The sequence below is a fragment of the Chiloscyllium punctatum genome, chromosome 9 (genome assembly GCF_047496795.1).
Source record: "Chiloscyllium punctatum isolate Juve2018m chromosome 9, sChiPun1.3, whole genome shotgun sequence".
Taxonomy (NCBI): Eukaryota; Metazoa; Chordata; class Chondrichthyes; order Orectolobiformes; family Hemiscylliidae; genus Chiloscyllium; species Chiloscyllium punctatum.
The window spans coordinates 22,608,877-22,897,234 of NC_092747.1; the positions used below are offsets into that span (position 1 = coordinate 22,608,877).

General features: G+C 41.2%; 3 protein-coding genes across 5 annotated transcripts in view; 1 reads left to right on the forward strand and 2 right to left on the reverse strand.

Moving 5' to 3' along the window:
- Positions 1-28,466: 28,466 nt before the first annotated feature.
- ube3a (ubiquitin protein ligase E3A) lies at positions 28,467-97,634 on the forward strand. 2 transcript variants are annotated; one of them, XM_072577003.1, is made up of 12 exons: positions 28,467-28,970; positions 31,376-31,489; positions 47,544-47,588; positions 57,702-58,015; positions 70,192-71,438; positions 81,020-81,164; positions 83,586-83,791; positions 84,306-84,470; positions 85,837-85,992; positions 86,097-86,170; positions 94,297-94,440; positions 95,492-97,634. In XM_072577003.1, coding segments are annotated over exons 3-12 (2,574 nt in total). In that variant the 5' UTR covers positions 28,467-28,970; positions 31,376-31,489; positions 47,544-47,586; the 3' UTR covers positions 95,613-97,634. The 2 variants fall into 2 exon arrangements, with proteins under 2 accessions (XP_072433104.1, XP_072433103.1); XM_072577002.1 differs by lacking the exon at positions 31,376-31,489.
- Positions 97,635-115,107: 17,473 nt separating this feature from the next.
- cnga3a (cyclic nucleotide gated channel subunit alpha 3a) lies at positions 115,108-172,311 on the reverse strand. Of its 2 annotated transcripts, XM_072577004.1 has the most exons (9): positions 171,744-172,311; positions 155,060-155,201; positions 148,991-149,107; positions 147,648-147,827; positions 142,942-142,995; positions 131,522-131,584; positions 127,693-127,797; positions 124,315-124,421; positions 115,108-120,157 (listed from the first exon to the last, which is right to left on the reverse strand). In XM_072577004.1, the coding sequence occupies exons 2-9, from the start codon at positions 155,158-155,160 to the stop codon at positions 118,752-118,754; spliced, it is 2,133 nt and encodes a 710-aa protein (XP_072433105.1). In that variant the 5' UTR covers positions 155,161-155,201; positions 171,744-172,311; the 3' UTR covers positions 115,108-118,751. The 2 variants fall into 2 exon arrangements, with proteins under 2 accessions (XP_072433105.1, XP_072433106.1); XM_072577005.1 differs by lacking the exons at positions 131,522-131,584; positions 142,942-142,995 and having other exon boundaries at positions 171,744-172,310.
- A 76,633-nt stretch (positions 172,312-248,944) lies between these two features.
- The window catches only part of LOC140481049 (von Willebrand factor A domain-containing protein 3B-like), a 162,519-nt gene continuing 123,105 nt past the window's right edge, over positions 248,945-288,358 (reverse strand). The window contains exons 24-27 of the mRNA XM_072576643.1: positions 271,121-271,245; positions 266,966-267,103; positions 262,764-262,861; positions 248,945-249,876 (exon numbers count right to left, since the gene is read on the reverse strand). Coding sequence (XP_072432744.1) covers positions 249,615-249,876; positions 262,764-262,861; positions 266,966-267,103; positions 271,121-271,245 — 623 coding nt within the window. The 3' untranslated portion in view covers positions 248,945-249,614. The remainder of the gene's footprint in view (positions 249,877-262,763; positions 262,862-266,965; positions 267,104-271,120; positions 271,246-288,358) is intronic.

A 288,358-nucleotide genomic window follows, 5' to 3' on the forward strand; every position in this document is an offset into this window, starting at 1 on the left:
TGTGTCTTTCGAACTTCTTGCCACAGAGAGCTGTGGGAGTAGGGTCCTTGTGTATATTTAAGGCAGAGATGGATAGGTAGTTGGATTGGAGAATCAGAGGTAATGGGCAAAGGGCAGGAAATCGGCTGTGAGGTGTGTTGGATCATCCATGATCCTTTTGAATGGCGGAGCAGGCTGAGGAGGCCAAATGGCCTACTTCTGTTCCTATTTCTTATCATCCAAATGTTCATATGGTGCTCAGATAGTAACTGGATTTGAGGTTCTTAAGGACTCGGCTGATCTTTTTCACTGTGATATATTTCAAATAACTCAGTGATTACACAAATCACTATCTTTCTAAAGTTTGAAACTACACGTCCGTTTTTTTGATCGCATTCATTTCACTTAGCGTGAATGAAAAATACCACAAAGATTGTGAGTAAAAAAAATCTGTAAAACTCCTTTCATTGCATCTTGAGATCTGTAGTCTGTAGCTGAACATGAATAACTTTTTTGCCGCCCTCAGTTTAAAGCAATGTGTTCATACATTTAACACAATAAAGAACGTAGTCGATAAGACCCATTTTAAAACATGAATGTTCAAGCCTATAACCTTTAGTCTGTGTTTCCTTAAATAAACTAAAGAAACAGCAGGAAATACAAGTAAACACAAACTAACCTTTCTGAAAGTGAAATCAAGGGGAGCAATTATAGGGTAGTTTTTGACTTCTTTGTGTTGTCTACTGGCTGGAACAAGACTTACTCACTTTTGACATTCAGACCTTATTAAAATATTGCTGATTGGCTGCAGGTAAAAATGAAGGCAGTTTGTTGGCTATAGCTCTCTGTAAATTCAATTGGCTGAATCAGTCATTTTCAAGGGAGAAGATGTTATTGAGGCCATGGAGAATAAGGAGCAAATTAGAAGGGTTTAAAATTGATAATTGGAGGAGGTTTTACATAGCTTGTCATTACAGACCTCATCTGGTGAATCTTCATTGCACTTTCTCAGTGGCAATAATGTCTTTCATGAGGTAAAAAAACTGCACACTTTGCACCAGATGCTCTGTAACCAAACTTGCACATTGGGAGGAAGAAAACAGAGACAGAATATAAAGAATTACACTCTAAAGAATTCATAGAATTTATGGGTCCCAGATACATGTGCATAATCATCAAAGGTTGAGAGCACAGTTAATGAAGCATACGGGAGATCCTGGTCTTGATTAATAGTGACATGGAGTAGAACAGCAAAGAGGGCATGCTGCACTTATGTAAGACACTAGTCAGCCTCAACTGTAAAATGGTATCTAGTTCTGGGCATCTCCCTTTTGGGAAGGATGCGAAGGTATTGAAGACTGTGCAGAAGATGTTTACAAGAACAATTCCATAGATGAAGAATGTTGTTCTTCTTGGAGAAGAGATGGCTGACAAGAGATCTGATTGAAGTAATCAGAATCATGAGAGGTCTAAACAGAATAAATAGGTGTACCCACTCATGAAAGGACTGAGCATAGATGTTGGCATCTAATTCTATTAACATGATGCTAACCACCTAGCAGTTAAAAGTAACATTAATAACAAACAAGTGAACTACTTAGTTAACTATATTGAAATGTTTATGAAATGAATCAGCCAGAATGTTGTTGGGTATTATGTTCTGGAAATGGTAGAAATAAAACCCTAACTAGAAAGTGTGCAGCTTGACTCTGTCAAAAAGCATTTAATTACCAGAGTATGACAACAGATTTAAAGTAATGGAATCCAGGAGATGGGGGAGATATTAAGTGAGTATTTTACGTCAGTGTTTACTGTGGAGAAGGGTATGGAAGATCAAGAACATGGGTAAATAAATAGAGACATCTTTAAAAATATTTATATTACAGAGGACGAGGTGCTGGACGTCTTAAAACTCATACAAGTGCTTAAATTCCCCGGGACATGATCAGGTGTGTCCTAGAACTCTGTGAGATGCTAAGAAAGTGATTTGTGGGCCATTTGTTGAGATATTTGTATCATCGATAGTCACAGGTGAGGTGCCAGAAGACTGGAGGTTGGCTAAATTGGTACCGGTATTTAAGAAAGGTGGTAAAGAAGAGATAGGCGACTCTGGATTGGTGAGTCTGACCTCGGTGGTGGGCAAGTTGTTGGAGGGAATCCTGAGGAACAGGAATTACATGTATTTGGCGAGGACTGATTAGGGATAGTCAACATGCTGTTGTTCTTTGGAAATGTATCTCACTAACTTGATTGAGTATTTTTAAGAAGTAATGACAAGGGTTGATGAGGGCAGAGGGTTGAACTGATCTATATGGACTACAGTAAGGCATTTGACAAAGTTCCTCATGGTAGATTGGTTAGCAAGGTTAGCTCACATAGAATCCAGGGACAACTAGCCATTTGGATAAGGAACTGGTTCAAAGGTAGAAGACAGAGGGTGGCGGTGCAGGGTTGCTTTTCAGATTGGAGGCCAGTGGTGTTCCACAGGAATCAGTGCCAGGTCCACTGCTTTTCATCATTTATATAAATGATTTGGATGTGAATGTAGGAGGTATAGTTAGGAAGTTTGCAGATGACACCAAATTTGGAGGTGTAGTGGACAGCAAAGAAGGTTACCTCAGAGTACAACAGGATCTTGATCAGATGAGCCAATGGGCTGAGAAGTGGCAGATGAAGTTTAATATAGATAAATGTGAGTTGCTGTATTTTGGAAAGACAAATCAGGGCAGGACTTAAAGGGACGGTCCTGAGGAGTCTTGCTTAACAATCTTGGAGTGCAGATTCATAGCTCCTTGAATGTAGAGTCCCAGATAGAGAGGATAGTGAAGAAGACATTTGGTATGCTTTCCCTTATTAGTCAGAGCATTGAGTATAGGAGTTGAGAGGTCATGTTGCAACTGTATAGGAGATTGGTTAGGCCACTTTTGGAATTCTGTGTGCAAATCTGGTCACCCTGCTATAGGAAGCATGTTGTGAAACTTGAAAGGGTTCAGAAATGATTTACAAGGATCTGGCCATGGTTGGAGGGTTTGAGCTACAGGTAGAGGCTGAATAGGCTGAGGCTATTTTCTCTGGAGCATCGGAGGCTGAGGGGTGACCTTATCGAAGTTTATAAAATCATGAGGGGCATGAATGGGATAAGTAGACAAAGTCTTTTCCCTGGGGTGGGGAGTACAGAACTAGAGGGCATAGGTTTAGGGTGAGAGGGGAAAGCTATAAAAGAGACCTAAGGGGCAACTTTTTCACGCAGAGGGTGGTCTGAATATGGAATGAGCTGCCAGAGGAAGTGGTGGAGGAAAGTACAATTGCAACATTTAAAAGGCATCTGAATGGGTATCTGAATAGGAAGGGTTTAGAGGGGTATGGGCCAAATGCTTGCAAATAGGTCCAAATTTAATTAGGGTATCTGGTCGGCATGCTGGACGGAAGGATCTGTTTCTCCGCTGTGCATCTCTCTGACTCTAATTAGTAAAAAAAGTAAAAGATATATGAAGAGATACTTCTTCACTCAACAAGTTGTTAGGGTCTGGAATGTATTGCATGAGAGAACAGGAGAGGCATGCTGAAGAGGATGAGATGGTTATCTGAACTGAAGAATGTGCAGATTTATGGACAGAAAGCAGGAGAAAAACGCTAGATGAGATGTACATTTGGAGAGGTAGCACAGACACATTGGGAAGAATGGCCTCCTTCTGTACTGAAAGAATTCTCTGACTTTGATAGTCAGGCTCAACGCCCTGGATAACATAGATCTGGCTGATGCAGGTGGTTAGTTTGTGATGCAACGTGGTGCCAACGGCATGGGTTCAATTCTCCCACCAACTTAGACTCCCACGAAAGCCCCAACCTCTCCCTTGCTTGGCATGTGGTGACCCCTCACCACCAGGTATCTCTCTGTAATGAGAAAGCATCCCTCTGGGACGATGACGATGACTTTAACTTTTATGAAGGAGCAAACTCTGCTTGGATATTACTTAGATTAGATTACTTACAGTGTGGAAACAGGCCCTTCAGCCCAACAAGTCCACACCGACCCGCTGAAGCGCAACCCACACAGACCCATTCCCCTACATTTACCCCTTCACCTAACATTACGGGCAATTTAGCATGGCCAATTCACCTAACCTGCACATTTTTGGGCTGTGGGAGGAAACCGGAGCACCCGGAGGAAACCCACGCAGACACAGGGAGAATGTGCAAACTCCACACAGACAGTCACCTGAGGCGGGAATTGAACCCGGGTCTCTGGCGCTTGTGAGGCAGCAGTGCTAACCACTGTGCCACCGTGCCGCCCAATCCATTGAAATTCTTCATATAATATTGTTTCAAAATTTCAGCAGCATGAAATATATCCTAACTTTCGTTTACATGGGTGTGGGCATTTATTGCCTATCTATAATTACCTGTGTACTGAAGGCATTTGGTGTGCTTGCCATTATTGGTCAGTGCATTGAGTATAGGAGTTGGGAAGTCATGTTGCAGCTGTGCAGGACACTTTTTCAATACTGCATGCAATTCTGGTCTTCCTCCTGTCGGAAGGATGTTTGAAATTTAGAAAGGGTTCAGAAAAGATTTACAAGGATGTGGCCAGAGTTGGAGGGTTGGACCTATAGGGAGAAGCTGAATAGGCTGGGGCTAGTTTTCCTGAAGAGTTGGAGGCTGAGGGGTGTCCTTATAGAAGTTTATAAAATCATGAGGGGCATGGATAGGGTAAATAGGCAAGGTCCTTTCCCCGGGTGCGGGAGTCCAAATCGAGAGGACATAGGTTTAAGGTGAGAGGGGAAAAAATATAAAAGGGACCTAAGGGGCAATGTATTTCATGCAGAGGGTGGTGCGTTGATGGAATAAGCTGCCAGAGGACGTGGTGAAGGTTGGTACGATTACAACATTTAAGAGGCATGTGGATGGGCATATGAATATAAAGGATTGATAAGAGCCAAATGCTGGCAAATGGAACTAGATTTAAATAAGATATCTGGTCGGCATGGACTAGTTGGACCGAAGGGTCTATTTCTGTGCTGTGCACCTCTGTAACTCTATGGACACAAAATATTCATTTAGTATCACAACCTGCATCTTTGGCTTGATCTCCTTTTTAGTATCTGATAACCCTGCTTTTCTTACCAGCCTCTTATTACTTCTTTGCTTAGAGAAGAGTTTGGCTTTTTTTTTAATCTGCCATTTCTTCTCATACACTCTCTTTGACTCTCATTTTTGTTTGACATTTATCCTGAAGTATATATACTCCTCCTGGCTCTCTCTTATAGTATCAACTTGAAATGTGACATATATATGTTAATAAAGGTCTTTAAGGTCAAAAGATGTTTGATATGATGAATGTAGTAAAATGTTTCATTTGTTGAGGAGATCCGATCTAGGAACTATAAATGTAAGGTTGCTGCTAATAAACCTAATGGGAAATTCAGGAGAAACCTCCAACATTTCAACAGTGGACAGACACCAAGAAGTACTTCATTGGCTGCAAAGCACATTGACTTATCCAGTATTTGTGAGAAGTGCTATTAAATGCAAGTCTTTCTTCTAAGCCAAAGACAAGGGAAAATGAGGCATAAGTGACGAGAACAAAGAGTTGAGATCACTGGTATAAATGCAGTTACAAGGAAACTCCATAAACAAATCAAGAAAGGAAGAAAACAATTGTGGATACATTGATAGGGCAAGATGAATAAGGCTGAAGGGAGGCTCTTGTGCAGAATAAGCACAAGTGTGGATATGTTGAGTTGAATGGTTTATTTCTCTGTTGTAAATACTACATTGTTTGTGTCAATGTCAAACCGTTGTGACAAAATCTAATTTGAGATGCCTCACGCTTTTCATTACTGGGATGAAAATATTACTTTGCATCAAATAAGGGAACGAAACTGGAAGGCATATGGATATAAACCAAAATCAGTCACTTCAAATTAATACAAGCGTGTTTGGAATGTTGGGCAACATTTGAGGAAGGCTTTTATTCTTTGACTCTCTTACAACTTCTGGGAACACATATCAGGAAATTGCATGCTCCATCCATGATTAAAATAAAATTTCATGGAGCACAATGACACCATTCTTTTTATTGCATTTTTTCCCAGAGTGTGGTCAATGTTGGCACAACCACCTTTACTGCTCACCCCAAGTAGGCAAAACAACTCATGGGTTTGATAGCAGAATCTATTAATAATCAACTACACAATGTAAAACTGGAGTCACATTTCTATCCAGAGCAGATCAGGGAAGCAAATTCTTCACTGAAAATGCCTGGCTTTATTAGGACTATTTCTGTGCTAACTGATGATTAACTGTACTGAATTCAGTTTCAAAATTTCCCGGAGGTGGAATTTATATTCAAAAATTCTAGATTGTTAATTGAACATTTATCACTTCACTACTATTCCCAGTATGTGTTGCTGGGATATTTTGGAAGTGGAAAAATGGCCTTGCAGTAAATGAGAGAAGGTTTAGGAATTAGCATTGAACTGATTACAATGCTTAAGTTTCTAAATGAATTGGAACTAAATATTTTACCAGTTTTAACACACTCTGGGAGTTATGCTCCTGAAAAAATGTTAATTTGCTCCCTCATCTCCACACAATGTTCTTTTCACAAATCCATGTCGGACCTGCCTGCTTGCATTAAGATTTTCTCAGCACCCTGTTACAATCTCCTTTATGTTAGAATCCATTGTTTTCCCTGTGACAAATGGTGAGTAATTGGGCTATTGTTTTCTGCTTTCATTTCCACCCTTTGTTAAATAAAATAGTTACACTCACTAGTTCTTAATCTGATGGGATTTTTTTCAGAATCTATAGAATTTAGGAAAATTGCATCTACAACATCCATAGCCACCTTATTAGAGATTCCAAAATGCAGACCTATCAGGTCCTGGGGATCTAATAGTTTCTTCAGTACTCTTTTCCTGCTATTTCTACTTGTCTTGAGTTCCTCCCTTTGTTTCATTGCTTCATTTTCAAGTATCTTTGGGAAGTTTTCTACATTTCTTATATTGAAGACAGACATAAAATGCCTCCTTAATTCCTTCACCATTTCCACACTGTAAGGAATCTAATCTAATCTAATTTATTTGTTTTCCATTAGCAATTCTGTGGAATTTACCTGTAGAAGATAATCGATGGTTTTAGTTACTCGTTTCTAACTTAAATACTTGCAGAAACACTTTCTGTCTGTTTTTACAAGTTATCTTTGTCACACACTCTATTTGTTGATTTTTTTGAGTTATTATTTACTGGTTCTTATAATCTGACCAACTTCCTGACCTAACACACATCTTTGCAGACTTGTACCACGTTTCCCTTTTTTAGCCACGGGTGATGCATCGTTCTCAAAATATTTTTCTTTTGCGCTGGGATAAATCTTTGCTGAGCATGATTATTCAGAAATTGACATGTTTAATGGAGAAATTGAAGTGCAAATCACACTGTAAATTTTTGCTATAAATTCTGTGCCTTAGAATTGTGTCCTTCACTATCACCTGATGAAGGAGCAGCATTCCAAAAGCTAGTGTGCTTCCAATTAAACCTGTTGGACTATAACCTGTTGTTGTGTGATTTTTAACTAATTACATTAAATGACATTTGGTTAACAATTTGAAATGCTTAATGCAGATTTGAATCTTTGCCAAGAAACCTTGAAGAATTGCAAAGCAAACATGAGAACAATTGGAGAAGTCCTGAAAGTCTTAACTGGTGTCAGACAGTCAAACACCAGTAAGAATTGCAGGCAGAAAACATGTTGAGACTCAAAGAAATCAATAAAGAAAGCTAAGACATACATCATAAGGTTCATTAAAAATAAATGTGTTTTTTTAATTGAGAAAGACGTTTCACAATAATCATTGGAAGCCTGTCGTCTTGAGTTACACGCAGCAGTAGAACATCATTACAGCTGAATAATAAGTATATATTTTTGTCAGTCGGAAGCAAATCAACTGTCATTGACATAAATAAAGAGAGTTGAGTTTTCTCAAAAGAGAATTCCTCTTAGCCGTAAGACACAGAAATCAGCCAGTCTTCAATCATCTATCAATTAACTCATCAATTAAATTAACTATTCTTAGATTATGGTTACAATAGCATATCATTTAATAATAAATTACATTATCTATTCTTAGATAATTTAATTTGTTGTCAAATGATGTGTTATTGTAACCGTTATTATAACACAATCTGGGATTGATTCTTATAATAATATGTCATTAAATAATCATTAAAAAGTTGGGGGCTCACACTTAATGGCTCAACAATCCAACCCATAAACCAATTAAATAAAAATACTCCTGAAATCTTAAATTAGAATTCTATATACTTTCCAGGATAACTTCAGTGAGTTGATTCTGCGATATAAAATATCTATATAAATATAGTTTAGCCTGATGTGAATTTAGTCAATTGAAGAGAGAGAATATTACATTTTAGGATCAAGTATGGCCAGTAAAGACCAAGTTTCCATTGTGATATAAAATGTCACCTAGCCAACTGGATAAATTTACCAATCTGTGAGTTCAAAACAGCAGAATAAATAGCATTATGGAACATTTCCTTAAAGGCCTGCCACTGTACCTTTACTGTCATAGTTTCTAACCCAGATTCCTAGTTTATTTAGCTAGCTTAACCTTCATACCTTTACAATTACTTTTGCTGTTCCTTTAACAAGATTGTGTTGTCTTTTTCAAAAGGGTCATACAAGGCCGAGTTGCGGAAATGTCTGCGTTTATCTACTTGAAAAGGCTTTCAAGTTTAAATAAAACACTTGTAGAATGAAAGGGAAGTGGCTAGTTCTCCCAGCTCAGCTTTTCTCTGGTTTGATATGGTTTTAGCAGTCTGGCTATTCAGAGCAAGCAGTCAGTTTTGAGGCTGCTGGTCAAAGAAACAGCAATATTGAAGAAAGTGTTCCATGCTGAATCTCTCTGCCATCTCTCTTTCTCGTAAGACCCTGTGTTTGCTTTTACCTTTTATGCCAAGGGGTGTTTATGGAGACTGTTGCAGGAATTTGGAACAGCATCATTCATTTGGGATAATCTGTTGGGTTTTCAGATAGATTAAGTTATTCTATATTCTGTTCTCTTTTGTTTGTATTTCATTCGGTAATCTTGCAAATAAATTGTGTTTTATTTAAAACTAAATGGTTGGGCCAGCTGCTTAAAACAACTACCAAAGCTTTGGACCAGGCTACTTTCTTGAAATGTTTTGAGGGGATCTGGCCTAGTCCAAGACACCTTTATTTATGGTTAAAGGACAAGTCTTAAGCCCACATTTCACCCCTTTCAAATTAATGTGATATTGTATCACATTATGATCACCGCCTTCTTTCTGATAACTGACACTTACTCTATCACTACTAATGTACCCACCTTCCACCACGGTCCATACCATAACCCTCTCATTATTACCTGCAACATTTTCACTCACTCATTGTTAACCATCCAAACCACTAAACCTCTACACTCTCCCTGAATATACTTCCCCACCTACACAAAATGTGAAAGTTATGCATCGCCCTTAAAAATTACATTGATCACATTCCAGGTGCAAGACAGACTCCTATATGGTATAAAGAGTCAAGAGAGGTGGTGGGCTGCCCAACATTCAGCTCCTCACTGCTGATGTGGAAAATATCCTGAATGCGGCGAACCATATCCAAGCTGCTAAACTGATATTGAAGGCTGCCCTTGACTTACTGTGTAAGCCTCCTGAATGAAGACTATACCCTTGACCTGACTGAGACCTGCTGACAACCATGGAAAGCATCCTGGTTTTGTGTTTGTGCTAAATGACATAGGCATTTCTGTGATCCAGGATTCTCCGACATTCAGAACAAAAGCACAAAAAGGAACGGGAAAGCAATTCGAAACAGGAATGTTCTGAGCATCCTGGTAGGCTCAACACAAGCAAGCACTATGACAGCAAGTGAACAGACCAGAGGTGTAGTCTAGTCCATCCAGTCACAGAATCATAAAATCCTTACAGTGCAGATGGAGGCCATTCAGCCCATCAAGACTGCACCTACTGTCTTCACTGGAAGAACATCCCACCCAGAACCCACCACCCCTCAACCCATCTCCATCACCTTGCCTGGACTTTTTTCCCACGGCTAACCTACAAAACCTTCACATCCCTGGACACTGCAGAGCATTTTGAAGCATGGCAAACCCGCTGAACCTGCACATATTAGGACTGTGGGAGGAAATCAGAGCAACTGGATGAAAGCCACATGGAGAGAATGTGCAAACTCCGCACAGAGAGTCGCCCAAGGCAAGAATCGAACCCAGGTTCCTGGCGCTCGTTGGTTCTCCTTGGCTTCAGGGACACATCCAAAAGTGTCATACACTGTTGAAGGATCTTGCATCATGTCATGGATCAGATATTCAGGAACTTGATCTAACACCTACTTTCCCAACATATGTCCTGACCTAGGAACCGTCTGATGGACCCAGTGAATTTCCACTCATGAAGTGAAATAATGTTATTTTTGTTTAACTGTTCCAGAGTGCAGTAACTCCACTCAACAGCAACTCTTAATGGGTGAAAATGCAGATTTGTACCTGTGTCTAACAGTCTGAGATTACTGGACCATCGAAGATTGCGGGGTGACCTTTTAGAGGTTTATAAAATCATGAGGGGCATGGATAGGGTAAATAGACAAGGTCTTTTCCCTGGGGTGGGGGAATTCAGAAGTAGAGAGCATAGGTTTAGGGTGAGAGGGAAAAGATATAAAAGAAACCTAAGGGGCAGCTTTTTCACACAGAGGGTGGTGCGTGTGTGGAATGGGCTGCCAGCGGATGCGATGGAGACTATAGTACGATTGCAACATTTAAAAGGCATCTGGATGGGTATATGAATAGGAAGGGTTTAGAGGGTGCTGGCAGGTGAGACTAGTTTGGGTTGGGATATCTGGTCAGCATGGACGTGTTGGACTAAAGGGTCTGTTTCCATGTTGTACACCTCTATGACTCTATGACTCTAACTGTTTGGCTGAGACTGGCCTTTCTTTGTTTAGTACTGTTTTTGAGAGTGTCACTGGTTAGATGGATTTGTTTAGTCCATGAGATTGGTGCATGTCCCTGAGCACACAGTGTCCTTGCAGCAACATTATAATGAGAGCCACTGGTACAAGCCAAAGTGTAGCATTGTCATGCAGAAGTGTGCTATAAATGGATCAGTGGTTTGTATTGATCTCTAGACATTGTGAGTGGAGTTTCCCATAGACTGTGCCCTGAGATGTTGGTTACTGCTATCCAATATTTTTGGTAAGATTCAAAGCTGAATATTAATGATGCAAGTTATGGCTTTAATAAAGCATGTAAAAAGCTATATCTCCCTTAATTGGCATCCCACTTCTTTCTAACAAGAAACATACATTTTTTATTCATTCACAGAATGTGAACATCAATGGCTAGGCCAACATTTATTGCCCATCCCCTAATTGCCCATAGGGTCTGGAGTCACATGTAAACTCAGATCAGATAAAGGCAGCAGTTTCCTTCTCTAAAGGGCATCAGTAAATCACATTGCTTTTTCCAACATTTAGCAATGGTTCCACGGTCATCATTAGAATCTTAATTCCAGATTTTTAAAATAAAAACTGTATTTAAGTTCTCCAATCTGCCCTTGCATGATTTGAACCCAGATTCCTCAGAGCATTATCTGGGTCTCTGGATCATTATTTTAGCAATAATGCCAATAGGCCATCACCACCCAACAACAAACATCGAACATGAGATAGGTCTTGTCAGATGTTTTAAGTGATGCTTCCACAAATATTGCCATGACCCATGTTGTTCGCACCCCGTAACACTCTGCCCCATCATTTTGTTCAGACAAATCTTTCTTCTAGCTAGGACTCACCAGTGTTTTATCCTGCACTACAGCAAACATGGTATGCTTTCAACTTAGCATAGAAAGGAGAATTACTGACCCTACCTCAAGGCCAGAAGGCCAGCCCGGGAGTTATGTCACAACATGTCTGTAGGAGTCGATTAAATTAATTTACTGGATCTTGTAGAAAAGTGGTAGTGTCCCTACCTCCAGACCAGAAGGTGTAGGTTCAAGTGCCATCTACCCCAGAAATCAGTCATAACAGGTCTGAAGAAGTTGATTAAACATAATTAGCAAGGGCTTTCTAACCCAACTACCAGTGGGTGTTACCACAGTATGTAACAACTTCTGGCTGCGTGTTTCCCTCCAGGTCGCACACCATCCTAAATTTTTTTCCCTGTAATTTATTCATAGCTTGAGAGCTTCACCAACATTAATTGCCTATCCTTAGATAGGCCTGTGACCAGTGGAGTGCCACAAAGATCGGTGCTGGGTCCTCTACTTTTTGTTATTTACATAAATGATTTGGATGCAAGCATAAGAGGTACAGTTAGTAAGTTTGCAGATGACACCAAAATTGGAGGTGTAGTGGACAGCGAAGAGGGTTACCTCAGATTACAACAGGATCTTGACCAGATGGGCCAATGGGCTGAGAAGTGGCAGATGGAGTTTAATTCAGATAAATGCGAGGTGCTCCATTTTGGGAAAGCAAATCTTTGCAGGGCTTATACACTTAATGGTAAGGTCCTAGGGAGTGTTGCTGAACAAAGAGACCTTGGAGTGCCGGTTCATAGCTCCTTGAAAGTGGAGTCGCAGGTAGATAGGATAGTGAAGAAGACGTTTGGTATGCTTTCCTTTATTGGTCAGAGTATTGAGTATAGGAGTTGGGAGGTCATGTTGCGGTTCAGGACATTAGTTTGGCCACTGTTGGAATATTGTGTGCAATTCTGGTCTCCTTCCTCTCAGAAAGATGTTGTGAAACTTGAAAGGGTTCAGAAAAGATTTATAAGGATGTTGCCAGGGTTGGAGTATTTGAGCTATAAGGAGAGGCTGAACAGGCTGGGGCTGTTTTCCCTGGAGCGTCGGAAGCTGAGGGGTGACCTTATAGAAGTTTACAAAATTATGAGGGGCATGGATAAGGTAAATAGGCAAAGTCTTTTCCCTTGGGTCGGCGAGTCCAGAACTAGAGGGCATAGGTGTAGGGTGCATGGGAAAGATGTAGAAGAGACCTACGGGGCAACTTTTTCATGCAGAGAGTGGTACGTGTATGGAATGAGCTGCCAGAGGGAGTGGTGGAGGCTGGTACAATTGCAACATTTAAGAGGCATTTGGATGGGTATATGAATAGGAAGGGTTTGGAGGGATATGGGTCGGGTGCAGGCAGGTGGGACTAGATTGGGTTGGGATGTCTGATCAGCATGGACAGGTTGGACCGAAGGGTCTGTTTCTATACTGTACATCTCTATGACTCTATGACTCTATATCCTTCAGAAGGAGATGGTCAGCTGCCTTCCTGAACATCTGCAATCCATTTAGTAATGGAACACCCACAGTGGTATCAGGGTTCCACCATTTTGACCCAAAAACACTAAGGAAATGGTGATACATTGCATACAGGATGGTGAGTGGTTTGGAGGGGAATTTGCAGGTGATAGTGTTCTAGTGTATCTCTTGCCTTTGTTCTCCTGAGGATGGTGACCATGTGCAAGGAAGGAGCTGTTGAAGGAATTTTCTGCAGTGTAGCTTGTGCATGGTACAATCTGCAGCTACTGTGATGCACCGTGACGGAGTGACTGTGGTTGCCAATCAAGTGGGCTGCTTTGTCCTGGAAGATGTCAAACTTGTTGAATGTTGTTGGAGCTGCACTCATCCAGACAAGTGGGGACATTGTAGCACACTCCTGACTTGTGGCATGTGGATGGTGGAAAGCTTTGGGGAGTCAGGAGGTGAGCTACTCACAGCAGCATTCTTAGCCTCTAGTCTTCTAGTCACAGTATTTTTATGATTAATATAGTTCAGTTTCTGCTCAATGGTAGGATCCAGAATGCTGCTAGTGGGTGTTTCAGTGATAGTAATTCCATTAAATGTTATGAACTTACATTTTCTTTTGTTGTTGATGGTTACTAACGAATGTTACTTTTCACTTGTCAGCATAAGCTAGACATTGATCAGGTCTTAGGAGCAAACTACTGCATATGCTGAAATCTATACTAAAAATAAACATTGCAGAAAATCTCAGCAGTAGCCATGGAGAGAGAGCAAGCTAACATTTCGAGTCTATTTGACTCATCATCAGAGCCTTCATGAAGAGTCATCTAGACTCGAAACATTAGCTTGCAATGGCTCCATGGATGGTGCCTGACACGCTGTTATTTCCAGCTTTTTTATTGTTTTCAGTATTGATTAGGTCTTGCTGCATTTGGACATGGACTGCTTCAGTATCTGAGGAATCACGAATGGTGCTGAACATTGTGCAATCATCATGAAGCATCCCAGTTCTGACCTTATGATGGAGGGAAGGTCACTGATGAAGCGGTTGAACCTGTTTGGGCCTAGGACACAACCCTGAAGAACTCCTGCAGAGATGTCTTGGAACTGAGATGACTGACCTGCAACAACAATGAGTCTACCTGTGTGCAGGATATGATTCCAATAGCAATTTTTTTTTACCTTGACTCCTGTTGACTCCAGTTTTGCCAGGGCTCCTTGGTCTTATAATTAGTCAAATGTGACCTTGATGTCAAGGACTGTTGTTCACACCTCATGACTGGAGTTCAGCTCTTTTGTCCATACTTGAACCAATGTTGTAATTGAGGTCAGACCATGGCTGAACCCAAACTAGATATCAGTGAGCAAGTTATTGTTGGAGAAGTGCTGCTGGATAGCATCTTCCATTACTTTACTGATGACCGGGAATAGACTGACAGGCTGTATTTGGTGAGTTGGATTTGTCCTGTTTTTTATGTACAGGGCAAACTTGTACAATTTTCCACATTTGAGAGTGGGCTGCTGGAAAAGCACAGCAGATCACACAGCATCCAAGGAGCAGGAGAATCAACGCTTCGGGCAAGAGCCCTTCATCAGAAAGGTTCCTAATGAAGGGCGTATGCCCAAAACGTCGAATCTCCTGCTCCTCCTATGCTGCCCGACCTGCTGTGCTTTATCGGCACCCGACGGTCAACTTTGATCTCCAGCATCTGCAGTGCTCACTTTTTCCCAATTTTCCACATTGTCCAGATGATTTATTGTACCTGTCCTACAACAGCTTAGCCACCTGTGCGACAGGTCTGGAGAACACATCTTCAGTGCTATTGCTGGAATATCGTCAGTGCCCACAGCCTTTGCAATATGCATTAATTTCACTGTTTCTTGATATCCTATGGAGTGAATCAAATTGGCTGAAGACTGGCATCTGTAATGCTGAGGACTTCTGAGGAGGTCAAGATGGATCATCCATTCAGTACTTCCAGCTGAACGTTATTGCAGATGCTTCAGCCTTATTTTTTGCACAGATGTGTTGAACCCCCTCATTGTTGAGGATGAGGATATGTGTGGAGCCTTCTCCTCCAGGTAGTTTCTTAATTGTTCATTATCACTCATAACTGGATGTGGTGGGACTACAACACTTAGATCTGATCTACTGTTTGTGGAATTGTTTGCTCTGTCTATCACTTGCTGCTAGGTACACAGGTAGTCCTGTTTTGTACCTTTCAGGTGTGCCTTGTGCTGCTCCTGGCATCTCTCTTGCACTGTTCATTGAATCAGGTTTGATCCCCTGACTTGATGGTAAAGGTAGAGTGGGAGATATACAACCCATGAGTTCACAAGTTGCATTGCAGTATAAGCTGATAGCCCACAGCACTTCTGAGGATGCCCATTCTTCAACTGCTAGATCTGTTCTTAGTCTACTCCCATTCAGCAAGTTGCTACAATGCTACACAAAATGATGTTTGGTATTCTTAATGTGAAAAGGGGACTTCATCCCCACAAGGACTGTGCAGTGGTCACTCTTACTGAAACTGTCATGCACAGATGGATATGAGCAGGTAGATTGGTGAGGACGAGGTCAAGTATATTTATCCCTTTTGCTGGTTCCTTCCCCAACTGCTGTAGACGCAGTTTGCAGCTCTGTCCTTTAGGTCTCGACCAATACTGCTGCTGAGCCACTCTGGGTAATGGTATTGACGTTGCCTGCCTTCTGTGCCCTTGCGCGCTGCCTTCAGCATGACCACCAAGGTGTTGAAGGTAAACTGTAACTTTTGTTGCATCCCATGCACTCAGATGTTCCTTGCTAACATGTGGGGTGGATCGAATTAGATGTAAACTGGCAATTTGGGGCTTGAAGAAGAGATTGGGGTGGATCAGACTCTCAGCACTCCTGGTGAAACAGTTTGCAAAAGTGGCAGGCATCTCTTTGCACCGATGTGTGGAGTTCCTCCATCATTAAGAATACAGAGGTCTGTGCATTCTCCTCTTTGCTTGTTGTTTAATTGTGCATCACCTGCTCATGACAGGATACAGCAGAGTAGCAAAGGTCGATTTATTATGAAATTACTTTGCCATGACTCTCGTGTGCTGCTTCTGTTATATAAAATTCATGTAATCTTGCGTTCTCGCTCCACAAGTTCGACACCTCATTTTAAGCAACAATTGGTTCTTCTCCTTGCACGTTCTCTTCAATCTTCATTGAGTAAGTGTTGATCCCCAAGCCTGTTGGCCATGGTAGGGTGAAGGATATGCCATGCCTTGAGGGTATTGCTTATGGCAGATTGTAATTTTACTGCTGGTGATGGTTTGCAGTGCATCAAATAGCTTTAATCTGCTTTACAACACATTAGAGGATGTCCTGAAGTCGTATTGTAAAAGATACTGGTTCTGAAGAAGTTAATGGTCATGTTGCATTGTTCTACTGATGTCACACACAGTCTGAGAGTGGAAGTTCACCTCCAAAAAGGAGTTGTTGGTTGTTTCACTGAGCCAGCTAATTTTTTTGCAAATGTTTTATCCCCTTACTGGGTGACATCTTCTGTGCTTCCTCCATATGAGGTGCTATTGTTGTGATTTGCCCCAAATCCCTGCAGATCTGTCTGTTATGGCAAGTGGTTCTATTTCCAGTTTTGTGCTGTAGTGGTCTCTAAATGGGGTCTGTTTCAATGTGTTTGTTTATGGCACCTAGGGATAATACCAGGCCTTCGGGAATTCCTGAGCTTCTCATTGTGTTGGTAAAAACAATGACTGCAGATGCTGGAAACCAGATTCTGGATTAGTGGTGCTGGAAGAGCACAGCAGTTCAGGCAGCATCCAAGTAGCTTCGAAATCGACGTTTTGGGCAAAAGCCCTTCATCAGGAATAAAGACAGTGAGCCTGAAGCGTGGAGAGATAAGCTAGAGGAGGGTGGGGGTGGGGAGAAAGTAGCATAGAGTACAATGGGTGAGTGGAGGAGGGGATGAAGGTGATAGGTCAAGGAGGAGAGGGTGGAGTGGATAGGTGGAAAAGGAGATAGGCAGGTAGGACAAGTCCAGACAAGTCATGGGGACAGTTACTGAGCTGGAAGTTTAGAACTAGGGTGAGGTGGGGGAAGGGGAAATGAGGAAACTGTTGAAGTCCACATTGATGCCCTGGGGTTGAAGTGTTCCGAGGCGGAAGATGAGGCGTGCTTCCTCCAGATGTCTGGTGGTGAGGGAGCGGCGGTGAAGGAGGCCCAGGACTTCCATGTCCTCGGCAGAGTGGGAGGAGGAGTTGAAATATTGGGCCACGGGGTGGTGTGGTTGATTGGTGCGGGTGTCCCGGAGATGTTCCCTAAAGCGCTCTGCTAGGAGGTGCCCAGTCTCCCCAAAGTAGAGGAGACCGCATCGGGAGCAACGGATACAATAAATGATATTAGTGGATGTGCAAGTAAAACTTTGATGGATGTGGAAGGCTCCTTTAGGGCCTTGGATAGAGGTGAGGGAGGAGGTGTGGGAAGAGGTTTTATAGTACCTGCGTTGGCAGTGGAAAGTGCCAGGATTGGAGGGTGGGTTGTTTGGGGGCGTGGACCTGACCAGGTAGTCGCAGAGGGAACGGTCTTTGCGGAAGGCGGAAAGGGGTGGAGAGGGAAATATATCCCTGGTAGTGGAGTCTGTTTGGAGGTGGCGGAAATGTCAGCGGATGATTTGATTTATGTGAAGGTTGGTAGGGTGGAAGGTGAGCACCAGGGGCGTTCTGTCCTTGTTACGGTTGGAGGGGTAGGGTCTGCCTGTCCCAGTATAGTGACAATGTCCCAATTGAATTGGTGCCCTTCATTGTCAGTGTGTATTGACTGAGGGAGGACTGGTCATGTCATTTTGTTGCAAGCTGATGCTCATGTAGTCTGGTGATGAGTTTCCTGCCTGTTTGTCCTATGTAATGTTTCTCACAGTTGCTGCATGATATTTTGTATATTACATTGGTCCTGCAAGTTGTAGGTATTGGGTCTTTTGTCTTGGATAGTAGCTGGTAAAGTGTGACTGTTGGTTTGTGTGCTGCCATTATTCCCAGAGAACATTGGAGTCTTGCAGTCAGTTCTGAGACATTTCCAATATAGGGTAGGGTGGTCAGTGTGTTGGGTCATACAGTGTCTTCTTGGTATTGTTTGCATGCCAGACATCAGCAGATGAAGCTGTTAGGTTAACCATTATTAGCTAGGACTTTGTATAAGTGTTCCTCTTTTTTTTGCAGAGCTCTGGGTGCTGCAGTGTGTTATAGCTCATTTAAACAGAGTCTTGACACAGCTCTGTTTGTGGATATTGTAAATAAGAATCTAGTCTGTATGTGTAGCCTTTCTTTATACTCTGCTAAGGAATTCACCATTGTTTGTTCGTTATACCATACATCTAACAAGAGTTATGGAATGGTCAGATGTATCAATGACACGTAGATTGGCGAGGGGATGGCCAATTAGATGTTTCCTTCTCCTTTTACTCACCACCAACTGTGGCCAGTCCCTTGGTGCTCCAGGTGAAGGAATCTCACTGCAGTACAGTGTATGTGTGTCTCAATCTTTCAAAAGTTTAGTATTTAGTTTGTCTTCTGGTTATTACAGGGAGTTCAGAGAGTGAGTAAGTTGGAGTGGGGCTATTTGTTAGAAAGTAATAACTGTAATTTTCAGCTAGTTAATTAAAATTTAACTTGTAAATTACCAGTAAATAGAGCGTTAGTCGTGTTAGTTGGTGGGGTTTTGTGTTCCGCCTGCAAATGCGGTCAATCATGGACGTTGAGACCGTCCCTGATAATTACATCTACAGGATGTGTAACCAGCTTCAACTACTCACCGAACTAATGGATCAGCTTGCACATCAATTGGAGATATGAAGGAGCACAAAAATGGCAGAGAGCATCATAGATAAAAGTTATAGAAACATGGTCACACCCAAGGTACAGGAAGACATATGGGTGACCACTGGATGGACAGTCCTCTGCAGCTGTCCCCCTATCAAACAAGTACTTTGTTTTAGATACTGATGAAGGGGAATATAGTTGAACACATTGTGAAGGAACTGGTGTATGGGGAAGGCTTCAGATATTTGGATCATTGGGATGTCTTCCAGGGAATTTGGAACCTGTACAAGAAGGATGAGTTACATTTAAACTGGAGGGGCACCATTTTAAACTAGTTTTGTTGGTGGGTGGGAACCGAAGCAGTAAGTCAGCAAGTAGAGGTCACAGAAATTGGGGAAGAGATTGACATTCGGCAAATATAGCTGAGAGGAAGAGCAGTCTGGGAGAGGTTGTTGAGTTCAGCAGAACTGGAGGCTTGGACTATATTTGCTTCAATGCAAGAAGTATAACGATGGATGAACTTACAGCCTGGATTAATACATGCAGTTATGATGTTGTTGCTATCACAGAGAAATGGTTGAAAGAGGGACAGGATTGGCACCTATCCACTCCATCCTCTCCTCACTGACCTATCACCTTCATCCCCTTCCCCACTCACCCATTGTATTCTATGCTACTTTCTCCCCACCCCCCCACCCTCCTCTAGCTTATCTCTCCATGCTTCAGGCTCACTGCCTTTATTCCTGATGAAGGGTTTTTGCCCGAAACGTCGATTTCAAAGCTACTTGGATGCTGCCTGAACTGCTGTGCTCTTCCAGCACCACTAATCCAGAATCTGGTTTCCAGCATCTGCAGTCATTGTTTTTACCTACCTTAATGTTCTGGGATATCGATGTTTTAGATGAGACTGAGAAGGAAGCAAAAGAGGTAGGAGAGTTGCATTACTGTGTAAGGAACATATCACAACTGTGTTGAGGGAGAACACTCTGAAGGTATCTTGCAGTGAGGCATAATGGGTCGAGCTCAGGAATTGTAAGGGATTGTACTACACATCTCCCAGCTGCTGGTGGGAGATAGAGGAAAGGATATGTAGTCAGATTTGGGAAATATGTAATAATAACAGGGTTGTTGTGGATGATTTTAGCTTCACCTATACTGACTGGGACTCCCATAGTGCCAGGGGTTTGGATGGGGAGCAATTTGTCAGGTGGGCCTAGGATGTTTTTTTAAAAAATAATATGAGGATAGCCCAATGAGGGAGGGGCTATATTTGACTTTGCATTGGGAAATGAGCCTGGCCAGGTTTTAATGGGGGGAGGGGGGGAATTTGGGAATAGTGACCATAATTCCATAAGTTTTCATGCACTTATGGATCAAGACAAGATAGATCAAGGTGTTAAATTGGGATGAAGGTGTTAACTTGGGGGAAGACCAATTACAACCAAATTAGGCAAGAATTGGAGAATGTGGATTGGCAGCAGCTGTTTGAGGGTAAGTCCACATCTGACATCTAGGAGTCTTTTAATGACCAGTTGATTAGAGTGCAGGACAGGCATGTTCCTAATAAAATGAAAGAGAGGACCGCCAGGCTTTGGAAACCTTGGATGACAGGGGATATTATAATCTTAGTCAAAAAAAAAACCAAGGTCTCGTGCTGTACATTTCTATGACTCTAGACTACTAAAAACAGACAAAGTCCTTGAAGAATATAGAGAAAGTAGGTAGGAGTACAAACTTGTAGTTAGGAGGGTTAAAAAGGGTTATGAAATGTCCTTGGCTAGCTGGGTTAAGGAGAATCCCAAGGTATTGCATATTTATATAGGAGCACAAAGGTTGCTAGGGAAAGATTAGGCTCACTCAAGGATAAAAGAGGGAGGTTATGTGTAGAGCCAGAGCATATAAGTGAGATCTTTAACGAGTATGTTACATTGGTATTCACAAAAGAGTGGGATGTGAGGGATGTTGAGGTTAGGAAAAGTTGTGTGAATAGTCTTGGACAGGTCAATGGAATGAAGGAGAAAGTGTTGGGTGTCTTGAAATGCAGTAAGGCAGACAAGTCCCCAGGATTAAATAGAATGTATTCCAGGATACTGTGGGAGGCAAGGGAGAAAATAGCTGGGGTCTTAACAGATACCTTTGAATCCTCTTTGGCCTCAGGCAATGTTCCAGAAGACTGAAAAATAGCCAATGTTGTTCCTTTGTTTAAGAAGGGAAACAGAGATAATCAGGTAATTACAGACCAGTGAGCCTGATGTCAATGGTGGGAAGGCTATTGGAGAAGATACTGACAGACAGGATTTATTCATATCTGGAAGCCAATGGACTTGTTAGTGATAGACAGCATGAGTTTGTGCAGGAAGAGCATGTCTCATCAACCTGATTGCGTTTTTTGAGGAGTTGACAAGAATGATTGATGAGGGAAGGGCAGTAGATGTTGTCTACATGGACTTTATTAAGGCATTTGATAAGATATCTCATGGCAGAAGATAGATTCTCATGGGATCCAAGGCAAGTTGGCTAGATGGATGTACAAATGGCTTGGTCATAGAAGACAGAGAGTAGTGGTGGAAGGGTGGTTTTCAGAATGGAGATCAGTAACTAGTGGTGTTCTGCAGGAATCATTGCTGGGACCTTTGTTATTTATAATGTATATGAATGATATGAAGGAAAATGTAGGTGGTCTAATTAGTAAGTTTGTGCATGACACCAAAACTGATGGAGTTGCAGTTAGTGGGGAGGATTGTCAAATGACACAATGGGCTATAGATAGATTACAGATTTGGGCAGAGATATAGCAGATGGAGTTTAATTCGGACAAATGCATGGTGATGCAATTTGGAAGATAAAATTCAGGTGTGAATTATACAATACATGGCAGAACCCTTAGGAGTACTGACATTCAGGGGGATCTGGTTGTACAGGTCTACAGATCTCTGAAAGTGGCAACACAGGTAGATAAGGTGGTCAAGAGGTCATACAGCAAACTTGCATTCATCAGCAAGGGTACTGAAGATAGGAGTTGGCAAGTTATGTTACAGCTGCATAAAACTTTATTGAGGCCACATTTGGAAAATTGCATGCACTTCTGGTCACCACACTGCCAGAAGGACATGGATACTTTGCAGTGGGTGCAGAGAAGGTCTACCTGGTTTGGAAGGTTTTATTTTGTGAGTAGAGGTTGGATAAACTCAGATTGTTTTCACTGGAAAGACAGAGGCTGAGGGGCAACCTGACAGAGGTCTACAAAATTATGAGAGGCAGAGATATGGTGGGATAATCTGAGGCTTTTTCCTAGGGTGGAAATATCAGCTACAAGAGGGAACAGGATTAAGGTGAGAGTGGAAGGTTTTGGGGAAAAGTGTGTGGAAAATATTTTCACAGAGCGTGGTGGCTGCTTGGAACACACTTCCAGTGGGGGTGGTGGAAGCAAGCATGTTAGCAATGTTTAAGGCATATCTTGATTGGCACATGAATGGGAGGTGAACAGAGAGATAGAAACCACGTATAGGCAATAATTATTGAGTCTAAATAAGGAGTAGAAATCGACCCAGGTTTAGTGGGCTATTCCTGTGCTGTGTTGTATTGTATATACGTCCACACACTCATTAAAGGATTGGACCATTAAAAACTTAAATCAATAAGATGGCTACTGCTGTAAAGAGTGGGTGCGCCATCTCCTTCACCCAACTCTACTATATTTGCTGGATTTATCCATAAGATGTTGTGTTGCCCTTTTCTGCTGCAAGTGAGAGAGAGAGAAGGATTGGGCACTATCAGCAGATTGGAAACAGTTTTGCAGGCACCAGCAATCTGCCCAACTACTGCAAAATCTAGGCTGTTGTCCATCAGAAATGGGGTGTTACATTGTCAGCCTAAATGTCCGAATTTTCAGGCAGATGTAAAAGATTTCAATATTTGAAGAAGCATCAGAGAACTTTCCCATGTAAGACCATAAGAAACGGCCCCTTGAGCCAGCTCCACTGTTTAGTAGGATCGTGACTGACCTGACATTCCTCACATCCACAATCCTGCTGTTTCCACATAACTCTTTATTCCTCTACTGATCAAGGATCTATCTGTCTCAAATATACATAAAGACTTTAAGTGGCAAGACTTACAATCCTCTGAGAGAATAATGTGTTCTGTACAATCTTCCCCTCTCCTCCCACCCACCCCAGGAATAACAACTAAAGAAACAATCAAACATTTATTCAATTGTTATGTACAAGTTGGTTGTTGCCTTTCCTACATCAGTATCAGTGGCAATCATTCAAAAATAGTTCATTGGGAATATTAAAAATTTTGGAACTTTCTAAGGACCTGAAAGTAACCATACAAATGCAAGTACTTCCTAAAGAGATTTCAATTATAATTGTGGATGGCAAGATTTATGATGAGTGAAGGGTGACCGAACATAAAGGGTTCTAAGATGAATGGGATCAATGTTGAGAACAGAGAGTGGTAATTGCACATTAATTACCCACTGGCCATAAATTTCCAATATCTCTTAGGCTTAGTAATGGTGCCAGGGACTGGAGAATTGCAAATGTTAACTCCTGTTCTAAAGAGGGTGTGAAGCTAAGTCCAGGAACAACAGTCTAGTCAGGTTACCTTGGTAGTAGGGATGCTTGTAGAAATGATGATTGTGGACAAAATTAATAATCACTCAGGCAAATATTGCTGAAATAAGGAATGTCTCTAAAGGAAGTTTGTTAAGGAAAACTCGTATTGAACTAACCGAGACTTTTCATCAACATAAGGTTGTTGATGTGGTGTACAGTGATTTCAAAAGGCATTTGAGTACCACATGACAGATTGGTGAGCAAAGTTAGATCTCATGAAATAATAGGGACTGTAAAATATGGATACCAAATTGGCTGAGTGACAGAGCAATTGTAAATGGTTGCAGAGTTAATGTTGTGACATCACTTTAAGAAAATATGCAAATGATAAAGGAAAAAGGATGTAAAACTGCATGTGACCAGCAATCCATTATTAGGAGTGCAACTATAGTTTATTGTTTGAGTAGTGTCGTGTTGTTGAATCTGTCAAGTCTATCTGTCTTTTGAGATACACTCCTGTATGAGGAGGTGTCACCAAGTTAATTTAACATACTTGCAGTTTACTAATCCTCTGTGGGTGACTGTTGAGTTCACATTAAGGAACCCAGAAACACAAGAGGAAGGTACATGGTAGAGTTCCCCTGCTCTTTCTGAAATATATTAATGATTTAGCCCTTGTTGTGCAAGACACCATCTCAATCTTTGTAGCTATGGAATTGTGAACCATGAGGAGGATGACATACAATTTTAAAAGAATATAGACAGATTGGTGAAAGGAGGAGGAAGTGAGAGCTGCAGATGCTGGAGATCAGAGTCGAGAGTGAGGTTCTGGAAAAGCACAGCCGGTCAGGCAGCATCCAAGGAGCAGGAAAGTTGATGTTTCGGGTGTAAGCCCGAAAGGGCTTATGCACAAAATGTCGATTCTCCTGCTCCTCGAATACTGCCTGACCAGTTGTGCTTTTCCAGCACCACACTCTCGAGATTAGTGGAAGGGGCAGACTAATGACAGATGGAAATTTAATATAGAGAATTTTGAAATGATTAAAAGTGGGAGAAAAACTCCAGAGTTTAAATTAGAGTTTGAAAGGGTGGTTGCAGTTTTGAAAATCAGGTAACCTCACAACTATAACAAGCATTGTAAACGACTGTTTGAAAATGCAAGTAATTGAAGTCTGAGTTGCAGACAATTTGGAGCTGAGGGGATGCACCTTTGGCTGACAACTAGATGTTGATTGGTCTATGGGCCAGTGACTAGTTATCAATGACAGAGGCCTTTGTGCTTCAATCTTTTGCACAATTGTAAGTGCTGAGGCACTTGCAATTCTGCCTCAATCCAATTATTAACCTCACTCACAGTCACATCCTCCTGTCTCTGACCAACTCAGAAGATTATAGCTTAAGACGTGTCATTGACTATTACAATGAAATGTCCATGTAACCTTCGCCCTCCCTGATGCATCACAGTACCTGTATCTTAGCATCCAGTTTACTGATTCTGAACCAGTGAGGACACTATGGGCTGAATGACTTTCTTCTGCACCGTAACAATTCTGTGATTCTGAGTCTCCTCAAGCCAAAGGTCCTCACTGAAGATGTGGTTGCTATGCATGACATGAGTGTCCATGAGTCCCACAATCTCCCTTACTGCAGCTGTAAGACATCAGCTGTCCTGTTATCCCTGTTACGAAAATGAACTAATTAATTATTTTCCGAATGATTATTCAAATTCAAAAACATTACCCCTCGATATCAAATATTTAACTTTGATGTGGCTCATTCTTCCAGTTCTTCCCTGTGAACTGTGAAATCTTCTTATACAAAAGCAGAGTTTAGATCTTTCAGCTCTTTACAAAACTGCGAAGTGTAAACCAAGTAGAGTTATAGAGATATACAGCATGGAAACAAACCCTTCGGTTGTCCATGCTAACCAGATATCCCAACCTAATCTCGTCCCATTTGCCAGCACTTAGCCCATATCCCTCTAAACCCTTCCTGTTCATAAACCCTTCCAGATGCCTTTTAAATGTTGCAATTGTACCAGTCTCCATCAGTTCCTCTGGCAGCTCATTCCATACACACACCACCCTCCGCATGAAAAAGTTGCCCCTTAAGTCTCTTTTATATCTTGCCCCTCTCACACTAAACCTATGCTCTCTAGTTCTGGACTCCCCCACTCAAGGGAAAAGATTTTGTCTATTTATCCTATCCATGCCCTTCATGCTTTTATAAACCTCTTTTAGGTCACCCCTCAGCCTCCGACTCCTGGTCTGGAAGTTGTGCCAACTCAACTGAGATAAGTTTGCTTCCCTGAAATTTTTTTACTTGTTTTATAGGAGATAAACTAGTTTTAGTTTTTGATTCCAGGCAGATCTGCTCCAAACTGCCAAAGTTATTTGATCCCGGGTTCCTTAGCTAAAATCAACCTTTAAATATCCTGAACCAATGTTCTCAATGTTTAACCCACCTGCTATAAACTCTACAATAGAAATAATATTCCATTAACACTCAACAAGTCCCTACTATCTGATAATACTGGATTAGGTTCATTAAAAAAAACTGTATAATCTTGTTACATTGCTGTCAGAAAAGTGATCAACCCCATGTGCCACTATATTTGAATTCAAATTCGAAAATGATATTTATTTACAGATACCCTTCATCACAAATATGGTTTTGATCAAAGAACCATTGTTATAACGCAAGTACAGAACAACCTACAGAGCAGGTTTTTGATTTTGAACTCCCAACATGTCCCCATGCTAGTTCCCTATTGTCGTAGGACTTAGCAAATGACATTAATAGAAACCTGGATGTGTCCCACCTGTTGGGGGACTGGTGGTGTGAAATTTGGCAGAGTAAGGCACAATTTGCTTTGGGCACGGAGAGAAGATTGAGAAAATGTGGAACAACATAAGTGGAGTCGCATTTTTGAATCACTCCAGCCCCTCACCAGACTAAGCCCCAAGCCCCAGCAACCTCCACCCCCTTGCCACACCCCCTGTCCCTAACACCTGCCTTTCACATCAGGTCTCTCCAGATCCATCTTCTCCCATGCAGATCCATTCAATGCTTTTCCATTTGGCTGCTTCCAGATTCTGACACACCCTCTCAGGCCTTTCTGGATTTCTCCTCTGCTTATCACGGGCCTTTCTTGACCTCCCTTCTCCCACCCACTTACACAGTTCAATGCGATCCCCAACTCGACAAAAACATGTTTTCTGCTGAGCACTGGATTTCATGGACATTGAAACACCAGCATTAAAGTTAAAAAAAATCAAAAATGGAATGGAGAAATCAGAAATGATTTTAAAAGAAAAGAATAGAACTTTTACAGCACAAACAAAATGTCCTTTGGCATGTCAGATCTGTGCTGGTCATAAAGCATCTTTCTATTCTGGAACAATAACTGAAAGTGTTGGAGAAACTCAGTAACATTGGCAGCAACAGTCGAGAGAGAAACAGAGTTAATGTTTCAATTCCAGTATGACTCTTCTTCCAAAACAGTTCTCAGTTTTGAATAAGAACATATCAGACTCGAAATCCATATGGGTGGAGAAGGAAATACTGGACTCTCTTTAAGTTATTTTTAAAAGTTTTACTTTAAGTTAATGTGAATAGTGCCATGCATAGCAATGGTACACACATTCTAATGTGTTGATACTGAATACACGTGACAATGATTCAAATGGATAGAAATCTTGACTCTGTTTTTTCTCTTCACAGATGTTGCCAGACCTCCTGAGTTCCTCACTAAACAAAAGAAACTCAGATCAAAAACAAAAACAGAAACTGCTGCAAAAATTCAGCAGGTCTGGCAGCATCTGTGGAGAAGGGTCACCAGACCTGAAATATTAACTCCTACAGCCCAGAAGACTCAACATTGAGTCCTCCAATGTCAAATAACCTCCCTCCCCATCTCCCGACTCCCTTTCCAGCCCCTTCCCAACCCTTCCATTCCTCTCAGCCATCCACCCACTGGATTCATCCCAACCAGGTCGCACCCTCTACCTGTCTTCACCTATCTCTACTTCATCACCCTGCACCCCCCCCCCCCCCCAACCACCTTCTTTATCTGCAGCTCCCCTTACACCCACCCCCAGTCCTGGAGAAAGGGTTACACCTGAAATGTTGACTTCCTCACCTCTTGGTGCTACCTGGATTGCTGTGTTCTCCCAGCCTCCTACTTGTCTACCTTGGATTCCAGCATCTGCTGTTATTTTTGTGTCTGCTGAGATTTTCCAGCAGCTTCTGTTTTTGTTTCTGATTTGGGCTTTTTTTTTGTTTAGAGAGGAAAGCAGCAGGTTTGGCAACATCTATGGAGAAGGGTCACTGAACCTGAAACGTTAATTCTGCTTTCTATTCACAGATGCTGCCAGGCCTGTGGAGTCTTTCCAGCTATTTCTACATTTGTTTCTGTTGAGTTCCTCAATCTGTTTAACCCTTGCTTATAAGGCATCCTCTACCAATCCAGTTGAAGGCTGTGTGCTGGTTAGCTCAGTTAGTTAGGCAGTTAGCTTATAAAGCAGTGAAACAGCTAATAGCTGGGGTTCAATTCCTGCTTCTGGCTGAAATTACCATGAAGGGCTCTTCTTCTCAACCCTGAAGCATAGTGCCCTTCATGTTAAGGTCTGTGGCGACTACGCCTTTATAATGTAAAGTTGCTGCACAACAGTGGCTTGGGGGGGCAGAGGCACTAGTGAGTATAACAGCGAGGGTGCTGTTCCTTTAAGAGCCCAGATGTGTGAGGGGGCGGGGCGAAGAGGAATGGCAGTTGCCATGCGCGGCGCGGTGCAGTCTGGGAAAGCGCCAGCGAGAGAGTCGCCCTCACACCAAGATGGCGGAGCGGGGAGGCCAGGAGGAGTGGCGGCTGCAGGAGCAGCAACAGCAACAAGAGCGAGGTCCGCGCCAGCGGTGGTGTTAGAGCGGACGAGCAACGACACGACAGGGGCGGGGGAAAGCGAGCAGTTGTTCTTCGCCGCCCCTTTTTTTTTTCTGCAGCGTCAGTCTTAACCGGCGGGAGACCGTGGAGGGGGGGGAGGAAGGGGAGTGAGCCGGACGCTCAGCCGCCGCCGCCGCCGCCGCCGCAGGAGGAGGGAGGCTCGAGGGCGGGGAGGGAACCCTACAACCAACACGTACATCTCCCTCCTTTCCCTCCCACCTTGGAGAGCTGTCCGCACGCCGGCCCCTGGGAAAGGAGCGAAAAATTAAAAAAAAAAGCCCAGGCTGGAAGGCAACCCGCTTTCGTATGAATTCCGCCAAGGCCAGCTCGGAGTGTGCGCCACCAGAGGCGAACGCAAGGTCGGTGTTAGTTTAAACCCAACACCCGTCCCCTCCCCCCCCCCCCCTTCCCCTGGTGACCAGCACTCGGGGCCTAGTCTCTCTCTCTCTAGCTTTCCTTCACATCTATGAATTCGGTCTGATTACTTAGCTTGGCATTTCGAATGTTCTTTCTTCCAATTAGTGATTTTTCTTTTTAAAAAGGCCGTTTACTCTTTTGATTTATTTTCTTTTGTTTTGGCCAGCAAGTTGTTTGTTGTTTCCTAGTTTTTTTTTCCAATTTACCCCGCGAAAATGTAATCTTGTGCCATATGAGATCCTGGGTCACTTCTGCTAGGGTTCTTGCTGAAGAAGACTGAGAGGCTCGCAAAAGTCGGTTGGTTGTTCTTTGGGAGTCTGATAGAAACACAGAATTTTGAAAATACCTACCGTATCTGTCAGTATCTATGCAAAGAAAACACAAGTTAGTGATCCTTTATCAGAGCTTGTGTAGATCAAGTACCTGATTGCTGTTTGCCCCCTCTGTTGATGTTGCCTGACCTGTGGAGTATTTTTCTCATTTTCTGTTCACCTTTCAATTTCTTCAGTATCTTAGTACATTGCCTATTAGGTAGATGCTTTACACTAGGTGTTTGTGAGTGGTCAGTTTCAATTTAAAGTGAGAAATATTAATTCATAGGGTACCTTTTAGCATGTTGCCCCTAAATTAGTTGGTACTAACTTAGTAAAGGCTTTGCCATGTTTAATTGGAAAATAAACTGAGCCATGTGCCAATAAAATATGGCACAATTCAAGATATTCTGATTTGTACATGGTATTGTTTAAGATTGAAGTGTTTTGTAATAATTTGTTAAAATGCTGGACAAACTCAGGTCTGGCAGTCTCTGTGGAGAAGTAACAGTTAATGTTGTAAAGTTTGAGCCCAATAGTGCTACTATTCAGAACTTGAAGAATCGTGTTGATCCTAAAATTTTAATTCTGTTTTTGTTTACAGATGCTGGCAGATCACTGAATTTCTCCAGCACTTTTTGTTTATCTTATACGTCTCTTACATCCACAATACTTTGTTTTTATTGAAGTTGGTTGCATTTTGCTGACAAGTAGTGCATAGGACCAGTTTAAAGGAGCAGAGATGATTGTGTAAAATATGAATTATTAACGTTGTAATGATTTGACAAGGTTGTAGGTTGTAAAGTCTGTCATACTGAAACCTGACCTTTTAATGGGCTATATAAGTAGGGACATAAACAAAAATGTTATTAATTCCAGGGGTGTGGGAACTGGAACTGAGTAGCTTGAAGAGTCAGTCATGTAGGTATGGGTCTGAAATTATGTAGGTCAGACCAAGTAAGGATAACAGATTTCCCAAAGGAGATTAGTGAATCAGATAGGATTTTACAACAAGTGACAGTGGTTACATGATTACCATTAGACCAGCTGTTAATTTCATATTTTTAACTTCAAATGTCAATATTTATCAAGATGTGATTTGACGCCATTTTCGCAGAGCATTAGCACCTGTGGATTCTGGATTACTTATTCCATTGACTTTGCTGCCATGCCACCACTTCCCTGAAAGCTAAATTTGCCAAACCAATACACAATATTTCACCTCTGGTTATTTATGGTATTATGGTGGGAATGGTGTGCGGTAGAACTGACTGGATTTCCCTTAGAGGTGGCACAGATTCAATGGGTTGAATAGCCTCTTGTGATGCAGTGTTCTGATTTCAGCTGAAAGCATTGAAAAATTGACTAGTATGCTTTGTGTTACCTAGAGCCACTTCTAATATCTGTTAGCTGGCTTCTATTTTGCAAATTGATTTATTGTCTTTGAAATCATGTTTTGCTTATAGTGACTGCAGCAGTGTAAAATACATGTGACATATAGTTCCTATTATCCAGTCAGTTCTACCTGGTTCTTGGACTTTTACAATTTTTCCTGTCTAGGAGCATCAGTTGTAGCTCTCAGTCCTGTGACAAAGTAAAATTGTGTTGGTGTACAGGCACATGTCATCCTGAATATTGGATTGCCCCAGACAGCTTCAGGATTTAGTAAATCAATAATTTTAATAAAAGTTGATTGAGAGCAGTGGTATGTCAGTTGAGTTTTAATGATCAAATGTGCGTATTGACCTGTATCACCTGCTCAGTGACGAAAAATCTCCAGTGTTACATATCACTCCAATGGAGTAATTATCTTCACAAATAGCAAAAATTTCAAATTTGGATTTGATGTACCATGTAGAAAAATCTCATCTTCAATAGGGATTTCTCCCCAGATATGAAAATAATTTATTTCTGTTGAAACAGTAGGTATTATCTAACTAATTTATTGCAAGGGAGTAAACTTATCTCTGAATTGGCCATAATGGTTATTCTGCTTGCCTTCAAAATAACTTTGCTATAAATTGTTCTGTATTTAGGTCGTAAACACAGTAGAGTTGCCACAATTAGTTGGACTAGGGAGTTCTGATCACATACGTTTGCACAGACAAGACCAGAATACCTCAGATCGGCTCTCCAGATGGTGAAGTTATGTAAGTGTATCTCTTCCTTGGCTTAGCATTCCACAGACCAGGAATGTCCAGAATTGTAAGCTGGCTCTGCTGGTTAGTGCTAGCGGGACCACATTCTTGTGTGCCCAGGGTGACTTTAAGAAATTATTAAAGAGTTGCTAGAGAGAATAAACGGCGGTGGGTAAGGGAATCAAACCAGAGTGAGATTACATTGTCTGATGCTTCTGATTAAATTGTTTACATGTAATGCTACAACAGATTCTCAGGTGGTATGCTGATTCTAGACAGCATTCTACCCATGGTTCTTAACTTTCAGTTCTCTAATATGCTAACACTACGACTCTCTCTTCATAGTGAGAAAAGTATTTATTATATAGCACTTTCTGTGGTAAAATTATCAATGGGACCACAGTGCACAAAATTATTTATACTACAAGTACTTATCATTTTGGACAATCGGATTGAATTCATTTTGTTAACTTTGAATTATTTGCCATCCATGGATGAATAACCTCACTTGAAGGTTGCATTGAAATGGATTGGGCAACTTTTTTGGTAATTGAAAGCTGAAAATTCAAGAACCTAAGAATAATTGAATGTGTTTTTGTTCCATGTTAATGGTCAACTAATGTGGAGCAGTTTCAAACCTAGTATTCTGTTCAGGAATGTTTAATATGCCAGCTGACAAGACATTTGGAAGCATTTTTCACATGTACTGCTCAGAGAATCTGAAACAATCCCCTCAAAATGTTAGTTTGGAAACACCACTTCAAAACTGGAGTGTGAATCTTAATTTTCACTAATTTGTGCTGGGATTTGGTTGTAAAATTGGCCAAGTCAGTGTAGAGGATTGTGGAATTTAAAAAGAAAGCTACATCTTGCACACACTTGAGTTTGTTTTTTCATGATCTTTTCTGCTTGTTGAAGATGCAGTGATCCAAACTTGGGCTCTGCTTACAAACCCAGGTTGTAATTGATTGACACTGCTGCCTGTGCTAGTTCTGGAAGGCTCTTTAGATTGCATCTGTTTTTTTTAGGTACACAGGCACTAATTGGCACACTTATAAAGAATATTTATTTAAAAAGCTGATTGGTGGATACAGATTAATCTACTCATCAATTCTGCGTCTTTTTTGGCCACTTTCAGTAAATTTTAGCTTGAAGTGAGGATGCTTATCTTTGATAAATTCGCTTATCTTTGATAAATAAAACAGTATAGATATGCTATGGGATACATTTTCATAGGTCAGCGAAGTGCATAGGTTCTGTTACAATATGCAATTGTGTGTTTTTTTTGGAAATTTATGATTACATGGGTGCATTCTAGTAAGAATTTGAACTGTATTGTGACCAATGCAATTTCTTGATTGCACTCAAAGTTAAAAATATTCCCTCTTAAACTTGAAATATTCTTCTATAGCTGTCCATATTAGGGTGCTATACTAAAGGATTTTGGAATTGGGATCCTGAAATAAAACAGTTTAACTCTTGAGAACTGAATGGGTTTTGGAATAAGCACGTTTAGAATCATGGAATTCCTACAGTGCGGAAGGAGACCATTTAGCCCATCAAGTCTGCACCAACCTCCAAAAAGCATCCCACCCAGACTGGGTTTTTAGTTAGGCGAGTCTCTTTGGGGTAGTAACAAGGAGAAGGTGAGAACGTGACGAGATGGTAGAGGTCAGAGTAAAACATTGTGGTCCTGGAAAAGTACCGCTAGTCAGGCAGTGTCTGAGGAGAAGGGGAGATGACATTTTGATGCTGCATCATCGTGAAGAGCTTATGCTCGCAATGTCGACTCTCCTGCTCCTTGGATGCTGCCTGACCGGCTGTGCTTTTCTAGTACCACACGGTTTGATACTAACGAGCACCTAAGCCAATTGATTTAATTTTTGACTTGGGGGTGAATGAATGTTTAAAGTGGTGTTTGAGTATTCCTCAATTGAGTTGGAGCATTATTATACAAAGCAATTTAACAGATGCAAGAGAAAACAAGACCAAGATGATTCAGAGGCTGTCTTAGAATGTTGCTGGTGAATATACTTTGTAGGTACTTATTCACTTCAGAGTTTTTCTCATGCTTAATGATCACTAACAAATGATCTGAAATATTCAAACATTGTCAGTCAGGATTCCCTCTTTCAACTTATTTGGCAATGGTGCTTTAAGTTACAGTTGTTTCATGCTGTTCTTACCAGTGGCAACGGAGTTTAAATTACTTACCTACACAAAGGGAATTCCACAAATAATGGTAGAAGAGAGCACACAACTTGCACCACAATTTTTTATGGGAAATGAAGCTTCAAACCATAAATCTATTTGTGCATATTTGGCTCAGCATATATTAAAATGTAGTTCAATTTTAATTGTAATGCATTCAGAGGCCATGAAATCAATTATGAAGCGCAGAATGTGCTAAGCTGGCCTTAATAAAGAAAAATATATCACCAGGAATTTGGTTCCTGGTGTGCTTAAAATTTTGGGTGCAAATTGACAGCCGACTCAGAATCCATATACTACAGGAAAGGAGAATTACTTGGTATGTTAATGGTGGACACCAGGTACTGGCAGAAGTTCATCTGAATTGCTACAGAAGTTCCAATACACCAGTGGTGTAAAACAGCGCACATGATATAGAAAAGAATTTCCTCTGTTTTTCACCAAATGTTTGTATCGTAATAGTATTCTGGCAGAGAGCTTCAAAAAATTCCTGATTTGTAACTAACTAAATAATGGGAGGAAAAATAATTTGATTTAGTAGTGCCTCAATAAAATGTCGCTTGCATCTGAAATAAAGTGATGAAATGCTTAATACCTTGCACCTTCAAGTCAGCCCCCATTATTCCCTTGAAGTTAGTTCCCTTTCATTGCAGTTTTTTCTGCTTGTCTGGTAGAGTTACTAGATTATGCTTTGGTTTATTTCTCATTTTGTTGCTCATTTAGTCAGATACAATTATAAGGGATGAACTGGTATAAAAACTGTTAAATAGGGAATGTTTAGTTTTTAACTTTAACTACAGTAGGTCACCTTGATTCTGAAATTTACAGGAAATTACAACTGTTGTCTGACATCATTGAGGTAGAGTTACTCCTAACTTACTTGGATTCAGCCATTTATGGCAATGTGGCTATTGACTCAACATAGGCTAGAACTTAAATATCAGTATTCCAGAAATTGTATGATACTTGGCTCCAGATATTATATGAGCTTCCCTGTAGGAAATCTGTCAGGAACTTCCTGAATTAAGATTTTATTTAATGTTTAGACACAGTTAAGTCCTGCTTATGTTTTCATTCTGAGTCTTTCAAATTAAAGATCTACAGTTTTTGAAGTCTTATAACTGAATTAGGAGTGGGCACTTCAAATGGTGGAATGTAATTTGGCTTAGCTTGGTGAGTATTGTTGTTTCAGATATGCAAAATGGGGCTTACACACCCTGAATGGTCACTAAGTACACCATTACTGGCCAGCTAGCAGGACTTCCAGCCTCATCCCCTGTACCCTTTAAGGGAGGTTATGCACTCCTAAGGACGAAAGGAAATAATTATTTTTAAAGGTGACTTTATGAAATTAAAACTGCATTGTTCCTGGTATTATGCCTTGAAACATCACACATTTTGTTGAATTTCAATATGTTTTGGCTATTAATCTGTCATTACTAGTACTAAGTATAAATAGTATGGATTTATGAAGCTGCAACATTAACTGGTATGCGTTCTCAACAGATTCATAGCTGACCTGCTAAGTCTTGTAGAAATTTCTTTGCTTTTGCTGGCATACTGATTCACATCTATTAAGTTGAAATACTCCGTAAAAGAAACCCCAGCGCCATGCTTCATGTAAGAGCAGAACTGGAATATAAATGAGAGCATGAGTTAATATAGGTAGAGTCAGTATTTTTGGTAGCTTGTGCATCTTAATTATAAACTCTATCTGTAAACTGGACTCCATATCTTTTTCCCAATAGTTGTGTTAATTCATTGAACCGTGGTGAAGGTAGGGAGACTCAAAAGGAATTTAATCTGTATCCTTGTGATGGAATTCATAATTTTATTGCTACTTGTAAAATCTCCCTTTCCTTGTACATGGTTCTTTTCTACACTCTCCCATTTCTGCCTACCATATTAAAGTAAACTGGATTCCTAGTATTTTGTGATGTTTCAAAACCTGTTTCTTTGGTAGATTCATTTGAAATCCTGTCACTAACAAATGTGGGTTATGCAGCATGTTATGAAGTGATGTTATTTGCACCTTAAAATTGTGAGCAGTGTTTTCAGTTTGACCAAAAATGTGCAATTTGGAGTGCACTCACTTATAAATTGAATCCCTGGCGTGGAAGAGAACAAAGTTAAGTAAATTTAACGGGTAGCCCCAAATCAGGAAACCTGTTAGTGATTCCTACATAGTACCGGTTGACTATCCATCACCTCAGCCAGGAGCTACACAAAGAATACTGGTTTCTGAATGTATGGTAGCACGATCAATGGGATCGCTGAAAGAAACAGCAAATTAGGGCTGTTGGCACTTTTAGAACAGACAGTGGCTGCACTGAAGCTTAAAGAAGAGACATGAGAATTAAGAGCTGGAGAAATACATTTGCAGTTCACCTTTATGCTAATCCTTTTGTTTAACAGAGGTAGCTGACTCGCTGGTAGCAATTACTTTGAGTAAGCATGTTGATTTCAAGGCCAGTTTCTCCAGAGTGCTTTGAATTGATCCTTGGGGCTGTGTCATTGAATCTCATTCCAAAATCACCACCAATCAAGGCATCACCTGATAACTTGACTGAAAGAAAGGCAAGAGTTTTCTCCTCGTGCCGGGCCAGTATTTAGGTTTTCTGGTAGGTTGAAACATAATTCACAGCTATTTATGAGACTGCCATATGAAAGTTTCTTGATGAATTTTATTGCTTGTAAAGCACTGGTGTATCCTGAGCATGTGAATGCACTTTATTTTAAGCACAGGTGGCTGAGTCCAAGAAAGGTCTGCCTCCATGCTGTATGACTCTCTCACTTCGTTGCTGACTTGAACTTGGTGCAAAAGCCATCTGTATTTTGTCTCACCTTTCCACCATTCTGTTTTTACCAGCTGTTCTCCTTGTGCTACAGGGAACAAACTTTGCCGTGTTTCTATTTCTGAAGGCCAGGATTTGGTTATAGAGTTGACTGACTGCAGTTGAGGCTACGAGAGACCAAAACCTAGGTCAAAGGCCAAAAATGTCAAAACAATACTAATTTTGGGAATAAATCCGTTGACCAAATAACACCATTGTAAAAATGTAGAAACTGCAACTGTGTTGTTAAATCTATCTTGTTGTTTAAATTGGTGATTTGGTACAATAGGAACAATATCACTATAATGTCTTGTACTTACAATCAGGTTTGCCAGATGGCAAGCTGACTCTTCCATCAAAAAAAACTGCATCAAAACCATGAATTCCCATCTGGGTAAATTCGCTTTGCAAACTTCCCTTTTTGCAATATATCATCTGTTAAAAATCACCCTGAAGAAAGTTAGGCTCTTTTAAAGGGAGGCAACTGAATGGCATCCTGATTGTTATTATTGATGAAGAACCTCTCTAGCTCTGGAACAGTAATTTGTGAAATGTCAATTATTTTCTGTATTTTTTATATGAAATTATTTTAATATTTGCAATTTTAGAATGATTTGTATGCTGCAATCCGATTTCTCTGGAAAATTTATGGAAGAGAGGGGCTGATCAGTATGTTTGCTTCTGATTTGCAGTCTGTGGGAATACTCAAGTGTGATTGACTGCTTTAATCTACATGGTGATGTTAGTGCTGTCAAAGAATGTGAAATCCATACCACAATAATTCTAGATCTTTCTGCCCAACTTTCTTTGAAGTCCATAACAAATGTCATTCCATTGCCTCTGACTCCAAAGTTCATGATATTGTATTTAACGTTTAGAACTAGAAAATGTTGGGGTGTAATCTAGTCATTTGAATTCTGATTGAATTTTTAACCATTAGCTTCCCATTTTTGTGTTTAATCACTTAGGTTGCCATTTGCTGATCGAATTCAGCTATGAAGTGAGGCACAGACTGTATATCTTCGATGTGTTAACCTGCAGTGGATAGCATAATTCAATAATATTTTTGAATGCAGTGGACAAAGTGGTTTTAAATTATGAAATTAAATCATACAATCATGATGAATGACAGAATTTGGAAAATATTAGTTTGCTGCTATATGGTACTTTTATTTTGTTTTGTTTCTGCAACAAAATGTGTTAAACACAAGTCTTGCATCTCCTGGAATCTGGGTTCACATACAATCAAGGAGGGATGATAATCTTTTCTAATTATACATGTCTTATGTGAAACACTTCAGACTGGGCTGTTATCGCTCAGTGATGGAAGTTGAGCAACAGAAATTTGGAGTAATCTGAAAACCAGACAGTGTACTGAGTCCGCTTGAATTTATGGTCAGTTGTCACCCCCAGATGTTGCTAGTGGGCATTTAGGTGATTGTAACACCATTGAGTGTCAAGGGGTGGTGATTAGATTGTCTCTTATTGGAGATGGACATTGCCCTGCATTTGTGGTGTGAATGTTATTCATCACTTATCAACCCAAACCCGGACATCGTTCAGATATTGTTGCATTTGAAGATGGACTGCTGTATTATCTGAGGAATTTCAAATGGTTCTGAACATTATGCAGGCATTGGTGAATATCCCCACTTCTCACCTTATGAAACAGCTGACGATAGTTGGTCATAGGACACAAAGGAGCTGCTGCAGATGTCCGGGAGTTGAAATGACTGACCTCCAACAACCATGACCATCTTCCTGTGTGTCAGGTATGACTCCAACCAGTGCAGAGATTGCCACGATACTCAGTGATCCTTGATGCTGCATTACTCAAATACGGTCTTAATGTCAATAGCTGGCGCTTTCACCGCACCTCTGGAATTCAGTTTGAACTCTGGCTGTAATGATGTCAGGGGTTGAGTGGCCCTGGTGGTACCCAAACTGGGCGTTGCTGAGCAGGTGTTGCTTGATAACACTGTTTATGACACCTTCCCTCACTTCACTGATGATTGAGAGTAGACTGCTGAATCAGTAATTGACCAGATTGGATTTGTTCTGCTTATCTACAGGATGTACCTGACCTGTTTTCCACATTGTCAGATAGATGCTGGAGTTGTAACTGAGCTTGATGGGAATAGCAAGTTCTGGAGCACAAGTCTTCAGTACAACTGCCAGAATGTTTTCAAGGCCCATACCCTTTGCAGTATCCAGTGCTCTCACGTAAGTGAATCAAATTTGTTGTAGACTAGTATCTTTTAATGCTGGGGACCAATGGATGAGGCCAAGATGGACTGTCCTGGCAATAATGGCTGAAGATTGGTGTAAATGCTTCAGCCTTATCTTTTGCACTGATGTTTTGGGCTCTTTCATCATTGGGAATGAGGCCTTCTCCAATGCATTGTTTAATTGTCCATCACTGTTCCTAGCTGGATGTAGCAGGATAGCAGAGCTTAGATCTGATCTCCCGGTTGTTTGATTGCTTAGCTTTATCTGTCACTTGCTGTCTATGTTGTTTGGCATGCAGGTAGTCCTGTTTTGTAACTTCACCTCAGGTTGACACCTCATTTTTAGCATGACCACAAGTACTCTCCATTGAACTAGCTTGATCCCTGCATTGAGTGGGGATTTGGTTTGTCATGAGATTACACATTATGCTGGAATACAATTCTGCTGTTGATGGCCTGCAGGGTCTCATGGATGCCCAGTCTTAATACTGTGATGGCACAGCATGATGCGATGGAGGAACTGCATTGTGGTCTGTCTACCTAAAAGTATCATGGACGGATACATCTGCACCAGACACATTGGTAAGGAAAAGGTTTAGTATGTATTTCTCCTTGGTTCTCTCACCAGCTGCTGCAGACCTGGTCTGGTAGCTGTGCCCTTTTAGGATCTGACCAGCTTGATCTGCTGTGCTGCCATCGAGCCACTTTTAGCAGTCAACATTTAAGTCCCTCACCCAGAGTACATTTTTGCTGTTGCCACCACTGTGCTTCCAGCAAGTTTTGCTCAACATAGAGGAATACTGATTCATCAGCTGAGGGAGGACAGGTACATGGTAATCAAGAAGCTTCTTTTCTATGTTTAACCTGAAGCCGTGAGATGACTTGGAGTCAAGTGTAAATGTTGAGTGCTATCTTATTTCATTTCTTTGAGGTTTTGTAGTGATTGACACAACTGAGTGGCTTACTAGGCCAATTCAAAGGGCAGTTGAGAGTGAACTATATTGCTGTGGTTCTGGAATCAAATGTAGGCAAGACCAAACAGATTTCCTTCCCTGAAAGACATGAGTGAGCCAGATGAACTTTTCAGGCAATTGACAATGGTTTCATGGTCATCACTAGATTCCAGATGTTGTATATTAAATCCAAATTCCAACATCTGCCATAACTAATTCAAACCCAGATTCCCAAATAATTAGATCATAGAATCCTTACAGTGTGGATGGAGGCCATTCGGCTCAAAGTTCAATCTGTCCCTCCAAACAGCATCCCATCCAGACCCACTCCCTTATTCTGTCCCTCTAACCCTGCATTTCCCATGGCTGATTTATCTAGCTAGCACATCCCTGGACACTATGGGAAATTTAGCATGGCAATTCCACCAAGTTGGCACAGCTTTGGACTTTGGGAGGCAATCCATACAGACACGGTGAGAATGTGTGGCGTTTGCACAGCAAGTTGCCTGAGGGTGAAATCAAACATGGGTCTCTGACGCTGTGAGGCAGCTGTGCTAACCACTGAGCCATCATGCCACCCTGTTTGATATCGTTCAGGCCATCGAACTAACTGAGCAAACCGACAATCTCTCCAGCCTTAAGTGCATCTCAAATAAAGACATCCACAAACCACCTACCTGACATCTATCCAGTCAGCAACTTGTTTTCTGATTTGTTTGTGGGCATCACGGTGGCTCAGTGGTTAGCACTGCTGCCTCACAGTACCAGGGTCCCAGGTTCGATTCCAACCTAGGGCAACTGTCTGTGTGGAGTTTGCACATTCTCCCCGTGACTGCGTGGGTTTCCTCTGGGTGCTCCGGTTTCCCCTCTCAGTCCAAAGATGTGCAGGTCAGGTGAATTGGCCATGCTAAATTGCCCATAATGTTAGGTGCATTAGTCAGAGGGAAATGTCTGGGTGGGTTACTCTTTGGAGGGTCGGTGTGGACTTGTTGGGCAGAAGGGCCTGTTTCCACATGTAGGGAATCAAATCTAATCTAAAGTGACTATCTGGTAATGCCAGTACTTACAGTCCATACCTAATTCACCTGGAGAGGTGTTGGGTGCCACTTTATTGAACTGCTCAATCGACATCTCAAAAACAAACCCCAGACTTTCTGATCATAATCACATTGCTGTTTATGCCCTTGGCGTATGCGCGCTCGCGATATTTGGCATGTTTCTTACATTACAACAATGATTGCACTTCAAAAGTACTTTATTGGTTCTTACATTGCTTCTGAGGCATCCAGACTTTCTTTTTTGCAACTGATATTTTTGAATTTTTTTTAATCAGTCATGGTGGCATTGCTGGTTGGACAGCATTTATTGTTCAGTCCTAGTTGCCCTTGAGAAGGTGGTGGTGGTGGTTAACTGCCTTGAACCTCTGCAGTCGCAGTCGTCATGCTGTATGTTGATTTCTAGATTAATGTTCTCATGGTAATATCATTAGGCAGTCACCTCCCCCATTGACTTTGGACCAGTGAGGTCACAGTGTCAGGTCAAACATTAACAAAGAAAGCTGCTGATTACCATGTACCCCCAATATCCTGATCCTATCTGATGAACCAGTTGAACACCACTTGGAGGGAGCACTGAGTATGGCAACAGTGCAAATGTACTCTGTGTGGGAGAGTTTAATGACCATTACAGTTAGTGGCTTGGCAGCATCACTGTTCACTGAGCTGGTCACGTCCTAAAGGACATAGCTGCTACTTTGCATCTGTGGCATGTACTAAGAGAACCAACAAAGAAAGACATTTGACTTCATCCTGTCGAATCTGCCTGCTGTAGATGGTTCTGTCATTGACTGTATCAGAGTGACGACTGCACTGTCTTTGCCAACTCAAAGACCTGCCTTCCCACTTAGGGATGCTTTTATTATGTTGTGCGGCATTATCACCATACAAAGATGACTCGGAACAGATTGAGCAACTTAAAATTGCATATCCATGTGCAACACAATCTGCAGTCTCACTTTCCAGCATAACCCCTACTGTACCATTTACATCAAGCCAGAATATCAACTTGACCATGTCCATACTGTTCTGTAATCTGAGGTATTCCTCCTCATTGTTTAGCACACTGGTTTTCTTGACAGTTTTGGAACAGCTCAAGAGGACTGGATTGGAGGGAGCTAATGTAATCCCACTATTTCTATTAAAAGGTAGAGAGAAAATAGGAAATTACAAACCAGTTAGCTTGACATTGATTGTGGAGAAAATGTTAATGTCCATCATGATTTAGTAGCAGAGCATTTGTAAAATACTGACAGGATCAAACAGATTTAACAAAGATTTATAAGAGGGAAATCATGCTTGACAAATCTACTGGAATTTTCTGAGGATGTAATTAGTAGTATTAATAAGGGGAAACCAAAAGAACTGGGTTACTTGGACTTTGCACAGGCTTTTGATATTACTTTAAAGGCATGAAAAAATAGAAACTATTTCATATCAACCAATGAGAAATGGGCTGTGACTCACTAGGTGGTTGTTCGCTCAACATATTTTCCTAATACCTAAAATATTAAAATTCTTAGGTCAGGATTGCATAAAGATGTCATCAAAGTTTGCATGTATGCCTTACAAGTCATGTACTATGAAGCTCCACCTCCAGCTAAATCTCTGTACGTACTTCTAATGCCAACTGCTAAACTTAATCTTACAACACCAGGTTAAAGTCCACTAGGTTTACTTGGTAGCTCTAGTTTACAGAGTGCTGCTCCTTCAGATAGCTGTGGAGCAGGATCTTAAGACACAGAATTTATAGCAAAAGATTACAGTATCTTGCAATTGAAACTATATTTGAACCAACCAAGACAGTGCTCTGAAAGCTCGTGCTTCCAAATAAACATGTTGGGCTATAACCTGGTGTTGTGTAATTTTGTCCACGCTGGCACCTCCACATCATAATTGCTAAACTAACAGCGTCGTATGAAATTGTGCACAATACCTACCTAAAACTGGGAATGGGACTCTTTTTTTTTTAAGGGTTATAAATTCTTCAAATTTTTCTGAATGGGTGCCTAATTTTACTGCAAAAATGGTAGTGGAGGAGCTTAATTTTTATTTGCAAGGTTTGGTTTGCCTAATGAAGTGCAATCAGATCAAGGTTCAAATTTTACTTCATAAATGTTTAAGAAGTTAGGACTAGTTTGGGGATGAAGCAAATTAAGCCTGTTGCTCATAAACCACAATCTAAAGGTGGTAAGAGAATTTTTTTTATTTTGGATAATAGATTAGAAAATGAAAATTGGGCATTTGTATACAGCTAAAACGTACCAAGAGATTTTTTCTGCAAAACTGTAATGTCAAGAGGGACTGTGTTGCATATGTTGGCAATGCGAGCTGTTACTTTTCAGTCTGTTTTTACACCCATAATATTTGTGTCAAACTTTTTTTTTCTCTCTTGCTCATAAGTGTAAGTACATGTTTCGTAGTTAAAAGATAATAGCTTGGGTCGCATAGTAAGTTGTTAACCTTTTTTTCATTTGTTAAAGAGTAGGTTTATGTATAATAGTTTCCCTTTTAATGGCAAAGCCTGCTGTGAAGTACATTTTCCTAGTGACTTCTCCTCATATGCATATCATTGACTGAAAACATGGTTGCAGCATTTACCTACAACACAGCAGGTTCGTTGGAGTTTACCTGGCATACAGGAAGATTGGTGGTAGTTGTTGGAGTTCACTCATCTCAGCTCCAGGGCATCTCTGCAAGACTTCCTGAGGATAGTGACCTAGCTTCAATTATTTTCAGCTGCTTTATTAATAACTTCCCCTCCATCATATGGTCAAAAGTGGGCATATTTGCTGATGAAACCATTCACGACAAATCAGATGCTAAGGCACTCCAAGACCAAATGAGTTAAGACCTGGACAGTCTCCAGACTTCGGCTGATAAGTGGCAAGTTACATTCACACCTCTCAAATGACTAGCAATGACCATCTCCAATAACAAATAATCTGAACAATGCTCCCTGACATTTACTGGTGTTACCATCACTCAATACAATGTCCTAGAGGTTACCATTGACCAGAAACTGAACTGGACTAATCACAAATACAATAGCTACAAGACCAAGCCAGGCAATAAGAATGCGGCAGAGCCTGCTCACCATCTCCAAGGCACAAGTCCGGAATGTCATGGAATGCTGCTCACATGCCTGATTGTGTACAGCTTGAACAACACTCAAGAAGCTTGACATCATCCAGAACAAAGCAGCCAACTTGGTAGACACCACAAAAATCCAGTCCCTCCACTACTGTTGCAGTAGTGTTTCCCATCTACAAGATGCACTGCAAAAATTCACCAAAGATCCTTGCGCAGCACCTTCCACACCCACAGCCATTACCTTCTCGAAGGAGGAGAGCAAGAGATACATGGGAACCCCACCACCTGCAAGTTCCCTTCCAAACCACTCACTGTCCTGACTTTGAACTATATCACCATTCCTTGTGTGTCGTTGGGTCCAAATCCTGGAATTCCCACTCTAATGTTTTGTGAATCTACCTATGCCACGAGGACTATAGCAGTTCAAGAAAGTGGCTCACCACTCCCACCACCACCTTTTCAAGGCCAGTGAGAAATGGACAATAAATGCTGGCATGGCCACTGATTTCCACATCCCACAAATTAATTACTTTTATGAAGTGACTGCAGGGGGGTACTGGCTGTGAATCACTTGAAAGCATAGTCATGTTGCAAATGGAGTCACAAAATTGCAAAAATCCAGTAGAGTTTCTATATAAAAGACAAAGGCAAATCATATTAAGTCATAACGATCTGGCACCAGATACCATTAATCCTCTATCCCAGCAAATAATGCAATTTGATGTCCTTCTTTTGTTCTGGTTACAACTGCTTTGTAAATATGTATTGTAATTATAAGTGTCAGAGCAAAAGCTAATGTGTCAGTTTACATCATGAAAGTTTTGCAGTTGCTTTGTAGTAAAAGTTTTTAAACGTACAGTTTTTTTTAAAATCAGCATCTTTTCTTTTGTATTAAATATTCTAAATTGGCAAGGATTTGTCACAAGATTTGTGCCAGCAATTCAAGATTGGTTTGGCAATATAGATCCATGGTTCAATTCTTTTGAAATCCAAGTTGGTTACCTCATCTAGGGCAAATTGTTTTCTCAGCCCCACAAACGCAGCTATTTCGTTTGGCAAACCTTTTGCATCTGATGACAGGCTCAATCGTTTGCTCTCACTCGCTCCACTTGCTTGCTATCCCTCCTCACTTTCTCGTTCGCTCTCCCTCCCCGCTCGTGCTTTTCCTCCTTCCCGCTCACACTGTCACTCTCCCTCCCTCCCTGCCTGCGCTCTCGCTCTCCTTCCCTCTGTCCCACAATTGTTCCTCTGCTAGTTCTTTCTTTCTGCCTACCCACTCCTCCTTTTTCATCTTTGATGGTTGTGCACCCAGTTGTTTGAATTCTGCTTTAGCCATGAGGCCCGGGTTGAAGTTCCATCTCCTGCAGGAGATATGTGAAGCCATCACTGAACAGGTTGAGTAGAAAATATCTAGTATTGTCTCCAAAAAACTTGCTCCTTGATGTGTTCACTTCTCCATTGGGGCTCTTTTGATCCCACTTCCAACCAGGCTTCTCATCACTTTTGGTTCTGTTTTTCTGTTGTTTAGGAAATAAATACAATGGGGCATTTTTCTACAATAAAACCACTATCGTGAAATGCAGATTCACATTTCAGTCACTTGTTTTGGCTTTTCAGTATTAGTGCTTGATCAAGTCATCTCTTCTCTGTTTTGATTTTTACCATCTTTTCTAAAACTTTGTAAAATCCATTATTTTCTCTACATTATTTCTGCCATGCACTTCAATTTTTGTTTCCTTTCATTACCTATACAAACCTGTGGCGTTATCATGGTGTATACTTCTAGGCAGCAATACCCATCCCTTGGCTCTTGCTGTTAACTGAAGAGAGGAAGAATTTAGAGGCAGACGTAACACTGAGCCAAGACTGATATATGGAACAACGTGACATACAGTCATGACAGACTGGAAAGTTAGGACAGAACAGGACAGCTGGGCCTGGGACAAATTGAGAACTAGGATAGAGTGAAATATAGCAAGGTCAGAGACGGGGTAAAGGAGACAAATATGTATTTGTTTTGCAAATGTTCTATAAGTAGCTCTTGAAATAGTTATGTTACTTTTGGTGTTTAAAACTGTGTAAAGTTATAAACTTGTATGTAGAAATAGTTGCAAATTGCTTTCATTTGGTACACATTGTACTGTGACACTGAACATTGCATTTTAATATTGCATTATGGGCGGCATGATGGCACATTGGTTAGCACTGTTGCCTCACAGTGCCAGAGACCCGGGTTCAATTCCCGCCTCAGGCGACTGACTGTGTGGAGTTTGCACGTTCTCCCCATGTCTGCGTGGGTTTCCTCTGGGTGCTCCAGTTTCCTCCCACAGTCTAAAAATGTGCAGGTCAGGTGAATTGGCCATGCTAAACTGCCTGTAGTGTTAGGTATAGGGGTATGGGTGGATTGCGCTTCGGCAGGTCGGTGTGGACTTGTTGGGCCGAAGGGCCTGTTTCCACACTGTAATGTAATCTAATCTAATCTAATTATGGATGCAGGGTAACTAGGATTTAACCTTGTTGCCATTCGACAGCTCCTTCAGTACCAAGGCTATTGCTAAGACATTGGGTTCAACCTAACAATGTTTGATTATTAAGTCAAACGTTGCTTTAATATTGTCTTCTGAGGAAAACTTTATTCTGAAGGATTGACTGCTACAAAAGACATGGTTTAGATTTTTCACATCCGAAGGGCTTTGTATTTTTAAAGATTCGGATCGGGCAGATGGGTCACTCAATACCTGAAACAACAGTCTGCAGTCAGGTATTCTAAAAGTAGTATAGTACTGTCACTTTCAAATTTGGAATAATCCACATTTTGCATCCCATTGCAATTCAGTTGTACAGCTATGCAAAAATCATTGGAGCATTAACAGGTCTTCGTCATCAAGTGCTTTTTGCCAACTGTCAGAATTAAATAAAACAAAAATCTGCAACTTGAGCCATACCAGAATGCAGAAAATTAATGGTAAGATGATTTGAAAAGGACATGTAAAAGCCTGAATACTAATGAGTAAGCTGTATTAAAATAGCTCTTAACCAGACTGAATGATTGCCCCTGACAATGGCCTGAATATGATGTCAGTGCTTTACCACAAGTTGCTGCTGTTCAGTACTGGAGGAGTTGACAACCACTTTTATCATTTTTCTTGCTCTGGTAAATTCAGCTGAAGGGTTAAGGACTGTATCACAACAGAGAGAAAAAAATGATGGGTTATATTTACAGGCTGGTGTCTTCTTGAAATAATATCAGCAAAATTGATCTATTTTGATTGAGAACTCATTTCAGCAACACATTTAGGTGCCACAGAGAGTTCTCGCCATCTGCTGATTGGTTGCCCTTAGATCCATGTACTTACAAGGTTGGTCCCTGACTCCTCGTATATTTCTCATTGTCTCATCTGGTTTGTCTTGGTAAACCAATTTCACGGACCTTAACAGTACATTGGAATGGTTTTTCTGAATTTTGTTTTGTTATCTACAAGAAGTCTGTGCCCCTAACCTTTTGTGGATAATTAAATATGTTTATTTTTATCTGCATTTCCAGAGATCGTGGATGTTAAGTATTCTGAAATTGGACTATAGTTATACTATACCCTAAAGTGATCTTCTCTAACAAAGCAACTTGTCTGTGGATGATAGTTATTCTCAGGACATAACTCATCGAGTAATGACATTGTCTCTTCTAATTGCAGTGCACAGGGAGAACCTCTAGCAAAAAACCATACAGCAAGCCGAATGTGAGTTACTTTTGTTTTTAATATATTGTAAGCTTCATCCAATATCACGCTTGAAAGTGATTTGATAAGCACAGTGCCTTGATAGAACAGAACTTGAATACTGCTGAAGAGAGACTTTATTGTGAAATGTTTTGTCTTTGGGTCCTCAGGGCAAATGCAAGAATGCCAAATTTCAAACAATCTCAATAACTTACGCTACATGAGAAAAGAATGCCAATAGCTTTTCAAATTGACTTTTGCTGAAGCATTGCCATGGTGCAAGTATTGGGAAACTATCTCCCCAGTTCACTGATAAATCAAAAGCAAGTACGATGTTTGAACATATTCCTTTGGTTTGTTTAAATGAGTCCCTGCACATGTCACTCTTCTTTTAACAAGTGTAAATAAGCTGCATTGTAAGTTTGAATGAGTACCTTAAATAGATGGTTGGTATAGCTATTCAGATACTGAGGAGGATTGTTCACCAAGTATTGTCCATTGAAAAATCAGATCTAGCGGTAGCCGCTTCAGTGTGGGTCTGCACTCTTGCCTCCTATGAGCAATTGAGGGAGTGTGTTAATTGATTCAGTTGTCCAATCTGAAATTTATGGTCTATGTAACTGGCATCACTAGCCCTGCAATTCATTACACTGTTGCTCACTTTTGTGGGTATGTAGAATGACGTTTAAAAAGAAAACTTTAAATAGCTTGTAACTTTTAAAAAAGCATACAGCCAGATGGCTTGTTGGTAATTTAGCACTTCTAGGTGCCAACCAGGACAGCAAAATACTGGAAATGTGTTTGATTTACCAGGATATAGTGGTTTTCCTTTGGCTTTTGTGATTAAACTTATTGCATGTGCTCAATGAAAAAGTCCAGTCTTTGCTTAATGCTCCATCTGGGTCAAACTGAAATAGGCATTGTTTTAGTTAGAAACATTGGTAGCATCACAGTGACAAGACAATAGTGAGATGTATTTCTTGAGTTATAATAAATTTTGTGTCTTCTCTTAAACATTGTTGAATAAGTATTCCGTGGTTTGCATTTTCGCAAGGCTTTTGCATGGTAGACTGGCTAGTAAAGTTAGGTCACATGGAAATAAGGGAGAGCTAGCTAATTGGACACAAAATTGGCTGGACAGGAGGAGGCACAAGATTGTTTTTCAGACTGGAGTTCTGTGACCAGCATTCCCTAGGGATTGGTGCTGAACTCACTTTGTTTTCATTTATATGGTTTGTTATTTACATTAGTAAGACAAACCAGGGCAGGACAGTTAATAGAGCCCTGGGGAGGAGTGTTGTCGAACAGAGGCCCAGGGGTTCTGGTGCATAGTTCCTTGAAAGTTGCATTGCAGGCAGACTAGGTGGTGAAGGTGTTGCCACACTTGCCCACGTTGAGTACAGGACGGTGAGGCAACTTTTGGAGTACCGCATACAGTTCTGGTCACCCGTGATAGGAATGAAAAATATTAAGTTGTGAACCCTTTCTGCACACTTTTTCAATGATATTACCGGGACTGGAAGGTTTGAGTTATATAGATAGGCTGGCACTTTTTTCCCTGGAGCATAGGAAGTTGTGGGGTTATCTTTTGAAATCTATAAAATCATGAGGGGTATTGATAAGTGAGTAGCAATGGTCTTTTCTCAAGGCTGGGCAAATTGAAAACTTGAGGCTATCGATTTAAAGTGAGAAAGGGAAGATTTAAAAGGGACTAGAGCGGCAACGTTTTCTCACACCGGATGGTTCGTGTCTGGAGTGAACCGCCAGAGGAAATGGTAGATGCAGGTACAGTTACAACATTTAAAAGACATTTCAACAGGTACATGAATAGGAAAGGTTTAGCAGGATATGGGCTGAAAGCAAGCAAAAGGTGAGCAGTTTAGTTGGGAAAACTGGTTGGCATGGACAAAATCGACCAATGGATAGGTTTCTATGCTATATGATATGATGACTCTAGAGTTTCAGTGCTGCATTTTTTTTGGAATATTTGGTCGCATTTTTGGTGAATGGGTGGAGTTAAAACTTCCTTTCTCTAAAGAACATTGAAAATGGTAGCGTACAACCGGATCTCTCTTTTGAATGTTTATCAGGACACAGGAAACTTGCTAATGTAGCAGTTTCATGGCATTATCTCACCATTTTATAGCTTTCTGTTGTAACAGCTGAGTATTTCCAGAAGAGATCAATGTAATAATTTCTCCTTGATTTCGTGATTCATCAGCTTCTCCAGTCTCACCACAAAGGCTAATTATGTTGTTTTCCATTACCACTCAATGTCTTAGTAGGTAACGGTTTACTTTCAAATTGAAAGAACACAAAATAGCTCAACCCATGGAGGAAATGACTGTTATCTTTACTCCTTAAGCACCATAAGCTTGCTGACATTTTGCAACTAATCCAACTGAATTACTTGGTTGCAGATATAATAAAATGGTGTGTTGTTGTTGGATAGGCATGCATTTGTAGTCCGTCTGTTGTCGAGAATGTACTGGTGAGATTTCCCTTGAACTGCTGGCATCCTATCTGGTGTAGGTTCACTCATTATGATTTGGGGGAGGGTACTCCAAGGGTTTGATCCTGCAAAAGTGAGATGTTTCCAAGTTGGGGCGGTGTATGGTTCAGGAATGATTCTGCAGGTGGTGGCGATGTCCCCATGAGGATATTGACCTTGTACTACTGGTGTTAGAAGTTGCAGATTTGGAAGTTGCTGTCAAAGGAGTCTTGAAAAGTTGGTGCATTGCATTTGTATTTTGCACATGCTACTGCCAGTGTACATTAGTGATGGAGGGAGTGAATGTTGAAGGTGTTGGATAGGATGCTGATTAAGCAGACTGCTTTGCCCTCTCCTAATGAAGTCAAGCTTCTTGTGTTGTCAGAACTGTACACATCCAGGCAAGTGAAGAGTATTTCATTGCACATTTGTGTGTTGTAGATGGTGGACAGGCTTGAGATGTTAGTTGAGTTGTCCACTGCAGAATTCCCAGCCTGTGACCTGCTCATGTAGCTGCGGTATTTATACCACTACTATTCAGTTTCTAGTCCATGATACTCACCCAGGATGTTAATAGTGGGAAATCAGTAGTGCAATTGCAATTAGACATCAAGTTGAGATGTTTTGGATTTTCTCTCTTAGTGATGTAATAATTTACTCGCTACTTGTGTGATATGAATATTACCTGCTACGTATCAGCCAAAGCCTGAACTTTGTTTATATTTTGAAGGCAAGGAGTCATTCAGTATTCAGTCATTCAGACAGTACTGAGCGTTTTGCAAACATCCCACTTATGAACCTATTGTGGAAGGAATCACATTAAAGTAACTGAAGCTAGTTGGAAGTAGCACATTACCCTGAGGAATGCATGCAGCCATATCCTGGGTTTGGAATTATTGACCTGTTGCTTGAATGGTCTGTGGCACTATTTTGTAACAATCTCTCAGGTAGGACTTTGCTAACATGGCTATTATTTCTAGTGCCTAAATTGATGTTAGGCAGTCTGAGCGGTTTTATTGCTGTAGACATTTTCTTGACTTTTTGGTGCTGCTGAGTTGTGGTTCTCAAACCTATAGAGTGGTTTGATGGACCATTTCAGAGACATTTAAGAGTCACCAAAATTGTGGGTCTGATCATGTGAGCCAGAGCAGATAAGGAGAGCACCGTGCCTCCTTTAAAGTACAATTAAGTGAATCAGATGAGTTTTTGTAGCAAACAATAGATTTTTGGTACTGTTACGGGTGACGACTTTACATTCCAGATATTTTTGTTAATGAAGTGAATTTAAATCCAACTAGCTATTGTAGTGGGAATTGAGTCCATGTCCCAAGGACTCTAGGTTACTAGTCCAGTGACATTGCCACTAACCATTGAGATCCTCATTATTAGGGAGATTTTGTTTAGATTTGTACAGTGAAGCAGTAGAGCGGCACAGGTGATCAGATGTTTTTGCAGTTGTTGAACCTGTATTAGAATAGGGTTCCAGGTATTTTGGGACTGAGATCAAGCACACTCTGTCTCACGATGTGATCAAGATGTCAAGCCATGGCTAAATAGTTTTTGTCTTAAACAGGGGTGTTTAGAAAGAGAACCGTAAGTGATTCTGACCCAAAAAGATAAAATGCTGAGCAGCTTAAAGGAAGCCAAGAGTAACAATAAATTGACTTTTCTTCAGTTTGGCAAGCTGTAACAAGTGGGACGCTATAGCAATCAGTGCTGAGGTTTCACATGTTAACAATCTTTATTAACATTTGCGTGAATTGTATGTGTGGTAGCTAAACTTGTTGAAGACACCAAGAAATGTAGGAAAGTAAGTTGCCAAGACAACATGGAGAGGCTTCAAAGTAGTACAGATTTGTTTAGTGGGCAAGATGGCATATAATGAGGCAAAATATCAAACTTATCCATTTTTACAGGAGCAAAGGTAAAGTGGTATGTTATTTAAATGGAAGAGATAGTAAAGCCCAGCATTACAAAGGAGCTGGTTGTTCTGGTGTATGAATCATTACTTGCTTTACTGCGTGTTAACTATATCAGGAAGGCAAGTGTAACGAGGTTTAATACTAAAGGAATATGATATAAATGTTGGGACATTTTACTGCAGCTATATAGGGCCTTGGTGAGACCACACCTGGAGTATTGTATACAGTTTCGATCTTAATTGGAAAATATATAATTAGAAGTAGATAAGAAAAGATTTGCTTCACTCTTTCTACTGCTACATTAAAAATATTCAAAAACTCAGCTGCCACTGCCTTCTGAGGCAAAGTTCCAATGTCTTACAAACGTTACCCAATTTTGTACTAAAAGGCCAACCCCATTTTTTAAAGTCCCCTGCCCCTTCTCCTACGAGAGGGAATATCCTTCTCTGCGTGCACCTTGCCAAGACCATTCAGGATCATCTATAATTCAATTGTCACCTCTCATTCTGTTCTAAACTCCAATTTTAAAAAAAAACTCAATTTGTTGTCATGCAAAAATCAATGCATTCTGCGTAACAATGTAGTACATCACCTCTAGATCGCCTCCATCGTATTGTCATCCTTCCTTGAACAAGGATATCAAAACTGCACACATTAGAGATTTGGTCTGACTAATGTCCAATTATATATAAATCCATAACATCTTTCTTTTAGTTTAAATTTCTCTCAAGATAAACGCAAGTGTGCAATTTCCTGTAATTACAGTCAGTTCTTCTACCATGTGCTGATTGCACTCTTGTGAAACCCTGCATTATAGGAAAATTATGCTTTTGAAGGAGCGCTTGGTGTTGGCGTTGTAATAGTATTACACCAACATGGTTTTAAAAGTTCCCTCTTTAGAAACAGTGCCCCCAATTCGTCAATCACGTTACAGTAAATTTGCATGGATAAAACACACATTATAACAGAACGACCTGTACTTGCAGTACCCGCATTGACTCGTATTCTCGAACAATAGATCTTTCTGATCCTCTGAATTCCACAGCATTTTTCCATTTAAGTAATATTCTTGTTTTTAATTTGTGCCTGGGTTCATGGGTTGAACATGTGTTCAACACAGCTGCAAAACTTCTGGTCGTCTATGTCTCTATTCTGCCCAATTGAATGACATTTTCACACATTTTACTCCATCTATCAGGTTTTTGTTCACTCACTTAACATGTCTATCCATCTGCACCCTCTTTATGCCATCATTATAATATTTTCCTCCCCATGTTTATGTCAACTGCAACTTTAACCGCTGTGTTTGCTCCCCTCATCTGAGTCATAGATGTAAATTGTAAAAAGCTAAAGCACCAGAACAGGTCATTGTAGGAATCCACTCGTCACCTCTTGCCAATCAGAAAAAGATTTATTTATGCTTCCTTTTTTTTTGCCAGCCATTTGTGCTTATGTTACTCCTTGCACCATGCACTCCTACTTTGTGTAATAACCTTCTATGTGGCAATTTATCAAATAACTTCCAGGAATCCAAGCACAATATGTCTGTTGGCATCCTGTCATTCACAGCGCATGCTGTTCCTTCAAAGAACTGCAATAAATTGATTTAATGTGATTTCCCATGCAGACAATGTGCTGATTCTTCCCATCTATTTTTCTCTCTTTCTGACTACAGTCTCCTTCGTGATCTATTCTAACACCTTCCCTGTAACAGATATCGAACCAATTGGCCGGTAGTTTCCTGCTTTCTGCCTCTTCCTTCTTGAACTGAAGAGTTTCATTGATTCATCAATATGTACTGCACAGAAGGAGGCCATTCAGCCAATCCAGCTTTGCTGGTCAACCAAGATCTGCTTACATTTCCATTTTTTTTCCCCATGTTCGGCACATTGCCCTGGAAGATATGGCAATGTAAATGAATATGTAAATATTGCTTAAATGTTTCTGACTGAACCACTCTTTGAATTCCATACTCTCACTATCTTCTGAAAAATCTCAACTCTCCTCTGAGTGTTCTATCTCTTAACTTAAATCTGTGTACCCTGGTAATTGGCCTATTGATGTGCCACATTGCCTTAGATCCCATTGGCTCTTATTTTCTTGACCAGGCTTCCAAACGCTTGGCCAAAGTCCATGTAGACCATACCAGATGTGTTACCCTCAACCTCCTGGTTACCTCTGCATAACGTTCGATGAAATTTGTCATATGTGGTCTTCCCTTAACAAATCCATTCTGACTATTTCTGATTAATCCATGTCTCTCCAAAAGCATAAATGTTGTGTTGATCAGAATTCTTTCTAATTGCTTCTCCACTTCTGAGCTGAGATTGACTGACTGTAATTTTTTGGTTTATCCCTTCTTCCTTTTTTTCATAATGAAACAACATTAGTAGTCCTCCAATCCTCGTGTCTAGCCTATCATCAACAGAGGATTTCACAGTTTCTGCCAGGATCCCTGATTCCTTGCTTCCCTCAGCAGTTTGTGATGAATCTCATTCAGCCTTTGAATTTATTCATTTTTAAACGACTAGTATGCCCTCTCTTTTAACTCTTTATAACCCTCCACGCTGATGTTTATCTGTGGCATCCTTTACCATTTTGAAGACACATACAGAATAATTATTGAGGACTGTGTCCTCATATTCCAGGTATAATTACAGATTACTTCTATGATTTTTAAGGGCCCTAATCTTTCACTAATTCTCTTATTCTTTAAATTTTTAAAGAATTTGCAGTTTTCATTTATTTCATTTGTCAACCATTTCTCATGCTTTGCTTTTGATAATTTCCTTTTTAAGTTTTGTTGTGTAGGCTTGTTCTACTCCTCCAGGGACGACCTAATTGAGCTTTCTGTACCTGCCGCAACTTTTTTTACCTTAATCCTGAACTTTTTGTCCCTTGACACACAAGGTTCTCTGGTCTTAGTCACATCTATTGTCTTTGCGAGAATAAATATGACTTGTTGTCTATTTCTTCCCTGAATGCCTCCCATGGATCTGACATAGATATATCTGCAAGTAGCTGCTTTTGGCCAAATCATATGTTGGTAAAATTAGTATTCCTCAGTTTAGAAATTCTATTCTTGGCCCAACTTTTTAATTTTCCATAATTATCTTAAATTTAATTGCGATAGTTGTGATTCACAAATTGCACCCATACTGATATGCCTTCAACCTGCCTGGGCTAATTTCAAATATTAGGAACTGCCAGAAACTGCCCCCTCCTGTTGAGCTTTCTGCATCCTAGCTAAAAAAATTCTCCTGAATGTGATTTGAGTTTTGTTTGTTCCCTAGTTAATATTTGGCGAGTTGAAGTCCCTGACTATTATTGCATATTCTTACATTTCTGAGATTTCGTTACCCATCTGATCTTCTATCTTTCCCTGATTGTTTTTTGTTCGAGTCTGTAGTACACACCCAATAGAGTTTTTACCACTTGTGTGTTTTTTAACTTCTACTCATAAGGCCTGATTTGATGAAAATTCCAGTGTACGATCCCTCCACACTGTTATAATTGAAGTGGTAATTTGAGTACTTGAGGTATCTCTATTCTAGAATATCAGTCCATTTCCAAAATTGGTGACCAGTCTACTTTGGCTATTTGCTAATGTTAGAGGTGTTAAGTCCACAGGTAAATGATCAATGGTAACAGAACTTGTAGGGTTAGTTGTTTGCTTCTCTTAGCTGTGGGAGGTGAGTCGATCAGTTAACTCAGTTAGCTGGATAACTGGTTACCAACGAAGAGTGATATCTACAGTGTGGGTTATATTCCTGCACTGCCTGTGGTTACTATGAAGGCTTCACCTTCTTCTCAACCTCCTTCCCCTTGCCTGAGGCGACCTCAGGTTCCACCGTCAGTTCTCCCCCTTTCCTCCTGAGGGAGAACAGCCTTATGCTGTGGTGACTTTACTTTTGCTGTAATTTATATTAATATAATTGAATCCCCTATCAAGTAGTTCAGGAGTACAGACCTGAATGTATGTTGATTTTTTTTATGTTGAAGTGCTCTTTATTGAATAGGAATCCAAATGTTTGAGATTTCAATATGCAATCTGTCATATTAGAGGTGATCAGTTTTATTAAAATGTACTTACCAGCCAAGTGGATAAAGGGAATAATAGAAAATTTGTTGGATATGCTGGAAATATTTGAAATTTCACAATTTTATTTCCAGAAATTAATCAAGGGTAAGCATAAAGGAGGCATGCATGATTTTTAGGGCTTGAAATTGATTTTTATTGACCATGGCCAATTGATTTTTTTGGTGAAAGCATGTTGTGCAAGGATTGTGCCTGCTAAAATGTCACCACAAGAACAGCAAGTTTTAAAGAGACCACTTTTTTTAAACAAAGAGATGGAAGAGAAGTAAGCTATCCAAACAGTGTAAAGGAATTTACAATAATTCCCAGACTTAATACGGATTTCTTTGAAGGTTCTAAAGTCAGTTGATCAAAATAAAATTTGTAGGATTTTCTGTTTGAAAGATTAAAAGTGAATTGAATAGGCCTTTGTTATTACTTTGTTTAATACAAAGTTAAAAAATCACACAACAGGTTATAGTTCAGCAGGCTTTCGGAGCGCTGCTCCTTCATCAGGTGGTACAACCATCTGATGAAGGAACAGCTCTCCAAAAGCTAGTGCTTCCAAATAAACCTGTTGGACTATAACCTGGTGTTGTGTGATTTTTAAATTTGTACAACCTAGTCCAACACTGGCATCTCCAAATCTTGTTTAATAGAATAAGCCTTCCTATCTATTAGCGAAAAAGCATGAATAAAGAATGCTTATGCATTCTCTGCATTTGGGTAATGGGTCACTTTTAAATGCATAGCACCTTATGTATGCATTTTCATTCTGAGCGTCCAAAAGCTGAGCTCTTCAAAACTTTATGCTTGATGTGAAAAAAATTTTTGTTTGAGATTTGGCATTTTTAGATTGTGCACATGTAAATTCTTCTAGATTCTCTAGATGCATGGTGGTATTGTGTGCCATTGAATGCACTTAGCATCTGATACATGCAAGTGAAATTTTGAGAATCTGAGAACAAAATAATGCCATATTTAACCCCTAGGAAATAATTTCAGCTCTCTGACCTTAGAACTGCTTTTAGAAGAATGCTTTGTTCTCAACCTAGTAGAAATTTATAATCACAATGCATGATTTAAGAAATCTATTTTTCCTTTCGCCTGTGATCCCCAAGAAAACCTGTTTGAATCCCTGTTTGTGTCTGTGCAATGTTTCATTTAAGGAGCTCATCCTAATATCAGATTGGGAAAGTGGGTAAATTAGGACAAATTGTTATACTTTTCTGACTTAAATATTGCTCTTTGTAACAAATCCATAATGGAACAAACTGTTGTTGTACATGATTATCATTGTACACATGAATTAGATTCTATGAACCGTTATATTCTGAAGTAATCTTAATTATACTTCAAAGGGATGCTAAATCAATTTTTGTTAACTCTAGGGAACAATAGCTTCCCTATTGTTTGTTGTATTTCTCCTCCATTCTTGTATCTACTAAGAACCTTATTTTCTCTTAGAAATATTCTGCAGGTAGCACATATTGTGGGGAAGAGTGGAGTTGAATGTTGACTCTCAACGATATGTTATTGTACAAGTAATTTAAATGAAACATTGCCATGCTCGTGCAGCACTGAGCTTGGAATTTGAAGGCTGTACTAATCCCTTTGCCCACTGTTTTGAATGTTTGCCACAGGAAGCGAGCAGCTGCAAAGCATCTAATAGAACGCTACTACCACCAGTTAACTGAGGGCTGTGGAAATGAGGCCTGCACGAATGAATTTTGTGCTTCCTGTTCAAGTTTCCTTCGTATGGATAACAATGCAGCGGCCATAAAGGCCCTTGAGCTTTTTAAGATTAATGCAAAACTCTGTGATCCTCATCCTTCCAAGAAAGGAACCAGCACTGCCTATGTGGAAAACAGCACGAAGAGCTCCCACAGTATCATTTGTTGTTCAGAAACAAAAGTGAATAAGCAAGAGATGCAGGCCCAAAGAGAAGATTTTAAAGGTGAGTCTTAAATACATATTAGGTGACCATTTATGACCACATATTTTGACCTCAGAGATCTTTACAATTCTAAAGGTTTACTAGGTGGACATATATTTCTCTTTGTGGGAAGAGCAAAACCAGAGGCCGTTTCTATAAGACAGTCATTGAGACAAGTGGGAAATTCAATAGCAATATCTATAAACAAATTGACTTGAGAATGTGTAATTTATGTTATAGAAGGTGGTTGAAGCAAATAGTATATGGATGCATTAAGAGGAGGCTAGATAAATAGAGGGGCAAGAAAATAGGAGGTAATGCTGATTAAGCTAGGTGGGAATGGATAAAAGAGGCTCAAGAGAAGCATGAATACTAGCATTGGTTGGCCAGACAGTTCCTCACCTACACTTTCCCTGTATCCTTTGATTCCTCTGCTGATCCTGAATCTTTCTACGTTAGCCTTAAATATTCACAAGGACTCTGCCCCACAGCTTTTTGGTAAGGAGTTCCAAAGGCACTCAGAGCTTTTAGGGAAGATATTTCTCCTCATTTTGGTTTTAAATTGGTGTCCCTTTATCCTGAGACAATGCCCTCTGATGCTAGGCTTGATCATTAGAGGAAATAGTCTCAACATGTACCCTGTCAAGCCCTTTATGAATCTTTTATGTTTCAATGACATCGTCTCTCATTCATCCCATCTTTAGATTTTTTTCATAAAACAGTCATAGTCATAAAGATGTACAGCTTGGAAACAGACCAACTTGGTCCAACTCATCCCAACCCAATCTAGTCCCACCTGCCAGCACCTGGCCCGTATCCCTATTTGTACACCCATCCAAATCTCTGTGTGAAAATGTTGCCCCTTAGGTCTCTCATATCTTTCCCCTATCACCCTAAACCTATGCCGTCTAGTTCTGGACTCCCTGATCCTAGGGAAAAGACTTTGTCTATTTATCCTCTCCATGCCCCTCATGATTTTGTAAACCTCTGTAAGGTCGCCCCTCAGCCTCCGACACTCCAAGGAAAACAGCACCAGCCTGTTCAGACTCTCCCTATAGCTCAAGTCCTCCAACCCTGGCAACATCCTTGTAAATCTTTTCTGAACCCTTTCAAGTTTCCCAACATCTTTCCGATAGGAAGGAGATCAGAATTGCACACAATATTCCAACAGTGGCCTAACCAATGTCCTGTACAGCCGCAACATGACCTCTCAACTCCTGTACTCAATACTCTGGCCAATAAAAGAAAGCATACCAAATGCCACCTTCACTATCCTATCTACCTGTGACTCCACTTTCAAGGAATTATGAACCTGCACTGCAAGGTCTCTTTGTTCAGCAACATTCCCTAGGACCTTACCATTAAGTGTATACGTCCTGCTAAGATTTGCTTTCCCAAAATGCAGCACCTCGCATTTATCTGAATTGAACCCCATCTGCCACTTCTCAGCTTATTGTCCCATCTAATCAAGATCCTGTTGCAATCTGAGGTAACCTTCTTCGCTGTCCACTACACCTCCAATTTTGGTGTCATCTGTAAACTTATTAACTGTACCTCTTATGCTCGCGTCCTTCCATATCAGGGGCCATCCTAGTGACTCTTCTCTGAACAGTCTCCAGTTCCTTACCTTAGCTCAGAGGACCAAAACTGCACTCAATCCAGATGTGGTCTTACCAGCACCTTGTATAGTTACCATCAGACTTCCTTACTCTTATAGTCCGATCCCCTTGAAATAAATATTATATTAGCCTTTCTGATTATCTGCTACAACAGTTTGCCTGTTTTGTGCATATGCCCCCAAGCCCCTTACTGTCGCAACCTTCTGCGTATTTTCTCCATTTAAATAATACTACTTTTGTTCTCCCTTCCAAAACGAGCAATTTCATATTTCCTCATGTTTATACCCCATTTGTCAACTTTGTTTTGTCCACTTATTTTACCTGTCAGTATCTGTTTCTAAACTGGATTATAGTCCAACAGGTTTATTTGGAAACACCAGCTTTCAGAGCGCTGATCCTTCATCAGGTGGTGAAGGAGTAGTACTCTGAAAGCTAGTGCTTCCAAATAAATCTGTTGGACCTTAACCTGATGTGTGATTTTTCGCTTTGTCCACCCCAATCCAACACCGGCTTCTCCACATTATCTCTAAACTGTCGGTATTCATCTTTCATCTTGAGACTTGGCTTTTATGCCTAATTTTGTCATCTGCAAATTTAGCTGCAGTACATTTGCTTCCTTCCTCCCTCCCTCCAGGTCATTGATATTGTAAACAGTTGCAATCCCAGCACCGATCCCTGTGGAATCCCACTTGTTACAGATTTAAACTTAAAAGTCTCACAACACCAGGTTATAGTCCAACAGGTTTAATTGGAAGCACACTAGCTTTCGGAGCGTCACTCCTTCATCAGGTGGTAGTGGAGGGCTCAATCCTAACAGAATTTATAGCAAAAAATATACAGTATGATGTAACTGAAATTATACATTGAAAAATTGATTTGTCTGTTCAGCCTTTCATCTGTTCGAATACAATGATAGTTTCACTTCTTTCATGTGTAAATCACAAAACCTTTTTTTTTAAAACGTTGCATTCTCGGGTTAGCTGTCAACAATGGTGATAGCTAGACAATATGTTGAAGGTGTTAGCCCCCTGTGTTCTCTGTCTATGCCATGATGTTTAGATTGATTCTAATCTAAAAAGTGAGATAACAGAGTTTTATGTGAATGCATGCAGTTTTTGAGCAAAGTACAATGTAACCCTGCAAGTACAAATTCACCCCACAAAATATGTGTGCATGTGGGTCTTTGTCTGTCTGTGTGTGTGTCTGTCTGTCTGGGTTGGGGGTTGAGTGTGAGAAAGTGTGTGTGTGTGTAGTGAGTGCAGAGTGTCTTAAGTCTGTGAGGGGGTGCATGTGAGAGTGTGGGTGTGTCTGTCTGTAAGGGTGTGTGTGGGTGTCTGTGTATATGTGTGTCCCTGTGTGTGTGTGTGTGTGTAGGAGTATCTGTGTGTGTATAGTGCAATAGTGGTCACCTGTAATGTGACATGAACCCAAGGTCCCGGATGAGGCCCTCCCTGTGGGTACCGAACTTAGCTATCCGCCTTTGCTCGGCCACTTTTCGCTGCTACCTGTCCCGAAGTCCGCTTTGGAGAGGATGGTCACCCGAAGGTCCGAGGTCGAGTGTCCTGGACCACTGAAGTGTTCCCCAACTGGGAGGGAACACTCCTGTCTGTTGATTGTTGTGCGGTGCCCATTCATCCTATGTCGTAGCCTTTGCTCAGTTTCCCTGATGTACCATGAATTCATGTAAAACTCAGTTATCTCACTTTTTAGATTAGAAGCAATCTAAACATCATGGCATAGACCGAGTACACAGGGGGCTAACACCTTCAACATATTGTCTAGCTATCACCATTGTTGACAGCTAACCCGAGAATGTAACTTTTTTAAAAAAAGGTTTTGTGATTTACATATGAAAGAAATGAAACGAACAGATGAAAGGCTTAACAGACAATCAATTTTAAATGTACAATTTCAGTTACATCACACTGTAAATTTTTGCTATAACTTTTGTTAGGATTGAGCCCTCCATTACCACCTGATGAAGGAGCAACGCTCCGAAAGCTAGTGTGCTTCCAATTAAACCTGTTGGACTATAACCTGGTGGTGTGAGATTTTAACTTTATACACCCCAGTCCAACACCAGCATCTCCAAATCATTTGTTACAGATTGTCAGCCTGAAAAAGAATACTTTATCCCCACCTGTATCCTACCCAGGAGCCAATTCTCGATCCATGCCTATATACCACTCCCAAATCATGGGCTCTTATGACTTAACTTTTTTTTTGAGTTACCTTGTTGAATACATTCTGGAAGTCTATATACAGCACTTGTTTCCCTCTATCCATCTGGTTGACATTTCCTAAAGAAACTCTGATAAGTTAATTAGACATGGTTTCCCTTTTGTGAAACCATGCTGACCTTGCTTGATTGGATTGATTATCCAAATATGCTGTTATTATTTCCTTATTAATTGGTTCTAACATATTTCCCAAAAGTAGATGTTAGGCTGTTTGTCATGGCTTGTAGTTACCCACTTGTTGCCTCCCTTTTTGAATAGAAATGTCACATTGGTAGTTTTCCAATCCTCCGATCCTTCCTCAGAATTCAAATATTTTTGGAAAATTACAAACAATGTATCCACTTTCTCTGTAGCTACTTTGTTTAAAATCTTATGATGAAAGCTAGGGTATTTATCTGGCTTGGGCCCCATTAGTTTCTCTAATACTAATCCTCTAGTGATAATGATGGTACTTAAATCCTCCCCTTTAGTACTAATAGGATATTCAAAGTATCTTTCATTGTAAAGACTGATGCAAAATATCTGTTTAACATCTGTCGTAATAGGTTGGAGATGAAAAGACATGGTTTATTTGAGGTGTGTTGACTTCAGACTCTGTTTTGTGTAATAATGTTTTAAACTTAGCAGAAATCGCAGCAAAGTAAATAATGGTGAGTTTAGGAAGCATGTAACAACATTAAGACAAAAGGCATTTGAGACACAATAGCAACGCCAGGCATGGACTCAGTGTCTGTATAATGGATGTGCAACAACATTTCTGAGTAGGTTGATTAGGCAATATTTATAACAAAATTCTCAGAATTGTCTTAACTATCAAATATATATAGAACATAATTTGATAAAAATGTTTTAACCTTATGTGGCTCTGAAAATAAGTTATGCACTTGGAAGCTGTAATATATTGAGGTTGGGGACTTAACATAACCACAACATATTAATATCAGCAAAGAATCCAGGATGACCAGTTAAAGCCTTTGCTTCACATCGTGAGTGGAAGGCAGGTAAGCCTTCACAACTGTTTACAAAGACTGAGTTCCCAGTCATTTCTTCTTTGTGCGATAGTGGCATTCCTGTGCAACCCCGCGCTATACAAGATTCGCGCAATACAAATAATACTTAGTGTTGGCAGTGCAATCGCACTGTAGCCAACACATGTTTTAAAAGTTCACGCTTTAGAAACAGTATCCCCTATTAGTCAGTTGTAACACCACAAATTCATGTTGATGCAATGCACGCTATCGCAGGATGACCTATATTTGCAATCCTCTGAGGTGTAATACCTGAGTATATTTGGGAAAACAGCTAAGTTAAATCTGATCAGAATAATCAAACCAAATTTTATGGTAGTCTTGAGCCACAATGGCAGTGTCCTTATCTCTGAGCCAGGAAGCCTGGTTCAAGTCCCACCTGTCCAGAGGAGTGTAAAATCATCTGTCAGACTGTATTTGCCATTATGTATAAAGCTGCATACATTAATTGTTCCACCATTGGTGGCCATACGTTTAGGTGCTGAGGTCTCAAATTCAGGATTTACTCTCAACCTCTAAGTGCCTCTCTCTCGATGTCTCTTTCTTACATACTTTCCTAAAGATGTTTCTGAGAAATTGCCTTTTTGACTGTTTTTGGATATTTATGCTAATAACTTTATGTATTTGGAGTCAATATCTGCTTGTGCGCGCTTTGATAAATGTGGGACTGTTTTACTGTTAAACCCATTTTCTAACTGCTAGTCATTTGTTACTTATTCACAAGGCAGGATGGGGCTGAGAAAATCTTTAATTTGTCTGATTCCTTTACTGAAAGTAAACTGACCGTATCATTGTATCGATCATTGAGGTAATGAGAGCAGTTACTTCCTGTTTTTCTCTGTCCATGTTTTCATAATGCAAAATGCATCTCAGTATTTGGATATTTTATATAGTCGCCATTGAATTTTAGCAAGGTTCTTTGGCTATTAGCCTTAGAATTCAGAATGTAACTATGTACAGGTATCCTCCGCTTTTCAAAAGTTCACTTTATGCCACTTCATTTTGAAATGTTTCTCATATAAGTTAATATTTCTTCACTTTACACCATTTCGGCTTACAAAAGGTTCCATAGCAGGGGATACTTGCATATGCAAATTACATGTAAACAATTGATGGCTCACTTCGGCTGTATTTTCTTCTGTGTGTAGAATTGCCATTAAAATTGTACTTGAGTCAGGGAAGAAGGAATGGGGAAGTGGGTTCATGGCATTGGATGATGATGTGAGATCTAATCCAAATATGTCACTATTATTCCACCATCAATTACAGGATTTTTTTTAAATCACACAAGATATCATCATGTATATGATATGATTTTTCATCTAAAATGTTGTTGTAAACAACAACACTCAATATTACAAGAGTGATGAACTTTGTATTTGAACCCAATTTGTCAGTGCAACAGCTTAAAATGAGGCAAATATGCTAAACTTTTTGCTGGAGATCACAAAATAAGTTTGCTCCATTTCTTTACCTTTAAATATTGACTTGCATCCTCAATAAATGATGTAATACATTGTGGAAGAGATGATGTGCCGTTTTAGATTACATTGCATTTGATTTAGAGTCACAGAGATGTACAGCATGGAAACAGACCCTTCGGTCCAACCTGTCCATGCCGACCAGATATCCCAACCCAATCTAGTCCCACCTGCCAACACCTGGCCCGTACCCCTCCAAACCCTTCCTATTCATATACCCATCCAAATGCGCCTCAAATGTTGCAATTGTACCAGCCTCCACCACATCCTCTGGCAGCTCATTCCATACACATACTACCCTCTGCGTGAAAAGGTTGCCCCTTAGGTCTCTTTTATATCTTTCCCCTCTCACCCTAAACCTATACCCTCTAGTTCTGGACTCCCCGATCCCAGGGAAAAGACTTTGTCTGTTTATGCTATCCATGTCCCTTATAACTTTGTAAACCTCCTATAAGGTCACCCCTCAGCCTCCAACACTCCAGGGAAAACAGCACCAGCCTGTTCAGCCTCTCCCTGTAGCTCAAACCCTCCAACCCTGGCAACATCCTTGTAAATCTTTTCTGAACCTGTTCAAGTTTCACAACATCTTTCCGATAGGAAGGAGACCAGAATTGCACGCAATATTCCAACAGTGGCCTAACCAATGTCCTGTACAGCCGCAACATGACTTCCCAACTCCTGTACTCAATACTCTGACCAATAAAAGAAAGCATACCAAACGCCGCCTTCACTATCCTATCTACCTGTGACTCCACTTTCAAGGAGCTATGAACCTGCACTCCAAGGTCTCTTTGTTCAGTAACACTCCCTAGGACCTTACCATTAAATGTATAAGTCCTGATCTGATTTGCTTTCCCAAAATGCAGCACCTCGCATTTATCTGAATTAAACTCCATCTGCCACTTCTCAGCCCATTGGCCCATCTGGTCCAGATCCTGTTGTAATCTGAGGTAACCTTCTTCACTGTCCACTACACCTCCAATTTTGGTGTCATCTGCAAACTTACTAACTGTACTTCTTATGCTCGCATCCAAATCATTTATGTAAATGACAAAAAGCAGAGGACCCAGCACCGATCTTTGTGACACTCCACTGGTCACAGGCTTCCAATCTGAAAAACAACTCTCCTCCACCATCCTCTGTCTTCTACCTTTGAGCCAGTTCTGTATCCAAATGGTTAGTTCTCCCTGTATTCCATGAGATCTAACCTTGCTAATCAGTCTCCCATGGGGAACCTTGTCAAACACCTTACTGAAGTCCATATAGATCACATTTCCTGCTCTGCCCTCATCAATCCTCTTTGTTACTTCTTCAAAACACTCAATCAAGTTTGTGAGACATGATCTCCCATGCACAAAGCCATGTTGACTATCCCTAATCAGTCCTTGCCTTTCCAAGTACATGTACATCCTGTCCCTCAGGATTCCCTCCAACAACTTGCCCACCATTGAGGTCAGGCTCACCGGTCTATAGTTCCCTGGCTTGTCTTTACCAGTCTTCTTAAACAGTGGCACCACGTTTGCCAACCTCCAGTCTTCCGGCACCTCACCTGTGACTATCAATGATACAAATATCTCAGCAAGAGGCCCATCAATCACTTGTCTAGCTTCCCACAGAGTTCTCAGGTACACCTGATCAGGTCCTGGGGATTTATCCACCTTTAACCATTTCAAGACATCCAGCACTTCCTCCTCTGTAACCTGGACATTTTGCAAGATGTCACCATCTATTTCCCTACAGTCTATACCTTCCATATCCTTTTCCACAGTAAATACTGATGTAAAATATTCATTTAGTATCTCCCCCATTTTCTGTGGCTCCACACAAAGGCCGCCTTGCTGATCTTTGAGTGGCCCTATACTCTCCCTAGTTACCCTTTTGTCTTTCATATATTTGTAAAAGCCCTTTGGATTCTCCTTAATTCTATTTGCCAAAGCTATCTCATGTCCCCGTTTTTGCTCTCCTGACTTCCCTCTTAAGTATACTCCTACTTCCTTTATACTCTTTGAAGGATTCACTCGATCTATCCAGTCTATACCTGACATATGCTTCCTTCTTTTTCTTAACCAAATGCTCAATTTCTTTAGTCATCCAGCATTCCCTATACCTACCAGCCTTCCCTTTCACCCTGACAGGAATTTATTTCAAAGTCATGTCCATAAATGCACCCATGGAAAGTGAACGGCTGAGTTAAATGAAAAGCGACTTCAGTTTTGTTGCATTGAGAGCAGATTGGCCACAGGAGAACCAAGATGATTCCCAGCTGCATTAGTGAATAGTTCCACAATATTGAGTGCCTTCCCATCTCTCTAAGAAACTGTATTGATTTCCATGAGCTAAAACTGTCTAGTTGACACTTTAGTATCCTTTAAATACCTCTTACATGTATATATCTACATGCCTTTTTTCTAATTCAATTGCGGTAATTCTTTTAAATAAATCATTGAAAATCTGACTTAGTTTCATTCCTTTTTGTGTTTTTGATATCATTTTCTCATGCTAAAAGTGCATTAACTGACATGTGGAAACTTATCCTGCTGCTTCTCCTTCATAGACATTATTTTATGCAATTGGCTTTGATTGCTTTAATATGTTTGTTGTACCGTATAAACTACCCAGTACATACACTGTACCTATTCTTCAGTCTAGGATTTTGGGTCTGCGTTTAAAAATGTACGTGCACAACTAGTAGACTTTTCAGTGTAGTATTCACTTGAGAATTGAATTATTTTTTGTACTTGGTAGTTATTTTTGCTGAAAGAAATGTTCATAATAAGGTGGTAGGTTGGTGTCAATGTGCTTGTATAATAGAGTAGAACTCCTTAGTCTATCTCTATAACAATATAATTGGCATTTTTGCAGATGAAGCATTGAGTGAATAAATGTGAACTTTCCACTTTCATAGCAAAACTAAGTCAGGATGTTATTTAGCAATGGATTTGGAAAGGGGGAGGTACAAAGAGTCCTGGGTATCTTTGTACACCAGTCGCTGATTATAAGCATGCAGGTACAGCAGGTGGTGAAGAAGGCAAATGTTTTAGTGGCCTTCACTGCAAGAAGTTTTGAGTACAGAAGCAGAGATGTCTTGCAGCTGTGCAGGGCTTTCATGAGACCATGTCCCTCTAAGGAAGAATGTCCATGTTATGGAGTGAGTACAACAGAGGTTTACCAGACTGATTCCTGGGTTGCAGATCTGATATGGAGAGACTGGATGGGTTAGTACTATATTCAGGTAAAAACAATGACTGCGGATGCTGGGAACCAGATTCTGGATTAGTGGTGCTGGAAGAGCACAGCAGTTCAGGCAGCATCCGAGGAGCAGGAAAACCAACCTCCGCCGTATCTGCTCCCAGGAGGACCCGTTCCACCACAGAACACACCAGATGGCCTCCTTCAGAGACTGCAATTTCCCTTCCCACGTGGTTAAAGATGCCCTCCAATGCATCTCGTCCACATCCCGCACCTCTGCCCTCAGACCCCACCCCTCCAACCGTAACAAGGACAGAACGCCCCTGGTGCTAACCTTCCACCCTACCAACCTTCACATAAACCAAATCATCCGCTGACATTTCCGCCACCTCCAAACAGACCCCACCACCAGGGATATATTTCCCTCCCCACCCCTTTCTGCCTTCCGCAAAGACCGTTCCCTCCGTGACTACCTGGTCAGGTCCACGTCCTCTTACAACCCACCCTCCCGTCCGGGCACCTTCCCTTGCCAAAGGCCCTAAAGGAGCCTTCCACATCCATCAAAGTTTTACCTGCACATCCACTAATATCATTTATTGTATCCATTGCTCCCGATGTGGTCTCCTCTACAGTGGGGAGACTGGACGCCTCCTAGCAGAGCGCTTTAGGGAACATCTTCGGGACACCCACACCAATCAACCACACCGTCCTGTGGCCCAAAATGTCAACTCCCCCTCCCACTCTGCCGAGGACATGGAGGACCTGGGCCTCCTTCACCACTGCTCCCTCACCACCAGACGCCTGGAGGAAGAACGCCTCATCTTCCGCCTCGGAACACTTCAACGCCAGGGCATCAATGTGGACTTTAACAGTTTCCTCATTCCTGCTGCCCCGCCCCCCCCAACTCACCCTAGTTCCAAACTTCCAGCTCAGCACTGTCCCCTTGACTTGTCCTAACTGCCTATCATCTTTTCCACCATAGTACTATATTCAGTCTAGTTTAGAAGAAAAAAGGGAATCTTTCAAATTCTAATAAGATTAGACAAGGTAATTGCAGGAAGGACTTGGCTGATACCAGGGGATTCCAGGACCAGGTTTCATAGTGATCAGCCATTTGGGACTGAAATGAGCGATTTCTTCACTAAGGCAGCCTGTGGAACATTCTACCGCAGAACGCAGTTGAGGCCAAAACATTTACCCTGTAGTTCTTGGGGCAAACAGGATCAAAGTATCTGGAGCCAGCAAAAGGAACAGGGATAAGTTGGATGATCAGCAATGATCATATTGAATGGCAAAGCAGACTCAAAGGGCTAATCTGGTTCCTGTTCTTTTGTTTTGTAAAGATTCCTATAATTAAGTGGCTAAAGTAGTTCCTGCCAGTTATATATTTCTTGTAAATATTTCTTGACCTGACCGTGTTGGGCTTTTTTTTTGTCAGAAAGTCTCTGCTACCAAATCACAGTATTGATATGAGGTGTTTTGAAATGAAAGAATCAGGATTAATTTGGCAAATACCAAAAACGAATAATGAAGACAGAATGAAGAACCAAATATAAGGCATGGTGTGTTCATTTTTTTTTCTCCCAGTTCCAAGTTGGATTCATTCACCACTTTCAGACTAATATTGAATTGCTACCTTGGAGTCCAAGTGGCACACTTCATGATTTGACTTTTTCAAAGAATTGAGAGCACAAATGCTCACAGAAACTTATTATTACTCCATCAGCATCTCTGAAAGGAGGTTCACATTTCAGGTATCAACCTGTTGACAGAGTACTGGCTGTGGTTTCGCAAATGTTAAGCTAACTTGTTTCTTCACATACTGATGAATCTTCCATATTCTTCCAGTATTTTCTGTTTTGAATTTCTGGTGTTGGCTTAATTTTTCTCTCTAAAGTTTTGCAGGTATTCTTTTTAAGCAAGAATACTTATTCTTCAATATTGTTATTAGATTTTACACTGAAATGAAGTGCTAGATTTATTTTTCTCCTAGCTATTTAATGCCTAATTGGCCAGTTAGGAATGTTGATGATTCGGACTGTACATCAGGAATGTTTTGCATTATTTAATGCTTGCTTTTGGGAAATCATCTGATAACCAAGATCAGATGAATGCTATGTATACCAATCGTGAGAAATTTTTTTTTTATTCATTTGTGGAACATGGGTGTTGCTAGTTGGCCAACATTTATTTTCCATCCCTAGCTGCCCTTGTGGTGGTGAGCTGCCTCCTTGAACCATTGCAGTCTGTGCTACATGTAGATCCCACAATGCCCTTAGGAAGGAAATTGCAGGATTTTGACCTGGCAACAGTGAAGGGACAGCAATTTCCTTTCAAGTGAGAATGGTGAGTGGCTTGGAGGAGAACTTGCAGGGTGCTGTTCCCATGTATCTGCTGCCCTGTCTGAGATGGATGTGGTTGTGAATTTGGTCATAATTATACCATCTGTGTTGATTCCATTCTATCTAACTATCTATAAATCATGTTATTTAATACAGCAATGCTGCCATTAGAATGCAGATTTATGAAATATTCTGGTATAAAGATCAAAATGATGTAGGGAATGACATTGTTTCAGCTTGCTCTCCTAATTATTATAATAAGAATCATAACCATCTGCTCATTGTGTTTTTAATGTAGATGTGAACTATCTAACTGAGGAAAAGGTATATGAAATCCTGGATTTGTGTGGAGAACGAGAAGACTATTCACCATTGATACGTGTTATTGGTAGAGTTTTCTCTAGTGCAGATGCTTTGGTGCAGAGCTTCCGAAAGGCCAAACAGCATACTAAGGAAGAGCTGAAATCCCTTCAAGGAAAGGATGAGGATAAAGATGAAGATGAAGAAGAAAAAGCTGCTTCTGCAGGGTCCATGGATGATGCAGAGGCATCTTCATCAAGAAGTTCTTTTGGGGGCTCACAGACAAGAGACAACAATGTTCATAAATTAGGACCTGATGAAATATCTATTGATGTTGATGCAGTCAGACGGGTCTATAATAAATTGCTTTCCAATGAGAAGGTAGAAACAGCTTTTCTTAATGCATTAGTGTACTTGTCACCAAACGTGGAATGTGATTTGACTTATCATAATGTTTATTCGAGGGATCCAAACTATCTAAACTTATTCATTATAGTCATGGAGAACAGCAACCTTCATAGCCCTGAATATCTGGAAATGGCTCTTCCACTGTTTTGCAAAGCAATGAGCAAGTTACCCCTACCAGCTCAAGCCAAATTGATTCGACTGTGGTCAAAGTACACTGCTGACCAAATTCGTCGAATGGTGGAAACCTTTCAGCAGCTCATTACATACAGGGTCATAAGTAATGAATTCAATAGTCGAAATCTGGTAAATGATGACGATGCTGTTGTTGCTGCTACAAAATGCTTAAAAATAGTGCACTATGCAAACATTATTGCAGGCGATGTGGACACGGGGCACAATGAGGAGGAGGAAGATGAGCCAGTTGCAGAATCCAGTGAAATTACTTTACAAGAACTACTGGGTGAAGAACGGAGAAATAAAAAAGGACCCCGGGTGGATCCCCTTGAAGTAGAGTTGGGAGTGAAAACAATTGATTGCCGAAAGCCACTTGTCTCTTTTGAAGAATTTATTAATGAACCACTAAATGATGTACTAGAAATGGATAAAGACTATACTTTCTTCAAAGTTGAGACAGAAAATAAATTTTCCTTTATGACTTGCCCCTTCATTCTGAATGCTGTAACCAAGAACCTGGGACTTTACTATGACAACAGGATACGCATGTACAGTGAACGCCGAATCACTGTCCTCTACAGCCTCGTACAGGGGCAACAGCTGAACCCTTATCTTAGACTTAAAGTCAGACGTGACCACATCATTGATGATGCACTTGTTCGGGTAAGTTTATTTTTACTGTGATTTGTGTACCAAATTATGCTGCAATTTGTGGATTAATAAAAGAAAATGCTACAGTTAACAAGGTAAACAATATTCAGTTTAGAGAATAAGAATATTTCCCACGTTTTGAAGGGTGCTTCAAGTCAAACTCTGTTCCAGCAGAGTGAAGGTGAAAGGTTTCCCACGGTTCTGTTCTACCTATTCTTGTGTCTACAATTTAATTTGACTAAAATCAAAACCAGTTTCATGATTTTTTTTTTCATAAGTGCTGAGTTCTTTACAATAAGGTGCGTTCCAAAATTAAATATAGGCTTGTGATTGGAAGAAATACATCAACATAGTTTTTGGTTTGACTTTTACTAACATGGCCTGTAATTTTAGTTTTGAAATGTGTATGCAACATTGAATCTAAATTTGGGTCATATTACCATAAAGATTAGGAACATTCCATTTTATTATAGCTGAGTTCTGTTTCAGTTTCAAGCCAACATACATTTATTAATGTCTTTTGACCAAGTATTGTAATGTGTCACTTTGTTTTTGGAAATTGCACCTATAAGCAAGATCTGACTTTGCAACTGTGACCTGTAGCAACAAGTAGCCTTTCAAAAGTCTTAATCTATGTTCACATGTAAAGTTGCTGACTCTTGTAAATTGCCACTGGGATGTGATATATAGAACATCACCGAAGTCTAACTTAGCCTGAGGTTATCTGATTCAGATTGTTGTGTTTTAAGTTCATGCTCTCAATTCCTCTGGAACAATAAATTACCAATTAAGTGGTTCTGCTCTTAAGTCCTTTGTTCTGATGGAATCCAAATACACAGAATACTCAAGTATGACTAACCATAATCATTGCAATTTCTGTTTACAAAATAATACAAAAGTCAAGAGCATGCATTCCTCTAGGAGAAAGTGAGGACTGCAGATGCTGGAGACCAGAGTTGAAAAATGTGGTGCTGGAAAAACACCGGTTAGGTAGCATCCGAGGAGCAGGAGAACTGACGTTTCGGGCATAAGCCCTTCATGCATTCCTCTAACCCATTTATGAAAGTATTAATGTAAATTAATGCACTGGCATTGGCTTACTCTCATTTCATTTCTTATGTGTGGTCTTAATCTGTCTGCGCACTTGCATTCCCCGATGCATTCCCAGCATGTTCAGGCCCTCTGGCATGTGCACAACCCTCGATGGTGGTTTGAACAAGCGGCTGAGGATGCATGGCATCTTTGTGATGTTCATGCTGCTCCTTTCAGTGAGTTCTGTTAGTGTTGGATTTTTTAAAAAATTCTCTGAAAGGTGGGAGCTACCTACATCATTTGGACTCCAGTTCACCACAAGAGATTTGAGAAAGGTGATGTCTATGACACCTTTGCTCTAACAAGGAATGAAAAAAAATCACAATCTGTCAATACCAAAGTACTGAAGTTTCATGATTAATCACAGACCTTTCCATGGAGTGGGCCATTGTTTGGACTTAATTATTCAATCCAACCCATCCTTCATCTAGCACATTTTTAATTGCCAATGGGATTATTAACCTCGAAACCGTCTGTCATATTTCTGTCATTCCTCTCCAATCACATTTAAAATGGTTAATACTGTGTCCTATCGGTTGGGTGGCATGCAGTGTGACAAATCAAAATAGTCGAAGTGTCAAATGGAGATATTGGTCAAGGTTTGTAATATTGGTATTAATGTATATCATTGACTCATAACTGTTGACCATAATTATTATGTGGTTAGAGGTGGATTTATGAAAAGGAAATCATGTTTGACAAATGTGTTGGAGCTTTTTTGAGGGTACAGCAAAGAGAATGGGTAGTTATAAAGTGCATGAAGTAGGGGAGAATACACTGGCATGGATCGAGAATTGGTTAATGGGCAGAGCTTGGAATAATTCCTACCCAAGTTTGCTGGTTGTGGTGAGGGTACTATATTGATTGGAACTTGGACCCATGTCAGTGAATTGGACATTGAGATCAAACATCATATTTCTACTTTGACATAAAATCAGATGGTAAAATCAGTTGTGAGGAGGATGCAAAGAGGCTTTAAGGGAATTTATGTAGCCTTAAGAATAAACAGGGGAGGTGTTAGGCTAGTGTTATTGCAAAACTGTTAATCCAGAAATCCAGATGATAATTTGAGGACCTAGGTTGAAATCCTTGGTAAACGGTGGAATTTGAATTCCGTAGAAAACTAGACTTGAGTCTAATATGTATTGTCGGGAAAAACCCATCTGGTTCACTAATGCTGTTTTTAGGCAAGGGAGCTGCCATCCTTGCCTGGTCTGCCCACATGTGACTCCAGACCCACAGCATTGCAATTTATTCTTAACTGGCCTCTGGGTAATTGTGGGTGGGCAATAAATGCTGCAGCAATACTTCTGATGATGGACCTTGAAGTCCCCTACTCAAAGTAAATTCTTTGTCCTTGCTTCCAAGTGGTATTTAACATAGACTACTGGTCTATCACTTGAGGGAGGGTGATAGATGGTAGTCAGAAGGAATCATTTTCACCGATATTTGGCCTAATGTTATCAGATGTCATGGGGTTAGGAATTAAAAATTGAGGGCGCTCAACGGCATTCCCTCTTCACAATAGGAAAGTGCTTCTGTCTGTAGGTGGTCTGTCCTGCCAATGGAACGGGACATGCCCAAGAATTGTAATGGAGGATTGGGAAATTTTGCCTGTAAGGTATGACTCTTAGGCTGTTGCATGATAAGTCTGTGCAGCAGCTGTCCCACCTATGGCCCAAGTTCCCAGGTGTTAGCATGATTTGCTGATCTGGATGTGCCTTTATTATATCTGACTCAAACCCTGGTTTTTTGCGAGGTGGGCTACTTAACATTAGTGCATGTGAACTTGTACATCTGTGTCATCTGAGAAATATTTGCAATTTATCTCAATTAGATAAACTATTTGCAAGCTGTTGTCTCATCTCTTTGTAATACTGTTGTTTCTTATAGTTACATATTCATGAATTTCTTGGGGATTTTTTGATCCATTCCTAAAGTTTGATTACAGGTGACAAACGATATTGTCTTTTAGTTAGGATTTAACACAAGTTCTCCAGCAACCTTTGCTTCTTAATAGCTGCTAATTATCTGCTTTGAACTGAAAGGAGAATTTGGGAAATTAAACAGCATATTTGCTAATTTGTGTGCAGGAGTCATGTGTTTATGCTGCATAGAAAATAGGAACAGGAGTAGACCGTTTTGAGCCTGTTCTGCTATTCAGTGTGATCATAGCTGATCATCCAACTCGCTTCTGTTTTCTCCCCATACCCTTTCATCCCTTTAGCTCTCGAACTATATCTAACTCCTTTTTGAAAACATTCAATGTTTTGGCCTCTCTGCTTTCTATGGTTCAGGCCTCCATAAGCTTACCTCTCTCTGAAGAAATATCTCCTCATCTCAGTCTTCAGTGGTCTACCATGTACTCTTAGACTGTGACCACTGGTTCTTGACTCCCACTCATTGGAAACATCCTTCCTGTGTTTATCCTGTCCGATCATGTTAGAATGTTCGAGGTATGTGAGCTCTCCCTCCATATTCTTCTAAACTCCAGTGAACATAGCCTTAACTGATCCAGACTGTCCTCAAAAGTCAGTCCTGTTGTCACAGAAATCAGCCCATGATCCTTTGTTGCACTCCCTCCATAGCCAGATAATGAATGAATAGTAGTTTCATCACCGGACTTCTCAAGCACTTGATTAGATTAGATTAGATTCCCTATAGTGTGGAAACAGGCCCTTCGGCCCAACAAGTCCACATCAACCCTCCAAAGAGCAACCCACCTAACACTATGGGCAATTTAACATGGCCAATTCACCTGACCTGCACATCTTTGGAGGAAACCCATGCAGACATGGGGACAACGTGCAAACTCCACACAGACAGTCACCCGAGGCTGGAATCGAACCTAGGACCCTGGTGCTGTGAGGTAGCAGTACTAACCACTGAACCACTGTGCCGCCCTTAATGCTGAACAGAATGCTAGTTGGTGGCACTGAGGTACTGGACCAAGAATGACATGAAATCTAGGAGTACTTGAAGTCCTGCTGGGACGTGTGCTGGGTTTGGGGAACCAGACTTGTGATAAAAGATTAGAGTTATAAAGTTGAAACATGTACAGAAATGCAAACTACAGCAGGAGTTAATGTGCCAGGTTGTGATTTTTCATCAGACATTAGTTATTTAGTACTTCAGAGGATGTGTGGGAACTTTTAGCCAGGTTACAAGGCTCTTCCTAAGTGAGTAATTTGAATTGACTGAGCACAATCTAGTACAAAGGAAGTGCTATACTGCCAAAAAATTTTGTTTTTCAGATTACGGTCACTTTTTCACAGTTCTTGGAATACTTTTGAAGTTCTCACACGGGAAACTCAGCGGACAGTTTGTACATAGTACACGTTTATGCACAACACTGTGATAATCAGATAATGACTTTGTGATATTCCGGGATAAATATTGACCTAGGCATCAGGGAAAACTCCCCATTTGTGTCCAAAACCAGTCACCTGATGTCTTAAAGTCCACTTGAGGGAGTGGATTGGTTTAATGTCTCAACTGAAAGATACTGCTTCCAAAAGTACAGTGCTTCCAACTCCTGCAGTGGAGTTGTCTGCCTTAATCTTTCTGCTCAAGGCCTGGGGTAGAATATCAGCCCACACCTTATCAATCAGAGGTAAGGTTGCCATCTCATAAGCCATAGTAACTTTCCTTTGGGTAAGAGAACCTGGCTCTGGCATGAGTTTTGAAACACATTGGTTCTTACTGCCTGCAGCTAAGCCCTGGAGTTGCCCATACTGTGAAAACAAAGAGGAACAACTGGCACATGTGAATTCTGGTTTTCTCTTTTTTTTTGCTGATGCATGAATCTATTTTGAATGGGCCTTTGATCAATGTTAACTGTATCATTTATCTAATAACATTGTTGCCAAACCTAGAAATTACGTAAATGTGTTAACTTTGGACAAGAGATTATATCTTTTGAGTTATATGGGTGAATGCTAAACTATCTGAATGATGCAATTACTCTCTTTACAGCTATGATGAAATCTGGGTTAAAGATTTCAAGACAGCAAGAGATGTGTGTGTTTTACAAACCAGGCAGGGGAGGGGATGACTATTCTAATGTAATCTGTCTATCCCAAAGTCATTCAAGTATGATCAGATCTCAAGATTCCTCCACTCTTTCTTCTGAGCCCAGCCCCAGTTTAAATTGCTTTCCTCCAGTTCAAAACAGCAAGATGGTTATCTGATTATTGGATGATTGCAAGGAGTTCACACATTTTCCCCTTATCAGTGTGGGTTTCCTCCCATAATCTAAAGATGTGCAGGTTAAGTGGATTGGGCATGCTAAATTGCCCATAGTGTCCAGGGCTGTGTAGGTTAGGTGAATTAGCCATGGGATGTACAGGGGATAGGGTAAGGATTAGGTGATTCTGCAGGGATTCTTTGATTCTGTTAGGTTGGTGGTACTGTTTAATCAATTAGAAATTCAGCTATACCACAAATCTTCAAATGTACTGTCTGAATAAACTCTCAATAAGCATTTTCATTTACACTAGTTCTACATTTACTCTGCTTGTAATTGTTAACAGAACCTGAATTGCTTTTCTTTTTGCCAATCTGGTTCCAATTTGCATCTATACATCAAAAGTGAGGTTTGCTTCAGTGATGGACCTGATAAATGAGAATACATTTTATAACTAAGTGAGCAGCTCACACTTGTGTTTCCATAAGACACAGGAGCAGAAGTAAGGCCATTCAGCCCATCGAGTCCACTGTGCCATTCAATCACTTACCCGCACCCTTCCCGTAGCCCTTAATTCCTTGCAAGATCAAGAATTTATCAATCTCTGCCTTGAAGACTTTTTCCATCCTGGCCTCCATTGCGCCCCGTGGCAATGAATTGCACAAGCCCACCACACTCTCTGGTTGAAGATATGTCTCCTCATTTTCATTCTGAATTTACCTCCTCTAATTCTGAGGCTGTGCCCACTGTTCCTAGTCTTCCCCTTTGCCCCCCACCCCACCCCACCCCACCCCACCCCCCACAGAAATAAATTCCCAGTGTCCACCACCCTTTCTAAGCCAATCATTATCTTGTAAGTTTGCATTAGATCTCCCCTCAACCTTCTAAACTCTAATGAATACAATTCCAGGATCCTCAGCCGTTCATTTAATGTTAGGCTTACCATTCCTCGGAGATGTGGGGCCCAAAATTGGATACAGTATTCCAAATGGGGCCTAACTAGAGCTTTATAAAATCTCAGAAGCACATCACTGCTTTTATATTCCAACCCTCTTGAGATAAATGACAACATTATATGTGCTTTCTTAATCACTGATTCATCCTGTGAGTTAACCTTTAGAAATACCTGGACTAGCACTCCCAGATCCTTTTCTACTTTGGCTTAATGAATTTTCTCACCATTTAGAAAATGCCTGTATTCTTTTTTTCCAAAGTGCAAGACCTCACATTTGCTCACGTTGAATTTTCTACACTGTCTAAATCTTTTTGCAGCTTCAGCACTACCTACCTGTCCACCTAACTTCGTATCATCAGCATACTTCATCAGAAAGCCCCCAGTCCCTCCTTCATTAATGTATAAAGTGAACAGCTGCGGCCCAACACTGATACCTGCAGGACACCACTTGTCACCAGCTGCCATTCCAAGGAAGAACCTTTTATCCCAACTCTGCCTTCTGTCAGACAGCCAATTCTAAATCCATGCCAGTGGCTCACCTCAAACGCCATGAGCCCGCACCTTACTCAGCAGCCTCCCGTGAGGCACCTTATCAAAGGCCTTTTGGATGTCTAGATGGATAACATCCACTGGGTTTCCCTGGTCTAACCTACTTGTTACCTCAATGTGGGCTTGCTCGCTAAGCTGGAAGGTTCATTTTCAGATGTTTCGTCACCATACTAGGTAACATCTTCAGTGAGCCTCTGGACAAAGCACTGCTGGTGATTCTTGATTTTTATTTATACATTTGGGTTTCCTTGGGTCAGCTATGTCATTTCCTGTGGTGACATCATTTCCTATGGTGATGTCATTTCCTGTTCTCTTTTTCAGGGGATGGTAAATGGGGTCCAAGTCGATGTGTTTGTTAATAGAGTTCTTGTTGGAATGTCATGCTGCTTGGAATTCTTGTGTGTGTCTTTGTTTGACTTGTCCCAAGTTGGGTGTTGTCCCAGTCAGTGGTGTCTTTCATTATCTGTATGTAAGGATATTAGTGAGAGAGGATCATGTCGGTTTGTGGCTAGTTGATGTTCATGTATCCTGGTGGCTAGGATACATTTCTGCCTGTTTATCCAATGTAGTGTTTGTTACAGTCCTTGCACAGTATTTTGTAAATTACATTAGGTTTGCTTGTTGTCTGTAGGTCTTTCAAGCTCATTAGCTGAAGTTTTAGTGTGTTGATGGCATCATGGTAGCCCACAAACCCAAGGGGTCTGAGTATTCTGGCAGTCATTTCCAAGATGCCTTTGATGTAGGGGGAGGGTGGCTAGGGCTTCTGGACGCGTTTTGTCTGCTTGTTTGGGTTTGTTGCTGAGAAATCGCCAGCATGTGTTCATTGGGTACCCATTCTTTTTGGATACACTATATTGGTGATTTCCCCTGCTCTGCGTAGTTCCTCTGTGCTGCAGTGTGTGGGGGCACGTTGAAATAATGTTCTGGTGCAGCTTCGTTTTTGGGTGTTGGGATGATTACTTCTGCGGTTCAATATTTGATCGTATGTGTTGTTTTCCTGTAGACGATGGTTTGAAGTTCCCCATTGGCTGTTTGCGCTATTCTGACATCTAGGAATTGCAGTTTGTTGTTGTTTTCCTCCTCTTTAGTGAATTTTATGCCAGTCCGGGTATTATTGATGGTCTTACCCTTACTGGCATTTAAAAAAAATCTCCCTGCACTTCCAAGAATTTAGAAATCTCATCCTTAACAATGGATTCTAGAATTTTACCAACAACCGAGGTTAGGCTAGGCCTATAATTTTCCATCTTTTTTCTTGATCCTTTCTTGAACAAGGGGATTACAACAGCGATTTTTCCAATCATCTGGGACTTAACCTGACTCTAGTGACTTTTGAAAGATCACAACCAACGCCTCAGCTGTTTCCTCAGACATCTCCGTCAGAATTCTGGGATGTAGCCCATCGGGGCCAGGAGATTTATTACTTTTTAGACCCTTCAGCTTTTCTCACACTTTCTGTTTTGTAATGGCTATCATACTCCACTCTGCCCCCTGACTCTCTTGTTGGGATATTACTCATGTCTTCCATTGTGAAGATTGACACAAAGTACTTATTACGTTATTCAGCTATTTCCTTATCTCCTATCACTAGCCTTCCTGTATCAATTTGGAGCGGCTCAGTGTCTACTTTTGCTTCTTGTTTGATGCTTATATATTGAAAGAAACTTTTACTATCATTTCTAATATTACTGGTTAGCTTACATTCATATTTGATCCTTTCCTTCCTTATTTTTCTCTTTGTTATCCTCTTGTTTGTTTTTGTAGCCTTCTCAATCTTCTGATTTCCCAGTGCTTTTGGCCACTTCATAGGCTCTTTTTCTTTGATACATTTCCTGACTTCCTTTGTCAGCCAAGGCTGTCTAACTGCTCCTCGGATAGTCCTTTCTTTCCTTTGGGATGAACCTCTTGTAATGTGTCCTCAATTACACCCAAAAGCTCCTGCCATTGTTGCTCTACTGTCTTCCCCGGTAGGCTCTGCTTCCAGCCGATTTTTGTCAGTTCCTCTCTTGTGCCCCTGTAACTACCTTTATTGAACTGTACCACCATTGTATCCAATTTTGCCTTCTCTTTTTCGAACTGCAAACTGAACTCTACCATATTATGATCGCTGCCTCCTAAGTGTTCCCTTACTTTAAAATCTTTTATAAAGTTTGGCTCGTTACATTGCGCTAAATCCAGATTAGCCTGCTCCCTTGTGGGCTCAATCATAAGCTGTTCCAAAATTCCAACCTGTAAGCATTCCATGAATTCCCTTTCTTTGGATCCACCGGCAGCATTATTCACCCAGTCCACCTGCATATTGAAGTCCCCTATGATCACTGTGACCTTGCCTTTCTGGCATATCCTATCTATTTCCTGGTACATCTTGCACCCCTGGTCCTGACCACTGTTAGGAGGTCTGTATATAACTCGCATTATGGGTTTTTTGCGTTTATGGTTCCTCAACTCCACCCATGTCATTCAGTGCCATAGATTTAATTTCATTCTTAACTAACAAGGCAACCCTGCCCACCTCCCTGTCTTTTTGATAAGTTGTAAATTCTTGGATGTTTAATGCTGGTCCTGACCCCCCTGCAACCTCGTCTGTGTGATGTCTACCACATCATCATTCATGATGATTTGTGCCGTTAATTTATCTACTTTGTTTCGAAAAGATCTGGCTCATTACATAGTACTAAGTCCGGAGTAGCCTGTTCCCTTGTGGGTTTTTTCCCCAGTGTGCATGAATGAATAAGTCTGAAGTATTTTGGAATGGGTATTTTTAAAGATCAGTAAAATATTAATCCATCAATATTAAACTGTTATTAACAGCTGGAAATGATTGCCATGGAAAATCCTGCAGACCTGAAGAAACAGCTGTATGTGGAGTTTGAAGGTGAACAAGGTGTGGACGAAGGAGGTGTATCCAAAGAGTTTTTTCAGCTTGTTGTGGAAGAAATCTTCAACCCTGACATTGGTATGGATTTCTATTTTGTAGTATTCCAATTTTGGCATGTTGGCAATACTGCTTAAAAGAATTGCCATATGGATCTAGTGGCTAATGATGGTGTAACACTGAGTCATATCAACCAGGAAAGTCCTATATTGAATCCCTCTGTTCTGTGGTGGCAGCCAGCAGCACAATTAGCCTTTGTAATTAGAAAAAAAAAGCCCCATTATCAAAAAAAAAGTGATGGTCCCTACTCCAATTTCTTATTTAGTGACTGCTGATGCAAGTATCTATACTTGAGGCATCAGATGAGGAAATAATTGTGCTCTGCTGGAATGGGCTTCATGGATGAATGTCCCTTGAATCATGTATAAACAACTACTTGTGCAGTGACCAGTGCTCATGAGCTTTAACCAAATATCGTTAATGTCTTCAGGAGAGAAAATCAAACTTGCAGGAATGAGAGAATTGTGTTCATCCAGCAATATTTTTTTCCATGAACAGCAATCTCAGCTCGCTGCACCTGAAAGTAAAGTGCTAAAGAACCAGTTCTGGTGGGGGCTTTTTCAACTGACCAATTGCAGACACATCATAGCTTGTTAAAGTCAGTAAATTCCTCATGCATAATTAAATCAAATGGCGGTCTTTAAATATGATCATAATATGTTGACAAACCAATTAAAGTTCTGAAACTGTTGTAAGTGATTTGCTGGTCATCTCTTCCCCCCCCCCTCCAGTAACTGATCATGAACTCATCTGTAAAGTGTTTGGCCCTAACTGGACATAGTGAGGAACCTGAGGTGAATGTAGGAAAAGTTGTATTTGTAGATTCTTCTGAGAATGTGTATGTATGTATGTATTGAAGGGACCAAAGACTCCTGGTGAAAAAAGACCCAAGTTATCTTAAATATTATAGGCTATTTCATGCAACATTTATGGGAGAGAAACTTTTTGATCTTAAGTTTGAAATAATTTGGAGTATCTAGATAAAGCTAATTGATTTTAAAAAGTTGCCTAAATGGATGTGAAACAGGTTGGAATGAATGTTTAAGCACCATGGTTACCTATCTGAAGAATAGAAGTGGGTGATGTCCCATGAGGATATTGGGACACCTTTTCTGTACACTGAGTATGCAGGATTTGAACTAAAGAAACGTCCTGAATTTGTGGTTGAGACGGAAGGAGCAAGTATGTATCTCAGGGAGACTAAAAGAGATCCAATAAGATGCCGATCTTTTGTAGTTGGCAAAAAAAAGGAACACATCGGAATTTTTTTTTAGTGAAACTAACACCATACTTATTTCTTATTACAATTAATGTAAGAGAGAATAAATAATAGAATGCAATTATATAATAAATAAGAGGTAAACCGATGATGAGGGAGCAGTGAATTTGGGAGTTCTCAAAGTTCACAAGACCTAAAAACAACTACGTTTGCTTGGTAAGTTGATAAGTTATTGAACATTAGTTCTGCGTTTTAGCCATAAAATGTAGAGATTTGGTTGTGAATCGTAAAACAAGTCACTGTAGGAGTTGGTTATTCAGCCCATTGTGTCTGTGCTGGCACTTTACTGGAGCTGCCCAATTCATCGCATCCCTACCTCCTCCCCATTTTCTTACATGGGTCCCAATTTTTTCCCCCTTTAAATTGGGTAACTACTTAAAAATTAAGTTGGGAAGGCAGAAACTTAACTATTCAGGTATGTATTGCAGGTTGCAGGAACTTATTGTGTTTTTTAAATCATGTCACTTCTGATTCATTTTGCAACCACCTGTCAACTGTTTTGTCTCAATGCTGGCCTGCAGCTTTGGAAGCAAATCCTCTTTACTGCACTTACCAAAACCATTCATGATTGCAGGTATTTCTTATGAGTTGCCTATTGATCTATTCCCCAAGGAAACAACTTTAGCTTCTCCATTCTCTAAGCATAACTGAAGTTCATTTTCCCTGATACTATTCTAGTAAGTCTTTAAATTGATAAGTATTAATCGCATATTTCAGAACTTAACCTTTACTATTCAAATTTTTAACCATGTGTTCCCCAAAATTAAACACAGTAGCACCAAGCTAGTGTTTATTAAAAGTTTAGCAGAACTTCATTGTTTTTGTTCTCTCTGCTTCCATTGATAAATCTAAGGATCCCAAGTGTGTTTGAACAGTCTTATCAACTCAACTTCTCCCTCGTCTATATTCTGCAACCCCTTTTAAAATTGCTGTAATTAGTTTACTTTGCCTCCTCTCATTCTTCATTGCCAAAATAATTCTATATGCAATTTTAGTTCAATCTTGGACCAATCTCAGTTGATTGGTTACCTAGTTAACTTCCTCGCTTCTAGTAGAGATCTCTCTACACAATTGCAGAAAATCCCACATCTCACCATTCCATGGCTCATTAAACCTTTCAAACTGTAAAAAAAAATGTTTGTGCTTTTTTCCCCCTTCTCCAGGAATGTTCACATATGACGAATCTACAAAATTGTTCTGGTTCAACACTTCCTCATTTGAAACTGAGGGACAGTTTACTCTAATTGGCATAGTTCTTGGCCTAGCCATTTACAACAACTGTATACTGGATGTGCATTTTCCTATGGTCGTTTACAGAAAACTGTTGGGCAAAAAGGGAACCTTCCGAGACCTAGAAGACTCTCACCCGGTAAAGTACATGCATTAAAATATTTTACAAACTATTTAACTAACAAACTCCACCTCTTTAACCTGTGCATTTTATAGGGAATTCTTCTTCCCGGCAGCACAACTAATTTTCTTAGTTTTGCATCTTATTCTCTTAATCTGCAGAGTTCTGTGAATTGACAGCTAAGTGGTCGAGTTGATGTAAAAGGGAAATGAAGCAGGTGGTAAAATGCAAATCAAAAAGAGAAACCTATGCTACCCTTGTAATTCAAAGTTAATTTTTGCTCAGTTAGGCATCTTCTAATATGCATTAAGGAATTTGTATTAAAAAAAAAGATCTTTTTGCATTTGATTCAAATTAGCAAATCATTAGTTTAAGCAACTTCAAGTGGCAAGTTATGTACTTCAGATGCTGTTTAATGGTCAGCAATGTGTACGTTACATCTGAATACTATACATGTTGCTTTAGGTTTTTAAGTGAGTGCTATCAAAAATACCATAAAATATTATAACAAATAAATAACTCTCTTTCCCAGGTCCTGCATCAGAGTTTAAAAGAACTTGTTGAGTACGATGGCAGCGTAGAGGATGACATGATGATTACTTTCCAGATATCTCAAACTGACTTGTTTGGAACTCCAATGATGTGTAACTTGAGGGAGAATGGGGATCAGATTCCAGTGACAAATGAAAACAGAAAGGTAATGTTAGAATAAATCTCAGCTTGAAATTATAGGGAGTAATGCTGTTACATTTGCTACAGCATAAATGTGGCCGGACAGTTCTGAATCCTGATGCGACATGGTGTGAAATAAAGGTAGTTTATTTCCTTCTCCAAGTGGTCTAACAGCACTGTGATCTGGAGTGAGGTAACCTCCCTCCTCTTGGTCTTCATAAGGCTGTTTTTTTTAAAAAAGCTTTTGACATACGGTACCAACTCTTGAATACCCATTCCCATAACTCACCTTTGAACTGATGTATGGAGGCTACCACCTGCTAACTGCCTGAATTTTTTTTTAAAAAAGGAACATTTAAATGGATAAATGAGAAAAATGATAAGTGAGAGCAGAAACAGGAGAGATGTAGAGAAAGCTTGGCCAAAATAAAACCAGAAAGAAGATTGGGGAACGTGATAGAATTCAGAGGAACCTCAATCATCTGGCATTCGATTATCCGAACATTGGATAATCCGGCAAGATTGTAAGGTCCTGAAACTTGGCTAAACTATGTTATCCAGCATTCGATTATCCGGAATTCAATTAACCAAACGAAATACTCCCTGCTCATGACCTTCGAATAATTGAGGTTCCTCTGTAATGAACAAAAGAAACGTCAAGCACAATGTAAGACAAGTAATGAAATAAAGGAAGAAAAGCACAGAACTTGAGAGTTCAAAGTAGATTAGATTAGATTACTTAGTGTGGAAACAGGCCCTTCGGCCCAACAAGTCCACACTGACCCGCCGAAGCGCAACCCACCCATACCCCTACTTTTAACCCTTACCTAACACTATGGGCAATTTAGCATGGCCAATTCACCTGACCTGCACATCTTTGGACTGTGGGAGGAAACCGGAACTTCATGGGGCTCAGCTGAATGTTTCTTCGATTAATTGAGCAATATCATGTGAGTGTAATGAATAATTTTTTAAATTATTTCGTTGTCCTCCATCAGCAATACATGGAATTTTGTGACAATTCCAGTATTGTCTGTTCTTGGATAAGCTAAGCTTCCCACTTAAGTTAATACAAGCTCAGTGAACTGTTCTGGTTCCTGCGTTGAGCCTTCCAAATACAAACTCTTCCTCATGAATTTGGGCATGATTCCAACAATGCTCATCTTGAGCAGTCCCAAAAAGTAGATATGAATTTCATGCACTGAAGATAAGTGCTGAAATCACAGTTAAAAAGATCAGAGATCAAAAATTTTTGAGTTGCTTATAAGAGCCAGAGGATGAACATTTATGATTTTAGCAGAACTGAATGTTAAATTTGTATTGTGGAAATACCGATTGTTTATGCTATTATGCTGTGTGGATCTAATGTGATGTTGTTTTACACCAAACAGGAATTTGTTGACCTTTATACAGATTATATTCTCAACAAATCAGTAGAAAAGCAATTTAGAGCCTTTCGAAGAGGTTTCCATATGGTAACCAATGAGTCACCACTAAAGTATTTATTCCGACCGGAGGAGATCGAGCTACTAGTCTGTGGAAGTCCGGTAAATCAGTATTAAAATCCTTACACACTCAACTTTCTGGATTAGACACCATGAACTTTTTATATTATTAAAGTTGATTGTAAAGAGAGATCTCTCAAATTTAGAACCTAGATTTTCAAGCACTTGAAGATACTACAGAGTATGATGGTGGATATGCCAAGGACTCCCGTATTATAAGGTATAACTTGACGTTTATTCTTAACTTTTATGTTTGCATTTTTTTAAGCATAGCTAACATTGTAACTGTTCTCATCTTTGAATCATTCCTCCAGTTTTTGGTTCTCCTGGCAGGTTTCTGGACCCCTATGTTTTAATGCCACTGATCTCATTTTGCATGCTGCCCTAAGGCATTAATATAGTTCTCCTAACTCAATTCAGGAATCAAATCATTGTAGGTGTTTCATTACAGATTCCTGACATTGGAAAGTGAAGTGGTAACCACTCTTAACAAAATACAAACCAACAACTTTATTCTGAGCCAATCATTTTCAGATGTTTGAATGTGGGACGCGTGTCCAAATATTGAGGCACTCCCAGTGACTCCAGCTAAAAATATAGGAAAGAAAGGGACCCAGAGAAATAGTGAGGAAAGAGATCAATCTGAGACTGGTACAGTTGGGAAAAGGAGCGAGTCAAACAGTCATGGCAGGCAGGAGCAGAGCAGAAAACAAAGTAGGCCTGATGCATTAAACTGCATTTACTTCAATGCAAGAGGCCTAACCGGGAAGACAGATGAACTTAAGGCATGGTTAACAACATGGGACTGGGATATCATAGCAATTACAGAAACATAGCTCGGGATAGATAGGACTGGCAGCTTAATACATGTGCTGCAGCAAGGATAGAGAGTGGGGGAGGCAAGAGAGGAGGGGGAGTGGCATTGTTGATATTACTGTATTTAGGGAGGGTATTCCTGGGAATACATTCAGGGAAGTAATTTGGGTGGAACTAAGAAAATAAGAAAGGGATGATCATCTTATTGAGCTTGTATTATAGACACCCCCTAATAATCAGAGGGAAATTGAGAAACAAACTTGTAAGGAGATCTCAGCTATCTGTAAGAGTAATAGGGTGATTATGGTAGGGGATTTTAACTTTCCAAACATAGACTGGGTTAGTGTTAAGGGTTTAGATGGAGAGGAATTTAAGTTTGTACAAGAAAATTTTCTGATTCAGTATGTGGATGTACCTTCTAGAGAAGGTGCCAAACATGACCTGCTCTTGGGAAATAAGGCAGGGCAGGTGACTGAGGTATCAGTGGGGGAGCACTTTGGGGCCAGCGACCATAATTCTATTCGTTTTAAAATAGTGATGGATAAGAATAGACTAGATCTGAAAGTTGAAGTTCTAAATTGGAATAAGACTAATTTTGACAGTTTAGGCAAAAACTTCCAAAAGCTGATTGGGGGCAGATGTTCACACATAAATGGACAGCTGGAAAATGGGAAGCCTTCAAAAATGAGGTGAGAGTCCAGAGACAGAATATTCCGGTTCGGGTGAAAGGAAAGGCTGGTAGGTATAGAGAATGTTGGGTGACTAGAGAAATTGAGGTTTTGATTAAGGAAAAAAAGGAAGCATATGTCAGGTATAGACAGAATAGATCGAGTGAATTCTTAGAGTATAAAGGCAGTAGGCATATACCGGATAGGGAAATCAGGAGGGCAAAAAGGGGACATGAGATAGCTTTGGCAAATAGGGTTAAGGAGAATCCAAAGGTTTTTACAAATACACGAAGGACAAAGGGGTAACTAGGGAGAGAATAGGGACCCTCAAAGATCAACAAGGCAGCCTATGTGTGGAGCCGCAGGAGATGGGGAGATACTAAACAAGTATTTTGCATCAGTGTTTACTGTGGAGGAGGACATGGAAGATGTAGAATTTGAAGAAATAGATGGTGACATCTTGAAAAATGTCTATATTACAGAGGAGGAAGTGGTAGATGTCTTGAAATGCATAAAAGTGGATAAATCCCCAAGACCTAATCAGGTGTATCTAAAATTCTGTGGGAAGCTAGGGAAGTGATTATTGGGCCACTTGCTAAGATATTTGCATCATCGATACTCACAGGTGAGGTGCCAGAAGAATGGAGGTTGGCTAATGTGGTGCAACTATTTAAGAAGAGTGATGAGAACAAGCCAGGGAACTATAGACCTGTGAGCCTGACGTTGGTGGTGGGCAAGTTGTTGGAGGGAATCCTGAAGGACAGGATTTCCATGTATTTGGAAAGGCAAGGACTGATTAGAGATTCAACATGATTTTGTGAGTGGGAAATTATGTCTCACGAAGTTGATTGTGTTTTTTTCAAGTACCAAAGAGGATTGAGGGCAGAGCAATCAACGTGATTTATATGGACTTCGATAAGGCGTTCAACAAGGTTCCCCATGGGAGAGTGGTTAGCAAGGTTAGACCTCATGGAATACAGGGAGAACTAGCCATTTGTGTACAGAACTGGCTCCGAGGTAGAAGACAGAGGGTGGTGGTGATGGATTGCTTTTCAGGCTTGAGGCTTGTGACCAGTATTGTGCCACAAGGATAGATGCTGTGTCCACTGTTTATCATTTATATAAATGATTTAGATGTGAACATAAGAAGTATAGTTAATAAGTTTGCAGATGACACCAGAATTAGAGGTGCAGTGGACATCGAAGGTTAACTCAGATCTTGATCAGATGGGTCAGTGGGCTAAGGAGTGGCAGATGGAATTTAATTTCGATAAATGCGAGATGGTGCATTTTGGAAAAGCAAATCTTAGCAAGACTTAAAGGTAAGGTCCTGGGGAGTGTTGCTGAACAAAGACCTTGGGGTGCAGGTTCATAGTTCCTTGAAATTAGAATCACAGGGTAGGATAGTGAAGAAGGTGTTTGGTATGCTTTCCTTTATTGGTCAGTGCATTGAGTATAGGAGTTGGGAGGTCATGTTGCCTCTGTTCAGGACATTGATTAGGCCACATTTGGAATATTCTGTCCAGTTCTGTTCTCCTTCCTATCGGAAGGATGTAGTGAAACTTGAAAGGCTTCAGAAAAGATTTACAAGGACGTTGCCAGGATTGGAAAATTTGAGCTATAGGGAGAGGCTGAGTAGGTTGGGGCTGTTTTCCCTGGAGCGTCGGAGGCTGAGGGGCGACCTTATAGACCTTATAGACGTTTATAAAATCATGAGGGGCATGGATAGGATAAATAGACAAGATCCAGAACTAGAGGACATAGGTTTAGGGTGAGAAGGGAAAGATATAAAAGGGACTTAAGGGACAACATTTTCACGCAGAGGGTGGTGTGTGTATGGAATGAGCTGCCAGAGAAAGTGTTGGGGGACTGGCACAATTGTAGCATTTAAAAGGCATCTGGATCAGTATATGAATAGGAAGGGCTTAGAGGGATTTGGTCCAACTGCTGGCAAATGGGACTTTCTTACTTTAGGATATCTGGTCAGCATGGACGAGTTGGAACGAAGGGCCTGTTTCCGTGCTCTACATCTACAAAGCTTCTTTGACTGTGTTTTCTAAATTATACCACCTAAAACAAGGGTATCATGGGCTTGGTGATTATCACCGCCAGCAAGATACCCACTAAATTACACGTTGTCCTGGCTTGGAACTATGTCACTGTCCTTTCAGTGTTGGTGGGTCAAAATCCTTAACTCCCTCTCTGACGAGACTGGAAGATTGTATCTATGTCACGTAGGCAGCAACAATTCAAGCAGGCGACTCAATACATTCTCAAGCAATTAGAGATTGACAACAAATGCTCTAAATTGTGTTTTGTTTGAGGCAGTTATAAAGAGCCAAATTTCTCTCCCTGTGCACCACACCAGGCCTTTTATCCCCACTTGATTCCAGTCTTCTGTAGCATTTTATTTATTTATTTCAGTACCTGATTTGAATTAGACTTCTCCCCCTCTGATTTTTACGAACTCTTTCAATCCTTACTCTTTCCACTCATTGATATAATGCGATACATGGTTAATTTTGTTCACTGAGGTCACAGATGTCGTTTTGGCTTTGCTGTGCCACTTACAGTAGATTCATGGAGAAATAATTTAAAAACTTAAGTGGAGAATAAATATGCTGTAAGATGCCCTGTTCCATCAGACTCCCGACTTGTGGTTGTGTACTCTAAGAAAGAATCTACAGTTAAATAGGAATATCCTGGGCGGCATGGTGGCACAGTGATTAGCACTGCTGCCTCACAGTACCAGAGACCCAGGTTCGATTCCAGCCTTGGGTGACTGTGTGTGGAGTTTGTACGTTCTCCCCATGTCTGCGTGGGTTTCCTCCAGGTGCTCCGGTTTCCTCCCACAATCCAAAGATGTGCAGGTCAGGTGAATTGGCCAATGCTAAATTGCCCACAGTGTTAGGTGCATTAGTCAGAGGGAAAATGGGTCTGGGTGGTTTATTCTTCGGAGTGTCAATATGGATGAGTTGGGCCGAAGAGCCTATTTCCACACTGTAGGTAATCTAATCTAATCTAATTTAATCTTTATTCTTATACAGTAAGTGAAATAACTGCCAATTGATCAACTAATATAAAAATCTCACTCGATGGAAAGAAATTTGACCTTGTGATTTTCTGCATGGCTTTGCACCCAAGTTTCAAATGTTATATTTGACATGAGTGTTTTTAATATTTCCAAACAAAAGAAAAACCATTTTATATATATAAAAACTTGACAAGTTTAACAGTGCTGCTTTGATAACCACATCTAGTTTATTTTTTTCTTGGCTCAGAGGTAACTTGCAGAGAAAAAATTATCATAGCATATATTTAAAAATTGGTCATAGAATACCCTCTCTAAAGTTGTACAATTAAACAATTTTTATTATTTGAGTATTTGTTTTTTAAAGCAGTTGAAATACGAGAAATTGCCTGTAAGAATTTGAATTCAGTCAGTTCTTCTCACATATTGCTGTAGATGGTACAATAATTTAGAAACACCGTATTCAAGTTTACAATGTACTAAACACTCCATTTAGCTCAGTGTGGAAATGAACATAAAGCAGTTTGTGAATTGAAATATAATGTTGTATTTGTACCTGTGGATATGTTGCAGGTGTTACTTTCTTTTTGTATTAGGGTGCAGGTATTTCACAGTTATCAAAGAATTAACAATCTTGACACAAACATTTATTTAACAGGTCAGAAGCAAGTAATCCTACAGCATATAACTTGCCTCCTACTCCAAAAGCCTGTCCACTGTCTTCAAGGCCCAAGTCAGGAGAGTGATGCTTCCCACTTGCCTGGATGAGTGTAGCTTCACTAATGCTCAAGAGCTTGACACCATCCAAAACAAAGCTTCGCATCATGTTTACAAACAGCCACTCCTCCCACCCACCAATGCACAGTAACAACAGTGTACAATCTGCAAAATGCACTATAGAAAGCCACCAAGCCCTCTGACACAGCACCTTCCAAATCCATGGCCACTTCCATTTGTAAGGACAAGGATTCATGAGAACACTTGTAAGCTTTCCTCCAAGCCACTCACTATCCTGAATTAAAAATATATCACTTCCTTCACTGGGTCAAAGTCTGGATCTCCCTCAGATGGCATCGTGGGTCTACCTACAGCACATGGACTACAATGGTTCAAAATGTCAGCTCACCACTACCTTCTCAAAGGCAACTAGAGCTGGGCAATGAAAGCTGGTCCAACCAGCAATACTCACATTCCATGAATGAATAAACAAAAAGGTGTCTAGAGTGTTTTTTAGTTAAGGATCTATGTTGAAGGGTCATGGTGCAGCAAAACACCAAAATTGAAGTTAAACAGTAGGTCAGTGCTCCAAGTTTGGATTTCAGAATGAAAGAAGGGATCTGATGTTTAGGATAATGTCTCCAAGAAGTAATGCCAGAACAGTACACTGGAACAGGAAGTTCTCTGACAGTTCACACACTACCCTGACTTGGAACAACGTCACCACCTCTTTGAATTTGTTAGAGCTTATTCCATAGCAGCACTGTGGCTGTCCCTTTGCCAGTGCATTGCAGTGGTCAAGGAAGGTAGCTTGCACCACCTCTTCAACAATAACCAGGAGTAGGCAATAAATGTGGCATTGCACCCTCAAACCACTATCACAGAATGCCACTGACACCACCTTGATGAAGTGACCTTGGAGCCTGACATGCAATAGCAAAGGACTACAGAGCAAGGTACAGTCCAGCGTAGGCGTGGGGCTGAGTGGATAGGGACAGACAGGTATGTCTTCTATCATCATGAGTTATTGTATGATTCCTTCTGACTGCTAAGGAGTATACAGAACATTTTCTGGTGGGACTGAAGAATCAGACATTGTGATTCAGGTCAGAATTAATGACTTGAGAAAAAGGCGGCGATCCTGCAGTCAAGAGTTAAGAATATGGGAAGTTAAAAACAGGCCCTTGATCTCTCGATTTATGTCCAGTATTAAGCAGTAGAAATAGGTTATTCTAAGTCAGAGGTTTTGGACGTGATGAGTGAAGGGCAAGTTTTGAATTCCAAAGATATTGGTATGAGTTCTGTGTTAGGTGAGACCTGTTTAAGATGAACAAGTGGAGGTGGGTCCAGTATCCTTTTGGGCAAGTTATGGAGTACTCTGGATGTAGATTTAAACTGTTTTGGTAGAGAATTGGACACAAAGTTGTGTCTAAAAAGTAAAACGAAGTTCATAGGCCTGCGCAAGACAGTTATGAATAAAACAAAATTAGGTGGAATCCATAGCCAATGCAAAGAGACCCAAGTTAGGTTTAGCATGCTCGTATGCAAATGCATGAAATGCAGTTAATCATGTTGGTGAGCTCTAGGTCTTGTAGGTTTATGATGTAAAGAGAACTGGTTTTGCTCAAAAAGAAATGGGAGTGGGGGGGGTTGAATGTTTATGCTTGGGGGGGAAAAAAAGTGTTATTCTTGCTTCAGAAAAATGTTGAAGTACTAGAAAGTGTGAATGGTTTGATGGGCAAAAAACTGAGTTGCACTACTTGGGTGCAGTAAACAAACAAAGTCTTTCGCACTATTTAAGATATTTTATAAGCCATCAAATAGTTGGCGTGAGATTTTCAAATGAATTACTGGATTCAAAAACATATGTGATGTTAGGATACTTTAATTTATCCATTATTGAGTTGGACAGAGAAGGAGAGCAATTTCTGAATCATAAAACAAATTTTCTAAATTGGTTAAAAAGAGGAGACAGGAGGATATTTCTGCCCAAACCACTGAAGGTGACAGGTAAGCTTAAAAAAAAAATCAGTTTAAAACATGGAATTTTGGGTTTCATAAATAGAGGGGGCACAAAAGTTGTCCTGAACCTATGTAAATTATTATTTTGGCCCCAGCTCCAGTGTCGTTGCAGTTCTGTGCATCGTACAGAATGTCATGGACACGGTGCAGAGGAGATTCACTGGAATAGTCCCCGAGATGAGTTCAATGGATTGAGTCAAAACATGTGTTTTTCCCTCGAGTAGAAACAGCTCCTAGATTTGATAAGTGTTTAAAAAGTAATTTGGTTTAGATTGTGGAAATGGGGAGAAACTCTTCTACTGGCTGAAGGGATAACTTGAGGATATAAGTTTTATAACGATTTACTTAAGTACTGGAAGCAACTTGAGGCAAAATCTTTATCCAGCAAAGAGTTTGACATGTACTGACTGATAGTGATGGTTGCACATTGCAAAGGACCATGAAAGGTGTATTGATGTACTTCAAAATTTGCAGCGATATAGAGAACAAATAGGGATTGGTCTTTGAGTTGGAGCAGACTTGAGTTATCTTTCATGATGCACTGTTCTATAATTTATGAAAGTAGAAAATGATTTCTATTCGGTAATAATTTAAAAGAGAGATCACAAAGAGTGGCATAACAAAGTTCATACAGAACAACTCAATCCAATAAAGCATCCATTTCTCATCCGGTGAATTAATTTTACAGATCCGACATCTGAACTTTAAGACCACAAAAATACGCTACTATAATAACCCAATTCCCTGGTTTAGTTTCCAAATAGGATCACCTTTGCTTTCGGAGTTGAGTTAGTGCACTAAAGTGGTACCTTTCTAGCTTTTATTTTTAAAAAAAGTAAAATAATACTTCCATTTTGTTGTTATAAATTTATAAATAATGTCCTCCCGACATTCGCCCAGATAATTGTAATAATGCTATTACAAGCCTCATTATTTCACAAATGGCAAGTTCCAAGATAAATTATTAAAAGTATTTAAAACAAAATATAGCCTGAATTTGAGAGTGCTGTAAGCTTGTTAAAGAATTAAGTTATTTGTATTTTAATAAATGTAGAGATTAATCCACAAAGTTAACAAAACACATTTTATCAGGGAATTCTGGGAAATTGTCCACGCATTTACAGACGAGCAGAAACGACTCTTCCTGCAGTTTACAACAGGCACAGATCGAGCACCAGTTGGTGGCCTTGGAAAACTCAAGATGATTATCGCAAAGAACGGACCAGATTCTGACAGGTAATGCATCCCTTTGTGAATTAGGTATATTCCATGAAGGCACATAATCTCTAAATGAAGAGATGCCGATTAGTTATATGACAGCTGTCATACATCAGCAAAGTGGTACAGGTTTGAACCCACCCTTGTTGAAGTTATTCATTTAACTCTAGCCAGCTATGCTGCTATCAGTTATCATTCCAAAATGCATTTGTATTCCAAAAAAATCTCTTCACTAAAGTTCACAGGTTCCAGCTTTGAACATCTGTGCATTTCCCTTTTGGTATTGATAGCTGTTAAGATTCTAGCTGTGTTAGAATTTGTTAATTTAATGTAATTGTAAACATTTCCAATGGGGCCCTGCAGGGGTGTGAACTAAATGCATTCAACTTGTCACCACACATACTGAGCCTATAATATAAAACCTATACAAAGAAGACTTCCTCCAAAGGTCACTGTATGTAACTGTATGAGGCGGCATTGAACCAAAACAAAAAGGAAAGTTTGGTTCAACCTCTAATTGTTGAATTTTATAGTATGCGAAATATACGTTCTACTTATCCATTTGCATTGACTCTGAAAAACAATTTAGGCCTGCTCTATTTCTGAAACCTTTTTCAAATCTTTATCTTCGAGTAATTATCCAAATCAATCAAAAACTTGATCTTGCTTTCATGGAATTTTTGTAGAACACTCCATGCCATTAACAAAGATAAATCTTTTTATTTGTGAGTCATAAATTTAGATCCTCTTGTTGCTGAGCCATTGTCCAGTAACAGTACATTTTCCCTGATATGTCTCACCAAAGCTCTTTAGAGTTTTGAATACCTCCATCAGAATTCTTGAAAGCATTAGATTTCCATTCCATTGACTTAGAACTTGATCCATGGCAATTGCATGCAAGCAACTCCCTTTAACTCAAATATTTTAACTTCAAACTTAGTCTTCAAATTAACTCCACATTTATAAATAAATATTGATTACTTATAATGAGCAATCCTCGTGAACTATCAGCATGGCTTGTTCTGTTTTGCTGTTATTGGATCTAATGTATCACTTTTTTCTCTTCCAGGTTGCCAACATCTCACACGTGTTTTAATGTCCTCCTACTTCCTGAGTATTGCAGCAAGGAAAAGCTCAATGAGAGACTACTAAAGGCCATTACCTATGCCAAAGGATTTGGCATGCTGTAAAAGATATGAATGTAAAGCGTGTGATGAAAAGTAAAATTATGGGTGTCAGTGCCCCTTTTTTTTATATAAAGGCCATATGACAGTCATCTACAATAGTCACCCATGTCTGTGCCTCTCCTTCAGCAGACACTGGGCTGGAACAGCAGATTTCAGCAACTTGTACGAACAAATTTTTTTTGGTTAGTGTGACTTTCATATCATTTGCTTGTATGTATAGTAAACTTTTTTTCTGAATATTTATTTTAAAGTTCAAGAAAAAAATTACTCAATCATACATTTGTTACATTACTGAAATGAGCCTTTTTTGAATTTATGAAAGGAAAATCAAATTCTCCCAAATAACGTTCCTAAGATCAATGTATTTTTAAAATATGTACTATTATTTCCTTGTAGCCACTCAGTTCTGGATGCACTCTTTTTACTACTTTCAATCCCTAGTCCCCGTATTGCTTTGGAACTTAATTTTTGAAGTGGTTTGGTGCAAGTGCTGCTGTTCTAGTCCCAGAGAGCAAATTTTTAGATACCTGTAAATCGAATAAAAATGGAAGGGAGAACCTGGAATGTTAACTGCGTTCTTGAAATCTTGCTTTAGTTACAGCACAACAATGCTTAGAAGGTTTTAGAGAGAAAAAAAATAAAAGAAAAACTTCACTGTTGGTAGTTCTCTCAAGTCTGGAAATATATTTTCTGTTCAAACTTTTAAACTACCGTGCTGGATCGCTAACCCACTGGGTTTGACTGTATTTTTTAAACTTCCGCTGCTTGTTTGATGTTTTCGGAGAACAAACCCCATGCAATGCTCGACACATTGCCAACGTTATTGCAAAATTAGTTGGAAAAATTACGTGGAATTAGTAGATGAAAATGTCCTTGCAAGAATTGGAGCAGAAGTTTCAGCTTTTGATTCTCCCAACAAATTTCTGGAATTTTCTAACTTTTTTTTTCTCATGTGCTGTACCTAACTAAACAATTTACAGGGACAACACTGTGTTTAATCCTATAGGCATTGCATTAATTCTAAAGGAGAAAAGGCTAATTGCATTCAAAATAGTATATGATATTCAAAGTGTGGGTTGCTGACGAAATAAGGTTAACAGCACTATTTAAACAATTTTTACTCATTGACAAATGAACAAAGGATGTTAACATGAATGATACTAAATAAAACAGACTAAAACAATTTCTTTACTGTTTACTGGCACAATAAATTACTCAAATTAGCTAGAGTTTAAAATATTTGATAAAGTATCTTTCTATATGTAAAATAGAATTAAAAGTTAACATAGTGTTGATTGCAAGTAAATCATGATGTAGAAAAGCAATTAAGAATTTGGAGGTTAATTTCCAGTGAAGGATTGACAGAAACCATTACTGCCCCTTTACAATTTAAAAACATGTTATTTTATACTGAAAGATTTGTTGTACCCTGCACTGAACTTTTAATTTACCTCCCCCACCATCTTTTTTTCTCCCATGTTAGAAATAACTAGGCCTCCTTGGAGTTCTCTTTGATTCTTAAGACACTTCGGAACTGCTAATACGGGGTGTTTTATCACTCTTCTCAGGCTTGATTTGAAATCTAGGTTTCAGTGATGTTCAGTCATATGGTAGCGATCTGTGCTAGTAAAATCTTAATGGCTTTGTGTGCATTAGTTTGCTGTCTGATTTTATTTTTCCCTGTGGTGTTTAATGAATAATTCTTGCAAGCACTTTTTTAATGTTGATCATAGACTGAACTATATTTGCTACATTTCTGTTCATCTGCTTTGAACTTCTCATAAGGTTAATATGTTGCATTTCTTCTTGCTTTTACACATAATTGAACACTTCATGAAGCATTCTGGTAAACAGTTGCAACCAAAGTTGATAAGGTCTGATTGCAAACTTGAAACTTGCTCAGTCAGACTTTTTTTTACCGACTAAGGTTAATGTGGTCTGACTTTTTATTTTAAGTATTTTCCACATAATCCAAGGAAGTTTAAAGAAATGCATGTAAAAATAAACTATGCAAGTTACATCTTTCTGTTGGTCAACCCCACGTCTGACACTTTGTTAACACCTCAGTCTGTCACATACCTAATTTATCATGAAATTACAGTAAACTGAGTAGGCCATCTGGCCTGTTGCATCTGATCAACCATTTTGTTAGTCATGGCAGCTCTATCATTTTATAGATGACGTAAAACACAAAAGAACATCTTTTTGTCCATTGAGTCTTTGCTGGTAACTCTGGTTGTGTGCCTTTTCTCAATATTCTTTAAAATCTTAATTTCCCAAATAAGTATTTCCCTTTTAGTTGTCTCATTTGGTTATGCATTTTGACTGTCTACACACCATTCTGTTTTCTTGCAGCTATTTGATGGAAATATTTTCTGGAATAGCTTTATTCAGTTTAGTTTCAGTTTTTAAGATAGTTAAGGATTCCATTACTAGATTCAGTGTTTGACTGTTTTCAGTTACCCATGACCAGTTTGCCCCCTCCAGGCTCCATTAATCTACTAGGTGGTTAATCAGTTACTGAAATATTGAAGATTTGTTAGATGTGTATTAGATTACAGAATTTGCCATGTGACATGGTGTTGGAATTTCTAATGCTGGCGTACACTGCAAATATAGAATACAGACACAGCAATGTTAAAATTAGTGAAAGCTTAAAATAAATTGAGTACTAAAATAAATGCAACCTCAGTTGATGGCAGTATATTCAGGGTTCAGCCTAAAGCTTTAAATATGTAAAATCTTTCACATGATGTGAACTTCACAGACAAGGCTGGCATTTGTTGCCTCCTATTTGCCATTAAATGTGGTTATGTGGCAGTGCTCTCTTGAATTACTGCATTCCATATGATGTTGGTGGAGAAGCAGTTCCAGATGTTGACCCAATGACTGTTAGGGACCAGTGTTATTGATCCAACCTGGGCTGCTACATGGCTTTGAAGGGAGCTAGCCGATGATGTTTGTGTGTTCACTGACCTTGTCCTTCTAGGTAGTAGAGGTGGTGACTTTGGAAGCTGCTGATGCAGTAGCTCACTAATTCAGTACATTCTGTTAATGATACCCACTGCTGCAATGTGTGCTGCGATGGAGTCAGTAAACAGTTCAGACAATGGATGGGATACTGGTCAAGAGTTTTGTCCTAGAGGGTATCAAACCGATTAAGGGATGGAGTTGCACTCAGGAAAGAAAAGGGTATCCCAGCACACTACTAAATTGCTCCTTGTTGATAATGGATAAACTTCTGTGGAGATGTAGGGGGATATACCCTGTTACTCTGCATTGAAATTCTAACCTCTGACCTGTGCTTGTAGCTACAGTTTATATGGTTGGTCCTGTTATGGTCTTAGTCATGAGAATATTGATAGGGGATTCAGTGATAACAATGCTGTTGAATTTTATTTCTTGAGGGCACAGTTAGATTTTTTTCCTGTTGGAGATGAAGAGTCATTCCCTAAAATAAAATAAAATCTGTGATGTGAATATTACTTGCCACTTAACAGCTCAAGCCTGAATGTTGACCTGGTCTTGCTGCATTCAGGTATGGTATGCTTCATCTACGGAGATGTGAATTGTACTGATCAATCAGATGGTAGACCTCTGCAGCAACATGCTGGGACAGATGTTTGCCCTTGCACACAATAACCATTTTACTTCTGTGCTGCAAGCTGACTCCAACTGGTGGAACATCTCCAATTCCTATAACTTTAATTTTACCAGGACTCATCAATTGACCAAGTGCAGCATTAATATTGTTTGGCTGTTTAATTTGCCCCCATTTATATATAATACTGAATTGCCATTATTAAATGTGTTATGCAGATACAATATTTTGTCAAATTTAACAAGGCTAAAAATTAGTGACTGGTTTACATGCAGTTATTTTGGTATAATAATTGTTTTACTCAATTATATTTTTTAAATTACTGTCTATGTGGAAATTTAAATATGTCTGCTCTTAACCTTGTTTTATTTGTAAACGTAATTGCACAATGATCAATGAATTTTTCCATGCTTAATTTAATTTATTCAGTAGTTATGTGATGTCTGTCTAGAATTGCCCTCCATTGCATGGTTTATATGATCATCTGTAGGGAGTTCGACATCGTCTTGTCTTTACTGTTAGGCAAAATGGGATACTTTATACTTTGGGTTGACATAACATTTCTTCAAATTCAGCTGTCCCATCCTGAGTGTCTAATTTAAATTTTGCAAATCTAATATGCAAAATACCCTTACCTAGGTGTGGTTTGCAGAAACTATAGTGCACTTTTCACAAGTTACCACTCTTTTTTTTCTATTAAATTGGGCCAGCCAATCCTGCAAAATTGTTAAAGCTTGTACTCTTTGTGATACCAGACAGTGAAACAGAGCATTTAAAAATACTGTTGGATTGACCATTTTGAAAAATTGCAGACGAATAGAGGATTCAAGCTAAAGAGAATGGAATATTCTCTCAATAATAAAATCTTTGGGTTTTAAAAGTGCTATAATTTATTCAGTTCTTACAGCAATAGTACAGTCTACTAATGTACGTGAACATTCAGTGAATTTTGGGCTTTCTAGATTTTGTTGCAAAAATTTAATCTAGCTTTTATTCCAACCATTGTCCCATTTGCAACAATATGAACAATTCAAACTTAATATGTATTGGGAATATTTTTGGCATAGAAACTGTGCAAGCATTGTTTGAATTAGAAGGGGTGATAGTAGGCTAGGCCAGTCTTAAGTCATAAAATTGAAACCCACATTGTATATTTCCAAACAAAAATGAAAATGCCTTAAATCACTGATTATTTTCCTTTGCATTATCTTCATAATTGCAAGTAAACTTACTTCAGTTGTGCCTGTAATGTGTTTGTGTGTTAATCAATTATCTGACACATTGAGTCTACTTTTTGGTCTTTGGCTGATCAAAATTCGCCCATTTAAATCACTGGGTTTAGCGATGACAGTCTATTTCTTAATACTCCATGCAGATAACTGAGTGAGTAAACATTCCAAAGAATGCCCTGAAGACATGCATCAGGACCATTATCAGTTGGATTTGGCCAGGGTTGTTATCAATGAGTACATTAATTGCCCCATTAACCTGTTTGACTGAACCAACCAAGCAGTTTATTTATCCATATTAACACAAACATTACAATTATTTAGAGCATCTTGTGCAATGATCTTTAGATCCTGATTACCCATAACAGCAAATCTACACTCAAGTTATTAGTTGAATCCAATATCCCCCAACATAAGTAAAGAACATAAAGGTGAGTGGACCTCCTGCATTTCTGAAATAATTCCTTTACTCTATTAAAGATGTAGAAATTGGTTCAAGTGTACAGCCAGATTTCCTAACCTGATTGCCCCTCCACTTTTGTCCTTGAAGCTGTTGAAAATGAGGCTTCCTGGTAAGTCCGTGATTGCTGACAGCAAACCCCTGGAGAAACATGAGCTGCTTTGAAATTACATGGACTTGTTTGTCAACTTTTCCCCTCTCATCTGGGGGGGGGTGGGGGGCTTGGAATTTAATAGCTTGAGGTCTGCGTTGTGATTTTCATGCATCTGCTAACTAATTCCAATAATGTTTCTCGGGCTTGAATATACATTGAGCGATAAGAGCTTTTGTGGTGCAGTGGTAGTGTCCCTATCTGAACCAAAAGACTGAAATTGATTAAATTGACTTAAGCATCACACTTCAGGTGTTGCTATCCAGGCATAGCTAGGTTGTTCTACCAGTTGACTCAGTATTTTCAATCTGAGTCAGTTTTGTAATTTAAGGAATTCCATTATTGGTTTTTATGACCTGTATTAGGCTAATCAAAGGGTTTGCTGAAGCTGGAAAATGCAGTGAGGCTTAAGGTCTCTTTTTGGATAGCCACAGATAAAATGGGCCAAATAGCCTTCTGTACTGTAAACTTCTATATTCCAATATTATTTAACTTGGACCGTTCTTATTCATCGTCTCTAATTCTGTCTCGACATATCAACTACTCTTGAGTGCTTACAGATAAGTTGATATGAATTAGGTAAAAAAACAGTGACTCATTTGATATGGTTATATTGGTGAGGAATAAGTAGAGTTAAACAGATTGCAAGACATTTGTTCCTCTGTAACTGTGACTATGAAAATTGACTTTGAAAAGGCTTGTTGGACCTGAATGATAAACTTATGCAGGTTGGACGATCCATCATTCGGGAGACTTTTTTCAGGACTCGGGTGAGATGTGAATTCCATGATGTGGTAAATTGTGGAAAAAGCAGAGGCTGGGACAAGAAGCCTATCGTTCCATCCTAATAGACCTTGAAAGCAGCTAAATCTTGAAAGAAAGGTAGTGCTGCTGTAGGATGATTTGAGTTAACAGATGGATACCACCTTAAGGTCTTAAATACAACTTTGACTTATGAGCAATGCAAACTGCAAGTAGAAAGCCCAGTTGAGCTGATTGTCTACCTGTATCAAGAAGTTTTCTCCCTTTTGAGGTAAAGCAAAACTTAGAGGAATAAAAAGGTGAAGTCACCAAAGACCTCCCAGATCATAGGGCTGCTCTGTAATTAGAGAAAGACAACTGATGTTGGTTTAACCTGAGGATCACCAAGCCTCTAACAAGGTTCAGAAGGTGGGACCATCATGGTAATCTCAGCTGCTACAGAAATTGAATGCATGCTTGTGGTGTTAACCTGCAGTGTAAACCAGCCGTCAATCAACTCAGTTAACCAATTCCCATCAGAGGAATCATCTGTAAGAGACTGTTTGAGGCCAGAACGTGGTTTCTGCCATGTAATAGAGCATATTTATTTCTGATGTAGTATTGCCCAAGTGTCATCTTTCTAGAAAAAGGGAAGTTTTCTACAGAAAGTGAGTAGGAGGGCTGTTAGACAACACATCCCATTTATTCAGCTATTGGCCCATCACCTTGGAGGCACATTACTATCTAAATACTGCTTAAATGTTACAAGAGTTTCTGACCATTTTTCGAGCAGAGTGTTCCATATTCCTCCTACCCGAGTGAAAAACCTCAACTGACCTCTTAGCCTTCTACCGCTTACCTTAAATATATGTCTGGTTATTGACCCATTAAAGAAAAGTGTTTACCTATCAACCCTTCCTTTGCACTACATAGTCCTACATTTCTTTCAGGCCCCTCCCAACCTTCACTGTTATAAAGAAACCAACCCCAACCTATCCAGTCTTTGTACACTGTTCAGATTCTCTAACCCAGGCAGCATTCTGGTAAATTTCCTCTGCCCCCACTCTAATGAAACAATATCTTTTCTATAGTGTGACCAGACTTGCACAAAGTACTTATGCTATCCCACCATAACAACCCTAACATTGCTTTTATTTACAAGGTGTAGAATACAAGCATCCTATGTGCTGCTTTAATCACATTATTTATTTGGTCCGCTGCCTTTAACAATCTGGATATGCACACAAAGGACCCTCTACTTGCTATTGTGCCCTCCAATACTTAACACTTTTCAGGATTGAATTTCATTTGCAACTACTCTGTCCAGTTGATTACTGATATCCTATTTCTTTGCTTACCAATTTTAATGTCATTTACAGATGACTTGATCATATAAATTTTAACCTTCCAGTTGTCCCTGTCAGGGCCAGCAGTTTGTGAACACCGCCTTGTGGCATGGTTTTATATGATGTATTTTTTTTTCCCTAGAGATTTACGTTTGCCTTTGAACAAGTTGATGTTGGATACCATTTTGTTTTATTTTAAAACATTACTAGACTCATTTGTAGGGATAGCAAAATTATGTTATGAATAGTTCGCTAGATTGTATTGCAAATTTTCTTGTCATCAGTTCTGGAATGAGTGTTCACTTCCAGTTTCTTCCATCATCAAAAAGGTTATAGTAATTGTTGTTTGTTTTTGGAATAATGCCTTATGGCCAGTGACTTCACCAAACTCCTGACCTTGGGATATTTCATGACTTCAACCTAATTTTGCAATTGAATAAGGAAAAATCACAACTACTTTAATTGTTTTCTTTACATAGTTCTAATATGTTCCCATTTGAAACTTCAAACAGTTCTGCTTTATTACATGAATATTTTTAAAGCAAAACATACATTTGGAATACATTGATAGAATGGAATTATCTCCTTCAGTATAAAGGATTGTAAATGTCTATATTGTCATAAATTTTCTGAACAAAACAATATTACACTTTGAAGAATTTGTGATTTTGAAGTACAAGTTCTTTGGACTTCAAACGTTTTTTAGTTTTGAAATTTTATGAAGTATTTATGTACTGACCTTACAGTATACATACTGTAGTAAAGTGAATCCAGTATACAATGTCAAGGTAAGTCAACGACAGAAGACATAAAATCATTTTCACCAGTTTACAATTTGGAGTCTGTAGATATGTCAGCACAGGGAGATTTGGGATGGTGGTTGGTTATGGTAAAGGATCGTAACAAAAACAGTTCATCAGTGTTACCTGTCCAAATTAAAGTTGATGACATTGTTTAGCTGGAGGCTTGGTGGGCCAAAGTATTAGACAAATCTCAATGGATTAGGAGAGGACAAGATCCAACTTAATGTGCTTGCTGTCTCTCGTACAAAAAAGACCATTTTGAAGAGGCAATAGGCTGAAATGAAGCTGCAATACGTTTCACTGATGAAACAGTACAGCAAAGGCAATTGTCTTATTCAAAGGTATCGAATTAATTTTGAAGAATGTTTAAAACTTTTTCAGGGTTTTAAAATCGTACAGGAATTAATTAACTTATTTGGTGATCAATACTAGTACATGATTTTGCAACCATTGATCTGGAAGCAGGACCACTAGTTAAGATACGCAGTCATGTGGCAAGATCCAAAAGCAGGTATTTTTGAACGTTCGCGTTAGGCCAAATCACTTTTATGAAAGACTTACTTTAGTACCTGTTTCCGCTAACCGAAAGAGGGTTTTCACTTTTCTGAAAAAGCACGTCGCAAGAGTGGCACCAACAGGCGCCTTCCCCATGAACTACACTCTGCATCAAGCCGTCAGAGCTTTGAATTGTCTGCCCTGATGGATCCAGACAACAATGAGATGTTAATAGATTACCCTCTTCCTCTCTTCTCCTATACCCCAGTCTTATGAACCCCCCAACCTCCAACAGCCTTTACTATATAATTAAAAATCTCACAACACCAGGTTATAGTCCAACAGGCTTAATTGGAAGCGCACTAGATTTTGGAGCACCACTCCTTCATCAGGTGATCACTCTTACTACATGTTAGTGTTTAGGTTTTGAGTTTTTTTTAAAGGGGGTGGTCTAGAAATGCTCAAATTTTTCCCGTATAAGTTAATGGTAATTGCTTCTTTGCTTTACACCATTTTGGCTTAAGAACTGTTTCATAGGAACGCTCTACGTTTGGATAGCGAGGAGCTATCTCACCAATACAGTATCTTACAGCAACCTGTACTACTGTAAAAACCCAAGAGCTGCAACAGAATGGTGAACCGAGAAGGCATGTTTACAAGGAGCTGTTTGTGTAATGCAGCTAAAAGGAACTTAAAAGAACAGTTGGAACAAAGATTATGAATTGGATAATTCAATGGTTTTTGTTGTACTAAACCATTTAATGAGGTTTATTCAAGGAATCTGTGCCATGAAAAATTGTGAACTGAATGTATTCTTCAGGAGTGTGCCATTTGAATGCTGATTGTCTCCAGGAACTCTTGGTCTAATGTTCCTGCTAACAAAAGGAACTTGAGGGACAAATCAACTAAATGGCAAAATGAAAAGGTCATATGCAGTAGAAGCTGAATGAAAAAGCTGTGAAACTGGTGGCACGTGACTGGGAAATGATGGGGATGTTTCTGGTTGTTTAATATTTTTGTATGACTGATTATTGAGAGATTTATCAATTTTGAATATTATTTTGCTTGTATAATTTGCATTTGGTTCTTATTTGTTAAAATATATAAAATGTGAAACGCAGCTTGTAGCCTCTTTGGGAGTCTGTTTAGTTCAATGGTCTACACAGAAATTATAACTCTATTACAACATGAATCTCTCTCTAATGATAAACCGATCACTATCCTGAAGATCAGGTGAGTCAGGTCATTTTAAGACCAGAATGCTTGAACGTTACACTTTTGGTCTATAGTTCTGTTAGTTAGCTATCGTACGCACATTTATGGATTTCAATGATTGAGACTCTAAGCTACTAAGAAATGCACAGGTTATATTTTTGTTTCCGTAAAGTGGACTGCAGGATACTGCCCTTGGGACACTATTTTTAACCTATATCAGAGAGCTGGTTTAAGAAGAGTGGTCTTCCAGTCCTGCATTCTATCTAAATAATCTATTATGCATCCATTAGTCTTACTGAATTAAAGTTAATTTACTGGTGTGTTCACATCTGCACATTAGGGATACTGGTGACTCGTCAACCAGTCAGAGCAAACGTTTTGATGTGATAAACTCCCCGAGCATAAGAATCAAGTGCCAATAATCATGCTCAACTGTTCCCAATTCGTGCAGCCAGGCCCCTGATAGCACGATGGAGCTGTACATTCTTGGAAATCTTAGATACTTGATATTAATGAAGTGCACTCTTCGAAGATTTGGCTGGACATTAGAATAAGAACAGAAGCATTTAGACAAGATCATTCTCCCTGTCTTATCAGTCAACATGGATTTAGTAAAGGGAGGTCATGCCTGACAAACCTGTTGGAATTTTTTGAAGAGGTAACAAGTAGGTTAGACCAGGAAACCCAGTGGATGTGGTCTATCTAGACTTTCAAAAGGCCTTTGATAAGGTGCCACACGGGAGGCTGCTGAGCAAGGTGAGGGCCCATGGTGTTCGAGGTGAGCTGCTGGGATGGATTGAGGATTGGCTGTCTAACAGAAGGCAGAGAGTTGGGATAAAAGGTTCTTTTTCAGAATGGCAGCCGGTGACGAGTGGTATCCCGCAGGGTTCGGTGCTGGGGCCATAGCTGTTCGCATTATATGTTAATGATTTGGATGAGGGAACCGGGGGCATTCTAGCGAAGTTTGCCGATGATACGAAGTTAGGTGGACAGGCAGGTAGTACTGAGGAAGTGGGGAGGCTACAGAAGGATCTAGACAGGTTGGGAGAGTGGTCCAGGAAATGGCTGATGGAATTTAACGTGAGCAAGTGCGAGGTCTTGCACTTTGGCAAAAAGAATAAAAGCATGGACTACTTTCTAAACGGTGAGAAAATTAATAAAGCCAAAGCACAAAGGGATCTGGGAGTGCTAGTCGAGGATTCTCTAAAGGTAAACATGCAGGTTGAGTCTGTGATTAAGAAAGCGAATGCAATGTTGTCTCTTATCTCAAGAGGGTTGGAATATAAAAGCAGAGATGTACTACTAAGACTTTATAAAGCTCTGGTTAGGCCCCATTTGGAGTACTGTGTCCAGTTTTGGTCCCCACACCTCAGGAAGGACATACTGGCACTGGAACGTGTCCAGCGGAGATTCACACGGATGATCCCTGGAATGACAGGTCTAGCATATGAGGAACGGCTGAGGATACTGGGATTGTATTCATTGGAGCTTAGAAGATTAAGGGGAGATCTAATAGAGACGTACAAAATAATACATGGCTTTGAAAAGGTGGATGCTAGGAAATTGTTTCCGTTAGGCGAGGAGACTAGGACCCGTGGACACAGCCTTAGAATTAGAGGGGGTCATTTCAGAACAGAAATGCGGAGACATTTCTTCAGCCAGAGAGTGGTGGGCCTGTGGAATTCATTGCCACGGAGTGCAGTGGAAGCCGGGACGCTAAATGTCTTCAAGGCCGAGATTGATAGGTTCTTGTTGTCTAGAGGAATTAAGGGCTACGGGGAGAATGCTGGTAAGTGGAGCTGAAATGCTCATCAGCCATGATTGAATGGCGGAGTGGACTCGATGGGCCGAATGGCCTTCCTTCCTCTCCTATGTCTTATGATCTACAGCTTGTTTACTTGTGGGCAGAAACTATGGCCATTTTATTGCTGAGAGGAGATGTGGATGCATTTTAATTTGCATGCATCAGGACAGATGCAAGAATACCAGATTTCCAAAGGAGCAGTTTGTCCTGCTGGGTGCCAAGCAAAAAGCGTCAAGGTTCATTTAACCACTTTGTCTTTTAAACCAGAAGTTGCAGCCTTTGTAACATGTTACAAAACACATTTTTCAACAACCATGACTGATAGTTTATTTCTTTCACATCAGCTTTATCATGAATATTGATTTGCACATTGTCTTGGTCATGTGCTTTACTTGGTGTTGGCAAGTCCTGGATCAGTCAATATGAAATGCCCTTTGATAATCTACTTATGATTCTTGTTATCTACAATTATTATTATGACAGAGGTTTGTTATTCTTCTACAAATTGATACAATAATTCAATTGAATTCTGACCCCAAAAAACATTTGATTTTAAAGAAGAAACATTTCCAAGATTGAAGTCATTTGTACTTTTGTCATTAATACTTTATACATATCACGAATATACAGTGTAGTGGTGAGCAATTGCACCCCATGTTGAATTGAGGACTGTTGATTTTGTTGCTCATTGGCAGCATTCTTGTCTGAGAGTCAGAGGCTTATGGGCACCCCACTCACTAGTCCTACTATGACTGAGGTGCCAGCTTTCCAATGAGACAATATGTCTGCATTTCCAGGTAGACTTCTGTAAAGAATTGTAATGTTTTTTAAAAAACAGGAGAATTCTCCCTAGCATCCTACTCGATGCTTATCCTTCCCTTGTTGTGAAAGGTACAAGATTTACTAATCTACTTCAGTAAATGCATTCATTTTTACATTTTGGAGATGTTTATTGAACTTTCTAATGCTATCTTCCTTTATTGATCACAATTATAAGCAAGGGGTAAAAGGCTATCAAGGATATGGAATTGAGCATACATTCAGATGAGCCACTCATTAAAGGGAAGAACAGACTCTTGATTAGCAGAGAGATCTCTGTGTCCAGGTACACAGATCCTTGAAAGTTGCCACCAGGCTAGACAGTGGTGTTAAGAAGGCATACAGTGTTTTAGATTTTATTAATAGAAGGATCGAGTTCTGGAACCATGAAGTTATGCTACAGCTGTACAAAACTCTGATGCGGCCACACTTGGAGTACTGTGTACAGTTCTGGTCACCGCATTATGAGGATGTGGAAGCTTTGGAAAGGGTGCAGAGGAGATTTACTAGGATGTCGCCTGGTATGGAGGGAAGGTCTTACGAGGAAAGGCTGAGGGACTTGAGACTGTTTTTATTAGACAGAAGAAGGTTGAGAGGTGACTTAATAGAGACGTAAGATACTCAGAGGATTAGATAGTGTGGACGGGGAGAGCCTTTTTCCAAGTATGGTGACGGTGAGCACGAGGGGATAGCTTTAAATTGAGGGGTGATAGATATAGGAGAAAGTGAAGACTGCAGATGCTGAAGACCAGAGTTGAGAAGTATGGTGCTGGAAAAACACAGCAGGCCAGGCAGCATCCGAGGAGCAGGAGAATCTACGTTTCTGGCATAAGCCCTTCTTCAGGAATGAGGCTGGTGTGCCAAGCGAGCTGAGATAAAAGGTAGGGGGGAGGGGCACTGGGAATACGATAGGTGGAAGGAGGTGAGGGTGAAGGTGATAGGCCTGAGAGGGGGTGGGGTCAGAGAGGTTGGGAAGAAGATGATTGCAGGTCAAGAGGGTGGTGCTGAATCCAGGACTGAGATAAGGTGGGGGGGGGGGAGAAGAGAGAGAATATGAGGAAGCTGGAGAAATCTACGTTCGTCCTGTGTGGTTGGAGGGTTCCTGGGGGGGGGGGGGGGGGAGGAAATGATGAGGCGCTCTTCCTCCAAGTGTCGTGTGGCCAGGGTCTGGTGATGGAGGAGGCCAAGGATCTGCATGCCCTTGGCAGAGTGGGAGGGGGAGTCAGTGTTCAGCCACAGGACAGTTGGGTTGGTTGGTTGGTGCAGGTGTCCCAGAGGTGTTCCCTGAAACGTTCTGCACGTAGGTGGCCTGCCTCCCTAATGTAGAGGAGACCACATTGGGTGCAGCGGATACAGTAAAATGATGTGTGTAGAGGTGCAGGTGCAGGTGCATTTGCGACCAATATGGAAGGATCTATTGGGGCTTTGGAGGGAGGTGAGGGAGGAGGTGTGGAGGCAAGTTTTGCACTTCTTGCAGTTGCAGGCGAAGGTGCCGGGAGTGGAGGTTGGGTTGGTGAGGGTGTGACCTAACGAGGGAGTCGAGGAGGGAGTGGTCTCTCTGGAACGCTGATGGGGTGGGGAGGGAAATATATTCCTGGTGGTGGGGTCTGTTTGGAGGTGGCGGAAATGGTGGAGGATGATACGATGTAGCTGGAGGTTAGTGGGGTGGAAGATGAGGACCAGTGGAGTTCTGTCCTGATGGCGATATGGAGGGGCGGGGTTCAAGGGCGGAGGTGCGGGAAGTGGAGGAGATGCGGTGGACAGCATCATCGGCTACGTCGGAGGGGTAATTGCGGTCTTTGAAGGAGGCCATTTGGCTTGTTCGGTAGTGGAATTGGTCCTCCTGGGAGCAGATGCGGCGGAGGTGAAGGAATTGGGAATATGGGATGGTGTTTTTACAGGGGGCAGGGTGGGAGGAAGTGTAATCTAGGTAGCTGTGGGAGTCTGTCAGTTTGTAGTAGATATAGAACAGATGTCAGAGGTAGTTTCTCTACTCAGTAGTAAGGGTATGGAATGCTTTGCCTGCAACGGTAGTAGATTTGCCAATATTAAGTACATTTAAGTTGTCATTGGACAAGCATATGGATGTACATGGAATAGTGTAGGTTAGATGGGCTTCAGATTGGTATGACAGGTCGGCACAACATCAAGGGCCGAAGGACATGTACTGCGCTGTTTATGTTCTATGTTGATAGATGTTTGGGTGTACCTTTCTATCTATAGGTTGAAAACCATTTACAGTTTCAAGTAACCATTCATTCAAGCCTTCCTCCATGAAGTGTGATAAAACCTGTATATACTTAACGACTCCCCCATTTTGATCATGTTTGCACTTTTAAATACAGCAAAAACCAGCAAATAATCCCAAAGTTGCAAACTGCTTGATTATAGACTCTACTCAACCCATTTACTCCCAAGTTCCACTACAGTATCTGTTTGTTTTCATTATTCTATGTTGACCAGTCATTGAGATTCCAGTTTTATGTCCCCAACTAGTCAGGAGCAATCATATTCTATATTGGTTTTTATAATTTCTATTAATGCTGAATGATTATAATTACATTTCAAAATGTAAATTCCAGTTAAGCGATGTATGAATATCTATGGATTGCCACAATATTAACTGTTCAACAGCATTAAAAAGTTCAATAAACATCTCAAATGTAAAAATGAATGCATTTGCTGAAGTAGATTAGTAAATTTATCTTATAGCGTATAGCTAATAGTTGTGAAAGGTACAAGGTTTGGGGGAATCTCCTGTTTGATTTGTTTTTAAATTAACTACCTGACTAAAACATGTTTTAAAGGTTTAGCCCAATTCATCGTAAACAAACTTGGTTAGAATTCGAAAGTTATCCTCAGCACTGTCAGAAACTTCTCTAATGGATTATGCTTTCATGAATATTTGAATGTACACAGATTTCAGATGTCTGACCCCTTTAAAATAAATGCTGTCTTGCAGAAGACCATCTCCCCTTCTCAGTGGTCATTTATAATGTTCGCTGAACATTAGAGAGCTGGTTGGTTGTTTATATTGGACACAGGTGTATGTTTATATATAAAAAGCAAGACTACAGATTCTGGACATCTGAAACCATTCTGAAGAAACTCAGCAGGTTCGGCAGCATCAATTCAGAAGGAAAGTCCTACTGCATGTGAATTTTTTTTCCCCTCTCTCTGCTGCCAGATCCGTTGAGTTTCCTCAGCATTCTGTGTTGGTTGCCATGTTTACAAATGTTTTAATTAATTAAGCCCAGTAGTCTCAGCTCTGAAGTGATCTGAACTCAATGTTAATAGGCTGTCTGTCCATTGATGCTGCCTGACCTGCTGTGATCTCCAGCATTTTTTGTTTCCGATAATGTCTAACTGGGAACCAATTTTCTGATGTTTTATTGCCATCGTGTTTAGCTGCTGTGCTGCTTTTGTTTTTGCAAACATTGATTTGTGGCTACTTATGTAAAGAGGGATTTAAATCATATGGAATCGTGTTAGTCTACACTGATTTTGTGCTAAATTGGAGAACCATAAGTGAAAAGATTGTTGTGCTGTCACGGGACAGTCCTAACAGTCTTAAAATTCTGCTCAGGAACACGAAAAAAGTAACAACGTTATCTTCTAGCTTGTAAAACAGATGTAATGTTGTCCATGCTAGCGTATGGTGGAGTGAGCCCCTGTACAGAGTCAAACAAAGTTGTAAGTTTTTATGTCTTTAGTTTCTTTAAATACATTACCGTCATCTATGGACAAACAAATTCCCTAATTAGAAACAAAAGACAGAAATTGCTAGAAAATCTCAGCAACTGTGGAGAGAAATTGGAGTTAATATGTCGGGTCGAGTGACACTTCTCTGAACTCTAATTACCTTCCCAAATCTTCGGGGGAGAGAGGCGCTTTGCCAATGAAAGTCTGTGTGTAATCGAGACAATATTGGAAATAACTAAAGCTTCAACCCCACAACCAACTGAGCTTAAAGTAGGATACAACATCCACCCCAGGACAGGAGGAAAAACAGCCTTACCAAGACCAGGAAGCGCGCATGTAGAACCTCCCCAGACCAGAACATCAACAAACACACCCCGAAGAGCAAAACCCGTCATCTAGTTTTTTAAAGGTCATGCTGCGGTGATGCAGCTCCTTGCCGGCAAAATGCCAGGGAATGGGCTCCAGGTCCAGATCAGGCCGGAGCTGTAGCTTCTTGCTGCTCTGTGCTCCCGCTGCCCGGAGCCTCTTGGAGTAATAATCCCCCGCTGTGGGGCTGTGCTGGTGCAGGAGGCTTGGTATTTCTTGCAGGAAACATTTCACCTTCTCCTCCAGTTGCAGGATCCCGCTCAGGTTGGCGTGCAGCTCCAGCAGGTGGCACTTCTCTTCGCCCTCCCCCAGCTTCAGGAAGATGTGGAGGGGCGATTCCCTGGGGGTTGGGGCAGCACTCTGGTTGTTGCTACTCTTCCGCCGCTCGGGCTCAGAGTCTGGGGTCTGGCCGGTCCATGAGCCGGCCGGGGTGAGAGCACTCAGCCGCTCCCCCCTGCTGGCCTTCTGCCTGGGGACAGATTGGCTGCTGGTCCTCGCTGCGGTGTATGGTCTCCAGGCAGGCGGCGCCACCTCAGGATCGGGAGCAGCGGCCGAGGTGTGCGGTCTCACCGCGGGGTGCCTGCCCTTCCTGCAGCAGCTGCTCCCCCGGGCTGCCCCACCAGGCATGCTCCCCCCTCCGGGAGGCGGTGAAGGGGAGCCCGCCGCTGCTTGGCTCCTGGCGAGCCCCTGCAGGATTCCCCTGACCGCCGCCTGGCTGCCGTCGCTGACCGTGGTGTGGAAGCCGGACTGGCCACTGAGCCGGCGGAGCTGTTCGAGCAGCTCCCTCCTCCCCATCAGCCGGGCGTGGGCCAGCTCCGAGCGCCAGAGTTTGTTTCGAAAGCGGCGGTAGAGAACCCTCTGGTCAAGCGAGTAGGAGTCCACCGCCTGCCTCTTCAGGGAATCCAGGAGGCTCAGTCTCTTCTGGAGTAACTGTTCCTCTCTCCAGTTCATGGACAGAATCCTCTTGAACTGCTCGACTTCCCTCGTTCCCTTGGGGGCCATCCCTTCTACCGAGGTGTCTGGCGCAAACGCTGTGAAATACACACACGGGAACACTCCCTTGTAAATCCGAGGCAGCTTCTGAAAGGTGTGATTCCAGCGAGAAACCGCATCCTGCCCTGGTGATTCAATCGCCTTGATGAAGGTAATTAACACGGGTTACAACATACCAAGCCAGTCATGCACCCTGTGCCGTTGTCAGGGCGTTACGGGATCTCGCGTGTCCGCCTGGCCACTTGCAAACACTCCCGACCCCCTCAGAAGCAAGGGGAGCCCGGGGCCGGTTTGTGCCCAGGGTGACTTCGAAGCCGAGTCACAGAGAGTTCACAGAACGGGAACCCCCTTCCCAATCCTTGGCACACGCTCTCAAAAGCGTAACCAAGATCATTACTGTCACAAGACAGCTCTGTGAAATATGATGCCTGCTCTTTTTACTGCTGTATTTAAACATCAATGGACCATGAACTGGCTGAGGCAAATCACATGGATACACTTTACTGGAGCTGCATACTGGTGGGGGTGGGGCGGGTTCATGAAATGACAGAAAAGAGGGTCTGGCCATGGGGTCGAAGTGAAAATGATAAGGTGGGGTTGCTGGTCAGGACCCTTTCACATTTGCCCCTAAAGGAGGTATTTCTCTGCAGTTTTAGATATTTTCTAGTCAATCTGTTCAGAGTTGTCATCAATTGCCTCCTGTTGAAGGTAGAATTTGTCTCCATGCTTCCTGGTCCAGAGTTTGGGAAATTACCAATGCACTACCACAACCACAACCACACCTCCAATATGGAAATAGATGTTTTTTTTTAAAAAAGGGAAAGTACATTAAGTTTTTTTCTTCTACCATTCATGAAATCTGTTGAATAATGTGAGGTTCTTCTCAAAATCCCTTACTCGGTTGCATTAACTAAAATCTATTTTAGACATAATTACATTCTATTTACAGGAATTCATTGTTATTGGTTTACACAGTAAATGCCAAAACAAAACAATGATTTGCTTGATGGAGGATGTAGAAATTTTATGAAAATATATATTAACATAGCAACAGTTTTATTGACAGTATATACTGTAATGTACTAGTCTAACTTGTATTTACTAAATACTATTCACAAACAGCACTATCTCTATTAAAATATAAACTAACTTTATTTAGATTTGTACATTATGGAAGCCAATTTTCAGATTTTTTTTATGGATTTCCATTTTTGCTGCAAGATGCTACAACCCAGCTTTCCCTTTGCTCAACATTTCATCACCTGAGAATGAGTCAAAATGTGTGGTGCTGGAAAAGCACAGCCAGTCAGGCAGCAATTGAGGAGCAGGAGAGTCAATGTTGCGAGCATAAGCTCTTCATCAGGAATGGCACCTGAGAATGAGCAAGGAACCAATAGTGTTTCATGGTTGAGTTAAGAGCAATCTTTTGTTTTTAAATCATCTGCAAAATCTTCCATAAAGAGCTGAAACAAGTACCTCAGACATCAAGGTGGTTCCTGAGCAGATCAATGGTTTATTGGGAAGAATAATTCCCATGCCTGGCCTTTATAGTGAACCTCAAGGAGAACTGTCTACGTTTAAAACTGGCTGCTTGCAGTTTGCAACTATCACTTAGAAGTTATCTGTAATCCTTTCCAGGGCCTGAGTAGGAGAGTTTTGCATTGTGAAAATAAAATAACTTATTTAACCCTTCCAAATGGGTTTATCGTACATTAGTGTTCTTTTTGATACCAACCAGTCTCTGTCACTTACCTGACATCACTTTACCCGATAACACTCAGCCTTGTGTTCTCTTCTTTCTGTGTCTGGTTGCAAACTCCATTGCTGCAATAGATAGACTAGGATAGCTGGAAATACACAGGTCAGCCAACATCAGTAGCAAAGAAGGACATTTTAATGGTTGAAGTATGTACCCTCTATCAGATTTCTTGTAATGTTCAGCATTATTTTTGTAAAGTCCCAACTGTAGTTTGCCCTTCTGACCAAGATGTAATAAACTGTATGAATTACACAAGCCTTCGTGCCTGATCGAAAAAGCTCCAGTGTTTGATGCAATGCAATTGCAGGGTTTTTTTTAATCTTTCCTTTTTTTAATAAGAGAAGTAAACAAGATAAGACTGAAGTATTGAGAAACAGTTTGGACACTATTCCATTGTAATCGGGAAGTCCAGTGTTCAGCACTGAATATCTTCACTATTTGCAGAGCCATCCATCATCTATTGACTCTGTTAGTTACACAGCATTACAAACAGTCTACACTCATCAGACATGTTCACACTTGCCAAATTATTTTGGTGCTACAGTAAATACACCACTTCATCAAACAGTAATAAACATGTGCAGATATTTTAAATCAAATTTTAAATTAATTATTCTTTCTACCAATTTCAGACACATAAATCATCTAGACACTGCTTTTGAAAAAGAATTGGGAAAAGGCTATATCCAAGTTTGATATTTAGATGAGTCATCTTAGTGTTCAAGCACTCAGGAATACAGGTTGTAATCAAAATTCTCACTCAGAACTTTCACTTTTCTTTCCATATGTTGACCGACATTCTGTAAACTCCCAAGAGTTTCTGCTTGAGGAGCTTTAGGATATTAAAGGCACTATGTCAATTTTTGCTGAGTTCTTTCAGTGTTTATACCATTTCCAGATTCTCATTTAATCTCAGGAGCTTTCTTTTTGAACTGCAGTGTGTTCCCAATAATTGTCGTGGAGAATTGAATAATCGTCACTTGCCAGGGGGAAAGATGGCAAAATGATACATTAAATTGTGAGAAGTTTGACACATAATTTACTCCATTAGCACAAAAAATGCCCGATAACATACTTCCATCCAAACAAAAATTGACAACAGATTGTAAGACTTAATTTAGGATTACATTTCCAACAGCCATAAAGCCAACATACAGAAAGGTTAGCTAAAGTAGTCACGATGAGCCTATTTTACTTGATACACTTTTTGGTAAACCCCTTAATCTGGACAGGTGAAATGGTAAGGTGCATATTTTCAGTCCACTTATTTTTTACTTTTCCGAAGTACAGGCAAGAAGTTAACTTGCCCAGTTAGTTCATCTTCCAATTAAAATAGACAATCCCCCAAAGCAATCTTCTGTAAGTTTCCAATGCATTACCCCATTGTTTATTCCCATTGATTAATCTCCAGTTACCAAATTTTATTTAGTCACATTTGGAAAATTAGTTAGAGTCATCAAGATGTACAGCATGGAAACAGACCCTTCGGTCCAAATCATCCGTGCCAACCAGATAGCTTAAATTTATCCAGTCCCATTTTACCAACACTTAGCTTATATCCCTCTGAACCCTTCCTATTCATATACCCATCCACTTCTGGCAGCTCATTCCATTCACGCACCACCCTCTGCGTGAAAAGGTTGCCTTTTAGGTCCCTTTTAAATCTTTCCCCTCTCACCCTAAACCTATGCCCTCTAGTTTTGGACTCTCTCAACCTAGGGAAAAACCTTGTCTATACACCCTATCCATGCCCCTCATGATTTTATAAACCTCTATAAGGTCACCCCTCAGCCTCCGAAACTCCAGGGAAAACAGCCCCAACCTCTCCAGCTCAAATCCTCCAACCCTGTAACATGCTTGTAAATCCTTTCTAAACCCTTTCAGGTTTCACAACATCCTTCCAATGGAAGGGAGACCAGAATTGCATGCAATATTCCTAAAGTGGCCAAACCTACATCCTGTACAGCCGTAACATGACCTCCGAACTCCTGTACTCAATGCTCTGACCAATAGAGCAAAAAATATGAAACGCCTTCTAGACTATCCAAAACTTTTTTTTTTAATAATGTTTGATATTAACGTGAAGCACTTTTGGGATAATAGTAATGCTAGCAACTGTTTGGCGTGGTGTCAACTTCAAGACTAATGTGATTTGTTATAATTTTATCATTGACAATCACATACATCATAGTGGAGGTGGGGGAGTTAGGATGGTCAGAAACGGCTTTTATTAGTTTTCATTCTGACTCTGTGCTTAACATTCATGCACAAACATTTTTGTGAGATGGAATTTAATGTCTTTATCTCAAGTTGAGTTTGGAAAATGGGACAGCAGTTAATCGGGGGGGGGGGGGGGGGCGCAAGTGGCAAGTTAGGATGCAAACAAAGGGGACCCTGCTGTTTTTTCACCCCAACAACAATTATATGTAGTCTTAAATGTGTCATTCACCCACAGTTGTATTCTATTGAGGGAGGTGGGAGCAGTTGCTACTGCCCGAGAAACAAACCCTGTCACATTTACTGTGGGCTCCCGGGAAGGGACTGATGGAGACATCAGCCTTTGCTGTTGATCCCTGTCTTCCAATGTCCTGTGCTGTCACCCCCCTCCCCCCACCCCATATCTCACCAATCCAATTCTGCCTTCACTCCCTGTGGCTGGATGCATTGCCCAATGACACCACCTGAAATGGACAACTGGCTACCTGTGACTGCCCTTACATCCTTTGACCTGGCAAAATCTGTTGCAAGCCACTTACCATGTCTCCACCCTGGTATGTGGTGGAATTTGAATTTATAATAATCTGGAATTAAGAGTTTAATAATGATCGTGATTGTCAAGGGATTGTTGCTGATTGTCAAGGGAAAGATCCATCAAGTTCACTAATGTCCTTCAGGGAAGGAAATCTGCCATCCTTACCTGGTCTGGGCTACATGTGACTCCAGACCCATAGCAATGTGGTTAATTCTTAACTGCCCTCTGAGCAATTAGAGGTGGGCAATAAATGCTGGTCCAACCGGTGATGCCCACATTCCATTGATGTATTGAAAAAACTTCCCTCCCTGTTAAGAATTGAGAATGCCTGCCTTAATTCAAGAATGTATGGGCCCTGGTGCATATATCTTGTAATCTTTATGCAGTATATATCTAATATAACCACAAACAATGAAAATGTCAAAACATTCAAACATCGACAGCACAAGATGTTAAAAGATTAACTTTGTGTTTCCGAATTCGTTGCTGGTTGTTAAACAGGATAGAGTCGAGAGAGTGGTGCTGGAAAAGCACAGCAGGTCAGGCAGCATCCAAGGAGCAGGAGAATTGATGTTTCGGGCAGGAGCCCTTCATCAAACGCGACTCTGATCTCCAGCATCTGCAGTCCTCACTTTCTACTAGTTAAACAGGATTGTGTCAGAATTCAACTCCCCAATGCGACTTAACAAATATTTTTAAAAACTACTTAAAATCATTTGGTACTAAATTAGTCACCATTTGTTGTTGAAGTTTAATGATGGATCAACATAAAATACTAACTGATTCATTATAAATTATAATGTATAAACTAAACTTCTACTGAACTTATAAAAATAATTTTTTCTCATCCTGTGTATCAAAATAGTAAGAAGACAAGTGAGTAATTGCTATTTGTTCTTGTCACAATCACTGTTTTCCTAGTTCTATGTCAGTTGAACTGTCCAGGCCATCAGATAGGTAGCCACTGCCATAGATTTTTACTGTTTTCTCTACTCTTGTCAGCCTTTGTTTCAGCTTCATTTGACTGGAATTGTACTCAGCCATGAGCCTAGCAAACTTGGTCTGCAGGCTATCCAACGATGATTCCATCCTCTCCACCTTCTCTTCCAGGTCTTTTGCATCTGCACCCTCTTTTGCTGCCTCTTCATCTATTAAGTTATCCTTCATCAGAATCTGACGGCCCTTCTCTTCCAGAATCTTCTTGGCATCTGGATACTCGGTCAGGGCTTCCATCAGATCAGCTTTGGACAAGCAAAACAGGTCAGAGTAGCCTATGCTTCTTATGTTGGCAGTGCGCCTGTTACCTGCTTTACTGCCCTTTATATTCAAGATGCTGATCTCTCCAAAGTAACTGCCATCGCTCAGGACCACAAATTGTGTTACCCCGTCATCAGCTACAACTGCCAGCTTGCCTTCTTTGATGATGTACATCTCCCTGCCAATGTCCCCCTTCCGGCAGATGTAGTCCCCGGGGCTGTACACTTGAGGCTGCAGCTTGAGCACCAACTCAATCAAAAGGCCGGCTTCACAATCGGAAAATATCCGGACTTTCTTCAACGTGTCCAAGTGGACATTGATGGCAATCTCAGCCTTTAATTTATCAGGAAGGTTTTTGAGGACTTCCTTCTCATCCACCGTCTTCTTGTTGATCCATAAGTAATCAAACCACTTGATGATCCTGGCCTCCAAGTCTTTGCTCACTTTACGGAACTGCATGTACTGTTTGATGGAGTCAATTTTGGATTGGAACTCGGCTCGAGATGCATTCATGTTTGAGATCATGGAGCCCACGTTACCAACAATGGTGGCAAAGATGAGAACCCCCACCAGGAAGTCAATGACCACAAATAGATACTCTTCATCCTTCACTGGAGGAGGTGTCTCTCCAATGGTAGTCAAGGTCAAAGTGGACCAGTAAAGGCAATAGATATATTTCCTGCTAAGTCGTCCGTATTCAGGATGGGATATGTTTGGATAGACCCAGGTGTCAATACCAAACCCAATCGATTTTGAAATCGCATAATAAATGCAACCATTCCAGTGAATAATGATGAGGATGTACAAAACAAGGTTTCCAATTCGAAACATGTTAGGGTAATTTGTCCTGGTTTCCGTGCGATCAAAGTACTCGAACATGCGGCTAAAACGGAAGAGACGATTAAATCTCACCTCTGGGTAGTTAAAGCCCAACCAAATGTAGGCTAAATCTGTTGGTAAAAGAGAGAGCACGTCCAGTTTAAACTGAGGCATCCTCATGTAATTCTGTCTCAATTTCTTTGTATCCTTAACCAGCAATCCTTGTTCAAGAAAACCTGGATAAAGAAGTATGAAGTTATTGAACTGTGCAACTTTAAAGCATAGGTTTCCAAACAAGCACAGCTGCATGGTTTCTAAGATTTTCAATAACATCCTACCTACAGATAGTTAATCTTTGTTACCATATTTCAATAAGACTCGTTAGCTGCAGTTTTTGTTCAAACAGGAACAAGTTGTTCTTGAGCATGCCTAGAGTAACCCATCTTGACTACACTGAGAAGTTTTGGCTGTGTCTGAATGACGTGCTCTGAAATGTAAGCAAAAGATGACTCTATGACTTTTCAATTTTCGCAATGAATGTATAATGTATCATAATTTATGACCATATGATTGAAGAAATCTTTTTGTGTCAGTTTTTGCATTAAGTAGCATTGTTGCATTTCAGCTAGACAATTGTGGGTTGAAACCTTACTCCAGCATGTAAGCTTCTGAACGTGGGAATAAGAGCAGACCACTGAGCTCTTCAAACATGTTCAAACATTAGATCGTAGCTGATCCTGACATGACTTCTGTTTTTCTTATCTCACCTGACAGAACTGTAGTCGCAGCCTTATAATTGCTGAGAACTTGGTTTATCTAGGAAATTTGAAGATAGTTTTTGACTCCAGCCAAGTTAGTCGTCACCACTGTGTCATACTCTCAGAATTATTACAGCACAGAAGGCCATTCTCTCAACAGTGTCTGTGCTAGCTCTCTATTTGGTCATTTCAGTCAGTGCCATTCTCTACCTTCTCTCTGTAACCCTACATGTTCTTCCTTTTCAGATGACCAGCTATTTCCCTTTTGAACATGTCAAATTAACCTGTCACCACCACACTTTCAGGCAATGCATCCCAATCAAAGCACTCCCAATATGAAATTATTTATTTTTCTGTCAGTGCCAACTAAATCAAATCTGTGCCATCTTATTCTCAATCCTTCCATCAATAAATAAAAGCAGACTGTCCCTTTGTACTCCGTACAGACCTCTCATGATTTTGAAAACTTTGACCAAATCTCCTCTCAATCTAAAACAAAAGCAGAAATTGCTGGAGAAACTCTGCATGTTTGGCAGCATCTGTGGAGAGAAAGTCGTCAATATTTGGTTGAGTAGGTTAGGTTTATTTTCACTAGATAAAAGGAGATTGGGGGGGAACCTAATTGAGGTTTACAAAATCATGAAGAGTATAGACAGGGTGGATAGAGACAAGCTTTTTCCCAGGATGAAGGATTCAATACCCAGAGGTCATGCTCTCAAGGTGAGAGGTGGAAAGTTTAAGGGGGATACATGCGGCAAGTACTTCACACACAGAGGGTGGTGGGTGTCTGGAACGCGTTGCCAACAGAGGTGCTAGAGGCAGGCACGGTAGATTCATTTAAGATACATCTGGACAGATGCATGAGTAGGTGGGGAGCAGAGGAATACAAATGTTTAGAAATTGACCGACAGGTTTAGTCAGTACATTTGGATCGGCTCAGGCTTAGAGGGCTGAAGAGCCTGTTCCTGGGCTGTAAATTTTCTTTGTTCTTTATTTCAAGTCCAATGATCTTTCTTCAGTACTTGTTTTTCAGCAATTTCTGCTTTTGTTTCAGATTTCTAGCATCTGCAATTTTTTTTTGTCTTTTGTTTTCTTTATCTCTTCTCAACCTTCTCTTCTCCAAGGTAGTCAGTTCCAACCCTTCGACCCTTACAATGAGGGGGCATCTTATCGAAACAAGTAAGATGATGAAGTGAATAGATTAGATTGAAGCAGCGAGGTTGTTTCCACTGGTGGGTGAAACTAGAACTAGAGGTCTAGCCTCAAAGGAAATGGGCAGCAGATTTAGGACTGATCTGAGGAGAAACGTCTTCACCCAAAGGGTTGTGAATCTGTGGAATTCCCTACCCAGTGAAGTGTTGAATGATGGAGCAGCCTCAAGGGTCCAGATGGCCCTTTGGATTTCTATGTCCTTATGTTCTTAAGTGTCCAATTTGCCTGAAGCGTTTGAAAGGGATGAGTTGACTGTATTGAATAGGCTGTCTGTACTTATAGTTGACAAAGTTTCCTGTCAGAATTGCACACACAAATGAAAATACACCTTCATAACTCATCAGAACTGTCTGGGAAGAAAAGGGAGAAAGTGAGGACTGCAGATGCTGGAGATCACAGTCAAAAAGTGTGGTGCTGGAAAAGCACAGCTGGTCAGACAGCATCCGAGGAGCAGGAGAGTCAACGTTTCAAGTATAAGCTTTTCAATACCTATCTGGGAAGAATGTTCAATTGATATGAGGTGGGGCTAAGCAATGGGGCAAACCTGCAGATGAATAGCTTGTAGAGCAGCATAGGCAAAGGATTTGTTACAATCTTGGAATGAGGCATAGTTTAGGAGAAAACTGTCTGGATCAAGATCTAGTAGTCTGTATCTTCTAAGGAGTGGCAATCCTTGTTGGATTACTCACTCCACCAAACCAATCTCCACCTTGACACTGCTCTGCATTTCTTGCCAGGTTGTCTTAGTCTGCCTTTACTGGAATTGTAGAGCAGAGCATTCATTAGGGAATTTCACTGAATTACAACAGGCCATGCACAATTTCAACAACATACATGATAAGTTTAAATTCCAGTGCGAATGTTTGTCAGTGGGTGGAGAGATGAGTGGGTAATTATGTTGGGTGGAGTGAGGTTGAGATGATAGGGTAATTGTTTTGAGTGGAGCGGTGGGTGAGATGAACTGGGTAATTGGGTCATGTGGAGAAGGGGTGAGATGACTGGGTGATTGTGTGGGGGGGGGTGGAGTGAGGTGACTGGGTGATTGTGTGGGGGGGGGTGGAGTGAGGTGACTAGGTGATTGTGTAGGGGGGGGTGGAATGAGATGACTGGGTGATTGTGTGGGGGAGGGGTTGGAGTGGGATGACTGGGTGATTGTGTTGGGGGGGGGTTGGAGTGAGATGACTGGGTGATTGTGTAGGGGGGGGTGGAATGAGATGACTGAGTGATTGTGTTGGGGGAGTGGATGAGATGACTGGGTGATTGTGTGGGGGGGGTGGAGTGAGGTGACTGGGTGATTGTGTGGGGGGGGGGTGGAGTGAGGTGACTGGGTGATTGTGTTGGGGGGGGGGGTTGGAGTGGGATGACTGGGTGATTGTGTGGGGGGGGGTGGAGTGAGATGACTGAGTGATTGTGTTGGGGGGGTGGATGAGATGACTGGGTGATTGTGTGGGGGGGGTGGAGTGAGGTGACTGGGTGATTGTGTGCGAGGTTGGAGTGGGATGACTGGGTGATTGTGTGCGAGGTTGGAGTGAGATGACTGAGTGATTGTGTTGGGGGAGTGGTGGATGAGATGACTGTGTGATTGTGTGGGGGGGGCGCAGAGTGAGATGACTGGGTGATTGTGTAGGGGTTGGTGGAGTGAGATGACTGGGTGATTGTGTTGGGGGGGTGAATCAGATGACTGGATGATTGTTTGGGGGGGGCGTGGAGTGAGATGACTGGGTGATTGTGTGGGGGAGGGGTTGGAGTGGGATGACTGGGTGATTGTGTGGGGGAGGGGTTGGAGTGGGATGACTGGGTGATTGTGTGCGAGGTTGGAGTGAGATGACTGGGTGATTGTGTGGGGGGGGTGTGGAGTGAGATGACTGGGTGATTGTGTGGGGGGTGGAGTGAGATGACTGAGTGATTGTGTGGGGGGGGTGAATCAGATGACTGGGTGATTGTTTGGGGGTTGGTGGAGTGAGATGACTGGGTGATTGTTTGGGGGTTGGTGGAGTGAGATGACTGGGTGATTGTGTGGGGGGGTGGGGGTGGTGGATGAGATGACTGGATAACTGGATAATTATGTCAGGTGGCAAGTCTGGTGAGTAGCTGGGGATGTCAAGAGTCAATGTGTCTGATTGCTTGTTGGATCTGGAACTACCAAGGGATTAAAACAGTTTATTTTCTGCTCAGCATTGCTTGGGTAAGTATGTCAGAACGGTCTGAGGTCCCCAAAGCCAACTCAAAGACATTCATAGAGGACCCTTGAGGAACAGAGGAGTTGCCCACTGGAAGCTGAAACTTCCTGGGTAATTCCCATGTATATCAGTGCATCAGGACATCCACTGTGTCCAGCAACATGGAAGTTGGAAGACTCTGACCATGTCCTAGAAAAACAAGCTACGTAAACAGACAGTTCATTCAAAAAAATACTTGCTCACCTGTTCGGAATCTTACAGCTGAGTCTGTAACGTAGATGACATCAGAGAGATAATCCAGAACCAGCCACAGGGTAAGATTTCTTACTTGAAGTTCATCGAAACAAGCCCTAAATTACAAAATACAACTTTGAATTTGACAATAAAGCAACATGCATGTTTCACAAGTTGTTAGGACACACTGTGTGGTAGTGTGGTGTATCTGGGCAGGTTGAGCTTTGTATGTAAAGTTTGAATAGAGCAAAACACATGAAGATTACTTTCAATTATGGTTTTACTTTTAAAAAACGAACCACAGTGTAAGAATAGGGGCAGCTCTATAGAGTCTACCGAAGGTACTTTAAATCTCTATTTCCAAAGTCTAAGGTGACTCAGAAGAATTGCGCCTTTTTTTTTAAGCCTCGTATCTTTATTCTCTGTCAATGTTGACCTATGGGAGAAAGGTTTCATCGGCTGATTTTGAGCAGCTAAGTAAAATAAATTTGGCTTCTTTCAAGTTAGCCCCAGTTGATTTAGATACAGAGCAGTGAATTAAGTTATCGTTTTCTTGTTACCAAACAGTTCAATAAAAGTTTTCTAAATACTAATGGGAATTGAAAGAGTAGATGGAGAAAAATTATTTCCCTCATGAGGAAATGTGTGACTGGTGGCCGTGGTCTAAAATTGATTGTCTGAAAAAAACTCCTCTGGTTCACTGATGTCCCTTTAGGGCAGGAAACTGCTGCCCTTTCTCAGTCTGACCTATATCTGATGTAGGATGCACAGAAACGTGTGGTTGACTCAAATGCTCCTCTAGACAATTAGAAATGGGTAATAAATGATGGTCTAGTCAGTGAGGCCCACGTCACATGAATAAGTGACAGGGAGATCCTTCACAGGATCATGGGATAGTTACAAATGGAGAGCATACAGTCCATCACGTTGATTCCACCTCTCTGCAAGATTTTGGAAAGTTTGTGATATACTCGTTTCTGAGAAGCCCCTTGAATGATAGAATTCATGAATGTGCAGCCCGTTAAAAGTTCAGGTTGAAAATCACAGATATGTGAGCTTGGCCCACGGATGTTGAATTTTGTTGCTAATTAATTTTTGTTGCGGATACACAAATTGGTGAGTTCATTGATTCGTAGCATCATAGAGATGTACAGCATGGAAACAAACCCATCAGTCCAACTTGCCCATGCCGATCAGATATCCCAACCCAATCTAGTCCCATTTGCCAGCACTGACCCATATCCCTCCAAAACCTTCCCATTCATATACCCATATCAATATACCTTTTAAACATTGCAATTGTACCAGCCTCCACTACGTGCTCTGGCAGCTCATTCCACATACGCACCACCCTCTGCGTGAAAAAATTGCCTTTTAGGTCCCTTTTAAATCTTTCCCCTCTCACCCTAAACCTATCCCTCTAGTTCTGGACTCCCCCACCCCAGGGGAAAGACCTTGTCCATTTACCCTATCCATGCCCCTCATGATTTTGTAAACCTCTATAAAGTCACCCCTCAGCCTCCGATGCTCCAGGAAAAACAGCCTCAGTCTATTCAGCCTCTCCCTGTAGCTCAAATCCTCCAACCCTGGCAATATCCTTAAATCTTTTCTAAACCCTTTCAAGTTTCACAATATCCTTCCTATGGGAGGGAGACCAGAATTGCACACATTATTCCAAAAGTGGCCAAACCAATGTCCTGCAACACGAACTCCCAACTCCTATACTCAATGCTGTGTGCAATAAAGGAAAGCATACCAATTGCCTTGTTCATTATCCAATCCTATACACATGAGACTCCACTTTCAAGGAACTATGAACTTGCACTCCAAGGTCTCTTTGTTCTGCAACACTTCCCAGGACCTTCCCACTAAGTGGATAAGTCCTGCCCTGATTTGCTTTTCCAAAATGCAGCACCTTATCTAAACTTATCTAAATTAAATTCTATCTGTCACTCCTCGGCCCATTGGCTTCTGTGATCAAGATCCCATTGCAATCTGAGGTAACCTTCCTCACTGTCCACTACACCTCCAAGTCTGGTGTCATCTGCAAATTTACTCACTATACCTCTTATGCTAATATCCAAATCATTTATATAAATGAGTTGTGAACTCACGAATACTGAAGATTTAGTTATAGTAGCACAGTGGCTCAGTGGTTAGCTCTGCAGCCTTACAGCATCAGGGAACTGGGTTCAATTCCAGCCCCGGGCGACTGTCTGTGTGGAGTTTGCACATTCTCCCCGTGTCTGTGTGGATTTATTCCCACAATCCAAAGGTGTGCAGGTTAGGTGAATTGTCCATGCTAAATTGTCCATAGTGTTCAGGGATGTCTCGCTTTGATGCATTATTCAGGGGTAAATGGAGGGGAATGGGTTTGAGTGGGGTACTCTTCAGAGGGTCGGTGTGGACTTGTTGGGTCAAAGGGCCTGTTTCCATACTATTGGGATTCTAATTCTCATATCATTATTATTTAGAAACTTGGATTCTAAAGTGGACAGAACCATGCACAGCTTTAAATTTGATCTGTTTTTTCTATATTATGTGGATTTAGAAGAGAAGGATTTTATTTCACTTTTGACTTCTGAGAGAGACAATGGAATTTCGAAATGTATTTACTTCTATTTATATGAGGCCTTTCAAACAAAAAAACTCTTGAGCTGAATAGTTCAGTGCTTTAGAAAAACCAGGACAGAAAAGGGAGAAGTATCAGATGCTACCTATCAACAAGTCAGACAGGGTGACAGAAACAGAAACTTGCTGTTTTAGAAAGAGGCAACCATCCAGAAGTCTGTGGGTTTCTATCAGAGAGAACAGGTCTATGGCAGCAGAAAGACTACTGATTAAACAATCTCTAAAGCAGTCAGGACTGAGAGGTCCTGAGTTGTTCAATGTCAGTAAGAGAAAGCTGCAAAAACAGAAGAGTTTGCAGCACAAGTTTAAGGAATCCACGTTAAGAAATAAGTGAGCTGTGTTAGCAGGTTATTTAAGAGTGTCAGGAAGAGACATTAACTAAGGAAGAAAATATCCAGTGAATGCAGATATTTACAGTAAATAAACGAGTACGGCTTTGCCAACTGAAGGAGATTTAAAGTGGAAAAGGATTGAGGGTTAAGGATCTCATAGGTTGTTGTTGAGAATTAAAAAGTGGCAAATTGAGGGCTACAATTAATCTTGAGATAGAAATTTATACATTGCTTCAGTTCCTGATTAGTGTTATGCTAACTGTCTCACCTCACCGTTTAAGCTAATACACATATCAGATTAAGAATTTGGGCACAGATGTCCAAATGCTTTACAACACTGCATCTTAAACCTCAAATGTTTGATTATATACTTCTATCTCATAAGTCGAATAGTGATAGTTTATAGTGTTGATTTTAAACCAACCTGCATACCAGCATACACCAGTTGTACAGTACAGGCACTGCAATAACAGAAAGCCATCTGTAGTAAAGATTCTCTGAAGGGTCAATGACATACCAATCCTTCTTCCTGGGAACCAAAACAGATTTTGTCACAACAGATTCTTTCAACATAACATTTTATTCCAGTTCAGTTCACTCAGTGGAATTCATGCACAAGAACCAATATCTTTTATTTCAAATTGCTCTATAGTACTTTATAAATTACCAAATTTTCAAAAAGATCAAGAGAAATAACACTGCTAACAAGTTTCATTTTTAAATGTTGAAATTGAGAAAATAAATCAGACGTATCAGTTCAAAATCTACAATGAAGTATTTACCAAGTTATTTACTTTGTGGAGTTTGCTTAATATTAAATGTTAAACTCAAAACGATATGTTCTGTGAACCAAAACACGCAAGTTGCTTAGTCACCACAACTTCAGCACAGCCTTCAATCTGCTTGTCCATGGTGATCCATCAACTATAAACGCTAGGTATACTATTCCATTCAAAGCTGGAAGGATCAAATTTTCATCAATGTCTGTCATACATTTCAACAATTGAAGAGCTTACACAAGGCCAAGTTACACTCTTAATCTATAAATTCAAACAGATAACCTAAAACGGTTGTCACGTTACATAACACTTCAACTGTAGCCAAAACATTCTCCTAAATAAATGAGAAACATAACAGAACCATGATATAGGTTCTTATCATGTTACTTGTAATCCCAAAACACTTTGGCTAAAGAATTTCAATCCTAGCAACCTAGATACAAAATGTGCTCAAAATTGCAATCGTTTAGGGAACTGGCTTTTTTGAAGTGTTTTCTCAATGTTATTTGCATTTGCTAAAGGCAAATTCGCTCATGGACCAGAATATTTGGCTGGCTTTTGACAATGTATTTTAAAATATACTTTCCATTAAAACAAAATTCCTTGGTACAAAGGAACCTCGATTATCCGAACGACATAGACGGGGAGTATTTTGTTCGGATAACAGAATGCCGGATAATCGAGACTCCTCTGTATATCTGAAAGTAATAGCCTAATATAGATTTAATAATGCTGCTGAAAAGGTTGATCATTTTAAACCAGAGTCTAAAATCCACTCCGAGGGTGGCCCAGTTTTAAATACAGGTCATTCTGCTGTAACGCGCAAGTCGTTAATGCAAATTCACTATTACGTGATTGACGAATTGGGGACAATGTTTCTACAGCATGAACTTTTAAAGCGTGTATTGGTTTAATGCAATTCTGGCCCCATTAGTTTAAATGGTGCTGCTGTTACACGATTTTCTTATAACACGGGATTGTACTAGAACAGGACTACCGCGTTATAGCAGAAATGACTTTCTAAAAAAACTACACGTGACGTTTGTACAGGATCCCATTTCTGAGCTTTTGCTAAATGATGACATTTAGTGTTTTTGCACCTAAAAAAGAAGCTTCCCTTTTTGGGGTAACTTCTTAAAAGAAAATCTGCTCAGACACATAATTCATCATGATAAATAATTCAATCTTGGGGCATAGCCAATTTTGTTGGCAGGGTCAGTGTTCAGCATAATGTTTATGAAACTGGCTTCAATTCCCACCTGCTCCAGAGGTGTCTAGTAACATCTATGAACAGATTGATAAGAGAAATATATTAATGAAAAACAAAATTAAACCAGCACAAAAAACTGCAGAAGCTCAATTTTGACATGTATGTTTGGGATTCTTCAAACTTTGATGTTGGTTTGGTTGAATTGTGGATGAATTGCTCTGAAGAAACTGATAGCAATCAAAGGGAAATTCCAGGCTGTTTGACAACACGGAACTGCAGGATCAAATGTTGTGATTTTTTTGGCAAAGTCTGAATAGTGAGAAAGTGAGGACTGCAGATGCTGGGCCATTCCTAAAGAAGAGCTCATGCCCGAAACGTCGATTCTCCTGCTCCTTGGATGCTGCCTGACCTGCTGCGCTTTTCAGCAACGCATTTTAAGTCTGAATAGTGTCAAGTTTTCTTTGGAGGGTTTCTCACTCTATCTTATCAAACTTACCTCATTAATTGCCCCTCGTGGCATCTCTCACATCAGATTTCCATCTCATCTTACCAGGTGATATCCCAGAATTCACCACTCACTGAATATCCCAGAATTCACCACCATCCCAGGCGACAGCGCCAGTTTTAAAAGTTTGATTGAGCACCCAGACTAGCTCTGTCAGTCTAGAGTTGCCCTGTATAGTTCCTGATATTTGCACCACGCATGGCAGATAGGGTAAATTGGTGCCCTGCTTTTCAGGCAGTGTCCCAGATGTCCTGCTGGATCAGGTAGTGCAATTCAGAACTTCCTTTCTCCCCAGGACTAGGAGTACAGGCCATGACACCAGAGCATGCCAACCTGGCCCAAGGTTGCCACTCAGGTCAGTACAGTCTCACCGAACTGAAGGAATGCACAGTGCTGTTGGAAGAACCTCATTGTCCATCTCCATTCTCCCCGATACCTTATGCTCACTCTATCTCTGCTGCTGGACCCCTCTCCTCAGTAATGTCTGCTAGATTTTCCCTCACTCACTCTCACCCTAACCCTGTACACTGTGTGAACTATTCACTCGCTTGGGACACCTCCCCACACACAATAAAGATAATAGCTGTGCCACCCGCTTCCACGTTTTGTAATACCTGCCTGTCTCTCATTCCATGACGAAAACCTATCAAGATGCATAGAAAGAGTCATCATTCCCATCATTCAGCCCTGACTCTGACTGCCCTGAGCAGGGTCTGGACTGTTATCACAGGTTTCCCTTGACTGGCTGTGCCAGGAACACCTGAGTGAAGGCGTCTCTGCTAATAACTGCGACAAGCCTCCTGGCTTTGTGTCAGTACTATATAGCAAGAGAACACCTTTGTATCTCAGGCTGAGGGGACAAAGCACAGGAAGGCAATGAAATGCAAGGTAGCTGTGACAATCTAAGTAGGCTTAAAGTGAGTGATGGCTATGACATTGAGCCAAGAACCCCCAGAGAGGCAGCCTGGTCCAGTCCGTGTATTATCTTGTGTCCATGACCACACAGTGTCCTTGCTGCAGCATTATACTGAGAGTTGCTGGTGCAGCCCGTGATACAGGATTTGAGTGCGGAAGCACGAAAGTAACTTGTAAGTGATTTGACATACCATCAGGGTTCCTAGAGGCTGGCACATCTTGGATGGAATGTCTATGGACTTTGTGTGTGTGTGTGGTCTCTACCCATGTAGCGTGCTCAGTACCGATTTTTAATTTGTCCCAAAATCACTGGAACAGGCAGAATGCTCCATGGTTTAGTGACCATGACACTTCCACCTAAATTGTCCTCAAATGTTCATATAGATAAATAGGCTTGGGCTCAGATATAGAACTTAAAAATCAGCGCCTTGTGAGATAGGAACAACCGTGGTAGTTCATTCTTAATACATTGTGATAAATTATTAAAATTAAATCATAACTACCTTCAGAAATTGTTTCAGTACCTTCAGGATATCATATACTTGCCATTTGTAAAATAGTTTGGTTTGGACTTCTACAATGAGCTGTACACAGTTTTTTGCAAATAAGTGTCAAGTTATGGTCGATGAGCACAGAAGATCGAAATCCACAGCATTAAGCCCTGGTGCAGTCTTGTTTGCAGTTAACACAAAGGTAATGCAAGCACTAAAATGTGCACTGAAAGCATTTCACAGTAACATTTATGATGACCACACTAGGTAGACTGATATGTAAAGGAATCTGAATACAAGAATTTAAGAACAATTGTGTACTAACGTTCTTCACATTTATATGTATTACTTACACTTCCTTCTTTTTCTCATCATTTTTTCTTTCCTTTTCCTCATCTTTCTTTTCTTCCACCTTGCTGCATGATGAACATCAATATTTAACAGCTTACCGCAGATCATTATATCAAAGAGGATCATGGGTAGAAAGGGCCACACTGGTCAATAAAACAGCCCAATCACACATATGGTTCATTTGTTCAGACTAGAAACAAGCCAAATGCCTTAATATAGTTTATCATTTCTCTGTTACATGATAGTTAATTGAATAACCATTTACTCTTTGCACCTGCACGAATTCACAATTGGCTATGCACATTAGTCTGTACAGAATTTCTTAAATACGTTAACCTTGAGATATTAAAACGACATATTAGAATGTTTAGGCTCCAGACATGCCAAATGACCTGATATATTTTTGTAATAATGCAATGAGTTTGCTCAATTCCAGGCCTGCTAGGATGGGAAAGTGATTCACTCTCAAATGTTGAGAAGCTGCCAAGAAGAGATATGACCAATCTTTTTAATTCATTCTCCAAATGTGGGTGTTTTTGCCAAAGCCAACATTTATTATCCATTCTGAGTTGCTTTGAGAAAGTGGTGATATAACTGGGTGACTTAATGTTCACTTGAAAGGAATAAGTTAGGAGTCAACCACACTGATGTGGAACTGGAGCCATACTTAGATCAGACCAGGTAGGAACAGAAAATTTATTTCCCAGCAGTGAACCATTTGGATTTTTACAGTCATCCGACAATTTCACTTCAAAGATCACTTTAATTGATATCATCCTTTTAAAATCTAAATTTGATCTGCATGAAATAAAACAAAATCTGCATTCCCTAGATTTCTGTTTCTTTTGTTCTGAATTATTAAAATAGTAACGTAACCACCACAGTACTAAACCCTCTAACTTCACAGAGAATCGCAGAACTCCCACAGCATGCCTTCAGCCCGTCAGTCCACATCAACCTCCCGGACAGAATTACACCCACACATTCTATTCCCGTAACCCTGCATTTCTCATAGGCGGCACAGTGGCTCAGTGGTTAGCACTGTTGCCTCACAGCGCCAGGGTCCCAGGTTCAATTCCAGCCTTGGGTGACTGTTTGTGTGGAGTTTGCACATTCTCTCCGTGTCTGCGTGGGTTTCCTCCGGGTGCTCCGGTTTCCTCCCAAAGACCAAAAATCAGGTAAATTGACCATTCTAAATTGCCCGTAGTATTAGGTGCAATAGTCAAAGGGAAATTGGTGTAGGTGGGTTACTCTTCGGAGGGTCAGTGTAGACTTGTTGGGCTGAAGGGCCTGTTTCCACACTGTAGGGAATCTAATCTAATCTAATCATCGATTTAGCCTACACTACAAGCACTTTAGTACAGCCAATCCACCTGACCTGCACAGTCACCTGAGGGTAGAATCGAACCGAGGTCTCTGGCACTTTGAGGCCGCAGTGCTAATTGCTGTGCAACCATGCTGCCCAGAAAACCAGAAAATCTACAGCATTAAATTCTGGTGCACTCTTGCTGGCAATTAATACAAGGATAATCTACACATTATCTTGTCCTCCTGCCTCATGTTGCTGCTGAAGATGAATCAGCACTGCTCTTTGTCATTAAGAAATCCACACAATTAAAGGAGATGGGAAAAGAACTCACAGGGATTAGGAGTAATATCAAAAATGGAATATTCTCCTAGCATGTCGCTTAAATGTACATTAGTGACAAAAGGGTTCTGTCTGAACAGAACATTTGAAAATGGGTCTCTGAGTGTCATTTATTGTTTAAAGTCATTTATCTCAGTTGGGAAAAACACACTTCTATTTAGCTGAACTAAGGTAGCAAGATGGATCACCACTACATAAGCAAGATGTTTGTAGTCCTCTTGGCCTGCGATAGAAAGTGATCGGGATAACGAGGCCCATACTTTTGCCTGTGGCTATAAAATGCTATCAAATGGTAAGCAAAGGGCCAAAGTACAGTATTATAATGATACAATTGGAACAACAATTATTTTAGTACTCTATATTATCAATACGACCACAAGAAATAGGAACAGGAGTAGGCCATTTGGTATGTTAAGCCTGCTCTGCCATTCAGTAGGATCATGTCTAATCCAACATTCATGTCCACTTTCCTGCCTTTTGCTTGTAACCCTTGATTCACCTGTGGATCATGAAACTGTCTATCTCAGCCTTAAATATACAAAGGCACTCTGCCTCATAGCTCTCTGTGCCAATAAACTCTAAAGACTCTCAATCCTCTAATAGAAGAAGTTCCTCCTCATTTCAATCTTAAATTGGTGCCCCTTTATTCTGAGGCAATGCCTTCTGGTCCTAGACTCTTCCATGAGGGGAAACATCCCGTCAAGTTCCCTGCTGTACCTGTGAGCTAGCTTTCTGTGTTTCATGGACAAGAAGAGCCTCTTTCTGTTACATCTTTCTGTAGTTTTACTGCTTTTAAATATACTCCATTATTTAGTTCTCCCTCCCAAGATGAACAACTTCACATTTCATGTCTGCTCGCATATTGATACCTATAGAAAAAGTAACACTGAACATTGTTGGACAATAATTGAATTATTCCTAGTTTGATCAGAAAATCTAAAATCAGGAGAGGTAAAACCCAGTGGTAATATTATTGCACTATTAATCCAGAGACCCAGATCATGTTCTACGGACTTGGATTCGAATCTGAAATTAAGAGTCTAATGTGTATTGTCGGGAAAAAACCCATCTGGTTCACTAATGCCCTTTAGAGAAGGAATCTGCCATCCTTACCTGGTCTGGCCTACATGTGACTCCAGACCCAAAGCAATGTGGTTGACTCTTAACTACCTAGTAGGCAATAAATGCTGGCCCTAGCCTGCAATGCCTTCATCCCATGAATGAAATAAAATTATTAAAATGAAACACAATACTGCATTTTAAGTGAACTTTAGCTAAGCTATTTTAAAATACGGTTGATAAATAAGAAAACATAAAACAACAATTTAATCGTTCAGTCGAATGTGAAGTCTGTAGATATTCAAATGTTTATTCACATTAACTACAGAACTTGTATTATAAAAGGACAGAGTAGTGCATTTTGGGAGCATCTTAGAAAGGGGATTATAAAGCGATATCATTTGAAATTGAAAAAACCAAATACAAAATATTGCACAGTCTTTTTTTAGACTCTATTTCTACATATTTTCCACAGAGTTATACTGAAAGATTGTAACTTCATGGTAAGTGAACACTACAGCACCCATGAATACACATAGAATAACACCAATGCACAATGACACCTGAGAGCCACCTCACTCGCAGTACCTTTCCCTCACAAATTGGTGTCTTGAAACATCAGTAAAAGAGCAACATATGAAACCACCCCATCCTCAATGGATTTGTTGCATATCCATCCGTATTACACAGATGGAAGGATGCAGTCAGACACAAAAATCTGAAGGAAACCTTGTTATTTTCCTATTTCGTTATTATATTACTTATTTAATTCAATACATTTCTCACGCCACTTCCGATAAGGAATTAAAGAGATTCAGATGCATTGAATTGTTCCTTTATTTTGTTATAATAAGTTTACACGTTGTATGCCATCCTTGCTAATTGTAAGTGGCCCTCTCTTCATCTACCTTGCCAGGAAGCATTTCTTTCAGTGTTGTTTCCCTAGTGATAGTCCGTGGATAATTTACTTTCATTTCACCTTGGTGAATGTAGTCCCTGGCACAATACTGCATCTAATCTGCAATGTTGCCTATTAAGATCTTAATTTATGTGATATACGTTGGGAAGTATACTCCAGAAACACAGCTCTAGTTGGGCATTCATTTCTATACCGTACCTTTTCTTTTTACTTCCTGCATTCTTGTCAAGTTTTCCAATTCTTCCAATTATGAACAATTCCAATTTCAATTTTTTAAAAATGTTTGATTAAATATTTTTCCCAAAATTTATCACTGCTATGAAGTCCATCTGAATTGAGATGCTAATATAGATCTTAATATGGGAGTTAAAGATTTTAAAATCAATCACTAAGGTTCTGATTAGGACTTACTTGATTAGTGCACAAATATAAGCCACCTAATCAGAAAATCCAATATTCTTATCTGCTGCTAATTTTAATTGCTAGAGGGTGTTTTTTAGCTTTGATTAACTAGAAACTGAACACAAGCGTAACATTTCAAAGGATGTTAATTAATTCCTCCTTTATAATAACAATTAGCCAGACATAAAACGCCTTGGCATATTAATTGTACATTTGTCAGATTCAACCAAACTAATCCAGGCTACTCTATGTTATTAGCAGGATTGGTTTGAATCTCGAGTGGGAGTAGAATGAAATCTATCTAAGCTGCTTACCCTTCATCCTTGTTGCTGCTGTTTACACTGAACTGTGCCAAAGACCCTTGGCTGCTGCATTGCAAAATACAGTTGTGACACAAAACACAAAGTTGTTCTGGTGCTGGAATAATTGAACAACAGACATTTCAATCAGGTAGACTGGGTTCACTTCGTATACTTTAACTTTATTTAACTGCAATTCAGAATGTGGATATTGCTGGCTGGGCCCACAGTGCTGTTCAGAGAGATTGATGCTATTAGGAACGGATAACCGGAATGGAAAGTGATTCACAATTCATTTCTACTCAATGAAAGCAAAAATGACTGTGTATTGTAAATTGGTATCCGGAGCAGGACAGCATGAGTAAAGATGCTCTTTAACAATATCAGATATAGAATCCCACAGGTAATAGTATTCTGCATCCTTATGCATACACCTAGAATTTAAATGTATAAGGATATATTAGTGTCCATTAAAGGCTATCATTGAATACACTCTATTGGTGACAGATTCCAACTGATTCCTTAATCTTTAATATCCTCACTCAGTTTTGAAAGTTTTAATGTTTTTAATCCATTTTTTGGTTGTGAGCACCATTGACTAGGCCACTATTCATTGTCAAACTCTAATTGATCTGGAGAAGAGTGGTCAGCCGTCTCATTGAACCATTGCAGTCTTTTGGCTGTAGGGACACCCATAATGCACTGAGGAAGGGAGTTCCAGAGTTTTGATCCAGCCACTGTGAAGCACAGCAACTAATTTCCAAGACAAGGATAGCATTTGACTTGGAGGAGAACTTGCAAGTGGTGGTGTTCACATGTGTCTGCTGCATTCGTCCTTTTAAATGATAAAGGTTTGGAAGGTACAGTGAGAGAAGCTGTATGAGTACACACTCCTGGCACTGTGCATTGGTGGTGAAGGGACTGAATGTACACTCATATCATCACCAATCTGAGGAATTAGTCCTCCTAATTTAACTCTTTTATTCCAAGTGTAATGTGCCAAACCTGTGCTGCACCCCATCTCCAATCCATCCTTCTTGATAGTTCCTAAACTAAATGCAGTACTTTAAATATGGTCTAATCAGACATTTTCTGTGACTGTTGTGCAATGTCAAATCAGGTTGGACTCTAATGATTTGCTAATCAGATATGTCACAACACTGGTCTTTTGCAAGGTTTTTGTGCCTTTGAGATTTATTTCAGAGCGGTTCTTTAACAACCCAAGGTTTCACCATGTCTGAAGTTTGAGTGGTTCACTTGGGCCTTTTTGTTTACCCCTAAAAGATAGTGCTTCAGTCCAAAAGTTTTCAAGTCCTTTTAATAAAACCAGGATAAAACAAGGGGGCGTGGCCAGCTCTCTAGCAGTGCAGTTCTATTCAGTTCGGTGGTCAGTTAAGTCCGAGTCACAGTTGAAACTGGAAGCTCTCTCTCTTTCCTTCTGCCCTTCTGACTTTGTAACCTGTAAACTGTTTGTGTCATTTTTACTCTTTATGCTAAGGGATGTACTTCTTGGAACTGTTGCAAGTATTTTTGGAACAGCAGCATTAAGTCAGGTTTGGATAGGAGAAGTTATCCGGTATTCTCTTTTCTGTTCTTTGTGTTTCATTCTGTGATTTTGGAAATAAATTGTGTGTTTAAAACTTGTCAATCAAACCAGCTAATTCACTTCAGGAATATCCACTAGACACTTAGCTAAAACAAAGAGCAAAATTGCTTTAAAATGTTTTGAGGGGTCCATAGACAATAGGTGCAGGAGTAGGCCATTGTGCCCTTTGAGCCAGCACCACCATTCATTATGATCATGGCTGATCATCCTCAATCAGTATCATGTTTCTGCCTTATCCCCATAACCCTTGATTCCACTATCCTTAAGAGCTCTATCCAATTATTTCTTGAAAGTATTCTGAGACCTGGCCTCCACAGCCTTCTGGGGCACAGCATTCCATACACCCACCACTCTCTGGGTGAAGTGTCTCCTCAACTCTGTTCCAAGTAGCCTACCTTTTTTTTAAGCTGTGACCAGGTCGGGCCTGGTCCATTATAGATATTGCCCGTTTTGCACAATTACCTAAAATAGTTATCCAAGAAAGATAATGTAAAACCTCTAGGGTCATTCAAGAAGCATTCAGATACAGTAATGGAAGCATGAGCAAGATAATCTCATGTCTTCCCTCATCAGTACTTGCCTAATCTTTGTTAATTGTATTTTTGTGCACTAAACTTAAGGTTGCACGTAGGATAGCATCCAGTTACAATTCCAAAGGATGTCAGTAAGAAGCAAAGTTGTCCTGTCTGTAAGCCAGCAAATCCAGTAGGCTGACCCATAATTATTTTCTCACTTACACAATGACAAAGTGTGCAAAATAATAATGAATTATCTTATCATTGGCCAATGGTGTGCCAAGTTTTTTTTTAGCTGTAATCAGGTGTCAGCACAATTAATTAGAAACTGTATGATTAAACAGCGCTGTGTGGAACTAATTTCAAACCTAGAAGTAATCTTTCTTCCATCTGAACAACAGTCCAAAATGGATAATGGGACATATCAGACAGAGAGAAAACCAGTTTATAACTTAAGAACATAGGAACAGGAGTAGGCTATTTAGCCCCTTGGATCTATTCCACCATTTAATGAGATCATAGCTGATCTGTGGCCTAACACTATTCACCTGTCTTTGGTCCATATCCCTTAATATTTTTGCCGAACAAAAATGTATCTATCTCACATTTAAAGGTAACAATTGATCCAGCATCCATTGTCATTTGTGAAAGATAGTTCCAAACATTAATTGTTTCAAACAGATTTGGAAGAAGACTTAGAATATCTAAGGCTGAAGTGAAACCAGTTGGAATGCTATTAATTTAGGCCTCCTTCAAAACTTCCAATGAATGGCAGACCCCTAATATTGTTTTGGGTACAAGGACACATCATACTAAATATCACTCAGACAATATACATTCATGGTAATACAAGATTAGTCAATGGGACTACTCCCCCTAATTTAACCCTTTTAACCCTAGAGTAATCCTTTGTGATGTTTAGTTCCAGAATTAAATGCAGTAGAGTCATATAAATATACAGTCATGGAAACAGATCCTTCAGTCCAACTCGTCCATGCCGAACAGATATCCCAACTTAATCAATTCCCATTTTCCAGCATTTGACTCATATCCCTCTAAACCCTTCCTATTTATATACCCACCCAGATGAGTTTTAAATGTTGTAATTTTATCAGCCTCCACCACCTCCTCTCACGGCTCATTCCATACATGCACCATGGTCTGCATGAAAAAGGTACCCCTTAGATCACTTTTAAATCTTTCCCCTCACCCGAAAACTGGCCTCTAGTTTAGGACTGGTCTTTTCCCCAGGGTAGGACCTTGGCTATTCACCCTATTAATGCCCCTCATGGTTCATGAACCTTTATAAAATCACCCCTCAGCCTCTGATGCTCCAAGGAAAACAGCCCCAGCCTATCCAGCCTCTCCCTACAACTCAAATCTTCCAACCCTGGCAACATCCTTGTAAATCTTTTCTGAATGTTTTCAAGTTTCACAACATCATTATGATTGGAAGGAGACCAGAACTGCACGCAATATTCCAAAAGTGGCCTAACCATTGTCCTGTACAGCCGCAACATGATCTCCAAACTTCTACACTCAATGCACTTACTAATAAAGGCAAGCATACCAAATGTCTTCTTCACTACCCTGTCTACCTGCAACTCCACTTTCAACGAACTATGAATTTGACTCAAGGTCTCACTCCCCAGGATTAAATGCATAAGTTCTGCCCTGATTTGCCTTTCCAAAATGCAGCGTTTCACAGTTATCTAGATTAAACCCCATCTACCACTCCGCCCATTGGCCCATCTGATCAAATTCTGTTGTAATCTGAGGTAACCTTCTTCGTTGTCCACTACACCTCCAATTTTGGTGCCATCTGAAAATTTACTAACTATACCTCTTATGTTCACAATCAAATCATTTATATAAATGAAGAAAAGTAGTGGACCCAGCACCGATCCTTGTGGCACTCCACTGGTCACAGGCCTCCAGTCTGAAAAACAACCCTCCACCACCACCCTCTGTCTTCTAGCCAGTTCTGTATCCAAATGGCTAGTTGTCCCTGCAATCCATAAGATCTAATCTTGCTAACCAGTCTCCCATGGGCAACCTTGTCAAACACCTTACTGAAGTCCATAAAGATCATGTCTACCGCTCTGCCCTCATCAATCCTCTTTGTTACTTCTTCAAAAAACTGAATCAAATTTGTTTTCCCAAAGCCATGTTGACTATCTCTAATCAGTCCTTGCTTTTCCAAATACGTGTAAATCCTGTCTCTCAGGATTCCCTTCAACAACTTGCTCACCACCGACGTCAAGCTCACCTGTCTATAGTTCCCTGGCTTGTCCTTACCATCTTTCTTAAATAGTGGTGCCATGTTAGCCAACCTCCAGTCTTCCGGCACGTCACCTGTGACTATCAATTATACAAATATCGTACCAAAGGGCCCAGCAATCACTGCTCTAGCTTCCCACAGAGTTCTAGGGTACACCTGATCAGGTCCTGGGGATTTATTCACGTTTATGCATTTCAAGACATCCAGCACTTCCTCCTCTGTAATACAGACATTTTTCAAGATGTCACCATCTATTTCCCTACATTCTATATCTTCAACATCCTTTTCCACAGTAAGTACTGATGCAAAATACTCATTAGTATCTCCCCCATCTCCTGCGGCTCCACACAAAGGCCACCTTGCTGATCTTTGAGGGGCCCTATTCTCTCCCTAGTTACCCTTTTGTCCTTAAGTATTTGTAAAAACCCTTTGGATTCGTATTTGCCAAAGCTATCTCTGTCCCTTTTTTGCCCTCCTGACTTCCTTCTTAAGTATACTCCTACTGCCTTTATACTCTAAGGACAAAAAGCATTGGACCCAGCACTCATCCTTGCACACACGCTAGTTACAGGCCTCCAGTCTGAAAAGCAACCCTCCAACACCATCCTCTGTCTCCTACCTTCCAGCGAATTCTATATCCAAGTAGCTAGTTTTCTTGAATTCCATGCGATCTAACTTTGTTAACCAGTCTACCATATGGAATGTTGTTGAACGCCTTACTGAAGTCCATGTAGACAATGTCCACTGCTTGGTCTTCAATCATCTTGGTCACTTCTTCAAAAAACTCAATCAAGTTAGTGAGACACGATTTCCCACGCACAAAACCATGTTGACTATCCCTCGTCAGTCTTTGCCTGATGTCAGCTCACCGGTCTATAGTTCACTAGCTTTTCATTACCACCTTTACTTTAATTCTGCTCTAATCAGACATGAAGGATTATGGAAAAATTCACTTTTTTGTGGGAATAGCTGAAGTGGCATTCTCTATATAAGAAGTTGTTGAAAGGTCCCTGTGGATATTGAAGATTTTTTTTTAACAAGTCTGCCTGGAAATTATATGAGTACTGATAGAAATAGGTTGCTTTGTAATAGAACCTTGCTGAGACTGTTCCAACAGTGATTGGCTTGGAAAGAGTGCGATGGTATCTGAAATCTGTTAGGGAGGATAACTCAGCAAGGAAGGGCTATCCAGCTGATCTTCCTAAATAAGGTACCACATATAAGACAACATAATGAGAGCCCATAGTGTTGAGGGCATTATACCAGGAAGGAAAGAGGAGGTTAGGATTATCAGATGAGCATGATCTCATTGAATGGTGAAGCAAATTCAACACTGAGTGACCTATTTCAGCTCCATCGGTCTCTCTCATTTTTGAAAGAAGCTCTTATTGTGTTCAGAATGCGACTTATTTCTTCTCAAAAGTGGGATATTAGGAACTTCTCAACATTGTACCTCCTGAGCAAGGCATGTCTGGAAGCTTCAGAATTCAGAAAAACCTTTAAACGGTGCATAGTTAGTGACTGGACCACACGTACCTGAATGTCAGTGTAACAGATTCCAAAGCAACATTATGCTGTATCCTTGTGCCTTTAGGAATAACCCATTGGCTGAACTCAGCAGAGAAATCTTTACTTTTGTTTTTCCCAAGGAATGCATGCATGCATGTATTTTGGGGATATTTGGAGGGATATATATTTAGACTTCTATATTACTGACTGTGCGCATTAACCAATTACTACATCTTTATTGAATACTTTTTCTTTTGATAGGGTAAACCAACAATTGTGTTTATTAAGAAACCTAATTGGTAGACTTTGCTGTTTAAAATCTGGTATACATTAAGTATTTAACAAGTCATCAGCAAAAAGTATTTTTATTTTATGTTGTAACCAATACAGTGATGGAGCTGGAGCATCGGTGCACTCCTCCAGCCTGGGTCATGACGATATATGTTACTAAAATATGGAATTAGGAGAAGAGATTTGTCTGGTAACATCCAATTAGTGCAAATCTCATATTGGAGTTCCTGATGTAATGCTACATACTTCTATTGGATATTCTGATGTAATGCAGGTTTAGTATTGATCTATCTGATGAGAGCTTTCAGCTGGTTCAGAGGATTTAGTGAAGTTTCCTTCTCATTGGATTCTTCTTGTAAATGACGATTTAGTCCCTGTTCAAAGCTCACACTGCTTCAGCATACCCAAGTCTGAGCAGCAGGGGATGCTCATGATCTTTCAGAGGGAGACAAGAGACTGGGAAATCTTCTTCTCAAAGGGGATACCAAAAAAATTTGGCCTCTTTCACTCAAGTATTTTTTCTTTTCCTTACTTCTGAGATAATGCCAGTTTTCACTAAATGCACAGCACTCCATTATGCTCAAACAAAACAGATTTATAAAAGGGTGCACAGGGTCTGCTTTCCACAGTAGTGTGTTTAACCCTCAATGTATATCCACTTAATCCAAACATGTTTGGAATCAGACACAGAAGAATAACAGGAATGATTTTCACTCGCATCGGCTAATAGAACTTCTATTCTAGGGTATTTCTTCTCCAAGACTACATGGCAAATCAGCAAGGATAGGGAATGAACTACTTTAATTAGTGACTAGTGAGGTTTGATTAACAACTCTACTGGGAATACAACAGGTTCTGCTAGTATTAATGCGGTGAAGCAGAAGATTACTCACTCATCCTCTTTGTTGTTGCAATTGTTGATGTTGAATTTTGCCAGGAGCCTGTAGCTGCAGCATTTCAGAATATAAAAATGTGAAAAAAATGCAACCACTTGAAATTGCCAGTTAAGTTGTGATAATTCAGAGTTTGGAACTGGTACTTCCAGTTGTGCTACAGTGGGGTACTGTAGATTTCAGGCTTGATACTTACATTTTACACAATTTCCTCAAAATATGAGTGCGAAATTACCTGTTGCCATAAATTGATGAACATCAGTAATCCAAGGAAAAGGTCATTTGATGAAACAATCAAACTCCTTTTTGGTAACATTTCAAATCCAACTTCTGCTATCACAGATCTCGTACTTTCTATCTCCAGAAACAATCAAGTTTCTTTCCCAATTGTATTTGTTCTGGTAATCCCCCTTGGTAACTCAGTCCAATTATTAAAATCTCCTTAATCTAAAGAACTTCCCTTATTAATTTTTAACTTTAATCTTCAGTCTTCAACTTTTTAACCTTTCTTAATGTGAAAGGTTGGAAAATTGCAGGGAGCATGGTTCAAAATTTCCAATTGGTGCATCTCCATAATATGCACAAACATTTGGAAAAATCACCACCGTTACCATGCATGATAACTGCAGAGCAGGAAGGAGCTGTGGCCTTGTTGTATTGGTGTGCCAATTAGTAACTACTTTGAATTATTAAATCACATGGTTTCATAGTTCTCAGTTAATGCACGCTATGATGAAACAAAATTAGATGGGAGCATGTGTTGTGTGGAGATGATGCACAGAGGATTCAAGAGGATTTGGACAGGCTGAATCAGTGAGAACAGCTTAGCAGATGAAATACATTATAATTTGGATATGTGAGGCGACCCACTTTGGTAAGAGGAATGGAGGCGCTGAGTATTTCTCAAATCGTGAAAATTTGGGCATGTTCAGGTCTGTGGGGTGTCCTTTCTCTTGAGACACTGAATGCAAACATGCAGGTGCACCAGGCCATTCGGAAGGCAAATGATTTGAGTAACAGGAGTAAAGGTGTTCTATGTACCCTTGGTTAAACCACATTTGGTAATATTGTATGCAGTCTTGCTCCCCTTACTTAAGATAGCCCTAACGCAGTGGAGGTTCACCAGAGCAGTTCCTGGAATGGCTGAACTGTCCTGTAAAGAGATATTGAAGACACCATATTCTCTGGAATTTAGAAGAATGAGATGGGATTTCATTCAAACTTATAAAATCCTTAAATGGCTAGACCGGGTGAAAGCAGAAAGGATGCTTCACTTGGCTGTCGGGTGGGAGTCATCTAAAACTATGGGAAAATATCTCCAAATAAGGAACAAGATATTTAAGACTAGGACGAATAGGAATTTCTTCACTGAGTGGGTGGTGAATTTTGGAATTCTCTACTCCAGAGGATTGTAGGGGCTTAATCATGGGTATGTTCAATCAAATTCTAGATAGTACTCCTCTCAAGGATATGGGGATAGTGTGGAAGAGTGGTGTTGAGATAATTGATCAGTTATGATTTAGAATGGAAGAGTAGGATCAAGGGGCTGGGTAGCCTACTCCCACTCCTTTTTCATACGTTAGCTTTAAATTGTGTGATCTCACCCTAAAGCTTTGTGTTGGTAAGATTAATAGGTAAATATGAATATGTGCATTTGACACACAAACAGGCAATGCTGAAGAAACTCAGCAGGTCTAGCAGCATCTGTAGAAAAAGAAACAGTGTTATGTTTAAAACTTAAAAACTCTGATAAGTGTGACATGTCCTTTTCCTAAATGTGGCAAAAAAATATACAAATGCCATGCACTTTGCAAACTGACAAAAGCTTTCAGCCTTGAGTTCAACATTTGCTATTCCAGTAGAATAGAATGAGACATCTGTCACAGTTCTACTATATCCTTTTAGCCAACCAGCTCTGTGGGAGAAATCATTCATTCGCATGTTTATGCGAACAATTTTATTTAGATATTTAATTCTTATCAGTGAGCTCTGACAAAGCTATGCAATGAATGACTGTGGTAAATAAGATGAAATGAGGAATGATGCAACAGAATACAAAGAATCCAGTACAGTCATAGAGTCAGATGTACAGCATGGAAACAGACCCTTCGGTCCAACCCGTTCATGCCAACCAGATATCCCAACCCAATCTAGTCCCATCTGCCAACACCCAGCCCATATCCCTCCAAACTCTTCCTATTCACATACCCATCCAAATGCTTTTTAAATGTTGCAATTGTACCAGCCTCCACCACTTCCTCTGGCAGCTCATTCTATACACGTACCATCCTCTGTGTGAAAAGGTTGCCCCTTAGGTCTCTTTTATATCTTTCCCCTCTCACCCTAAACCTATGCCCTCTGGTTCTGGACTCCCCGACCCCAGGGAAAAGACTATCTATTTATTCTATCCATGCCCCTCATAATTTTGTAAACCTCTATAAGGTTACCCCTCAGCCTCCGACGCTCCAAGGAAAACAGCCCCAGCCTATTCAACCTCTCCCCATAGCTCAGATCCTCCAACCCTGGCAACATCCTTGTAAATCTTTTCTGAACCCTTTCAAGTTTCACAACATCTTTCCAATAGGAAAGAGACCAGAACTGCACGCAATATTCCAACAGTGGCCTAACCAATGTCCTGTACAGCCACAACATGACCTCCCGACTCCTGTACTCAATACTCCGACCAATAAAGGAAAGCATACCAAACGCCTTCTTCACTATGCTATCTACCTGCGACTCCACCTTCAAGGAGCTATGAACCTGCACTCCAAGGTCTCTTTGTTCAGCAACACTCCCTAGGACCTTACCATTAAGTGTAAAAGGCCTGCAAAGATTTGCTTTCCCAAAATGCAGCACCTTGCATTTATCTGAATTAAACTCCATCTGCCACTTCTCAGCCCATTGGCCCATCTGGTCCAGATCCTGTTGTAATCAGAGGTAACCCTCTTCGCTGTCCACTACACCTCCAATTTTGGTGTCATCTGCAAACTTACTAACTGTACTTCTTATGCTCGCATCCAAATCATTTATGTAAATGACAAAAAGTAGAGGGCCCAGCACCGATCCTTGTGGCACTCCACTGGTCACAGGCCTCCAGTCTGAAAAACAACCCTCGACCACCACCCTCTTTTGAGCCAGTTCTGTATCCAAATGGCTAGTTCTCTCTGTATTCCATGAGATCTAACCTTGCTAATCAGTCTCCCATGGGGAACCTTGTTGAATGCCTTACTGAAGTCCATATAGATCACATCTACTGCTCTGCCCTCAATCTTCTTTGTTACCTCTTCAAAAAACTCAAATCAAGTTTGTGAGACATGATTTCCCATGCACAAAGCTATGTTGACTATCCCGAATCAGTCCTTGCCTTTCCAAATACATGTACATCCTGTCCCTCAGGATTCCCTCCAACAACTTGCCCACCACCAAGGTCAGGTTCACCAGTCTATCGTTCCCTAACTTGTCTTTACCACCCTTCTTAAACAGTGGCACCAAGTTTGCCAACTCCAGGCTTCCAGCACCTCACCTGTGACTATTGATGATACAAATATCTCAGCAAGAGGCCCAGCAATCACTTTTCTAGCTTCCCACAGAGTTCTTGGGTACACCTGATCAGGTCCTGGGGATTTATCCACCTTTAACCATTTCAAGACATCCAGCACTTCCTCCTCTCTAATCTGGACATTTTGCAAGATGTCACCATCTGTTTCCCTACAGTCTATATCTTCCATATCCTTTTCCACAGTAAATACTGATGAAAAATATTCATTTAGTATCTCCCCCATTTTCTGTGGCTCCACACAAAGGCCGCCTTGCTGATCTTTGAGGAGCCCTATTCTTTCCCTAGTTACCATTTTTTCCTTAATATATTTGTAAAAACCCTTTGGATTCTCCTTCATTCTATTTGCCAAAGCTATCTCATGTCCCTGTTTTGCCCTCCTGATTTCCCTCTTCAGTATACTCTTACTTTCTTTATACTCTAAGGATTCACTTGATTTATCCTGTCTATACCTGACATGCTTCCTTCTTTTTCTGAACCAAACCCTCAATTTCTTTAGTCATCCAGCATCCCCTATACCTACCAGCCTTCCCTTTCACCCTGACAGGAATATACTTTCTCTGGATTCTTGTTATCTCATTTCTGAAGGCTTCCCATTTTCCAGCCGTCCCTTTACCTGCGAACATCTGCCTCCAGTCAGCTTTCAAAAGTTCTTGCCTCATACCATCGAAATTGGCCTTTCTCCAGTAGAAATGTGAACAGAAGATGCTGGAAGTACTCAGCAGGTCAGGTGAGAAGTACGGTAGTATTGTTTGCAGGTTGTGAAATGGGTCCAAATGCCAGGCTATACTCCAATACATTCCAAAACAATGCAAGCACAAGGATAATCCATGGAATTGAGCTGTTATTCCTTGGCACCAATCTGAAACACATTGATCAGCTCTGTTGGGAAATATGGTATAATTGGCTTTCAAATGCTTTATTCAATTTGGGTTTTGCTTTGGAAACCACGTTTACCCCTTCAGAACCTGTGGGCTCACTTCAAGCAATCCTTGTAACAAGCTGCTTTGAAGATCTCTTGTGATGCAGTGGTAGGGTCCCTACTTTCAAGCTAGGAGACCTGAGTTGAAGTCTCAGCTGCTTCAGAGGTGTGTACAGACTGATACAAAAATATATTCAAACAACTGCTGGGGTAGAGAGTGGAACTTACCTTTTGCTCTTTCCTTGATGCTCCAGATTGCCGATAGCTGATTGGGTGTTGCTCTCCCGACTTGACACATCCTTTATCTCTGGTCCTCGAAAGCGTTCCAAAAAAGAATCTGGCCTCTGATCTTCACTGTGCATTTGTCGAGTAGTCCAGTTCCTCACCATGATGACAAAATGAGTGAACCTAAAGAAATAATTCACTGCATTATACACACAAGTGGCTAGCTGCAGTGTTGTCATGGCCAATCTCGCCACTGACACGTTTGTAAAAACATTGACCAATCACAGCGCAAAAAGCAGCTGCTCAACCTGTCAAGCAGGAATTGGACCTCCCACTCTCTTTCCCCACATCCCTACAATGTTTCTCCTTGTATGCTTAATTTGGAGACCCTGGTTGAATATGCCTCCACCTTCCTTTCATATGTCCTCCTATTTTGTTGATATGAAAAGTTTCTATTTATGCCATCCTAAGCCCTCATGATTTTCACTTCAATGCATTGCACTATACTGACTGTGAGACCGACACTGAACCTACCTTTATTTAACATTTGTCTGTCGCTTTAAAGAGAGCATGGTGCTAAGTTCCAAGCACATGAAATGTAAGATGCTTGACTAGATGAAATAAAATGAAATTATCACAGTCTAGATTAGATTCCCTAAAGAAACAGGCCCTTCAACCCAACCAGTCCACTCCAACCCTCCAAAGAGTAACCCTCCAAAGAGTAACCCACCCAAACCCATTTTCCTCTGACTAATGCACTTAACACTACAGGCAATTTAGCATGGTCAATTCACCTGGCCTGCACATCTTTGGACTGTGGGAGGAAACCCACGCAGACACAGGGAGAATGTGCAAACTCCACACAGACAGTTGTCCAAGGCTGGAATCAAACCCAGGTCCCTGGTGCCCTGGTGCTGCAAGATTGCAGTGCTAACCACTGAACCATTGTGCTGCCCCATTCTGCTTAATTATCATTGGCAGAGCCATTGTCCATAAAAAGACCATAGGCATTCCTCTCCATTAGAGAGAGAGATTGTTTCATAACTTCAGGGTCAGCATTCACAGTGAGTGTGGGGCAAGGCAAGGCCAGGAAGCAGGTCCTATCATAGCCAGTATAGGTGTATTAGAATGTGTAGCAACCAGGTTGATAAATATATAATAGGTACATAGAAATCTGGTAGTTAAAAGAATTGAATTAATCTTACATATTCATTTTAGTTAATTGGAGCACAAAAGGAGATCATCTTCATTATGCTGGTTTAAGCCTCATTCAAATGCTTGCTGTACACAATCCAATTTAACCTGTTTCATCTTACCAGAGCGGTCTTTCCAGATGGTGACAATACCTGGCTAAAGCTCCTCTGCCTGTGAAAGAGCTCCGGCGGGATTCAGGCTGTCCTTTGGTCTCCATAGAGGTCACTCCCTGCAGTTCAGAAGATGTGTCCTCACACAGTGAATGAGTCCTAAGTGGAAAGCCAATCAATCACAGGTCAGGCCTTTCCGACATGCTGCACAAATTCAAAGTATAACTGATAAGATTTTTCTCTTTTCTGTCACATCACATTTCCTCAAAGAAAAATGAAATGTTGAACCAGCCACAAATTGACTTTAAGCTAAAAGTGTCTTAAAATGCCATTCGGAGTTCAGAACAATGAGCTTTAAACATGATATCGAGTTCAGAACAACGAAGTTAAGATTAGATTGACTTAGCCAATAGACAATAGGTGCAGGAGTAGGCCATTCTGCCCTTCGAGCCTGCACCACCATTCATTATGATCATGGCTGATCATCTTTAATCAGTATCCTCTTCCTGCCTTATCTCCATAACCCTTGATTCCACTATTCTTGAGAGCTCTATCCAACTCTTTCTTAAACAAATCCAGAGACTGGGCCTCCACTGCCTTCTGGGGCAGAGCATTCCACACACCCACCACTCTCTGGGTGAAGAAGTTTCTCCTCATCTCTGTCCTAAATGGCCTACCCCTTATTTTTAAGCTGTGTCCTCTGGTTTGGGAGTCACCCATCAGCGGAAACATGTTTCCTGCCTCCAGAGTGTCCAATCCTTTAATAATCTTATACATCTCAATCAGATCCCCTCTCAGTCTTCTAAACTCAAGGGTATACAAGCCCAGTCACTCCAATCTTTCAACATAAGATAGTCCCGCCATTCCAGGAATTGACCTCGTGAACCTACGCTACAGTTCCTCAATAGCCAAAATGTCTTTTCTCAAATTTGGAGACCAGAACTGCACACAATATTCCAGGTGCAGTCTCACCAGGGCCCTGTACCGCTGCAGAAGAACCTCTTTGCTTCTATACTCAATCCCTCTTGTTATGAAGGCCAGCATGCTATTAGCCTTCTTCACTACCTGCTGTACCTGCAGGCTTGATCTGTTGTTTCATCGGAAACCATTTACAACATTTAAAACTGAATGGTTAGGGCTGACTGGGTTCAATTACAGCACTTTTGTTGGTTATCATCATGACACATGAATGTATAAGACATAATATCAATAACCTTCCCTCCATCATAAGGTCAGAAGGGGGATGTTTGTCAGTGAACAGACAATGGTGAGCATCATTCGCAACTCCTTAAGTACTGAAGCAATCCATGTTCAAATGCAACAAGATCTGGACAATATCCAGGCTTGACCTGACAAGTGGCAAATAACATTCACGCCATACAAATGCCAGACAATGACCATCACTAATAAGAGACAATCTAACTGAGAATGTGTATAGAGTATAAGTAGGCAGAGAAAGAATTAAGTCCTGAGTTTTGTGAAACAAGAGGTCCAGCTGAGCAGGACTCAAATCAGATAAGAACTTACAGTTAACAATGGGGTGCTGGAGGCAAGGGTAATGGGTTAACAAGGTGGAAAAGCAGCCATTACGTACAGCTATTTAACAATATTGGAAACATTCAGTACGCAAGGTCAGCTAACAAGGAGAAAAGTATCCATTGTATGAATCCATTTAACAAGGTTAAGAACATTCATTGTATAACAGTAATAACAGTCTCTGTTATTGATACTCATTAATTGTAATTGTTACCCAATTAATATGTATGTTGCCTTATCTGGATGCTCTTCCCTGTAAAATGGCTATATAGTTCATTGAGAAACTGCTGTACCCCCCCAGAGAAGACCGAGAGCTCATGTCTCTGTGCACATGGGTAATCATTCTCTCCCCCTCCAGGGCCCGGAATAAAGATGAAGGGGATAAAACTATACTGTGTCTCTGAGCATTTTACTTTGACTGAGAGGGGGAAACAAGATAACATAACAACTGCCCCTTGACATTCAATGGTGTCATCACCACTGAATCCTCCACGAACAAACATCCTTGGATTACCACTGACCAGAAACTCAATAGAGGCAGTTTTAAAACGAAGAAATTGCGAGTAACTCAAGTTAAACATCACACACCTAAACACACACACCAAGCCCCTGCTACCACATTTTGATAAATTCGTGGAATAAGGTACCAGCCACAGCTTTTGAAAGAAACTGTGTAAGGAAGAACAATAGGATGATGTGTTTCTAATCGAGAAGAGGTATGTTGACCATGTCATTGAGCAAACTGATTAGACGTAAGGGCCATTTCCTGTAAATCAAAATCCTTACATAGTATTTAATTTAAAAGACTAAATAAAGAACGCTTGAACAACAAAACATGCAGAACTATTACTGTTTGGCAAATTACATAAAATTTATTGTTGAGGTTGATATATTTTCCTGTTGGCTTACTGTACACTGTCAAAACTGACAGTTCCCATACACAGACCCTGGGCTTAATTGTCCACTTGAACTCCAATATACCTAGTAACCAATGCTGTTGATTCTAAACTGGGCTGACAAATGGCAATCTCAGTGGGAGGCTGAATCGTAGAGACATAACAATCATAGTGATGCACATTCTCCCCGTGTCTGCATGGGTTTCCTCCCACAATCCAAAGATGAGCAGGTTAGGTGAATTGGCTGTGCTAAATTGTCCGTAGTGTTCAGGTATGTGCAGGTTATGGGCATTAGTCAGAGGTAAATGTAGAGTAATAGGGTAAGGGATGAGTCTGAGTGGGTTACTCTTCAGAGGGTCGGTGTGGACGTGTTGGGCCAAATGGCCTGTTTCCATACTGTGGGGATTATTTGAATAAAACAACCTAAATTAATCTGGTCCCATTTGCCAGCACTTGGCCCATAACTCTTTCAATCCTTTGTATTCATAGTCATAGACATGTACAGCATGGAATGGTCCAATTCATCCATACCGACCAGATATCCTAAATTAATCCAATCCCGTTTGCCAGCACTTAACCCATATCCCTCTAAACCCTTCCCATTCACAAACCCATCCAGATGTCTTTTAAATGTTATAATTGTACCAGCCTCCACCACTTCCTCTCACAGCTCATTCCACACACACACCATACTGTGAAAAAATTGCCCCTTAGTCCATTTTAAATCTTTACCCTCTCATCCTAAACTTGTGGCCTCTCGTTCTGGACTTCCCAACCCAGGGAAAAGAGCTTGTCTACTCACCCTTTCCATGTCTCTCATGATTTTATAAACTTCTATAAGTCGCCCCTCAGCCTCTGACGCTCTAGGGAAAACAGTCCCAGCCTATTCAGCCTCTCCTCAATGCTCAAACCCTTCAATGCTGGTAACATTTTTGTGAATCTTTAGTGAACCCTTTCAAGTTTCACAACATCCTTCCTAGAGGAGGGAGACCAGAATTGCACGCAATATTTCAAAAGTGTTCTAACCAGCCGCAACATGACCTCTTGTACTCAATGCTCTGACCAATACAGCAAAACATACTAAACGCCTTCTTCACTATCCTATCTACCTGCGACTCCACTTTCAAGGAACTATAAACCTGCACTCCAAGGTTTCCTTGTTCAGCAATACTTCCCAGGACCTTACCATTAAGTGTATAAGTTTTGCCTTTCGAAAATGCAGCACCTCACATTTATCTAATTTAAACTATCTACCACTCCTCAGCCCATTGGCCCATCTGATCAAGATCCTGTTGTAATCTGAAGTAACCTTCTTCGCTGTCCACTACACCTCCAATTTTTTACGCATGTAATCCAATTTTGTAGTCATCCAGATGCCTTTTAAATGTTGTATTGTAATAGCCTCAGTGTTTATAATGTCTAGATTTATTGTTAGAAGGTAAGCTTTTGGATTAATTATATTTTTTATTCATAATCTTTGACTTTGTAACCTCTTTCTTTATCTGGGATGATATTCTGACAGTAACATTTCCATAATATGTCACTGTTGCCCCATATCAGCAGACTCCCAGGTCACCCCTCATGTCTCCAACACTCCAATACAGCTCAAGTATGTACACACGTACCTCCAATATTTTACCCATCCAGGTGTATTTTAAATGTTGTAATAGTAGCAGCTTCCACCATTTCCTCTGTCAGCTCATTACATACACATACCACCCTCTGCATGAAAAAGCTGCCCCTTAGATCCTTTCAAATCTTTCCCCTCTTACCTTAACCCTATGCTCTCTAGTTTAGAACTTCCCTACCCCAGGGAACTTCCCTACCTTGGCTGTTCATCTTATCCATGTCCCTCACGATTTATAAACTGCTGTAAGGTCAGTTCTAGTCTCCCAGCTATAGGAAAGATATTGTGAAATTTAAAAGGATTCAGAAAATATTTAAAAAGACATTGCCAGGGTTGGAGGGTTTGAGCGATAGGGAGAGGCTGAGTGGGCTGGAAGTATTTTCCCTGGAATGTCGGAGGGCATGAGGTGATCTAGGAGTCTGCTGATATGCCAACAGTGACAAGTTATGGAAATGTTCTAGTCAAAATATCATCTCAGCTAAAGTAAGAGGTTACAATGTCAAATGATTGTGAATATAACTCTTAAAAATATAAAATTAATCCAAAAGCTTACTTTGACAATAAATCCAGACATTATAATCACTACTACTATCGTGTTTCCATAGGATTTTTATTAGCTCCTAAGAACACTCAAGTAGATCATTTTGCTCCTCAGACCTGCTTCATAATTCAGTGAGATGACAGCTTGTCTGAGATTGAATTCCACGAACCTGCCTTTGCCCCATCTCTCTTCATGCCTATGGTTAATAATATGTAACAAACTCAGACTTAAAATTAACAATTAAACAGGCCAATTTCACAAAAGAGTTCCCTGCTTGTGTCGATATATTTACTAATTTCCCTCCTGAAAAGTCTGACACTAATTTCTAGACTGTGCCTCCTAGTCCTAAAGTCTCCAACCAGCAAAAATAACCATTTACACTATTGGTTCCCCTTAATTTCTTGAAACTTAGAAGGTTAAATTTGACTTGTTCAAAATTTCAGGGACCACAACCCCAGTTTTTGTAATCTCTCCTTATAATTTAGCCCATTGAATTCTAAAAGGAGAAGTGAGTGGTGATGCAGGCTTCTTTGTGTTCTCAGGTGTATTTCCGCATAGCACTCTAGTTCAAATCTAACCCCACATATCACAATATGGCCGGATCATTTTGTTAATGTCAGCACTGGTACATAGCCTTGTGGGTACTTCCTTATATTAGAAGAAATCACCCAACATGTTTCTTACAATAGCTAAAATAGCAACACAAGTCACTTAAACGATGGATATTCTATTGTTCCTTAATCAGCTTTCCCCAAACCCTGAAGCCATTAACTGAACTGTGATGGACTTAATATTAATTTTACTTTTTTATTATTATTATCCATGATTTCTGTCAGTAATATTAGCACCGTGGTGTGGTAATTTATGAAACTTTTCACTGTACTTTTCATGTAAAAATACACATGACAGTAAATTTCTATTCTGGTGTTCGAAACCAATTGCAACCAGCTTTGTGCAGTTACACGGACCTTGTCATTTATTTTCCATTTACAAAAAGGCAAAGTCAATTCATGACAAGTCATATTAGAACAGCCAAAGAAACTTTCTAATAAAGGTGATTTTGTAATGTGCATTGCCTTAATGTGTAAAAAAAAGGTTACGTGATACTTACAGTCATTTAGATTAGATTAGATTCTCTACAGTGTGGAAACAGGCCCTTCGGCCCAACAAGTCCACACTGCCTCTCCGAAGAGAGACCCATCCAAACCCATTCCCCTACCCTATTTTTACCCCTGACTAACGCACCTAACACTGGACAATTTAGCATGGGCAATTCACCTGACCTGCACATCTTTGGATTGTGGGAGGAAACTGGAGCACCTGGAGGAAACCCACACAGACACGGAGAATGTGCAAACTCCACAAAGACAGGTGGGAATCGAGCCCAGGGCCCTGGTGCTGTGAGGCCAACGTGCCACCCCTATGTATCTATATATTCTTCCAAACAAGGCCATCAAATTTACAGTGGCATGGAAATGTTGAACATTGGAAGTCCAACAGGTTTTCTGTACCTGCTGTTGCCATTTTCTATTCTCTCGAGCTCATCGTCGTTATTCCTGACCGAGAGTCTGTGAACCCGTGGGTATGACTGGTGGGTGCTGATTGTAGCCATCTGTTACTGCCTTTCACATCCAACCTGACGTTGATCAGCACCTGTTAAAGAGATGGAGCAACCATCAAACCAAAGTAACTGCTGGACTGTCATAACAGGAAATACCACTTGTATTTTCCAACAAAATCGAACTGATAACAAGAAGACATTTGATATTGTACAAGCACATTTGCAAAAACTATTTTTTTCCTAGTTTTCATCCCAAACCCTCTCTTGGGTTGCCTCAGCTGGGGGATGGAAGAGCAGTCAGAAAACCAGCTCCCAGGTTGGTAGTGGTCGTGTTGACGTCATTGTCATTTTCATCTTCTGACCCACGTCCCATTATTTTCTCTGAGTCAAGAAAAGTCTCAAAAGATTTTACACTGCATGTCCTCAGGGCACTTATGCAAATCAAGGATGGATGCTAAGTTAGTCAATGTTTCAGGCATAAGCCCTTCATCAGGAATATATCAGGGCTTATGCCTGAAACATCAATTTTCCTGCTCCTCGGATGCTGCCTGACTGACCGTGCTTTTCCAGCACCACACACTTCAACTCTGATCTCCAGCATCTGCAGTCCTCACTTTCTCCTGGATGCTAAGTTAGTCACAATGTCCAGTTTATCCCCGAAAAGACAGTTGTAACCATGTTAACTTTTGACATTACCTTCAGGGTGCACTGCAATACTCACCCAGGCTTTTTTCAGTGCCTTGCAAAAGTCCTCTGTTGCCAAGGTCAAGGGGAAAAGACATGGGAACAGCATCATCTGCCTTTTATTTTCCCTTTCAGGTCACACACACCATCGGACTTAAAATATATTTCTGTTCCTTCACTGTCTGAGTCAAAACCCTAGTACCCCTGACCCAACAGTACTGTGGGTGTACTTACATCCCAAGAACTGGGTTACTTACATCCCAAAGGATTCAGGAAGCCAAGTCACCGCCACGTTTTCAAGGAGATTAGGAATGGGCCATAAATAAATACCACATTCCACGAATGAATAAAAAAAATGCTTTTTGGAATACATGCACAAAATGTCTACTGTGTTTGGTTTTAGTTCATTGATAACACACAGTCAATGATTATCAGTTTACCAGCGTGTTCAGAATCTGATAAATTCCTGATTGTTATACCATCATAATTAAATTAGCACTGCCATTGCAATGACTGTTCCAAAGAGTTCATCAATGAAAAGGCTATCTGCACAACATCTCTCCAAAAACTGCTCATTCCCAGCTTTCCAGGTAATGCAAACTACCTGCCCTGAAGATCCTCATAAGGATGTCCTTCAGTATAATCCTCACCAGTGGGAGTGTTCTTCATTTACATAGGTATGCAGGCACCAGAGCCAACATTGTCACATCCCCACACAATTGGAAAATACACTTGCTACTGCAGAAAGAGTAGTTCAGAATCCCTCTTCCCCTCACGCAGTCACAGAACCCAAATTAAAGAGTCGATTAAGATTTTTTTTTTGAAATGATATCTTTCTTTAGGGGGTTCAGGCTAGATTAGATTACATTACAGTGTGGAAACAGGACCTTCGGCCCAACAAGTCCACACTGACCCGCCGAAGAGCAACCCACCCATACCCCTACATTTACCCCTTACCTAACACTAGGGGCAATTTAGCATGGCCAATTCACCTAACCTGCACATCTTTCGGACTGTGGGAGGAAACCTGAGCACCCGGAGGAAACCCACGCAGACATGGGGAGAACGTGCAAACTCCATACAGTCAGTCGCCTGAGGCGGGAATTGAACGCGGGTCTCTGGCGCTGTGAGGCAACAGTGCTAACCACTGTGCCACCGTGTCGCCCATTATTTACTATCAATATTGTCACCAACACACCATTCAAGCCATCATCTTAATTGTGTACCAGCCTCCAAGTCAGGATTAAATAAAGGAAAGAGGCATCCTGACATAGGAGATCTGCACCTTTTCTTTGCTTTCCCTATCTGACTTCCCTGATAATTGCTTGGCTATTCAGTCCCTGACATGGGGAGCAGGATAAACCCTGAAACAACAGAGATTGAAGGCAACCATGTCATTGATGTTTTGCAGTGGGTTGTCCTTCCCAGTATTATAACAGCAGATTTGTATAATACACAACAATTTTATTGGTGCAGCTAGTTCTACAGAGAATGCAAGATGGTGTGAATAGGAAAAACATTACAACTCTAAATTTCTTGTATACAGGGCACTAAGAAAAATTAACTGATCAGTGACCCCACTTACAGGTTCTGAAGCACAATATCACCTACTCTATACAGGGTGACCATTATGACAAGATAAGTGTTCTTGTAATGGACAACAATGGAAATATTGTACTAAGTCAGCAAACAATGAAAATTTATGGCATAAAATGATTTAAGTTTGAAAATCTCTGCAATAACCGAAGGTAGAATACATTCAATGTATATGTGCAGTTGGTACAGATGATATAAGCACAGAACAACAGTGTCATGAATTATTTCTCATTCACTCCAACACACAGAGTAGGTATTTCCTAATTATTCATCTTCTAATTGACTTGTTCTCTGAGACAGTCCCTGTCCTTTTTGCCCAGAACTGAATGTCTCTGCCTGACCTGATGTGCTCTTCCAGCACCACACTCTCGGCTCTAATCTCCAGCATTTACAGTCCTCACTTTCACCCTGATGAAGTCTGAAGCCTACTGCTTGTAAGAAGATTCAAAGCCTCAAGCAATGTTCTTCAGTTCTCTGGGGCAACACATTAACACGTCAACATTTCTCTGAAATGTACCTGTATCCTTTAATAATCATGCCAAAAAATTCTATGCCTTTTAATTCTTGACAGGTGCCAGCCAATGATCAGTTTCCTCCAAGTCAGAAAGTTTCAGGTTCAAGCCCCTCTCTAGGACTCAAGTGCAAAACGCAAAGCTGACATTCAAATGCAGGACTGAGAGGGTGCTGCATGGTCAGAAATGTTATCTTTCAGATGGAATGTTAAAATGAGGTCCTGTCTGTGATCTCAAGTGAATGTCAACTACCCCTAAGACACTATTTCAAAATACGTATCCCTCAATGTCACAAAAAAAACAGGTTCTGCGGTCATTATCACATTGCTGTTTGTGGGAGCTTGCTGTGTAAAAATTGGCATTTGTCTTTCCTACATCATAACACTTCAAAAATCACTAACTGGCTGCAAAGCACTTTGGGGTATTCTGTCCTGAAAGGGTCTTCATACCTCCAGGTAGACAAGAATTAGTTGAACAAATGTGAAGAATGAGAAGGAGAAATCTATTTTATTCCAATTATTTATGGAGTAGACTTTTGATTAGTAGTATGTGAAACATTAATTTCTATTTAATGTTTTCTGCCCAGGCTGTAAATTCATTCTTTCCAAGATAGACAATAATATGAGCACTTAGCTCAGTCAAATGACTGCACGATAATCAACATAAGACTATAGTTTCATCTGGACAACCATTATGAGAGCTGAGCAAAATGTCCAATTGTGGACACAAAGGCCTCCTGGTTTGAGTGGGATTGATGCAAAAGTGTGATTGACTATCTTTTAAATAGTGTTAGGCAGATGCATGCCAGACAAGAAATTTTGATATTATTCAACAAGGAAGACAATCCATTTCAGAAATCCTTGATAATTTATGCTAGAAATAGACATTGTTTTGAATTATTGAGCATTTACTAAGAATGCCACTGCATAAATGAAGTATGGCTTTACAGTAACAAATGTTGCCAGATGTTTGCTTACTGAGGCCTCGACTTGCACACAAGTGCTTGTTACTTAAAACCCCAGATGGCAGCATAGTTGGTATATTTTGATAAACGTAGGAACTGGAGTAGACAATTCAACCCCTCAAGCCTGTTCCACCATTCAATGAGCTCATGGCTGATCTGTGGCCTAACTCCATCATCCTGCCCTTGTCTAATTCGCCTTAACTCCTTTGCTTAACAAATATTTATCTATCTCAGATTTTAAATTAACAACTGATCCTGCATTCACTGCCATTTGTGGAATAGAGTTGCAAACATCTACCACCCTTTAGGTTAGATTCCCTACAATGTGGAAACAAGCCCTTTGGCCCAACAAGTCCACACCGACTCTCCGAAGAATAACCCCCCAGACCCATTTCCCTCTGACTATTGCACCTAACACTACGGGCAATTTAGCATGGCCAATCCACTTAATCTGCACATCTTTGGACTGTGGGAGGAAACCAGAGCACCCGGAGGAAACCCACGCAGAGCCAGGAAGAATGTGCAAACTCCACACAGTCAGTCACCCAAGGCTGGAATCAAACCCAGGTCCCTAGTACTGTGAGGCTGCAGTGCTAACCACTAAGCCACCGTCACCCCTTTGTGTACAGAAATACTTCCTAACATCGCTCCTGAATGGTCTGGCCCTAATTGTCAAATTATGCCCTTTGTTCTAGAATTCCCAATCAATGGAAGTAGTTTAACTTTACCTACCCTATCATTTCCTTGAAGATTTCAATCAGATCACCACTTAACCTTCTAATCTTGAGAGAAAACAGGTCTAGTTTATATAATCTCTCCTCACAATTTAACCTTTGAAGTCCAGGTATCATTCTTGTAAACCTCGGTTGTGATCTCTCCAAGGACATTGTATCCTTGCAAGATCAAACTATTAGTTAGAATATTGATTAAATCCTTTTGCTTTACTTTATAATCATGTCCATCTGTTTTAAACTGTGAGTTCAGGACGCCTTATCTGGTTCTAAAGTGTTTGCTCAGTGATGGAATTGTATTAACATTAATAAAAACAGCCATTATCAGAAGATGCTTCAATGAAATTGTCCCACTTTGCATGTCATTTCAGGTCAATCAGCCGGTTAAAAATGGTTCTTTCTCCAACTGAATTTCCTCTAGAATGTCGTCAATAAAAAAAGTGTTGAAATAAAATTGCCAACATTAAACACACAAAATAAGCAAGAAAAGCTGCACAATTAGGATATGGAACAATAGAGCACAGGAAGGGAGGCCTCAGCCCATGATGTTGTGCTGAATACGACATCAAATTAAACTAATCCCTTCTGCCTGCCCTTGGTCCATATCCCTTGCTTATTCATGTGCTTAACTAAAAATGCCTTAAACACTTCTATTGTACATTGTGCTTCTACCACAACCCCTGTATGTTCCAGGCACTCCACAGTCTGTGTAAAAAACATGCCCCTCACATCTCCTTTGAACTTACCCCACTTAAATGCAAGCCCTCTAGTATTATTCATCTCAACTCTGGGAAAACAATTCCTTTATTCCTGATGAAGGACTTTTGCCCGAAACGTTGATTTCGCTGCTCGTTGGATGCTGCCTGAACTGCTGTGCTCTTCCAGCACCACTAATCCAGTATTTGATTTTCAGCATCTGCAGTCCTAAACAATTCTGACTGTCAACCCTATCTATGCCTCTCATAATTTTATAAACATCTATCAGGTCTCCCTGAAATTGTTCACCTTAATTGGGGTCTTTTGTCATTTTTACAGCTAAAAGGTGCCACTAAATTATTTACATGTGACAACACTGAAGGTTTCTAAATACCATGCCCAAGATTAAGGTGCAGAATTGCAGTTTGTGTGCAAAGTAGATCAATCAATTACTATACACTCAGCCAGTCAATTCCATTGTGTATGACAGGATTGGATATCAGGCAACAGTGACAATGGATGGTTGTTGCTGTAACAGCCCCTTTGCAATACATTTCAAGACAAAGTCAAGTTAACCAAGAGTAGGAATAAATGTAACTTCTGTCTGCTAAGATTGAAACAGAAAGTGCAATTGTCTTTTCCCTGACTTAAGTCCTTATTGAGCCTTTCTTTTCATAGCAAGTGTTCAGGCAGCTCTTTAGTGAATGACTCACACCAAACTTGGACACGAGAGATGAACGCTATGCTCAGCCTGTGTGCAAGAGGAGTTGAGGCCTGGGGAATATCAGCTATGATCTTGTTGAATGGTGGGGCAGGTTGGAGGGGTTGAATCACCTACTCCTACCCCTGTTTGTTATGTTCTTATGTCATGATTACAACAAGGATAAGGCGAGTATTTATTTCCTCAAGTGAATCGCCAAAACAGATTATCTGGGCATTATCATATTACTGTTTTTGGGAGCTTCTTGGGCTTACATTGGCAGCAGTTTCTGACATTACAGCCATCACTACACTTCATTTGCTGTGAAGCATTTAGGAAGTGAAAAAGTGAAACAGAAATTCAAGTCCTTTCTTGCAAATTGACATTAAGGGGAATGTCAATATTGTCAGAAACTAATCAAATTTACGCCTATTTAAGTAAGATTTGAAGCTGGGTAACTTGCCTGACCACAAATAGTGAATTACAAATGAAAAGAAAAACACAAAGGAAGTAGCCAAATGTTTTATAGATTGTTTTTGTTAGATTTAAGCATTTCTAACCACCTTGAGACAACATTTTTGACTCTAGTTGTAAAGTAAGCATTGCTCCTAGATATATTCCATTCATATTTTAAAATTTATTCAACCCGTAGTGAATGATACATTGCAGAATTTATTTTGAATACATTCTACGATGGTACAATTATTATTATGCTATATACATTTACTTTGACACTTTAATTACCAGAATAATCATGAGGCTCTAGAGCTCGAAATAACAATATTATAAAGGTAACAGTAAAACATTTTCACCTTCAATATAAATAATTGAGCTATGGAACATTTCCATCATGCCATTAACATTGAAAAATCTGTCAGCATGTGGCGTCAACATTGACCAGAAACTCACTGGGTCAGACACAGAAATGTAATGGCTGCTACAGCAGGTCAGAGACTGAGTATTCTAAGGTGGTTGGTCACTTCCTGATTGTTCTTTTCCCCACCTTCAAGGCACACGTCAGCAACGTGATGGGATACTCTTTACTGACCTGGTTTAGTGCAGCAATAGCATGAATGAAGCAACACTCTGGCACAACGCATTCCAGGACAAAGCAGTTGAATTGTTTGGGACCCCACCCACCACCATAAGCCTTTATCTCTTCCACCAATAGACATCTACAGTGTGCAATACCTACAAGATGCTTGACAGCACCTTCCGAACTGTACCTTCAACTATCTGCCAGGAAAAGAACTGTAGATGCATGTGAACACCATTGTTACCTTCCAAGCTGCATAACAATCCTATACATATACTGGACACATCTTACATTCCTTCACTTTAGCTGATGCATGATCCTAGATCCCACTAATGTAGGAAAACATTCCAAGGTATTTCATGGCAGCAAACAAAACTTGACAGTGAATCACAAAAGCAGTGAATCTGCACAGTTACTGCCTTTGCTGTTTGAGTTCATGTATCTCATGGACATGGACATCGGAGTGTGAGTAGGAAAAGTTAACAACAGCAAAATTCACAGTTGACCTTGGAGGAATCTATGTGGGAGAGCTCACAGCACAGGAACAAATTTGTAAGTGTAACCTTCCTGTAAGTCTACAGTAGTGCTGAGTGGGCTCTTTCTTGATTATATGTTTTATTGAGATATGTCTCTTGATTGAATTTTAAAAATATAAACCATAAATACAAAGTTAGCCTGGAGCATTAATATTTAGAGCAAAAAGACAGTGCTATTTTCTGGATCTGTCGATTGTGAAGGAGCAAAGATGGCCTTTAGTAAAGTGATATGCTCTTCCTGTTGTATGTGGGAGTTTAGGGAGAGTTTCCATGTTATTGATGATTATGTCTGCAGGATGTGTGTTTGGTGCGAATCCAATCAGATTGCATGGTTCGGTTGGAGCAACAGTTAAAGGCAATAAGGAGTTTGCAAGAGCTAAGGGGTGTGGTGGATGACAGTTAGAGGAAGGGAGCAAAGTTGCAGATACAGTCAGGTAGATGTGCTAACTCTAGGAAAGGCAGGAGGGGTAGGCAGGTAGTGCAGGAGTCTTCTGTGACTATCCCCATTTCAAACAAGTTTACTGTTTTGAAAAATGTAGGGGGTGATGGATTCTCAGGGGGACGTAACACGAACAGCCAAGTTTCTAGTATTGAGACTGGCTCTAATGCACTGAGGGGTACATCTGGTTCCAAGAGATCGATCGTGTTAGGGGACTCTCTATCAGAGGCACAGACAGATGTTTCTGTGGCAAGCACCAAAAAAGCAGAATGCTGTGTTGCCCCCCTCGTGCCAGGATCAAGGATATCTCAGACAGGGTGCAGAATGTTCTCAAAGGGGAGAGGGCCCAGCAGGAGGTCATTGTACACATTGGAACTAACGACATAGGTAGGGAAAAGGATGAGATTCTGAAGGGAGGATATAGGGAAGTTAGACAGGAATTTAAAAAGGAGGTCCTCGAGTGTAGTAATATCTTCCGGTGCTACGAGTTAGTGAGGGTAGGAATAGGAAGATAGAACAGATGAATATGTAGCTGAGGAGCTGGTGCAGGGGAGAAGGTTTCACATTTTTGATTTATTGGAATCTCTTCTAGGATAGAAGTATTATGTCCAAGAAGCGGACATAAATTGCACCTGAATTGGAAGGGGACTAATATACTGGCAAAGAAATTTGCTAGAGCTGCTCGGGAGGATTTAAACTAGTACAGTGGTGGGTGGGGGAGCAGGGTGGAGGGAGAACCCAGGGAGATAGTGAGGAAAGAGATCGATCTGAGACTGGTACAATTGGGAAAAGGAGCGAATCAAACAATCAGGGCAGGCAGGAACAAAGCAGAGAACAAGATAGGACTGATTAATTAAACTGCATTTACTTCTATGCAAGAGGCCTAACAGGGAAGGCAGATGAACTCAGGGCATGGTTAGGAACATGGGACTGGGATATCATAGCAATTACAGAAACATGGCTCAGGGATGGACAGGACTGACAGCTAATGTTCCAGGATACAAATGTTATAAGAAAGATAGAAAAGGGGGCAAGGCAGGAGGGGGAGTGGAGATTTTGACAAAAGATAGCATTACAGCTGTGCTGAGAGAGGATATTCCCTGAAATACATCCAGGGAAGTTATTTAGGTGGAACTGAGAAATAAAAAAAGAGATGATAACCTTATTGGGATTGTATTACAGACCCCCTAATAGTCAGAGGGAAACTGAGAAACAAATTTGTAAGGAGATCTCAGTTATCTGTAAGAATATTAGGGAGGTTATGGTAGGGGATTTTAACTTTCCAAACATAGACTGAGACTGCCACAGTGTTAAGGGTTTAGACAGAGAGGAACTTGTTAAATGTGTACAAGAAAATCTTCTGATTCAGTATGTGAATGTACCTACCAGAGAAGGTGCAGAACTTGATCTCCTCTTGGGAAATAAGGCTGGGCTGATGACTGAGGTATCAATGGGGGAGCACTTTGGGGCCAGCGACTATAATTCTATGCGTTTCTAAATGGTGATGGAAAAGGATAGACTGGATCTAAAGGTTGAAGTTCTAAATTGGAGGAAGACTAATTTTGACTGTATTAGGCAAGAACTTTCAAAAGCTGACTGGGAGCAGATGTTCACAGGTAAAGGAACAGCTGGAAAATGGGAAGCCTTCAGAAATGAGATAACAAGAATCCAAGACACAGTATATTCCTGTTTGGATGAAAGGAAAAGCTGGTAGATGTAGGGAATGCTGGATAACTAGAGGAATTGAGGTTTTGGTTAAGAAAAAGATGGAAGCATATGTCAGGTATAGACAGGATAGATCAAATGAATTCTGAGAAGAGTATAAAGGCAATAGGATTATACTTACGAGGAAATGCAGGAGGGCTGAAAGGGGACATGAGATAGCTTTCCCAAATAGGGTTAAGGAGAATCCAAATGGATTTTACAAATGCATTAAGGATAAAAGGGTAACTAGGGAGAGGATAGGGCCCCTCAAAGATCAGCAAGGTAGCCTATATGTGGAACCACAGGAGATGGGGGAGATACTAAACAAGTATTTTGTATCAGTGTTTACAGTGGAGAAGGACTTGTAAGATATAGAATGTGGGGAAATAGAGGGTGACATCTTGAAAAATGTCCATACTACAGAGGAGGAGGTGCTGGATGTCTTGAAACACAAAGGTGGATAAATCCCCAAGTGTACCCTGGAACTCTATGAGAAGCTAGGGAAGTGATTGCTGGATCCCTTCCTGAGATATTTGTATCATCGCTAGTCACAGATGAAGTGCCGAAAGCTAGGAGGTTGGCTAATGTGGTACCACTATAGAAGAAAGGTGGTAAGGACAAGCCAGGGAGTTATAGACCTGTGAGCCTGACATTGGTAGTCGGCAAGTTTAGATTAGATTAGATTACATTACAGTGTGGAAACAGGCCCTTTGGCCCAACAAGTCCACACCGACCCGCCGAAGCGCAAACCACCCATACCCCTACATTTACCCCTTACCTAACACTACGGACAATTTAGCATGGCCAATTCACCTGACCTGCACATCTTTGGACTGTGGGAGGAAACCGGAGCACCCAGAGGAAACCCACGCAGACGCGGGGAGAATGTGCAAACTCCACACAGTCAGTCGCCTGAGGTGGGAAATGAACCAGGGTCTCTGGCGCTGTGAGGCAGCAGTGCTAACCACTGTGCCACTGTGCTACCCAAGTTGTTGGAGGGAATCCTGAGGGACAGAATTTACCTATATTTGGAAAGGCAAAGACTGATTAGGGATAGTTAGCATGGCTTTGTGTCTCATGAAATCATATCTCACAAACTTGATTGAGTTTTTTGAAGAGGTAATAAAGAATATTGATGAGGGCAGAGTGGTAGACACGATCTACAGAGGAGCCTTGATTATCCAGCATTTGATAATCTGAATTTCAGATTATCCAGACAAAATCGCAGGGTTCCAATGTTTGTTAAACCGTGTTATCTGGCATTCAATTATCTGAACATTCAATTATCCAAGCATTTGACTGTCCAAACCAAATACTCCCTGCCCAAAGCACTCGGAAAATCGAAGTTCCTCAATATATGTACTTCAGTAATGCGGTCGACAAGGTTCCTTATGGGAGTCAGGTTAACAAGGTTAGATCTCATGGAATACAGGGAGAACTAGCAATTTGGATAGAGAACTGGCTCGAATGCAGAAGACAGAGGGTGGTGGTGGAAGATTGTTTTTTCAGACTGGAGGCCTGTGACCAGTGGTGTGCCACAAGGATCAGTGCTGGGTCCACTGCTTTTCATCAATTATATAAATGATTTGGATGTGCACATAGGAGGTATTGTTAGTAAGTTTGCACATGGCATCAAAATTGGTGGTGTAGTGGACAGCGAAGAAGGTTACCTCAGAGTACAACGGGATCTTGAGCAGATGGGCCAATGGGCTGAGGAGTGGTAGATGGAGTTGAATTCAGATTAATGCGAGGTGCTGCACTTTGGAAAAGCAAGTCTGAGCAAGACTTATACACTTAATGGTAAGGTCCTATGGAATGTTGCTGAACAAAGAGACCTTGGAGTGCAGGTTCATTGCTCCTTGAAAGTGGAGCCACAGGTAGATAGGATAGTGAAGAAGGTGTTTGGTATGCTTTCCTTTATTGGTCAGCACATTGATTATTGGATATCGGAGGTCATGTTGCGGCTGCACAGGATATTGGTTAGGCCACTTTTGGAATATTTCACACAATTCTGGTCTCCTTCCTATCAGAAGGATGTCGTGAAACTTGAAAGGGTTCAGAAAAGATTTACAAGGATGTTGCCAGGTTTGGAGGATTTGAGCTACAGGGAGTGGCTGAATAGGCTGGCGTGGTTTTCCCTGGAGCATTAGAGGGTGAGGTTTATAAAATCATGAAGGGCATGGATAGGATAAATGACAAGGTCTTTTCCCTGGAGTGGGTGAGCCCAAAACTAGGGGGATAGGTTTAGGGTGAGAGCAGAAAGATACAAAAGAGATGTGTGGGGCACCTTATCATACAGAGGGTTGTGCGTGTACGGAATGAGATGCAGAGGAAGTGGTGGAGGCAAGTACAATTACAGCATTTAAAAGGCATCTGGATGGATATATGAATAGGAAAGATTTAGAGGGATTCGGGCCAAGTGCTGGCAAATGGGACTAGATTACTTTAGGATATCTGGTCAGCATGGACGAGTTGGACCGAAGGGTCTGTTTCTGTGCTGTACACCCCTATGACTCTCAAGCACCACAACAGGAAATCACAGGCTTGGTCAAAAAGATGGGATTTTATGAAACAAATGAAGGGAGGAAATAAAGAGGTACAGAGGCAAACAGGTGTATGGAAGGAATTCCAAATCTTAGAGACTAAGCAGTTAAAGGCACGGCCACCAATGATGCAGCAAACAAAACTGCAAAAGAATCCAGAATTGGAGGAGTCCAAAGATTTTTGTGGATTCTGGAGGCAAGGTCATGGAGGGACATGCAGCTGAGAAAATTGAATGTTAACCTGAGAGATTGGTGAGTGGGTGTTCAGTGATAGGGGAAGAAGGTGCCTGTTTCCTCTTCTACATTTTTTGTCCATAAGAAATTATTTTTACTCTAGGGAAAGCAGCTAATTATTTGGTGAGTATCTGGTAAGTAGTTACAATCTATTCTGTTCTCAAGTTTTAAAGAAATTAACAATAAAGTAAAAAGATTGCATGACAAACAATGTAAGTCAATAATATATTTAAGTAATTGAAATTGATTAAGAATGCAGAATGGATTGTGCAACAAAGTTGCAGAATGAGGAAGCTATAGATACCATGGTGATCCAGGGCAAACACTTCTGAAGTAAGTGTTTGTGGCTCAAGGAACTTTGGCTCAGGGTCAATAAGATGGAAGCTGATTTGCAATTTTTGACACATATCAGGGAAGGTGAAAGGTACCAAGATCTTTCGTACCAGGAGGCAAGATAGGTTACAATCTAAAAGAAGATCTTACATGCAAAAGAACTATGCAGTTAGTGGTAGAGGCTGAAACCTGGAAACAGTGCAACAGAATGACAGGATCAGAAAGCTAACTTAACTGAAGTTCATCAGATTTTGTCAACTTTCTAAGGTACCAATACATCAAAACATCACATGATAGACCAACATTAAAAAGTCATCAAATTACTTAGATGCTAGAACACACTTCTCCAGATGTGCACTTCAGAAACAATACCAATAGAAACAATGTCCAATAATAAACACCAATGCAAAGTTTGTAATAAAAAACTGACATTGCCAGAGAATGTGTAAATGTCCAAAACGATTGTTGGAATAACAGAACTAATAATGCTTACTTAGCATTATTAGTTAACATGTCAGTTAAAATGTTAATATCTTTGAAAGAAAGTCCAGAATATCAAGACATTCATTCTTAGAACATATACCTTTACATGATGATACACAATCTTTGAAAGGTGTGAGTTGACAATTCCTAGAGGCACTAGTGGTTCATCTGTACCAGATATTATACATAGAGTTTAATGATCATCTAACTGATTTCATACTTGACACTGCAGTGAACATTCTGGTATTATTTTAAAAGTCCCATGAAGAAGAAAATGAAACTACAACCATCTGACAGAGAACTGCTTGGCACAGGCAAATGCAACTTAAAATCAAGAGATTACTCTGCATAGTTTAACACAGAGACCAATACTATGTTGGACAGGTGTAGGTCAACAGAAACCAACATTTCTCACTACTTAGCAAAACAGCATACTTTTGTTCTTAAAATACTGCAGTATACTGAAGAATATGAACCAGCACTGAAGACAAATACCAACGACCAACACAGTTTTGTTCAACAAAGGACAATGTCATAGGTCTGAAAAAAATGTTCACTGAACCCCTGAGAAAATATGCAGCACTCACAATTAGAGTCGAAGAGAGTGGTGCTGGAAAAGCACTGCCAGTCAGGCAACATCCGAGGAGCAGGAGAATCGACGTTTTGGGCATAAGCCCTTCATCAGGAATGAGGCTTGTGGGCTGACAGATAAATGGGAGGGGGAGGGGCTTGGGGGAAGGTAGCTGAGAATGCAATAGGTAGATGAAGGGGGGGGTGTGAAAGTGATTGGTCAGAGAGGAGGGTGGAGCAGATAGGTGGGAAGGAAGATGGACAGGTAGGACCATTCAAGAGGGAAGTTGGAAGGTTGAGACTGGGATAAGGTGGGGGAACTCATGAAATCGACATTGATCCTGTGTGGTTGGAGGGTCCCAAGGCGAAAGATGAGGTGTTCTTCCTCCAAGCATCGGTTGGTTAGGGTTTGGAGATGGAGGAGGCCCAGGACCTGCATGTCCTTGGCAGAATGGGAGGGGGAGTTAAAGTGTTCAGCCACAGGGCAGTGGGGTTGGTTAGAGTGGGTGTCCCAGAGATGTTCTCTGAAATGATTCACAAGTCGGTGTCCTGACTCCCCAATATAGAGGCGACCACATCGGGTGCAATGGACACAGTAGATGATGTGTGTGGAAGTACAGGTACATTTCTGTTGGATGTGGAAAGATCCTTTGGGGCCTTGGGTGGAGGTGAGGAGGGAGGTGTGGATGCAGGTTTTGCACTTCTTGCAGTGGCAAGGAAAGATACCAAGAGGGAAGGATGGGTTGGTAGGGAGCATGGACCTGATAAGGGAGTCATGGAGGAAATGGTCTCTCTGAAATGCAAATATATCTTTGATGGTGGGGTCTGTTTGTAGGTGGCGGAACACACGATTAGTTACATCCGTAATTTTCACAACTGAGAGATCAGAAGACACAACTGATTTCACGGGTATAAAATTATTTTCCAATTGCGCATAATCTTCAAAATCTGATCATTTAATACTCTTGGCACCACAACACCATGAATTAGTAGTAGACTCTTGATACAGTCAATTCAGCCCTTTACGAGAAGCAGTACCAAGACAGCATAGTAACTGTCCATGGCTGAATTTGAAGAAACGACAATGCTATCGGAAAGCATTAGTACAAGAACGGAAAGATCACACACGAGTTTACCTCATGAAGCTTTAAAAAACAGGATTTCTTCTTTCAGAAACACAAATATGTTCTCTAACAAGCAAACCAAATATTGGTCAAGGGGAACAAATTGTTCAACAGAGACATTCAGGAAATGAAGTGCACCTGGATACATCAGACGTTCGACCAACAAAGTCATCAGCTATTTGTAAAGTCAGAGGAGGTGTGGTAAAGCCAGACCTGCGTTATTTATTGAAATAGTTATACAAAAAATGAATAACCAGAATAAAGCTTGGGGAAGTTATTATATAAGGCAGTCAGTGCCTGAAAGGGTTAACTGGCATCATGAGCTAGGTTCTGTCTACTGAGATATAAAGAACAGTGACCAAGCGAGCAACAGCCATATCCCGTGGATAAATAAATAAAACTAACTTGAAGTGCTGTGACCTACACGGCTACTAATCAACGAATTAGAAAGTCGGATTGGTTGTTTTCAGTTGGCACAGAAGACCGAATGGCCTCCTTATGTGTCATACATGCCTTTATTTGGAAGGAAACAGGAGCGGGAATCGGCCATTCGGTCCACCACATGACCTTGACTTATAGTGACAATGAAAACATTACCTTAGAGGACCTAGCTATTATGCAGTTTCGGGGGTAGAGAGGTAGTGAATTTAATCGCTGATGATGGATTTTGTTTTAAAGAGTAGCAATTATTTTTGATAAGACTGTGTAATTACTCCAGGCGATAAACTATAAACAAACCCTAGTTTTCCTGTCGAATTGAAGAGACTGGGGACAGGATGCATGTATCCCTGAAGTGCTTTGTTATCAATTCTCATCCACCTTCACCCTGAGATCTTTCGCCATGGTTACTGGACGTGTAACCATGACGATCCGACTAGACGAAGGTAAGAATGACTGTTTCCTACCGGCCAGCTACACTCGGAATGGAAAATACATAGGACCACTCGCGATCACCCTGCTCCAGCAACATGTCAATTGGATCTTCCAGGATAAATCATTTCTCAATTTCTTCCAGACAACTTTGTTGCGGGATCAAGTTGACCAGAAAAAGAAATAAATGGGAAGCCTCTCTCGGCTGGGCTCAGAGTCTCCCCGGACGGAGGGGTCGCGGATACACATGGCTTTAGGATTAGTGTTAACACCCTCCCCGCAGTTCGCGGGAATGAGCGAGGCGGATAGATCAACGCACCTCGCAGCTTGACAAAGCGGAGCCTAACCAGCAGTAACTTCGGGGATGGAATAATGGGATGGAAAGGCATTATAAACGTGGGAAAGGGGAATTAAGAGTTTGAGCAAATGTTTACAACTCATTCCCCAGTTTGCTGCCCTTTTCACACCCTCCTCCCCTCAACATTTAGGGCATCACGGTGGCTCAGTGGTCAGCACTGCTGCCTCACAGTGCTCGGGACCTGGGTTCAATCCCAGCCTCGGGCGATTGTCTGTGTGGAGTTTGCACATTGGATTCTGTGGCATTCCTCCCCACAATCCAAAAAATGTGCGGGTTAGGTGGATTATAAATGGGAATTACAGGGAAAGGGCGAGTCTGGGTGAGATGCTCTTCGGAGAGCTAGTGTGGACTTGTTGGGCCGAATGGTCTGTTTCCGCACTGTTGGGATTCTGAAGGGCAAGGAGATGCCGAGTGCTGGAAAAGTCTGTTTTAAAAAGCTGTGAAACTCACAGCGTTTATTCCCCTCTCACACACATAAATCACTGGCTCAGTGCACACACACACACATACACTCTCCTTACCTTGTGTCGTGAGTTTCCTTGTCTCCTCTTGTTATGATGAGTCCCACCCTGGGGACTCTTGTCTCCCCTCAGCCGGACTTGTGATGCAGATTCCTATCCTCTCGGTTCGGGTTTTTAATTGCTTTCCCTGGTCCCGGGAGGTGTTGACGAACCCTTGCTGTGACTGACCGCTTTTCTCTCACAAATCAACCCCATGTCTCCAGTTTCAATCAAAGGGCGCCAACTTCATCCAGCACGATCCACGTCAAAACGTGAGAGACAATAAAAGACTCTATAAGACTTTCTCCGCGGCTTTTCTTTTGTTTTGGGGGCGGGAGTCGAGAGATGAAACGACGAGTGTTTTGTCATCTGATCAGGCTGATTATTACCTCTAACTCTGAACGTCACCTAGACCATCTGTTTAATATGCATCAAGCTTCGGGACAGACTGGAATCGAGAGGTTGTGGGGGTGTGGGGAGGAGGGCAGCCAGTCTTGCTGCAGCCGGAGAGACTGCATTGATGTGTACACATTTCACCCACCACCTCCCAACCTTTCAGCCCTCCACATCCCTCTCCCCCACATCTCTCCCCGTGTTCCCTTTCCTGACCGAATGTTCAACGTCTTCCACCCAAGTCGCCTTTTCTTGTGGACTCTCTGACCAGCCGCGCCGGCGGAACGGAATTATTTCTCAGCTCACTCACCATTGCATTGACTTATCCACCCTCGCGTCCCGCATTTGACCCTAGAATGTCAGGGTTCACGTGTTAAGGGGGGTGGGGGGGAGGTTGAATGTGTTATTTATTAATGTCACTGCATCTAGACGGGTCTGTGAGTGTCGGTTTTCATGGACTAAGATTGACCGTCTGCATTCCAGTATGAATCAGAAAAGTGGGGCAGATAATGGTCCTTTTTAAACTGGAGAGGGGACTAAACATACAAACGGTGCTGCCTAAGAGTGTATCAGACATGAAGTATCAACACTATTTCTCTCTTCACAGACTTCATACAGTCAAAGAGCTGTACAGCACGGAAAGAGACCCTTCGGTCCAACTCATCCATGCAGACCAGATATCCTAAATTAATCTAGTTCCATTTGCCAGCATTTGACTCATATCCCTGTAAACCTTTCCTATTCATGTACCCATCTAGATACCTTTTAGTGTTGTAATTGTACCAGGCTCCACCACTTTCTCTGGCAGCTCATTCCATACACACACCACTATCCAAGTGAATAAGTTGCCCCTTCAGTCCCTTTTATATCTTTCATCTCTCACTTTAAACCTATGCCGCCTAGTTTTGGAATCCCCTACCCCTGGTAGAAGACTTTGTCTATTTACCATATCCATGCACCTCATGATTTTAAAGACCTCTACAAAGTCACCCTCTCAGCCTCTACGCTCCAGGGAAAATAGACCCAGCCTGTTCAGCCTCTCCACAGAGTTCAAACCCTCCAACCCTGGCAACATCCTTGTAAACCTTTTCTGAACCCTTTCAAGTTTCGCAACGTCCTTCCCAAAGCAGGGAGGCCACAATTGAATGCAGTATTCCAAAAGTGGCCTAACCAATGTCCTGTACAGCCACAACATGAGCTCCCAACTCCTAAACTCAATGCACTGACCAATAAAGGCAAGCATACCAAACACCTTCACTATCTTATCTACCTGGGACTCCATTTTCAACGAACTGTGAACCTGTACTCCAAGGTCTCTGTTCAGCAACAGTCCCCAGGAATGGGTTGTGAGCAAATTATTTGTCAAGCTGACTTAAATAACATTTCAAAATTAACACGCTTTGGGACAAACTAATGTATTTTCCCGTAAAAAATTCAGTTGTCAGGTTTGTGTTTAGAAATTGTTTTTAATAATGCATTGTAATTTTTGATTGACAGATTATAAGATGCATAGAATCCCATCAATGAGAATGCAGGCCATTTAGCCCATTGAGTCTACACCAACCCCCCTGAAGAGCATCCCATCCTGTCCCCATAACCCTGCGTATACCACAACTAAATCATCGAGCCTGCTCATCCCTGGACACACTTGGCAATTTAGCATGGTTAATCCACCTAACCTGCCCATCTCTGGACAATGGGATGAAACCGGAGCACCCAGCGGAAACCTACACAGACATGGGGAGAATGTGCAAACTCCACACAGTCACCCAAGGCTGGAATCAAACATGGGTCCATGGCACTGTGAAGCAGCAGTGCTAACCACTGAGCCATCTTCTCATCCCTACTTCAGGTTACAGGCAGAGTCTAATCAAGCAGGAATAGAGTATAATCAGGCACAGAGACAGAACTGTTGGGAAATCAGCAGCAGTTATTTAACAATGTTAATTTCACATTATTGGCTGCCTGCACTTCTAAAGCCACAAATTATCCATCAGCATATGAAGGCTAATGGCTTGAAATTATATTATGTCATATTTACACAAATTTTCTTTCCACTTTTTATGTAATTTTAATGTGGATGAATTAATATGTTCATTAAACTAGCAATATAATTTTATGGGAACATGTTAATGAAATATATCAATCATTTTAACCCATAAACATTATAATTTCAGCAAAGCAAGGGACAAGGCAGGATAACAATACACAAATAATCAAAACATAACTGAGCTAATAAGTAAGCTTCATAATAATTAATAGAAATAAATATCTCAATCAAAACAGGAAATTATATTATTTCTTTTTTAATTTAAAGCAATTTGTTTTCTGCTAATTCCAGGACATTTTAAAGCCATTAACACATATGAAATGGCAGGCTGCATCATATTAGTTATCTGAACCAACAAGTACTGTCAACATTGAAATTAAAACTGTAACACTTCTGTTTACCCTGTTTTCCACAGTTACTCAGTCCATTATGATCTGAACTGATGATAGTTCTGATGACTGTGATCCCAAAATAATATTTAGCTGATAGATCACATATTTATTTTATGTGGTTGTCATTCACAGAAATATAGGCTTACACAAGGTCAAATATTTCTTTTAACAATCAAATAGATGTTTATTACTCAAAAGGGAAATAATAAAATGAAACCATCCAAGCTTTCTAAATATAGCAGATAGTTTGATGGATCTTGAAACACACAGCAAAACAAAGTCTTATTTATTCCCAATTCCAGAACTGGCTCAAAGGTAGAAGACAGAGGGTGGTGGTGGAGGGATGCTTTTCAGACTGGAGGCCTGTGACCAGTGTTGTGTCACAAGGATCGATGCTAGATCCACCAGTTTTCATTGTTTTTATAAATGACTTGGATGTTAACATAGGAGGTATAGTTAGCAAGTTTGCAGATGACACCAAAATTGGAGGTGTAATGGATAGTGAAGAAGGTTACCTCAGAGTACAACAGGATATTGATCAGGTGTACCAATGGGCTGAGGGATGGCCGATAGAGTTTAAGTTAGATAAGTGTGACATGTTGCATTTTGGAAAATCAGGGCAGGACTTACACATTTAATGGTAAGGTCCTGGGAAGTCTTGCTGACCAAAGAGACCTTGGAATGTAGATTCATAATTCCTTGACAGTGGAGTCACAGGTAGATAGGATAGTGAAGAAGGCGTTTGGTATGCTTTCCTTTATTGGTCAGAGTACTGAGTACAGGAGTTGGGAGGTCATGTTGCGGCTGTACAGGACAGTGGTTAGGTCACTTTTGGAATATTGCGTGCAATTCTAGTCTCCTTCCTATTGGAAAGATGTTGTGAGACCTGAAAGGGTTCAGAAAAGATTTGCAAGGTTGTTGCCAGGGTTGGAGGATTTGAGCTACAGGAAGAGGCTGAATAGGCTGGGGCTGTTTTCTCTGGAGTGTCGGAGACTGAGGGGTGACCTTACAGATGTTTATAAAATAATGAGGAGCATGAATAGGATAAATAGAGGAGGTCTTATCCCTGGGCTGGTGGAGTCCAGAACTAGAGGGCATAGATTTAAGATGAGAGGAGAAAGATTGAAAAGGGACCTAAGGGACAACATTTTCACACAGAGGGTGATGCATGTTTGGAATGAGCTGCCAGAGGAAGTGGCAGAGGCTGGTACGATTACAGCATTTAAAAGGCATCTGGATGGGTATAAGAATAGGAAGGGTTTAGAGTGACATGAGACAAGTGTTGGCAAATGGGACTAGATTAGGTTACGGTATCTGGTCGGCATGGATGAGTTGGACTAAAGGGTCTGTTTCCTGTACATGTCTATGACTCTATGACTTTACAGCATTTCGATCCTGTGAAATTTTCCTTCTTTATTAATTTTTTTGATTTGACTGAAATGCTTCTCCCCAGTTCTATCCTGTGAAAGGTGAAATTCTCTTACGTGAATAATTATGAAACTGAAAGCTTCCACTTCCCCAGTCTTTTCATAATATTTGCCAACTTCTAACCAAGCATTTCTTAACTGGAATTTTCACAAGCTAAACTTTTACACTAAAGTAACTTGAATTGTCCTATACTCCTTCCTAGAAGAGCAAACTATATTTGTTCCTGACCCTGGTTAGGTTTCCTCTAAGTCAGCCCTGAAAGCTTTTAAACTCTAGGTCTTTTTCTAAGCTAAAATCATTCCTTGATTGTTCTGAACTAAAAGCAAGTTAATACATTTCAATGTTTGCTCCTTGCTGTAAACTCTATAGTATGGACAAACAATCTTCCATTAACATTCCAGGGGGCTTTTGATTTCATGTATTAGAGTCATAGAGTCATAGAGATGTACAGAATTAAAACAGACCCTTTAGTCCAACCCATCCATGTCGAGCAGATATCCAAACCCAATCTAGTCCCACCTGCCAGCACCCGGCCCATATCCCTCCAAACCCCTCCTACTCATTTACCCATCCAAATGCCTCTTATTTAGGTCATGATTCCAAAGGACTCTCTGATTTTTTTTTATACATCAATAATCACATTTGCCTCTAGTTTGAAATCCAAATACAAAAATATATCAATCATGCACCTTTCTTTACAATTCTCCTTTTCTCAGTTTCTCAACATTTATAACTCTGGTTAGAAGATCCAAAACCCACATAAGGATTTCAATAGATAATCTAGATTCACAAGGTATGACCCAATAATTGACCCATCCTTTGGTTGAGCTATTAGCAAAAATGTCTACATCCTCTGTTAATATCCTGAAAGAAGGGCAGACAACTATCTAGATACTCTACCCAACAACCTTCTCTCACACTATACGACCAAAACATGCTCATTATCTATCATCTTGCCTACAATGCTGGACATCACATTTTAGGAAGGATGGAAGGGCTTTTGTGTTTGGATTGACGAGAATACTGCCAGGAATGAGGGACCTTAGTTAAGCAGAGATGATGGAGTTGTCTTCTGAGGGAGAGAAAATTAAGTGGAGATTTTTTCAATGGATGTCTTTATGCAATAGACCAATTATAATTGCAATGGTTGCATATTATTGATTTCCTAGTTGCTTGAATGATTTATTACCACATGTTCCGAAGTACAGCGAAAAGCTTTGTTTACAAGCAGCATAGGCAGATCATAGTAAGCAAGGATGTACAGACCAGAGGTTGTTAAAAAGACTTAGACAGAGGCATACAGGTTATGTTGCACAGGCATGCACTAGACAATATCAACATTAGCAAGGTCAGCATTATTTGAGGCAAGAGAGTTCATTCATCAGTCTAACAATGGCCGGGAAGAAGCTGTTCCGGAACTTGCTGGTGCATGTGTTCAAGCTTCTGTATCTTCTGCCTGACAGAAGAGGTGTAGGAGAGCATTACCAGGGTGCAATGGGTCTTTGATGATGTTGGCAGCCTTTACACAACAGGGAACTGTGTAAATAGAGTCCTTGGATGGAAGGTTGGCTTCCATGAAGGTGTGGCTGTGCGCACCACTTTCTGTAATTTCTTACAGATATGGGCAGAGCAGTTACTGTACCAGGTTGTTATGCACCTGGACAGTACGCTTTCAATAGATCTGTAGAACTTGATGAGAGTCCTTATGGATATAGCAAATTTCCTGAGCCACTGGAGGAAGAAGAGGCATTGCTGTGCCTTCTTGACTGTTACATCTACATGGGAAGTCCAGGTCAGGGTGTCGGTTATCACCACTCTGAGGAACCTAATGCTCTCCACCCTCTCAATCTCAATTCCATTGATGTGTTTGGAGGCCTGATTGACCACCAATTCCTTGTATTTCACTTGATTCATAAGAACTAACAGGAGTAAGCAATCAGCCCTCTCTGCCATTTAATACAAAAGTGGCTGATCTCTTCTTGGTCTGAACTCCACTTTCCTGCCTGCACCTCATAACCCTTCAGCCCATTACTAATTAAAAACCTAGCTATCTCCTCCTTAAATTTGCACAATATCCCAGCATCCATTATACTCTGAAGTAGTGAATTGCACAGGTTGCACAGAATTTGACAGAAGTAAGTTCTCCTCATCTCTGTTTAAATCTGCTACCCCTTACTCTAAAGCTATGACATCTCATTCTAGATTGTCCCATGTGAGAAAACATCCTTTCTACTTTGTCAATTCCCTTAGCATCTTACATACCTCAATAGATTGCCTCTCATTCTACTAAATTCCAAACAGCATAGACCTAAACTGCTCAATCTCTTTTCATAAGACAAAGCCCTTATCACAGGAATCAATCCAGTGAACCTCCTCCAATACAACTACATCTCTCCTTAAATAAGGGGACTGAAGTTGTACTCAATACACAAGTGTGGTCGCACCAAGTCAGAGTCATACAGCACAGAAATAGACCCTTTAGTTCAATTCATCCACACCAACCAGGCATCCTAATCTGACCTAGTCCCTCATGCCAGCAGTTAGTCTGTATCACTCTGAACCCTTCCTATTCATATACCAATCCAGGTGTTCTTGTATAGTTGTAATAAAACTCCCCACCTTTTACATTCTATTCCTTTAGTAATAAATGCTAAAATTCAATTTGCTTTCCTTTTTACCTGCTATCGCTGCACGCTAGTTTCTCGTGATTAATACACAAGGATTCCCAGATCCCTCTGCACCAAAGCACTCGGAAATATCTCTCCATTGAGATAATATTTTGACATTCGTATCCTGAAATAAAAGACAAGACTGAATCATTTGCAATCACATTCAGCCAATGCTATGGGCCCTGACAATATTGCAGCAGTAATGCTGAAGGCATGTGTTTCATAATTGGCCGTAGCCCTAATCAAGCCCAACTCCAGTACAGCTACAACATTGCATCTCTCCAGAAATATGGAACATTACTCAGCTTTATCCAATGAAACAGGACGTCCAACACTGGGGTGGGGAGAGAATTGGTTGATTAGGAGTTTGGGTGGGTCTGAGCCTAAAAATATTCTCAGGGAATAAATGCTGCTACTCTCACGTGCTCTAACGATACCTTCTACATTATAAGGGCCTCTTTTAAGAAATCTGTTTTTAATGTTATTCTTTATTGAACCTCAGGGATTACAGTAAATAATTAAATTTGATCTGTTGCACTGAGATGAATGGTGTACTGACAGGATATCTTGTTGAATGTTTTAATTTTAGAATAGCTACTGTTGTAGCCCACCTATTAGCTGGATGGGTCAAAAAGTATAGATTATTGCAAGGTTTGTGAAGGTTTGTAGCTCAGGTTGAGGTTTAGAGTGTAGGTTTGCTCGCTGGAACCCCATCCAGGACAAACATATAAATAGAAAGCAGGAGACAACAGCTTCGCTTCACTTGGAGGTCGCCACTGATGATGTTACCTAGCCAGGTAATGAAATGTCTGGATATCAAACCTACAGCTCAGCGAGCAAACCTACACCCTAAAGTACAGATTATGTTTGATCGTTTGTCCTAAAGAATTCCGAGAGCTTTGAAATAAACTGAGAGACCTTAGTCATGTCTTTGATTTTCATGCACTTTTAAAGAACCAAGTGTTCTGTTGTGTTTTACAGGACATTAAGCACAGTTTTAATTTTAGGTGAAGAAAACCTCAAATTGCCTACAAAAGGCAGATTTACAACATGGCATGTTCATGTCACATTGTAAAGTAAAAAAATACTGGTATATGCAGTGGTCAACTTACAAATACTCATACTTACGAGCGAGATCCCACAGAAGGGTGTATTAATATTAACAACCTTGCATGCAAACATTTCCTAAAACGCATGAACAGCTATCTTGACCTATGTTGTGTTCTGACTTGAACACATATTGACTTACGAACATATTCAAGAAATGATCTTGAGAGTGCCTGTAGAGCTCAGCATCTCAAAATAAATTCTCATCCAATGTTTCAAAAGATTTTATGATTGTATCCTCAAGAGAACAAATCCTCAAATACTTCAAGAAAAGTATTGCTGATCTCAGACTAAGGGAACGTCTAATTATGGGTGGTGTTGCTGCAAACAATCATATGAACATATAAAATAGTAGCAGAGGCAGGTCAGTTAGCCATTCAAACCTCTTTTACCATTCGATAAGATAATGGCTGATCTGTTGTGCTTGAAATTCCACAGTCTGATCGATACTTGATCGCCTTTGGTTCCTATATCCAAATGAATCTACCAAAGTTTGCCTTAAAACGCTTAGCGCAATTTGAAGTAGAGCGTTCTAAAGTTCTGCAGTAAAAAAAACCTAACGAACTGTGGATGCTGCAAATTTCTCGAAAAACTCAGCATTTGTAAAAAGAAAACAGAGTTAATGTTTGGAGTTCAAATATTCTCATCTGTGTCTTTTCTTTTTAAACATCTGTAGAAGTTCTTGCTTTCTGTTTCAACATTTCTGGTCAGCTTCCTCTCGTTCTCTAACTTCTGACTCCAGACTTAACCTTTTAGTCATTATTGGCTAATATTCTGCCCAATCAGCTGACCTGTCAATCATCTTTCCACAGTTATATGCTTTTTCTTTTAGTATGATTCTTCCCTTAACTTCTTTAGTTCACCATGGATGGTGGTTCCTCACTCTAGAAATTTTCTTTATAGTTGTGTGGGCAGGCAGTACAGGAGTCTTCCACGGCCATCCCTCTCAAACAAGTATAATCTTTTGGACACTGTTGGGGATGATGCCCTCTCAGGGAAAAGCCAGATCAGTGGCACCATGACTCTCACTGTTGTACAGCAGGGAGGGTCAAAGTGTGGGCAAGTGGGAGTGATAGGGGACTCTATAGTCAGGGGAACAGATAGGCATTCCTATGACTGCAAGCAAGACTCCAGGATGATGTGTTGCCTCCCTGGTACCAGGCTCAGGAAGTCTCGGAGTGGGCACAGGATATTCTGAAGGGGAAGGGAAAGCCAGGGGTTGTGGTCTATATTGGTACGAATGGTATAGGCAGAAAGAGAGAGGAAGTCCTGCAAAGGGAGTTCAGGGAGTTAGGTAGGAAGTTGAAAAGGACGATCTTTGGAGTTGTGGTTTCATTTTTACTTCCTGTGCCACATACCAGTGAGGCTAGAAAAGGAAGACAGTGCAGTTAAATACATGGCTAAAAGGAGGGCTTTTGTAAGTTGGTGTAGGTGTAGGTTGTTGGTGTAGGAGGGAGGGCTTCAGATGTGTGGATCATCGGTACCTCCTCCAGGGCAGGTGGGACCTATACAAGAAGAACAAGTTGCAGCTAAACTGGAGGGGCACCAATATCCTGGTAGGGAGGTTTGCTCATGCCATTCAGTGTGTGTGTGTGTGTGTGTGTGTTTGTTTATTGGGGGGGAGGGGGGGGCGTGGGGGGGAGCGAGACTGCGTGTGTGTGAGTGTGAGTGTGTACTTGTGTGTGTGTGTCTGTGGGTGTGTGTGAGAGTGTGGGTGTGTATGTGTGTGGGGGGGGGCGAGGGTGTGTGTGTGTGGGTGTGTGTGTGTGTGTGTGGGTGGGTGTGTGTGAGAGTGTAGGTATGTACTTGTGTGTGTGTGAGAGTGTGGGTGTGTACTTGTGTGTGTATGTGTGTGTGTGTGTGAGTGTGGTGTGGAGTGTGTGTGTATGAGTGTGTGTGTAGGAGGACTAGTAGGTTACAAAGTTAAATGACTGAGGAGGTGTCAGAGACTAAGATCAGTGAGACTAAGAGGAAGAACAGACAGGGAGAGGTTACTGAACATGGCAGGACTGGCGGTCTGAGGTGTATTTGTTTTAAATGTATGACAGGCAAGGCAGATGAATTTAGAGCTTGGATCAATACATATAACTGTGATGTTGGGTAGCTGTTACAGAGACTTGGTTGAGAGAAGGACAAGACTGTAGCTTAATGTTCCACAATTTAGATGTTTCAGATGAGATACAGCGGATGTAAAATAGTTGGGGAGAAGGGAAAATATCACAGCTGAGGGAGGGCTCATCCAGTGAGGCTTATGGATAAAGCTGAGGAATACAACAACAGATCACTTTGATGGGGGTTGTACTACAGGTCTTTTAATTATCAGGGAATGATAGAGGGACAAGCATGTGGACGGCTTATGGAAAAATGTAAAAACAAGTTTTTTGTGGTGGAGGATTTTAACTTCCCCTACATTGACTGGGATTCCCTTAGTCCCAGGACTTGGATGGAGGGGAATTTGTTAGGTGTGCCCAGAATAGTTTTTTTAAACAATATGTAAATAGTCCAATGAGAGAAGGGGGCATCCTCGACACATTACTGGGGAATGAGCCGAGCCCAGGAGATCAAATCTTCAATGGGGAGCATTTTGGGAACAGTGACCATAATCCTGTAAGATTTAAATTATTTATGGATAAAGATAATGCCAGTCCTCAGGTGACTGTACAAAACTGGGAGGAGGCTAACTGCCACAATATTAGGCAGAAGGGAGGGAATGTAGGATGGGTGCAGCTGTTTGAGGGTAAATCCACATCTGGTATGTGAGAATCTTTTAAAGGCTCATTGATTAGAGTTCAGGACCAGCATGTTCCTGTGAAAATGAAGATGGCAAGATTTGGGAACCTTGGACGGCAAGAGAAATTGAGAGCTTAATCAAAAAGAAGAAGGAGGTATACATAAGGTTTAGGAAACTGAAGACAGACAGAACCCTCAAGAAGGACAAAAGATGTCAGGAAAGAACTCAAACAAGGAAGTAGGAGGGCAAAAGCAGGCCATAAAATGTCTTTGGCACACAGGATTAGGTAGACTCTCAAGTCGTTTAATACATGTATAAGGAGTAAGAGGGTAGCTAGGGAAGGGACGGACCAACTCAAGGACAAATGTGTGATTTTATGCATGTAGTCAGAGGAAGTGGGTGAGGTCCTTAATGAATATTTTGTATTCACAAAAGAGAAGGACATGGTGCATGGTGAGTCTTGGGAGGGGTATGTTGCTATTCTAGGGCATGTCAATATAAAAAATGAGGAGGTGTTGGGTGTTTTGAAAAGCATTGAGGTAGATAAGTCCCCAGGACCTGATGGGATCTATCCCAGTATACAGAGGGAGGCAGGTGAGGAAATTGCTTTGTATGAATGCTTTGTAACTTCTTTAGTCACAAGAGAGGTCCCAGATGATTGGACGATAGACAACATTGTTTCTTTGTTTAAGAAGGGCAACAATGATAACTTGGGAAACTATAGGCCAGTGATCCTTATGTCAATGGTGGGGAAATTACAGGAGAAGATTCGTAGGAATAGGATTCTTTGGGATAGACATAATATGCAGAGGTTGGGGAAAAGCATGAAATTGGCGCAAAGTAATAGAACCAATGCAAGCAGGATGGCCAAATGGCCTCCTTCGGTGCCATACCAATTCAGTGATTGTGTGAACATGATGCTGATGTGTTTGTTTTCTCTGAATAGGAAGCTGCAGACCCTGCGTTGTCCAGACACTTGTGTTTCTGTTCTGCTGCATTTGACATGCTTTTCTCACTTCTTCTCTTCATTTCTTGTTTTCTCATGCTTTTCCTGGAATGTGTCTCTCCCAAGGCTCTCATTCTCTTCACGATCTGAGCTACATTCATCTTTGTCAGTCTCTTTAGCTACTCAGAGATCTTTCATATTCTTAGTAGTCTTCTCCTCAGAAGTTTGCAGTCATTCAAAAATAAAAGTAGAAATTGCCTTCAACACTTGACAGGTCAGGCAGTATCAACTGAGAATGAAGCCTCATTGGTCTCGTTAGTACAGATTTCTAGCATTTGCAATGGTTTGCAGTTTGTAAATCAAACCATTCACCTCTTTTCCTGTGAATGTAGTACTTATTTTCCTTAATTAAATCTCACAAAAAAAGTGGTAGCTTATCGTGTGATGTTCAGTTCTGAGGAAGGAAACAGATCCAAACTATTAATTGTAAACCAGCCTTTCTTTTTACAGATACTCGCTGATAGGTATTGTTTGATTTTTCTTTATTATTAACAGTTCATGCTACCACAACCCAAATGTAGGGTGGGGAGGGAGGTAGCGACCACCAGTCCCAGACGCTGACCAGCAGAAATAAAAGTGTTCAATTGGCTGTTGAGTCTGGCCACAGGGAGTTGACCATCAATTTGCATGGGTCTCTCATGAAATGTAATGAAGTTAAGCCAGCACAGCAGCTCAATGGCTAGCACTGCTGTCTGACAGATCTAGGAACCTGGGTTCAACTTCCCCCTTGGAGAAAGTGAGGAATGCAGATGCTGGAGATCAGAGCTGAAAAATGTGTTGCTGGAAAAGCCTGCCTCCTCGTAGGATATGTGGAACAGTCCACCTGCCACAGCTACACTGGCACCAGCCCCCAACTTTTCCTCCGCTACATCGATGACTGTATCGGCGCTACCTCGTGCTCCCACGAGGAGTTTGAACAGTTCATCCACTTTACTAGCACCTTCCACCCCGACCTCAAATTTACCTGGACCATCTCAGACTCCTCCCTCCCCTTCCTAGACCCCTCCATTTCAATCTTGGGCGACCGACTTAACACGGACATTTACTATAAACCGACCAACTCCCACAGCTACCTAGATTACACCTCCTCTCACCCTGCCCCTTGTAAAAACGCCATCCCATATTCCCAATTCCTTCGCCTCCACCACATCTGCTCCCAGGAGGACCAATTCCAATACCGAACAACCCAGATGCCTCCTTCTTCAAAGACTGTAATTTCCCCTCAGATGTGGTTGATGATGCTCTCCACTGCATTTCATCCACTTCCCGCTCCTCCACCATTGAACCCCGCCCCTCCAATCGCCACCAGGACAGAACCCCACTGGTCCTCACCTACCACCCCACCAACCTCCAGATACATCGTATCATCCTTCGTCATTTCCGCCACCTCCAAACAGACCCCACCACCAAGGATATATTTCCCTCCCCTCCCCTATCAGCTTTCCAGAAAGACACTCCCTCCGCGATTTCCTCGTCAGGTCCATACCCCCCACCAACCCAACTTCCAATCCCGGCACCTTCCCCTGCAACCGCAAGAAATGCAAAACTTGGCCCACACCTCTCCCCTCACTTCCCTCCAAGGCCCTAAGGGATCCTTCCATATCCGTCACAAATTCACCTGCACCTCCACACACATCATGTACTGCATCCGCTACACCCGATGTGGCTCCTCTACATTGGGAAGACATGCCGCCTACTTGTGGAACATTTCAGAGAACACCTCTGGGACACCCGCACCAACCAACCCAACCGTCCCGTGGCGGAACACTTTAACTCCCCCTCCCACTCCACCAAGGACATGCAGGTCTTTGGCCTCCTCCATCGCCAGACCATGGCAACATGACGCCTGGAGGAAGAGCGCCTCATCTTCCGCCTAGGAACCCTCCAACCACAAGGGATGAATGCAGATTTCTCCAGCTTCCTCATTTCCCTTCCCTCCCACCTTATCTCAGTCCCAACCCTCGGACTCAGCACCGCCTTCTTGACCTGCAATCTTCTTCCCAACCTCTCCGCCCCCACCCCCTCTCCGGCCTATCACCCTCACCTTAACCTCCTTCGACCTATCGCATTTCCAACGCCCCTTCCCCAAGTCCTTCCTCCCTACCTTTTATCTTAGCCTGCTTGGTACACCTTCCTCATTCCTGAAGAAGGGCTTATGCCCAAAACATCGATTCTCCTGCTCCTTGGATGCTGCCTGACCTGCTGCGCTTTTCCAGCAGCACATTTTTCAGCTCTTCAACTTCACCCTTGGGTGACTGTGTGGGGTCTACACATTCTCCCTGTGTCAGCGTGGGTTTCCTTTGGGTGCTCTGGTTTCTCCCACAGTCCAAAGATATACAGGTTAGGTGGATTGGCCTTGGGAAATACAGGGATAGTGTGGATGGGATGTTCTTTGGAGGGTCAGTGTGGACTCAATGGGCTGAATGGCCTATTTCCACACTGTAGTGTCCAAAGGCACTTCACAGGAGCATTATTAAACAACATTTGGCACCACATCACATAAGGAGTAATTTTAGACCCAGCAGAGGATGGAGACCCTTACATGGGCATTAATTACCTCCACTGACTGAAAGGCTGGCAAGCCTGCCCGATGTTTCTCTCTGCCACTGGTAAAATTGCAGTGGGCGTGAAGATGTGGTGGTGGGCGCACTGTGACTGCTCAATTCAATAGCCCACTAGCCTTAACCCATTGACAAAGGAGCAGTAAACCCAGCCTTCAGTATCAGATTTTTTTTCAACATAAATTATCCCTTCAGGGGCACGTGTTCAGGGTGCTTGTCATTAGATTTGTAAGGAAACACAGAGGATATCTCAGGGGTTTCAATTACAAGAGTGAGGAAATATTGAATGCAGTGTAGGAACCATTAAATATCAGCTAAATTGTAACTCATATGTAAAATAAGCTTTCCATAGTAGGCCAGTGAATTATTTGTAATATTAATTGTTTCAGAAAGAACAAGATTGCTTTCAGTTAATACTTTACATCCTGTCTACTTTAATTGTGTAAGGTTAAGTGACATTTTAGAGAAATAATACAATCTAAAAATAAACACTGTTGACATGAAGAACAATAATTTGCATTTATATTGTACCTTTTAATGCAGTGAAATGTCCAAAGGCACTTCACAGGAGTATTATTGAACAACATTTGGCACCATATCACGTAAGAAGTAATTAGAGACAGATATCCAAAAGGTCATTCAGTCTCTTAATGGAAGAGAGGCAGAGAGGTTTAAGAAGGCAATTTCGGCTTGGCAAGAAAGACACATCAACACTAGCATCCTTGACCAGGCCAACATGCCCAGCATCAAGGCACTGACCACCCCCCAATCAGCCTTGATGGGTTGGGCATGTTGCCTGCATGACCGACACAAGACTCCCCAAGCAGATGCTCTCCTCCCAGCTTCGAAACAGCTGGTGAGCCTCAGGTGGACAGCAGAAGCACTTCATGGATACCTTCGTGGGGTCACTAGTGGAGTGCAGCATTTCCACAGGCACCTGGGAATCACTCGCCCAAGATCGTCCAAAGTGGAGGGGGAGCATCCAGAACAGTATCAAGCTCCTCAAGACTTGTAATTGGGAGAAATCGGAATCCAGGCAGAAACTACATAAGGACCGCGCTGCTACACCAATGCCCCACCCAGCCCTACCCACGACCATTTTCTGTCCCAAGGACTCATCCTTAGAGTGGAAGAGAGTCATCCTCTTCTGCGCCAAATCAAGAAATTGTGGTCAAATGACATTAAACCAGATTGTGGAAGAAAGTGAACTGAGCAAAGTTGTAAGTTATACAGTTGTGATATTCTGGGCAAGAGTTCTTTCGAGGAAGAATGATTATCGATTTAACAGAGGAACTGCAAGTAAGATGGTATATTTTAGTTCAGAGGATCAAAAGAAAAAAGTTCAGAGATGGGATGATTTAAAAGCACCAATGAAAAAGAACAAGAGCAGGAAGGAGAGACAATTCAGAGAATCGAGCTGAAGAAGGAAGCAATCACACAAAATAACAAAAACATTTAAAAATAATAACATACTCAGTTTTCAACACTATTGTACTCTTGAAGAATTAAATCATTTCATTTTAATCTGATTGTATTAATCCATCAACATATAGAGTGCCTATTGATGCGCTGGGTAAAAAAGACTCTTCTGATCCATTTTCTGAATATTTCTCGAGCCCATCTTCAGAATATTGCTCATGTCCCCAGGGTTTATCCAGTAGGTCTTCACAGCTAATTGAGCCTGGTCCTCTGAGAGCCAGAGACAGTTATGACATTCCATGATCCAACAGCTGGAAGGCAGAAATCATTATGATTAGTTGGTCAGCTACGACAATATGATATAATAACTACTGACTCACTAACCAACTCACTGACAAAATGAGGTGTGTAAAATTAGATTATGAATGGGGCTATGATCTGGTTGTAATTAACATGGTCTTAAGTGCACGCAATGTAATAATACCTTTGAAGTATGTAGATCCATTTTATGAAAATTCCGTCATTCAAACTAGAAATGAATTTCCCAAGGGTTTGTTAGAGATGGAAGATTCAGGTTTCCCAGGAGCAGCCCCAGCATATTGAAGAGATTTTCTGTTGGGCTGCAGTCAGATCTTCAAGATCTATATATTTGATGCTGGTTCTGCAATAAAGTGTCTTAACCTTTACACCACATAGATAAATATATAGGAGAATGCATTTCTTGGACCCTGCAGGCTTGGTCATAATCCCAAGTGTGTCTCTCATTCCAATAGATGTCACAAAGAATGTACACTATTCATTAGCAGAATAGATCCTAGCCATTGTCCGACACTCTGCGCCCCTTCTCCTCACTCCCAAGTCATTCATTCTACCATTTCAGATCATTATCATTAACCTTTATCACTTTTCTTAACTCTTTAGAGAGGTGATGGCCTAGTAATAATTTTGCTAGACTATTCATCCAGAGATACAATAATGTTCTGGGGTCCTGGTTTGATTCAGGTGGTAAAATTTGAATGCAATAAAAAGAAAAATCTGGAATTAAGAGTCTAATTATGACAATGAATCCATTGTCAATTGCTGGAAAACCCCATCTGGTTCACTAATGTCTTTAGAGAAGGAAACTGCCATCCTTACTCGGTCTGGCCTACATGTGACTCCAGACCCACAGCAATGTGGTTGGGTCTTAACTGGCAGTAGGCAATGAATGCAGGCCTAGCCAGTGATTGATTTGTTGTTATCATGTCCACCGAGATACAGTGAAGTGTTGGTTTGCATGATTTATTGTTGTCAAGTGTACCAAGATACAGGGAGGAGTGTTGTTTTGCATGCAATGCAGGCACACTGTACCACACAAAGTGCATCATGGTAGCAGAATAGAGTGCAGAATACAGTGTTACAGCAGCAGAGATGGTGCAAAGAGAGAGATCAGAATTAACATTTGAGAGGTCCAAACAAAAGTCTGATAACAGAGGGGAAGAAGTTGTTCTTGAATCTATTTGTATATGTATTTAAACTTCTATATATTTTCTCCAATGGAAGCGGATGAAAGACAGTATTACCAGGGTGGGAGGGGATCTGATTATGTTGGTTGCTTCTGTGAGGCATCAGGGAGTATAGATGGAGTCTATGGTTGGAAGGCTGGTTTGCAAGATGGACTGGGCTGTGTTCCCGACTCTTGGCAGTCTTGGGAAGACTGGTTCCCATACCACGTTGTGATGCATTCAGATAGAATGCTTAAAATTAACTACTAACATTTTTCTCTGACCCAAACCCCCATCCCCATCACCATCCAGCCCCAAAATTTCATTTTGACTCTATTTCAGTCTGATGTGAGAAGGGTGGGATGTTGGATGGTTCACATTGGCTAGTAAGAAGGCAGAATGTGGAACAGGTTGAGGGCATAATTTGACACACTTGCTGGGGCACACCTGGCACCAATGAAGGGTGGATTCCAGAGGAAAGCCTACCATATCTTGAAAGATGACAAAGCTGCTAAACTGTGGAAGGTCACCTTGGCCGAGCCTGAAGAAGGTGAACCCCCTGTGAACCACTCAGCAGGAGTATGATCAGAGTACGACACTTCAGCGTAACTTGAGTTGTAGTTTGAGGTAGAAGCACTGCTGCTAGAGGTGAACGAATATATAAAGCATGTCTACCATGTTTGGAGGTGTAGAAGTCCTTGAAACGTATTTGAAACAACTTGGAATGGAAGACCTCAATGGTCATCAAATAACTCTAAAAACTCATCTCAATTATATGGTAATCCATGGCAGAAAGGGGCTCTATAGCAGATCTATTTACTGGTGTGCTTGAAGATGAAGCAAGTTTCATACTTGCTTGTTGAAGAACTATCATTACAGTACTCTGATCAGCAGGATGAATTGTAGAATTCAGTGGTGTTTCTTTGTAAAACTATAAGGGTGTCTGAGATATGTAGAATGAGACATAGCTGTTATGTGAAGGGCATCAGCTGTGAACACCTCTTATTAATTACAGTAATTAGCTTTGTTGTTTCATGTATTCGCATGAGTACAGTAAAATGTTTTCAAGTTGCCACTTACAGCACCATCTTAGGTACAAGTTACCTAGGTACAGATTCTTAAGTACAAATTCTATTAGGAAAAATAGAAAAGTAAAGAAATAAAAAAGTCCATAAGTAAATTAGAAAAATAGAGAAATAAGAGTTCAGAACAATAGTCTTTCCAACTCAGACTGTGCTGGGTTTCTCTTTGAGGCCAGGAATCCAAGACCACATTGAGGCCGAGAGTTTGAGCCCCTGCTATGGCCAGGAGTCTGAGACCACACTGAGGCCAAGAGTTTGAGTCCATGCTGAGGCCGGAAGTTTGGGTCCATTCTGAGGCCGGGAGTTTGAGTCCACGCTAAGACCAGGAGTTTGAGTCCATGCTGAGGCTGGGAGCTCGAGTCCACGCTGAGATCAGGAGTTTGAGCCCACACTAAGACCAGGAGTTTGAGTCCATGCTGAGACTAGGAGTCCACATTGGCTTTTAACCTGGACATTTCTGATGCCACCTGAGGACAGGGAAGTAAAAACAAAAAGAAAAGAAAGAGTGAAAAGAGGGAGAGAAAAAAGAAAAGAAATAGATGGAGTGAATGATCTCTGGCTCGGGGGCCTGCTCTGCTGCTATCTTAGCCACCGCCTTAAAATTCTTTATCAGAAAGGATCGCTTTCACATAATCCACTCTGGCTGCAGGAAGTACATCCAGGTGGTATGAGTTTTGAGACAAACAGAGCAGGACATCTGCCTGTGAATGGTGTTGCACGACATTGCAATGTTCTGTGGGACTACAAAGCAAAGGCACAGCTGTATCAGTGTACTCAGGGATGAACCAATACTGGTCAAAAGAGACAACAAAGATTGTACAACAGTCATCAGTCCCTGTGTTGTGTTGATAGAATATGGATAGATCCAGGACCTTCTCCACCAACAAACCATCAGCTGCAGTGGAACCTTCTTCCTTGTGTGCTCTATCACCAAACAGCAGGTCCCAGACTAGCATGTCATCCCTGTAGCTGGCAGGAATCTTCATCAATGCATTTACAATTTCTGACAGCAGAGGAATATTTACTTATAGTCAACTGTCCAACAAAAATGTCTGAATGAAAATAATTCAATGTTGAATTTTAAAATAGACATATCACAGTTATTTAGTCTCATAAACAACTTGGATGCAAATATTGGAGGCATGGTTAGTAAGTCTGTAATGGAACCAAAATTGTTGGTGTAGTGTACAGTGAAGAAGGTTATCTAGGAGTACAGTGGGTTCTTGATCAACTAGACCAATTAACCAAAGAATGGCAGATGGAATTTAATTCAAATAAATGTGAGGTGTTGCATTTGGTAGGGCAAACCATGGCATGACTTGACTGTTAATGGTAGGGTCCTGGGGAGTGTTGTCGAACAGAGAGACCTCGGGTGCAGGTACATAGTTCCTTGAAAGTGGCGTCAGCGGTAGACAAAGTGGTGAAGAAGGCATTTGGCACACTTGCCTTCATCATTCAGAGCACTGAGTGCAGGAGTTGGGGTGTCATGTTACAACTGTACAAGATATTTGTGATACCACATACAATTCTGGTCACCTTACTCTTGGAAAGATGTTATTAAACAATAACAATTAAAGGTTGCAAAAAAAAAATTTCATGTTACCAAGACTGGAAGGTTTGAGTTATAGAGAGAGGCTGGATAGGCTGGGACTTTTTTCACTGGAGTGTAAAAGGTTGAGCAATGCTGTTATAGAGGTTTATGAAATCATGAGGGGTAGAGATAAGATGAATAACCACAGTCTTTACCCAGGGTAGGAGAGTCCAAAATTGGATGGCACAGGTTTAAGATGAGAGCAGAAGGATTTAAAAGGAACCTGAGGGGCAACTTTTTTACACAGAGGGGTGTGCAAATATGGAATGAGCTGCCAGAGGAAGTGCTGGAGGTGGGAACAATTACAACATTTAAAAGTCATTTGGATAGGAAAGGTTCAGAGGCATGTGGGCCAAATGAAGGCAAATGGGACTAGCTCAGTTTAGGAAACCTGGCCAACATTGCCAAATTGGGTCAAAGGGCCTGTTTCCGTGCTGTATGATGTTATGACACACATTTATACTGTGAACTCATGAAGTGTCTCACCCTTTTCCATTACAGATATGAATGTCAACTTTGGACCATTGTAGTCAAAGGAACGCCCAGGAAGGTATATTGATGAGGATGAATCGGCTAATGCAAACACAGAATGATACATGATAAGGGGCTTTTGCCAACTATATTGTCCGAAGCAGTTTGGAAAACCATTTGGCCTTTTGCACAGTGAATTAGATAGATTTTCCCATCACCAACACACTCATGCAGTTCTGCTGCAATTGACTGAAAAAAAAATCAATAGTTCAGCTTTGGGTATTGTATCCTAGAGCTAGTGACAAGGAAGCATTTAGATCGCTATTCAATCTGTTCAGCAACCAAGCAAGACCACCTTTCAGAATAGGATTTTCTTCTGATTGATATCACAGGTGATTGTTGTTCGAAGAAAGAAAGAAATCATTTCTACAACTCTTTCAAAAGGTTTTCCTGAAAAACCAGTTGTGCTGGGTTCACTTATATCAAAGAAGAAACACAAAGTAGATTTTTGGAATGTTTTTTACAACTTGCTCAGGTACACAATGGGTGTGTGGAACATTAGACAGGTCAGTCAAAAACATAATGTCACATTGATTCTTTCTCCATTGCAGTCACTTGCAGAGTAGATAGAGTCATAGAGATGTATAGCATGGAAACAGACCCTTTGGTCCAACCCGTCCATGCCAACCAAATATCCCAACCAAATCTAGTCCCACCTGCCAGCACCTGGCCCAAATTCTTCCTATTCATATACCCATCCAAATGCCTCTTAAATGTTGCAATTGTACCAGCCTCCACCACATCCTCTGGCAGCTCATTCCGTACACGTACCACTCTGCGTGAAAAAGTTGCTCCTTAGGTCTTTTTTATATCTTTCCCCTCTCACCATAAACCTATGCCCTCTAGTTCTGGACTCCGCGACCCCAGGGAAAAGACTGTCTATTTATCCTATCCATGCCCCTCAATTTTTTAAACCTCTATAAGGTCACTCCTCAGCCTCCGACTCTCCAAGGAAAACAGCCCCAGCCTATTCAGCCTCTACCCATAGCTCAGATCCTCCAATCCTGACAACATCCCTGTAAATCTTTTCTGAACCCTTTCAAGTTTCACAACATCTTTCCGAGAGGAAGGAGACCAGAATTGCACGCAATATTCCAACAGTGGCCTAACCAATGTCCTGTACAGCCGCAACATGACATCCCAACTCCTGTAGGAGAAAGTGAGGACTGCAGATGCTGGAGATCAAAGCTGAAAATGTGTTGCTGGAAAAGCGCAGCAGGTCAGGCAGCATCCAAGGAGCAGGAGAATCATTCCTGAAGAAGGGCTCATGCCCGAAACGTCGATTCTCCTGCTCCTTGGATGCTGCCTGACCTGCTGCGCATTTCCAGCAACACATTTTCAGCTCCTAACTCCTGTACTCAATACGCTGACCAATGAAGGAAAGCATACCAAACGGCTTCTTCACTATCTTATCTATCTGCAACTCCACTTTCAAGGAGCTATGAACCTGCACTCCAAGGTCTCTTTGTTCAGCAACACTCCCTAGAACCTTACCATTAAGTGTATAAGTCCTGCTAAAATTTGCTTTCCCAAAATGCAGCACCTCGCATTTATCTGAATTAAACTCCATCTGCCACTTCTCAGCCCATTGGCCCATCTGGTCCAGATTTTGTTGTAATCTGAGGTAACCCTCTTTGCTGTCCACTACACCTCCAATTTTTGTGTCATCTGCAAACTTACTAACTGTACCTCTTATGCTCGCATCCAAATCATTTATGTAAATAACAAAAAGTAGAGGGCCCAGCACCAATCCTTGTGGCACTCCACTGGTCACAGGCCTCCAGTCTGAAAAACAACCCTTCACTACCACCCTCTGTCTTCTACGTTTGAGCCAGTTCTGTATCCAAATGGCTAGTTCTCCCTGTATTCCACGAGATCTAACCTTGCTAATCAGTCTCCCATGGGGAACCTTGTCGAACGCCTTACTGAAGTCCATATAGATCACATCTACTGCTCTGCCCTCATCAATCTTCTTTGTTACTTCATCAAAAAACTCAATCAAGTTTGTGAGACATGATTTCCCATGCACAAAGCCATGTTGACTATCCCGAATCAGTCCTTGCCTTTCCAAATACATGTAAAGCCTGTCCCTCAGGATTCCCTCCAACAACTTGCCTACCAGCGAGGTCAGGCTCACTGGTCTATAGTTCCCTGGCATGTCCTTACCACCCTTCTTAAACAGTGGCACCATGTTGACTATCCCGAATCAGTCCTTGCCTTTCCAAATACATGTAAAGCCTGTCCCTCAGGATTCCTTCCAACAACTTGCCCACCAGCGAGGTCAGGCTCACTGGTCTATAGTTCCCTGGCATGTCCTTACCACCCTTCTTAAACAGTGGCACCACATTTGCCAACCTCCAGTCTTCTGTGACTATCGATGATACAAATATCTCAGCAAGAGGCCCAGCAATCACTTCTCTAGCTTCCCACAGAGTTCTCAGGTACACCTGATCAGGTCCTGGGGATTTATCCACCTTTAACCATTTCAAGACATCCAGCACTTCCTCCTCTGTAATCTGGACAGTTTGCAAGGTGTCACCATATATTTCCCTACAGTCTATATCTTCCATATCCTTTTCCACAGTAAATACTGATGTAAAATATTTATTTAGTATCTCCCCCATTTTCTGTGGCTCCACACAAAGGATAATCGTCTTTGGTGCTCCTGGTGCCGTTTTCTGTTTAGCGAGAGCACCTCTAACTGATTTTGATGTGCAGACTCCTAGATTTTATATAAGACATGGAGAAACATGGGATTGAGGTGGATTCCCAAATGTGCTCTTGCATCTGATTTTTACATTCACCCATCAGAGGATTTGTGGATGAAGGGGGCTTTTACAATCCAGAAGGAGGAGTGCCTATAGCCATCCTGCCCTTCCCTGCCTTTCTCTAATTTATAAGGGTGGTGTTGATTTTGAGAGGTCTGTGATCACAGTGCTTTAATATCGGCAGTTGACACTTTGTAGCAGTTTTTTAATAGTTCGTTGAAGTTGTTGAAAAGCAACAGTTTAGATATGACACATTATTTCATTAGACAAAGAATGTGTAGACCCATAACCTGAGATCCAGTGGATGTAGTGTACCTGGACTTTCAGAAAGCTTTTGATAAAGTCCCACACAAGAGGTTAGTGAGTAAAATTAGGGTGCATGGGATTGGGGGCAAAGTACTAGATTGGATAGAGAATTGGTTGGCTAATAGGAAACAAAGGGTAGTGATTAACGGCTCCATTTCGAAATGGCAGGCAGTGACCAGTGGGGTACCGCAGGGATCCGTGCTGGGACCGCAGCTTTTTACAATATATGTAAATGATATAGAAGATGGTATCAGCAATAACATTAGCAAATTTGCTGATGACACAAAGCTACGTGGTAGGGTGAAATGTGATGAGGATGTTAGGGGATTACAGGGTGACCTGGACAAGTTAGGTGAGTGGGCAGATGCATGGCAGATGCAGTTTAATGTGGATAAATGTCTGGTTATCCACTTTGGTGGCAAGAACAGGAAGGCAGATTACTACCTCAATGGTATCAAATTAGGTAAAGGGGCTGTTCAGAGAGATCTGGGTGTTCTTGTCCACCAGTCAATGAAGGCAAGCATGCAGGTACAGCAGGTCGTGAAGAAGGCTAATAGCATGCTGGCCTTCATAACAAGAGGGATTGAGTATAGAAGCAAAGAGGTGCTTCTGCAGCTGTACAGGGCCCTGGTGAGACCACACCTGGAGTACTGTGTACAGTTCTGGTCTCCAAATTTGAGGAAAGACATTCTGGCTATTGAGGGAGTGCAGCGTAGGTTCACGAGGTCAGTTCCTGGAATGGCAGGATTGCCTTACACGGAAAGACTGAAGCGACTGGGCTTGTATACCCTTGAGTTTAGAAGACTGAGAGGGGATCTGATTGAAACGTATAGGATTATGAAAGGACTGGACACTCTGGCAGGAGGGAACATATTTCCGTTGATGGGGGAGTGCCGAACCAGAGGACACAACTTAAAAATACGGGGTAGACCATTTAGGACAGAGATGAGGAGAAACTACTTCACCCAGAGAGTGGTGGCTGTGTGGAATGCTCTGCCCCAGAGGGCAGTGGAGGCCCAGTCTCTGGATTCATTTAAGAAAGAATTGGATAGAGCTCTTAAAGATAGTGGAGTCAAGGGGTATGGAGATAAGGCTGGAACAGGATACTGATTAGGAATGATCAGCCATGATCATATTGAATGGTGGTGCAGGCTCAAAGGGCAGAATGGCCTACTCCTGCATCTATTGTCTATTGTCTATTGTCTATTGTCATAACAGGTAAGAATGCTTCACCAATCCCAAAGTTGTTCTATAGACTGGGGGAGCAGGGTGATGATTTTAAAGTGGTGAACTGTTTGTTCCTGATTTCATGCAGTCTTTGGTAGCAACTGTTTTTGCTCTGCCCTTGGTCTGATTGTAAGGGATCTCCCGATCATCTCCCATGAAAATGGCGGCTCATTTCCCTGGATCCTCTCGCCCAAATCCATGGCTCCCCACCTACCTCTGTTGATAGGCACTATTTTGGGGACTGCCATGTCAGTCAACTGTCTAAACCCTCTCATGGCCATGGGCAGATACTCATAATGCCAGGATGACCATTGTCTCCTTGGCCACCTCCATTTGAAGGTTAGTTTTCATTCTTTCTGAGAATAAAACCTTCTCATTTTCCAATTCGTAGTGTGGCACCTGATAAATCTTTTGTTTACCTTTGTTAAAGGCTGGTTACTACCGTGAGCAGTTTCATGAGGTCTCATGCTACCCAGAAAGGCAAAATGAATTTTGAGAAGATTTGTAGCTCAGGTTGAGGTTTTGGATGTATGTTTGCTCGCTGAGCTGCAAGGTTCATTTCCAGGCATTTCATTACCTACTAGGTAACATCTTCAATGGGCCTCAGGTGAAGCAATGCTGAAAATTCCTGTTTTCTATTTATATGTTTGGGTTTCTTTGGGTTGATGATGTCATTTCCTGTGGTGATGTTATTTCCTGTGGTGAAGTCACTTCCTATTCCTTTTCTCAGGGAGTGGTAGATGGGGTTTAACTCGATGTGTTTGTCGATAGAGTTCTGGCTGGAATGCCCTGTTTCTAGGAATTCTCGCGTGTGTCTTTGTTTGGCTTGTCCTAGGATGGATGTGTTGTCCCTGTCAAAGTGGTGTCCTTCCTCATCTGTATGTGAGGATACTAGTGAGAGCAGGTCATGTCTTTTTGTGGCTAGTTGGTGTTCATGTATCCTGGTGGCTAGTTTTCTGCCTGTTTGTCAAATGTAGTGTTTGTTACAGTCATTGTATGGTATTTTGTAAATGACATTAGTTTTGCTTGTTGTCTGTATAGGGTCTTTCAAGTTTATTAGCTGCTGTTTTAGTGTGTTGGTGGGTTTGTGGGCTACCATGATGCCAAGGGGTCTGAGTAGTCTGGCAGTCATTTCCAAGATGTCTTTGATGTGGGGGAGAGTGGCTAAGGTTCCTGGCCATGTTTTGTCTGCTTGTTTGGGTTTGTTGCTGAGAAATCGGTGGATTGTGTTCATTGGGTGCCCATCCTTTTTGAATGCACTTTTGAGGTCATTTTTCTCACCATCAATAATACCCGGACCGGCATAAAATTCACTAAAGAGGAGGAAAGCAACAACAAACTGCCATTCCTAGATGTTACAGGAGAGTGAACAGCCAATGGGGAACTTCAAACCAGCGTCTACAGGAAAACAACATATAAGGACCAAATATGGTACGACAGAAGCAATCATCCCAACACCCACAAACAAAGCTGCATCAGAACATTATTTCAATGAGCCACCACACACTGCAGCACAAAGGAACTATGCAGAGCAGAGAAAAATCACCTATATTGTGTATTCAAAAAAAAGAACGGGGACCCAATGAACACAGTCCACTGATTTCTCAGCAACAAACCCAAACACGCAGACAAAACATGTCCAGAAACCCTAGCCACTCTCCCCTACATCAAAGATATCTTGAAAATGACTGCCAGACTACTTAGACCCCTTGGCATCAGGGTAGCCCACAAACCCACCAACCCACTAAAACAGCAGCTAATGAACTTGAAAGACCCTATACAGACAACAGGCAAAACCTATGTAATTTACAAAATGCCATGCAAGGACAGTAACAAACAACACATTGGACAAACAGGCAGAAAACTAGCCACCAGGATGCATGAACACTAACTAGCCACAAAAAGACATGACCCGCTCTCACTAGTATCGTCACATATGGATGAGGAAGGACACCACTTTGACAGGGACAACACATCCATCCTAGGACAAGCCAAATAAAGACACGCGTGAGAAATTCGAGAAGCATGGCATTCCAACCAGAAGTCTATCAATAATCACCTCGAGTTAGACCCCATCCAGGAAAAGGAACAGGACGTGACTTCACCACAGAAAAATGACATCACCAACACAAAGAAACCCAAACATATAAATAGAAAGCAGGAATTTTCAGCAGTGCTTCGCCTGAGGCCCACTGAAGATGTTACCTAATAGGGTCACGAAACGTCTAGAAATGAACCTTGCAGCTCAGTGAGCAAACCTACATCCAGAAAGGTATGGAATAATAAAAAACACAAAGGGGACCCGAATTTCCAAACTATCCTCCTTTTGAAAAGGAAATGTCCTTATTGACTTCTCACAAGTAATTCTTAACTAACCTTTTTTAAGGTACAAATATTTTTCACTATTTTCTTGATTATCTAAGTTAATATAATATAGGATAGAATAGAATAGAATAGAATAGTGTGACATGTATTCAAGTACAGAAGTACAGGAGTACCGTGAAGTTTGCAATATTGCCTCTCAAGACGCCATCTTAGGTACAAAGTACCTACAAAAGAATGATCTTACTGCTGACTGCCCACGCCAGACCCCAGTCCAACTACCGTCCCTGCTTCACTGCATTCGCTGCATCCGCTCTGGCTCTCAGCCACTCCACACACTCCAGGCCTCCAGCCTGCCACACTCCACGCCAGTCTATGCCTCCAGCCCACTCCGCTCTGGTTCTTGGCTGTTCTGTACTGCTCCATGCCTCCAGCCTGCTCCTCTCCAGTTCTCAGTCACTCCACATACTGCAGACGTCCAGCCCACTCCTCACCACTCCAGACCTCCAGGCATCTCTGGGCCTCTAGCCTGCTCTGCACCATTCCAGGGCTCTAGCCCTATCCGATCCAGACCTCTAGCCCACTCCATTCCAGGCCTCCAGCCTGCTTTGCACCACTTCAGGCCTCCAGCCCACTCCACCCCAGGCCTCCAACCTGCTCTGCAGCACTCCAGGCCTCCAGCCCTCTCCACTTCAGCCTTCCAGATTGCTCTGCATGACTCCAGGCCTCCAGCCCTCTCCGCTCCAGCTCTCAGCTGCTCCAAAGTAAATTTTAACATCAGAGAAGAAAAAATCTCTAAAGTCTTAAGAGAAAAAGAGAGAGAGGGAGATAAGGGGGAAATTAAGCAGACGGTTCGATGAGCCCTGGGCTGAGGAGCCTGAACATGGCCTACTTCACTGTCGCCCCCCCCCCCCCCCCGCCCCCCCCCCATCTTGGAAAATGTAATAATTTATTTGCAGACAACATACTAAAGTTAGTGGAAACTTTAAGCAAGCTTTCAGCAGCTACTAAACATAAGGCCAAAATTCTCAGCCAATGAGTCTGAATGACATTGTAGACAAAATGAATAACAGGTCTGGTTTGAGGATCTGAAGTCTGAGGTGCAGACATTACACCTCCTTAAGAATGGAGAATGTAACCTGGACATTTTGCTCCAGCCATACCCCTCAGATCAGGTAGGAATAGGAGGGTGTGACCACAGATGAGTCAGGTACAGTAATTCAAGGAGTAATGCTGACCTCAGTCCCGACAAATACCTAATACTTATGAGGTTCTTGCAAACTGAGTGGATGAATTGGAGGGAATGAGTGACCTGACCTTAGCATCTGGGTCAGGGAGCCTCCCATATTTGGGAGGGGGGGAGGCGGTGGGGGGGGGGGGGGGTGCATGGAGGGAAAGAAAACAAATATAGCATTTTTAGGGGAAAATATAATTAGAAGGATAGATAGTGTTCTCTGCAGCTGTGAGCATGAGTCCCAAAGGCAAAGTTGCCTGACCTGTTACAGGATTTAAGGACATCTCCCTGGGGCTGGAAAAGAACTTGGAATGGAAGGGGAGAGATCCAGTTGTTGTCATTCACATTGGTACTAATGACATTGATAGGACTGGAAAGGAAGTTCTGTTCAAACATTTTGAAAGGTTAAGAAAATATAACTAAAATACTTGAAACAAATATGGAATGACAGAAGTCTGAAATAAAAATTTAAAATGCTACACATGCATAATGCCTCAATCAGCAACTTAAAAGAGAATGATTAATATTTTGTGCATATGCAAGATTCTGCACACTGTTGTTCTTGTAGACCCATCCAGGAAAATTGGAGATAGAGTGTGATCGTCCAGAAAATCATGCTCTAGGCATATTGATTCCCAATACAGCATTTCCAGGTTGGAAATCACCATGTCAGCCATGTATAAATTGGAAATTTACACCATTCTCTGAGCTTAATCCTCCTCTCCTGAATTTTTCTTCACTTTATTAACACTCTCCTCATTCAATCTCCATCATGGATTTCCCTGATGAGTATTCTGATGACAAGTCACACCAAAAATACTAACTTATTGTCTCTTTCAAGAAATAAATAAACATCTTAAAGATAAACCTCACACAAGTTGACTTTTAAATTGTGCAGCTTTAACCCCCACAGACAAAAATGAAGGTTTATTTTGGATTGTTAAAGAGTATGAAATAGAAATTGATCTGGAGGATTCCAAATTGCATTGTAAGTCAATTTATTGCTTTATAATGCAAATTCTACTGGCTAGGTGTATCTTCAAAGAATCCCTACAGTGTAGAAGCAGGCCATTCAGCCCTTCAACTCCACACCGACCCTCCAAAGGCCCATTCTCCTACCCTATCCCTATAACCCCACATTTCCCATGGTTAATCCATCTAACCTGCACACCTTTGGACTGTGGGAGGAAACCAGAACACCCAGAGGAAACCCAGACAGATATAGGTAGAATGTGAAGTTTGCAGTTGACCAAGGGTGGGAGAGAACACAGGTTTCAGTCTCAGTGAGGCAGCAATGCTAACCACTGAGCCGACTTATTTCATTCCAATGGCATAATTCCAACAAAAGTAATATTGTTCCTGTTTTAGTATACTCGATCTTTGAAAATGCATGGCTGAAACCAAGAATGTAAAATTGACTCAGTTATCAAGTCTGTAATTCAATTCAGAAGACAAAATTACGCCTCCAGCATAAAAGGGACTATTGGAGCGCATCCATTTATTTCAGGGTTTATTTAAAATGACAATATAGATATTGAACCTCTGATCATTTATTTTGCAAAAAAAATGTAGAAAATAAATAATGCAAGTTAATCCTGCCCTAGAAAATAAACAATGATCATTAAAGTGGCAACACTAGGTATTGTGCTGCAAACAGTGAATTGTTTCTGTTTCTGTAGCCCACTTTGTCATTTGAAGAAGATTTAGTTTATGCAAACAGTACACACCTGAAATTTCTTTTTGTATGTGGAACAGCTATTAAAGCAGGAAATTACTTTGCTCTTAGTAATGAATAACTCATTGTGAAGAGTGCGACATGCAGATTTTCATATGGACACAAATTATTGAACATTCTGTTTTAAGTTCCTGATGAAGCAGTTGAATACATCCAATATTGTCATTTCAGATTTCCAGCATTATCTTATTCCACATAGTTTGTCTATATTTCCCTTGTTTCAAGGGAAGGGGAGGATAATATTAATTTCTTATATATTGTTGCGACCATTAATCAAAATGATAGCTGGCATGTGTTTGATGATTCACTTTAAGTTATTTTCTGGTGACTTCTTGATGACTGTTTTGGAACTAAACTTTTCAGAATGAGTAAAAAACTGTGTACTCAAAACAATGATACCACATATTGGCTGTCGAGACTTTTGTCAAGCAAAGAGCAAGCTAATGATGCAGTACTGATTATGTACTATTAATAAATGTACCCAATGTTGTATTAGTATGAGTGAATCCAAAAGGACTTTTATCTTCCAACCACAGCCCTGAAAGTTCTCCCTTATGAAGTGGTGGAATATAATTTGGACACAGTAAATGTTTGTAATTAAGACTGATCTGTGAGGTGTTGTGGTCCACCTGCCACTGCATGCATAGGTCTCTGTAAATGAGGTCAATATTCTTTCTCTTTACTTATGACATGGAGAAGTTCCTATTTACTATGGAGGCAGAAACTGCAGACTTGATAAGGTAGATAAATGCCCTGACCATTTCATGTTGAATGGGACCGAACATGTGTTCAAGGAGCAGGCTATTAAATCCTTTGAGCTTGATCCACTATTTCATCAGACTAGATTGTAACCTCATGTGCCTGAAAACCTTTTACCCTCTTGATAACCAAGAATCTATCCACTACTGTATTTAAAATATTCAAAGACTCTTCCTCCATCCCCTTTTATGGAAGATAATTACAAAGAGCATTGACCTACCCTGAGATTTGTTTTTATTTCATCTTCATTTTAAATGGTAGGCCTCTTACTTTTAAATGGTGACTCCTAGTCCCAACTTGTCCTGCAAGAGTAAACATCCTCTCCACATCCAAACTGACCCTGTCAAGACCCTTCAGGAGCTTATATGTTCCAGCAAGTCATCTCCTATTCTTCTAAGCTGCAGGAAGTACAAGCCTCTCTGTCCAACCTCTCTCCATAAGACAGCCCAGCCATTCTGAATAATAGTTTGGTAGACCTCTTCTAAACTGCTTCTGACACATTGACTTCCCTCCTTAAATGTGGTGTGCAGGTCCTCCAGACATGGTTTCGTCAGTGCCCTCTGTAACTGAAGCATTGCCTCCCTACTTTTAAATTCAACTCTCCTTGCGATAAATGATAATATTCTATTAGCTTTCCTAATTGCTTGCTGTAACTGCGTACTCGCCTTTTGTGATTCATGCACTAGGATACCCAGATTCCTCTGCATCTCAGATCTCTTGCCACTTCGATAATATTCTTTCTCATTCCTCCTGCCAAAATGAACAAAGTTCAATGACCGGCATATTCTCCCTGCACATGCCAACATCCTACTCTCTGTATTCATGCATACAATTAAAGATCACTATCTTTGCAAGATTAAGAATGCCAGACTGTCAAATAGAGAGCTCTGTCATCTGCTTCAAAGACACCTGCAGCTAGGATTCTGAAGTACCCTGTGACAGTAACCATCAGTACAATTAGACCTAAGAAGAGTCACACTGGACTTGAAGCATTAACTCTGCTTCTTTCTCCACAGATGCTGCCAGACCTGCTGAGTTTCTCCAGCACTCTCTGTGATAGTGCAGGATGAGACTTGGTTTCACCTCTTGACAAGTTACTGCAATGCTAAGCTCAGGGGATAAATCTGTGGAACGGCATAAAGAGCAACACTCTTCATAACCATTTTAGCAGCTAAACAGGACAGAATAGATATAGGTTGCCTGTTTCATTATTAGAGTAGTGCCAGAAACCTTCATCAGATTTTTGCCTGAAACATCGATTTTCCTGCTCCTCAGATGCTGCCTGACTTGCTGTGCTTTTCCAGCACCACTCTAATCTTGACTCTAATCTCCATCATCTGCAGTACCCACTTCTCCCTTTTTCATTATGGTAAGTCAGAGAACCTCAGAAGGAGTCTTATCTGTCTGCTTCAAGCAACTGATTCAGGGTGGCATAAAACTCCATCTATTGGGCCAAATTCTATGTAGTTCTATGAATCATGACAGAATACAGCCTTTGATCTCCAAACTGGAAAGCCTTGCATTTATCCTCATTATACGGCATCTGCCATGCATTTGCCTATGCACTCAGCCTGTCGAAGTCACATTGCAACATCTCTGCATCCTCCTCACAGCTCACCCTTCCACCAAGCTTTGTGATATCTGCAAATTTGGAGATATTACATTTAGTTTCCTCATCTAAATCATTATCTTATATTGTGAATAGCTGGGGTCCTTGCAGTCCCCACTAGTCACTAACTGTCATTCAGAAAAAGACCCATTTATTCCTACTTATTATTTCCTGTCTGCCAACCAATTTTCTATCCTTCTCAATATACTACTCTCAATCCCATGCACTTTAATTTTGCACGTTAATCTCTGATGTGGAATTTTATTAAAAGCTTCTGAAAGTCCAAATAAACTACATCCATCCACTGCCCTCCCCCCATTAACTCTATTAGTTACATCCTCAAGGGATTCCATTAGATTTGTCAATGATTTCCCTTTTGTAAATCCAAGCTGATTGTGTTTGATTCTTCTCCCACTGTTTTCTATAAAATTCTTATCAATGGACTCTAGCATCTTCCCCACTGCCAACATCAGGCTCACTGGTATATAATTCCCTGTTTTCTCTCTACCTTGCTTTTTTTAAAATAGTAGGGTTACAGTAGCTATCCTTCAATTTATAGGAACTGTTCCATGGTCTAAAGTCTGAAGAATCTTGGAATCATGGCTTGTTTCTCTCCCATGTTTGCTACAGATAGATCTGTTAGTGAACCTGTTATCACCAAGCATCTGAGAGAACTAGCCTGTGAATAGAGGGGCAGATTCTCACTATTACTTTCCATTCTGTTTACAGGGGCTACTTCTTTTCTAATTGGTTGCCTTTCTGAGTGAACATCCCCAGGGAAATAGGGGATTTAAGGGGCAGATTCATTCTCCACCTCCAGGTATTTTTACTTGGCAGTGCTTTAGTTAAGTAACAGCAGTATTGAATCTATCCTTAAAGACCATTGCAGGGCTTCACTGAGAGTGTATAATTATCGTATGATTTTGAAATGCTATGTTGTATAATAGAGTACCAAACTCTCTATAGTGTAGGCAGCCTTGTAGAGAGATTTGCTGACAACTGCAAGACCAAGTTCCCAATTGATTTAAACTGACAATCACACAATAAAGTCATTCTATTGCTTTTTAATCTTTTCGGCCTTAATGATTTTTCCTTTGTGGACAATCTGAATAGAACTCAAAAGTTCTGAAGAATTGTACCTCTTTTTAAAAATTCTACATTTCCCTAAACAATACAATTTCATGCACAAAATGTAGGAGTTCTTTAACTATTGAACATATTGTACATTACTTTGAGATGCTACTTTATTCATTAACGCATGTTCTTCAGAGAATAGCTGTGCAGTTTTATTGTCATTCGTTTGAATTCACTTAGTCAGCTGTAATGATAATTTATTCTTTCAGACTGCAGAGATCCTAAGTGTGATACGAGGTTGGTTATTCTCGGCATCAAGACATTACAAGTAACTCCACAGAGGCAGGTATCTAGTTTCCCAATCACCCTTTATTAACACGTGGAAAGTCCTTGACACTGATCCAGCTCCCTCAGAGCCAGCTTTCAGTATGACAGCTTAAGAGCCCTAATCAAGGAACTCATATTCTATGAAGTCCACCTGGTTTGACCTTGTTACAGTCACGACAGATATCTCCAGGTTAGGAGTTTGTAAATTTGGCTATTGGGATACCAGGAGCCCCTACAGCTCAGTGACCGAACTTTTTGTTTCTATTAAGGGCTTTGTAGACCTTGAAAGGAGTAAAAGGACAATATAGGGTTTCTAATAATCACAAGGTTGTACTTACCCTTAAAAGATGTGGACATGTTATGATATAATCGAATAATATAATCAGATGTATTAGTTTGAATATGATTGGATAATATAATCAAGCATACTAACCTGGAATGGTGAGAAAGTGTGTAAACGTTTGGTTGGAAATTTAACTGCAGAAAAAGTACAAAACCCATTGTGTTTGTGGTACAATTTAAATCGTACACTAATGTTGATGGGTACACCTCACATGCATGAAGAAAAATTCAGACAAAGAAACCTGTGTTTCATTTGTTCCACAGGAGGCATTAAAGGTTTAAAATCACTCTTTCTGACCTCAGTACATTTCACTTCCTCTACTGTAAATAAGCAACATTGTAGCCTCTTCCCATATCATGAATGCCTGATCCAAGTATCTGCCAGATAGCCTTTGTCGCATCTTTTCCATGCTGCTTATTCTATAGCTTGGTCATCCAGAATTCCCTATTTCACTCCAGATGGGGATAAACCAAAACCCCAAAAAGACTGTACACCCCATCCTGTGATACATTTTGTTCAGTGCATTGTCAACCCAAGGTCTGATTTGTCTTATTTGTCTTGCACACACCATCTCGATAAGCTGCAGTGACATACCCAACTCAAATTTTTTTCTACCATATTCTATATACTGGTAATTTTCAATTGCAGTTTCATTGCTTATTCTTCTTCATTAATAATACGTTTAGCACCAGTTGATAATTAATTGCATTTGAAAACAAAAATTGCTGAAACCAGAACTGGGTCAGGCAGCATCTGTGGAGAGAGAGCAAACTCACGTTTCGAGTCTAGCTGACTCTTCATCAGAGATCATGAGCAGTTTGCTGAGACTCAAAAGTTGCTTTCTCTCTGCAGATGCTGCCTAACCTACTGTGATTTCCAGTAATTTTTGTTTTCAGTTACAGTTTCCAGCACCTGCAGTAATTTGCTCCTCAATGAATTTCATTTGCTGTTTCTCAGCCCAACGGCCCAAGCCTTTCGGAAAGAGAAGTCTTTATTTTCCACTACACATTTTCACAGAAACAACAATGGAAATGTAGAACACTCTTCTGTCAGATGGATGTGGATATAGGATCAACTGACATTTTAAACAACTGAAATTAAATTGAACTGCAACACAGGTTAACAGTGATATGTTTGAATGGTGATGAATGCCTCTTTCTTGTAGGAGTGTGCGGTTAGTCAGCATTACTGTGAAATGGACTGGGAGAAACATGTGAGGAGAGCAGTGGTATAGAGCAATGCAAATGGAGAATAGTGAAATTGGTGAGGTAGTGTTGGTGTAAGGGTGTGATAGTCCTGTCTTCAAATAGCTCTAAAGTGGAAAGCATCCAGGGATAGGTCAGCTGAGAATTTCTACTTTTTCCACTAATTAAAGTGCTGCAGACCATTAGTTTAAGCAAAATAAGGTTGGGATTCTGGACTGTAGTCAGAGTGTTTAGAGGTGAAAAACTTCCCGAACATAATTAGTATTCTTTTAAGGGAGTAACTGAAGATCTTAATTTAAAGGAAGGTCACATTCAGTGTCCCTGGCAGAAAAGAACAGAAAATGTGTCTAGCCGCAGCTACTGGCTCATTGTATTTTGGGGGAAGAACTGCACGTGGACTGACTGTGGTATATCCTCTTGCTAACATTATCATGGACGGCACATTCAGTGAAAAGTTACACTGCGGTGAAAAAGACTCAATAGGCATAAGGGCTGGATGAGCAGAAGACAGGTAGTGCAGAAGACCTCTGGCTGTCTGCCTGTCTGACTGATATACCATTCTGGATGCTGTTGGGGAGATGACTTCTCAAGGGATAGCAGCAGAACCAAGATGAATGGCGCCATGGTTGGATCCGCTGTACAAAACGGGCGGGAGAAGAATGGCAGGGCTGGCGTGATAGGAGATTTATTAGTAAGGGGAACAGCAGCCATTTCTATGGCTGCAAAAGAACCTGCAGGATAATATATTGTCTCCCCCTGATGCCAGGGTCAAGGAAATCTTGGAGAGGCTGCAGGGAATTTGGAAGGGGTGGGCTGAACAGCCAGTGGTATAGGTATATATCAGTTTCAACATCATAGCTTATAAAAAGGACTGAGGTCCTGCAATATGGATATAGGAGATGCAAATGTAAATTAGATAGTAGCATCTCAAAGGTAGTAATCTCAGGAATTCTATCTGTGTCACATGCTAGAGAATGTAGAAATAAGATGTATTGGATGAATAATGGACGAAGAAATAGTGTGGGGGGAGGAATTCCGGATTCAGGGACATTGTGACTGGGCGAAAGTAAGGACTGCAGATGCTGGAGATCAGAGTCGAGAATGGTGCTGGAAAAGCACAGCAGGTCAGGCAGCATTCGAAGATCAGGGCTTTTGCCCGAAATGTCGACTCTCCTGCTCCTCAGATGCTGCCTGACCTGCTGCGCTTTTCCAGCACCACACTCTTGACATTACAACTGGTCCAGCAGGTGGGGCCAATGCAAACAGGAACCAATACATCTGGGTAGAAATGAGACCAATGTCCTTGAGATGTGTGTTGGCTAGTATTGTGGGGGTGAGTTTAAATTAGAATGGAAGAGGGATAGGAATCTGAACAGGGAAACAGAGGAAGGGGAAAGCAGGATAGAAATGGAAATAAGAAGAAAAAGTGGAAGGCAAGGAAATAAATGAGAACAAAATTCATCTGGGGCTATAGTGCAAAATAAAGCTAACAAGGTGAAAAGGACAAGTTGTGTCTTAATATACGGAGCATTTGCAATAAGGTAGTTAAAGCGAGTAGATATACACAGTTAAGATATAGTTGCAATTATGGAGACGTGGCTGCAGGATGGCCAAGAGTACGAACTGAATGTCCATAGGTATTCCATGTTTAGGAAGGGAAAATAGATAAAATAGGGAAAGAAGATGGGACATTATTGATAATAAAGGAGTTTACTGATACCTTATAATGAACGTGGAGTTGCAGGTAGATAGGATAGTGAAGAAGGCACTTGATATGCTTTCCTTTATTGGTCAGAGTATTGAGTACAGGACTGAAAATGTGTTGCTGGAAAAGCGCAGCAGGTCAGGCAGCATCCAAGGAACAGGAGAATCGACGTTTCAGGCATAAGCCCTTCTTCAGGAATGAGGAAAGTGTGTCCAGCAGGCTAAGATAAAAGGTAGGGAGGAGGGACGTGGGGGAGGGGCGTTGGAAATGCGATAGGTGGAAGGAGGTCAAGGTGAGGGTGATAGGCCGGAGTGGGGTGGGGGCGGAGAGGTTAGGAAGAAGTTTGCAGGTTAGGAAGGCGGTGCTGAGTTCGAGGGATTTGACCGAGACAAGGTGGAGGGAGGGGAAATGAGGAAACTGGAGAAATCTGAGTTCATCCCTTGTGGTTGGAGGGTTCCTAGGCAGAAGATGAGGCACTCTTCCTCCAACCGTCATGTTGCTATGGTCTGGCGATGGAGGAGTCCAAGGACCTGCATTTCCTTGGTGGAGTGGGAGGAGGAGTTGAAGTGTTGAGCTACGGGGTGGTTGGGTTGGTTGGTCCGGGTGTCCCAGAGATATTCTCTGAAATGTTCTGCAAGTAGGCGGCCTGTCTCCCCAATATAGAGGAGGCCACATCGGGTGCAGCGGATGCAATAGATGATGTGTGTGGAGGTGCAGGTGAATTTGTGGCGGATATGGAAGTATCCCTTGGGGCCTTGGAGGGAAGTAAGGGGGGAGGTGTGGGCGCAAGTTTTGCATTTCTTGCGGTTGCAGGGGAAGGTGCCGGGAGTGGAGGTTGGGTTGGTGGGGGGTGTGGACCTGACAAGGGAGTCATGGAGGGAGTGGTCTTTTCAGAACACTGATAGGGGAGGGAAAGGAAATATATCCATGGTGGTGGGGTCCGTTTGGAGGTGGCGGAAATAACGACGGATGATACGCTGTACATGGAGGTTGGTGGGGTGGTAGGTGAGGACCAGTGGGGTTCTGTCCTGGTGGCGGTTGAAGGGGCAGGGCTCAAGGGCGGAGGAGCGGAAAGTGGAAGAGATGCGGTGGAGGGCATCGTCGACCACGACTGGGGGGAAATTGCGGTCCTTGAAGAAGGAGGCCATCTGGGTTGTACGGTTTTGGAACTGGTCCTCCTGGGAGCAGATGCGGCAGAGACGAAGGAATTGGGAATATGGGATGGCGTTTTTACAGGGGGCAGGGTGGGAGGAGGTGTAGTCTAGGTAGCTGTGGGAGTCGGTCGGTTTATAGTAAATGTCCGTGTTGATTCGGTCGCCTGAGATAGAAATGGAAAGGTCTAGGAAAGGGAGGGAGGAGTCTGAGACGGTCCAGGTGAATTTGAGGTCAGGGTGGAAGGTGTTGGTAAAGTGGATGAACTGTTCAACCTCCTCGTGGGAGTACGAGGCAGCGCCGATACAGTCATCGATGTAGTGGAGGAAAAGGTGGGGGGTGGTGCCAGTGTAGCTGCGGAAGATGGACTGTTCCACATATCCTACAAAGAGGCAGGCAGATCTGGGGCCCATGCGGGTGCCCATGGCTACTCCTTTGGTTTGGAGGAAGTGGGAGGATTGGAAAGAGAAGTTGATCAGGGTGAGGACCAGTTCAGTCAGTCGAAGCAGAGTGTCAGTGGAAGGGTACTAGTTGGTTTGGCGGGAAAGGAAGAAGCGGAGGGCTTTGAGTCCTTCGTGATGGGGGATGGAGGTGTACAGGGACTGGATGTCCATGGTGAAGATAAGGCGTTGGGGACCGGGGAATCGAAAATCATGGAGGAGGTGGAGGGCATGGGTGGTGTCCCGAACATAGGTGGGGAGTTCTTGGACTAAGGGGGACAGGATCGTGTCGAGGTATGCAGAGATGAGTTCGGTGGGGTAGGAGCAGGCTGAGGCAATCGGTCGGCCGGGGCAGTCAGGTTTGTGGATTTTGGGCAGGAGGTAGAAATGGGTGGTGCGGGGTTGTTGGACTATGAGGTTGGAGGCGGTGGATGGGAGATCCCCTGAGGTGATGAGGTTATGGATGGTCTGGGTATTGAGTACAGGAGTTGGGAGGTCATGTTACGGCTGTACAGGACATTGGTTAGGCCACTGTAGGAATATTGCATGCAATTCTGGTCTCCTTCCTATCGGAAAGTTGTTGTGAAGCTTGAAAGGGTTCAGAAAAGATTTACAAGGATGTTTGCAGGATTGGAGGATTTGAGCTACAGGGAGAGGTTGAACAGGCTGGGGCTGTTTTCCCTTGAGTGTCGGAGGCTGAGGGGTGACCTTATAGAGGTTTACAAAATTATGAGGGGCATGGATAGGGTAAATATACAAAGTCTTTTCCCTGGCGTCGAGGAGTCCAGAACTAGAGGGCATAGGTTTAGGGTGAGAGGGGAAAGATATAAAAGAGACCTAAGGGGCAACTTTTTCACACAGAGAGTGATACGTGTATGGAATGAGCTGCCAGAGGATGTGGTGGAAGCTGGTACAATTGCAACATTTAAGAGGCATTTGGATGGGTATATGAATAGGAAGGGTTTGGAGGGATATGGACTGGGTGCTGGCAGGTGGGACTAGATTGGGTTAGGATATCTGGTCAGCATGGACGGTTTGGACCAAAGGGTCTGTTTCCATGCTGTACATCTCCATGAATCTATGAATCTATGAGTAAAAAAACTGACTGTAAACATATCTGTAATTATGTGAAGAGAGAAAAGATTAGTGAAGAAAAATATAGGTCCCTTACAGCCATGAATGGGAGAAATTATAATGGAGAACAAAAATAGCAGAAGAAGTGAACACATATTTTCCTTCTGTCTTCACAAAAGAGGTCACAAATAATTTCCCAGAAATGGTACAGCACTAAGGATCTAAACAGAGTCGAAGGAATTGAAGTAAATCACTATTCATTTAAAAAATTCTCAAGACTGATATCCCCAGTGCCTCATACTTTGTATCCCAGAGTATTAAAGGAAGTGATCCTGGAAATATTTGATGCATTTGTAGTCATCTTTCAAAATTATATAGATTCTGGAGGAGTTCTTATAGATTGGAAGGTGGAAAATGTAACCCTACCTTTTAAAAAGGGAGGGAGAAATAAATCAAAGAATTACAGATGGCTTCATTTCAGCAGTGGGAAAAATTTAAGAGTCAATCATAAAAGATAACAAATAACTTGGAAAGCATTAACAGGTTAGATGGTGTCAGCATGAGTTTGTGAAAGGTAAATAATGCTTAACTAATCTGAAGTTTCTTGAGGATGTAATTAGGATAATAAATAAGGGAGAACCCGTGGGTGTGCTGTATTTTGATTTCAATAAAGCTTTTGATAAGATTCCACATAAGAAGCCTTTGGACAAAATTAAGGTGCATAGGAATTGATATAATTGACTTGCATGGGTTGAGAAATGGTTGACTGACAGGAAACAGAGAGCATAAATAATTGGGTCTTTTTCTGACTGGCAGGCAGTATCTAGTTGTGTATGACAGGGATCAATGAATAAGCCCCAGCTCTTCATGATACATATAAGTGAAAGTATGTGTTCACTTGAGGGAATCAAATGCAATATTTCCAAGTCTTCCGATGACACAAAACCAGGGTAAGATTGTGAATTGTGAAGAGAAGGCAAGAAGGGTCTAAGGTAATCTGGAATAGTTGTGTGTGCAGAGAGAAAAAAATACAGTATAACATGGATAAATGTACAGTTATGCAATTGAATAATACAAGAAAGAGTACTATATGAATCATGATATATTGAGAAACGTGGATGTAGAAAAGGATCTTTGTGTCTTTGTACACCAGGTAAAAACAATGACTGCAGATGCTGGAAACCAGATTCTGGATTAGTGGTGCTGGAAGAGCACAGCAGTTCAGGCAGCATCCAAGGAGCAGTAAAATTGACGTTTCGGGCAAAAGCCCTTCATCCCTGTATTCCTGATGAAGGGCTTTTACATGAAATGTCGATTTTACTGCTCCTCGGATGCTGTCTGAACTACTGTGCTTTTCCAGGACCACTAATCCAGTCTTTGTACACTAGTCAATGGAAGTAAATAGGTAGTTGTAACAAGCAATTCAGAAGGACGATGCTATGTATGACAATGCTATGGCTTTAAGAGGTGTATTTTCTGTTGCTTTCTTCATGAAGAGAGGTTGAGACAGTGAAACCAAGTGGTTTGTTCCAAGCCGATAATGTAAACAACTTGCGAGGCCTTGGGTTTTTTTAAAAGGTGGATAAATATAAGTAGCATGAATGAGTGAAGTTGAACTTTAGTTTAGCTTTCAGTAGTTGTTGAGGTTTTGAAGATGCTATACATCTCTCCTTGCTATGGCAAAGCACTTGAGTTCTCTCTCTCTACCAAAATTTTCTCTTGGTTTCTTTCCTCCTTCCCTGGAGAAACGTTTTATGTGAGATAATCTATTTTACTGAATTTGCCTTTGCCAAGGGTATGTTTATGGGATGTAACTATATTGAAATAGTTACTGTAGTTAAATAATCTATTATTCTGTTTAGTTTTCCAATAGAGTTAAAGTTATACCAGTTTTTCTTTCTTTTGTTCGTATTTCAATTATTGGGAAAACATAAGGTATACTATGCTTAAAGCCGAGTTGTGCAACTAATCAAATTTCATTTGGTTTTAAATAAGATAAAAGTTTGGGTCGAGGCTATCTTCTTGATATCTGCAGGGAGTTTGATCTAGTTCATAACATATTTATCCTGAGTGGCAAGTGGATTTGAGTTTGGAGTTGATGTCTTACTACATCTGTACAGAGTCCTAATGAAACCAAACCTTAGGTATTGTGTACAGTCTCCCTACAGAAGAGTCAATATATTTGCCATGGATGGAGAGTGCAGGACAGGTTGACTTAGCTAATACCAGGAATAATAGAACTGTTGTATGAGGCCTGTATTCACTAGAGTTTAGAAGGATGAGGGAGGATCTAACTGAAGTATATAAAAGTGTAACAGGGTGAGACAGACTAAATGCAAGGATAATACTTCCCCTAGTTGCAGAGTTCTAGAACCTGGGGTCATGGTCTCAAGATAAAGAGAAGGCCATTGAAGATGAATATGAGGAAATATTTCTTGATTTGGAGGATGGTCAACCTATGGAATACACTACCAAAGAAGGCTGTAGAGGCTGGGTCATTGAATATGTTCAATAAAGAGATTGATAAATGTTTAGATCAAGCTGTATGAAAAGAAAGTGGGAATATGTTGCTGAGATAGAGGATCCTCCATGATCATGGTGAAATTGGAGCTTGATCAAATGGGCCAAATGGTCTACTCCTGCTGTTTGTTTCTATGTTGCTGCATTGATAACCCTATTGCCATCTTATTCCTATGTAATGTCAATACCAAGGGTCCCAGCAGTGACCCATGAGCAATCCAGGAATCACTTTTCATTTCATGATGCAGCAAACTAGACAAAACTCATTGTTTATTTTAATGCAACCATTAAGTCACATAATTACTCATCTTTAAATCTTAACTGAGGGACCAATCTCCATTTTGGTACTGCATCAAAAGTTCTGCTGAACTCTAGATAAACCAAATCCAAGAAAGTTTACTCCACCTCCAAATTCTTCCATATGGGTAAACCTAAACCTAATCGGGCTAAAAGGGGTCATGAAATAGCTTTAGCTATTTAGCTTTAGGAATTAAGGAGAATCCCAAAGCCTTTTATTGTTATATAAGAAGCAAGCAGGTAACTAGAGAAAGGATTGGTCCACTAAAGGATAAGGAAGGAAGGCTGTGTGTTGAACCTGAGAGAATGGGTGAGATTCTGAATGATTAATTTGCATCAGTGTTCGCTGAGGAGAGGGATATATGAATGTTGAGATTAGAGATAGAAGTTTGATTACTCTATTGTATTGACATAAGTGGGGGAGATGTGTTGGGTAGGCTAGGGGTTATTAAGATGGACAAACCCCCAGGACCAGATGGGATCTATCCCAGGTTGCTGAGGGAGGCAAGAGAGGAAATAGTTGGGGCACTGACAGATATCTTTGTGGCCTCTTTAAATACAGGTGAGGTGCCGGAGGACTGGAGAGTTGCTCTTGTTGTCCCCCTGTACAAGAAGGGTAGTAAGGATATTCTGGATAACTACAGACCAGTAAGACTGACGTCAGTAGTGGGAAAGTTGCTGGACAAGGTACTGAGGGATAAAATCTATTTATATTTGGAAAAGAATAGGTTTATCAGTGATAGGCAACATGGTTTTGTGCAGGGGAGATTGTGACTTACCAACTTAATAGAGTTCTTTGAGGAAGTGACCAAGTTGATAGATGAAGGAAGGGCTGTAGTTATCATATACATGGACTTTAGTAGGGTGCTTGATAAGATTCCCCATGGTAAACTAATAGAGAAAGTGAAGTCACATGGTGTGCAGAGTGTTCTAGCTAGGTGGGTGAAGAACTGGTTGAGCAACAGGAGTCAGAGAGTAGTAGTTGAAGGGAGTTCCTCGAAATGGAGAAAGGTGACACAGGGGTCAGTGTTGGGGCCACTTGTTTGTGATATACATACATGATCTGGAAGAGTGCATTGGTGGTCTGATCAGCAAGTTTGCAGATGACACGAAGATTGGTGGAATATTAGAAAGCATAGGGCACTGTCAAAGAATACAGGATAATATAGATACTCAGGAGAGTTGGGTAGAGAGGTGGCAGATGGAGTTCAATCCAAGCAAATGTGAGGTGATGCATTTTGGGAAGTCTGATTCTAGAGCAAATTATATAGTTAACGGAAAAGCCTTGGGAAAAGTTAATGGGCAGAGAGATCTGGGAGTTCAGATCCATTGTACCCTGAAGGTTGCTGCACAGGTGGATAGAGTGGTCAAGAAGGCATATGGTGTGCTTGCCTTCATCGGACGGGGTATTGAATATAAGAGCTGGCAAGTCATGTTAAAATTGTACAAGACTTTAGTTCGGCCGCATTTAAAATATTGTGTATAGTTCTGGTCACTACATTACCAAAAGGATATGGACGCTTTGGAGAGGGTGCAGAGAAGGTTTACGAGGATGTTGCCTGATATGGAAGGTGCTAACTATGAAGAGAGGTTGAGTAGGTTAGGATTGTTTTCATTAGAAAAAAGGAGATTGAGGGGGGACCTGACTGAGGTCTATAAAATCATGAAGGGTATAGACAGAGTAGATAAAGATAAGCTTTTTCCCAGGCTGAAGGATTCAATAATGAGAGGTAACGCTTTCAAGGTGAGAGGTGAAACATTTAAGAGGGATATATGTGGCAAGTACTTTACACAAAGGGTGGTAGGTGCCTGGAATGTGTTGCCAGCAGAGGTAGTAGAGCCAGGCACAGTAGATTCATTTAAGATGTATTTGGACAGATGCATGAGTAGGTGGGGAGCAGAGGGATACAGATGCTTACGAATTCGGCGATAGATTTAGACAGTGAATTTGGATCGGCTCAGGCTTGAAGGGCTGTAAATTTTCTTTGTTCTTTTTTCTTTAATAAAATAGGAGCATGTTTAAACACACCTCAGACTCAAAATCAGGGTGGACCTTAAGTATTATTCCAGGGCAGTAACCCCCAAAGTTTTGTAATGGATGTGGGTTGATCACATGATCATCCTCCAGCTCAGATTTAAAAAAGTTACAGCAAAAACAAAATAGCTCTTTTGTCAGCTCAAATGATTACTGAAAATAAAGCATCTGCACACAGTTTAGATTTTTCTTGACTCCAATGGTTCTCAAACCACATTTTTCAAATGAGTAAATAATCACAGACATCCATCTATCCTAACCAATTTAAGTTATTTTAGCATTTATGCTCATTATATAAATGTGCAGCACATAGTATTTTAAAAATGCTTTTAGGAAATCAGGTATTTATTCACATTTGTATTTATAGATACAGATTAGACAATCTGCAGGATGATGCAGCCAGCAACTCTGCCCGGCACAAGTAGAGACCAAACTCTGCTCCTCTGTCCTGTCTCCCCCTGTGTTCAGCCTGGACTTTAAGTGTCTCCCTATCAGCTGACATATGTCTACTGAATCCCAGTTGGAGAACTCATACAGCTGCCCAGCAGTATTTAAATACAAATAAAAATAGAAAACACTGGAAAAACTCAGCGGATCTGGCAATATCTGCAGAGAGAGAAACTCCACAGATACTGCCAGACCTGTTGAGTTTCTCCAGCACTTCTTGCATTTATTTCAAGTGTGTGGCACTGGCAATATTTGATTTTATTTAAACGCTGAGAAGGGCTAGGACTTATGCATGTAAGTGACTGAATTGTTTAACTGCAGGGACACTTTTCCGAACTGGACAATAGGTTGATTCTTTCCTTTAAGCAGCTTGAGCAAGATAATGTCAAGACACAGAGGAAAAAAGGATAATCTCATTTCATTTCAGTCGGCAACTCAAATAGCTCCAGCTTCAAAGCAGATTACTTTCAAGATATATTTCTTGTACCGTTGTTTATCATTTTATAAACAAAAAGATATTTTGAAAACCAAACTCAGGAATAAGGTCAGAAGCAAAGAGCAATGTGGCATGTTGGCTCAGTGGTTAGCTCTGCTGCCTCACAGTGCCAGGCACCTAGGATTGATTCCAGCCTCGAGCGACTGTCTGTGTGGAGTTTGCCCAATCTCCCGGTCTCTGTGTGGGTTTCCTCTGGGTGCTCTGGTTTCCTCCCACAATCCAAAGATGTGCAGGTCAGATGAATTAGCCACGGCAAATTGTCCATAGTGTTCAGGGATGTGTAGATTACTTGCATTAGTCAGGAGTAAATATAGAGTAGGGAAATGGGTCTGGGCGGGTTACTTTCTGAAGGATCGGTGTGGACTTGTTGGGCCGAAGGGCCTTACCCAAGCTGCTGAAGGAACAAATCCATAACCTTCTAACTCAAAGGAAAGATTGCTAACCAACTGAAGAATTCCTGACACAATGGCATAAATATATTAAAACATACATAAATGTTTATTAATCTGGTTTGGTAGCCTTTCTCAGGATGAATTCTTACGATATCCCAGCATTAAATAATCAGAACTGAAAATCCTATCATGATGTATTTTTAATAATTAGCAATCCAATTCTTTGTCCAGCAACAAAGCACGTTCAGCAAGTGTCCTTCAGTAAGTTAGCTTTTCTTTTCCATTATAGAGCTAGGAGTGATTTAGCAAAGGACAATATAATGCAAAAATAACCATCTGTATAGTGCTGTGCTGTCACTCTATTGTTTGAGCTTTTTGTAAATGAGCAGGCATTATAACAGTTGTTACCAGAGATGCAGTCTGTAATGAAAGATTAGCTGAATGGAATGAACTGTAAAAGAATACACCGTAAGTACAATAAATGCTGCATGTAGTGGATTTCCTCACAGGTATTGACATTAAAATACTCAAGTAATTATATTTGTTGCAAAAACTGTTAGGTCAGGATGTAATAAATGCATTGCTGTAGATATTCTTTACTTTTTTCTTTTCTCTACCCATCTTACAACCACAATCAGACATTTTTTCGAACAGGTGATGATGTTCAGCAATGAGTGCACAGATTTAAAAGTAAAGAGTTCACTTAACAATTAAAAACCTAATTATAAAACAGTGTCCAACAATACATGGTTCTGTTATAAATTGCATTTACAGCTAATGCAATTATTGCATCCAGATTAGTTTGGGAACAAAACAGTAAATCAGATAAATGGGATGGCAAATAGCCAGTATTATCATAATTACATTCTATTTCAATGCTTTTAGAGAATGAAGCTTCAGACTTTAATTTTCCCTTGGTTTAAGACAAAGCCATTTCTTAGTTCACTGCAAGTGCAGGCTTTCTCAGAGATGTCTTCAGCTTACTTGGTAGAAGATTATCCACTTTGCCGCGATCAGCAATGTTGCTGTCAGATTATTTCATTCCATTAAGTTGCTATTTGACTTCAACAAACCAGCTCCTAGAAATACACTGGGTTCAGACCATACGTGTTATTTGTTACTATAAGAAGTTCTTTTAAATCCCCCATTCCCCAGATGAATAATAAGAAGTGATATCCAGAACTGGTCCTCATTACTCAGATAATCTGCAATTCCTTTGTCTCTATTTGCATGAAATTTATTAGGCTTCACAAAAGCTCTCTCCCAAGATGGTGACGGTCATAATTTTTTTCAGTAAGGCAAAACCCAGGGCAATTAAGATCTGGATGAGATGTTCAAACTGGAAAAAAGGAAGAAATGAGCTGAGCAATTTTCTAAAAATGGAAGAAAAATATGTTTGCTCCAATTTCAATTTGATAATAATGCCAAATTCAGGGACAACAGCTTTCATACATGTGGTTTGTTAAATTGCAATTTCTCATTAATGTCAAGGAAAAATAACTGGAAATAAAAAGCCAAATACCATGTAATAGTGATCAGTCATGAATGGAATTGACAATTGCTCGAGAAACTGTTAGAAAAGTGAGATGCCAGCAATGGTAGAATTATGGAGCTGTAAAGGTTCATCAAACAGTGGGCAAGACTTAGCACTGGAGTCCTTATCAAAGGCAATAATTGCAAAGTATCAACACAGCGGGCAGAAAATAGGTTTTCATTATCCCAATAGCTACCAGAATTTATGAAACTATATGCATGAAAATCACATTTAATTCAACAGATGCTTTCCAGACTCTCTGTTCACAGGGTTTAAATTGGCTATTGAACCATGCATCATATTCTACACTGGTTGAGTAAATTGCTAAAATAGCTGATTAAATATTCTGTTGGAGTTTGAATAATAGGATTGTTCTGTCCTATGAGTTGCAGCAGGTGGTAGAGAACTTGACATCTCATTACAATAGGAGTTGAATGCCCACGCCTTGCAGTATTATGTTGGCAACAAAGAGCCTTCAATTTAGCAACGTTATTCCGAGATTTATCTTTCAAAGGAGTTCTTAAATTCCTTTTCACAGACCTATGTGACCTTCCACCTCTGGATGATTTTTCTAGCTTAAAATCTCTGAAATCTATTTACCCCTCCAATGCCGCCAAGCTCTGCACCAGGCTGCTGCCCCTATTTGAGGCAAAAGTACAAATTGAGATAGTGTAGGAGGTTCTAGCAGCAACAGAGAGCAGACAAGCTCATTAGATTTATCAGCATGTAGGCATTGCTGACTCAGGTCTGTAAAGTACTTCTGAAATTGTGGCAATACTCAGGATCAAAAGCCTGCAGTTTGATAACATTGGGGTAATGTTTAATTTTGAAGTTTGGTTGAGTGGACAGTTCCTGCCGAAGGTAAAAACAATGACTGCAGATGCTGGAAACCAGATTCTGGATTAGTGGTGCTGGAAGGGCACAGCAATTCAGACAGCATCCAAGGTTCTGCCGAAACCAACTATATTATGCATTTTCTTGAATAATGTGTAGAAACAGTAAAATATCGTGAAGATGTTGGATTAGTGGTGCTGGAAGAGCTTCGGTGCTTCGAAATCGACTGCTCCTTGGATGCTGCCTGAACTGCTGTGCTCTTCCAGCACCACTCATCCAGAATCTGGTTTCCAGCATCTGCAGTCATTGTTTTTACCATCGTGAAGATGTTCTCTACTCAATGCACTGTAAATAATTAATAACATCCATGTTCATCTTCCACATCATTTAAAATGTACAATATTGGTGGTATCACCTTGCAGTAAGTGACTCCTTGAGACTCAATGGCTGGCTGCTTTTCTAGGTGAATTCCACTTTGATAGCAGGTTGTTGTCAGAAAATGCTGCAGATTTTAAACCCATTTATTTTGCAGTCCGTGCACTTTGTCGTAAAAGCTGAAAATTGTTTCATTTTTCATGATTTCTTTCTTCTCCTGAGGGCAGCAGGAGACACAGAGATGCAGCATTCTTGACAGCCTCTGCTGAAATTGCTTTTGAACTGAGGGATACACAACAATGACTCAGGCTGACTTGAAAGCAGATGGAATGATGAAATTGTTGCAGTGTAGAAGAAGCCTATTGTGCTCTCCATGAGAGCACCCATAGCCCCTCCTGCATCTTGTCCATGTAGTACAGTACATTTCTTCATATAATTGTGCACTCCCCAATATATATCGTCAATTGAATCTCACTGTCAGGCAGTGTATTTTCTAATCCTAATCATCCTAAGCATGAAAACAATTTTCCTCCTTTTCTTCACCTTCTGGTCTTCCCTCCATTTCAGGTTGGAGCCTATACAGTCGGCCAAATTAATAACCATTAAGAATAAAACTGGGGATAATTTTTATAGTCCATTACTTCTGGATTCGTCATTAGAGAGAATTAAAAAGATCTTATCAGCATCAATACTATTAAACTTTCTCAGAATCTTATGTGTTTCACTTGGATCACCCATCGTTCTTTTAAATTCCAATGACTATAACTGTAAACTCCTCGACAGTGGCAACCATGCCCAGGGATCAGCTGAGTGAGCTCTCTCTGAATTGCTTCCAGTGCAAGTGTTATCCATCCTAAAGTAACAAAGCCAGAGGAATTGAGTTTTTTGAAAAAGTAAGAAAGAGGATTGATGAACGCAGAGCAGTAAACATGATCTATATGGACTTCAGTGAGGCATTCGACAAGGTTCCTCATGGGAGACTGGTTAGCAAGGTTAGATCACATGGATTACAGGGAGAACTGGCCATTTGAATATAGAACTGGCTCGAAAGGAGGGGACAGAGAATAGTCGTGAGCTGCCTTCTTGAACTGCTGCAGTGGGTTGACACACAATGCAGTGAGAAAAGGTGATGGCCTAATGGCATTATTGCTGGACTATTGATCCAGAAACTCAGGTAATGTTTTAGGGACCCGGTTTTGAATCCCACCATAACTCATGATGTAATTTGAAATAAATAAATATCTGAAATTAAGAACCTGATGATGACCATGAAACCATTGTTGATCATCAGGAAAAAATCCACCAGGTTCACTAATACCTTTTAGGGAAGAAATCTGCCATCTTTACATGCTCTGGACTACATGTGACTCCAGAGACGCAGCAATGTAGTTGACTCCTAACTGCCCTCTGGGCAACTAGGGATGGACAATAAATTCTGGCCTAGCCAGTGACACCCTCATCCTGTGAATGAATAAAAGAAATCCAAATTGGTCCAAACTCTCCTTACAACTCAATGACTGCTTCTTTTCCATCGAAGCATCATCTTTGTAGATCTCTTTTGCATCCTCTCCTAAGCCTCCACATCTTTATTATTACTATGTGGCAACCAGAACTGCATGCAATATTCCAAATGTTCTAAATTGGAGGAAGGTCAATTTTGATGGTATTAGGCAAGAACTTTCAAAAGTTGATTAGAGGCAGAAATTCTCAGGTAAAGGAGCAGCTAATAAGTGGGATGCCTTCAAAAATGAGATAACGAGACTCCAGGCACAGTGTGTTCCTGCTAGCATACAGGGAATGCTGGATAACTGGGGAAACTAAGGGTTTGGTCAAGAGAAAGAAGAAAGCGTATGTCAAGTATAGAAAGCAGAGATCATTGAATCCCTAGAAGAGTATAAAGGCAGTAAGAGTAAATTAATCAGGAAATCAGTAGTGCAAAAAGGGAACATGAGATAGCTTTGGCAAAAGGGTTGCGGGAGAATCCAAAGTACAGATTCTATAAGTACAGAGTAACTAGGGAGAGAATAGGGGCCCTAAAGATCAGCAAGGCCTCCTATGCGTAGAACCAAAGAGATGGGGGAGATACTAAATGAGTATTTTGCTTCAGCATTTACTGTGGAGAAGGATATGGAAAATAGCAAGCATGGGAAAATAAATAGCGACATCTTGAAAAATGTCCATATTATGGAGGAGGAAGTGCTGGATATCTTAAAATGCGTAAAGGTGGATGAATCCCAGTGACCTGATCAGGTGGACCCTTGAACTCTGTGGGAAGCTAAAGAAATGATTGCTGGGCCACTTGCTGAGTTAGCCACAGGTGAGGTGCCGGAAGACTGGAGGTTGGCTAATGTGGTGCCACTGTTTAAGAAGGGTGGTAAGGATAAACCAGGGAACTGTAGTCTGACATCAGTGGTCGGCCAGTTGTTGGAGGGTATTCTGAGGGACGGGATTTACATGTATTTGGAAAAGCAAGGACTGATTAGAGATAGTTAACATGGCTTTGGGTGTGCGTGGGAAATTGTGTCTCACTAACTTGATTGAGTTTTTTTGAAGAAATAATGAAGAGGGTTGATGAGGGCAGAGTGGTGGACATGATCTATATGGACTTCAGTAAGGCATTCAGCAAGGTTCCTCATGGCAGACTGGTTAGCAAGGTTAGATCACATGGAATGCAGGGAGAACTAGCCATTTGGATACAGAACTGGCTCGCAGAGAGAGGGTGCTGGTGGAGGGTTGCTTTCCAGACTGGAGGCCTGTGACCAGTGGTGTGCCACAAGGATTGGTATCTGGTCCACTGCTTTTTAGCATTTATATAAATGATTTGTATGTGAACATAGAAGGTATAGTGAGTTAGCAGATGACACCAAAACTGGTGGTGTACTGGACATCCAAGAGATTACATCAGAGTACAACAGGACCTTGATCAGTCGAGCTGGTGGGCCGACGAGTGGCAGATGGAGTTTAATTTAGATAAATGCGATGTGCTGCATTTTGGAAAGGCAAATAAGGGCAGGATTTATACACTTAATTGTAAGGTCCTGGGGAGTATTGCTAAACAAAGAGGCCTTGGAGTGCAGATTCATAGTTCCTTGAAAGTAAGGTTGTCGGTAGACAGGATAGTACTGAAGGCATTCAATATGCTTGCCTTTATTGGACAGTGCATTGAGCATGGGATATGGGAGGTCATGTTTGGGCTGTCCAGGACATTGGTTAGGCCACTTCTAGAATACTGCAATCAATTCTGGTCTCCTTCTTATTGGAAGGATGTTGTGAAACTTTAAAGGGTTGAAAAACGATTTACAAGGAGGTTGAATAGGCTGGGCCTATTTTCCCTGGAGCATCAGAGGCTGAAGGGTGACCTTATAGAACTTTCTAAAATTATGAAAAGGGTGAATAGCCAATGTCTTTTCCCCAGTGTAGCAGAGTCCAAAACTAGAGGGAAAAGGTATAAGATGAGAGTGGAAAGATTTAAAAAAAAACCTAAGGGGCAACATTTTCATGCAGAGAGTAGTGTGTGTATGGAATGAGCTGCCAGAGGAAGTGGAGGCTGATACAATTACAACATTTAAAAAGCCTCTGGCTGGGTATATGAATAGGAAGGGTTTAGAGGGACACGGGCCAAATGCTGGCAAATTGGATTATATCAATTTAGGATATCTGGTCAAAATGGATGAGTTAGACTGAAGGGTCCGTGCTGTACAGCTCTATGACCTTATGACTCTATGTAGCCTAAATAAAATCTTATGTAGCTGCAACATGACTTGCCAATCTTTATACTCAATGCTCCAACCAATGATGGCAAGCATGCCATATACCTTCTTTACCATCTTATCCATTTATGTTACTACTTTCAGGGAGCAATGGACTTAAACCCCAAAATCCTTCTATATATCAATGCTTCTAAAAGTCTTGTCATTTACTGTACACTTTCCTCTTGCATTTGACATTCCAAAATGCATCACCTCACTTATCCAGATTAAACTCCAGCTGTCAGTTCTCTGCTAACTTGCCAACTTACCTGCAGTATCCTTTGGCAACCTTCCTCACTATCCACAACTCTAAAAACATATTAATCAGACCACCTATATTTTCATCCAAATTATTTATATATATTACAAATAACAGGGGTCTCAGCATTGTACTTTGCAAAATATCACTGGTCACAGACCTCCAGTCAGAAAAACTTCACAATACACTCTGACTAAGCCAAATTTATATCCAGCTTACCAACTCACCATGAATCCCACATGACCTAATCATCTAAACCAACCTACGATGTGGATCTTGCCAAGTTTTGGTAAAGGCCATGTAAATAACATCCACTCCCTTATCCTCATCAATCACTTCCTCAAAAAATCCAACCAAACTCGTGAGTCAAGAACCCCCCCCCCAGGTAAAGCCATGCTGACCGTCCCTAATAATTCCGTCCTTTTCCAAATGCGAGTAAATCATATCCCGAAGAATCTTTTCCAATAATTTCCTTGCCACCTTCAACAAAGGAAAAACATTGGCTGTTCTCCAGCCTTCTGGGACCTTGTCTGTGGTTAAACAGGATATAAATTTCTCTGTCAAGACCCTAGCAACCTCTTCCTTTATCTCCCTTAATATCATGGGATAGGTCCCATCAGGTTCTGCTGACTTATCTACCTTAATATTTTTCAAGATACACAATCCTTCTTAATATCGACATGTCCAAGAATATCACCACACCCATCAACATTGCAGATGGTACAACTGCTGCTACTCTGCATTGATGGTAGAGGGAATAGATGTTTGGGAATGTGGTACCAATCAAGTGGCTGCTTTATCTTGGATGGTGTCGAGGTTCTTGAGAGTTATTAGAGCTGCACTCATCTTTGCAACAAGAATATTTTATCACACTTTTGACTTGTATCTTGTGGAAGGTAAACAGGCTTGAAAGAATTGGGAGACAAGTTACTCGTGCAGGATACCTTGTCACTGATCAGCTGTTGTAGCCATGTTATTCATATAATTGTATATCAGTCTCACCTCACTCCTGTAATTCAGCCCTTTTGTTGATGTTTTGGCTCTAATATGATCCAGAGAGAAATGGTCCCAGTAGAACCCAAACTGGGCATCAGTTGAGCAGGTTATTGCTAAGCAAGTACTGCTTGTTAGCACTGTTGAAAATTATTTATACCACTTTGTTTAGTACTCGTCCAATCAAAAGTATTTGTCCTGCTTGGATTTATCCTGTTTTTTTTCTGTACAGGACATAATAAACAATTTTCCATGTTGCCTGGTCAATGCCAGTGTTGTAGTTGTATTGGAGTAGCTTGGTTAGGGATGCAGCAAATTTCAGAGAACAGGTCTTCAGTACTATTGATGGAATCTTGTCTTGCCTTTGCTGTATTCAGCTGTTTCTTGTTAGATGGAAGAGCAAATTGAATGGACTGATGACTGGCATCTGTAATGATTGCTGAAGATTGCTACAAAGGCTTCAGCCTTATTGTATAAAGTGATGGTGCTGGGCTCTTCCATTATTGAGTTTGGGGATATTTGTGGAGTCTCCTCCTCTTGTTAGTTGTTTAATCGTCCATCACCATTCACAATTAGACGTGGCAGGACTACATAGCTTAGATCTGATCTGTTGGCTATGGAGGCTCTTAGCTCTGTCTATCACTTGCTGCCTATGCTGTTTGACATAAGAGTCATCCTGTGCTATCATTTCATTTGGTTGACACCTTATTTTCAGGTATGCCTGGCACTGCTCTTGGCATGACCACTTACACTCTTTCATTGAACTAGGATTGACCTCTGGCTTAATAGAAATGGTAGTATGGGCGAAAAGCCAGGCCATGAGATGGTGCATTGTATTTGAATACAATTCTGCAGCTGATGATGGCCCACAGAGTCTCATGGCTGTCCAGACATATGTTGCTAGATCTGTTCAAAATCCATCCTATTTAATATGGAGTTAGTGCCACACAACACGATGGAGTTATTCTCAATGTGGATGTGGGACTTCGTCTTCATAGAGACTGTGTGGCGGTCACTTTTACCAATACTGTCATGGAAAGGTTGATAAGGATGAGGTCAAGTATTTCTTTCCTTCTTTTTGTTTCCCTTACCATCTTCTGCAAACCCAGTCTACCAGTTGTGTCCTGTAGGACCCACCAGCCCGATCAGTAGTGCTGCTGTCGAACCACTCTTGGCAGTGAACATTGAGATCCCCTACCCAGAGCGCATCTGTCCCTTGCCACTCTCAGAGCTTCTTCTGGGTATTGTTCAACATGGAAGAGTACTGATTCATCAGCTGAGGGAAGTTTTTTTTCCCTATATTTGATTTGATTTCATGAGACTTCATGGTGTCCAGCGTCAATGTTAAGGAATCCCAGGGCAATATCATCCTGTCTGTATAAACATTATGCTATCACTGTTGGGCCTGTCCTGCCAGTGAGAAAGGACAATAGTGGTGGTGGTGTCTAGGATTTTTTCAGTAAACTATGATTAGATAAGTAACTATATGTCAGGCTGTTGCTTGACAAATCTGTAAGACAATGTAGGAAAAGATTTGCTAACCCACGATAGGACCACAAAAGCAAAATTGGCCAAATTATACCAGGACACCCAGAATTCCTGAGCAGCAGCTCACAAGCTGGGTCAGAGAGCACGCAGACAATGGAATGCCTTTAAGCTCCCAGGGACATGACAGAGTACCACAGATATCTCAAAGCCCTAAGGGCAGTTTCACAACCCAGCAATACCAAAGCCACACAAAGAGCAGGTCAGGCAGAGAGACACCACAGGACAATGGAAGCACCTCACCACTTCAGGAAAGACTTTAACACACCTGTGAAGATGGATGGAACCATGATACTGTCAGGATGTTGCATTGTGTGAAGGAACAGGACATTCATCCGATAAACTGTTTTCCAATTAGCATCCTTGCAACTAAATTACTCCATTTCCAAAACATTGTAATTTCCCATTTCTTAATCCGTATCATTGTGCAGCGTTACTATAAAACTGGTCTCATCCCCAGCTCTGGGAGGAGAAATCTGATCTACCTGTACAGACTGTCAATTCTGTGTCAGCCGACGTCAATTTCTCTTCCAGCGATATGGCTTGCAATAAGCTTTGTCAATTTCACTTTGAGCTGTGTTTTGTGATCTCTAACCTATTGGGCAAATTTCTCCGACAGACAATTACCACCAGTCTCCAAACGATAGTGAGGAGGACTTTGCAAGGTTGAGTGGCCATTGATTTTTCCAGTGCCTAGGTCAATTCTGGGTAGTGCAATGGCTTCTTTCTTTTTTTAAGATATTGTAATGGTTTTGTACAAATGAGTAGCTTGTTTGGTCATTCCAGGGGATAATTATGTGCCTACCACATTGCTGTGAGTCTGGGCTCACACTTATGTCAGACCAAGTATGGAGAGCAAATTTTCTTCTCTAAAGGAAATGAATAAACCAGGTGAGCACTTACAATGTGATCGACAATTGTTTCATGGTCTTAATTGGAGTTTTAATTCCAGACTTCTCTGAAGTGGTGGGTTTTTAACATGGATCACCAGAGCATTAAATGGCCTCCCCATGGCAGCACACGGTATAGCTAATTGTCGCTGCTTTCACATGTTGTAAGCGATCCCAGTTAGAGATTGTTTGTGAAGCCTCTTGAATAACAACAGATTGTATGACGATGTAGACTTAGCACATCATGCTGTGCTGAAATACTTTAAATAGGTGTGTTGCTTTTTGTTATGTTAAATAAGTTTTATACCCAGAAAAAGTGGAACAAGCTTATTTCATTTATTGACCTTATGCAAGATTCTCTGGTTAATACAGAAGGGCTTTCATAGTTTGATTGTTTTAAATCATAGCAGCTGCCAGAGGATTGACATTTCACAGCAAGCCCATTAAAGGTCACCACATAGAAGTGTCCTTAGCTGACAGATTGCATTTACCCTTCAGAAAAAAGTCTCCAGTTAATACGCTCAATCACTCGCAGTGAAGGATTAAATGAAGTGCTTATTTGTTGCACTAAATCCAGAAACCTGCCTCAGATCCTCACGTCGCACATTTACACAAATGGCTGATCAGTTAAATTACACAATGTGTGTTGTGGAAAAAAGTTAAAAATCACACAACACCAGGTTATAGTCCAACAGGTTTATTTGCAAGTACAAGCTTCTTCACCAGGTAGTGCTCCAAAGGCTGTACTTCCAAATAAACCTGTTGGATTATAACCTGACGTTGTGCCATTTTTACCTTTTACCTTGTTTTTACCATTTTTCCCTTTGTCCACCTCAGTTCAACACCATTCCTCCACATCATGTCTTAGGAAATTCATTGTTCAGGAGTGAAACAATGGAGACTTGTAAGGTATGGAGTGGATTCTGCGCAAAGTTGGAAGGTTGGACCTGGGATAAGGTGGGGGGAGGGAAAACGAGGAAACTGGTGAAATCCCCATTGATGCCCTGTGGTTTGAGGGTCCAAAGACAGAAGATGAGGCATTCTTCCTCCAGATGCCCTGGGCCTCCTCCATTGTCAAACCCTAACCGCCCAACACCTGGAGGAAGAACGCCTTATCTTCTGCCTTGGGACCCTCCAACCACAAGGGATCAATGTCAATTTCACTAGTTTCCTCATTTCCCCTCCCCCCACCTTATCCCAGATCCAACCTTCCAACTTAGCACAGCCCTTTTGAACTGTCCTACCTGTCCACCTTTCTTCCCACCTATCTGCTCCAACCTCCTCTCTGTCCTATCACTTTCATCCTCACCTTCCTCTATCACCACATTTCCAGCTACCTTCTCCCAGCCCCACCCCCCTCCTGTTTATCTCTCAGCCCCCTTGGGCCACAAGCCTCATTCCTGATGAAAGGCTTTGCTCGAAACATTGATTCTCCTGCTCTTCAGATGCTGCCTGACCTGCTGTGCTTTTCCAGCACCACACTCTTTGACTCTAATCTCCAGCATCTGCAGTCCTCAGTTTCTTCAAGTGGAATCTGAGGGACATGCAAACAGTTATGACGGTGGTTTTAGCATTGAATGGCCTAACATTTGCTCACAGCATGCGCCTTTATGGAAGGTGTGAATGGTGTGTTTTGTAGGTGTCCTGGCATTTATATATATAGCTGCACAATGGTGTCTTTGGATCAACTGATGATAATGCATAATGGAACAGTCTTCTCTGTTCTGATCACATAGGAGTGTACATGGCCACTGAGCCAACCTTATTCCCCTACGTCTGTAGGTGTCAGTCACAAACTCACAGTTCCTTGTCTCTAACTTTGAAGACTTTTCTACCTCTCTATCCATAGCCAACTTCAGCCTGTTTCAACTCCTCTGCTGCTAAAATCCTCGCTCATGGCTTCATAAACCCAGACTCAGCTATTTTTTTTTCAATTTTAGCTCTTCTCCCAAAACATACCCTCTGTTAACTTTGAGATCTGATTTGATTTGATTTATTGTAGTCACATGTACCTAGGTTTGTTTTGCAAGTAATACAGGCAAATCAAGGGGTGTTTAGACAGAGTGAGGCATACAGGAGGTATGCAAAGCAAGATCAAACTTAGCAAGATCAAGATTATTTGATGTGGAGGTGCTAGTATTGGACTGGGGCAGACAATGTCAGAAGTCACACAAACCCAGATTATAGTCCAACAGGTTTATTTGAAATCACAAGCATTCAGAGTGCTGCTCCTTCGTCAGATGAATTGTCAGAGTAGGATTCTGTGAGAAGTTGATTAGGTTAGCTTAGATTCCGTACAGTGTGGAAGCAGGCCATTTGGCCCAACAAGTCCACACCGACCCTCCGGAGAGTAACCCGCCCAGACCCATTTCCCTCTGACTAATGCACCTAGCACTATGGGCAATTTAGCGTGGCCAATTCGCCTGACCTGCACATCTTTGGATTGTGGGAGGAAACCCACGCAGACACAGGAAAATGTGCAAACTCCACACAGATAGTTGCCTGAGGCTGGAATCGAACCCGGGTCCTGGTGCTGTGAGGCAGCAGTGCTAACCACTGAACCACCATGCAGTCCATGTTGGCTCGCTCACCACAAGTGAGAACCATAGAAACATAGAAAACAGGTGTAAGAGTAGGCCACCATTTGATGGCAAGCCTGCACCACCATTTGATACAGTCATGGCTGATCATGCAATCTCAGTATCCCAATCCTGGCTTCTCCCCAATCCTTAGCTTCAAGGGCCATGTCCAGCTCCCTCTTGAAAATATCTAATAAACTGGCCCCAACAGCTTTCGGTGGGAGAGAAGTCCACAGGTTCACAAGTCTCTGAGGGAAATTATCTTTCCTCATCTCAGTCCTGAATGGCTTACCCCTTATTCTTAGACTGTGACCCCTAGTTCTGGACGTCCCCAACATCGAAACATTCTTCCTGCATCTAGCCTGGCCAGTCCCATCAGGATTTTATTTGTATCCATGACATCCTTTTCATTTTTCTAAATTCCAGCAAATCCAAGCCCAGCAGATCCAGTCTTTCCTCATATATCAGTTTTTAATCGGACTTCCTCAATAACAAGAATATCCTTCCTTAGACTCGGAGACCAAGCCTGCACAGAATACTCAAGGTGTGGCCTCACCAAGGCCCTATACAACTGCAGCAAGAAATCCTCACTCCGATACTGAAATCTTCGCGCTATGAAGGAGCGCATGCCATTTAAAAAAATGAAAGAATTGCAAATGCTGTATTTATGGGATGATGTGTTTATGGGATATTACTATATTGTAACAGTTGCTATTTAGTAGTTAAACAATTTACTATTCCATTAAGTTTACCAATAGAGTTAAATTTATACCAGTTCTTCTTTCTTTTGTTTGTATTTTAACTGAATAGTAAGAATAAAGTGTGCTTTGCTTAAAGTCTAGTAGTGTGTCCAATCGAATATCAGAATCTGGAAATCAGAACCTTACACTTGTCTTTAAATAAGGTAAAAGTTAGGGTCTAGGCTATCTCCTATATGTATTTAAAGGGGATTTAGACTGCCTCATAACAATAGTCCGTGTGAGGATCTAGGGCAAATTAAGACATAGAAACTCAATGGTCATAAGCCTTACATTTACTTGAGCCACATGCAAACTGGCAAAGAGCAAACCAGATTTGAGGTGAATGTGTGGCTGAAAGACTGGTGTTAGAGACATGGGATCTGACTTGAGGCACTGACACAAATATTGGGAAAGGCCACAGAGTTATAGAAGTCTATATCACAGACAGATGTCCTTCAGCCCATCATGGGATCTGTATAAATGGGTTTGTCTCCACTTGAATAGGCTGGTGCTGGTGCTCTTGTCAACTGCAGAACCAGGGAAGCAGAGAGGATTTTAAACTGAATAGTGGGGGCAAGGAATCTAATCTGGGAATGTTTGGTGAAATAAAGAATCAAGGTCAAAGAGAAAGGATTTAGTATGGGAAATGATAAACAGACCATGACAGGAAAGATAAAGAGTATGAATCTAAGAATCAACCAACAAGATAACACTAGAACTTACAGAGAGTAAAAGGATGAAACTAAAGGCTCAGTATCTGAACACACGTTTGAAAGAAACAGATGAATTGAGAGTGCACATAAAAATGAATGAGGATGACGTGAAGCCATTCCAGAGACATAGCTGTAGAATGTCATGAATGGGACTTCAATCTTGAAAAGTACAGGACATTTGCGAATGAAGGAAAATCGTTGGCATGTTGGGTCTTTTAATTAATGATGGTATTAGCACAATACGAAGGGATGACCCTAAGTTTAAGAAAGCAAAATGTGGAAACAGTCTGCAGTAAGGAATGAGAATGATGAAGGCAAGAAATCTCTTGTAATGGTGGCAATTTGAACCTCCTAATGGCAACCATAGGTTGGGGCATAGAAGAAGCTGCTGGAGTTCTTTGAGGAGGTAATGTGCTGTCGATAAAGGGGAGCCAGTGGATATACTGTACTTTGAATTCCAGAAGGTATTTGACAAGGTGCCACCGCAAAGCTTTTGCCTGAAAATAAAACCACATGGTGTCAGCTGTAACATACTGGCAAGATTGAAGATAGTGAACAGGAAGCTAACAGGTATAAATGGATCTTTTACAGGTTGGGAAGATGTAATGAGTGATGTGGCACAGGTTTAGTGGGTAGGTCTTCAATGTTTAGAATCAACATAAATGATTTAGATGAATGGAAGGAATGCACTGTTGCTTAATTTGCTGATGACACATAAATTGTTTGAAAGTACATTAAGGAGCAGACACAAAGAGGTTGCAAAATACTATTGATAGGTTAAGTGAGTAGAGTGGGTAAAATATGCCAAATGGCATATATTGTTCGAAAATGTGAAATTGTTCATTTTGACAGAAAGAACAAGAAAGCATATTTCCTGTATGGTGAGAGATTGCAGTGGGATCTGGGTGTTCTCATGCAATCACACAATTACAAATGGACAGACTGCAGCCACTGCTGGCAATTAGAAAAGCTAGTTGAATTGTATCATTGAATTTGAATACAAAAGTAGGAATGTCATGCTTCAGCTATGCACAGCACTGGTGAGGATATATCTGGAATATTGTGCATAGTGTGGTCATACTTGTTATGGAAGAATATAAATATATTAGAAGCAGTTCAGAGAAAGCTTACAAGACGAATACCAGGAATGGGTAGGTTGTTTTATAAGGAAATGTTGGGCAGGTTGGACTTATTTCTGCTGGAGTTTAGCATAAGAGGAAACTTGATTGAAATATATGACTGCACGGTGGCTCAGTGGTTAGCAATGCAGCCTCAAAGTGCCAGGGAATTGCAGGGTTACAGGAATAGGGTAGGGGGAGTGGGTCTGGGTGGAATGCTCTTCAGAGGGCAAAACCTTTTATTTTTATTTCAGAGGGTCATGAGTCTTTGGAACTCTCTTCATGAAAATATGCTTGAAGCAGAATCCTTGGATATTTTTAAGACGAGTAGATGGATTCCTGTTAAAGAAGGGGTTGAAAAAAACAAAGGGTTATCAGGCAGGAATGTTCATTTGAGGTTACAATCAGATCAGCCATCACCTTATTGAATGGTGTAGCAGGCTGGAGGGTCTCAATGACCTACACTTGTTTTTGATTCTTATGTTCTGAATTGTTAAACAGGATGTGAACTACATCATGCAGTTGAGGATGTGCTGATTCTCAGTATCTTGTTATGAAATGAATTCTTTAACACAGTCACAGTGATGCTTCCAAGTGTGCTCACAGATTAATAGAATGATCAATACATTGCTGAATATATGAAGATTCTTTGTTCCTGACACCATGAGGGAGGAAGGATGAAATGAGGAGGCACAGGGAAATAATAGAACGGGCCATGAATGATTAACAGGGATGGAAGGACAAAGGATCACTAATCAGATCTTTTTGGGGGATTGAGAATTACTAATGCATCATATTTCCTAAATAGTTGGATTGATGGTGGAAGATAAAGGCTTGATACGTCACTGGAATTTTATTCCATGCCTTCCAAGTTCTTGTAAATGAACTTCAGTTTTTTACTTAATTTAGGTTGAGGTATATATTTTATTCAATTATATAAACCATCAATGTATTTCTTATATAAAAAATAAATGCACTATTAAAATGTCAGGACTGGCTAAGAGTGAATCATTTGAGGACTGTGGTTTTAAACTGTCATCCATCATTTATCACTTCTCAGTGCATTGATATGGTATTGATTGGCTCAGTGGTTTATTGCATTGATATGGTATTGATTGGCTCAGTGGTTTATTGCATTGATATGATATTGATTGGCTCAGTGGTTTAGTGCATTGATATGCTACTGTGACAGGTCCTACATAGCACCCAAACTTGCTCATACCTGAAACTTCAAATGTACTTTATTTAATAAATGTATAATCCACAGTTAAAGATGCTACTTTGACTACACAAGTGAGCATATGCACAAGGCAAATTGTGGCTGTGCTCATATGCAGTCCCATGCACAAGGGTCAACTTAATCTCAAATTCTCAATCAAGTAGGTTTAGGGCAGCTGATATTATGCTCATATTATGGATAGAAGGAATAAATAGAGAATTAATTTAGAGATGCAAGAGATAATTCAAAGGAACTAGGGACAGAAGCTATATCTAATTAGTATTAGCACTGGGTTTTGGTCTTAATGTTTTTCAGTAATTGATCCCAGTGCATCAATAGTGACGTATATTCCAAGAGCTTGTTCTCATCTACTGATAATTCACTGTCAAAATCCTCAAACTCCATCAACTGGAACACTAAAGATAATTTCTGTAGAATTGGAAAGGAAGTTTGAGCATCATTAGTTAAAGCTGCTTGCTTTATCTTTTCATAACTGACATCAAAGCTAAATCCTTGAGTGCAACATTTGGATGAAGGCTTGAACTTACTCTGAAGTGAGTTAATGAGTGACTCATTCCTCAAGGAAGTCTGCTCTGCTTTTTTCCTGTATCAGTGTGGAATGCATTTATACGAATCCCGCAAAATTGGCTTGTTTAGAAACCAGTTAGCACCAGCATCAGTTGTACTGTCAAGACATTCCTACTGAATCCCAAGAGGCAGCCATTATAAAATTCCTTTCAACACGTACTGACCATGGGCAGACTCCTCTCCTTCAGAATCAATGGGTGAAATATGCAGTCCCAAGCAGCGAGTCAGAAAGTAGTTTGGTGTTCATTGTTAGTTCCTCTAAAGGATGAAATGGTTGCACATGCAGAATAGCAAAAGTATACTAGGGAGTTATTAGAAACTCAAGTGTTTGAAGATATGCTAAAGGTAATGCATAACTGTTGCTAAGCAATCACTTAATTGATATCAATGGCAAACTGTCAGCCATTCTTAGAGATATGAGGATTGTTGGGTCATGGCATGATACCATCACAATGGATAGGGTTGAGAGGACAGTGGTAATGTCCCTACATCTGGACCAGAAGGTTCAAGTCTCTCCTGTCTTACAGGTGTGTCCTAACATGTTCAAACAGGATTATTAAAATAACTATAATGGTAATGGACGTTTTTTTTACTTATCATCAATCTCTATGACAGTGGTGGATAAGTAGTGTAGCCTCATGTACCATCCAGATACCTTTTAAATATTGTAATTGTACCAGCCTCCACCACTTCCTCTGGCAGCTCTTTCCATATGCACAATACCCTCTGTTGATAAAAGATCGCCACTTAAATCTTTCCCCTCTCACCATAAGCCTATGCTCTCTAGTTTTGGAGTTCCCTACCCTGGGAAAAAAGACCTTGTCTATTCACCCTATCCCATGCCCCTCATGATTTTATAAAAATCTATAAGGTCATCTCTCAGCCTCCACGCTCCAGGGAAAATAGCCCAAGCCTATTCAGACTCTTCTTTTCGCTCAACCCCTCCGACCCCAGCAACATCCTTGTAAATCTGTTCTAAACCCTTTCAAGTTTAGCATCTTTCCTATGGCAGGGAGATTCGGTAGCTTTGTGCTGTTTGACCTCATTTGAGTAATAATTAGCCTGTCATTCTTTCTGTTTAAGTATGTAACCTTACATTTTCTTTTACTTGCTTAACCTGTCTACATCCCTCTGCAGCCTCTGTGTCATTCTCACCACTTGCCTTTTATATTTTAATATAAAAAACATTGTTTAATTGTAATTTCTTTGCTGGTTAAATTGAAGGCTTCCTTCAACAACACGGATTTGGTCTGATCAAGTTTTAGATGCAGGTACAAGAGAACAAGGATAAAGCAAGGCGATCCCAATTTTAGTACAGCCATAACGTTTCACCCACAAATTGTCATTCCATTATTAATTCAGAATATTCAGCTGAACTCTTTGTCAATTCTAACTTGGCACTAATTATAATCCACCACTAGAATTGCCTCATTTAATCAAAACATCACTCAGGTGATTTTTATTTAGAAACACTCCTAATGAGCACTTGACAAAGACCCTTCAGTTAAAAATACAACTGACAAATTTCACATTTATTCCTTTAACAATTTAACCCTTTTCACCAAATATTTCAAAGTTTACATAACTTGCAAGGAAGGAGGCAAACAGAAAAACAAGAGTTGATAATTGTGTGTAAACTGATAATCTTTAAGAAGTTATCTGTTAAGAAGTGTGCTTAAGACAAAAGTGCTATTAATGAATCTGGTTGTAGGAATAAGGAAAATGTGGGAGAGAATTGGAAACATGCATCGCCTGGTGAAGAAGGTTTGGAAGAAAAATTGAGGGCAGATGATACTACCCAACGATATGCATTTAAATGTCTTTCATATGATGGAACTAAATAATAGCCCAGCATACTGAGTTAGGCCCCTCCCTTACTCGATGGGGTACCTGGATGCGCTGGTGGCTGGGTTGGTGGAATGGAGGTGCTTCTATATTGCACCCATCCTGCAAGGAGTGCAGAAATAAACAGGCCGATGTGCACTTTGGACCAACCAGAAGCTGCTTTCAATATCGCCAGCAGAAAGTAACACAGTGAAAGGAAGTCCCAACATAGCTTTCTCATGCTGGAAGTAGGTTTCACTGAGGTGCTGGCTGACCTCTTGTGCTTGACAAGGCATAACTCCTCACATGAATACCCTTCCCAATCAATGACCTGATCCCCATCCTCTGAGGATTCCTCTTGATCAGCCATTTCCTTAGGTAGAAACACCAGCAACATTGTATCTCTATTTTGAGTCAGTCGGAGGGTTTTGTAAATGTGTCTTGAGCCATGTTTGAGAAGATAGCCCCTTTCTCCTAACAACCATCCCTCTATGGCCCAAAGACCTTGGCAGGAACCTGTGATCTCTCCAGTATGTAAGATTCATGAAAGTCACTAGAATATCTGGTGCCAGCCTCCAAACATTGGTAGCAATGGCCAACTAATAACATTGATGGAGTGGAAGTCATTTCTATTCTACAATGGTTGGTTGAGGGGTTGGAATACTGCACCCAGTTCTGGTCATCCATAGTAGGAAGGACATTATTAATTAGGAGAGGGTTTAGAAGAGATTTACTAAGATGAAGGGTCTGCATTATAAGGAAAGGCTGGATAGGCTGAGACTTTTTTCATTGGAGCATAGAAGGTAAAGGGTGAACTGATAGAGGTTTATAAAGTCATGAGTGGCATAGATAAGATAAATGGCAGGTGTCTTTTCCCTAGGGTGGGGAATTTCAAGACTGAGATACAGTATTATTAAGGGGAAAGGAGAAAGATTTTAAAAAGACATGAGGGGAAATGTTTTTACACAGTAATTCGTGTGTGGATTGAATTTCCAGAGAAAGTTACAATGTTTAAAAGACACTTAGATAAGTGCATGAACAAAAAATGTTTGGAGGGATATGGGCCAAGTGCAGACAAGTAGGACTAGTTTAGTTTGGGATTATGTTCGGCATGGACTGGTTGGACTGAAGATCTGTTTCCGTGTTATAAGACCCTATGACTCAAGAACTCTGTAGGTTAATAATAGGGTGCTCTCTGGGTGCAATCTATTGCACCCTGTGGTCAGAGGAAGCCATCAATAGTGAAGAGTTCCACTTCCTCAGTTGCTTAACACACTTGATCACCACAAAAAGATATGAAGAGCTGTGTACTGTAGAAATTGTCATCAGTTACATCCTGGCTGCATTCATGTGTCAAGGAATGGGAGATGCCATACAGGTCCCCAGTTGCTCCTTGGTGTAAAGGCTTCCCCTCAGATGCATGAACCAATGATTTGTGTGGAAAATCAAAAATAAAACCACATTGTAGTGATGGTACTCCAGAGCCCTCATATCAATCATGGTGAAGTGCCATGGGCAAGGGAGACTTTGCAAGGAGGCCACTGTCATACCTGCATAAAGAGCTCTGGGTTATGCACCCTTATCCAGATGTATGTTGCAAAACTGAATGCTGATACTACATTAGAAGGATACATTTCAAGCACATCCACAACGATAGCATCCCTTCCCAAAAATACACATCCTTGAATTACAGATCATGTCCTTAGAGTCATAGAGTCTTTACAGCAAGGCAAGGGACCCTTTAGTTCATAAAGAGACCTTGGACTGCTTTTTTAAAATTCATTCATGGATTAGGGCATCGCTGACTAGGCAGCATTTATTGCTCACCCCTAATTGCCCAGAGAACGTTCCATCATGCCTCAGTTAAGAGTCAACCATATTGCTGTGGTCTGGAGTCACATGTAGGCCAGACCAGGAAAGGACAGCAGATTCTTTCCTTAAAATACATTAGTGAACCAGATGGGTCTTTATTGACAATCTACAATGGATTCATGGTCTTCATGAGACACATAATTCCAGATTTTTATTGAATTCCATTCCATTATCTGCCTTGGCAGTATTCAAACCCTGTTCTCCAAAACATTACCTGGGTCTTTGGATTAGTAGTCTAGCAATAATATCACTCGGCCATTGCCTCCCTTTCTTCATATTTCCTCGAAAGTGCAGTCACAGGTAGGCAGGATAGTGATAAATGGGTTTGATATGCTTGCCTTTATTGGTCAAAGCATTGAGTATAGGAGTTGGGAGGTCATGTTGCAGCTGTACAGGACATTAGTTAGTCCACTCTTGGAGTATTGCAGGCAATTCTGGTCTCCTGTTATAGGAAGGATGTTGTGAAGCTTGCAAGCATTCAAAAAAGATTTACAAGAATGTTGCCTGGGATGAAAGGTTTGAGCTATAGGGAGAGGCTGAATAGGTTGGGGCATTTTTCCTTGGAGCATTGGAAGCTGAGGGGTGATCTTATAGAGGTTTATAAAATCATGAGGGGCATGGATAAGATAAATAGACAAAGTCTTTTCCTTGGGGTGTGGGAGTCCAAAACTAGAGGGCATAGGGTAAGAGGGGAAAGATATAAAAGAGATCCAAGGGGTAACTTTTTCATGCAGAGGCAGTACCTGTATGGAATGAGCTGCCAGAGGAAGTGGTGGAGGCTGGTACAATTATAACATGTAAATGACATGTGTATATGAATAGGAAGTGTTTAGAGGGATATGGGCCAAATGCTGGAAAATTGGTCTAGATTTATTTAGGATATCTGATTGGCATAGACGGGTTGCACCAAGTGTCTATTTCTATTCTGTACAGCTCTATGATTCTATGAGTCTGTGTCTATGCACCAAATATCCAACTATGCTAATCCCATCTTCTGGCATTTGGCCTCTAGCTTTCAAAACTATACTGCTTCAAGTGCCCACCTAAATAGTCCTGAGAGTTCCTACCTCTGCCACCCTTTTAGGCCGTGAGCTCTAAATAAACACAACCTTCTGGGTGAAAAATAAAATTTCCCCAATCCCTTCCAACCGCTGGTCCCATCCTTTAAAACTGTGCCTCCTGGTTAATGTTCCCTCCACTAAGAGGTAAAGTTTCTCCCCTTATGTCTGCATCTCCAGAGAATTTTGTAAGGATAATGTTGCCCTAGTCTTACTGGGCCACAGGACTACTCTCTCATTTTGAGGTATGACTCATGGTGGTTTAAATTACGTTCCATCATGCCTCAGGCAAAGGCTGATATTGAGAAGGAGAGTCTTTCAATAGTAGCCTCGGCCAGTACAGGATTTAAACTCACACTGTTGGCATCACTCAACATTACAAACCAGCCATCCAGCCAATTGACCTAACCAACCCCGGATTAGAACTTGGCACACGTTAGTAAGGTCCCTTCTCAGCCAACTCTCCTCTAAGGAAAATAATCCAATCCTGTCTAGTCTCGTTTCACAGATGAAATGCTTTTCACAGTTGAAATGTCATAGAGTCATAGTACTCGGAAACAGACCTTTCAGTCCAACCAGTCCATGCTGACCATAATCCAACTTTTCCAACAGTTTTCCTACCACAGATGTTAGACTCACTGACCTGTAGTTTTCTGGTTTATCCCTACCACTTGCATTAATTGTCTCCAGCTCTCTGCCACCCCTCCTGTGGCCAGAGACAATTTGACTGAGAGTATGGTGTGAGAATGTGGCAGCACTGAAGTCTTGCCTTCCAGTATCAGATTTGAGAATTGATACAGAAATAGCAAACCCAGGTGAGACTTATACGTCTGCATTGATTGGCTTATTAGGTATGACAGTGACTAATGATACGAAGTATGTAATGGTTATGATGTGCCCCTTGACTGGGTGTGATGACACTCTCTGACAGACCTTAGACCCCCTTCACTGCACTATGGACTGGTCTCCTTTAACTCTCTGACATGGTTGTTTGCCCCATAGATTGCCAGCACATGTTGCAGGTGTGATATTGACAGAGCATGATGCCGCATAACAACATGTCCACTCCCTTGACTGTCTGGTGCTCTGAATGCTAAGTGGTTGCATACCTAAACAGCAATGCAAGTTAGAGAGGCTGGCAGCTTCCAAGTCAGCATGAAGTGAATAAGTGACGAGGTAGCTAGCAACGATGAATGTGTATAGATGCATGAGAGGCATGTCTGTCCCAGCATGCAAAGCAAACTAGCATATGCTTTGCAAGGTTTTAGTGTCCCTGGGCTGGAAATTGAAGTCCCGAAAGGTTGAAGTGGAATGTGAGTTGGTCCAAAACCAGCCACAGCCACAGATGAAAGGTGAAGTATGAGCAGACAGGGAAGTGGTGGTGATAATGGATTTGCTGGGATGCCAATTTACTTTCTGGGTGATGGAGGATAGAATGGGAAGAAAGATAGAATACATAGAAAGGAGGCAAGATTTAGAACTTATCGTTAGGACCCCAAGGGAAAGCTCTGAGATTTTTTTTTCTTCACATCAGGAATCTACTTTTACTTCACTCTTTCTGTAATTTCCCAACTTTCCTGCCACTCCCAATACCAGGCACAGCAGTGAAAAATTCCACCCCTGGTTTTCAATTGTGAATTGCTGCTAAATTCATTTCAGCCTCTCAAGTATGCAAAAATACACACCCAAAGTACCAAATGAGCTCCCACCAGGAGCAGATCAGAGAGCTCCAGAAGGAAAGCTGACACTCCCATTTTGTTATTGTTTCTAGGGAAAAAGGCCGGGAAGGTTTTAACACTTAGTATCTGGTACCATTAAGTGATAACATTCAGTATGGATAAACTGTAGTTGACTATTCAACAATAGTATAAAGGTTGAGGAAGAAAACTCAATGTCCTTGTATATTCTTCAATGTATCAGACCTTCATGGCTATTGTAACACAATAGTTCACTAAAACTATAAGACAATTGATGAAGCAGATGTGCCACTGAAAGCCAACAGTAAGAGTAATACATTTATTATAAATTTGTAGTTCGAAATTTTTCATCAGTTTTATCACCAGTACGATCATTTGTTTTTGGACCGTTAAGAGATTGTAATACTACTGTCCTTAAGGAGCAGATGATAAATAACCTAAAAAGCCATGGATGAAGGTTGAAGTGCTGATAAATAGAAAATTAGTTTCTATTAAAAGGTATTAAGATATAGGAGCAAAATGGCTATTTGTACACATCAATCAATATCATGCTTTTGCTGTCTCCTTATTTTAGGAAAGCTATCATTTCTTAGGAAGCAATTTAGGGAAGATGTATTAAGAGGACCGTCTTTGTTATGGAAGAATTGTCTTATGAGCAAAGGCTGAACAAATTGGTACTCTACTTACTGGAGTTTAGAAAAATGAGAGGCAATCTCACTCAAATAATGATTCTGAGAGAGTTGAAAGGGCAAATGCTGAGAGGATGCTTTCCTTCATGGAAGAATCTAGGACCAGAGGGCATTGTCTCAGAATAAAGGAGTGCCAATTGGAGAGTGGGAAGAAGGGGCATTTCTTCTCTCAGGAGAGTTGAGTATCTTTGGAATTCCTTACCATAGAAAGCTGTGGGGATAGAATCTTTCTGTATATCTAAGGTTGAGATAGATGGATTCTTCTTCAGTAACGGCAGGAAGGTGGACATGTGGATGTGATCCTATCGAATTGCAGGCTGCGGCCTACTCCTGTTCCTATTTCGTATGGTCTTACAATCATTAGAAAATGGTGAAGGCAGCACCTCCTGCAGTCATCACGTTTACAACATTTGGATTTTATAGGATACCATGTCACCCAGCCCAACCTGGCTAAATAGCTGGTGACAATGAACCTGCCCACAATCCTGACCATTGCCCAGCAGTGGTGTAACACCAGGAGTAATGTTTCGTGGCTGACAGCAGTGACAACACAGGGCAGACCCCTTACACTGAGGAGCCCAGGTAATGCCAGGGTCAGGACTCTCAATGAGGTGGTGGGGAGGCCAGATTCGAGAGCGAAGGTTAAAAGTTGAGGGGGGGAGGAAATCGAGCTGAAGGAGAACTGCCTACAATGGGGTCTGCAAAGTTGGTCCCAATTCCTTGCCCAACTCCTTGCTGCAGTTGCTGAGCTCCCGATTGTGATGTACTTTTCCCACTGTCAAGGTTAAAATGTCAGTGGCGGTAATGTGAGGCCATTCATTAATCACTTAAGAGCCTCCACATGCCCAGTGGTGGACAGACTGCCAGCACCTTCCGCGACAATGTAAAGTTTCGGATAAATCATGGACAGCCAGGGAGACAGAAGGCTATTTGTTGGGTTTAACAGTCCAGCCCTATCTTTAAACCCACCAGTGGGGAAGAATAAAATCCAGCCCTCCCCATCTCCATTAAAGAGCTGCAAATCATTCCCTTGTAGCAGGCTTCAAGTTTAGCCCTACATTCAAGAGCATGAGCGTACAGAACAAAATTATCATCATGGATTTGAAGTTATTCAATGGGAAGACAACATACAGGTGGCTAACTCATTTGCACAACATTTATTCACGATAAGTTTGCATTCTGGTTTAAAAAAAGAAATTCCAAAAATTACCACCGCAATGTTCAATAAGGTCAATAACCTAATTGATGTAAACATTGCAATAGCTGCAGCTGGTGTATTCTTCAGGATTTTACGGCTTTGTGAATGAACTGCTAAGAGCCAACACTGTTCACTTCTACGTGACAGCCACTGGAGTTTACCCATGTATTGTTTTGAGCGATTCCAGGCACAGATACCAGCAGTGTATTTAAAATGACAATAATATAACATTTCCAACAAAGAGCAAGTATTAAAATTCAACATCAAAAAGGCAAACATGTCGATTGATCATGACATACATAAAACTCCCAACTTTGCACAAGGTCCCATGTGGATATATCTCTGAAGATGCAATTTTCATTGTGAGGGTTAATTGCAGACTACATTCAAAAAGTGGAAGGCAGTAACCGAGGCTGCTGAGTGCTTAGGGGTGCTGGTTAAGAGGCTTATCTTGATGCTGTGGATTTTGACCTCGTCATAATGAAAAAGTAAGACTTTCTAGCTCCTACCATGCTACAGGAGAACATTGGTGTGCAAGTCCACAGATGCCTGTGATTTCTTTCACTGTTACTCTTTCAGGGATTGAGTTCCAGACCCCCACCATCATCTGGATTGGAAAGTCCTTCCTCAATTTCCCTCTGATCATTTGCTAATTCATATAAATCCATACTTCCTACTTATTGACCTCCCTGCCAAGAGAAATACATTCTTTATTTCCACTCTATCTGAGCCTCTCATAATTTTACACACTGCAATTAATTTCACTTTAGCAGCCTCTGATCCAAAGAAAATAACCCCAGCTTTTGCAACCATTCCATGTAAACAAAAATCTCCGATTCTGACAACATCTTTTCCTAAGTTTCCTCTATACCTTACAGTGCAATTTCATTATTCCTGGAATGTGGTGCTCAGAACTTTACATTAGCATTCTAGCTGTGGTCTAACTAATGGTTATTTAAGTATAACCATTCTGTCTTATATTCTATCCCTCAGCCAATAAAGGAAAGTATCCTTCTTGACCATCTGCTCTGTCGCCATGGAACTGTGATTTGCCCTCAAATATCCCATCGTACTTCCCAGCATCCTCCTCTTTATTGGGCATTTCCCTTGTTGACTTCCTAAAGACATTGCACAGGTCTTCAGACTGAAATCCACAAGCCACTCTGACCATCTGACATTTGTATCTCCAAACCATAGACACCTCCCTTTAGTCTGTAAGTCAGCTTGCTGAGCTTGAAGGTTTGTTTTCAGACAATTCGTCTTGACCGTCAAAACCGCATGATCAATTTTTCTATCTTCTGCAAACTTCTTAAATATTTAAGTCTAAATGATAGGTTACAGCAAACAGGAAAGGACTTAGTGCTGAACTTGTGGAGCCCTTGTAGAAACAAAATCACCCATCAGCCACTACCCTTTTGCTTCCTGACAATTACCCAGTGTTGGAAACAACTTGCCACTCTGCCCATGGATCTTACCAGTATTTACTTTTCAGATTTATCTGGTATTTGGGAATAGTAAAACTGCGAGCTATCATCAAATGTACATTACAACGCTTCGCTTCCCTCAAACTGTTAAGCAGAGGAATTTGCCCCACATTCTTCATTATGTTTTTCTATCTTTTTTACATTCTTTTCCTATCTATTAAATTCACTTACTTTTTGGTATCTCTTCTCTCCATGTCTCTTGTTAATTTCTGCATTGGCTATCTTTGTAAGTTTGGTGTTTCATCCTTCACCTGTCTCCTCCTTATGTTTTGCCACGTCTGCTCAGACATCAGACATACTCTGATACTCACTGCACATCACAGTTTAGGGGAGGCAGTGTCATTTTGGTCAACATTACTGGACTGGTAATCCAGAATCTCAGCCTTATGATCTAAGGACATGAATTCAAATCCCACCATGGCAGATGGTGAAATTTGAATGCAATAAAATTGCTTCTGAAACATAAAAACTAGTCTAATGGTAGATATTTAACCACTGTCAATTGTCATTTTAAAAAAGATCTGTTTCACTAATTTGGGAAGGAAATATGTTGTCCTTACCCTGTTTTGCCTACAGGTGACTCCAGATCCACAGCAAAGTTGTTGACTCGTAACTACCCTCTGGGTAATTCAGACAAAGCATGCCACTTGACTGTTTGTGGATGTGGTGCCAGTCACTCCCTCCATCACTGATCAGGAGCAGCAGCGTGTGCTTGCTACAAGATGCACTGCAGAAATTCTCCAAAGTTCCTTCCAAACACTCGCCCACTTCCATCTGAAAGGACAAAGGCAGCAACAACAATGGAACACTACCATCTGTAAGCACCCCTCCAGTCCACTCACCATCCTGACTTGGAAATATATGCTTCACTGTCACTGGGTCAAAATCTTGGAACTCCTAGCCTAAAGGCATTGTGGGTTTACCTACTACACATAGACTGCAGTGGTTCAAGATGGCAGCTCACCACCACCTTTTCAACAGCACTTAAGAATGGGCAATTAATGCGGCCCCAAGCAGCGTTGACCACATCTCATGACCAAATATGAAAAATATGCTCATCAATGCTGAATTTCTCCAGTAAAGTGAACGAACAGAAAATCCCTGGATTATGACCATGGAAACAGAAAATCTCAGCCAGCGAGAATTAGTGATGTACAAAACAAGAGACACTGCTGCAGGAAGAGAAGCAGATATTTTCCTTTTATTTCTTTTAAAATGAGCAAAGTCACAGGTGATCAAGTAGCATTTCTGTTAATATTCATGTGTCAAAAATCAGCACAAAGTACAACTCGATTGCATTAGAAACAAACAACAGATGGGAACTTCAGCCTGTGGGAACAAATTTACCAACGGCACTGAGGTTCATCTGACAAGATGACAAGAACGAAGACAAAGTTCAAACTCGGAGAGGGAATTAAAACAAAGACCAACAATTTTCTGCGTGATTTCACTGCAGTTTTTCAATTCTTGGTCTCTCAGCAATGGGAAGTGAATTGCATGAAAGTTATTCCAGAAATTTCAGGAAGAATTTTTTTAGCGCACTTACAAAAACGACTATCTGGGCCACAGATTTCCTTTACAGTATAGGGTGCAAATATATGCAAATTGCAACACAGGAACTGAATCACATACATTTGCAGTTCTTACCCAATACGCCTCTTGGGAATAAAGCCCAGGTTGATTGTTAAACCATAACAATTGTACACCACATGAAAGACAAAACTCCGATCAGTTCAGTCATAAGCATAAACATCACTTTAGACTGAGCAAATATTGAAGACATCAACTTATGTGCCCACTTGCTTGATATGTGCACTGAAGTATAATTACAACTCTTCACGGGAGGGGTTGGAATTCCTCTATATTGCAGGATTTATATAACTTCACCATCCCTGACATACAAAGGAAAGCTTCCCAAATGTCTCCTGAGAAATGAAATGTTAACCTCTTTCTCTATCAGGAGCTGATTAATCTATTGTGTTTTGTCTTTCCCCTAGAGTGAGGGAGTCCAGAACTAGAGGGCATAGGTTCAGGGTGAGAGGGGAAAGATTTAAAAGAGACCTAAGGGGCAACTTCTTCATGCAGAGGGTGGTACGTGTATGGAATGAGCTGCCAGAGGAAGTGGTGGAGGCTGGTACAATTACAACATTTAAAAGGTATCTGGATGGGGATATGAATAGGAAGGGTTTAGAGGAATATGAGCCGGGTGTTGGCAGTAGGGACTAGATTGGGTTGGGTTATCTGGTCGGTAAAAACAATGACTGCAGATGCTGGAAACCAGATTTTGGATTAGTGGTGCTGGAAGAGCACAGCAGTTCAGATAGCATCCGAGGAGTAGTAAAATTAACGTTTCGGGCAAAAGCCCTTCATCAGGAATACAGGCAGAGCCTGAAGCGTGGAGAGATAAGTGAGAGGAGGGTGGGGGTGGAGAGAAAGTAGCATAGAGTACAATAGGTGAGTGGCGGAGAGGATGAAGGTGATAGGTCAGGGAGGGGAGGGTGGAGTGGATAGGTGGAAAAGAGGGAGCGGCGGTGAAGGAGGCCCATGACCTCCACGTCCTTGGCAGAGTGGGAGGGGGAGTTGAAATGTTGGGCCACAGGGCGGTGTTATTGATTGGTGCGGGTGTCCCGGAGATGTTCCCTAAAGCGCTTCGCTAGGAGGCGTCCAGTCTCCCCACTGTAGAGGAGACCCCACCGGGAGCAACGGATACAATAAATGATATTGGTGGATGTGCAGGTAAAACTTTGATGGATGTGGAAGGCTCCTTTAGGGCCTTGGATGGAGATGAGGGAGGAGGTGTGGGCGCAGGTTTTGTAATTCCTGCAGTGGCAGGGGAAAGTGCCAGGATGGGTGGGTGGGTTGTAGGGGGGCGTGGACCTGACCAGGTAGTCTCGGAGGGAATGGTCTTTGCGGAAGGCGGAAAGGGGTGGGGAGGGAAATATATCCCTGGTGGTGGGGTCTGTTTGGAGGTGGCGGAAATGTCGGCGGATGATTTGGTTTATGTGAAGGTTGGTAGGGTGGAAGGTTAGCACCTGGGCCATTCTGTCCTTGTTATGGTTGGAGGGGTGGGGTCTGAGGGCGGAGGTGTGGGATGTGGATGAGATGTGTTGGAGGGCATCTTTAACCACATGGGAAGGGAAATTGCGGTCTCTAAAGAAGGAGGCCATCTGGTGTGTTCTGTGGTGGAACTGGTCCTCCTGGGAGCAGATATGGCGGAGGCGGAGGAATTGGGAATACAGGATGGCATTTTTGCAGGAGGCAGGGTGGGAAGAGGTGAAATCCAGGTAGCTGTGGGACTCGGTGAGTTTGTAATAATGTCGGTGTCAAGTCGGTCGTCATTAATGGAGATGGAGAGGTCCAGGAAGGGGAGGGAGGTGTCAGAGATGGTCCAGGTAAATTTAAGGTCAGGGTGGAATGTGTTGGTGAAGTTGATGAATTGCTCAACCTCCTCATGGGAGCACGAGGTGGCACCAATGCAGTCATCAATGTAGCGGAGGAAGAGGTGGGGAGTGGTGCTGGCGTAATTACGGAAGATCGACTGTTCTATGTAGCCAACAAAGAGACAGGCATAGCTGGGGCCCATACGTGTGCCCATGGCTACCCCTTTGGTCTGGAGGAAGTGCAGCATGGTCAGCATGGATGAGATGGACTGAAGGGTCTATGTCCATGCTATACATCTCTATTACTCTGTGACTCTAATTTAGTATTCTCCTGTGGTCGTCATTCTCTTGCTTTCAGTCAAAATGTAGCAAATGTAGCTGAGTAGGGATCTTCAATGTGCTTTCCGTCCTATCCCAGGCCTTGACAGTGGAGTCCTGCCTTGCCAAAACAGGAACTGAATCGTGTAAGTTTGCATACCTTTCCCGCCAAGCCCACTGCAGAGACTGGCAGCTCCTGGGGGCCATTGCTCAAAGTATACCAAGGTCATCGAAGGATCCCAGTGATGAGAAGGTGATGTGTGAAACCAGTGAACAATAAATGCTTAATACTTGGAAATGAGTGCAGTCGTTATACTGGAGCTCCATTTTGAAGTAAAAAACATGGAGTGGGACCAGTATGTCTTATCCACAAGTTTTACTGGCTTTTTCTTCTGGGTAAAGAGCTTTGCTTTTGCTTCTCACAGGGTTTACATTGCAAGAAGAAAGAGCATTCCTGGGGCCAGAGGCAAAGGTAGAGTAGACAGGCAGGAGGCTGGAAGAACACAGCAAGCCAGGCAGCATCAGGAGGTGGAGAAGTCGACATTTCAGGTCATAAAGAAGGGTCACACCCAAAATGTTGACTTCTCCACCTCCTGATGTTGCCTGGCTTGCTGTGTTCTTTCAGCCTCCTGCTTGTTGACTTTGGATTCCAGCATCTGCAGTTTTTTTGTCTCTAACCAGCAGGCTGGCCTTTGGAGGACCGTTTTGCTCCCCTTTGTGTGCTGCTGGTTGCCCCCTAGTTGAGACAAACAGAGGCCACCACTCACTTTCACCAACCGGGCAGGCAGGTTGCCCTGGTTCCTCACCAGGATATCCAGCCACTTTTCTCCCTCACCAGGGAAGAAGGTAACGAGGGAGGAGCTGAGTTGAGGGTCTTAATTGACTACTTAAGGCCTTAATTGATGGTGGTCAGAGAAAATCTCAATGATCCTTCACATCCAGCACTGAACTGCTGAGATGGTGAGGCAGGTGCAAACATCTCTCCAGGGTGAACTTGTCCAGTTATTTGCCCTTCTCATCAGCTCCAGGGAGGGGGACATTCTGCCCTACATTTCCTTCCATTTTAGTCATTTTTCCCAATATCTTTCTTTTCCTTCAATAGAACCTACATCCCAACCATCCCCTTCACAACTCCTGAGGAACTTCCACCAATATCATTAGTATGACAAATGGGTCACGTGTGCTCAATGAGAAGGGTCACATTGATTTTGCTTTTTCAAGATTGAACATTCTGCCATCTTCCAAAATGCGATCAAAGTGAGAAACTGATAAAACTAACATTGCAATCCACTTGATTACATTCATCATCACTATTGAGAAACCAATTATCCTGATTCTGTATGAAAGCAAAATGTACCATCATAACTATCTTCATCAATTGAGGAACTTGTCTCTTTTAGTTCAAACTCTGATCCAAAGGCCGACTGCCATTCATTATCATCATTATCTGTAGAATCCCTTTGTCTACCATGATGCTTTTTAACTCCCTTCTTCTTTGCCCTGCATCGTTCTTCCTCTGAAGATGAAGAGTCTTCTTCATGTTGTAATACTTGTTTAGGAATCGGCTTTACAGACTGCACATTGGGTCTGAAAGGAAGAGTTAAGAATGCAGTGTTAGCAAATGGAAGATATCTAACTGGTTCTAGATCTAAGCTCAACAGATCAAGAAGGACCCCTGTTTACTCCCACCTGTATTCTGGGTTAAACCATCTTAGGTCTTAGATCAACAAAAAAAGGACACATTTATTCAGGTACATTCTGACGTTGGGAAGTGAAAACAGAACAAAGTTCTTTCTTTGATGACTGGTTTACTTTCTCTTTTACTGATATCAGTCATGCAACCAGTTACTCATCCTGATTTTACATAAGCTTCATTATATGCAACCCGCATGCAGAAGGAACTGAAAACACTCATGGTTTGCATGGAGTACTCAAAGAATAGCTACTTGGGAAACAACAATAATGAGCTGCATAAGGATAGACTAGTGCAGATGACCAATAGCACAAGGAGGCTGGGTGAACAGGACTTGCTGCAATCAAGAAAATGGGTGGCTATGTGTCAAATTATCTCAAGTTTTTCGTAAGATGGAAGGTGGGAGGCAGGCAAGGAAGGCTTTCATGTAGTCAAGTTTAGAGCTCACAAAGGCACTGCATAGGATTTCAGCAGCACAGGAGTTGGAGCAAGGTGGATTCTAGATGCTGCCAAATGTGAAAGTATGACAGCATTTTTAGGAAAATAGGAAAGGGACTTGAGATGAAGAATAAAATCCAAATTTATTGATTGCCCCTACAAATGTTAAGGAAGTCCCACCCATGCTTAAATGTTAAGCAGGGGCAATTGGAGAAGCAGGGTGAAGCTGAGCACACATGGATGGATGGTGGTGACCCTGGGAAGGACGTTATCGTCATTGTCAAGTTGACTATCCCATTGGGCCAATCAGACAACTGGCAGCTTGGCAACCTCATTGTGTGACTGATGAAGGTGGCACAGCTGAGGCTACTGGGAGAACTTTGATGCTGCCTCAAAAGCAAGCTGGGATTTTTTAAAAAATTTGCTGTGCAAACCAGTATGCTGAATCCCCACAGCTATGGCAGTGGCTGTTACTCTCTAAGCTGCAGAATGGCCATTAAGGTAAGACTGCTCATGAGAACCCACTGGGAGGCCACCACACTTTACCTGGTGCAATGCCTTCAAGGGCTGGCAAGAGCTTGTTAATTGACCATTTTATTGGCTTAATTAGCTGCACGTCTCTGACTGGCACACTGCCATGCTGCTGCCATTCCCTCCATTGGTTATACCATGTGACTGCAGGAAGAGGTTGGGCTTCAGTTCCTGTGCCTCCTGATGCCATGTTAGCACACTTCCTGTTGCCCAGCAGTCTCCAGTGAGCTAGTAAAATCCTTAGTCCTCCACACTTAGTCTTCAGAATGACCATGCACCAGCCATTCCCACCAACTCTCTTACAGATGGAGATATCTGCAACAGGTAGGTTGGTGATGCAGTCACTGGTGTGAGAGTTCTCTCACCATCTGATTAAAGCCCAATTAACAGTTTGGCACTGGACTAGCTTAGCTACTGTTTTAATTATAAATACATTTCTTGCAATGGTTTCATCCTCCCTTACAAACGTGGTCACTGTCACTATATTCCAAACATTATCCTCAGTCCCTAAGATTGAAATGTTTTCCTGATCCATGTTCTGTTGGTAATTTAAGCACAGTCATCATTGTAACAACTGCAGAATCTGATCTTTGTCTTTTATGAGCTCCTACTACAAAATCCAAAATGAGTGCTCACAAAAAACAGGCAAAACTTGCAACAACATTTTGTTTACTAGTGAGTCATGAAATGATTATTCGAACTCAGGTACCAAACTTTACCATTCCATGTTGGCTATAAAAACACTGGTTTGCTCTAAACACTGATATACAGTAAACACTTTCATCTGTTCACTGGACACACACCAACACCAAACTGCCAAATATTAATTGACATGCAATAATACTTCAAATAACATGTGTCAAAATTCTCTACTCTCTGTGTTTCCCAGTGACTATGTTATCAAGGTTATATGATCCACCCAAGCTTTGCTGATTTTTACAAAAAACAGTGACCAGACAATATATCCCCCACTCTCAAAACATGGTTGAATGACCTATTAATTCCTTCAGCTTCTTATCCTGTACAAATCAGCCTTTCACAGTAGAACTAAAAGATCATTGTATGCTGATCCCACAAACAGGCAAAACAATGACCAACATGGATAGTATAAACTTCCATTTCCACACCTCCCTCTTATCATGACCCTCCATCGATGATACTTAGTTGAGACATTGGTTTGCAAATATTTGCTATCATGTTGCATTTGATCTCCATTTCGTAGAATCCCTACTGTGTGGAAACAGGCCATTCAGCCCATTGAGTCACAATGACCCTCCAAAGAGCATTCCATCCAGACCAATCCCTCCCCTACCCACACATCACCCCCCCCCCCACCCCCCAACCTGTCCCTATATTTCCCATGGCTAATCCACCTCACCTGCACATCCCTGGACACTATATGCAATTTAGGATGGCTAATCCATCTTATTTGCACATCTTTAAACTGTGAAAGGAAACCAGAGCACCCAGAGTAAACCCACACAAGGAGAATGTACAAACTCCATTCAGACCGTCACCCAAGGGTGGAATCGAATCCAGGTCCCTGGCACTGTGAGGCAGCAGTGCTAACCACTGAGCCACTTTGCTGCCCATTTGTCTTAAAGTTGCTGTTACAAACTTTTTTGCTCATCTGATATCACTTACTAATGAGCCGAATTGTTCTGTTGTTTAATGTTAGAAAGAGCCAACTGATTCCATTTAGCAAGCCCCAGGGATGTACTCACAAGCTATAACTCCATCAGCTTTTTCAGGGGACCTCTACGATTATGTCAGAAGAGCAGGACTTTTATCAAGGATACTTTCTTCTGCGATTGCAACATTACCTGCCTCCCCTCTATCAATAAACTCTCAAAATAACTAGAATAGTCAATAAGTATAGTCTTGCTAGTTCAAGGCTTCACATATTGAGAAAGTTTGCTATTTCTAACTACAACCATTCCTTACCTTGACAGGTACAGAAACAACTTAAAATGCAAAAGAAGAATTATGACTTGTTTTATAATACATAGGTTCAAAGAATTTTGATGTACAATACTATAAAATAAAGTAATACAATATGTACTTATATTACTGATTAATTGAAAGAATTATTTAATATAAGCTATATTTTTATGGGATGATCCCATTCTTTTATGAATACAACAAAACTGGTTCAGTGTTGAAGCTCCATTGGCTACTTCCGCTGAATCGAAACACTGAAGTACATAACTTTATACCAATCAACAATGGTTCAACTAACAAACTCATAAGCAACAATCCTAATCTACCAGTTAGCCAGTCCCAACAAGAACTGTGTAATGCTGACAAACAGAATCTTCTATCTGCTCCAGAAAAGCACCTTAAATCATGTAAGTCAACCTCACTTTTATTTTGCTTTACTAAGCTGTTATCAGCTGTAATGTGTATTAATATGTTAATATAGAAAACACATCAGTTATTAATATGATACAACATTACTTCTTTTCTTGTTATTGGTTGCTCAGATATGAATGGTCCTGGCTGGACCAATATTTGTGACCCAATTCTAATTGTCCTGGATGAGGTAATGCTCAGCTGATTTCTTGAACTCTTGCAGTCCGTGGGGTGCAGGGATATGCACAGTGTAATTCGCATGGGAATTCCAAGATCTGACCCAGTAACGATGAAAAATGGTGAATTCCAGGTCAGGGAGCCTGCTGATAGTCTTAGACCATAAGACCATAAGGCACAGGAGCAGAAATTAGGCCATTTGGCCCATCGAGTCTGCTGCACCATTTGATCATGGCTGTTCGGTTTTTCAACCCATTTTCCCGCTTTCTCCCCATAACCTTTGATCCCTTGGTGCCCTTGCATCTTCTGCTACTCTCTTTCCAGCTGATAAAGGCCCCAGATTTACAAACAAAATCAAAGTAGGCCAGGTGAGGTACTGTAGTGCATCTTGTAGATGATACACACTGATGGTGAAGGTGAAAGATGTGGTGCCAATTAAGCAGGCTGCTTTGTCCTGGATGGTGTCAGGATTTTCAAGTGATATTGGGCCGTACTCATCCAGACAAGTTCCATCACATGCTTGCTTTGACATGCATTGGGAGATAGGAGGCAACATAACTTCTGCAGAATTTATAGTGTCTGACCTGCTTAGTAGCCACAGTATAGCTAGCCCAGTTCAGTTTCTGATTAATGGTAATTTCAGGATGTAGATTGTGGGGGATTCAGTGAAGGCAATGCCATTGAATATCATTAGATAAAAACAATGACTGCAGATGCTGGTAACCAGATTCTGGATTAGTGGTGCTGGAAGAGCACAGCAGTTCAGGCAGCATCCATGGAGCTTCGAAATCGACGTTTCGGGCAAAAGCCCTTCATCAGGAATAAAGGCAGTGAGCCTTCAACCATGTCGTGAAACAAACTCGCTACCACAGCCACATTCGCTTCCTCAGTGCCTGCCTCTGTAACCAACTCATCCCACATGGACTCACCCATTGTACTCTATGCTACTTTCTCCCCACCCCCACCCTCCTGTAGCTTATCCCTCCATGCTTCAGGCTCACTGCCTTTATTCCTGATGAAGGGCTTTTGCCCGAAACGTCGATTTCGAAGCTACTTGGATGCTGCCTGAACTGCTGTGCTCTTCCAGCACCACTATTCCAGACATTGAATATCATTGTTGGACTATAACCTGGTGTTGTGTGATTGTTAACTTTGTACACCCCAGTCCAACACCGGCATCTCCAAATCATTGAATATCATGCGATGCTGAATTATCACTTTTATTGGAGATGTTGCTAAAAGTTGTGCAATCATCACTGAACATTCCAATTCTATCTTATGATGGAAGCAAATATTTGAAGAAACAGCTGAAGATGGTTGGGTCTTGGCCACTACCCTAGGGAACAGTGATGCCCTTGGACTGAGATGGCTGACTTCCAACAATCAAAACTGTCTTCCTTTGTGCAAGAAATGACTCCAACCAGCGGAGACTTTTCTACCTGATTCCCATTGACTCCAGTTTTATTAAGCTGCTTGATGCCATCATCGACCAGATGGAGCTTTAATATTAAAGGCAGTCACTCTCACATCCGGAAGTCAGCTTTAATGTCCATGTCCATGAGGTCAGGAGTTGAGTGGCCGTGGCGATACCCAAGTTGGACATCAGTTTATTCCTTTACAAGTGACAGTTGATAACCCCTTCTATCACATTGTTTCCAAATGGAAAATAGACTGATAGGGCGGTAATGGACTTGTCCTCCTTTTTGTGTACATCACATGCCTGATGATTATCCACATTTTTGGCACAACTAATTCTGCAGCACAGCTCTTTAGTACTATTAATGGAATATTGTCAATCCTATAACCCTTGCAGTTTCCTGCCATTTCTTGATATCACATCAAATTGAGTGAAGCAACTTGTCTGAAGAAATTTGTGATGCTTGAAACCTCACGAGGAGACTGAGATGGATCATGCAACTGGCTCTTCTGGCTGAAGTCCAAAGCAAATTTTATAGCCCTATCTTTTTCAATAATGTTTTGGACAATGGGGATATTTGTGGAGTGTTCTCCTCCTGTTAACTGTTTAATTATCCATCACCATGCATGATGGATGTGCTAGTCATCCACATGAGTGGGCAGCAATAGTGACTAGCAGCAACTAGCATCTAGAACCATAGGCTAATGTTCTGGGTACATAAGTTCAAATAATACCAAGGCAGATATTCAAATTTTCGTTCAATAGAAGAAAGAATTTTGCAATTTAAAACTTATCAATGACATTTATAAAACCAGTATTAGGTGTTGTAAACACCCATCTAGTTTGCTAATGTCCTTCGGCCGATATGTAACTCCAGATCCATGCCAATGTGACTGATACTTAATTACTGTCCGGGTAGTTAGGGACAGACAATAAGCTCTGGCATGACCAACGGTGCCCATATCCCATGGACAAAAAGAAAACACCACGCAAAAAAATGTGCAAATTTGACACTTTTCTGTTGTTAGAGTTATACAGCACGGAAACAGACCCTTCAGTCCAACTCGTTCTCACCGAACAGACATGCCAATCTAATCTAGTCCCATTTGCCAGCATTTGGCCCATATCCCTCCAAACCCTTCTTATTCATATACCCATTCAGGTGCCTTTTAAATATTGTAAATGTACCCACCTCCAACACTTCTCTGGCAGCTCATTCATATATGCACCACCCTCTGCATGAAATAATTGTCCCTCAAGTTCTTTTTATATTTTTCCCCTCTCACATTAAACCGGTGTCCTATAGTTTTGGAATCCCCCACCCTCGAAAAAAACCTTGGCTATTCACCCTATTCATGCCCCTCACGATTTTATAAAGCTCGATAAAGTCACCCCTTAGCCTCCGATGCTTCCAGCAAAAAAGCCCCAGCCTATTTAGCCTCTCCCTGTAACTTAAACCCTCTAGTCCCAGCAACATCCTTGTAAACCTTTTCTGCACCCACTCAATTTTAACGTCTTTCCTACAAAAGGGCAACCAGAATTGTATGCAGTACTCTAAAAGTGGTCTCACCAACGTCCTGTATAATCCCAACATGACGTCTCAACCCGTACATTCAATGTTCTATCCAATCAAGGCAAGTGTGCCAAACGCCTTCTCCACCACCCTGCCTACCTGCGACTCCACTTTCAAGGATCTATGCACCTGCACCCTTAGGTCTCTTTGTTCGGCATCTGTGAACATTTAACCCTGACTGGTCAACCAAACCTATACTATACTTTGGTCATCCCTATTTTTTAATCCTACATAGAGGGGCTTAACATCTTTTGCCGTGATACTGCATATAAGACCAGAAGACGAAGGAGCAGAAGTAGAACATTCATCCCATAGCTTTTCCAAAATTCACTGAGACCATGACTGGTCGCATCATCCTCAGTTTCCCTTTCCTACCTTGATTCTCCTCACTGATTAAAATCTGTCCAGCTCAGTCCCAAATATACTTAATAACCCAGCCGTGACAACCTTCTCTACAATACTGAATTCCACAAATTTATTTACCTCCGAGAGAATTCTTCCTCATTTCTGTTTTTGAAAGTTAAGAAAAACAGTGAATTACTAAAAGGTTATATAAAGATGGAATAATTAGAATAGAAGGGGTAGTTGGCCAAAAACCTTTTTAAAATGTTTCTTCAGATATTTAAAAAAGAGTCAATACATTAAGTGTTAATCCTAGAGAAAATAAATCTGGGAATTAGTAATGAAGAATAAAGAGATGGCTGACATATTGAAAAGACATTTTGCATCAGTCTTCACTAGACCAGATACAAGTAACATGTTGTAAGCAGCTTTAAATCAGAAATTGAAAGGGAGGAACTCAAGAAAATTGCAATTACCCTGGAAGTAATATTGAGAAAATTGTTGGAACTGCAAGTTGACAAGTTCCAAGGTCCTGATGGATTTCATCCTGAAACAGTTGGTAGTTAATTTTGCAAAACTCATTAGATTTGGGGAAGTTTCCTTTAGATTAGAAAACAGCCACTCTAACTCATTTATTTAAAAAGGGAAGGAAGCAGAAAGCAGAGAGCTGCAAACCAATTAGCTTAATATCTGCTGTGGGAAGAACGTTAGAAGCTATTACTGAAGACATTATAACAGGACACTTGGAAATGCTCAAGACAATCAAGCAGAACCGATGTAGTTTTGTCAAAGAGAAATCGTATTTAACTAATTTACCAGAGTTCTTTGAATCAGTAACTTGTACAGTAGATAAAGAACAATAAGTGGATGTATTGCAATTAAACTTCCAGAAGACTTTTGATAAGGAACCATATCAGAGGCTATTTTGGAAACAGAAGCTCATGGTTTAGGGGATTATTGTGAAGAGGACATAAAAAGGTTACAAGAGTATATACCTGTGTTTGTGAGTGGGCAAAAATCTGCCAAATGGAATACAAATTGTCCATTTTGGCAGAAAGAATAAAAAGGAAACATGCTACCTAAATGGTGAGAGGTTGCAGGGCTCTGAGATACAGAGAGATCCGGGTGCTAGTCATGAATTGCAGCAGGTTAAAATGCAGGTACGGCAAGTAATCAGAAAAGCTAATGCAATGTTTATTGAAAGAGGATTTTTATTAGATTTCCTACAGTGTGGAAACAGGCCCTTTGGCCCAATCAGTCCACACCAACCCTCCAAAGAGTAACCCACCCAGACCCATCTCCCTCTGACTAATGCACCTAACACTATGGGCAATTTAGCATGGCCAATTCACCTGGCCTGCACGTCTTTGGATTGTGGAAGGAAACCCACACAGACATGGGGAGAATGTGCAAACTCCACACAGACAGTCACCCAAGGCTGGAATCAAACCTGGGACCCTGGTGCTGTGAGGCTGCAGTGCTAACCACTGAGCCACTGTGCAAGAGTTTGGAGGCTATGCTTCAGGTATACAGGGCATTGGTGAGACTGCATCTGGAGTACTGAGTACAGTACTGGTCACCATACTTATGGAAGCAGTTAAGAGAAGGTTTACTAGACTAATACTTGGAATGAGTTGATTGCCTTCTGTGGAAATACTGGACAGGCTAGATCTGCATCCTTTGAAGTTTAGAAAAGTTTGAGGTGACTTAATTGAAACAGATCCTGACATACTAAACATAACATAAAGATCCTGAGGGGACTTGAGCAGGTGTAGTTGGATATTTTCTCTTGTGGGAAAATCCAGAACTAGGGGTCATACTTTAAAAATACGGAGTCACCCATTTAAGACAGAGATAAGGACTTTTTTTCTCTTTCAGATATTTGAGTCTTTGCAAGTCCTTTCCTCAAAAGGCAGTGGATGGAGAATCTTTAAATATTTTTTTAGGCAGAAGGAGATAGATTCTTGACTACCAAGGAGCTGAAAGATTATCAGGGATATGCAGGAATGTAGACTTGAGGTTAAAATTCATTTGGCCATGATCTTATTGCATTGAGGAGTCCAGTAGCCTCCTTTGGTACCTTGTTCATATATTTGCATTTTCACCAGAAATCTAAAGAAAGCATTACTGTATTAATAATAGCAAACTATACTATGCACTATAACTACTAATACACAACTTTTTTTTTAATATACTGCATGTTCTGCTTTGTTTTAAAAGAAATATTAAAGCCTGCCTATTTTAATCAGCTAAGTCTACTCCAGCAGAATTGGAACAGATTGGCGAGAGATTGTGTATGCATGTGCTAGGTTTTCATATCTTGAAGCTGCCGGCATTGTGCAGAAACTGAACAAAATAGGATAGATCCACACTGTTTAATTATTTCCCATGTACATGTGCCGATTTCAGCTCATTAGTATTCAATACTAACAGCGATCTATTTATTTAAAAGCCATTGACCTGATTTTAATGTCACAATACCAGTGTAATTTAAGTGAATTAAATAGACAAATTACTAGCACATTTGACAGCGGAATTGTAAAACTGCTGCACTGCTTTCAAAAGGAAAGATAATTAATGAGAAAGATACATGAGACTAGTGAAGTTCAGTAAAGAGCAGGACAATGGGTGAGCAATTATAAACTAACTTCCTTGACAGATGGCTCATTTAGTTCTTCAGCTCCTTGTTGCTTTATATTGGCTAACCACTGCAGGCTTACATGCTATTTGATTCCTATCACATCTATCCAATGTACAATAGTTCATGGCTATCACTCAGCAATGCCAACAAAAAAATCCTCCAGCTAACACAATCACCGCACCCCAGTGTTTCATGAAGTTGTCCTTCTGTTACCACTTCATCAGAGTTACTGAGATTGGGCCTTGCCAAGAATAAGTTAAAGAGAAATTTGGATTGAGACAAGGGGGAAATAAATGATGTTAAACAGTGGAGGCAGATGGTTATGAGGTTGAAAACTCAGCTCCATGTCCAGAAGGACATCAATGTTGCAAACAGTGGGCTTCAACAATGGAAGACTGGCCACAGCAGTGTGTATAATCTGTGGTGAAACAAGGAAAAGACATAGGCATTGTACTTACCAATATTTACCTTCAAGACACCGCATCTCATCCAGCATCAGGTCTGCCAAACAGGCTGGCAGCATGGGAAGAGATGACTTGAAAGAGGTCATAGAGTCATAGAGGTGTACATCATGGAAACAGACCCTTTGGTCCAACCTGTTCATACCGACCAGATATCCCACCCAATCTAGTCCCACCTGCCGGCACCCAGCCCATATCCCTCCAAACCCTTCCTATTCATATACCCATCCAAATGCCTCTTAAATGTTGCAATTGTACCAGCCTCCACCACTTCCTTTGGCAGCTCATTCCATACCCGTAGCACCCTCTGTATGAAAAGGCTTCCTCGTAGGTCTCTTTTATATCTTTCCCCTCTCACTCTAAATCTATGCCCTTTAGTTGTGGACTCCCCAACCCAGGGAAAAGACTTTGTCTATTTATCCTATCCATGCCCCTCATAATTTTGTAAACCTCTATAAGGTCACCCCTCAGCCTCCGACGCTCCAGGGAAAACAACCCCAGTCTGTTCAGCCTCTCCCTATAGCTCAAATCCTCCAAACCCTGGCAACATCATTGTAAATCTTTTCTGAACCCTTTCAAGTTTCACAACATCTTTCCAATAGGAAGGAGACCAGAATTGCATACAATATTCCAACAGTGGCCTAACCAATGTCTTGTACAGCCACAACATGACCTCCCAACTCCTGTACTCAATACACTGACCAATAAAGGAAAGCATAGCAAACGCCTTCTTCACTATCCTATCTACCTGCGACTCCACTTTCAAGGAGCTATGAACCTGCACTCCAAGGTCTCTTTGTTCAGCAACACTCCCTAGGACTTAACCATGAAGTGTAAAAGTCCTGCTAAGATTTGCTTTCCCAAACGCAGCACCTCGCATTTATCTGAATTAAAGTCCATCTGCCACTTCTCAACCCATTATTTTGGTGTCATGAGTGAACATGTAGAACCTGAAACTGTGTCTTTGAGCGGTGGCACTGAAGAGCATCATACATAGGAGTAGGAGAAGGGAGCAAGGAATGGATCTCCAGTTGTGACTTTCAATAGGGTTGTTTCATTGCTACAGCAGGGATAAAAACCTGACTGGAGAGATTCAGACATGAGGCTGCACGAAGGATGACTACAAATTTGAAAAGTGACAATACAATCCAGATCTTTAGAATAAATTAGCAGCTGCTTCCAGTCACCTCTGACTTTCATGAGGTGGAATTGTGAAACATGACACAATAGACCTGGCATGAACAGTTTTAAATTTTGCTGAGTTATTTGGATCGAGAGAGTGTCCTTTTAGAGAGATAGGATACCTTTTGGGATGTGGTCCTAGGATTACTTTGGGAGAGATAATACTGCCCTTGTGAAAGCCAAAGGTGTGCAGGTTAGGTGAATTGGCCATGCTTGGCCATGCTAAATTGCCCACATGTTCAGGGATGTGTAGGTCAGGTGCATTAGTCAGGGGTAAATTTAGGGTAATAGGGTAGGGGAATGGGTCTGCATGGGTTACTCTTTGGAGGGTCGGTGTGGACGTGTTGGGCCACATGGCCTGTCTCCACACTGTATGGATTCTGTAGGGATTCTATGAATTATTAAAAGTAAACCTGTATGTGAGTATAAAATATAGAAAGTCATTGGAACCATCAAGCTGATTACTGGCAACAGAACTGTCAAAGGACTCTGTCAAAAACAATATCAGAAGCGTCAAAACAAACTGCCAAAGGACCTTTCAAAAGGAATATTAAAAAAGTGTGAAAATAAACTGTCAAAATGAGGCGTCAAACTGGTAACACATTTAAAACTCCTGCCTTTATTTGGAATACTGTCTGAAGAGTTTGAAAGATCTGTATATGAACATTAGCTTGAGGCTTATCATTACGGAATTAGTGCTGCAAGAACAGACTTTATAACCTTCCATTATCACTGTGGAATGCTCGCAGTTCAGTTGGATTGACAGCTCCAAGTGGTTAAAGAAATCTTGAAGTGGGAGCACGAATTTCAATGTGTATTTTTATAAGGAATTAAAGGAAGTTAAATGTAATGATTTTTTAAAAAATCAACAGCATTTATCTTTTAAAATAATTATTCAATAGACCCTTAATACCTCTATTTTATCATCACAGCGTGGATCCTGAGGTCTGCCCATGGTGGACACTGGGTGTACTGCCATGACAGGTGGAAGGGCAAAGTGTGGTGGATGGGAATATAGGCTAGCATGACTTGGGACCAATTTAGCATAGGAGCATTAAAGTCCATTGAGTTGACAAAAGGACAAAGGTTGGCATGGAGTACATGAGGGATCATATAAATGGGTACAGGAGAATAAATTAGCATGGAGAATATGAGAGATCTTAGGTGGGCGCAAGGGCTGAGATCGAAACCCAGGGTATGAGGAACTATGTGTGTTAGGTCAGGAGCGTGAAGTACCATAGACTGACACAGATGGGAACTCTTTGGGTGGTGTGATGGGCTGGAGTGCTCTGTTATGTTTTCTTTTAAAATTGAGCACAAGGCCAGAGCAGCAAGGCAGACCTCCACCCCCCACCCATCCCAGCATCCTTTGCTGTTGTTGCAGAATTGCCCAGCCAACTCCTGTAAAACCCAGTCATTCCTAAATGAAAACCCAAACTTCCATGGCATTTTCCCCCAGATCAGGTTGCAAAGCTGTGAACTATCCTGACCCTTCTAATATGGGAGAGAAAATTCAGGCAGAATGGCTTCAAAGACAGTGCTTGTGTAATGTATTTAGGGTTGCATATTATAGAAATCCTTCTGACAGAAAAAGGAATGTTACTCAAATTCACTCGGGCAGATTATTTCTCCTTCATGGTTTGTGGGAGCTGTTAATTAGTACTCACATTGTGCGATCTATCATCTGAGCCTCTTGTATGTAATGCCTGATGGAGGTATATTGCGTCTTGCTGATTTTAATCAGTTCACCACGAAATGAATGTTCCTGCAAAAGCAAATCATAATATTGTGATTTAATTATGCCAACAAAAAAACAACTCACAGCATTTCACTTGTAAGTGAATTTAAATAATACACATCTAAATACACTAGACTTTGAAATTAGATGTCTAAGCAAAAGCAGATCAAAGTAGGTTTTTGAAAATTGTTTAGAAGATTGATTCTCGTAGAGTCTCAGTTTAATGCCCACAACTTGCTTGCAATCACTTGTTTCCACAACAAAATTGATGCACAAATGTGGTCAACATATTAACTAAGTATCTCTAATGTCTTAGAAACATAGAAAATAGAAGCAGAGTAGGCCTTCAGGCCTGCACAGCCATTCAATATGATCATGGCTGATCATCCTACTCAGTACCCTTTTCTCATTTTCTTCCCATACTCTTTGATCCTTTTAGCTATAAGAATTAAATCTAACTCGTCTTTGAAAATATTCAATGTTTTGGCCTCAACTGCTTTCTGTGGCAGGGAATTCCATGTGCTCACCATTCTCTGGGTGTAGAAATTTCTCCTCATCTCTGTCCTATGTGGCCAACTCCATATCTTTAGACTATGATCTCTGGTTCTGGACTCCCTGGTCATCGGGAACATCCTCCCTGTATTTAACCTCTAGTCCTGTTAGAATTTTATGGGTATCTAAGCAATCCTACTTCATTCTTCTAAAACCCAGTGAATATAGTCCCAACTGATCCTATCTCTCTTCATAAGTCAGTTCTGCCATGCTAGCAATCAGTCTGGGAAACTTTTGTTGCATTCCCTCCATAACCAGAACATCCTATCTTAAGTAAGGAGACCAATATTGCACACAATACTCCAGGCATGGTCTCACCAAAGCCAATTGTAGCAAGACATCATTGTTCCTGAACTCAAATCCTCTCACTTTGAAGACCAGCACACCATTTGCCTTCTTTATTGCCTGCTGCTGCTGCTGTGCAAGGATACCCAGGTCATGTTGCGCCTTCACCTTTCACGATCTATCGCAATGTAGATAATGAACTGTCTTCTTGCTTTTTGCTACCAAAATGGATAACCTCACATTTATCCACATTTGCTCATTGATTCAACTTGTCCAAATCACACTGAAACAGCTCCACATTCTCTTTATAGTTCACCCTCACCCATTCAGCTTTTCAACATTTGCAAATTGTTGATATTACATTTAGTTCCCTCATCTAATTCAATAATATATATTGTGAACAGTTGGGGTCGGAGCAATGGAAAAAGCTGCCAGAGGTAGTGGAGACGATTACAATTCCAACATTTAAAAGACATTTGGTCAGTATCTTGGATAGGAAAGGTTTAGAGGGATGTGGACCAAATGAAGGCAAATGGGACTAGATTAGTTTGAGAAACCTAGTCAGCATGGATGAATTGGAGGGTCTGTTTCCGGGCTGTATGACTCTATGATCCCTGTAGTTTCTCACTTGTCCTTCATCATCTCTTGCCCGAAACGTCGATTCTCCTGCACCTCGGATGCTGCCTGACCTGCTGTGCTTTTCCAGCACCACACTGTCGACTCTGATCTCCAGCATCTGCAGTCCTCACTTTCTACTACTCAGGAATGCTACTTGGAAAATGACCTATTTATTTTTTACTCTTTGTTTCCTGTCTGCCAACCCACTCTCTATCAAAGACAGTACTCCACCCACCAATCCCATGTGCTTTCATTTTACATGCTAATCTCTTGAGTGGAACCTTATTGAAAACTTTCTTAAAGTTTAAGTAAACCATATCTACTAGTTCCTTGTATTAACGCTACTAGTTATACCCTTGAAAAATTCCAGTAGTTTTGTTAAGCATGATTTTGTGGTCAGGAGCTCCACAATCTCCAGGATTGTTACAGGGTAAAACCAGTGACATGTCCAGCTACATCATCTGAAATGCTTAGGTAAATACAAATCCCCTCATGGGGATTAGAATAAGCTTGGAAACACAGAGATCAAAGTGGTCAGGTATAAGATTATTACAACATTAGCTCATATTTCAGACAGCCTGCATGAGTAGCTCAATTCATTAATTTCTATTTTCATTTCACATGACCTAATTTGAAATTGTAATGCAACAATACTGATGGAGCTAAATTGATATTTCATATAATGTATCATCAAACTATGCCTGTGCTATGAAGTGTCATTATCTTGACATGATTATCACTAAATACAGCCACATAAACAGAGTAATTGTCTCATGAACTTAAATGCAACTTCTTCAACAGCATCCAACTCAATTTTCAGAAAAGTGTTTTACTTCAGCATTTATTGAGGGACAAAATCCATTAAGGATTTCTAAATACTTTCTACTTCTTCCACCACTTTAAATACAAAACAAAGTCAGAATCTAAAGAGTTTCAGGGTTTTTATCCAGGACAGTTTATTTCAGGCGACATACCCGGTATTTATTTTTCACTTATACCTCTACGATCTACAACTGTGATTGATGGGATAGGCTCTAGTAATTCTGAATGGTGCTGATTTACGTTTTTGGAATTGTATACATGTTTGGAAGTGAATCATTCATGGAGGCATATCTCCGTGGAATAAAGATTAGATGGATTCTATAAAGATCTGCCTCTTGAGAGTACCAGCCAGATGGTGAAGATAAAAATCAAGCATGTCATGAACAAGACATTAATTTAATTAGCTTATAAAAGAAACATGTTAAAAGTTACACTCTCATTTTCATCTTTTATTGACAGCATCTTCCAAACCCATGACCTCTAACATCTAGAAAGATAAAAGCATTGGAACACTACCACATTTAAGTTCACTTCCAAACCACACAGCACCATGATTTGGTCCGATATTGCATTCCTTCACTGCTACTGGATCAAATCCTAGAACTCCCTCCCTACTCCCTTCTTGACAGCGCTGTTGGCGTGCCTACACCTCGTGGACCACATTGATTCAAGATGCCATCTTACCACCTCCTTCGCAATAAAGGAATGGGTAATAAATGCTAGCCTACCAGTAATGCCCATATCCTATGAACAAATCTGCCATCAAAAGAACAATCCAAAATAATCCCAATGCCCCACTCTCTTTCGATGCTTATACAGCTTTCTCTTAACAGTCACAATAATCTTTGGCTCAAGCATTTCTATGGCTCCAAGATAAGATATTTCTCCAGTCACTTCCTACTCTTTTACTCACAGTTTTGAGTTGGTAGTGTTATGCTATTGATTCCTCAATCAAACAAAATGGTTGATCCCCCCCCCCCCCCCCCTTCACGCTATCAAAACGCTTCGTAATTTATAAAATATAATAAATCTCTGCTAAGGCAGGAAAAGGCATTATTCTCAACCTTTGCCATATCTTCTGCTTTTGTATCATTGGTATACTTAATAATTATGTACTTTGTGGGGTGTCCACGCAGGGACTTTGAGTTGCTGTGACACCATGTCCTTTTACATGCATGGTGTAAACTGGAGCTATGATTAGTGATGGGAGAGGCTCCAAAGCTCCTTCCATCATGTGGCTAAACAGGAATCTCTCCTGCTCTTAGCATCTATCATTGCCATGCATTGAAATGATTTACAAGTTCTCTGTTTGTCTGCAGCATGAAGGTGAGCTGGGAATCCTGAGCATCCAGTTCAAAGGCAGGGACACTGCTCATTCATCACAAAAATTCCAATAGCCTCTCGAGTACAAACTCCTTATCCATGGGGTCTCTCGGCATTGGCTTCAGTGGCACCATTCCTGACCCTATTCCATTCTGAAACAGCGTGCTTTCATCCTCTTTGTTTATTGCCTCTTAGTCTGCTTTCTATTCTTCCCCCACTTAACATTTGCCTCAGTTTTTGTATTAAGCACCTTGTTCTTCAGGACAAAAAAGAATGAGGTGAAAACTCAAGTCAGTGTCAATCATAAAGCAGAGATTCTGAACAATTTTGTTTAACCTGAGACAGTGGCAAGAGAGGGGTGGTATCAAGACTAAAAAGAAATTGAGTTTCTGACAAGGGTGCTCCCAATGTTTATTTGGTTCATTTACAATGTGATCAACAAAAACCTAAGTTACATTCACTGAAATACTTTTAAACATTAATTAATTGAGAGGGGTAAAAACATATTTTAAATCATGTAAACCTACTCACCTTTCTATTATTATATTTCAAAACTGTATAAAATTTGTCATTTGGTGCTGCTCTGTTTGGAGTTGCTATGACAACCCCAGGTAAATAGAAATCATTTCCAGCCTCTGAATCACTATGAACCAAAACAAAGTCTCCCATCTGGAAATTATTAAATAATATCCAATTAACCTTCGAAAATAAATCGTCATGTCATTATACAAGAAAATGTAACAACTGCCATAAAATATACAGCAACTTTAACATTATAAAACATCTTACACACTTCACATTAAAAAAACAAAATTTCACATCAAGCTACATAATGTGGTAACCAAAGATTTGTTTAAAGTAGTCGGGTTTAAGGAGTGACTTAAAAGAGCAAGGTATGGTGGAGAATTAGGGAGGTTTAGGAAGGGGGCATTTCAGAAATAAGGCTAGAATATAGCAAGCCGGAGATGGGTGAGTTGGAATACTCAAGAGTACTGGTCATTCTGCTTTAACATGTGTTTCATTAATGTGAATTTGCTATAACGCAACTGACAAACTGGGGACACTGTTTCTGTAGCGCAAACCTTTAAAGCATGCGTTGGTTGTAACACGATTCCAGCTCCATTAGTTTGAATGGGGGGCTGCTATTACACTATTTTCTTATAACATGGGATTGAGCGAGAACTGTACTACTGCGTTATAGCAGTATAGGAACTGAAAGAGGGCTGAGAACAATGGCTTTATCCTTCCCAATGTTTAAATGGAGTAAATTTCTGCTCATCCGATATTATCAAAGAGTCTGATAATTTAGCAACAGGAAATGAGTTGAGGGAGGTAGTAGTGAGCTGAAGCTGGCTGCTCCCATATCTTCCCAGAGGGGCAACATGTAAAATAGAGGAGACCAAGGATAAATCCTTGAGAATGTCGGAGGAGTGAGAAGATAAACCACTATAGGTAATTCTCTAATGACTACAGTCCCAGTCACCGGAACAACAGTAGACATGATTTGGAGCTGTCGGTGTTGGACTGGGGTTACAAAGTTAAAAATCACACAATACCAGGTTATAGTCCAACAGCTTTAATTGGAAGCACGCTAGCTTTTGCAGCACCACTCCTTCATCAACCACCTGATGAAGGAACAGTGCTCTGAAAGCTAGTGCTTCCAATTAAATCTGTGGAATATAACCTGGTATTGTGTGATTTTTAAGAGAGCAATTGAAGGAAAATGGTGTCAAAGGTAGAAGACAGGGAAATACACATGTAACACAAAAAGGTCCTTTTTAAAGACATATCTGTGAAAAATATGGGTCTACATTAAACCTAACCATGCTAAGATGCATCAAGTGACTACCTGTAAAGGGAAATCCTATTTAAAGCTCAAGTGACCAACACAAATCAGTTTTTAAAAGCAAAATTAGTTCACAAATGAAAATCAGCAAAGTCAATTCAACAAAATTATTCTATTTAAAATGAAGCCAGGTTTAAGTAAAGCTCTGTCTCTTTGGAATTCACAAATGGCTATTTCTTGCATGTGCAGAGTCAACTGTTGTGTAATCTAATGGGGTTTTGTCGCTTGGTTCCAGGCCAGCATGGCTTTCCCCCATGGGGCCAAGGATATAGTAGGACTGCTCGGTTTCTCTAGTCTGTCTTTTATCCTTAGCTGCCTGTAATCTTTGTTACCTAAAGAAATAAGTACATCACTTGAGATTGCTTCCAGGTAATTCTTTCTTTTGTATTTTTCTTTGTTTGTGGCAGACGGGTCAAATTTCCTGGGATTCATTTTCAAGGAGTCTTTCAACCTGGATCTTGACCTAGCTCAAGGGTGCTGTTCAAGTTTTAGTTGTAAATATATGGCTGCTTGGGGGATTTAACATTAGTTATATATGTGTTGCTCATCCACTGCTCTGACAATGAGTGCTTCAGTTCCAGACATTTCTGTTCTTTGAAGACATGCGCATGATGTGAAAAGGCCTTTTTTAAAGATGTATCTTTGGAGTTTAGCCTGGATCTGTACTTAATTTTGAGAAAAACGAAAGCTGGGAAGAGACAAGATACAGATCTTCAAAAGAATGACTTATATTTATGTAGCACCTTTAAAGTAAATAAATTTCCTAATGTCGCAGGAGACATATGGAAAGCAGACACAGCAAATGGGGGTGTAAACGAAATTATTTTAGATAATAAGTATGCATGTAGAAATATACAAATTTCAAACAAGGCTACAGATTAAAAGAGACTGCTTCTACCCTGGATGTTTGGCAGCAACTCTCCAGAGTAAAGAATTACTTCAGGATCAATTAGTACCTTAAATAAAAGCTGAATTTATAAAGATTGAAGATTATTACAAAATTAAATAACACTGAGTTTTCTTTTCTTGAGAGATACTTTCAACAGACTAAATAAGGGATAACTGTTTCCACTAGTAGAAAAATCAGTATCAGGTAACTATAATTTCAGATAATTAACAAAAGAATCATAAGAAAGATGTGATTTTTTTAATGTCCTATTACAATATTATGGTCTGGAATGCACTATCTGAAAGGATGATAGAGGTAGATACAACAGGAGCTTTCATAAGGGAATTAGGTATATAATTGTAAAGGAAAAAAATAGCAATGTCATAGGGACAAGGTGAGACAACCTCAATAAACCTTTCAAGGAACCAACACAAACACAATGGCCATGTCGCTTCTGTCTGTGCTGTATGATTCAAAAAAAGCATTATTTTGGATAAAGGTTGAAAAAGTCATTGAGTGACAATGTGCTAACAAGACCAGAGTCTTTGCCAAAGTCTGGATTTAGTTGCTCCTCACTGCTGTCAGAGGAACCAAGAGCAGTTAAAGCTATCAGTGATGTGCCCACCAAAGGTCAATCAATCAGCCCCCAGGACAGAGAGAAGGAGCTCTTAGGTTGGAAGTGAGAGGGGATAGCTGATGCAGGCATTCAGAGGCAAAGTCAGGGGTCGATTTCTGTAACCGCTCTGCCTGTCCCTTCCCAATATAGGTTCCTTCAGTTAGGTACAGAGCACCTGATAATGAGGAAATCCCTGAGAGGCCAATAGAAAACCCAAGATGCCTTTCTGAGGTAGGCTTTGGGAGGATGTGTGAAAGCCAATGCACCTCCCTTTTAATCCCTGAGCCACTGCATTGGGATTAGGGGTAACATAGTCCATTAGCTCATTAATAAACCTGATGAGAACGTCAGCCCACTGCCAGTGCAGGAATCCCATGTTAGCTCCTTCCATCCACCGAATTAATCGAGGAGGTGGGAAACGGAGGAGAAATCCCTCCTGCAATTCAGTGGGTGTGGGTGGAAAGGATGAAAGGATGCAAGAAAACCAACCTGTTCAATCAGTTTCCTTATCCTGCTGTCTGATCTCTCGGATAATTGCAGTATTCCCTGTTTCTTTTTATTTCAGACTTCCACCATCCACAGCACTTTGTCGCACAAAGTCAGGGACCATGAAAAACAACTGAATTCCTACATCCCAGTCAGCAGGTATGTTTTTACTTTCTGTGCTGCTTAAACCAGGAAGAAGAAGGCAGAAGAATCCATTCTCTTAAGCACTAGCTCTTGAGGCCTCTAAGACAGGCCCCAGTAATTACCTGGTGCATGTGTGAGCCCGCACAGAGCCACCAATACCATTGAGATTGAGTTGATGTACAGCTCTCCCATCTCCAATGCATTCAGTGGTTCTTGCCCCAGTACCTGCACCCTTTCCGGACTTCTACAAAGGCTTCATCAGACTGTGTGCCCTGCTAATTCCCTGCTCCATGCTCCAAAATTCCCTAAAAGTTTTACTTCTCAAAGATTTCAGCCTTTAAACTAAACTACAGCTGCAAGGTTATCAATCCCATGCAGCAGTGTTAGATATTCCACACAGCAAGCTCATCCTGACTCATATTATTTCTGCCGGGAATATGTAACAGGCTCAGTACCTAGAGTTTAGCCTACAAACCTTTTAAGGTGGAGGATGTATATAGGAAAACATGAGGACTGCAGATGCTGGAGAGTCAGAGTTGATAAAGCGTGGCACTGGAGAAAGCACAGTAGGTCAGGCAGCATCTCAGAAGCGAGCGGGTCGACATTTCAGGCATTACCCTCCTTCAGGAAACATCTGACAGTCAACAATTCAAATTTAAACTAGACATCAGTAAGACCTCTATTTTAATTTCATAGTCCACTTACTTTCAATGAGGGACAGGGTGAAGCTCCTCCAACACAAATTAAAAATCTGGTTGATGTAATCTGGGTGTCTCCTTTCATGAAGTCAATTATGGCTTTCCTCGCACCAACACACTTAGTCACAATTCCTGAGAACAGCAGAGATGTAACAAAGAAAATCTGAGGCATAATTTTCACACATTATAAACAACAGAATCATTGCGCAGATTTGCAATATAACTGAAAGGGGTAGGTAATCATTTTAATATCTAGTGTCACTTTGCACATGCACCATCATGCCCATTAAGTACAGATCACGGTTTTGCATCTTAATAAATGGCATCCGCACAGAGTGATATTGGCTTCAACTTCACAGTTAAATAAATAATTCAGTCGGATCGGTATCATCCTGAAGTTAATTTTTATTCCTTCATGGTCAGAGAGAGAGCCGATAAAAGCATGGGAATGCTGACACCACAACATGTGATAAATCATTCTGAAATTCTTAAGTTATGTGCCTGTTTCTGATTTTAAGGTCAAATGTCAGAACAGTAAACAGATTCCTTCAGAAATCTCAGAAATACTGGAAAGCTCTATCACCATGTGGATGCCTAACAGGTACAGACTACAAGGACAGAATTTTAATGTTTAATAAATAATACATAGTCCATTGACATTTTGTTTTATGAAATTTCCAGAGAAATAACTGCAAATACAAGAGATAATATGTTTGCAATGTTCTAATCAGATACTGATGAAAGTTCAGACAGCATATCCCCACACTGTTAAGCCTCTGCATGAGAAAGGGGGATCTAACTCTCCATCTTTATTCAGCCACCCCCTCAGATGGTCACAACAAGGTTAATTTTCAAAGTATCCTTTCCTTTATGGATACCTTGCTTCCAGTCGCAAATTAACATTTGTTTTGAAAGGAGCTAAGTTAAACAGGCCTTCTTGAATTAACAATCGGAGTGGATTTACTAATTACTGGGTACACAAATGTACGGGCAGATAAGAAGTAAGAGGCCAATTCAAAAAGATAAGCAAGTTTCAAAAGAGTCCGTCTTTGAACTAGACCACAGGATGCAGGAGCAGAAGCAAATCATTCATTCCATTGAATCTGCCCTGCCATTCAATACAATCATAGCTGATCTCATCATCCTCAACTCCACTTTCTTACCTTTGCCTTATAAACCTTGATTCACCTACAGGTTAAAAATCTGTCTATCTCAGTCTTGAATATTCTCAACCACCCAGCCTTAACAGTTGTCTGCGGTAAAGAATTCTGCACATTCACTACCTGCTAAGATGAGATTCCTGTCTACCTCTCTTAAAGTGCTATCTCTTATTTTGAGATCAGACCCTCTGGTCCTAAACCCTCTCACAAAGTAAAACAACCTTTCCTTATCTACCCTATCAGTTCCCAAAGAACCCTCTATTTTACTAATTCCAATAGGTACAGACCCAACCTTTCCTCATAATCTGGAGATGTCGGTGTTGGACTGGGGTGTACAAAGTTAAAAATCTCACAACACCAGGTTATAGTCCAACAGGTTTAATTGGAAGCACACTAGCTTTCGGAGCATCACTCCTTCATCAGGTGATAGTGGAGGGCTCAATCCTAACACACAGAATTTATAGCAAAAATTTACAGTGTGATGTAACTGAAATTATACATTGAAAAATTGATTGTCTTTTAAGCCTTTCATCTGTTAGCATACCATGATAGTTTCACTTCTTTCATGTGTAAATCACAAAATCTTTTTTTAAAAGGCTGCATTCTCGGGTTAGCTGTTGACAATGGTGATAGCTAGACAATATGTTGAAGGGTGTTAGCCCCCTGGGTTCTCTGTCTATGCCATGATGTTTAGATTGATTCTAATCTAAAAAGTGAGATAACGGAGTTTTACATGAATTCATGCAGTTTTTGAGCAAATACAATGTAACCCTGCAAGTACAAATTCACCCCACAAAATATATGTGTGAATGTGGGTCTTTGTCTGTCTGTATGTGTGTGTCTGTCTGAGTTGGGGGTTGTGAATGTGAGAAAGCGTATGTGTGTGTGTAGTGAGTGCAGAGTGTCTTAAGTCTGTGAGGGGGTGCATGGGCGTCTGTGTGCACGTCTGTGTATATGTGTGTCTGTGTGTATAGGAGTGCCTGTGTGTGTGTGAGAGTGTGTGTGTGTAGGAGTATCTGTGTGTGTGTATAGTGCAATGGTGATCACCTGTAATGTGACATGAACCCAAGGTCCCAGTTGAGGCCCTCCCTATGGGTAAAGAACTTAGCTACCAGCCTCTGCTCGGCCACTTTTCGCTGCTGCGACAATGGGTGAATGGGCACCGCATAACAATCAACAGACAGGAGTGGTCCCTCCCAGTTGGGGAACACTTCAGTGGTCCAGGACATTCGACCTCGGACCTCAGGGTGACCATCCTCCAAGGCGTACTTCGGGACAGGTTGCAGCGAAAAGTGGCCGAGCAGAGGCTGATAGCTAAGTTCAGTACCCATATGGAGGGCCTCAACCGGGACATTGGGTTCATGTCACATTACAGGTGACCACCATTGCACTATACACACACAGATACTCCTACACACACACACACACAGGCACTCCTATACACACATAGGATCAGCTTATTGAATTTTCTCCAGTCTGCCTCCAATGCCAGTATATATTTCTGATTCGGAGATGCCGGAGTTGGACTGGGGTGTACAAAGTTAAAAATCACACAACACCAGATTATGGTCCAACAGGTTTATTCAGAAGCACTAGCTTTCGGAGCGCTGCTCCTTCATCAGGTGGTTGTGGAGTATAAAACCGTAAGACACAGCATTTATAGCAAAAGTTTACATTGTGATGTAACTGAAATTATACATTGAAAAAGATTTTGATTGTTTGTTAAGTCTCTCATCTTTTAGAATGAACATGATGGTTTCAGTTCTTTCATACATACATCGCAGAAGATTTAAAAGTTACCTTCCCAAGTGAACTTTAACAATTGGTGTCATGTTGGCCCAGATAATGTATTGAAGGTGTGGGGTACCCTGTGTTAGACTGTCTGTACCACAATGGTCAGACTGATTCTAATCTAAAAAACAGATTAACAGAATCTTACATGGATTCATTCAGTTTTTGAGTGAAGTAAAATGTAATTCTGCAAATACAAATTCACCCCACAAACCTATACGTGTATCTGTGTGTGTGTGTATATATAGGGGGGTGCGTGGCGGGGTTTATGAATGTGAGAGAGTGTGTGTATGTGTGTGTGTGTGTGAGTGTAAAGGGTTATAAGTCTGTGAGAGGATGCATGTGTAAGTGTGGGAATATATGTATGAGCGTATGAGAAAGGGTCTGCGTAAGTGTGTGTGTGTGTGTGTGTGTAGGGGTGTCTATGTGCGTGCATCTGTCTGTGTCTGTGTATACTGCAATGGGGTCACCTGTAGTATGACATGAACCCAAGGTCCCAGTTGAGGCCATCCCCATGGGTACTGAACTTGGCTAATAGCATCTGCTCAGCCACTTTTCGTTGTTGTCTGTCCCGAAGTCCGCCTTGGAGGAATGTCACCCGAAGGTTCAAGGTCGAATGTCCTGAACCACTGAAGTGTTCTCCGACTGGGAGGGAACACACCTGTCTGTTAATTGTTGTGCGGTTTCGATTTATCCATTGCCGTAGCCTCAGCTTGGTCTCTTCAATGTACCATGCCTCAGGGGATCCTTGCCTACAGCGTACGAGATAATCAATGTTGCTGAGTCGTATGAGTACCTGCCATGTACATGGTGGGAGGTGTCCCCATGTGTAATGGTGGTAACCCTGTCCACACTCTGACAGCATCCACTATGACAAGTTTGTATGGTGTTGTGCAGAAAGCCTGGCAGTTTGCTGTGAACAATGATCTGTTGAGGTTTGGTGGGTGTTTAAAAATGAGCAGTGGAGGTGTGGAGAAGGTTTTGGAGAGGTGCTCATCCTCACTGATAATGTGTTGCAAACTGTGAAGAACATGGCGTAGTTTTTCGGCTCCTGGGAAGTACTGGACAACGAAGGGTACACTGTCGATTGCAGCTTGTGTCTGTCTCCTGAGGAGGTCATTACAGCTCCTCACTGTGGCACGTCGGAACTGGCAGTGGATGAGTTGAGCATCGTATCCTGTTCTTATGAGGGCATCCTTGAGTACTTCCAGGTGGCCGTCACGTTCCTCCTCATCTGAACAGATCCTGTGTATGCGTAGGGATTGTCCATAGGGGATGGCTGTTTTAATATGTTTCGAGTGGAAGCTGGAGAAGTGTAACATCGTGAGGTTATCCGGGGGTTTGCAGTAGAGCGCGGTGCTGAGATGCCCATCCTTGATGGAGATGTATGTGTCGAAGAATGAGACTCATAGTCGTGAGTAGTCCATGGTGAATTTGATGGTGGGGTGAAACTTGTTGATATCCCTGTGTAGTTATTTCAGTGACTCCTCACCATGGGTCCAGAGGAAGAAAATGCACCTCGTGTATAGTGTTGGTTGGAGGTCCTGGGTAGAGAAGAAGTCTTGTTCGAACCTATGCATGAAAATGTTGGCATATTTGGGTGCAAATTTGTTCCCCATGGCTTTTCGGTGTTCTGTATTCATGTGGTAGGTACTTACGTGACTTAGCCAAAGTTGTCTATCTCATACGCTGCAGGCAAGGATGCCCTGAGGCATGGTACATTGGTGAGACCAAGCAGAGACTGCAGCAATGGAGGAATGGACTCTGCACAACAATCAACAGACAGAGGTGTTCCCTCCCAGTTGGAGAACACTTCAGCATTCCGGGACATTGGACCTCAGACCTTCAGGTGACCATCCTCCAAAGCGGACTTCAGGACAGGCAATAACGAAATGTGGCCAGGCAGAGGGTGATAGCCAAATTTGGTACCCATAAGAATGGCCTCAACCGGGACTTTGGGTTCATGTCACACTACAGGTGACCCCATTGTACCTTTCCTGATGAAGGGCTTTTGCCCGGAAGGTTGATTTTCCTGCTCCTCGGATGCTGCCTGACCTGCTGTGCTTTTCTAGCACCACTCTGATCTAAACTCTGGTTTCCAGCATCTGCAATCCTTACTTTTGCCCACTGTACTATACGCACACACAGACAGACACAGACACCCAGACAGTCCTACACATACACATATGCCACCCTCTCACAGACATATACCCCTTTACACTCACACACATTTACACACTCTCTCACAGACACTCATAACACCCCCCCCCCCCCCCACACACACCCACATGCAAAGATACACATATAGGTTTGTGGGGTGAATTTATATTTGCAGAATTACATTTTACTTTGCTCAAAAACTGCATGAATCCATGTAAGATTCTGTTAATCTGTTTTTTAGATTAGAATCAGTCTGACCATTGTGGTACAGACAGTCTAACACAGGGTACCCCACACCTTCAATACATTATCTGGGCCAACATGACACCAATTGTTAAAGTTCACTTGGGAAGGTAACTTTTAAATGTTCTGCGATTTACATATGAAAGAACTGAAACCATCATGTTCATTCTAAAAGATAAGAGACTTAACAAACAATCCAAGTCTTTTTCAATGTATAATTTCAGTTACATCACAATGTAAACTTTTGCTATAAATGCTGTGTCTTATGATTTTATACTCCACAACCACCTGATGAAGGAGCAGCGCTCCGAAAGCTAGTGCTTCTGAATAAACCTGTTGGACCATAATCTGGTGTTGTGTGATTTTTAACTTTGTACATCCCAGTCCAACACCGGCATCTCCGAATCAGAAATATATACTGGCATTGGAGGCAGACTGGAGAAAATTCAATAAGCTGATCCTATGTGTGTATAGGAGTGCCTGTGTGTGTGTGAGAGTGTGTGTGTGTAGGAGTATCTGTGTGTGTATAGTGCAATGGTGGTCACCTGTAATGTGACATGAACCCAAGGTCCCGGTTGAGGCCCTCCATATGGGTACCGAACTTAACTATCAGCCTCTGCTCGGCCACTTTTCGCTGCTGCCTGTCCCGAAGTCCGCCTTGGAGGATGGTCACCCTGAGGTCCAAGGTCGAATGTCCTGGACCACTGAAGTGTTCCCCAACTGGGAGGGATCACTCCTGTCTGTTGATTGTTGTGCGATGCCCATTCATCGGTTGTCGCAGCAGCAAAAAGTGGCCGAGCAGAGGCTGATAGCTGATAGTTTTCCAAGGCATCCTCATTTTCATATACTCCACTCCCTTTGAAATAAAGGCTAACATTCCACTTACCTTTCCTTTTACCTGATGAACCTGTATGTTAGTGATTCAAAATAATATTTTGTGCTTTATGCATAAGGACTCCCAAATCCATTTAAATAATATTCAGCTCCCGCCACTCTCAGATTTTGGAAAGGTGCAGAAGCCACAGGGTAGTAGTCATGGGTGATTACAACTTCCCAAATATTAATTGGAAGCTCTTTAGATCAAGTAGATTGGATGGGGCAGTGTTTGTGCATTGTGTCCAGGAAGCGTTTCTAACTCAGTATGTAGATAGTCCGACCAAAGGGGAGGCCATATTGGATTTGGTACTTGATAATGAACCGGGACAAGTGATGGGCTTGTTAGTGGGTGAGCATTTTGGTGATGGTGACCACAATTTTGTGACTTTCACCTTGGTTATGGAGAGAGATAGGTGCGTGCAACAGGGTAGGTTTTACAACTGGGGGAAGGGTAAATACGATGCTGTAAGACAGGATCTGAGGAGCATAAGTTGGGAGCATAGGCTGTCAGGGAAGGATGTGGTGGAAATGTGGAACTTTTTCAAGGAACAGATACGACGTGTCCTTGATATGTATGTATCTGTCAGGCAGGAAAGAGATGGTCGTGTGAGGGAACCTTGGTTGACGAGGGAGGTTGAATGTCTTGTAAAGAGGAAGAAGGAGGCTTACATAAGGTTGAGGAAACAAGTTTAGACAGAGCATTGGAGGGATACAGGATAGCCAGAAGGGAGTTGAAGAAAGGGATTAGGAGAGCTAAGAGAGAGCATGAAAAATCTTTGGCAGGTAGGATCAAGGATAACCCCAAGGCATTTTATGCGTATGTGAGAAACATGAGAATGACGAGAACGAGAGTAGGTCCAATCAAGGACAGTAGTGGGAGACTGTGTATTGAGTCGGAAGAGATAGGAGAGGTCTTGAATGCGTACTTTTCTTCAGTAATTACAAATGAGAGGGACCGTATTGTTGAAGAGGAGAGTATGAAATGGACTGGTAAGTTTGAGGAGATACTTGTTAGGAAGGAAGATTTGAAAAACTTGAGGGTAGATAAGTTCCCCGGGCCTAACGGGATATATCCTAGGATTATGTGGGAAGCAAGAGAGGAAATTGCAGAGCCGTTGGCAATGATCTTTTCGTCTTTACTGTCAACGGGGGTGGTACCAGGGGATTGGAGAGTGGCGAATGTTGTGCCCCTGTTCAAAAAAGGGAATAGGGATAACCCTGGGAATTACAGGCCAGTTAGTCTTACTTCGGTGGTAGGCAAAGTAATGGAAAGGGGACTGAGGGATAGGATTTATGAGTATCTGGAAAGACACTGCTTGATTAGGGACAGCCATCATGGATTTGTGAGGGGTAAGTCTTACCTTACAAGTCTTATTGAATTCTTTGAGGAGGTAACCAAGCATGTGGATGAGGGTAGAGCAGTGGATGTAGTGTACATGGATTTTAGTAAGGCATTTGATAAGGTTCCCCATGCTAGGTTCATGCGGAAAGTCAGGAGGCATGGGATAGAGGGAAATTTGGCCAGTTGGATAGAAAACTGGCTAACCGGTCGAAGCCAGAGAGTGGTGGTAGATGGTAAATATTCAGCCTGGAGCCCAGTTACAAGTGGAGTTCCGCAGGGATCAGTTCTGGGTCCTCTGCTGTTTGTAATTTTTATTAATGACTTGGAAGAGGGAATCAAAGGGTGGGTCAGTAAATTTGCAGATGATACGAAAATTGGTGGAGTTGTGGATAGTGAGGAGGGCTGTTGTTGGCTGCAAAGGGACTTAGATATGATGCAGAGCTGGGCTGAGGAGTGGCAGATGGAGTTCAACCCTGTCAAGTGTGAAGTTGTCCATTTTGGAAGGACAAATAAGAATGTGGAATACAGGGTTAAGGTGGAGGAGCAGAGGGATCTTGGGGTCTATGTTCATAGATCTTTGAAAGTTGCCACTCAGGTGGATAGAGCTTGTAAGAAGGCCTATGCTGTATTAGCATTCATTAGCAGAGGGATTGAATTCAAGAGTCGTGAAGTGATGTTGCAGCTGTACAGGACCTTGGTTAGTCCACATTTGGATTACTGCGTGCAGTTCTGGTCGCCTCACTTTAGGAAAAATGTGGAAGCTTTGGAAAGGGTGCAGAGAAGATTTACCAGGATGTTGCCTGGAATGGAGAATAGGTCATACGAGGATAGGTTGAGAGTGCTAGGCCTTTTCTCATTGGAACGGCGAAGGATGAGGGGTGACTTGATAGAGGTTTATAAGATGATCAGAGGAATAGATAGAGTAGACAGTCAGAAACTTTTTCCCGGGGTACAACAGAGTGTTACAAGGGGACATAAATTTAAGGTGAAGGGTGGAAGGTATAGGGGGGATGTCAGGGGTAGGTTCTTTACCCAGAGAGTGGAGGCGGCATGGAATGCGCTGCCTGTGGGAGTGGCAGAGTCAGAATCATTGGTGACCCCTAAGCGGTAATTGGATAGGTACATGGATAGGTGCTTAAGTTAGGACAAATGTTCGGCACAACATCGTGGGCCGAAGGGCCTGTTCTGTGCTGTATTGTTCTATGTTCTATGTATTCTTCTTGTGAAAGTGCATAACCTCACATTTTAGCATTTTATAATACTCCACCTGCCAAATGTTTGCTCACTCTCTTAATGTGTCTCTATAAAGTCCTTCCACAAAATCTTTATGTCACCTTCACTACTGCCCTCCCACCTATTATCTGCAAACTTGGCTAGAAGACATTCACTTCCTTCATCCAACTCATGAATATAAGTTGTAAATCACTTTGTCCCCACCACTGATCCCTGTGGCACTCCAGTAGTTACATGTTGTCATCTTGAAAATATCTCCCATATCCCAATTCTCTTTTTCTATTAGTTAGCCAACCTTCTATCTATGCTAGGAGAAAGTGAGGACTGCAGATGCTGGAGATCAGAGCTGAAAATGTGTTGCTGGAAAAGCGCAGCAGGTCAGGCAGCATCCAAGGAGCAGGAGAATCGACGTTTCGGGCATAAGCCCTTCTTCAGGAATGATTCTCCTGTTCCTTGGATGCTGCCTGACCTGCTGCGCTTTTCCACCAACACATTTTCAGTTCTATCTATGCTAACATACTATCCCAACACTATGAACTCTTATCTTATTAAATAGCCTAATGTACGGTACATTATCAAACGCATTCTGAAAATTCAAATACATTACATCCACTGCTTCCCTTTATCTATCCAACTTGTTACTTCCTCGAAGAATGCTAACAAACTTGTCAGGCACCATGCCCCTTCATGAAGCCGTGCTGACTCTGCACACAATATGTACTTCTAAATATTCTGATATTATATCTCTTATAATAGAATCTAACATTTTACCAATGTCAGACATTAAGCTAACTGGCTATAGTTGTCTTTTTTTGTCTAGTCTTTTTAGATAAATGTGTTACATTGGCAGTCTTCCAAACCTCTAGGACCTTTTCAGAATCTAATAATTCTTGAAAGATTACTACCAGAGTATCCATTATCTCTCTAACCACTTCTTTTAATATCCTTGGATGCATCCCATCAGGTCCAGGGATGTATTAATCTTCAGCCCCACAGTTTCCCTTGCTTGCATGCTTCCTCCAATATTATGTTCATTACCTTATCTCATTTTGCCTTTTGATTATTTAATAATTTGGAATGCTATTGGTGTCTTCTACTGTGAAAGTGGCTCCAAAGCATTTACTCAACTCCTGTGCCAATTCCTGGTACCCCATTATACTTTTTTTGTTCCCAGCTTCAGTCTCGATAGTATGTCTGTAAACTTTGGCCTCTCTCTCCTTTTTATATATTTCAAGAAGCTCTTACTTTGTCTTAGTGTTACTCATAAGTTTAGCCCCAAAGTTCACCTTCCCTCTCTCTTATTTGCTCCCAAGGAGTAGATGCTTGAAAGTTGCAACTGGAGTCACATGTAACATTGACATTACCTTTAGTTTTGCAGATTGATTGAAATTCTGTCGTCCTGATAACTTTTGACAACAATTGAATTCCAGCACACAGGGTGAGGTGAAGTGATTCCTTCCTATCCCTCTTTCTCATTTCTTCTCTGTTCCTGACACTTTTAACTCCCATGCTCCAATTTTAGTCTCTTGCTACAACCATTCTATCCATTTCATCACCTTCAGTTTGCACTTCTGAATTGCTCCCACCCCTTTTAAAATTTCAGGTTGCCTGGCTTTTGCTTGAAATTCTAAACCAATGCTCCTCACTAAATGTGTGAAGAACAAACATTTAAATCTCTAAACTAACTTCCTCCTCACTCTTTACTACTCCGCTGATTTTGACATCATCCAAGAATGATCAACCCTCCTACATTCAAGTCTAAGTTGTTTATATATACCTCCAACAGCAAGAACCCCAAACAGCTGATGGTGTGCAACTCCAGCAGGACACAGATGAGTTGATGGAGTGGGTAAATACCTGGCAGACAAGCTTCAATGTAGAGGAGTGCTAGGCTTTGGCATTAAATGCAGACATTTCTATAGAGTCACAGACATAGAGTCATAGATGTTCATAGCTCAGAGAAAGGCTCTACAGCCCATGAGTCTGCACTGGGCAAAAGCAGCTACCTAACTATTCTTATCCCACTTTCCAGCACTTGGCTCATAGCCTTGTATGCCTTGCATCGCAAGTGCACATCTAAATATTTCTTAGATGAGGATTTCTGCCTCTACCATCATTACAGGCAGTGAGTTCCAAGTTGCCACTACCCTCTGAGTGAAAAAAATTCCTCACATCCCCTCTAAACTTCCTGCGCCTTACCTTAAATCTATGCTCCCTGGTCACTAATCCCTCCACCAAGGGCAAAAGTCTCTCCCTGTCTACACTGTCTGTGTCCCTCATAATCTTATACAACTCAGACTTGTCACCCTCAGTCTCCTCTGCTCAAATAAAACAATTGTATTCTGTCCAATCTTTCTTCATAACTCAAACTCTCCAGTCTAAATCATCTCTGTACACTCTCCAGTGCAATCAAATCCCTCCTATAATCTAGATTCCAGATCTGCACACAAGACTCTAACTGTGGCACAACCATCCCTTTATACAGTTCCAGCACAACCTCCCAGCTCTTAAACGCCACACCTTGGCCAATAAAGGCACTTATACCGTAAGTCTTCGTTGTTTGCCTGTCCTGCCACTTGAAGGGACCAGTGGACATGCACACCAAGGTGCCTCTGATCCTCAGTGCTTCCAACAGTCCTATTATTCATCAGGTATCCCTTATCTACTTGTGCTGCCCAAGTGCATCTCTTCACACTTATCTAGTTTGAATTCTATTTGCCGCACATAAGCCCATGTGACCAGCCAGTCTATACTCTCCTGTTGTCCAAGGTTATCCTCCTCACTCTTCACTACTCCACCAATTTTCATGTCATCCAAGAATGATCAACCCCCCTACATTCAAGTCTAAGTTGTTTATATACCACCAACAGCAAGAGCCCCTAGACCCCCAAACACAGAGGGTAGTGTACAACTCCAGCAAGACACAGACGAGTTGATGGAGTGGGTAAATACCTGGCAGACAAGCTTCAATACAGAAGAGTGCAAGGTGAGGCACCCTGGCTGGAAGAACACTGACAGAAATTGTAAGATAGGGGGCACAATTCCAAAAGGGTGCAGGAGCAGAGAGACCTGGGTATACATGTGCACAGACTTCCAAAAGTAGCAGGTCAGGCAGAGAGCAGCAAATAATGCTCACAGTATCTCTAGATCCATCAATAAAGGCACAGAACAAGGAGGCAATGCTAACACCATAGAAGACAGCAGTCAGAGCCCAGCTGGAACACCATGTAAAGCTCTGGAGGTCAGCCAATAGAAAATACATGAATGCACTACAGGGAATGCAGAAGCTATCCATGCAAACTCAAGAAAGCCTTTCGCAGTTTTTGTTTCCTCTAACATTGGTTTCCAAGTCACAATTTATCTGCACTAATTATTTCTATTGCTGTGTGGGTTCCAGTTGTGACAACAGCTCACAAGTTGTTACAACCAGACCCTGGGCCAAGTTCTCCAAACTGTTACGGCTCCAGATCGCATACCACAAATTGCTAAGTTCTTGGGTGAGGAGAGATGACCTGGCTCCATTTCTTTATTCACATACCCTCTCAATTAGTTGCAACAAAGTTAATTTTAAAAGGCCACTCTTCTCTTGTGGAATGCTTTCTCCCAGACCTAAATCCATTTACGTTTTAAAAGGTGCCAATTTAACCAGGCTTTCTTGAATATACAAAATGAGTGAGTATATTGATTACTAAACAGGAGAAAAATACTACTGTAATACACATGCACATTGAATATAAGTTAGAGGTGAGTCAAAACAAAATCCAGATAAGTCTCGGAATTATTTGTAAAGAACAGATGGTGGAGCATTACATTGGAGGTTACCAGTAGCACTGCTGCTGTTAGGTGTACAATCACCTTTATGATCTTTAGGTTTGCACATTGATTGAATTACTGTAATTCTGATGCTTTTCGACCATGATTCAATTCCACAATGCAGGGTGAGAGAGAGCCCTTTGTTGTCCTGTTTCCTCTTTAACTGCTTTGCAGTACTTTGAATTACAGAGGGTCTTTACCTGCCTCACAGGGGTAACTAAGTGATAGCTCTTCAACTGTGAACTTAACAGCACATTAACACTCTGACAGCATTCAGTCCCACAGGCTCACTCCAGTAGAGTTGAAAGTTGCTTTTTTTAGTAGCCATCCTTGTGTTTTCTAAAAGGTAGAACACACATGTCTGCAAGGGGTGGCTTTCTGCTGAGAGGGGAGGGATATTTAGCCTCCTCAGTATCTCTTCTTGTGAAGTCTGTCCCTGTTTGAAGTAGCTCTGCCAATTTACATGTGTGACATTTCATCGGCTTCACACAGGACATTGCTGACAGTCATTGAATTTAAAATGCAGCTTTTAAAATTTTCTGTGACAGACCTCCTGATTAAACCTGAAACACATTTTGGAAATAAAAGTAAAAAATGTTTATAAATACTTTGGGCTCTGGTCCATTGTCATAATAATTTAGTCCTGTAACAAAACAGTAAAACTACTGGACAAGTGCAATCCACCAGAACCTGGCTTAACGATCAGGTGAAATGAGTTTAAATACCATTATGGCAGCTGACAGATTCAAATTCAATAACTAAAATTTTAAAATGTTCATAAATAAAAGAATATAAGTAATGACTGTGAGTAATCACTGATATTCTGCAGCAAATAACTCACCTTCTTCATAGCAATTCACCCAGACCCACCCCAGCATTTCCCATGGCGAATCCACCTAGTCTACACATTCTTGGACTCCACTGGGGCAATTCAGTATAGTCAATCTGCCTAACCTGCACAGCTTTGGACTGTGGGAGGAAACCCATATTGACACAGGGAGAATATGCAAACTCCACACAGTCAGCCACCCAAAGCTGGATTTGAACCCACGTCCCTGCCGCTGTGAGGCAGCAATACCAACTACTGAGCCACCTTGCCACTCCTTGCTTGGCAAATCCTTTACACCACCTGCAAGACAACGTTGGAATAGCCTAGAGTTGGCTCGATAAGTCCAGCTTCAAGAACACTCCAAAGAATTCAACAAAAGAGGACAAAATGAGTCAAGCGATTGAACCCCCAACCACCATCAAACTGATGCATCAACTACGCAGAAAGGCGACAGTATCAAGTACATGGGATCACCGCCATCTGCAAATTCCCCTTGTTGTGGGAAAAATCATCAGCCTTGGAGTCAGAGTCAGAGTTCAACGACAGAGTTTATAGTACAGGGAAATACCGGAGCTCCAGGGAGAGAAAGACCCCAACAGCACAGTGATCAGCTGAGATTCTTCTCTCCATCCGGAGCACATGTCAAGATACTTTTATAAATTTTGTAATAATAGGTTAGTGATGAGATTATTGACTTTGTAACATGGTTTGTTTATGGTAAACATTGCAGAATCATTAATAATTTCAGTGCAGTCATTGTCAGTACCAGCGCAGCCTTTGTTAACTTCAGCATGGTTGTTGTCAGTTTCAGCGCAGACATTGTCAGTTTCAATGTCTGCGCGGAAGTCCATTGCTGTAGTAATGGGTGCTAATCACTCTTCCTGAGAATGACAATTAGTGCGGCCCTGGCTATTACCACTCTGTATTGAGTCCGTATCAAAGTGTTAGCATTTCTATCAAAGGTGTTGACTGGACCCAGACACTTTGGTGGGCAGTATACATTACTCACGTGTATTCTTAAACCCACCCGCCTTAAACTAATCAACTAGGTTGTGAGTGCATTGTGCTGGCATTCTGGTGGTCCCAGGCAGTGTCTATATTTGCTCTGCTGTTTCTCTCCATATTGTGGTCTGGTGGCCATCTCATGTGTCAGGTGGCCAACTTATGGCTCAGCGGCCATCTTGTGTGCCTGTGTGCCTAGTGTCACCCTGCCCAATGCTATCTCCCACTTCACCCTCCATAAAACATCCCATGTTAACTTCGAAATATATCATCATTACTTTATGGTTACTGGTTAAAATCTTGGCACTTCCTCTGTACATCCCAAAGGGTACTGGTATCATAACAACTACAGCAGTTCAAAGAAATGGCTCAACATCAACCTTACAAGGGCAGTTGGAGATGGGCAATAAATGCTGGCCCAGTCAGCATATCCATAACATTTCAATGAATAAAAACATTAATAATTCAGCTACAAGCGAATTATAATGCAATGAAAAATAGCAATTAAATGTGTTTAAATGTACATAAAATTATGATAAAAAGAAATGATAAAAAAGAAATAAACATAAAACTGTTGAATGTATTTAACATAATAGAACAAAATATTACCCCAAGGGATTATACATCACTTTTTGATTTCCAGATATCTTTATGTGCATCATTTTACATACAAATAGTGTTACTGAGGAACAAATATATTCAAAGCATAGTTATCTAAATTTGGCGTTGTTTCCCCACCCCATATGTTGAATAATTTTAAAAATTCCAATATTGTGTGAGGGCAAGTCACAAAGACAGTTTGTCTTTAAGATCTGACTATGAGCAGTCACCATGTTTGTGTTTTCCATAAATTCTCAGTGTAACCATCATCGTCAAGTCCAATATTTAGTACCATTTCCAGCTGTTTTGAGAAAGTGGTGGTGGGTTCTGTTCTGGAGGAGGAGGCTCCAAAAAATCACCATCCTCATTCAAGGGTCAACTCAGCATATCAGAGTAAAGATAAGGCTGAAGCATTCACAACCATCCCCAGCCAGAAGTGCCAAGTGGAAGGTCCCCAGACTCACAGATGCCAGTCATTGGCCAATTTGATTCACTCCATGTAATATTAGGAAACAGTTGGAGGTATTGGATACAGCCAAGAGTATGTGCCCTGATAACATTCTTCACGTGCTCCAGAACTCGCTGCACCCCCAGCCAAGCTGTTCCAATTCTGCTAAACACTGGCATCTACCCAAGAATATGAAAAATTGCCCAGGTGCGTCCTGTACACAAATAGCAGGACAAGAGAGTCATTGAGTAAAAGTTGAACAGAACCAACCATACAATGTAAACTACTGTGATTACAAGAGCAGTGAGAGCTAGGAGGTTTTCAACAAGTATCTCACCTCCTGAATCCACAGCATTTATCCCCATCTATGAGGCATAATGTTCAGGTGTGTTGGAATCCTGCCTAATTGCCTGGATGAGTGCAGCTCCAACACTCTAGAAGCTTGACATCATCCAGGACAAAGCAGCCCACTTGATTGGCACCCCATCCACAAGCATCCACTCCCTCCACCACTGATGCTTGGCAGCAGCAGACTGTACCATCTACAAGATGCACTGCAGAAATTCACCAAGGCTCATAAGACAGCACCTTCCAAGCCCACAATCACTTCCACCTAGAAAGACAAAGGCAACAGAATCATGGGAACACCAGCATCTGCAAGTTCCTCTCTAAGCCACTTACCATCCTGATTTGGAATCATATTGCCATTACTTCAGTGTTGCTGGGTCAAAATTCTGGAACTCCCTCCCTAATCACATTACAGGTCCACCTACAGCAAATGGACTGCTGCAGTTCAAGGTGGCACCTCACCATCGCCTTCTCAAGTGCAATAAGGGATGAGCAATAATTGCTGACCTAGCTAGTGACACCCACATCCTGTGAATAAAGAAAAATAAAACTGCCACAAGCTATGATCTGATGGTGCCTCACAGTGTTGCTAGCTCAGGACATCTGTTATTTAATGGAGTGATATTGATACATGCCTACTAGGTTCACTTCAGAGAGAGATTAAGAGTTAATCATATTGATATGGAACTGCAATCCACGTGATGTAGATGTACCCACAGTGCAGATCGACAGGGAGCTCCAAGTTTTTGACCCAGTGTCAATGATGGAACAGTGATTTAGCTCCAAGTCATTATGCTATGTGAATTGGACAGAATGGTGTTCCCATGCATTTGTTCCCCTTCTTCTTTGAGGTGGTGGAGATCGTGGTTGTGGAGTGTGATTTCAAAGGAGCCTTCCTGAGTTGTTGTGCAACACATTGCTGCCATTGTGCAAGGATGATGCAGTGAGTGACAATTACAGATAATGGATAAAGTGGTGAAGGTCTTCAGTGGCATTGGCAGCACATTCATCCAGACAAGTAGAGAGTATTCATCATATTCCTGACTTACGTCCTGTGCATAGGGAGAGCTTAGCAAATCAGGCGACAAGTCACTTGCCACAGAATTTATCATCTTTGATCTGCTTTTGTAGCCATAGTTTTGCACTGGGGACTATAGGACCTGATTTTTTTTTCCCATTGTTGCTGATGTCTGCGGTGGATAAGAACAGAAATCGTTTTTCCCTGCTCCCCCATGCATTAGTTCCCTGTACATCTTCCACATGCCTTTCATGGCTACCCACTATATTGTGTTATTTTGAGAAGAAGGTGAAATGATGAGAATATAGCAGTCATTTCAGTTATACCATTTCTAAACTGCAAGGGATTGGATCTGTATAGCTCTATGACTCTACTAATGCTA

Coding starts and splice junctions, on each gene's coding strand:
- cnga3a (XM_072577004.1), bottom strand. CDS start 155,160: ATGGCTACAATCAGCACCCACCAGTCATACCCACGGGTTCACAGACTC. Junction 149,108..155,059: donor ATAGAAAATGGCAACAGCAG/GTACAGAAAACC, acceptor CTTTCCACTTAG/GACTCATTCACTGTGTGAGG. Junction 131,585..142,941: donor TGCAACAACAAAGAGGATGA/GTGAGTAATCTT, acceptor TTCATCATGCAG/CAAGGTGGAAGAAAAGAAAG.
- ube3a (XM_072577002.1), top strand. CDS start 28,918: ATGAATTCCGCCAAGGCCAGCTCGGAGTGTGCGCCACCAGAGGCGAAC. Junction 28,971..47,543: donor CCACCAGAGGCGAACGCAAG/GTCGGTGTTAGT, acceptor TTCTAATTGCAG/TGCACAGGGAGAACCTCTAG. Junction 81,165..83,585: donor AATCTTCAACCCTGACATTG/GTATGGATTTCT, acceptor CCCCTTCTCCAG/GAATGTTCACATATGACGAA.